We start from the raw sequence: 288358 nt of genomic DNA, 5'->3' as shown, positions 1-288358 counted from the left end.
CACTGTGAAAGTATCTAGTCAAGCTTTACTGACATATAAAATGTATGTGTTGATGGTTATGGAGTGATGATCTGATATACGTGTACAATGTTTGACAATCAAAGCAGGGTGCTCAGTCTCTATATCTCAATCATTCACCTGCTCTCTATATTTTGACTCTACAAACTCTTCCCCTCTTGTCCTTTAGGACTCTGCCTTCCCATGTCTCGATAAATCTGGTTTACATTCCTTGCCAGAATGCTCTGCAGTATAGAATTTAGTAATTTAAATTTTATATAAAAGAAATAATAAATATTATTAATGGTAGGTATTAGAGAGGTGGCCTAGCAATAAAGATTACTGGCTTCTCTTTCAGAGGGTTTGGGTTCAATCCCCAGCACCCATATTGCAGCTCACAATTTTAATTCCTATTCTAGGGGATCTAATTCCTTCACATAGACATGATGCAGGCAAAACAACAATGCACATAATATGAAAATAATAAATCAGTTTTTTAAAAATTACTTCTTAAAAATAATTCATTGTATGTATACACAAATATATGTGAAATATATACATATATATTTAACATGTACATATATACATGTTTTTATATATATAACATGTTTTTATCTATTCATGCAATGATGGATGCCTCGTCAACTCCTTAAAACATAAGAATGCAATATCTCTTGGATACATTGACTTTATTTATTACCGTTATATTCCCAGCAGGAGAATCACTAAATTCTATGGCAGTAATAATTTTTGTCTCAAAAATCTAAGAATTTATTCACTAAAACAAAGTCACAAGTCTGTTGTGGCTTCACATTTTAGCAAGCTCAGTTCTTCTAATGGTAAAATGTCCTAGTTTAGTTTCCTTGTTGCTGTGACAAACAATGTAACTGAAAAGAACCTTAGAGGGAGTGAAGTACTTATTTCATCATACACTTTGCAATCAAGTGTTCAAGAAGGTCAAAGCAAGAACTCAAGGTAGGAATCTAGAGGTAGGGACAGAGGCAGAAATCATGAAAGGATGCTGCTTCTCGGATGGCTTGACTTGCTTCCCCAGGCTTTCTCCAGCTGTCTTCCTTACACAACTCCAGCCCACATACCTAGGGATGGCGCTGCCTACAGTGGGTTGGGCCCTCCAACATCAACTAGCAATTAAGAAAATGCCTGCAGACATGCTCACAAGCAAACCTGATGGAAACAGCTCCTCAATTAAGTTTCCCTCTTCTCAGGACTGTCAGGTTGAAAAATGAAACTAACTGCTACAGAAAAGGACACAAAAGTTGATGGAATAAAAACAAAGAATGATCACATGAGGTATTTCCCTTGCTGAGCAGAAGCCAGGCATGGATATTTGGAGAAATCAGTTAACATAATTTGCAATTCTGAAAATATTAGAAGTTTATGAGTGAAGTTGAGTTTTAAAAAACAACAGTCGTCTCTTATTTTATAAGTTTTAATCTTAAAGAATTCAACGCATGCATACAATAAAATAAATTTATACACATCCCCCACTTCCACTTCCCTCCACTCCAACTCCCTAGGCCCCTTCCTGTGTCTCTTTCCCAACTTCATGCACACTTTTCTTATCTAACACACTAGATCTAATTAGTGCCTCCCTTACATGCGTGGATGTGTGATCATCCACTGGAGCATGGCCCTATGGTCATAGTACCTATGGTCGATGCATTCACAGAGTGATTCTCCCTCCCAGAGCAGCTATATTCTATGGTTAATGCGTGTGATATCTTCAGCAATATGGCTTTCCCATGTAGTGATGGAAGGTAACCAAAAGCCATCACAATCACTTGTTATTTCGGAGTTGGTGGGGGAAAGCGTTAACCTAAAGGAAGGGTGAACAAAAAGCCATAAGGAATTTTACTATCTTGGAACCCAATTAAAAAATATTGTTAGAGGGGATAGTACAACACTTTGTACATGAAAGAAATGGTCAATGTTTAAGCAGGAGTGGAGGATGGAATAATGTGGGATAAGGAGGTTAGAAAAGGAATTAAACCAAAACGATAAATGTGTGAGAAAACCTATGCAAACCCACTGGAGAACACTTTAATTTCTAAATATATTTTTTATATTAAAAAAATCGGTAATTTTGTGCTTAGAGCAAGAGGGCATGTTAAGAGACAAGTAACAGAAGACTGAGGAAAACCCTACAAGTTCCACAGATATAGTTGTCAAGCTCTGGGAGGCCTTAATTGTAAAAAAAGGGAAATTATGAAAAGAGGCATCACTGATTAAAATCATTTAGAACCATGTCAGGTAGTAATTTATAGAGTCCAAACCTTTTTAAAAAGGGTACTAAATCTGCTTAAATAAATTGCTTATAACCCTGTAGTCTGTAATTTATTCAAATGTTAAATTCCAGAGAGGACATTATACTCAATTTTCTTCAAACATTTTTACCTTTAAAATTATGTAAAAAAAAAAAGCAGGATTAATTCAAAATCTGAAGAACCCACTGTCAAAAGCAATGTAAGACCCCTTATTCTAAAGAGCAGGGAAAAGTTCAATTAAAGGTGTTAGAACATAAATCATTTTTTCTTTAAAATTGTACCCAGAGTTATATTGATGCCTAAATAACAAGAGTTAGAAGCATATATACATTGTCATGCTTAGTATCAGAATTTTATTCAATTTGAAAAATATTCTTAATTTTTCTTTATTTTAGAAACTTCTATATTTTGCAATAAAATATTTTCAGATCTATCCCTATAACTCTCTCCAGTTTCCCTCCTCCCATATCTCCTCAAGATGTTCTCTCCCAGATTCAATTTTTTGATAACTCATTAGGTACAGTTAGTGCTACCCATATGTTCATGGGGTGTCATTAATTTGAATATGACTAGCCTAAAGTGACCAATCTTCACAAAAGAATGATTTTTTTCCACCCCCACAAACTATACAAACTGCAAATAGATCCTCAGTAAGTGTTGCAACCCAGGGATCATTCTTATTCTGGAACTTGGGCGGGCTTGCTCTTGTGTAAGTCTTGTACAGGTAACTACAGTAGCTATGAGTTTAAGCTTGCAGTAGCCATGTCAAGTCTAGAAGATATCATTTCAAAGAAATCCTTTTCATACTTTAATTTTCATGTTTCCCAAGCCTTGGTGGTAGTAGATTTAGCATAGGTGTTCAGTTTAGGGCTAAGCACTCAATCTCTTATATTCAGTACTCTAAAGAGTTACATATTTCTCCACTGTCTGCCGTCTACTGAAAAAGAAGATTCTTTGACCAAGGATATTCAAGTGTAAATATTTAGAGCGCAATTTGACACCATGACCATTTAGCAAAAGAACAATATTAGATCCTACCCTAATCTTACCTGTCCAGGCATGAACTTTTGATCAGGATTATAGTAACAGACAAGAATTTTTTTTCCTGTGGAGCAGGGCTTACACCTAATCAGAAAGCAGTTACCTTGGTGCCAATGGCTACATCTGGCCTAACAGGTCAGTACAGCAGTATCGCATGGTTGACTATGGGGTAACAACATTGAGATTTTTTTCTCCAGTACCCTGAATAGCACATATCAGCTCTACAAAAGCTGTCCTGCACGGAGGATGCTGTCCGGTTAGAGACTTATTTCTCTATATTCTATATTCAAGAATATGGTGTCTTCAGCAATAGGTGCTTACTGTGGAGGTCTGGTGGCTAGCCAGGAGCTATGACAGCAGCCTATGTTTGTGTTGGAGACCTCTGGGCTCTCCCTGACAAAAAACTCCTAAGAAAATTGGATTACTACTATGCTTTGTATTATGATTTTCACTTATTAAATCATGTTTCTGGGAGCTGCTTTGTCTGCTCACACAGGATAGTTTTATTCAAGTTCTTTTATTCTTAAAATTATATTTTTAATTTGCTTAATAACTAGTGTATTTCCATAAGATTTTTTTCATAGATCCTTAATTTCCACGCTACCCACTACCCCTCCTCTCTCCCATTCACCGGCCCCTCCCCACATAACACTTAATACTCAATACAGCCTCATTTTCCAATTCACTGCTACCATTATCCCTATATGCTTTTTCAGGGTGTGTGTGTGTGTGTGTGTGTGTGTGTGTGTGTGTGTGTGTGTGTGTGTCTGTGTGTGTGTCTGTGTGTGTGTCTGTGTGTCTCTGTCTATCAGCTTCTATATGCTTCTTTATGCCCTCTTCTTTTGGATTTCCTTGCCCTTCACTTCCTGACTTTTCTGTGCTCTTATACCCCTCCTTGTTTAAACCATCTCACCACCAGCATTCCATCTCATGAGTCTCATTTTACTTATAATCTTGTATCCCTCTCACTTAATATGTTTCCTGCAAATTTCCCTTTCCAGATTCCTGGTTTTCACTTGCACTTCAGGTTAAACACATAAAACAAACATTTCAAGCTAACTTCTCCAAATGAGAAAAAAGAGGTGGGGATTCTCTTTCTGGGCTTGAGTTATCTCACTCAGTAAAATTTTTCTGAGTCCCATTAATTTTCCTGTAAACTTGATAGTTTCATTTTCCTTTATAGCTGAGCGTATGTGTACATGTACCACATTTTTCTTAACCATCCTACTATTGACAGAAACATAGATTGATTCCATTTATTAGCTAGTGTAAATACAACAATTTGGTATGCAACTCTCTCTGTAGTAGGATATACAGTCTTTTAGGTAGTTTCCTAGGTCAGGAATGAAATAGTTAAGGTCTATTTAAGTTGTTGTTGTCTATGGGCTTGCCTCTATTATGTTGACTATAAATTGCCTATATTATGTTGGGAAATCAGGTTTATTCTAATAGGCCTGCCTTTATATGTTACTGGCTTTTGTTGTGTCTTTTATAATTTTTTTACTTTTTTTTCTGTACATTTAGTATTTTGATTATTATGTGCTGAAGGAGCTTCCCTTTCTGGTCCTGTCTACGTGGTATTCTGTATGCTTCTTTTACTTTGATAGGAAACTTCCTTATGGTTAGGTAAATTTTATTCTATGATTTGTTAATATTTTTGTATCATTGACCAGAGTTGCTTTTCCTTTCTCCTTTTTTATTTGTCATAGATTTTGTGTTTTTATAGTGTCACAGATTTCTTGGATATTTTGTACCTAGGTTCAATTTTTTATGTTTCATTTTTACTGAGGTATCTATTTCTTCTATCGTGTCTCCAATGTTTCACTGCATTAATACCTGGATTCCCTCTTTCATCTCTTCTACTTGGTTGGGGAGGCTTTCCTCTGAGGTTCCTGTTTAAATCCCTAAATATTTCATTTCCAGTCTTCCCTCAGTTTTGGTTTTCTTTGTTGATTTTATATCTACTTGCAAGTCTTGAACTCTTTTCTTCCTTTCATTCGACTGTGTGTGTGTGTGTTGTTTTCATGGGTTTCTTTAATGGGTTTATTAATTTCATCTTTAAGGACTTCTAACAATATGATCCAGGATATTTTGAATTCTGTGTTTTGTCCTTCAGCTGTACTGCATTTCTCAGGGCATACTGCAGTAGGGATCCTAGGCTGTAAAGAAGACATATTGTTCTGGCTGTTATTATCTGGCTTCAGGATGATTGTAATTCCCGATGCTCATATATTGCCTTGTCTTTGTTGGGTGGGTAATCTGGTGCTTATTTTCTCTTGCGTTCCCTGGCATTACGGCAGTCTGGTGGCTGTGGGTTGCCTAGTAGAGACTGCTTCTGAGATACTTCTGGTAGAGAGTGTTTCTTGGTCTTGAGAATGGACACTAAGGACAGGATGATGGGGCTGAAGGCCTCCACAGAAGGGAGGTTATCAGAGTGTGCCACCAGAAGCTACTCAGTCCCCTAAGAATTAGGGCAGGGATGCAGGAGAATCCACAGCCAGTTCTGCCTCAGAGCTGGGAGTGAAACTGGAGGACTGGGTTTGGGTGAGAGGAGGTGAATAAGGTCTGAAGATTGCCTACTTTCCCTGGCCTATCTGCTTCCCTGCCAACGTGGCCAGGGTGTCCAGGGAGTGCCTCTGGAGGTTGGTGGCTTAGGCAATGGGATGGTGATAAGGGAGCTTATTGGAGATCTAAGTGGTCTGATAGAGCTTGGGGCTTAGCAGAAGGAAAGGCTGCGACAGATACTCGGCTACAAGGCTGGTAATGATACTGGGGGATTGGATCTGGAGATGAGGAGGAAAACTGAAGGTCTGAAGATCCTCTACCTTCTGGATCTTCTATGGATATATCTTTAGTAACAAGGGAAAGGTCAGGATTCAATGTAAGCTCCTATGTAGTTAGCTTAGTTGACACATCATACCAAAGTTAAAAATAATATTATTTTTAGTCGAATGCAAAGATGTTTAAATTGAATTCCTAAATATAAGCTTGTAGGTGCAGTGCAAATGTGGGAATATTTTAAAAACTCAGAGAATTTTAATAACTTTGCTATTTTAGCATCCACATTGCCTTTATCTTACAATAATTTACTGACAAGTTTATTGATAACTACATGCTGTCTTGTAAGTCAAGGTTAGCATTCATGAAGGCTACATAACCTTCATAAGGCTACATAACATATGGGCCAGGAATAACAACAAACCTGCTTTCCCTAAGGTGCATTCGTACTCTCTATTTCATTTACAGCCTGTGATCCACTGCAATTATCACTGTTTATCCCAATGCTTCTATTGTCATTGTGCTATTTCCACAGCCATTATGAGCCTAGCTAAAACCAGAGAACTTCCCCAGATCCAGGTACTGCTTGTCCCTGGTCCAGTCTCTTATGATCAAATATGTGCATGCACCATGCAACCAGACCACGTTTCCCACTGGACTGAGCCTGCACGTGGAGGGCACTGCTGCCACCAGAGCCCTCAGTCCAAGTACATGCTCCATCGTCACTACAGGATTCCTTCACTGAAGGTAAGGAAGTCCAAATACGAAATAAAATATAAACACCTACATAGCAGAGCACAGCAACTCACATGATGGTAGTGAGGAAGCAGAGAGGAAGATCCAAAAACATACATAAAGACAGACGCTAAATCCTTCCTTTTGAAACTAACTAAACTAAAAAGATAAACTCATGGTATCATCCTGTTATTGTTAACAGAGCCTACTAATAACACCAACAGAAACGCAATTTCCAAATAGGTCCGCCATTCCATTTAAACTCTAGAGTCATCGGTTATGCCAGCAAACGAGTCTCCCAGCACCCAGCATCCCCAGCTTCCTGGGAAAGAGAAGGGAACTTTGAGAGCTCTGGCTGATGGACACCTTTAGTCACATTATTAGGAAGCAAATTTTGGTATCTGCAAACAACATGCACAGCCATTCCTCTGTGTGCTGAAGAGGAAAAATTAACACAAATGTTCATGACAGCTGAGGCTGAGCTATTAAAAACTGTGGGAATGCTCGCAGCAGAGATGCTACCAAAATAGATCGCACTCTTTAAGTGAAGAATGACAACTTGTAAGAAGTCTCTCTGCTTCGCACTCTCTCCTTCCATGGCCCATTTTCCACTTCATATGGTATGTGACGGACTTTCTACCTATGGACTTCCAGCAAAATATCGATTTCATATAAACATCTTTAGAATTTGCTAGCAACTTGTTTTAAAAGTGTCTTTAGTGTTCTTGTTCACCAAGGATTCAAAAATGCTGTTTTATTATATCTGTTAAATTATCAAAATGCTCAGTCTAAGAACTGGAGTGTGCCATGCCTCTGATCTAAACTGACATTTCTAGAACCCAGTCTGAGATGAAGGTACAATGAACCAAGCTTTCCTCCATTCATGGACTCAACAACCATGGGTCAATAAAGAGCTCCTGCATCTTAAGGATTATTTTTAGGCGCTGAAATGCAAGAGTGAACGCAGCATGTGCACTTCTTTCCTGCTGGAGACTTAGAAGTGATGAGACAGTGAGAGCTCACAGTCACAGAAATAGGATAGAAGCTATAGGGTAAGGAACAACACAAGGGAACAAACAGGAGCCAAAAGTCAGATGGAAAGCAAAGGCTCCCTAAATGGTGCCAACAGTTTAGTGGGAGAGTTCCTGGTGTGATTCCGAGGGTCCAGAATTCTTGCTCAGGAATGGATTCTAAAGTGCATCAGAAATCTCTCTTGAGTGGATGGGGAAGTATTATTGGCATGAAGTATGCACACTCGTCCAAAAATCCTGAAATAGAAGCCTTAGAAATGTCCAAATAAAAAAGAGCTGATTCCAGTTCAATTCAGCCCTCTTGTCTCGTCATATGAAATGATGAGAGATAGGAGCTTGCCACTTTTATACCTAATACTCAATGGATCTCTAGAAATGGGCACTGAAGAACCTGTTTCTCAAACACTTCTACAAGTTTACTTTTAAATTTTAGTTTAGTTTTCATTTTATGTATATAGATGTTTTGCCTACATGTAAGTCTGTGTGTCATATGCTTCTGGTCTTCTGGGACCAGAGTTACAGATGGTTGTGAACCTATCTTGTAGTACTGGGCATTGAACCAGGGTTCTCTGGAAGATTAGTCAGTCATTAACACTTGAGCCGTCTCTCCAGTCTCCAAATCATTTCTGTCCAATCTCCCCCAGAAAGTCGGTGCTTTGTATATACATCATGAAGGAAAATGCATTTAAAAGGAGTGTCATAATGGACCTTCAGTAGTTAAGAAAAGAGATCCTTAGCCAGAGTTTGTTAAGCTGAATGAAAAAAAAAAAAGATATCCAACTTCATTTCTGATCTGGTGTTAAGAAACTAGTTTTCTTGCTCACTGTTATTAAGGTTGTTTGGTTGTAGATAGCAGCTAAGTGGCAGCATAGGTAGACACTGATTACAAATATTTTCAGACTTTTAGGATTCCTGTAGTAGAAATGCCAATTTGGAAGGTCCCCAAGATCACTCTCAGCGCAGTGCCTTCCTCGGAGGACTCACAGGGCTCAGAAAGTCATTATGTTCACAGTCACAGTGTATTATTGGGAAAGGACACAGATGCAAGCCAGCAAAGAGGAGAGGCCTACCAGGCAGAGTCCACAGGAGTCCCAGGTGCAGTTTCCAGCGCTTCCTCTCAGTGGAGTCGTACAGATGGCTGTTGTGGTTTAATGTGAAATGCCCCCCACAGGCACAGGGATTTGAACATTCGGTTCTCAGCTAGCAGCACAGTTCAGGGAGCTTGCAGAACCTGTAGGTGTCAGAGCCTCACTAGAGGAAGCAGGATCACTGGAGCAGGCCTTGTGATTTTATTGCCCAGTGCCACTTCATGTCCCATCTCAGCTTCCTAACCTGCAGCGGGCTCCTGCCACCACCGAGAAAGCCACTGCCATGACCTTCCTTACTTTATCACCAAAGGCCATGAGACAAATAAATCTCTTCTCCCTTAAGCTGTATCTTGGCAGGTATTTGGTTACCATGAGCAGAAAAGTAGCTAAATCTAATAGATAGCTCTGTCCTCTTTAGAGTTACTATTGCTGTGATGAAACACCATGACCAAAAAGTAAGCTGGGGAGAAAAGGGTTTATTTGACTTACACTTCCATAGCACTCTTCATCGCAGAAGGAAATCAGTAACAGGAACTCAAGCATGACAGGAACCTGGAGGCAGGAGCTGACACAAAGGCCATAGAAAAATACTGCTAATGGCTTGCTCCTTCTGACTTGTTTAGCCTGCTTCCTTATAGAACCCAAGACTACCAACCAGCCCAGGGAGGGAACCTCTACCAATAAACTGGACCCTTCCCATCAATAGCTAGTTAACAAAATCTTATACACCTAGATCTTACTTTCCAAATTGAGGCTCCTCCCTTTCATGTGATTCTAGCTTGTATCAACTTGGCATAAAACTACCAGCACAGGCATTTAACTTCTTTCAGCAACTACATGTGAAGCTATGCATTTTCAAAGCAGAAGAGCTTGCAAGCTTTACTGTTCAGAGTTTTACTGAGGTATGACACACAGGCATAACTTCCTCCTGTCGGAGTGCTCGGTCACTAGTCCCTTGGATGTAGATACTTCATGATCCAACTAGCCGTACCATGAACCAGATTTCTAGCATGGAGTATCACACATCACTCTGTGCAATAAACAAAGTCACGGTTTTATCAGCAGGCCTCCCGAAGGGTTGAAAAGATTATCCCGAAGAAGCCAGCTGAAGGCCAACCCATTCTTTTGGAAAAGTTAAGATTTTATGGAAGGCTGGGCAGGTGAACATACAAGTATCACAAAAGCTACCACCATAATTTAGTGGGGCTGTTTTCTAACCTTCTGGGTAACAAAATAAAGTTAAATTTCATCTTATCCATAGCATCCAGCAACTGATCATGCTGTAAACACTGTTCAGGACATCCTGAAATGTTTTGTTTTAATATGCAATTAATATAGAATGAAATGGCTCTGGTTATGTTTTTAAGAGGTCCTTGTGGCTCCATATAGCATAATATGTCCACAGGAGTGAGATCTAGTCTCAAACCTCATGGGTTTCAAACAGGGTTCTTAGGCCAGTCCCTGGTCACATCGTGTAAATGATCCATGCTGTCAAGTCACTTCTGATAAACTATTTAGTCAGTGGAGAAGATGCATAGTTGTGATATTTGGAATACATAAGCCTCTGATGGATGCCTAGCTGAAGTTAAACAACTACAGAGTGAACCAGAATCATGTCTCCAAGAATTATAACCTTGATGGCCAAGTCAAACCCAGAAACAAGCCTCTTCTGCCCAAACTCACATATACCAAAATTGTGACTCTTGCATGATCAGTCTCCAAGGAGAATAGAGAGGAGTGGGGTCAGCAGGCTCAGCACTGTCTGCGTCATTAAACTCTCTCCAAGGAAGTGACAAAATGACTAGTAACTATATTTTTAAACCAAATCTAGAGAGCCCTCAAGCTTGAGAGAAACTGTTATTTGAGTGCCTGTCTTCTCAACCACCACCCCCATACATATGTTGAACACTTTATACCATCAACAGAGGATTTTTTTAAATATAAAAGGCGATACTGGTTTTATATTGCGTACATTGAGAAGTCCAGTGAATATGGAGTTTTTGTCGAAAAGTTCAAGAAAGGACAAACACAGTACATATAATTTCATCAAATTAGAAAATATGAAAAAGCGGAAGTATGATTTCCTGTTAAACTTATAACTCTAATATTCAGTAAGAGAATAGAATAAGTCACACATCAATTTCAAGTCCCCCAAAGGCCATAGTTTGGGGAATCTGCAACAATTGTTGACTTTTTTAAAAAATTATTTCATTTGCATTGGTGTGAAGGTGTGAGATCCCATGGAACTAGAATGACAGACAGCTGTGAGCTGCCACGTGGGTGTTGGGTATTGAACCTGCTTCCTCCGAAAGAGTAGTCTGTGCTCTTAACCACTGAGCCATCTCTCCAGCCACCAATTGCTTAATAATTTTAAGACGCTGAATGTTTTTCTTTTGGGAAAGAATGTGATTACCAGAACAATTTAATTTTTCATAGCGAATGAAGTGTCTTGCCAGAGGAAAGATTCAGAGAGAGGATACTTGTCATCTGCCAGTTTTTAAATTATGGTCCTACGTAACCACCCAGCAATAACCTGCAAAACTGAGTTTAACTCATGAAACTGCTCAGTTAGGATGGCGCACTAAGAAGGATTACTTCAACCGGTAGCTTTCTATAGTCCACTAATGACTAGAAATAAAGATTTTAGGTGATTTTTGCTAAAGTATAGCCAAATAATATCAGCTATTTTCATCTTAAGAGAAAAATCTGACCTCTTTCCATGCTAATTGTGCCTTGGTGGTACACACTGTCATTGTCCACATGACACTTATCTATGTCCCTTCTCCATCTACCCAGTTTTGGGGAGGGGATAATACTACACCCACTTTCGCGACTTCCCTCCTAACAAGTAGAAGCCTTTTAACCCAGTCCTGCTGTCAAAGCAGCAATAAGAAGATTTCTTGAAGCTCCCCAGGATTAATTTTTTTTCCATTCTTGGTAAAGTAAACCACTCCAATTCTACCTTACCAAGTCTTCCTATTTTGAATATAAAAATAATGCCTGAAGTCTTAGCAGCCATTTTGAGACTATAGATGACCACAAAAAAAAAAAAATGAAAATGAAAGATGACCAAACAGAAAAAGATGATCCATGTGTCTTTTGTCAGCGAGGACACTTGCGTTGCTACAACGAGCGTCCTGGAACCATAGTGGGCAGTGAAGGCTGCGCTGCATAGCCATCACGTGGCATGTCGCCTATCTCCATGGCACAGAGAAGGGAACTGGGCAGAAACCCTCACTCTTAAAGGTTCCTGCCCAGAAATAGCATGAGCTGCATCTGCTCCCATACCAATGGCCAAAGCATGTTACATAACCACACCTAACATGGAGGAGGAAAGTAACAAAATCCTAACATGTGTCAGAAAGGAAAAAAAAATCAAAACATTGATTAACAGCTTCAATGAACAGTTTCAATTTTCCATATGTGAGAAAAAATAAAAGCCTGTTTGTTTGAGTCATTTCAAGTCGGATTTTCTATAACTTCTCACCAAAAAAGGCTTTAGTCAATAAGCCTTTAAATTACTCCGCATTACTAAGATTGTCTATGGAATATTTTATGAAATCACATGGCATTGTTCTGGTCTTGCTTCTGCAGCCATTTCTAGGAAAGCCTGTCTCCCAGCAGGCTTCCTGGTGCTCTGACTCTTAGGCTCTTTCTGCCCCTCCTCCACAGCGCATGCAGAGTCAGGGAAGCAGGACCTGGGATGTAGATGGATCAGCTGGGGTTGAGCCTCCCCTGATCTGCTGATCTCTGCATTGTGTCCAGTGTGGTTTTCTGTGAGGAGAAGTATCCTTGAGAATGGGCAAAAGTTATGCTTTTCTGCGATATGAGGAGATTTGGAACATAGTAAGGAATAATGCTGGTCTAACAACATGGTAGGAGTAGACTCTGTCTCGAAGGTTCATGACCTCACAACAGCTGGGCAGTTGCCTGGATTTCCAGTACCTGGTATGAAATGCTTTCTGTTAAGTGGCTCTTCTGTCCAATTAAATAGCTCTCGGTTACTACCCACATGTGAATACCTTCTCTTGCTAGTCCTTTCTGTGCTTCATAGGTGATGTGACTGGGTAGGGATATTAATTGCTTCTCTTCCTTTGCAGCTTTTGCATAGTGTTTTCTGGTACCATGAAAAAATAAACCCCAGGAAGGGGACTTTCAGGTTAGATCCAGCTGAAATGACTGGAATCCTAAAGAGTGGTTTCTTCAGCAAAAGGTACGTGCCTGGAAGCTCTGAGGGGAGGCACTTGGATTACCCTGACTACCAACGAAGAAAGAGGATTCAGAATCGAAAGGCATGCTAACGTGGAAGTGGGGAAATGTCGTGGGGTGCAATCCCAGTCAAAGAACTGAAAGCAATTTATGAACTGCTAGGAAAGGAATAATCTCTCGCTCGAATGAGCCCATGGTAGCTTAAATAAGAATGGTTCCTATAGACTCATACATCGTCTTTAATCCCCATTTGGTGGAACATTTTGGAAAGAATTAAGATGTTTGTCCTTTTTGGAAGGTGTGTATCACTGAGTTTGGGGTAGGGGCAGAATTTGAGGTTTCAATAACCTACACTGCAGTTTCTGGATAAGGGTATAAGCTCTCATCTAATGCTCCAGTACCATGCCAGGCAGCTGCATGCTCCCCATCAGATTTAACGACATCTAACCCTCTGGACCTATGACACCTAAATTAAATGCTTTTTTTCTATAAGCTGCCTTGTTCGTGGAGTGTTTTCACAGTAGTTGAAAATTTCCTGTGAGGATGGGGAATTGCTGGGACATCTCTGGCCATGCTGTTTTCTGTGGAGGAGGGAAGGTATAAGACTTTGTAACTTTGAAATAAGAAAGTGGTGGAACACTATAAGCAGATTTTAATGGACTATACTAGTTTTAAAAATGGAAGAGAATAATGCTAAAAGTAATGTGGATTATGTAGGTCCATATGGAGAAGTTTTATAGAAAAAAAATATTAGTAACTGGTCTAGAGACCATTCTTGTAATATTTTGGCAAAGAATGTGACTGCCTTTCGTTCATGTCAAAAGAATGTGCCTCGGGTTAAACTGACTGGTATTGGATTAATTTCCTTGATGTAGGAAATTCCAAGACAGCCTAATATTAATTCTGTCATGTGGTTCTTAGTAATCACTCTTAAGCATTGCATTTCTTTGCAATGAAAAAGAACAAGATGTGCAAAAAGAAGGGCAAAATGCACAGTTTGAAACAGAAAAGGACACCAGGAACTTTAATGTTGGAGCCAAAGCCTGGGATGAAAGGGATAAGGTTACAGCAAGGTCTGCTGTGATCTGGAATAAAGAGAGAGAAAGACCCCACTTCAGAAAGCTTCCAACTTATAAAAAGGAGGGGCCTGAAGAATTTCCTATTCTTTAAATGACACTATCAAGGAAAGCTTCTGCAAAGGTCAGGGACGTTTCTTGAAGGGCAGGGAATTCCTTGAATGGAGACCCTCAGAGGTTATTGCTTGATGTGGTGAAAGTGAAACCTGAATTGCACTGGGAACCCCAAGACGTTAGAGTTGCAAGAACCATAAGCACTTTGCCAAGGAGAACAGTGCACATGGAGTGGAACCACCCAAAAGAGAAGTGCATTGCATGGAGCAAAACCAGAAGGACAGAGCCATTGAAGCCCTTGGATGGCAGATATGGAGCTCCAGAATCTGCAGTTTCTCCTGTGTGATTTCAGTCCTGCTTTGGTCCAAGTATTTCCTCACTGTGTCCTCATCGTTCCTCTTTGGGACAGTAATATACGTCGTGTACCATTGCATATTGACTGTTTATAATTTGCCTTTGGCTTTCGGTTTTAGAAGGCATAAGGGCTAAGAGAGTGCCTTGAGTTTCAGAAGAGACTCGGGATTTTAGACTGTATTGACTGCGAAAGACTATGGGGACATTTGAACTTGGACTAACTGCATTTTTGCATTATGAAAGAGCTCATAGCATCTCATGCTCTATTCTCTAGGCAATAGAGCATGGTGGCTTAAATGAAATTGACTCCCAAAGGTTCATGTGTTTGAGTAGCTGGTCTACAGTTGGTAGAGCAATTAGGGAAGAGTTAGGAGATATGGTCTTATTGGAGTAAGTGTGTCACTCGGGGCAGGCTTTGATGTTTCAAAAGATTGACCCCCCATCCCCAGTGTTGCTCTTCTGCTGTCAGCTTCCTCCAGTATTTGGTTACTTAATACAAAGTGGCCAGCCCTCAAGCCATCTACATGCAAACAACAGAAATGAACGTGACAAGCTGTTTTTATGTATTTGTATATATTAATAAGTATTTTTAAAAGCTAACAATTTGACAGTAGGTCACAGAAAAAGGTTTGGAGTGAGAGTACCTGAGAGGGACCAGAGGGGAGAAAGGAAACACGAAAAGTGATGTAGTTCTATATTAACTAAAATTTTATTTACAATACAAAAAAATTTACATAGAAAAGTAGGGCTCAGTTATATTTGGCAGTATTTACGATACTCTTTAAAAATTATAATTGTCCTCTAAATACTTTCTCTTTAAGAAAAGATTCAATTGAAGGCTCTAAAATGAATGTTTTTCTTTGACCCTTAATTGAAACTCAAAGCTGAAGCCAAGGAACTTTGAACTCTAATGCTATACTGGAGAACTATTTCAGGACAATTAGTAAGAGCTAATTCATTAAATCATAACAGTTGCAAAGGGTTGATATTATGTCTGTCTCTTCAAAGATATTTTGGCATATGAGAATAAAATTACCTAGTTTTGAAAGAATAAAGTATCTTTAAATTTGTTCGAGATGTACTGCTTGATTAGGATATGCTCTTTAAGCCTCACAGATGTCTTGTATAGTGGATCCCGTTATTTACATGTGGAATTGAGTCTTATTAAGGTTAAGGGGTTTGATAGGGATATAGCTCAGTGATGGAGAGCTTGGAGGGCGTGCATGAGACCCTGGGATTTAATCCCATCACAGGTAAATCATTTAAAATGAGAATTTATTAAACCCATTGGGACAATGAATAGTACATTCATGACTGAATGCCAAATCTAACCACAAATCACAATTACAAGCTACTACCTGCTAAGCAGTCCTAATCCTCTGCATTTTAGAAGGCTGTTCCACGTCATTGATGCCCTTTTGTTAAGTGCTAAATCTTGTTTGCACTGCTTCAAAATCATATTTTAATTTAGCTTTTAAATCCTGGTTTTCTGACTCCAACGTCTGCTCTTTCAAACCCACACTCCACTGCCTCTCTTGTTCCTACTGAAACAAAATTAACTTCACAGAGAACATTTAAACAAGTCACCAGAAGAAAGAGCATGGTCTAGAAGATTGGATAAAGCTCAAAACGAACTTGGGTTTACAACATCAGGACACCATTTTAAGACCTAGATGCGGGGCATCATAAAACAAAAGGCACACACCAGTAACAAGAGAGAACAGCCAGAATCCTATCTGCCCTAGGGTACAGAACTCTGTGTCCTACTACAACCTACCCAAACACCCATGTGAGCTGGCATTGAGAACTACCAGGTATGTTCTAAGGAGTTCTAGTTTGTAATATTAAAAATCCATAGACACACAGTGATCTAAAGCCTGTCCTTGTACCGGACATCTGGTGTGACGCTAACACAATTACTTGGTGACTACCTGTTATGAAGGCAGCACGCACAATGACATTTGGTGATGGATGGAAGAGTCTCAGCTGGCAGGGAATCCATACAGCAACCCGTGATCTTTTTCACATCTATTTATCTGTTTATTTGTTTGTTTGCGTGTGTGTGCAGCCAGGACGTTTGTGTGAACATGAGAAGACAACGTGAGAGAATCTGTCCTCTCCTTTCGATGATATGAATCCCAGGGATGCTCCCTATCTCGTCAGACTAGGCAGTAGGCCATCAGAGTTGAGCCATCTGAGTCCCACCCGAGGTCTGATTTAAGAAATTCAAATTAGATAATTAGATCATGTTTCTGCCTTTTTTTTTTTTTTGCGAAAGTCTGGGCCTCTTGCCTTGATGCCTATATACCTCACCACTCTAACCTGCCTTTGGCTCACTGTGAAGGTAGCTCTGTCTCTAGAAAACACGGGAGCTTTGTGGTTCCAGATCTTTGCACATTCATTTTCCTCACCTATAATGCAATTTATTCAGGCTGCTTTAAGACTTTTCATTCTCACGACAGGAAAAGGTCGTGTTCACAGAACGGCCTTTATCCAGTCCTCTAGCTGCTTTAGCTCCATAATGAAATGATCACATTCATTTCTTTACGCTGTCTTTCTCTGCCTCTGTCATAGGAAGCCTCTAGGAAGCCTACAGCCTGCTCTGAATACCTAATTTCTAAAAGCATGCTGACACACACCATCCCCAAAAACAAACATTTATTGACAAAGACTAACTGATTAGCAAGCTACCTGCCTCTGTAAATTTGGTCTCAATAATGAAAAAGAGTATTGACATAGCAAGTTGGGCAGAAATTCAAGCCACATAACACACACATTTGTACCACTTCTGATGCCGGCAGTTGTTGCACACTAGTTCGAATCCTAGCTTCACAATTCTCCTTTCAGCCACTGCTATGAAACTGATTAAGTATTTGCCACACTATTTGGCAGCAGGCAGTTTGCCAATTCATTTTCTAAGATTTCCTTGAACATCAGCCCCCTCCAAAAAATAATGTGTATGACTTTTTATTTCATCCTCTGTTTTTCCACGTACATTAACATATCATTCTTTGTACAAGGCACTGTGTTACATCCCCAGCTGTGTGAAAAGGCAGGGCACTTATGCCATACCACGCAAATAAATAAATACATGTCTACTTCAAAAAAAAATACCATGTTCAAGATTCTAAATACATATTCTATAAACAATTTGAAATCCTTGAGAAATAAACAGGAAAGTAAAGATGATCGCTGTTAGGAACGTCACGGCAGTGATAGGGTGGAGGCTGAATTAGAAAATTGAAGGCAGGTGTTCTGTAACCCACCGGGTTACACAACTAATTAAACAGGTAACAACGAATGCCTCGATGTCACCAGGGAAAACGCAGAACAGAGGTGGGAAAGCCCTCTGCCAGTAATAGAAGCTCTACACAAACATGTGGATGTGGATTTTGTTCTAGGAATTCACATCTTAAAAGCCACGAGCCCTGGATGCTTATAATCCCAGCACTGGGGAGGTGGAACCAGGTGGTGAACACCTGGCCTCTCCAGCCTGCAAGCGAAGCCTGCTTAGCAAGCTTTGGGCAAATGAAAGGCTGTCTCAGATAGCGAGGTAAATGACTCCTGAGAAACAGCTCTCAAGGTTTCCCTCTGACTTCCAATTGCACACAGGAACCCATGCCTTCCCTCCCTCATACACACACCAGCAGAAGGATACAAGGAAAAACAAACAGATGAAGGAAAAAAAGAATGAGAAAATTGTTTCCCGAATGAATAGTGATATTTTCTGCGGGCTTTGGAGCAGGAAGTGTGATCTTTACGTGTTCTGAGAACCACAGGTGCTGGAGCAGCCATAGTGGAAATGTCACCTGGTTCTATTCAGTTGTCTGTAAGGTTGAGTATACAACTCCTCCCAGAGAAACCACAGAATGAGATTTCCAAAACTGTGACACCTGGCTCCTCACACTTGCATAAAATTAGTACCTATTTATTTCAGGACGCCTCAACTGAAACCTCTAAAAAAACTCTCTCAAACTGGCAATTCCGTAACAGCATATTGAAAAACATTGTATGTGTTTTCCTTAAAGGCAAATGTTAGCATGTTTACTTTAGTATCACCTGCTATTTGGAAAATGGACCTGTCTACTTTATTTTGAAGGTGAGGAAACTGAAGAGAGGTGGGGTGATCATATTTTAGTCCTATTCTATAGGTACAGGGAGTACGGAAAGTGAAGGCTCTGAGCTTAAAGCACATTCTGGTCCATTAGGACCAGACGGTTGTGCAAATCAAATGTATTTGATATTGGATCAGGTCACTGACTGGAGAAGACCAAAACTGAGTAAAGGTTTGGTTCATAAGTAATGATTGCTCATTAAATTTCATGAGATCAAAAATTAATGTCCCTTCCTACTTACTCATGCTAAGCAGGAGTAAATTTGAAAGAACCAGAAGGCTCTTTTGCTTAGTGTAACGTGAAATACAATATATATATATATATATATATATATATATATATATATATATATATTGCACCTTACTAGAAACAGGAAAATCTAAATATAATATTGAAGAGTCTGACAAGGCCACTCAAGGATAATATGTGGAAGAATACAGAGAAATGTTACTGATGGAGGCAGTGCAAACCTAGCTGACCTTTGCAGTCTTTAATTATATTGAATTAATAGCCCCAGTACTAATAGTAATTACTTGAAATGGCATAGTGAAAAGGCCATTGTGTTCTATAAAATCTCCATGGAAATGGAGACCTACAAGCTTATCTCAAGTGTTCGTATTTGTCTTGCTAAACACATTCTTACTAAATGAATCTCGACTTTATTTGTGCAGTAAATCTCTATCCTGAGACATTTATTTTTCTGCTCCTGACATAAGAACCTCTGATAGTTTCCTGACTCCTCGTCTGTATGAGAACTACGCAGTAATTGGTCCCAACCCACACCAGAGATATGTCATAGTGCTTTAGAACTAAAACCGCGGTCTGGAAAGGACTGCTATGAGCCATTCAACAATTGTCTTATTGATAAAGTTTTATTAGAATACAACCAAACCAAAATTTTTAGGTACTTTCTCTGGCTGTCTTCCCACTACAATGAGAGAGTTGTGGGCACACACAGTATAGCAACCATAGAGTCTAAAACTGTTTCTCTCGTTGTTTACAGAAGTACTTTGCTCATGCCTAATCTTCACTGAAGCTCATAAAAATCAATACTGCTTATGCTGACTTTTGAGCAACAGAATTGTAACCAAGATAGTTACAAGACTGATAATTTATAACGTACTATTGTCTTAAACCCTAAGGTTCTCTTCAAATCTTAACATTTGAACAGAGGCAAGCTACAAGGGCTCTTAAGAAATGAACCAATGCATTCATTGCTGTGAGAAATGCCCTGACTGAAGTAGCTCAAGGGAGAAAACTTTAATTTGAATTCTAAATTAAAGAGGGATACAGATAATCAAGGTAGGGAAGCCATGGCAGCAGGAACAGGAAACTGACCAGTGACCTTGAATCCGCACTCAGGAAGTAGAGAGTGGACCAAGAATTGATTAGACCCCAAAACCCAACCCTAGAGACCCACTTTCTCCAATGAGGTTCCATCTCCTATTGAGTTCACAACTTCTCAAACAGGGCTTCTAGCTGGGGAGTGAGTGTTTAAACATACAGTCTGTGTGAGACATTTTGCATTTAAGCCAGAATATGGACAGCTGGGACCTTTCAGATTTTAGGTGTGAGGGTAGAAAATTGGCCATTTTGTCCTTTAATTTTTTTTTTGCTTTAACCTACTTTTCTCTTTACTTTTTCATCAGAAATACCACTTAGAGTATGGCATCATGCAAGAAAATAAGGAATTTTTTCTTGCTATCTGATTTGAAACAATTAATATTTATATAGAAATGAGATAGTTCCACTCATAGAAACTACTTACTGATGGAAACGTGATCCAGTTGGGAGGACTGACCTTTCTGGACAGAGAAAACTGCAATGAAGTCGTTCTGTCAGTAAGCACTGACAGTTATAGCACAGCAAAGATTTCGGGATAGAGTATTTTAAAATCAACCTACAGAGAGAATTATGGAGAACTAGTGTTTCCTAGGAAGAAATGAAGTCTGCTTACATGCTCCAGCTAAAAGAGAGAATTAATCCAACATTTTGAAACATGGGAAGAATTGCCAGTTTCAGAGTGAGTTTAAATAGGAACCATGTGGGAGTTAGGAATCTGAATTTTAAACCATTCTTCGTGTTCTTTTGGAGGCAGCCTTTGACGATGCTTTGTCATACACCATGTTTATTTTTCCACTGGTAGTACACGTGCATGCAACTTACCAGACAATCAACTTAATATGATTTTAATCATATATGACTGACAAAGTCATATATGCATATATGTAAGACAAGAGAAGTCTGTTTTGAAAGAGTTGCAAAGTGATAGAATTTTTCTTTTTTATTGATTTTTTAATTGAGCTCTAGATTTTTCTTAACTTCCAGTTTTAAATGACTGAGAAACTAAACTTTGGTAGATACAGACACTGAAACTTTTTTCTGTCATTGTGTCGTTAGTTATCCGTTGGAATTTAGTTAGGGTTTCAATTGCTGTGTTAAAACCTGATGGCCAAAAGCAACTGAGAGAAAGGTTTATTTTTATCTTAGCCTTCCTGGTTATAGTCCATCCCTGATAGTCATCAGAAACTCAAACGGCAGGAACCTGCAGGCAGGAACTAGAGCAGAGGCCTTGGAGGAGGGATGCTTACTCTTTTGATTTCCGTAGTTTGCTAAGCCTGCTTTTTTATAGCACCCAGGACCACCAGCCCTGGGACTGACACTATTCATTGTAAGCTGGGCCCTATCCCATCAATAAAGAATCCAGATGATGCATCATAGGCTTGTCCACAAGCCAATCAGCTGGGGATCATTTTCTCAGCTGAGTTTGCCTTTTCCAAAACATCTCTAGCTTGTATTAAGTTGACATAAAACTAGCTAGCACATATCTTTTCTTAAACAGAAATATTTTGTTTAGATATACGGATACTGATCTCTCTGCTTATGATTTATACTTTGAGATTTTAAGATATTTTTCTTTATGTCAGGTTGACAATATTTTTCGATTAATTTTTTAGTATTTACCCTTCACAATCAAATTTAACCCAACTTTAAAAATCACCATTGAAATGTTGATAAATTCTTTTCATTTTTCCTGTGCTGTCTTTGCCATCGAGACAGACTCGTGCCATTGTCCCCAGCCCAAAGTGAAACCCCAGCCCATATCTCTGTATTCTCAGTGCAAAAGATCCAACTCTACTAACATAGACATCTCAGAAACATGTGATACCACACAGTCCATATAAGAACACCAAAACACATGACTCTTACACCCAGCCAGGCTAGACTCTGGCACACCAGGCATGTCTGCTGGATAGTTTTAGTTCATTTGTTTGCAAAGAATCTACTTATGATTGATTTATAATGTTTTTATTCATGTAGATATATTGCAAAATTAACTATGTATGTAGAAGACTATCTCTGTGGTTTTTTGGTCCCTTTTGTTGATCTGTTTTTTTTAACAATACACCCTGCATTACATTCAAATTACTGTCTATGGAAATAATGAAAGTTTGTGAAGAACTGACAGCTATTGTAATGTTAAGCAATATTACTCAAATCTATGAAATAGCTTTCTATATACTAATTTCATCCTAGAGAGTCTATATTCTTTAAGTTCAAAATATCGTTAAATTTATTTGATTTTACATATTACAAAAAGAAAACAATAATAACAATATATGCATTCACTTATAAAACTAGGTGCATCTTTAGCTATCAAAATAACAGTAAAATGATGGGATGTTGGTCTCTTGAATAGTTTTATGTTAAATGTAATATAATATTACCTCCATGAACAATTGGGACTTTAGAGAGAGTTCTGCAAAGGCTCCACCTCAAGCAGCAAAGAACAGCACAAAGCAACAATCAACAACTAAACTCACTGTTCCTGTACTTAACGTTAGCACATCAACAGCTGAACAGTACGACAAACATAATATTATTTACATGTTGCAGATATGTGAACTCTCAGTTCTCCTAGGATATTATTCTGATAAACTCTGACCCTTTTAGAGAATAGTATAGCAATACATACCGTGTATTTCTCCCGCTTTCTGAAACTGATTCGGTGCTTTGAGTCAATGAGGTTGGCTAGCTTAATCATGTAAACCTATTAAAGAAGGGAAGCATCAGGCACACATGAAAGAAAATAAGGCCTGGTGACAAGAATTTGAGGGTAGGCTCAAAGATTAAAGGCTAATTTCCATCCAACAAGAAGCAAGGAAAGAAAGGTTCACCTCGATCGTGTGATCATGTATTGTCTTTTACCAGGAACCAAGGACCTCTGGTAAGAACTGTGAATCTCTGATGAGAGCACATTGTTAACGTCTTAATTATTGTAGGTAAACCTACAATAGTGTGGTGGTTGAAACGAAGATGTTCCCCCACAGTGAGTGGCACTAGTAACAGGTGTGGTCTTGTTGGAGTGGGAGTGGCATTGTTGGAGGAAGGGTGTCGCTGTGGGGATGGGCTATTTAGTTCTCCTATGTTCAAGCTACTCTCAGAGACACAATACCCTTCCTGCTGCTTGTAAGATGTAGGACTCTCGGCTACTTCTCCATACCATGTCTGCCTGCATACTACCATATCCCACCATAAAGATAATGGACTGAACCTCTGAACTGTCAGCCAGCAACCCAATTAAATGTTTTCCTCTATAAGAGTTGCTATGATCATGGTGTCTCCTCACAGCAAGAGAATCCCTAAGACAGAAGTTGGTACCAGGAATGTGATATTGTTGTGAGAGGCCTGACCATGATTTTGTTTAAAGGAGTTTGCACTTGGTACTTTGGCTTTGGAAAGCTGTGGATTGCTTTAGGCACTTCTTAATGAAACATACTATTAGAAACATGAAAAACAGTGGTGTGAGGAGTTATTTGAACTTTGGGGATCTAACTCAAAAGGTTTTGAAGGAAAATTTTAGTGTGTCGCTTAGAGATCATTCTTGTGATATTTTGGTGAAGAATGTGGCTGCTTTTTCCCCTTGTCTGATGAGTCTGCCTGGGGCTAAAGTGAAGAGTTTTGTATTAATCCTGTTGGCAAAGGAAATATCAAAACAGCCTAGTATAGACATTGCTATGAGATAATTAGTTGTTGGGACCGTTTGGAGTCCTGGCCTCCAGCTGCTCTTTCCCCCAAGTAATCTTTACTTGCCCTTCTGATTTGAGCTTTTGAAAGCCATGACAAGGTTGTTTGCCAACCTTGCTTCCTGAGCACATATTGCCCGGGCCTTGGTTGAGGATAAGGCGATGAGGTCCTCACCTGTTGGCCCACCTGACTGTGTTAGGTATAAAAAACTCCGTGGTTCAATAAACGGCTTCTTTTACCAGCAACTAGAGACATGTGTATGTGTGTTCAATCCTGACGTCTTTCACTCAGTTTCGGTTCCAGGCCATGCAGGTGTGGCAGTGGTAACTCTAGTGAAGATATATAATGAAAAAGAGCAAGCTGAGTAAATAAAAATACAAAATGCACAGATTGAAAAAAGGGGCATTGGAAACTGTTTAAGGAGATCGAGAGATTAAGAAATGGAATAAAGGGAGTGGTGGCCTCGAAGTAAGATGCCATCCACCCAGCTAAATTTCCAGCTTGTGAAAAAATATTAAAGAAAAGTTTAGAGTCAGGTGTGGTGGTGCACACCTTTAATCACAGCACTCTGAAGGCCGTGGCTGGCAGATCTCTGAGTTTGAGGCCAACCTGGTTGGTATACAGAGCAAGTTCCAGAACAGCCAAGCTTATGCAGTGAAGAAAACCATGAAAAACAGAAAGCTGGTGAAGATGTAATTGAAAAAGGGGTCCATGTTCCTCCTTCAGGAAACAGCAGAACTTGGTAGCTTCAGCTATGTGGTTCTGGCTTTACAGTCAAAGATAGAAGAATGGATTATGTAATTTGCCTCTGAATCTTAATGAAAGTCACAGAGGCCAGGTATGTGTCAGGGGTGTCCCTGAATGAAAGCCCAGAACAACCATTTGTTTGAAGCTGTGAAGGTGAACACTGGATTCCCTTGAAGACCCTAAGATGTTGGAGATCCCAGAGTTATGGAATACCTCCTGAGGAAGGCTGCTAACAGGGAGTGGAACCAGCCCAAAGGAAACAAGTGGGTTTTGGAGTCAATAAAGCTGAATGGAGTTGGAGACCTGAAGAACATTCTCATATCAGACATAAAGATGCAGAGTTTGGAGCTTGCCTAGCTAATTTTTGGTCTTTCTCTGATCCAGTATTTCCTCACTGTGTTTTTTTTTCTTCTACATTTAGGAATGGCAATATATTTTCTGTGCCTTTATATGTTGAAAGTATGTGATCTGTTTTAATACTTTGATTTTATAGGGTATTACATTTGAGAGATTGTGTTACTTTCAGAAGAAACTTTAAACTTCAGACATTATTGTTGAGACTGTTGTGGAATATTATCTTAAGATGTGTTACATTCGTTTATGTTGTGGAATATTTGTTTAATGGTACAAAGATGTGTTACATTCTTTTATTTTGAATTTGTTTAACTCTTAACTGTGTTACTTTGCCTGTCTAAAATACCTGATTGGTCTAATAAAGAGTTGAAAGTCCAATATCTAGGCAGAAGATGGGTAGGTAGGGCTGCTAGGCAAAGAGAATAAATTCTAGGAGAAATCTAGGCTTGAGTGAAGAGAGAGGGGTGAGAAAAGAAAAGAGAGGTGATGCTTCTAGGAGCCAGCCACACAGCCACACAGCCGCACAGCCACACAACCACACAGTCACACAGATACACAGCCACACAGTCACAGAGATACACAGTCACACAGTCACACAGCCATACAGTCACACAGTCACACAGATACACAGCCGCACAGTCATACATCCACACTGCCACACAGTCACACAGTCACACAGCCACACAGATGCACAGACGCACAGTCACACAGTCACACAGATACACAGTCACACAGCCGCACAGACGCACAGTCACACAGTCACACAGATACACAGCCACACTGCCACACAGTCACACAGCCGCACAGTCACACTGCCAGCCATGGAGTGAAAATGAAAGAAAGATATATAGAATAAAGAAAGGTAAAAAACAGCCTAGAGCAAAACATAGTTAAGAAGAAATGGGATTAATTTAATTTAAGTTAGAAAAGTTGTCTAGAAACAAGCCAAGCTAAGGTCAGGCATTCATAACTAAGAATAAGTCTTCATGTATTTATTTGAGAACTAGGTGGTGAGCCCTCTGAAGTAAAAAAACAAAATAAAATAAAAAACTAAAACTGATAGACTCTGGGGACTTTTTTAGTTGGAGTAAATACATGTGGTTTTATGATATTGTTAAAAGCTTATAGGAGCCAGGGAGTAGAATGTGGTGTTTCAAAGGTTATTGGGCCCCTTAAACTCATAGGGAACGGCACCATTAGGAGGCATAGCTTTGTTGGAGAAGGCTTGACCTTGTGGGGTGAAGTGTGCACTGCGGGGGTGGGTTTTGAGGTTTCCACTGTTCAAGATACCACCTAGCATCACAGTTCACTTCCTGCTGCCTTCTGATCAAGATGCAGCCAGCACCATGTCTGCCTGTATGCAATCAGGCTCCCTGCCATGATGAGAATGGACTAAACCTCTCAGCTATCCACGTTTTCCTTTATAAGAGTTGCTGTGGTTACGGTGAAAACCTGGGACGGAAGTGGTAGTACGGATGCCCTCGTAGGGATGAGCACTCTGCTGTCGCTCTTTGTCTCTACCTTGGGCAGCTGGAAGGCTCTGCATTGACTGCCCTTTACAGGGGACGGGGCGGGGGGGGGGGGAGAATGTCAGCTGATGAGGGTGGGAAGGAGATTTAAAAATGGTAGGAGTTAAAGTAGTCAAGGACAAAATTAATAAAATGAACAAATCTAATTTTTAAACAGAAAGAAAGAAATATATCACAAGGGGAAATGGTCTCCAAATACATACATTAGAACAATCCACATGCTAAGAGAAACAAAACAAAAAATCCCTAGGATCATGTTCAAGTCACTTTCAGTTTTACCTTGATACCCTATTCGGTCCTTTCTTAAAACGGCAGCCACAGGAAGTTGCAAGAGGGTGTAAAATGAAATATGTATTCATTCGCGATTGGGAGATATATGCAGTTAGCAGGTGTCTGGAAGGCAGCCTGGATAAGAAGCCGGCTTCCAAGACAGTCTTGATTCAAGCTGCCTTTACTAAAAAGAATTGGTATCTTACTCTTTGTTCTGATGTCGTATATTCTGGGATTCCTGATCTATCTCTTTGTAAACATTGTAGTAAAGTGTTGGCATCCAAGTTTTCCTAAGTTCTAAAACAATAATGACTGACATTATAATTCTTAACTTTATTTCTCCATCACCTCATTATATAGAAACTCTTCTTTTAATGTTTTATTAATTTCTTTTTTATTAAAGTACAAAGTAATAGCTTTCATTGTGGCATTTTCACATATGTATCTCCTTGTACTTTTTTTAATATGGTATGGGAGGTCCTTCGGTCTATGTGTTGCTTTTATTGGTTAATGAATAAGAACTGGCTTGGCCGATAGCATGGGAGGAGGAAGGCGGAGTTAGAGAGACGCCACGGAGCCATCAGAGACAGACCGAGGTGGGAACTTTAGCTGGTAAACCACAGCAACATGGCCATACACAGACTAATAGAAATGGGTTAAATTAATATGTAAGAGTTAGCCAATAAAAAACTAGAGCTAATGGACCAAGCAGTGATTTAATTACTAGGTTTCTGTGTGATTATTTCGGGGCTAAGCAGCTGGAAAACAACAAGCCGCCTCCTCCCACAATTATATATTGCATGAGCACTCTCCCTCAGAAATTCTAGTAAATTATGATAAAAGTACAAATTCAGCAATCTATAAAATGTTCTTTATACAACTTAGTTCTAAGGACCATGAGAACTATACAGTATTTGAATAGATGTAAAGCCTACTATGACACCACTGAGTGCTTCTCAGGCCTCCTGAGTGGGACTGATCCACGATGGGATGCAAAGTTTCATGGGAAATGAGGGGAAATGGAATGGGAAGTGAAAGTGAGACTTGTAAAATCAGAAGACACTTGCACCCCCCTTAGACTCGCTTCATTCTTGAGATGTAAGTTTCTGAGATCAGTAGAAACTGTCCTTGACAACACTCTACATGACAAATGTTTTATCATTCTAAAAGAAAAGGTGTGAGATCCCCGGATGGAATTAACATATAAATATTTGCACATGATTGTAGAATATCTCATGTGATTCTCTCAGTAAAAGACTTATAAGACTACTATATGCAAAGAAAATCTTGATAAGTTACATTTATGGTCACAGATAAGCCACAGTTACAATGGTCACAGGACAGACGATGACAGAATTGTTTTTCTTATAAATACAGCAAATTTTAGTGGTATTATATTCAGTTTTTCCATATTTACCTGAAATAACCTCAGAAATATTGTCTTTTAATCCATTGTTTTTCCTAAAGAGAACTTGTCATAATTTCCAGGTTCAAAAGCAATTTTTAAAGTATCGTATTGTATAAGAATCACTCCAGCAAGAATCTCTTTGTTGTTGAATCACTTTTATTTTTAAATTGTACGTTGTTCTTCTTTAAAATTATTGGTGTTACGACAGTAATAACAATGTTGATATTCATGAATTTGCCACATACTGGGCATGGCACCAAGAGTTAGATAAACCCCTGCTTCTCGGTAGCTGTGATTAAAAACTGTGTTTTAAATCCTGGGTTTCATCATGGTGGAAGGAGGGTTTGTGGAAGAGGCATGCTTGAAGTTAAGTATGAAGTCAAAAACTCTAAGCATTAAATGATTTTAGATTGGATATTTTATTGGGCTTACATCACTGATGTGAAATGAATAATAGCTCTATTCTCTGATGCAAAGGGTATATTTTAATACAAAATAAATTGAAGCATTACACCCTAAGGAAGTGTAATTTTGATATAGGAATTTTGAGCATAAAGCAAAATAAAGACGAAAGTAACATAATTGACAGCTCATTCAAAGTCAGAAAACGACTTCCTGTAAAGAGATAAGTGCAAACATTTTGCAAAAGGAAAAATAATGTAAATGTTTCAGCCAGAAATTTTTATAGTGACAATATAACAAAAATTAATACTTATTTCTTGGTAGAGACCATGCTCTCCACACAGCAAATTAATGGTATGTTATCGCAATTAAATTAAGGATATTAAACACTTTGTTTAAAAATATTAAAACACTAAAGTTTCAGCTCTCAGCAATAACCAGATGCCCAGAGAAGACTCTCCCCAGAGAACAGAGCCTTCATCCCATGAGTATTCCAGGTCCTGGAGTTCTTAGGATTCAGTGTTCTCAGCTCAAACACAGATAGTATTCACACCAGGTAAGACGTGGAGGGAGGTTCAGGAAGAGTGAGTGAAGTGTAGATCTTTGGTTGGAAAATCACCCAGTGTCAGGCAAAATAGAGGAGAGCAGGTAGGAAGTTATTTTGAAAATAAGTTAATATCTGTAACCTATTATAACAAATATTCTATCTGAATTTTGGAACTATGCAAATGACCCATTTTGTTATTTTCTTTTCCTATAAAGAGAGAAATATGTCCTGGAAATCATGAAATACAACTAAGTAGGACCCAATTCTAACTTTCTTATGGATATAAACATTATAGAAAATGAAAACATTTAGAGGGCATTTATCTCATTTATAGGTGTTATATGTTCCAGAAAGAATTTCAGTATGATATTTCTACTTGCTATGAAATTTACTTTTTTATTTTGATCTTTTGTACTTTTGAATTGTACTTCATAAATGAAGAAAATAAAATTAATATTTCTTGTTCTTCAATTTAATTTATCTGACCTTTACCATACAAGTGGGATCTAGGGAGAACTCCCTAGGGAGAGAGCTGTATTAGTAGCAAACAAAATAAGAGAACAGTTTTTATCATGATGTTATTATCTTATAGATTTGGTTTAAAACCCGAGCATCTTGATTTCGGAAGCACATTAGCTTAAAAGAGAAAAAAAATTCTTTTTTCTTTGTGTACCATTTTTCTTCATACAAATCGCTACTTTACTTTCCAAAGATATTTTGTTTTGTGCTGACAGAGATAATATCCCAACTCACATGTACCAGATTCTAAATACCGCATTGTCAAGTGGGATCTAGATGCAGCACATTATAAAAATGTCAACGCACTCCATCATCCGGGGACAGCCTTACGAAAGCATGCTTTATGAAGTGCTTAGTCTTTATTGACTTTTAGTGAGCAAACAAAAAAAAATGAGAGCACACTTTCAAAGTCATAACCTCTTTAGATGACATTCATAAGTTTGAAAACTGTGCTCACATTCAGCTGTCTGAAACATCCAGAGGAGTGTTTTTGAAGCACAGGCTGTGAAGCCACATGCCTCACTTATGAATCCCTTCATCTCCTCTGAGGTTCTGAACGTGGTCCTGTGTCTTTTGTGAGCCCAGGATGTGTAAGCACTGCTTTAAGCTTTTTCCTTAACTGATGAACGTAATCACCTTTCACAGATGAGGCACTGGAGACACTGAGAAGGGACTAATTTCCAAAGTAAGATACATGTAATTAAAGCAGTGATCAGAATCCAACTGGTGTCGTCTGACACCCCACCCAAGCTTACCTAAAATTTTAAACTGTTTCATTTTAATACTTAGGCTGAGTTCATTATTTGGAAATGACCACATGTAATTTTTAAAGTCCTCAGTCAACCTTCCTTAATTAAATGTGGATTAGAAAGGTCTAATAAAGGAGCAAAGCATTCTGATTGGGAAAAGTTGCTACCCTCTGTACTCCACTCCATTCACTAAAACAAAAACAAACACAAAAACAAACAAAGCTGTTGCAGAGGGTGCTGCGGTTTGGTCTCTAAATCACATACTAATTGCTGTCCTGGGAATCTTAAAATAGAGTCACTATACTGATCTCTTTAATGTTACACCACAAATAAAAGTAGCTTCAAATATCTTCTATCATGAAACTTTTGATTGCAAGTCACACTCCGGCACCTGTGAGTCACTGACCTAAAGTCTCTGGTGGGATAGCTTCCCCTTCTTGAGTCCAAACGCTGAGACTGGCATATGCAGTCTGCCCACTACTATCCTATCTGCCATCTAAGAAATGTGAGTACATGTCTCTTCCTGTCTGCAATTGCACTCTTGCTTTAGCGTTCTAGACTCTACTATACCCAGTTAACCCAGAAAACCTATGCTATGCGTTGGTTTTGTCTTTTCTATTATATTCCTAAGCATACTTGTGTTTCTATAATTTCTCCACTAGCCTTATCAACTCCCTCAACTGACAAGAGTCAAACTTCTTCTTCAGAGTATCGCCTGCATTGAAAAAATTTGGGAATTCCCTACCTGTGTATTCACATTGGTTCCACGCCTCCCTCACTATCTCTGACTCTTCTGTATCCCTCTACAATCTATGACTTCTCATTAAAGTATTACTGTTGTGTGTACATATGTGTGTGTTTATGTACTCAATAGCTGTGAGTTTGAATTTCAATTTATTTAAAATAATGTGTATTATGATTCAGAGAATGAAAATTAGAGACAAAATATATGGTTCATTTTAATTTCCAATACCCTCCTGTAATGTTCTCAACTTCAAAATTAAATAAGCAATTCTCTATGACTAAAGATATGGAGATTAAATGACCTATTGAATGCAAAATCCTTAGAACAATGTTCAGTATAGTAAACATTCAATCAGTATTAATGGCTCCAAGTTTGTTTGTTTGCCTGTTTGTTATTATATCCTTCTACATAGGCAACCATGTCAACTTTCCAGCTATGAGATTGTTGGGTTAAAGGAAACGTAATTTGAAAACTGAGCAAGGAACTTGGGATATAGTCCCAAGTTCAAATCCCTCATACCCATCTAAAGCCAGGTGTCACAGCACAGACATAGAAACTCTGTGCTAAGGAAAAGAAATGGACCTACCTTGGGACTCTCTGGCTTGTCAGTCCAACCAGAATGTTGAGTTTCAAGTTCAATGACAGAGCCGGTCTGAAAACATAAAGTAAAAAGCAATGGATGAAGACATCCAATGTTGATGACTGATATGCACATGCATATCCAAGTACACACACACACACATGCGTGAGTGCACATGTTTTCAAAAAACAGTGAAATAAAGCTCTTGCGTAAATAAAATAAATTTTATCTTCTCCAAATTTTTCAGTAGTTAGTCTGACCAAAACGTTACATAAACTTGCTCATACCAGAATGCTTATGCTTTTCAGCACTAAATTAAATAACATAAGTTTTACAACTCTAAGCAGTAAGGAAGGGATATTTCGTCATTGTTTATTCCTTTAGTTGTGAAAAATAGAATATTTCACACAATTCTTGATAATTTTCACAGCTTCATCTCTACAGCTAAAACCTACGTTTTTATATCATAAAATCTTATCTTAAAGAATAAAAAAAATTCTTGTGAATAATGCATAACATTTAAATAAGTCAAATAACATATGGTAAATGTCATCCAAATAACTTGTGTCATATCTGACTAGTATGCGCCAGCCTTTGACCCCTGCCATAGCAAACAGCAGGAACCATGGCTTAGTTCAAGAGCAGTGGTAGCTGATTGAAGAAGCATGAATTGGAACCATCTTTCAGGCATGCACCCTACGGCAGGAGAGCTCCTCAATGATTGCTACAGCTTCGCGTGTATAGCGCTCACATATTAGAGATCTACTTCTCCACTGAAATCTCCAGTACAACTCCGCCTCCGTTCCCAATGAACTTCCTTCCTGAGAAGAAATGTATAAGACAGAGGTTAGTAGAATGGCTTAGAGACACTTCGTCGTGTTTATTTACACAGCCCCAGCTGGTTCTCGCCTCCCCCACTCACATTTCCAACCTGCCTTAGCTTCTGTTGTTCTGTTCGGATGGCTCGACACATGTGTTGGCATGACACAAAGATTGCTGTGTGTTTGTGCACAGTAGTCACTCACTTCTCTGCTACCTGGCTATGCTTGCTTATTTGTAGCTTCAGTGAAGCTATGGCCATGAAGGGGGTGGCAGGAAATCCACATGGACCTACTGAGTGCAACACATGTTAATTCCTATCCTACGGGAAGAAAGTGTCCTATGTCCTCTTCCCAGTGAGAGTTGCTGGCTTCTGCCATGGTGACATTTACCCCAGTTTCTAGTCATACAATATCCAAAGGATTTGAAAAATAGACGATAGTTGTTTTAGTGGGTTCCTTGCTGGGTCTCCTGTCAAGAACAAGCCACCTTTGCAGAACAAAACTTCCAGTCTTGTAAGTGTAGAGTTTGGGGGTCAAAAAGCATGAAGTCTCTCAATATGTCGTTGGGAATGGCAGAATGTTTAAGTAAGACAGCTCTTACTTAATCCCTTGCTCCTGGACGCATGCATTCTACTTCTTGAGGATTCAGAACTCTAGGGATGTGTCTGATTTAATGCATATTGTACCCTAAGTAATCATATCCAACTCTTTCAGAGAGTAGTCTTTGTAGTTCTGCACTTTCAGAAGGGTGTGTCAGCATTCTGTGATGAAACTTGCTTCTTTGTGGCTTTAGCAATAGACCCCTGACTCCTGACAGTACCTTATACCCAATCTTAGAAGACCTTCAATCTATAACTCCCTCCCCAGGCCTCTTTGTTGAGATATACTTGTGATTAATTTTAACCAGGCTGGGCACAAGGAAGGGACTAAACAGGGCTCCTGATGCAAATATTTATTACCTTACCTAAATAAGGTTTCTTCGGTCTTCTAACAAAGGTGAATAACTTTCTCGGATTCTATGGAAACCAGAGCATCTGAGAACCCAGATGCCTTAGGATTATCAAGTCAAATCTACACTGCTTCTGGGTCCCGGGTGTCCAATACAGAACCCTGAATTTATTAGCAAGGAGATCAGTTTTCAGTCCTGAGCACTTAAATGTCTCCAGAGTCCTTACTCTATCATATTACCACTGAAGAAATCTATCACGTCTTTATCTTTTCTGCAACTGTGACTTCTCATCTACTAAGAAAGTTAGCAAACTCCCAAATAAGGGTTCGAGTTCCCATGTTTGGGCTTTAACAGCTTTCAGTTTTTCCTTACCCATCTGCAGCATGGAAACGCAACTTAGTACTAAACAAGATACAATAACAATCCTGCTGGGTAAACAATGCCTTCTGGTTTGTATCACTTAGATAAGTGAGTCATCACACTTGCAATAGGATCCTTCTCATTGGAATGTTTCCCCAAGTTACCCCTGGTGAAACATTTAACAATTGAGCCACCAACTTGTGCAGGGATTTCTGCTCACAATGGCATTTTTGTTCATGAAAATCTGCTAAGTGAACTTGTCCCCTAGTCTCATCATGTTTTATTGGGCCATTCTCTTTATCGCTTGTGCACATTAAAGTCCAGTTGGAAGCACTTTGCAATATGAGATGATGATGCATGTGAGAGATGTATTTGAAATGGGAACATGAAAAGACAAATGGAAACTTCAGATTGTGATTCCCATGGAAGGAGGAATCAGCATAGCTAAGGAAAAGGGAATCGCAGGCAGCAACACAGCGCTAGCAAGGGTTCAGCCGAGTCAGTGGGGCACCTTTATTCAGAGGCAACAGCTACAGGATTCTGTCATTTTGCAATAATGAATGTCCTTTTTTAGGCTCAGTTGTTGCCTACAAGAAGCTTAGCAAGAAATACAGCCCTACCACTAAGGCAAATATTCCCCAAGACACATATTCCTGGGATAGCCATCAATGCCACCAGTCGACTATGCTTTCTGTAGCGATCTAAGGAGTGAATTTTGAAAACTGTCACATCTGACAATCTACTTCACCATAGCCCACAGTGAATTTGAGATTCTTGGAGTAAAATAGATAACCAAGTCTGTTTAATCAAACCCTCACTTTAAGACAGGACTCGAGTTCATTAAATTCTTAGATCACCATCCTGTGCCTCTCATTAAGAACAAAAATGTTGTAGCTCATGGCTGTATCTTCTCTCTCCTCCAAGCACGTTTGTCATGATTATGGTTTGAATTACAGAAGTTAAACACATTTTAGCTGCACATGTTGCATAAAGCAAAGGATCTATAAAATAAAACGTTAATTTGTGATACTGATATTTTAATAATGATAGAAGTTGCAAGATGCACTGTGAGCACTTGCTATGTTATGCTGACCCTTCAATAAACCCAAAAGTGTTGGTCATTGAGCACTAATATATGGCTGCAAAACTGAAATGACTTGACATTTGCCTGGGTGTGCTCTGAAACGTTGATATATTCTCAATTTCTTTCAGTCTCGGGAGCAATTTGTAACCATACTCAAAAAGCATCTGAAGCACTATTTATAACAGCTGTTGTTTTTCCTATTAATGCGTTTTAAATTGGCTTCTTTCTCTAGACTGACAACTTCCATTACAGATCAGATTGTTGGGGATTTGAATACAAAAGGAAGTCTGGATAATTAGCATACTATACTACCTCTGGGAAGAAGTTATACTTTTTATAAACACTTCTAAACACAGGTAATATATAGATTTAATTATTTTCTACTAAATTTAAAATCACCTCACATCATGGGAAGCCCAGCTATTAAGAATTCTGTTTCATCAGATACGCTCTTGCAAACACAATACCTCTTTATCCCTTAGATCCTAGGGTGTTCATTATTAAGAATTAAAGAGACTGCAGTAGCCTAACATACTCTATATTGTGTATATTACATACATACATTATATATATATATTACTAGCTTATATATATGTGTATGTGTGTGTAATATTCTATATGATTTATGACCTTGGAACTATTACAAATAAAAAAACCATTGTTGGTGCTCACATGAGTTTCCCTTTGTCAATCCACTTTTTGTAGTCTATGTGGTCTGTAGATGCTTCATACTCTTCTTCTCTGGAGAACTTTGCTCAACCAATGGTGCCTGGCTACCTACTCACACTGCCTTCCCTCCTAGTGCACCCTGGAAACCCGTACACAACAAATGTCTCATAGAGACATAGAAAACATCTGCACCCTTTTCTCAAAACTCTGTGAAGTCATTCATATTTGCTGATATCCTCAAATAATTTGTTCAACTCATCCTCCTAACACTGGGGTCCCCAAATCAACACACCACTCAACGTTGTTTTGATCATCTCTTTGATGATTGCATATGATCCACAGTTCGTTTAAAGAACATGGTAAAATTATCATCAGTGATGTCTTAGAAGGTCAAATCAGGTTGTCAAAATGTGAGTGGATCCTCAGTTCTGCTCCAGGTCTCTTGGACCTAGAGCACAAAATATCATCTATGCGTCGCTCAGCGCTTCTGTTCCTCTGGTGCAGGGTGGTCGGGTGCTCTTATGGTGAGTGAGTACAGGGTAGAAAATGTGTGTGTGTGTGTGTGTGTGTGTGTGTGTGTGAGAGAGAGAGAGAGAGAGAGAGAGAGAGAGAGAGAGAGAGAGACAAATCTAAAGAGGCAAGGAGAGAGAGAGAGAGAGAGAGAGAGAGAGAGAGAGAGAGAGAGAAATCTAAAGAGGCAAGGACAGTGAGGAACGACCTAACAGAGAAGGCCTGCTGGCCACACAGCACCATGATGGAATTTGTGCTTGGGCTGCTGGCGAGGGCCATGCCTTGTCTCTGTGTTGATGTCCATGGCTGTTGTTACCAGCAAACGCCCTGTGGCTGTCTAGAGTCTTGACTACCACCTGTGACAATGTCAATGTCTGATGGATGTGCCCCCACAGGGATCATCTCAATCAAAGAAGGCTGCATTACCACCCGGGACCAAGGTGATCCAGGAGTCCTATACTGCCACCTACGACCACGGTGATGTCCTAACCCAGACTGCTGTCAGAAGTCATGTCTGAGTCCATGCCCCTGCTTCAGACAAGTTCTGAGTTAACTTCCATGGCTCCCATTGCCACTGAGGGCCTTGAAGAGGCCCATAGTCTGGGAAGACATCTAAGGTTATGTTGGTCTTTGAGGGTAAAGCTGATGCTGAGCCATACAGAACTGCATAGCCCGTGCTGCTGCCTGGGGCCATGGTGACATATGGACACTAACTGCAGTCATGGGTCATGTCTGGGTCCATAGTTGTACCACAGTCAGGATCTGTGTTGATATCTGTTACCATCAAAGGCTTAGCAGATGCCTGCAGTCTGGGCTGCCACCTAGAGACATATTGGCATTCAATGACCATGCTACAACTAGAGCCATGACAATATGGGCAATATTCAATGGGACTATGGCCACAATGACATCTGGGTCCAAGCTCTTGCCAAGGGACTATGTCTGGTACTGGAACCATGTTGATGTTGAAGGGCTGTGCTATTGCCAGGTCCATAAAGACCTGAATGACATGTACTAACAACAAGCGCCAGGCATCATATGGGTACAAGCTGTCTGTGGCTGGGGCCATGTCTGGGTCCATGACACTGCTGCAGCCAGGGTCTTTGTTGATGTCTGAGGATCCTGTTGCCACCAGAAGGCCACGTGGATACTGGGTATCTGGGCCCATACTTGGGGCCATATATATTTTCAATGGCCACAACTGCTACTGGGTCTATGCCAATTCGAATGACCTATACTGCCAATCAGGGCCATGTTGACATCCAGGCCCAGGCTGCTGCCAAGAACCTTGTCTGGGTCCATGATCCAAACATAGCTGAGAGCTATATTGATGTCCATGGGCTGTATTGCCACCAAGGGCCACCAAGTCAACAGGGGTCTGGACCACTTCCTAGGGCCATGCTAGTGTTCAAGGGCTTAGCCTCTGCTTGGGCCACATAGATCTAAGTAGCCTGAATTGCCATGGTGTCATCAGGGCCTTGGCTGCTGTCAAGGACTATGTTTGATCTGTGACTTGGCACCCTGCATTGAGCACCAAAGGAAGCGTTTATCTAATTATTCTTTAACAATAAAAACTCAAGAGTCAGATATCAGGTAAGACTCTAGCTGATTAGAGAAGTGGAGGAGACATGACCAGTGACCTCTCTCTTTGCTTCCTCAATCCAAAAAGGCTAAGAATCTTTCCAAATCCCTCCCCCACTACTTTTTGTGTCTCTCTATCTGTCCTCAGTCCTCTAAAACTTCTATGATAATTTTGCTTAGCTAGTAGCTACCTCTGCCCTCTAATTCAAATAAACTTTATTGGCAGTCTCGGAAGTGTCATAGTGCAATCAAAATATCCCACACTAGTGGCCCTGCCACAGGTGTAGTCTGTGTTGATGTCCACAGTTCCTCTTACCATCAAAAGCAGTAAGTATAGAGTTATACATAGTCAGCCCCGCCCCTCACTGGCTGCAGCACTAGGAAGAACTAACTGGTCCTGCCTCTCAGCAACTGCAGCTCTTGGGAGAGCAGACCCTGTACCTCCCCAGGGCAACACAGTAGATATAACATAGCTGGCTTTTCCTCTTTTGAGGGGACACCACCAGCTCTCAAACAAAGGCACAAAGAGTCTTTCATTGTCACAAATGCTCGGTTTCAGCTTAGGCCTGTTTCTAGCCAGCTTTTCTAACTTACCTTTAATTATCCTGTTTATCTATGCTCTCCCTTGGATGTTCTTAACCTTTCTTTCCTTCTTTCTATATGTCTTATTTTTCTGCTTCTTCTGTGGCTGGCTAGTTAGCTGGCTGGGAGGCTCCGTGACTGGTCCCTGGTGTCACCAATTCCTTCTCCTCCTCTTCTCCTCTCCTCCTAAGCCTAGATTCCTCCTCCTATTTACTCTCGGTCTGCCAGTCTACCTATCTTTTCTCTGCCTAGCTATCTGCCATTTCACTCTTTATTAGACCAATCAGATGCCTTGGGTAGGCAAGGCAAAACAGCAACACATCTTTTCATAATTAAACAAATGCAACATAAATAAAAGCACATCTTTACATAATCAAACAAGCTGTCCCTGCTGGCAGGGATGCAGCTGAGCAGGCCCTGAAGCCATGAGAGTGGGAGAGCTAGCCCCGTGGCCTGTCATGCATGGCATGGGTGAGGGAGATATAGCCCCATTGCCCCTAGCCCCTTGCCACCTACTACAGGTGGGAAAAGCTGGTCCTGGTGTCACAAGAATGGGAGACCTGATCATGTTCCTCACTGAGTGCAGCACTTGGGAGAATGGGCCCTGTACCTCATTGAGGCAGTGCCTAAGTGATCCTATTGACAGGAGCAGAGGTAAGCCAGGCCTGTGGATGTGAGAGCAGGAGAGTTGCCTCTGCCTCTTCCCTCAAATACCCTGGGGTGGCAAGGGTGAGGGAAATGCTCCCTTACTCCCCACCCCTTGCCACCTGCAGCAAGTGGAAGAGGCAACCTCGGGGCATGAGGACAGAAGAATTGGCCCTGCCCTCTCCAAGTGCGGCAGTTCAGAAAGCAGGCCCTGCAGCTCCCCCAGACCAAACAGTAAAGCTGGCCCTCATAGTACAGTGAAGGTAAATGGAACCCAAGGGTGTGAGAGCAGAAATGTCCTTACTCTTTGCTGTCTGCTACATTAGGGGAGCAGGGACGGGGAGGGGGCAGTATAGGCGAGCTCGCCCGAGTGGTCACAAGGAGGGAAAGCTGGCAGGCTGACCAACCAGGCTACCACCCAGTTCCAGAACCAGGACCACAAGGTAGCCCACCCCAACATCCACCTCACCTCTAACTGCTGGAATATGTGAAGGGCCTGGACCTACAGATCCAAAGCTACAGAATTTCCATGACTCAAGGCAACAATAGGATATTCAAGAGGATTTCCGCGAGGACACAATATTGATAATGCAACAGAAGTCAGAGACTTCAAACCAGACCAACGACTCATTGCAATGAACACTTACAAGTAAAGATAAATAAACTAAAAGTCTTATTGTGTGTCTCACAATTTCCACGCCAAGATTTTTTGTTGTTGTTGCTTGATCTTTTGCTTTTTGTTTTGGGGTTTTGTTTGGTTTGGTTTGTTGTTATTAGGGATTTTTGGTTTTACTTTTAAATTTTGTTTTTTGGGGGTAGGTTGCAAGGGCAGAGGACAGAAGTGAGGGAGTGGGGAGATGAGTGGAAATGAGTGCATGTTCTGAAATTTACAAAGAATTCATTAAAAGTTAAAGAAAGAAAGATAGATATAGATACATAGATAGATACATACATACAGACAGACAGACATACATGACAGACAGACTAAATGAGTGGAAAGATACACAAACTTATGTGGAGTGTTTTATGTGTATGCTGCTGCAAATTACCAACAGACCCCAAAATATGGAGAGAAAACATTAAACCTATCATTTCTAGTTTAACTCTATCTTTAAGGACAGACTCAGAGACCCATGCAATCTGAGATGAAGTCATCTCCTACCCATCAGCAAGCCAACATCTTTCCATATAGACAAGCAAATGAGGAGAAAGAAAGATACCAGTTGCATAGGAAGATTCAATTATTTCAATGAGGATAATGCTAAAAAAATAAACCAACTTTTATTATGAAATAAATTTGCAACAAAAATGACATTTTTTGAAACCTCCCACTTAACAAATGGAACATTAAGAAAGAGTATTTTGAGATCAGAAAATAATTTTTGAAATGCAAAATTTTGCTCACCCTAAACTAAACTGATATCACTTCATTCCTAGCAGTAAAAAAGAGTTGATATTTCTTCTTCCATATTTCATGACTTAATATGCTGCGTGTAGTGTATGGAGTGACAGACTCTTCAGAGAAAACAAATTTCTAGGTATCAATACATGACTCACTTGTTAGCAAGCCTTTATTTGCACATTCAACCAAACACATGCATGTCCCAAATCACCTTCTTTGTTTGACTCTCATGCTTCAGATCACTATACAATTTTTCAATACTTGACAGCTAGAGACAATCACAGAGCTACTCCTTAATCCATCTGGGACTTTACCCCAGTAAATGCTAGTGCCATCCATACCCCACATTTCTATCCATGGTGACATATGCTCTGTTCTATATGAAGGCTGTATTAGTCAAAGCTCTATGGTTGTGAAGAGACACCATGACCAAGGCAACTCTTACAAAAGAAGCATTTAATTAGGGCATGCTTACACTTCAGAGGTTAAGGCCATTGTCAGTAAGGTGGGGAGTATGATGGCAGGCAGGAGGACATGGTGTTGGAGGAACAGAGAGTTCTGCATCCGTATCTACAGGCAGGAGGTAGAGACACTGGGAATGGCTTGAGCATTTGAAACCCCAAAGACGACCTCCAGTGACACACTTCCTCCAACAAAGCCGCGCCTATTTCAACAAGGTCAAACCTCCTAATCCCTGTCAAATAGCACCACTACCTAATGATCAAGCACTCAAATAGATGAGCCTAAGGGGGTCATCCTCATTCAAACCACCTTGAAGATGGAGGCATGTGTGCCAGGTAAGTTCTTGATAATACATAAATAAGATATATTCATTCCTGTAACAGTAATATATTATAACACACACACACACACACACACACACACACACACACACAAAAGCAACCTACCTGTATTATATTAAGCTCACAGAAAGAGATCCAGAGATAAAAATACAGGTCCGGTTGATTTACTTGGAAGGTTTCTCTAGCACATATTCCGGGAAGCATTGAGAAATGAGACTAGGCAGAAAAAGCATTCTATAAATACATTTGTGAGCCAGTCACCATGGTGAGTAGAACTAAGTCCACTGGGAATTCCTCGGGATCAGCATGAAATATGCTACTAAGAGTCACCCAACCAGGAGCGAAGGCTGGAACATGTACGTGCAAATGCGTACATCCCTGATATCTGCTGAAGAGTTATTGATCTCATGGTATTCCTGGCTTCCAGGCACAGAAACTGATGTTCTAGCTGCCAAAGCCCTAGGGTATGTAGAAATTTGCCTCACTCGCTATAACTGAAAGCCAGAGAGAATGTATGCACTTTGGCTGGAAGATTTTTTTCCACCAATACCATAAACAAATCTGACAAATAATATGTTTGGGGAAAAAAATCCAGAAACAAGAGTAGTATATGATGTTTCCATTTATATTGAGTTTAAAACCAGGCAAAATGGATATGAGAAGTCATAACTGTGGTCGTATTTGAGGAATGAAAGAAAGAGATGAAACTGGAGAAGACACAGACAGATGACCAGTTCTTCACAATGATCTACATTCTGACTTGGGTGATGATTATATAGATGTCTTCACATTGTGGTGGATGAACTATATGCTGATAATTCTGTATATGTGCTGTTTCTACTTTAAAAGTTTGATTGTTATGGAATAGGATAGGGAAATAGAGTCAGTATTTCAGAGCATGCAGCCCATGTAGATGGGATTATAGGTTATATGGGCATTATATATCAACACGGTGTCTGAATATTAGTGCTCTTGGTGCCATTCATTTTTCTCTTGCTCATTAGAGTTATAATTTAAAACAGAACCATGACATCCTACTTTCGTTTAGCTTAATAAACTGAAGTTACAATCTCTGCCCATTGATTATGGCAACTTCTTCACAGTCAATGCTAAGGAAACAATGAAACACTCTTTGTATTTAATGGCAGGTGATTCTTCCTTCATGCATGCTCATAAGTTAACTTTGAAGCAAACCCACTCTTCTGGTAGCCAATCCATAGTGACATCCTGTTCCTTCATGCTATGCTGGAATTGAGTTTGACTGGGTAAGTTGTAGCCTCCTCAGGTTTCCCAGCAGTGTCACCAGTGAGGCTGGAAGCCATGTGAAAACACGGGGCCTGGAAGTTCAGACTGTTGGACTCAGTCACGGATTCAGAAGAGCTGTAACAGGAAGCTTAACCTGGAAAACAAGCCACTCAGTCAACAATGAGGAAATCAAATCCATGTCTTACCAGTTTCTTATAATGTCTAAGAGTAGCCAAAGTGATACTCCTTGATTCTGATCTCTCCTGAGGCTTTTCTCTCCAGAGTTGCCACAAAAATAAAAATGACATTTGAGATAGAGAGTGAATTGGTCATCACATCACATTGTGTGTGTTTATGTGTGTATGTCTCTCTGTGTGGGAGTGTGTGTGTGTGTGTGTGTGTGTGTGTGTACATTTAGGTGTATGTGCTTTTACGTGCATGTGTAGAGGTAAACGGAACCTCTGGAACGATATTCTGGTGCACCATCCGTCTCCTTTCAACAAGTTATTTCTCTGTCTTATCGTTCACCAAGTAGGATGGGCTGGATTACCCAGGGATTCTCCTGCCTCTACTCACTTAGTAGAACCGCAGATACATACCAATATGCCTAATATCTTGTTTTCCAATTTTAATAAGCCCTGGTACTATTCCTCCTAGCCAAGTCCCCAAATGTTAGTTCCTAATATAATCATCCTAAAGTTAACTTCTGCACCAGTCTTGTGTTGCTCTCCTATCATTTAAAGGGGAAAGTTCAGCTTTCTATGTAATGTCCCGTCCCTTCCAAGCCCAATCAGGCAATTTAGAAGGGAGGGAGCATGCGTATAAAAAAGCTGGCTGTTTGCTGCTGGAGCCTTAGTGCCCAGCACAGTGTTTGTGATGATCGCCATCACATATGTGCTGTAATTTAATTTTCTGACTTTAAAATGATTCTTGTTCCAGAATCCCCCACTGATTGCCATTCCCTCCACACCAAATGCAAAATTACTGCCAGAAAGGAAGTGATGAATTATCAACATGAAACGAGACTTGAACTGCACTCTAATTCCTTGAGCTCATTTCACAGAGAGGGTTCCAGGTTCACAAAGAAGGCTTTCATCCTGTGAAAATTCCCTGAGCTACTAAAACGAGGAGCAGGCCTGTGGGCACTCCCAGGTGCTCCAACTCCTCAATGAATGACTTTTCTTTCACCTCATCGAAGTTTCCCTTGTGAAGTCACCTGACCCACTGAATAAACAATTCCATTTATTGCAGCGAATCATCCCTGGATTTAAGGATTATTTCCATCATAATGACCTTTTCTAACTTGCAGCTGAAATATCATATAAACCTTCACTTGCCACAAACCCTGCGAAGGAACAGTTTTAAAGCTAAGACAGCTGACTTTTCCCCCAAGAAATGCAAATTCCATTTCAGGTTATTAATGCTGAAGATGAAAAATACAGTTTGGTTCCATTTTCTATGTACTCCGTTTTGTGAGGTGACCTAGAAAAGTGAGAAATTATTAAACTCAGAGGAAACTCCAGAAGAGAAACGTATACCCAGATAATTTATCTTCCAAATGCAAACATGGCTCTATTACTTTCGTAAGAAATTTCCTTTTGAATACAGCATTTTGATTGCAATGGGGAAGGCATCAGAAGCCCATTAGGAGTTTTCTAACTTCTGAGCGTGTGGTTCATTCCAAATGTAAAATGCATTGCTGTGGCCAAGCATTTGTCTTAATGAGAAAACTCCCTAAGAGAAAACCCGCCTCTGAGAACTGCGCTGATCGTTCAGCATTCCCAGAGTCACTGTGCTATACATAACTCCTGACACTTTATGTGCAGATCCAAAAGTCCTTTGAATTGTAGAATGTGAAGCTATTGCCTGAATGGGGTGGCCCTTTCCACCTGGCTCCTTGCGGTCCTCTGTTCTAGCCCAACAAGATGCTGATGCCAGTCACTGAAACTAACTATAATGATGACATAAAAAAATTGCATTTTTACTGTGTTGATTGTTAGGAATGAATAAAGTTCAAGTTGTGGAGATTCAGATGTCCGTTGTCTTTTCAATAAGGGTCTCCTGATCTTGAGAGGTCCAATCCTGGAAGGTCTTAAATTGTGCTAGCCAATTCTCGGCATAGACTTAGGGAAGCTGAATTAGATGTTCAAAAACGGAATGTGACTTCCTTGCTGAAGATGGAAAAAAAAATCTTTAAGACAGGCTTAATGATCCAAATAGTAATGATTCCTTAACCTGCTTTCTGTCTCCTCAGAAGTTTTAAAATTGTGACCTTTATTCCCTCTTACCTTTAATGAATGGACCATGTCTCTGTGATAAGACATCTGTGTGAAGATAGCAAGAACTGCTTAGTTGTGTTTTATTAAATCATGATTGACACGTTTCCTAATGATTTATATTAAGCATAACCATTTGATTTTGAAATGATTCACAGTGGAAAGTTTGAGCATGTCAGGAAGTGCTCCTTTTGTTTTCAATATTCCACACTGGGTTGGGAAGACGAATTGAGTCTCAGAAGTGAATGTCTGTGGATTTCTTCACATAATCTCCAACAGTGCTAAGGAAGAGATATTATCCCAAAAGCTAATAAATAAACCAGGCCGTCATGATAGTTCTCTTATGTATGACAAATAAGCAGAAATTATTAAAAAGAAAAATACAGCTAATCTTAGCTGCTGAGTTGTCTCAGCCTGAGGAGTCATAGTCAGTAATGGTTCATTTTCACTAGAGACCAGGATATTGACTGTCTTGTACACACACACACACACACACACACACACACACACACACACACACACACCACATGCTGGTCCAGGGCTTTATTAGGCAGACAATACTGAAGAGCAGTGGTTCCTTCACACAGACTGTCATATTCACAGGCTACACATTCCATATTTACGTACAGCAGTACAGCAAGGCACATATGATCCTAAGGAACATGATGGTTCTGACTTTGAAAACGAATAAAATGCCAGCAGCAAAAAGCACCAAAAGTGGAAAGTGCTTTAGTAGCAAGATGGGAGAGAAAAGCAATTGTTTCTGAAGAATCTGTGAAGGTGGCCGGCAAGAGACCAGTTCTGCCTTCTGAAGTTAATGGCAAGAGGAACTCCTTCAAGTAAAGAAACAGACAGTAATTGGTCAGTAGATTTTTTAAAAATCAGTTGGATGATGTTTGTGAAGGGAGGTTATAAAGAGGGATGAAAATTAAACTGAAAATATAGGTTAAAACTAAATTGGGAATACTTTTTCTGACTATTACATTTAGGGATAAATTTTTTTAATCTGCTCTGAGACAGATTTAAAAAACAATAACTAAATACAGGTGCTTTTCAAGATGTCGGTTTCAGGGTTCATCTGCACGGTCAAAGACCCCTTTCTTTTCCTCTTTCACTGTGGTCACCACCAACATACTGACTGGAGCCTGGAAATCACTCTCAGCACACTGGGCTGGGCCTTGAAATTAGTATCCCCATGTTGCAAGATGGTTGCACTAACTCTGATGACTGCATCTTCACACAACAGAGCTAACCGACACAAGAATATTTTTTGCTTTTTTTTTAGAAAGAGTGAAAAAATTCCAGGACCTCTTAGTAAATATTTCTGCGTGTCTCATGACTGAGTACTTATCTATACTGTTATTCTTCCTAATTAATAGTGAGATGAAATAGAATTTGCATGACTAGAGTAAGACTTACCTGGTTGGCACTGAAGAACGTTGCATCCGAAAACCAACCCAAAATCTGGTCTTTGCTCATTAATAAGGAAGACAAAGGACAAAAAGTATTAGCTGATTAACAGATAGCATTTGTAAGGCAAATTAAATTTTTAATTAGAAAACAGTATGATAATGAGGAATATTTCTGAGGCTAGAATATCCTCACAAATGTAAGGGGATAAAAAGAATAGATAAGAGATTTTTTTTCCCTTTGATTTTGCTTTGAACAAAATTCTCCTCTTTTCAATAAGTCTTCAAATTAAACATTGAAAAGTAGGAAACATGTCTGGAAGCATTTTATTAAGAAGCCACTTTGTATAAAAATGAATTTATTTAATATAATTCATCCAGCTTTGCTGTGTTGCAGCCTTTTCCTGGGGAGATGCACCACACACACATCTACCCGCCCAGATCAGGAATTCCACAGGTGGCAAACGCGTGGACACCACCAAAGCCCGACTTGGTGAGTGAATGAATTTTATTGAGATTACTTACAGGAGCAGAAATGAGCCAAAGACAGCTGTATCATCAAAGTCCTCTCCAGCATGGGTGATGGCTTGTAAAGCTTGGGCCTGGAGCACACTACACAGCCTATAGGCAGCTCAGCAGCATAGGAGGTCCTTCTGTTTGTGTGTTGCTTTCAATGACTAATGAATAAAGGAACTGCCTTGGCCTTTTGTTAGGGCAGAACTTAGATAGGCTGGGAAAACCAAACTGAATGCTGGGAAGAAGAAGGGCAGAGTCAGGGAGAAGCCATGGATCCTCCACCTGAGAAGGACACTGATAGAATCTTTGCCAGTATGCCACTACACAGATTAATAGAGATGGGTTAAACTGGGATGTAATAGTTAGCCAATAAGAAGTTAGAGCTAATGGGCCAGGCAGTGTTTTAATTAATACAATTTCTGTGTGGTTATTTTGGGTGTAAACGAGCTGGACGGCCAGGACGAACAAGGGGCCCTCGTCCTACACAGCAGGCTGGAGAGTGTCCTCTCCAGACGCTTTAGTTGCCCTAATGATCTTCCAGGAAGCTGATCTACTCTCTGAGTCCTCTTTACAGACAATTGAGCTAATCTCTGCTTCATGTTTGCGACTTGGCTCTTCTGAGAGTATGCCTTAGTCATCCTTATTGTTTACTCTTGGGGAGGGAGGTACCTAGTGAATCTGGTCAGTTTTGGGACTTCCTGAAACTATTTCAGGTATTTTACTTTCTGTCTTAAGAAACTTCCATGAAGGATGGAGGGTTTGAATTTTTGTGAAAACTGATATATATATATATATATATATATATATATATATATATATATAAAACACAATTATTTAGACAAAAATCTAACTTAGAAAACTGTAGATTTCGGCAACTAAGATTTTGGTGAGTTTTTTTCACATTTTCCCCCTAATTTTAACCATTTCAGAAACGTTGCTCCAGGTGTCCTAGGCTATGAATTTTCCACATGAGTAAATATTTATAAAATACAAAAAAAAACTGTATGTAATCAACGTAAGGATATTTTATAGTTTCCATTTTATCTACATCAATGTATTTTTATACTTTCATTGAAATATAAATTGGGATCTCTTATGGTTTAGATATGAATTATTCCCCAAAGGCTAAAATGTATTAGAGGCCTGGTCCTGATGTTCAGTGTTCAGAGGCAGGGATTTTAGAAAGCAAGTGGCTCATGGGGCCTGTGCCTTCATCAATGGATCAATACCTTCATGAACCTATAATGTTAGCAATACTGAGACATAGTGAGATGGAGAGGTAAGGTCTCCTAGGAGGAAGTCAGCCACTAGGTGCCCTGAAAAGCTAATACTTTGTACCCAGCCATTTCCTGTCTCTTTGTTTATGTACAGCATGAGCTGAAATATTTGGTTCAGCCATATCCTTTTGCTACAACATTCTTTCTCACCATTTCCCAGAAACAGTGAGGCCAAAAGGCCATGGGTGAAAAGCTTTGAAATCTTTAGCCAAAATAAGTTCTCCTTCTTTTTAAATTCTCCCTCTGGAACTTGTCAAAGTGACAAAACATCTAAGAAACAAAGCCTACAATAAAGTGTTTAAACTTAATGAACATAATTCAAGAAACTTGATGCTTGTATAGAGCTCCAAATCTACCCTGCTTTTTCCAGAAGATTTGTGGTCTTCATTTAATGCTCATCATTATTGTTCTAGGTTTTTGTTTATATAATAAAATAAGAACAAAGAATCACTTTTCTACATAGGCATCCAGTTATTTTAATATCTTTCTTCTGTGTTTACATCATTAATCACTTTCCCAAATATTTAATCAACTTTTATTACATCTAGTGTACCTCTTGTATTAGACATTTATAGCTCAACTCAGGTTTCTTTTTATATTTTCTGAATTCTTCCTGATCATTGTTAGTTTTCCTGATTTGATATCATCACTAGTTCCAACATTTCTAGGTTGGGAAATTTTTACTGATAATTTCTTCTGCCCATTAGAAGTTATACTTTAATTTTTTCTACACAATGTGTGTGTAAATTTTTAAAATGCCAGTTTTTTAAATCAGCATAAACTAATTATGCATAAAATGAAATTCACTGTAAAATCTCATTCATGCATATAAAGTATATGTGTATGTGTCTGTGGTGTATCTTCCATTGCTCTCTTTTGCTCCCTTCCCACACCTATTGGTCCCCTCCCTCTGATCTACTTTTTTGTTGTTTTTTTTTTATTTGGGGACCACATGAGTTTAATTATAATGGTCTTCATGAGTATAATAGTCACACCTCTATTTACCAGTAGATACATCTTGTATAGTAGGTGGGTCTTGTAGCACGGAAGGTCCGTAGCTAAGTAATATTGATTGTTACGCTGTGTCACATCTAGAACTATGAACGCTGGTCAGCAAGTAGGATAGCAGCTCAGTTCCCGGTTCTTGAAACCGCAGCACATTGCCTTCAGCAATCTAGTCTGCTGAGCAACGAAGAGTAAAAGTCATAGTACATAGTGCTTGGAAACCCCCAGGAACCTCCATTACACTGACCCATAAGGTAGCCCATGACTAGTCTATTTTACTATGTCACACTTTGGGCTCAGTTCATCCATCTGAAGGTTATGAAGATAACCATCTTATCTGCTATTTTGTGTATGATGCACCAAAGTACCACACTAGTATCAGCAGAGTAATTCTAAGCCAAGTTTGGACTCCTTAGTCTCATGTACTATCATAGGCAAAGCTAAAATTTCTAAGCTTTCTCATTCAAGGCCCTATGTCCTTCATCTTTCCTTTTTCATCATTATTTTCAGGAATAGAGCCTGAAAATTATATAGGATAAAACTATGCAGTAGAGATAAGAGAAACAGACAAAGGCCCTAGAAAAAATTAGAGTAGTAAACTCCTGAGTATTGCATTTGTTCTTTCACTGGAGGACCCCAAAACAGAAAAGAGGTGCTAAGAATAGCATGTGGGACACCTCATTCCCATACTTGTATATTCAGGTGGCAAGGGATGTTCACCTTCCCTAACTGTTGCCAAATCTGGATCTGAAAAATACCACTTTGTCAGGGGATTGAAAAATGAAAAAAAAAATTCTTAATCCCTCGATAACACCCCATTCCCTGCTGTAAAAGGAGATTTCAGGGGAAAGAATGCTTCTAAAAATGATTTCACGATTAGACTTTTCAGGAGCACATGTGGTGTTCTCCAGGAGATCACGGAGTGTCCTGTTGTGTCCGAAAGAAAAGATAAGTAAGAGAAGGGATCCGGCTAAGATGAGACAATTGAATCAGATTCAAGGAAAGATGAGTTATAAAATACTGAGTCTCTAACGTCAGGATAAGCTACACTGCAAGTGATGCAGTTAATCAATTCACCCTTGCATTCTTGTAACCCAGAATGTGCTATTCTTCTGTTAAGCAATATTTTGTAGCAATATTGCTGGTGTTTTAATAGCATTTCACAATTATGTTCTTTTCCATTGATAAGGCTTTATTTTCCTCTTTGTGCAAGTTTCTGAATATAGTTATGCAAATTTAGAAAAGAATTACATTTTCCTGCATTCTCGGCACATGCTAACAATTTAAATAGCATAGAAATCATTCCTTGTTGTAGCAGAACTTGGACATGTTTTATCTTCAGGTTGTGGAAAGGTAGGTATTTGTCATTTTCCTCAATTCTCTGCTTAGTTTGATGCCTCATACTTTCAATATTGCTTTGGTTCTGCCTTATGTATTTTCCCTGAAATTTATTCACTTAAATCAAATTAACAAAGCTTTCAGCACAGAGCTATGAAAATTATTCTCTTATCAGTTAAAATTTTCACACGGTCTTAGATTAATACCTTCTTTCTTTACAAGATATTGTGGATTATTTTTCTTCTTTCAATAGGAAGTGCAGCACTGTGATTAAATCTGATTTTATGTACAACCCCCACATTAAAACTTCTCATTCAAGCCAGGCATATATACTCTCATGGATAAAATGTTTCAAAATATGAACACAATTTAAATAAGAAAATATCTTTGTTCTCTACATAATTACCAACTTTAGCACCTAGTCTCTAGTGCTTTCTAGAAAAATAAATCAAGCCTCGGTATAGAGAAAGTACTTTCTCCTTTAAAAAAATTGTCAAGTCTTCATACTGCTTATTCTTAATGTTCCCTCAGGAACTGAAACATATTGGGGATTTTCCAAAATCCCACTTAGTTGACAGTTAACGAAAATCTGCTCTCTTAAGTGGAGATTTGGGTTATGAGCTTCCATAATTGAAGTTCTATAGCTATGGAATATGAAGAAAGAACTTACATTTGATGATACAACATCATACTCATCAAGAAGAAATAATGCCTATTTATAACTTTCTAACTAAAATAAATCTCCTAATAAAAGTGGGGTTTAGTAAATCTGAATTGGGCTCTTGTGTGTCATTTTGAAGTAGAACTGCTTTTCTCATATGAGTTCATAAAGTCTTATTTAGTTTGACTATGATCATATTAGCTTTATTTCACTCTTTCAAATACTAGATAAAAGTGAATTGATGAAGAGAAAGGGCTTATTTTGGCTCATGGCTATGGAAGTTTCAGTTTGGATTAGAGGTTTTGCTTAGAGTGTGGCAAGGTAGCACATAATGGCAAACAAACACGGTGCAAACCTGTTCTTCCTATAGCTCAGGAGCAAAGAGTAAGATGAAGCTGGAGCCCCGCCATCTACTCAGGAGGATGCCAATGACCTAAAGACCTCCCACTCCCCTCAGGCTAAACTAACTCCTAACAGCACTAAACTGGGTATCAAGTCATTTATATATGAACCTTTGAGGCCTATCTCTCCAAGGCAGAGCAGTAATTACAGAGCCTTACTTTTACAAATGTTTAAAAGATGGTTCTCTATGTATAAAGTTAATTTTCACATGTGCTCACACTGTTTTTTACACCAAATTTATCAACAAATGCAGAGAAACTCCAACTGGTTTTGGTTTTGTTTATATTATTTACGAATATGAAATTTTTAATAGAGATAAAGCAACTCTCTTCAGGCTTGTGTTGTTCCAGTAATAATGGGTTCACAAGCTGGAACTGATGAAATGTATTAGCCCTAAGTAGCTTCATCCAGCAATTTTCAACGAGAGGAAACTGAGATCCCTAGCTCAGAGTGGGAGGAATAGACTGCTTCTGGAACTTGTCCATCTTCTTCTCATCATATAATTAATTCTCTACCTTATTTTACTTTTCTTTTTATCCTATGGAAAATAGATTCTTTTCTCATACAATATAGCATAAGCACAGTTTCCCCTCACTCCCTTCTACTACCACATCTCTCCCCCAGACCCACTGCGCCAGTTTTCCTTCAGAAAAGAGCAGGCCTCCAAGAGACAACAACCAATCAATGACAAAACAAGATACAAGAAGACAAAACGAAAGCCCTCATACTGAGGGTGGACAAGGCAGCCCAACAGGAGGGAAAGAATCCCAAGAGCAGACAAAAGGGTCAGAGAAACACCTGCTCCCACTATTAGGAGCCCTACACAAGCACCAAGCTAACAGCCCTAACATAAACACAGTCCCTGTGTGCTTGCCGTTTCAGTCTCATATGAGCCCCACTTAGTTGGACCACTTCTCCTGGTGTCCTCCATCCACTCTGACTCTTACAATCTTTCCTCCCCCTTTTGAGGGGTTCGCTGAGCTCCAAGGGGAGGGACCCAATGGAGACCTCCAATTTAGGCGAGGACTCTCTCTGCATAGTTAATGTCTGGCTGTGGATCTCTGCTCATGCTCCCATATGCTTCTAGACGAAGCTTCTCTGATGACAACTGGACAAGACAATGATCTACAGGCATAGCAAAATGCCACTAGGGATCATTTTGGGGGGTTTTCTTGTTTGTTTGTTTGTTTGTTTGCTGACAGTCATATTTGGTTCTACTCAAGGTTTCTGGAAATCTCCACTTTCTGGCCATTCAGGCAATAGCACATGGGTCTCCCCATCATGGGGTAGACCTCTAGTTAAACCAAACATAAATTGGCCACTCCCACAAGTTCTATACTGTTATTGCCTTAGTATATCTCACTGGCAGGACAGATCATAAGACGAAGGTTTTATGGCTGACTTGGCTCCCAAAGAGACCAGAATGTAGGGATGAAGACACCCGCTCTACCTTTCTACATTCAATGAGATTTGTGTAAGCTGTCCCTGGCATTGGGGCTCCACTATCAGTTTTAAGAGGGCCACCTTCTGTCCTATAATCAGCTTGGGTTGCTTAATGATCTCCACGGGACCTCCATAGACAACGACTCAACCAAATGTAACCCAGTCCACCAATAGGAACCTTGCCCGACTACCAAAATGTCTAGTTCAGACTCTGTGTCCTTCATTACTAAGGGTCCTCCCTAGGACCACCTTCAAAGATTCTATATTCTCTTTTAACCTTCTCACATCAATTTTCTTCTTCCCCTTTACTATTTATCTTAATCTCTATCATCGTAGATAAATGCTTCAAATTTGTTTGTCTTCAAGTAGGGATTTTGTGATTTTTGTTTTTATGTCATTTACTGACAGACGTTGCTGTATCATAGTAAGAGACAGATGGGGAAAAAAATCATATAAGCACAACATGTTCCTAGCTCTGACTCTATCTCAAGCATCAGCACTCACTTCTGGGTAAAAACAAAAAAAAAAAAGAAAAAATACATAAATGAAGAAAACCAAAATTTTTGTGCGTGGAAAATGTTTGGATATGCTCTCACATCAAAGTATACTGAATCCAAAAGTCCTTCTAATGGCTGTGGTATGGGAAAGAGAAACAATTACATTCTAAATGCACATGGCTTATTTCTTTAGAATGGAAATTTAAGCTGATTGCGATGAATTTATGAAGCCATCCTAACTAATTTTGCTTTCCTTGAGCACTGTCCAAGAATAGGATTACTTTACACCTTGACTACTAGGGTGATAGATTTAAAACTAATGGTATCACTGATAGACACCTGCTTCTAACTTCTATTACCTCCACCTTAACATGTGTTACAGCTATTGGATGAGTAGTCTCTCCCTTCAAAAGCTACAAAAATTCTTCCTGTGAAACTTGCCAACTTTCCCTTGATCCTCAGAGCCTTATTGTACTACAGTCTTAGCTGCAAGCAACATTTCTTCAGCAAATCCCTTTGTGACAGCTACTTTTGACACTTTTCCAAGGACACAAAGACAAACATGTCTTTGTTGTGTTCGCTATTTATGCTAATCAAGACCCACTTGACCTTGACTCCTTCTTCTGAGAGTGAAAAAAGGCATTAACTAGCCACACAAGGGCAAGGCCATCAAATCATACTGCACTAACTTGTTCATAGATGTGTGAGCATGAGTTTTAATAGACATCCATAAATATACCAAATATGTGTGCATATATGTTGATGAATGAAAGTAATAATACTGTAAGGAAGGTATAATCATGCAGGAGAATCAAATATTAGAAGAAAATGGAATTATAAAATGAGATAAAAGTCAACTAAAGAAACTTTATGAAATGAACAAGACAAAAGTGGAGGAGATGGAGAGCAAAGGACATGAGAGACACAAGAAAATTGATCCTGTGGCCAGAAGACTTATCAGAATATACTACTAGTCAATATTTTTTTAGCTTCCTATTGTCTGCTGTTCCAATTCTTTGAATATGTTGTATGACCTTAGACACATTTCAAATTAAAGGCCACTGAGAAATCATTTAGAATATTGGAGCACAGAAATGAAAAACTCAGAAATATTACACGCAAGCAGAATTAAACTTTCTTCTAAAATGTCTCTGTTTCTCTTTCCTAGTCAAAAGAATTTTCTCTGCAATTCGTTAATTCTGTACCTACTATTTGCCGAACTGCTCTAATATTTATTTTCAGTGTGAATGAGACTTTCATCTCAAAGTCTTAAAATGTAACCATAGAAATAATTCATAGTAAATGATCACATTTACTAAAATATCTTAGGTGAAAACAAATAGAACCTAAATTAAAAGCAGACACACCCTACGATGGCCCTAAATCTCTTTGGTACCTGTGGTCCTCTCCATTTGAATTGCTTTCTTCACTTGGGTGCAGACAGGTCTTACGACCTGTAGAATATGGTAATGTTGGCAGGATGTCCTTCTCTTGATTGGATCCATTAAATCGCAAAGGGGATGGAATATCACTCCCATGATAATTCTTTTAATTAACTGAAATAAGTCTCCAGGTAAGCTAACAAGCCCAGCCACATACTGATTTCAGCCTCTTTAGACTCTAAACAAGAGGCCAAGACACCTTCCCCTTAAGTCCAAAGTCCTAACACAGAAACTACAGGATAATAATGTGTGTTGTAAGACTGTAATTCCAGCACTCATGAACCTGAGGCTGGAGCATTACCTCAGGGCAGTGCTAGGAGATACAGTGAGATTCTCCTTTGAGAAGTTAGTTCCCAAGTCTACGGAGGTTGGGTAAAACATTTAGCAGAACTGGGTTAAGAGAAAATTGTATTTATTGTCTGATTTTTCTGAGTTCTTTGCTTATGGTCTTAATGATCCTATATTCCTAGTAGTTGTTTCCCAGATCTGTTAAAAGACTGGAATGCTAGATAGATACGGCATGTCCTTCTATTCTCTGAGAAATACTGCCTGGGCTGCCATTTCCTGGAAATGATGTCTCTGATCAAGCTTTATGATTCCAGAGCCCTGAACAGTACTTCTGTCTTCTGAGAACTTACTCGGTAACAGGAAGCTTTTATGCTTCTTCTGGGGAACAAATACCCATGATGGTGCCAAGCACAACCTCTGGTACGAAACCAAATGGTGTCAAGGTTGACTTGGTGGTGCCATAACTGTTATGACAGGAAGCATCAGCTTCCTGGAACTGCAGCCAGGATCTTACTGTTAATTGTTTTGTATCAACTTTGTATGGTCCACATTCCCTCAATCAAGCAGCCCGCTGGGATCTGCGTCTTTCCAGAACAGGGATCACTGGCAGCCTATCTTTTATGTCAATCCTAGCCATTCGACCAAGATTATTATGCAAACTCGACAAGCATTTCACTGAGACATCCTCTTCAATCTTATTTTTTTTCAAACAGTGCCTATGACATTGGTAGGGAAGTGACCCTTTAAGGATGATCCCCATGTACAAAAGGTAGTGGAAACAGAACTTTACCCACTCAAGCAGAGAAATCTGTCAGTGAGTGTTAACATTTGAATATCACAGGCAAGAGTAGAAAAGGCAACCAAACTACAACTGGAAGGAGCAAATCCTTACTAGAAAGTGTGAGAAAGGATTCGATGCATTCTAAAACAGGATGGCTGGGGATGTTTCTCCATATGTCATTAAGAGGCATACACATCATCTCCCTGGTATTACACCGAGTCACATATGGAGACAGGCCTTGAAATAATTCTTGGCAGCAAAAGCAAGATATAGCAAAATTCACTCTACCAAGTTGTCAAGCAAAGATTTCAATAATAAATGCCTTGAACATCTTATTTTAATTGTATATGCTCCTCATAAAAGTTAAATGTCTCACTGTATCAAATGTTCTGTATTTTTATAACAGTGCCACTGGCACCATTACACTGTAATTTGTAGTAAGATGCTGGCATCAAATGATTAGCCACCTTGGAACTTCAGAGTCCTATAATTCTATAGTGGAATTCAGTACACCCATTTTATTTTTATTAGCAGAGAGTTATGAGATGAATTGCTTAGTGTTCAAAATACATGCAGTATACAAGAAGGGAAAAGTTAAAAAATGTCTAAGTGAACCAGAACCATGTGATGATGTAGTTAAATATGTATCATCAAGATGGTACTGTAAGGTCAAATGTAAATCATTAAGCTACACATATTTCACTATATATAAACCATAAATTTAATTCAAACCTACTTAGAGACCAGTTGTAGAACACAGTTGCATATTACTTAGAAAACTCCTAAATGATCAGGCAGTGATGGCACACACCTTCTCTGTGAGTTCAAGACTAGCCAGGTCTGCAAAGTGAATTCCAGGACAAGCAAAGTTGCTACACAGAGAAACCCTGAAAAAAAGACCGGGGCGGGGGAAGAAGGAGGAGTAGGAAAGAAAGAAAGAAAGAAAGAAAGAAGGGAGGGAGGGAGGGAGGGAGGGAGGGAGGGAGGGAGGGAGGGAGGGAGGGAGGGGAGAGAGAGAGAGAGAGAGAGAGAGAGAGAGAGAGAGAGAGAGAGAGAGAAAACTCCTATTTAAAGAAAACCTGTGGTATCCTAAAAGTAACATGTACCATCTCTAAATCTCCATGAAAAGGATCTTATGTAAATTATAAATAATTTCTTCAATCATTTTTCTGCAGCAAATTCAATGGAAAATAATTTTCCTTATCTTGTGCTGTACTTTAAATTTGGGTGGTTGAATGATAGCAAAATGCAATACAGTAAAATCTGTTTTTAAGTAGTGATTGTGGGTTTGTGGCTCTTGGGTAACAAAAGACCACACGTAAATAAAGTCGATTATTAACTAACTTTGTGCAATACTCTTAAATCCATGATTGCTCTTTCTGTGAAAGCTTGTCAAGGAAGCATATTCATTGTCAATTCAGAAATTGGAAATCTTTGATGGACTCAGTGATTTCCCAGAGCTGTGTAACTGGGAAATGAGGCTGGAACTTTGTTCTCTGTGGATTCTGTGCCCTTTTTACAACCCAACAGTGAAATACACAGAGGCTCAGACAATCAGAGAACCAAGAAAGGGTTCTATCCCCTATCATTCTCCTGCTTAGAAACTATTTCACAGCCATGTTTTGTTGTACTCAAAATCAGATTGGAAAGTAATAACTTAGCTGTTTCCCTGTGTGCTAATAACTTGGACACATAATCAATTATAGTTCTTAAAATACAGGTAATTTACCCTCTATAAAACTAACAATAATGCCTTTATTTTAATAGCACTTTTTCCTCAAAAGGATTCTATATGATAGCTTCTACTTCCCTAAAGAAAACTGTCCCTGAGAAGCAAAACAATTTGTTTATGCAAATGAAATGCTAATCAAGTATACCCTCTGTCAGAACTTGAGATAAATAAACACGAAAATTTCATCATGTGAGCTCTTAAACAAGAACCTATATGCACAAAATAACCTTAGTTGGTGGCGTTTTACAAATTTACCCACATCACATGGAAATTATACTTACATGAAAGAATATCATGACCTCCTATAAGATAAAGCTCACGACTTTGTTATCTGGTATTTCAACCACATAAAGGTGAAAAGTCAACGATGAGCAGAGATTAAAAGGCGAAGGACCAAATAAAGTAGGTCCAGGCTTCAAAAAGAAGAAACTAGCCTTCCAATTTCATAATACCATACAGTTATTTTTAAATACAACCCACAACTGAGTAGAAAAAAAAAATCTGGTTTTCAAGAAAAATATGTGCTCTGTTTTTAAATTGTGGAATGTTCTAGTTTCTACAAGATGCAAATATTTAGCCTGTCAATAATTAAGTTTCTGTGCTTTCTGAGGGAAGTTAGTGCAAGAATAAGAGGTGATGGTGTGAAATTCAACAGTTACTTAAACCAAGCAGTCCAGCATGAAAATTGGCTTTTTAAATTTTATTATCTAATATAGCTCTGGAGATACTAATGACCGTAGGACTAATACAGAAAACATCTCATTTGAGTATCATATTTTGATCCTAGCACCTCATCTTCTACCAAGAAAAAAATATAATCACCCTCAGAGAGTTCATGCAGAGCAAAAATTAGCCAATCTTAACTAATGTTTTCTAGAAACTGTGCACAAAACACAGTACATTTTTCATTCTTCAGGCAATCTGCATCTGGTGACAAAGCTCTCTGATTTTGCTTCCATCTAGAGGCAAAACATGCTCCTTCAGCTGACCCAACATGACACCTTGCAGTAAGGACCATAGGAAACTATCTTGGCAGTAATCCGTCTGATAAAACCACAACTTCTCAGACAAAACAAGGTAAACAATTTCTTTTTGATAAATCAGGACAACAATAAGGTCCATTTTTGGTCAGAGTTACTCCAAGATACTTTATGCTATTTATGGCTATTGTGAAGGTTGATGTTCCTCTGATTTCTTTCTCAGCCCATTTATCATGTGTGTAAAGGAGGGTTACTGAATCTCTGGGTTGAAGCCAACTTGATCATGGTGGATGATTTTTCTGCTATGTTATTGGATTTAACTTGCCAGTACTTTATTGAGTGTTTTTGCATCAATGTTCATGAGTGAGACTGGTCTGTAATTCTCTTTCTTCGTAATGTCTTTATGTGGTTTGGGGATCAGGATAATTGTAGCCTCATAAAAAGAGTTTAGCAAAGTTCCTTTTGTTTTTACTAACCAAACAAGTGGAAGACCTATATGAATCTTTGAAGAAAAATACTGAAGAAGACAACAGAAAATGGAAGGATCTCCTTGGGTCGGTAGAATTAATATAGTAAAGTGGAAATCTTACCAAGGTAATCTACAGATTCAATGCAATACCCAGCAAAATTCTGCACAGACCTCGAAAGAACAAAACTCAACTTCATATGGATGAGCAAAAAAAGCAGGATAGCCAAAACAATGCTGTACAAAAAAGAAACTTCTAGAGCCATCACAATCCCTGACTTCAAACTCTACTACAGAGCTACAGTACTAAAAACAGTCTGGAATTGGCATAAGAACAGACAAGAGGACCAATGGAACAGAATAGGAGAACCAGATATTAATCCACAGACCTATGAACACCTGATTTTGACAAAGAATCAAAAAATATAAAATGGAAAATAGAAAGCATATTTAACAAATGGTGCTGGCATAACTGAATATCAACATGTAGAAGAATGAAAATAGATCCATGTGTATCACCATGCACAAAACTCAAGTCCAAATGGATCAAAGACCTCAACATAAAGTCAGCCACACTGAACCTCATAGAAGAGAAAGTGGGAAGTACATTTGAACACACTGGCACAAGAAACCACTTCTTAAATATGACCCCAGTAGCACAGACACTGAGAGAAACAATTAATAAATGGCACCTGCTGAAACTGAAAAACTTCTGTAAAGCAAAGAACACGGTCAACAAGACAAAGTGACAACCTGCAGAACAGGAAAATGTCTTCACCAACTCCCCATTGGACAGAGGTCTGATCTCCAAAATATACAAAGATCTCAAGAAATTGGTCATCAAAAGAACAAATAATCCAATAAAAAATTGGAGCACAGACCTAAATCAAAACAACTTATGCCTGTAAGAATGGCCAAGATCAAGAACACCTATGACAACTTTTGCTGGAGAGGTTGTGGGGTAAAGGGAACACTCCTGCATTGCTGGTGGGAGTGTAAGCTGGTACAGCCCCTTTGGATATCAGTGTGGAGATTTCTCAGAAAATTAAGACCCAGCAACACAACTTTTGGGTATATACCCAAAGAATGCTCAGTCATACCACCAGGACAAGTGTTCAACTATGTACATAGCAGCAGTGTTTGTCATAGTCAGTACCTGAAAACAAACTAAATGCCCCTCGACCAAAAAATAGATAAGGAAAATGTGGTACATTTACACAATGGAGTACTACACAGCAGAGAAAATAAAGACATCTTGAAATTTTCAGGCAAATGGATGGATCTAGGAAACATTATATTGGGTGAGGAAACTAGACCCAGAAAGACAAATACCACATGTACTCTCATAAGTGGCTTTTCGACATAAAACAAAGAAAATAAGCCTATGATTCACAATCCCAGAGAACCTAGACAACAATGAGAACCCTAAGAGAGACATACATGGATCTTATCTACACAGGAAGTAGAAAAGGACAAGATCTCCTGAGTAAATTGGAAGTATGGGGACCATGGGAGAGGGTTGAAGGGGAGGAGAGAGGCAGGGAAGGGAGCAGAGAAAAATGTATAGCTCAATAAAATCAATGAAGCAGAAAATAAGAAAAACAAACAAAAAACATAAGTTTCATTTTTGAATATTTTTTCTCCACTGTAAAAACATTTGCTATTCAGAACACAAGCTCAATTTTGAAAGAAAGTATGATGAGTTTGTGCTTAAACATTTGGTGGGGGTGCTGGGAGGAATGGAGGGAGGGGAAACTGTGGTTAGGATTTATTTATGAGAAGAGAATTTTAAAACAATCTAGTAAAGTGTACCTTTAACTCCCAGCAAGTATTTTGCAACAGTACTTTCAATACTCCTGGCAGTGGAGTTCTATCAGACACAATAGTATCATTCCTTTCTGTTACTTCCTCCTGCTTTGTTCCACACTGTTTGATAAACATTTATGTAATTAAAGTACACCTTGATGAGAAATTCAATGATTTTTAGGAATAATAGATATCTTTTTATTGTTTTTTGAGATTATAATTACACAGTTCTTCCCTTTCCCCCTTCAAACCCTCCCAAGTAACCACTTCTTGCTCTCTTTAAAATTAATTCATGGCCCCTTTTTTCATTAATTGCTGCTGTGTACATATTTGCATAGACATATTTATTCCTAAATGCATAAATACAACCTGCTCAATCTGTGTAATTTTACTTTTATGTTTGTTTTCAGGAATAACATAACTGTTTATCCAACAGCAAATTTAATATTTTTATTTCAATGTTTAAGAACATAAAGAAATCTTATAGTTTTGGCTCATTTTCTCCTCACAGATCATTTTGGCTGCCAGATAATATTGTGACATATGCTACCACTGCTCAATGTAAATGCAGATTGGGCTTCTCTGATAACCTAACAGTGCATGCTTTTCCTTCTGATGCTCCTGGGATAGGTGACCATCACTGAGCCTGAGACCATCACGAGTTTCTCAGATTCTTGGTGGAAGTACTTGCATCACAGTGAGAACAGAACCAGTGCCAATTGCTTAGACTTTATTCTTTTCAAATTTTGATGTAGAAATTCATCTATTTCTTTTAGAGTTTCAACTTAGAGGAGTATAGGTTTGCCAAGTATTCTCTTATAGCATTATGATTTTTTTTGTCCATTGCAATGTTTCCATGTTCATTTCTGATTCTGTTCCTTTGAACCATCTCTTTATTTGTCTTCTAAAAGAATCAGCCCCTGTATTCACTGATTGTGAATTGTTCTCTTTTTTTTCTATTTTATAACTTCTGCTTTGAATTTTTTTTTTTTGTTATTTCTGACTGCGTACTAGATTTGGGTTTGTTTTTCCTTATTTTCCTCAATGCATAAATTCCATCATTAAGTCAATTATTTGTGTTCTTTCTGATTTTTTTAATGTAAATGGCTTTTGTATTAATTAAAATAGCAGAGACATATTTAGATAATTGTTTTTTTGAGGCTTACACGGTTTATTGGGTGCAGAAGCAGGTGGTCTTTGGCTCTCAGACAAGAGTAGCATTTAATCTTTGTTACCGTACAGAGCAGCAGGCCTCAGGCTGTCAGACCCAGGTCTGAGGAATTTTTCCTATAGAGGAACTTGGAAAAACTGATCTTACTTTGATGAGGCAGAGTACAGAAGTCAGCCCCAATGTGTCTGCAGTTTGTAAAGACATGGGATAGTTTTGTCCAGTGGTTAGCGTTACCTCAGTCCAGGTGGAGTTGACAGTGTAGGGTCCCATCTATCTTCTTTTGGAGAGTTTAACATTTTCTTATTAAGAGGGGTCTCTATGTATTGTGGGAAGTTTCTTTCTTTATTATTTATCTATTTATCTTTTTTACTTCTTTTTTTATTGATATTTATTGAGCGCTACATTTTTCTCTGCTCCCCTCCCTGCCTCCCCCTCCCACCTTCAGCCTTCCCCCAAGATCCCTATGCTCCCAATTTACTCAAGAGATCTTGCCTTTTTCTACTTCCCATGTAGATTAGATCTAGGTAAGTCTCTCTTAGTGTCCACATTGTTGTCTAAGTTCTCTGGGACTGTGGTTTGTGAGCTGGTTTTCTTTGCTTTATGTTTAAAAACCACCTATGAGTGAGTACATTTGATAATTGTCTTTCTGTGGCTGGGTTCCCTCACTCAAAATAATGTTTTCTAGCTCTGTCCATTGTCCTGCAAAATTTAAGATGTCCTTAGTCATCAGAAAAATGCAAATGAAAACAACTCTGAGATTTCATCTTACACCTGTAAGAATGGCCAAGATGAAAACCACTGATGACCACTTATACTGGAGAGGTTGTGGGGGAAGGGCAACACTTCTGCATTGCTGGTGGGAATGCAAGCTGACACAACCCCTTTGGATGTCAGTGTGGCGATTTCTCAGAAAATTAGAAAACAGCCTTCCTAAAGACCCAGTAATACCACTTTTAGGAATATACCCAAAGGATGCTCCATCGTGCCACAAGGACAAGTGCCCGCTATGTTCATAGCAGCTTTGCTTGTCATAGTCAGAACCTGGAAACAACCTAAATGCCCCTTGACTGAAGAATGGATAAGGAAAATGGGGTACATTTACACAATGGAGTACTACACAGCAGAAAAAACAACACAACATTTTTCTGATTTTTAATGTAGAAGTCTGGAACTATAAAGTTGTCTCATAGGAGTGCTTTGACTGTGTCCCGGGGGTTGTGCTGTGCTGTGTTTTCATTTTCATTTAGTTCTAGCAATGTTTTTGCTTCTTTTTTGACTCCTTTGGCTCTACTGATGATAAAAATAGAGTTTTTGCCTTTGTTGCAGTTGAGTTAAAGAATTACAGCCTGAGAAACAGGTTTGTCTTTAAAATGTTAACATTGTAGGAGACAGACTGGAATAAAAGTTAGAAAGCTTCAGCGAGTGCTAGGTGCTATGGTGGAACCTCTCAAGGACGTCATTAGGAACTATCCCAGCTTCTCTAGTGAAGAAGAAGAAAGCAACTAAAGATAACAGAGATGGAGTCCAAGGACATGCATGGATTAATCAGTAAAGCTCTTGCATTGAAGAGTTTGGACCTGAGTTTGATCCCCCAGAACCCAAGTAAAAGAGCCAGATGGTCATCCTCAGTGGGTAAGCCAATCTATTTGAACTGGCAAAATCCATGTTCATTGGCAAACTCTATCTCAAAAAATAAAATAGAGAGCAAGTAAAGAAACCATTGTACATCAGCCTCTGGCCACCATAAACCTGTGACTGAGCGTACATACCAAGAAAGTAAAGGAACACTTATTTCATGTATTTGTCTTGAACCGTATTTAGAGAGTACTAGTGTCTCTGACCTAATGGGAAATAAAACAGTGCTGGATATGTGAGCTAACAGAGTGTCTTTCGTGACATATTGCTTTTAGTTGGTGGAGAGCATAATTCTTAATGGGAGTTCCTGGCGCCAGAAATGTGTTTATACTGGCAGATGCCCTTGTCATTACTGACTAATTCATCTCCATTTTCACGGTATAGCTTTTCCTCCTACACGGAGAATCCAATCTTAGGCTTTCTCCAGCTTCCTAAGAAAACCCTGGTCTGGGGCAGCCCCACATTCTTCAGGAAGAATATACAATATGAAATTGTATATTCAAAGAATATACAATTTGCACCCATGGCAAAAAAACAAGTTCAAAGGTTTTGCTTATAGATCCAGGACAGGAAAGGATATGCCTCTGTTGCCCTGCATTACAAAATATGATGTAAGCTACTTTAAGGTCACAGGCAAACACCCAAGTGATTCATAGATTCATAGAAAGAAAGCAGAGGAAGGAGAGAAAGCCCTGTCTGCCTAAGCTTTTGATCTCTGGCCATAAACCTGAGCCATTCAGGAGTTGCACAGAGCTGAAAATTATGCCAAATGTAACTACACCCTGCCCCTGGTACAGGAAGGTAAAGCTTGTGCTCCAAGTAGGTTTCAGGAAACAGAATGATGAGGCTTCACTGCATGTTTCCTTGTAATTTAAGGTGTACCATTAATCTGTCTCCTCCTTCCCCAACTACTTTAAGATTACATTTACTTATTGTTTGTTTGGGTGAGTGGATTAGGTATGTGCAGCTGTGGATGTGGTGCTATGAGGTACGTGAGGAAATCAGAGAGCAACTTGGGGGAGGAGAGTTTACTCTCCCCTTCCACCATATGGATCCCTGAGATAGAATTCGGGTCAGCAGGCTTGGCAGTCAGCCCCTTTACCCACTGAGTCACCACATCAGCCCTGCTTCTAACTGATTGGTCCTTGAAATATTTTCACATGGTTGGGAGGTATGCTGAGTCAATCAATGAAAGTAAAAGCCAGCTCCAAGTGGTAGTCTGTGGACACAAAGGAATCTTAAAATCTTAGGCTCTAATACATTGGTTTTCAATGGAGGTTCTTGAGTGCTAGAGAAGGCCTAACTAAATTTTGACCAACCAAGGGTAAACAGGGCCTTGATCTATCTTCATAGTAGTTTGCTATCCCAAAGCTCCTGACTCTGTGTGTGTGTGTGTGTGTGTGTGTGTGTGTGTGCTTAAGTTTCAAAAATTTTATATACATATAGATGACAATTGGTTAGCATTTTTTACACATTTTATTATAGACATAAACAAACATATATATCTACACAATTAAAAATTTTCAAAGAATTTTTTGCCTTTTCTTTTTAAAAGCTAATTTTTAATTAATTTATTTATTTAACTTTATGGACATTTATTAGAATTTTGATACATGTATATATGTGCATCGTGTATATGCCTGGTCCCTGTGGAGGCCAGATTAAAACATTAGATCCTCTAGAACTGTAGTTACAGATGGCTACAAACCACCTTATTGGTACTGGGAACCTAGCACAGGTCCTCTTCAAGAGTGGGAAGGACTCTTTCTCCAAAGCCCTCCAAAGGACTTTTCAAGGAAATAATAAACACATGGTATTTAAAAGTAGAAACCTACTAGCTTGATATTTCGATAGTTTAGAATTTTGATCCTATCAATCATTGTCTAACATTGGTTGAGAGCGGATTTGGCAACGGAAGTTAAAATTATTTGCATTGCCATCTGGTCATTTGAAATACCATTTTGAGAGTCTGATTGAATAAATTTGTCTCCACTAACTACAGTGACAGAGAGTGAGGACATTCATAGCGAGTATGTGAGCCAACACAATTCTTTCTCTAGGACTGCATGTTTTCTGAATGTAAGGGAAAACTACAAGAGAAAGAGGATGCGTTGCCCTTTGTTTCTCTAATCTACCTCCCCTGTTCATCTGCTGTTAAGTCACTAGAGACCCAGCATTGTTAGGAATAGGCCAGAGATATGATCAATTACAATCACTTAATTATACAAGAAAGGCCAAGTGTCTTATCTAGGGACCTCAATGAGGAAGAGAGCTAGAACAAAGTCAAAGTCGGTGCCTCTTTCTCTAATCAAAGATGGTGACCTATGTAATCTTTCTCACTGTAAAGCATTAGAAAAGAGAAGAATGAAAGAAACTGTCATGTGCCCCTCTCCCCAGCTCATTCTTACCTTTAAAGCCTTTGAGGCAGTTCTCAACTGCTTTGCCTGGTAGTCAACTTTGTGTCACTATGGCAGACAATTGACTGAAAATTCACTGTGGGGAAAGATTGATTTTTGGCCCATGGTGTAAGGGGATTTTAGAATATGCTAGTGGGCAGGTAGAACAGCAAAACTCTCTGTGGGAAGGCCAGAATCTGAGGGGTGCAGGACTTGGCACACCAGGAACAGTGAAGGGAACTTGCTGCTCTGCTGAGCTGTAATTCTCAGTCTTACTCCTTTTTCAAAAAAATGAAAATGCATTCCTCTCTCATACATCAGTTTCTCTCCACTCCTGTCAGCCATCCCCCTCAACTTCCACTCTCTCCTAGATTTGCTCTCCCTCCTTTTTCCTTCAAAAAGAAACAGTCCTCCAAAAGACAACAACCAAATAGGACAAAACATGATGCAACAAGACGAGACAAAGGTCCTCCTACTGAGGCTGGACAAGTCAATCCAATAAGGGGGAAAGAGTCCCAAAAGCAGCCCAAAGAATCAGTCACACACACACACACACACACACACACACACACACACACACACACTCCCACTCTTAGGAGTCCCACAGAAACACCAAACTACACAACCATGGCATATGCGGAGGACCTAGTGCAGACTCATGCAGGCCAGGTGATTGCCTGTTGCATCTCTGTGAGTCTATATGAGTCCTGCTTAACTGACTTTGTGGGACACCTTCTCTTCCTAAAACATGTTCCTATCTCGGAATGAGGATTATGATCACTTGCTTTCGACAGAGGCCCAGTCATTCTGTCCAAATGGAATAGAAGCAAAGGGAAAATACTGTCCGTTTTCATCTTCTGACATTGGATGCTAAGGACCACTGTATGTTGTATTAATTAGACCTGCCAATTTTTTATCTTCATATAAATATTCATGCGTGTGAATAGATAATCTGAATTCTTCAGATTCATGAGGATTCCATCACCACAAAAACTACACATAAACTGAATGAAAGGGGTACAAGTTGGGACAATATGATTATGTGTGCTTTCAGAAGTTGAACTGCCCATAGTACAAATACAATAATATTTATGATTAAAATATGTGGAACATATATTCAGCAAATGTCTGTGTTATTAGAATTTGGGAAGCTGAAAAAGGAGGGGATCAAGAGTTTGAAGACAAGGTGGGTTACACTGTAAAATCTTGTCTTAATACATGACAGTAACTATCAAGAAAAACAAGACTGACAAGTGCTATCTCCTTTGAAGTCTCTGTTCCTTGTAAATTTGCTGCTAGTCTATAAATTCTGACATTGTAGAAATAATGACAGCAACAATGAAAACCTTCAATGTCATTTAGTTTATGTAAACTCCTCGTATAACAAATCTTTACTGAATGAATCAATTTATTCATTTAAATTTTTCTAGTTACTATTATTCGCCAGTATTGCAGACCTGTCAGTGGATTAACAAAAGGGAAATTTCTTTCCTTATGGACCTTATGCTGTAGGTCATAAATAAACAGGAATTTGAATGAAAATGGGGGACAGAAGACACAGACTGGAGACTTGTGCTTTCGTAAGGGTCATATATTCTATAAATGTCCCAACTTAAACTGTTCATTCCTAGCATAGAACTATTGAGAGGTAATAAAACCTTTAGAAAGACCCAGTTCACGTTCTCCAGGTCACTGAATCGTGCAAATCATGCCCTTGAAAGACGATAACGAGTTCTCATTTTCTCTTCTTTCTCTCTTTCTTCTTTCTCTTTCATTCTTTCCTCACTTGCTCATGGGTTTTGTTTTTGTTTCCTGGCATTTGAGACAAGCAGTTTGATTCAGTGTCTTCCTTATCATTGTCACCTGGAAATCTTAGATATTGAACTGAGGCCTCCAAAATCATGAGTCTAAATAAATTTTTATCTTTACAAGCTGACTATGTTAAGTACTCCATAATAAAACATGAATCTGGCTAATACAATAAGGTTCTGCTATTTCTTTCAAATTTTCTCAACAAAACATAGGGCACAACCTTCAACTGAGGATAATTTGCATAGGAAAGAATATAAGAAGAAAAGTATGACTGCAATATATTCATTTTGTATTATATACAAGCACAGTATAAACAAGACATTTAATCAGTGCTGAAGAATCATTAGATGGTTAAAGTGGTAGCAGTCTGCATAGACTGATATCAAAAAACCGAGGTAGGAAAAGATGTAGAGAACCTTTAGCAACTTCTAAGGTTCTTCTGTAAAGTAATAGAATATTGAAATGTAAGTGCAATTGGAATTATAAGGAGTGGATGCAATTGAGGAAAGAGGGCAACTGGGCTAGCTGCAAGTTACCGGCCACGGTGATACCCTGTAGATTCTTGGCTGGGTGAGATAGGAAGTAAACAAATGAGCCCTGAGGTGGCAGGGAGAGGGAGGATAGTTAATGAGCTTTTCCTAGTGGGTGAAGAATCGCCTGAGTCATTTTTAAGAAGCAGCACATTTTTGGGGAGTGATGAGACCAATGATAAAGATGAATAATATGGAAATAGTAAGATAAGGAAGAGCCCAGCAAAGGGTGCTGGAGATGAGGAGGTCGGGATGTTTAGAGAAAAGCATATAATACATTTTTTAAAAACATACTCCTCAAGCCTCCAGCTGCAGGGATTATAATTAACTGACTATCCCAGCAACTATTTGTCAAGATCTGTTACTGTATCATAAGAAGCCCACACTTTCAATGGGCTTCATCTGGCCAATGACTGAGCACAGCAGGCCTAAAAAGGCAGGACTATTCCAGAGAGAGGCAAGCCACCTTTGGTGGGAGATTGAGTCTTAATTACTAGCGCCTGTGGCAATTTCCCTTAGAACAAAACTGAATTTTATTTTGCTTCCATGCAGTCTTTTCTCTATTCTGTCCTCTCTTGGGGTTGAAAACACATTACAGTCTTATGGGTTTCAAAATTCTCTTGGTTTTCCTCTATCAAGAGGGAACCACTGTTTTCTCATGAGCATTCATTTTAAGTCCTGGTTTTGCTTCTTTAGTGAGGGCCCAGTTCGACACAGCAAAGTGCTATCTATGGAAATTCCCACTTAGATTTTAAAACAGTGGAAAATGTTAAATACTTGACTGCTAAGCATATTTAAAAGTCCTTGTAGGTTATTCGTGTTGGACCTATCTTGCAAGGTTTCTGTCAAACCTGGATGTGCATAACATCTCAGATATTCCAGGAGTCATACATACTTTAACTAATGTAATCTTCTCTATGCTGATGGACAAGCAGCATCCCCTCTATAATTAGGAACGTTAAATATCCTCAAGTTAGAAAGGATTTATCCTTTATGACCAAGGATAAATGGATGATGGAATATTAATTAAAATTGAAGCCTAACGTTGTCAAACTTTAAAATCCATGCTTTTTTACAACTCGGTAACCTGCTATGAAAAGCATATATAGAATGTTTTCGTGTCTAAATTGATACACGTTATGTTTTCTGTAAAAGACACTGAGGAACAGAAAACATATCCTGGCATTCTTAGAGTGTGTTATCACCTCAGGGAGAAGAAAGAGACATGAATTTTCTAACTACTTGCATAACTTTTGAGCAGGATATGAAGAAATTGTGCTTCTGTGTTAAAATATTATCATGTAACTGTCAAATAATGTTTTGTAAATTTTGCGACTCACACAAGGCTCTCATTAGTGAAGTTCCAGTTCTCTGTTTAAAATAATTCAGTCGGGGCCAGTAATAGAATTGAGGTCGTATAAAATTAAATATACCAGTAGGAACTACCTCTTTCCCTCTATATTTACTTTTGTCTTATGCAATAAGTCCTAATTCCAGCTTCTGCTCCTTCTACTTCTTCCAAATGCCCTCCCTACCCCTTCTCCCCAAGATCCACTCCTCTCCCTTTTCCCTTCAGAAAAGAGCAGGCCTCCCAAAGATATCAACAGAACTCAGCAAAACAAGATGAGGTAAGCCTATTCACAAACTCTCATACTAAGGATGAATGAGGCTACCCAGTAGGAGGAAAAGGGTCCCAAAAGCAGGCAAAAGAGTCAGAGAAAACACCACTCTCGCTGTTAGGAGTTCTATAAGAACACCAAGCTAGCAGCAATAACATATGTGCACACAATCAAGCACAGACCTTTAAAGGCTCAATGATTGCTGCTTCTGTCTCTGTGAGTCCCTATGAGCCCTGTTAGCTGGTTCTGTGGACCTTGTTCTTTTGGTACCCTCAACCCCTCTTGCTCCTATAATTCTTCCTCCCCGCAGGGTTCCCTGAGTTCTGTCTAATGTTGGGCTGTTGGTCTAAGCATCCAAGCAGCTACTTTTTAAACTAAGTTGAACTAAGAAAAATAAAATTAAATGTTTCTTCCTTTAATTGAAAGAAAATTGAAGGAAAGGTTCATTAATCAATACTGAGGATTCATTTAGAGCCATCATTCTACTAGATTAAATGCATGAGAATATTTTGACTTTGTAAAAGCTCAGGAAATTGATATGTCACCAGTAAAAATACATTTAAGCTTTATACAAAGACTCAAAATTGTATTATATTAAGGTCTAAAAGCTAAAATTTAGAGTAGGTTAACAGCAATTTTTATAATAAAATTAGTGTATATATTCTTCATTATCTGTTTATTCAGCAGATTGTTAGAAACTTACAATATATTAAGTACTATAGTAATATCAGTTTTGCTAGCATTAGGTTCACAAAAGCTACAACTTGGCATTAATGAATTGTTGACACATGTTACACTGCATGAAATACGGTAAATATTTTTAAGCATGTGTTGAAAACAGGAGAGTCTCTCCCATTTTTTGCTTTTGGATAACAAATCTTCAGCTGGGCCCAGTATCTCAAAGAATAATTGTCTGATCATTTGAACAAAATTTTTTCCATTCAAAATAGAATTACATCATGCTTCTCCCCACACAATAAGCACCACTGGGTATCTATTGTAGACAGATGTCTTTGAAATGACTAACATACAGTAAGAGATACAATGATAACTGGACAGCAATGATACCTTCAGAGAGGAAAAATAAGATAAATAAATAGAAATCAATAGCCCACTAATCATTAGAAAATGAACGACGATTACAAAATTGGATATCCTATCAGATTTACACAGTTTTTCAAATTCCACACATAAGATAGACAAGGCTGGGGGAAGAGGAGATCTGATGGAGACTAAAGGTTTTTATAGACTCCTGCAAAATCATTTCAGAATCTATGGAGAAAGTTTGTTCATAACAAGCTGTGCAGGGCCTTATTTTATATAGATGGAACATATAGAGGCCAATGGTTACTATATTAATGCCATTTAAAATATATTTGCTGAAATTAATGCATTTTAAAGAACTATACATCTCCTTCAGGAATTATTCACAATTTTAAAATTTTTAAGTGAAACTTTGTTTTTGCTTCATTCGGATATAAAAATGACACAGTAAGTTTGAAGGCAGCATTTGTAAATGCTTTGTTACTCAGTAGGTGTAAGAGAGAATGGGCTCACAGTTACTAGGGTAGATTAAGGGACTTTCCAAGGAAGTTACCATCCGAAGCCACACCCTTGTGCCATGCTCCTGATTCAGTGAAGTTGTCAGTAACTGTCCATTTCTAGGGCTGATCCGTGGCCTCGGTCTTATCCAAATAGGATTCATGTCTTCAGGGCATTATTATGCCATTCCAGCTTTTTTAATCATATTGTCTTTCTTCCACAAAAGAAAGTTCTTGCTGACATAAATGTTTGATTAGAGCCTTTCATATATTGTAGTATGAAATGTTCCCTCTCACCCAGAGCTCATGAAATATGCATCAAACAAGTTCGTTGTGCAGAATAAAACAAATTTCAAAACTTCTATTCAAGGATAATAATAACAGTTTCAGACTTTTATTAATTTCTATAATGAAATTCAGAAGGTAGTTATTCTAGCCAATGGATGTGTATATGCAATATTGGTTCTTAAACAAATTTATTCTGTCAGTCTTGTCAACTCTAAAGCCAAGAGTAACGACTTATTGTCAGCCTTTCCCTAACCATCCTATGAACAGATATTTAAATGGGCTATTTTTCAATCATTTTACTTGCAAGAATTGGTTAAACAGTTCTTTATAAGGGTATTTTATTAGTTGTTTGAGATTGACACATGTATTTTGACCATATTCATCCTCCTCCATCTGACATATCCACCCTCCCCCACCTTATCCCCACCCAACTTTGCAATCTTCATTCATTTTAAGCCATTGAGTCCTATTAATGCATTCTGTATACCCCTATATAACCGAGTGTGTGACCCTTCTCTGGAGCTTTCTAGACCTTTGGTAGATCACACCCATAAGGAAAGCTAACTCTTCCTTGCCTGGACGCTATCAATTATCTGTGTGTTATTCTTTAAGCTACGAATGGGATCTAGTACACATGTCACCCCTCATACTGGGATTTAGTACAGATTGAGTTTGCACCAATCTTGTTCTTACTTTCACAACTGCTGTGATACACGCGACTGGAAAACACAGTTCCTTTGTATTTGTCAACTACTCTTTCTTCTCCCTCTTTCATGAGGACCCTTGAGCTTTAGGAGAAGAGAACGTAACATCTATGTTCCGTTTATGGTTAAGTATAATGCATAATCACTTATTCTCTGCTCCTTGACAAGTTGTGGGTTTCTGTGTTAATTGCCATATACTGCAAAAAAAATTATGATGAGGTTTGAGGGATGCACTAGTCGGTGGATATAATAATAGGTCAGTTTAATAGTCACTTTAATACTATGTCCTATTTGTAGAATAATAGTAGTAGATTTGCCAAGCAGTTATGACTGTTTTATTGACAATAACCAGAAAGCAGTCTAAATGTCCCTCAGCAGATGTAAATGTGGTGAATTTGTGTAATGTAATATCATTCATCTTTTAAGGAAAATTAAAGAATTAAATTTTCAGGGAAATTCATGGAGCTAGAAATAACCATTCTGAGTTATTTCTATGAAACCAGACCCTGAATAGCAGATGTCTCTTCTTTTTTCTCAGTTTTGATGTTAGCTTTTAATCTTTAGGATTTCTGTTTTGTTTGGGATACCCATAGAAGTCAGAAGTTAGTTTCACTATAAAGGGGCAAAAGTACCCCTTCTAGATACCATAGGCTAACAAACGAAAGCCCAGTGTTGGGGATGTGTTACGTGTATTAGATTGTTTGCCAATGAGACTCCTCAACATTACAAGTTATTTACACTGTTTTTAGTAACCCTTAAGAACTTGAGTGTACATTAGGAAAGGGAAATAGAATCGATAGTTGTAGATGAATGGGGGGCTTGGAATGGGATGCTCAAGTGGTAGGGGGATAGAGTAGTTGGAGACAATACGGAAAAGACAACTAAAATTAACAGGCATTTGAGGGGTAGTATGGAAGCCTTATATAGTAGCAACTTCCTAAAATATATGCATATATAAAGGCAATATAAATGAAATTGCCAAATAATGAGAAGACAGAATCCTAGCTTGCCATTTTTGTTACTAAATAAAGCTTCCAGTACCAGAATTGGTTACATCTAAATTAGCTATTGGTCAAAGGGGCCCCACTAGACTCTCCAAATAATCCAGGCTGCTACCACAACAATAAATTGCTCTCCACAGACTGATAACAAGGCCCCATTGCTGAAGATAACACCATAAAACTCATTGAAAAGCCACAAATCTTTAACCTACAATGATATTCTGCCTGCAAGATATGCTAATGCAATGGAGGCACAAAGCTAGTGGGAGGAACCAGCCAATAACTGATTTGACTTCCAAGATGGAACTCACACCTGACACTGCTTGGGTGACCAGAAACCTGAGATTAGATACATCAGGGACAGTGAGTAAAACCAAATAATTCTAGTCAAACAAAAAAGAAAAAAATGAGTGACAAAATGACTGCTAATGACATTCTGCTATACTCATAGATCAGTGCCTTATTCAGCCATTAGCAGAGAATCATCCCAGTACACGGGAACAAAATAGAGACCCACAACCAGACATTATGCAGAGAGTGGGAGCTTAGAACACTCAGCCTTAAATGGAATATCCTCATCAATCCCCTTTCCTCAGAGCTCAGGAGATCCTTTGGAAAAGGAGACAGAAAGAGTGTAAGAGCCAGAAGAAATGGAGGACACTAAGAAAATAAAACCTTGTATCAACATGAGAAATATAGTGATATTTTATTTATGTTTTAATAAAAAAAAGTTTTCCTGAAGATCAGAAGGTAAAACTAAGCCAGTAGAGGCCAGGCAGCAGCGTCCCATACCTTTAATCTCAGGATTTGGGAAACAGAGGCAGACGGATCTCTGTGAGTTCAAGGCCACCGTGGGCTACACAACATCAAAGCAGAAACAGATTTAGGTTTTGAGGATTCAAATTTTTAATCCCAATACTAGGAAGTCACATGCCTTTAATCCCAGCACTAAAGAGGAATACAAGGCAGAAGGAGACAGAAGCTCAGGTCTCAGTCTGCAGTTGCCCAGCCTTGGTAGAGGTAGGACTGCTCTAGCGACTTGACTGTTTTGCTTTATTGATCATCAGCTTGAAGCCAAATATCTGTCTCTGGGATTTTATTACCCATGCTACAGAGCAAAGTCCATATGAACTTCAAAGACTGAAGCACCGTGCACAGGTCCCAAGTGGGACAGAACCAGGTCTACTGCATATGTACTGTGACTTCTAGCTCAGCTTTTAATGGGAGTCATGAATGTGCGAACACAAGGAGCTCTGAATTTTGAGACTTCATTTGGTCCCTTCCTTCTCTTGGTTTGTCTCATCTATATTTTTATGTGATGGTTTTTGTTTTTTTCTTTTTTTTCTTTTTTTATATTTTCAAATGAATGAATGAACACCTGGTCACTAGGGTAATGGTTAACAACTGAGCTGTCACTTATCTACTGGGAGTGAGAAAATCAATTTCCTCCAATAGAGTGACATGGAGTATATCAACCACTCCAGGACAAGCTTCATGTTCAGGAGCCTGTAGCGGCATTTCACTTGAATTTCAATAAATAAAGCCTGCCTGGGGGTCAGGAAGGTAAGCAGCCATACTGGCCAGCCTTACAGACTCGCCAGCAATGACATACACCTTTAATTCCAGGAGCCACAATGGCATACACCTTTAATCCCAGAAGCTGAACTACTTGCCATAGAAACCAGGAGGTGCATGACCTTAATTCCAGTGGTGCAAACCTTTAGTCATAGCCCTAGAGAGGATTATAAGACGGGAGGAGACAGCACTCAGTCTCTGTCTCATTCTGAGATTCCTGGAGGCAGGATCGCCATTTCAGACTGAGGTCGAAGTAAGAACCAGTGGCTGGCTGTTTTGCTTTTCAGATCTTCTCTCTCTCTCTCTGGATCTGTATTAATCATGTTTCAGGAGTCAATAACCAACAATAAATATAGACTCCACCAGTGTTTCTGTGTGTGCTTTGATTTAGTTACATTTTTGTGAAATATTTGTTTGTTTGGTTGTCTTGAGGGGGTATTTTTTCTTGGTTTTGGGGAGTTTCTGGATTGGTATTATTATTATTATTATTATTATAGAATTTACGAACTGTGTTTGTGCACGCCTTTAATTCCAGCATTTGAGAGGCAAAGGCAGGCAGATCTCTGTGAGTTTGAGGCCAACCTGGTCTAAAAGAGCTAGTTCCAGGACAAGCTCTACAACTACAGAAAAATCCTGTCTCCAAAATACAAAAAAACAAAAGAAAAGAAAAGAAAAAAGAAAGAAATTAAAGTGGGGGGGAGACCTGGAATGAACCTGGGGGAGATGAATATGATCAAAATATATTTAAATTTAAAATTATTTTAAGTAATGAAAAATAAAATAAAACAACGTGAGTGTAAGACTCTATTGGTGAAGACATCACATACTTGAACTATAAAATAAAGTGAAATTAAGCTTGCATTTATCTAGAATTTTCATCTCTACTGGAAAGTTTTTATAGTGTTGTAAGATGAAGTGCACACTATCAAAGAAGAAAAGTAATCGTCTGTCTTATCCAGATGTGAACCCTTTAAGCTATAATAAACCCTGCTTGGCAAGGTATGCCCACTGATACATCAGTGGTATGTATGTTACTGGCGTATCCAAACACTTTATAATTGGAGTTATGGATTGCTCCTAAAAGTGGAGACTTGGAGAGCTGAACAGAATCTGACGCAAGTGTTGGGGCAGACAAAGGAACAGACACAGTAAGAAGGCAGATATGCCAACCTTTTTTTACCCCATTTAGTTATTATATATGTTTATTTGTCAGAACATCTGAAGGACCTCAACTGAGGAGTCAATGTTTTAGCAAAAGCTGAATCTTCAAGTTTCTTCAAAATACCCTAGGAAAGTGCTACCATCTAATGGAAAGCTAACTATACATTGCTCAGCCGTACGACATCCAAAATTAGTGATTTCTAAGTCAACTAGGAAAAACCCTTTGTTTTGTTCTAACAGTTTGTCCAATACCACTGTTGATTTGGAGGGCTACTAAGGATGTTCTGTAGTGTGAAATCTATCTCCTCAGTTACAACTCCCTTTTGGCATTAATACTTGTGTATGGGTTTTAAACATCACTAGTTTCAGCTTCCTTCTCAATGCAAGGATCCTGGAGTCTTAACCAACATTCTGGTCTGTGGCATACTCTCCTATTCTGACAAATCTTGTGAGCAGATTCCTTCAAAGGAGACAGTTTAGGGACTGAGACTTTACATGATGTTTCTCCTTGTTACAATCAATAGTTGTTTCATCTTTATTTGAGATATCAAACCTATGTCCAAAACTAAACCCTTACTATTTCCTGCAAATCTCTCCCTTTCTTAACAATCTCTCATTCAGTAAGGAGCAAGGACCTGTTCTGGTTCAAATTGAAATCTTGGGAGCATCTTTTTCATGTAATGTGCCATCCTGCCCTGCCAGCTTTTATTTGAATGAGTTCCTTTCATTTGACCGCTTCTCTCTAATTCAGTGTGAATCAGAGCCCTTAGTGTGTAACACGAGGGCCAGCTTGTTGGGGTTTCTATCCCTGCCTGGTATCTCACAGCCGGCAAGTCCCAGAGAATCACACAGAGATCTCTATAAGTTATAAAGCTGATTGGCCCATTAGGTCAGACTACTTATTAGTCCTTGTAACTTATAGTAATCCATTATCATTATCTATATTAGCCACACTGCTCAGTACCTTTCTCAGCTGGGAAGCTTACATCTTTCCTCTCCGGTGGTCTGGGCAGAACTGTGGAGGGAGCTTCCTGTTTTCCCAGAATACTCCCAGTCTCTTTGCTCCACCCCTACTTCCTGTCTGGCTTTCCCACCTATACTGTCTGCCTGGCCAATCAGCGCTTTATTAAAATATGATTGACAGAATACAGACAATTCTCCCACACCACTTAGTGGGTTCTCCTGAGTTATAAAAACCAATTCTTAGTAATTTGTTCCCACTTCCATTCAGTCTATACACACGTGACTCATAAGACAAGCCAGTTATAAGCCAGACCATGTCATTTATCAACTACAAACTTTCAAGAAGCTCTCCACTGCGACAGTCAATATTTTCTTCATAATCTAGCTCCTCACTGATGCTCAAAATCCAACTGCTTCTATTCATCACAGTTTTCCCTCATCTACTCACTGATGTCCCTCCTCTTCACTGACCGAACCAAGAAACTTTTTATCTCTTATCTAGCCTTATCTTAGTTAATCCAAAAATAAGGGGGGTGGGATACATGCTACAGTCACCTTTATTTATGCTGTTTGGGAAAACTAATTCTCTGATATCATTTGGAGACCCAGGAACATGTTATTTACTGAAGTTTGTAGGTTATTCTAATACATGCTAATTGAACCACTACTCCAGTGCCTGGAGGCATATTAGACTGTCACGGCAGAATGAAGGAAAGGGGAGTGCTATTGGCATCGGGAGGGAGGGTCACAGATTCTGACAAACAACACATGACACAGATAGTTCTCTATAGCCCAGATCATCTAAAACATAGTGTCAAGCATGTTAATCCAAGTTAATTATTACCTTTGCTTGTCTGTTTTCTGTGATGAGCACCACAACTAAAACCAGATTGCAGGAGGAAAAAGTTTATCTCAGCGTATAGGTTACAACAGTTCATCGTGGAAGGGAGCCAGGATGGGAGCTTAAGGCGGGAACTGGAAATAGGAATTAAAACAGAGGTCATGGAGGAAGGCTGTTTCCTGATTTGTTCCCTATGGCTGACTCAGCTTGCTTTCTTCTACAAATCATGACTACCTTCCAAGAGGGAGCAGAGACTACAGTAGGCTGGGCCCTGCTACTTCAATCATTAATCAATAAGATGTCTTACAGATGAGCCCATAGCTGATTAAGTCAATGCCTTGATTGAAGTTCCCTCTTCCTAGGTGACTCTAATTTATGTCAAGTTGACAAGAAGGAACCAGCATGATTATCAACTATCCAAGAAGCCTTAGACACTTTTCCTAAACAATCATTTTCCTTATATACAATATTTCCTATCTTAGTTATTATATTTTATTTGTAAATATATATGCAAATGTTAGCATAGCTATATTTTACACTTTGTGGCCCTTTAAGAGATAGAAACCATCATTATAAGAAGTATTTGTGCTCTCAATGACTATTTGAATCTAGACTCAGAATATATAGTTTAGATTGTTACCTAGGGTTGTATATCAGCACCGTTGAAGGAGGAATGTCTTACATAAAGAAATGGTTTATTTTCCCAAGAAAACTGGTTCCTAACGAATATGTAACAAGAAGAAACTGGTAAGAGGACTTCCAAATAGTGTTGGATTGGATAAGGGATAAGAACTCTTAAATTGTCAGTTCACCATAAACATTATGGTATTCTTACAGACTGAACATACTGATGCCTGCAGTAATCAAAATTGAGATTCCTAAGTAAGTGCCTTAAGAAGGTGAGGTTCCCTGAGCCCCATCATAGAAGATGAGGGGGAGGAAGAGACAGGGGACCAGAAATTCTACTGTAATATCATATCTCCTAGAACAAAAGGAGAAGGCTATGCTTATGACACCTTATCAATATGGCTTTTAAAACAATACCTCACCAATAATAAAGTCAATGGTCATGCTAACACAGAAGAGAAAAACCTCAGAAAGACCCACCCGTAGACAAAATCTACAAGCAATAACTGCTTAGAGAGGAAGAATAGCCTCTCTTAGGAATTAGCCCCCTAACTGGTAATCCAACACGAAGTGGTCATCCTTGACATCATATACACATGAGCCACACTGGATGGTCTCAGCAAGTTGTATTTATATATTTAGAAATAATAAAAATAATAGTAAGAGTAATAGTTTTAAAAAGAAGTCATCAATTTGAGAGGCAATAAGAGAATATGAAAGAACCTAGATGGAAGATAGGGACGAAGGGAAGTGATAATAACAATATTTTGATTTAAAACAATAATGAAAATATACATATCTAGATAAAGAGAGGTGTGATATCTGTCAATTAGCTATGTTTATTGAGGACTGAAGTGACATTCCCTTTCATTAAAACAGTAAGGAAAACACAGCATTGGAGATGTCAATGTGGCTAAGAAGTTCCATGGTTTTTCCATAGGCCTACAAGGTAACAGGAGGGCAGTGGTAGCGCACGCCTTTAATCCCAGCACTCGGGAGACAGAGGTAAGTGGATCTCTGGGAGATCGAGGCCAGCCTGGTCTACAAGAGCTAGTTCCAGGACAGCCAAGGCTACACTAAGAAACTCTGTTAGGGAAAAAAAAAGAGGAAGAAGAGAGGAAGAGGAAGGAGGAGGAAGAAGAGATTCCTTAGTGTCGGAGAATAACAGAACCCCAAGCAGTATTTAACAGTAACAAAAATAAAGAGCAAGGCCAGGATGATGCTCAAGAGAACTTGATCTACAGAAATTGTGACAGAGGCTGCTACACCGTGGTGATCAATGATGCAAAGTTTCCCAAGGATATTGCTACTATAATGCTGCTATTATACAGCCAGTGTACAATTCTCAGCTGTTTCTCAGTCCTGTCCCTTTGAAATCTAGCTTCTCAAGCTTTCCCCTAGAGTGAATTATGCACATATAATTATGCATTTTTTATACATAGAAAACGGGGAATTTCCATATCTTCAAAGAGATATTTGTGAGAATTTGTTGGTATGATAGACTGTAGACGTCTTACACTCAGACCATTAACCTCTCAGTCCACTGTGTCCACCTCCAGATGTTGCGGAACTGATGTTTGGAATACAAGCAGTTTTCCCCACTCAAATGCTGATTTTTTTTTTCTGCTCTGCCTAGGGATTTTCTCCAGTACCACAAGATCCCCTGGTACCTCCAGAATTTCTCAAAACCCCAGGGTCACAGATAAGCAAAGCTGTATCCTATTCTTCTTTCTCTTCCATTGGTGAGATAATACTGAAGCATATTCTTTATAATTTCTTATATGATTCCCCAGAGGCTTAATTCTTAATCATCACAGGTATACACATCACAGGGAATCCATTCAACCATTTCTTTCCTCTCCTTTTTGGCTTTCCTCCTTTCTCAATTTCCATAGCTTTTGTAGAAACTTGTGGGATCATTTCCTAGATAAAATGTGTTGTAGTTCTGCCACTGCCTCAGTATCAGTTACTGGGTAAAAATTACATAAAAACATCCTTCCTTCCTTGACAAAACTTTGGTATTGTGTAATTTAGAAATGTCCCAATTTTTAAGAGAAGGTTCCTGGAACAGAGTCAGAAATACTTGGAACCAGTTCAGGCTCTGAAAGTAGATACTTTCAGGGGAAGTTTCATAGACTCTGTAGACATTATATCAAACATTTACAAGATCAGTTATAGTTAAATACAGGGATCTCGGTCTCTTTTCACCTTTGAAATTGTCAAATTTTGGTATCATTTACTGCAAGAAAATCAAAAAGTGTTCCAGGAACTACAATGAATTTGAAAGAGCTGTATTTAGGAGAACAGGAAGGCTCTCTGTGCTTCCTGTATGTCTTGCTTTCAATTATCTTAGGAGGCATGTCATTATCTGTGCAAAGTGTCATTGCTCTGATGGGCCTTTTCCAAGCCAGCAGAGAATGGAGGTGACTTTAAATTTTCATTAGCTTCATCATGCCTTCCTCTGCTTGTCATTGTGCCTGGCTGCTATTAGAGAGCAATTACTGATGAGCTCTTTTAGAGGAAGGAAAATGTTAAATGAAGCTCACTTAGAGGCAACTTAAAAATCTGATCTCATTTCAGAGCCAAGGTTTCTGCTACAGAAGACCAGAGAAAGGTGAGGTCATGAAAATGAAAAGAAAAAAAAAAACCAACTCGTCACTGAAGTACCAAACAAGGTAAAAACATTCCTCGATGGCAATTTCTGTCACAAAGATCTCACATATGCGGTTCCATAGTTCAACTGGATAATCCTTTCATTGATTTCTAGAGGATTTCCAACTACCTTCTAATGTTAAAGTCACAAGACTGTATTTGACAAATAAAAATTGTTAAAGCATACCTTTATCCTGGCCTTACTTAAAAAAGACTTATTCAGGTTGGTAATAACCTGTTAGAAATTCATCAATATCATCATCATCAAACATCATCATCATAGCTTTAAGTGTCTTTCTGTTGTTCCTAGAGAATATAAGCCAAATAGTTTATTATTGAATTTTGTGCAAAGCATAATAAACCAGAACAGATAATCCAAATTACTGCAGAAATCAAACAGAAACACAGCATCAGCTTAAGTAACAAAATATTCCTCCACCAAGTGGTTCAAACATCATCAAAATCCATTGACATCTTAGGGGCTTGTTTCTTCTTGCCCAGGAGACCCAGAATTATGGTATACAAGCATGAAGTGAAACATCACTAAAGTTTGGAGATTCTAAACTGGAGAAGAGAATGGGGGGAAAAAAAAGGACAAGATCCACGGAATAAGTAATGTGTGCACAGTATTTGTCATTGGTGAGCAGATGGAATCTGCATTCTCACGCCAAAAAAAAAAAGGAATTCCACTACAATGTGACCGCACAGTCTGTCTTCTCCCAGTACTTTTACTCAACCAGAGAGACACAAGAAGGACCATTCCACTTGGGAGGATTTTGGGAGCCATGGTCTCACTCTAAATGTTACTTTTCGGAGGCAGAGCTCCAAAACCTCAGTGTTAGTGTAGACTGCTAATTTTACCGACAGCTCAAGCCAAGCTGGAGGAAAGGAAGTGCCTGCACATCTGCTCCGACTACAATGCCAGCTTTCCTTCCTGACGCCGAGTTGTCAGAGCACAGAGAGTGGGAGCACTTAAATAGGATACATGCAGAGGGATCAAAGAGAGCTGCTCACAAATCAATGCCCTCCTCCTAGAGCCTCCCTTGGTTAGAAAATACAGTGAATTACCTATTGATTTCTAAAAAAAATCAATAAAACTGTCTTCGGTTTTAGGATCCCCTTTATATATTTACTTTTTGGTTTCACTTGACACAAAATATTCTACATATTTATGAGGCAGAGAATCACTTGCTATATACATAATGATTAATGTGGTTGAATTAGTGCAATTAGTATTTCCATCTCTTTCAAACGTTTACAGTTTCTGTACATCGGGAATCAATGACTAATACTTGTTATTCTGTACTCTACATTCAGTTGCTTTAGACTATGGTTACCTTGCTGTGCAACGGAACTAGTTCTCTCTTCTCGAAATAGACGAGCACCTCTACTGGTACCTATTTATTTTTAGTTCGCACTAATTTCAGGGAAGTTCATCTGTAATTGATTATCTCCTATTTTTATTTGCTAACAACTGTTAGCAGGAGCTGATTATAAAAGACCAAACAGCACCATTGTGATGATTGTGATTGTTAACTTGATAGCTCTAGAATTACCTAGGAGCCAAACCTATGTAAGAATTTCTGAAGGAGTTTATAGATTGATTTAAATGAGAAGGGAAGAGCTACCCTAAATGTGGGCAGTACCATTTCATGGGCTGTGATCCCTGGCTGAATAAAAAGAAGAAACTGGGCAAAGTACCATTCACTTAACTCTACTTCTGGAGTATAGACACCATGCAACCTGGGGTCCTGCCCCCACCTCTACCTTGATGGGTGGGGCCTTCAAACTGGGTCCGGAATAAGACATTTTGCTCTTAAAACACATGTGCTAGGTATTTTGTCATAGCAGCAGAAAAGTAAATAGAGTAAATGGAGCACATGTCCTCACCTGGGACACTTGAGGTAAGGACTCAGAATTTCTAAAATTCTAATAGGATTGATTCATTTTTTTATGGATATAACTTAATTTGTCAATCATCGGTTTTATTACTTTCCTTTAAAGTTGTAGTGGGTTGACATTAATATTGTCCTTAGTGAAAACATTTCAAAATGGCATAGCTCTAATTTGTCATGTAATGTTTCCTATTTATATACATCTAACCAATAAACCACATGCATTATATTTATTATATATGAACATATATATGGGCACTTCTCTGTAAATGACCATGTGATTCCCAGTATAGATTATCCAATGCAACAGCATTTATCTATAAACTATTTATGACTATCATATCTTCTTTTTGGATATCTTATATATCAACATACAACATAATTAAATAATGTAACGAACTTATTTCATATGACTTTAAAACATAAAACTCGGTGATGTTAATGGGCAAAACAATTCCTACTGTTATTTAAACCTCAATCACTGACACACATCAATACAAACATAATAAATGACTGTGTAATAAAATATCTAATAGAAAGTTGTCATATTTTATATATATTTGCCTTAATTTAAGAAATTAAACAGAAAGGGATATATATTTTTCCTTAGTCTCTTAGCAAAGCAGAGTTTCTTCTTTTATTCAAAGACCAAGATAAAAAGAATAAAAATCAACAAAATGATATAAATATGATTTTATAAGAGAATGAGAAATCTTCCATGGACAAAGGGTCCATAAGGCACACATGTAGAAAGCAGTTCAAAAATAACAGTGATATTTTCATTTCATTATAAAGCTCCCACATTATTCTATTTGACTGTCCTGATACTTTGGAATAGATTGTATCTGAAGAAATCAAATTGAAAAAAATGAACCAAGTTAATCATGATTCCTTAGAAAGAGGCTGCTGAGATGGCTCAGTGTTAAGAGCACTTATGATTCTTTCAGAAAACTCAGGTTCTGTTCCCAAAACCTAAAATAGCAGCTCACAACCATCAGGCTCCTGGGAAGCCAACATTCACTGCAAATGCTTGAATATGAAAAGAAATGTATATAAGAGTATATGGAGCTGTCTGGAATGGCTAGAAAAATAAGTGTATATTATAAGAAACAGAAATGATGGCCAGACCTAGAAAAATTCACTACAGCTAATCAGCCCTGTGTGTGCACTGAGTTCTTATTATACTTTAACTGAGAGGTGCAAGATTATAGATGAAGTTTCTGCCCTGTCTGATCCTGCATTTGTTCAGTCCCAAAGAAACACACAGAGACTTATGTTAATTATAAAGTGTTTGGCCTATTGCTAAGGTCTATTACTAACTAGCTCTTATGACATAAATTCACCCATAATTATTGTCTGTGTTTAGCCACATGTCTTGGTACCTTTTCTCAGTAAAGCATTCTCATCTTGCTTCCTCTGTGTCTGACTTGTGACTGACTCTGCCTTTCTTCTTTTCAGAATTTTCCTAGTCTGGTTGCCCCATCTATACTTTCTGCCTGGTCAATGGCCAATCAGCATTTCATTTAGTCAATAAGAGTGACAAATGTTTACAGTGTAGAAAAGCATTATCCCACAGCATTTCCTTTTTTTCCTTTCTAAACAAGACCTTGAATCTAATCTTCTTTGTTTAACTGTTTTCCTGACCATTATCCATGACAATCTGTAACCAACACACTAAACAATGACAAACATCCATAATCCATTTGGGGGGAATATGGGCATAGTTTTCTAGGCTACTTCTTGCTGATTGGGAGTACTGATAATCTTAAGGGTACTCAGAGAAAATTTAGGATTATGGTCAAGTCTGTGAGACTGGATTAGCTCAAGCAGCAGTCTTAAAGCTGTTCTGAATTTAGAATTCAGAGGAAACTGCAACAGAGGTATTCTGAAATATTGGATCATCTGGGCCATCTGTTCCTACCAGAGATTTTTCTAGGGAAGTATTTGCTGATCATACCTTATTTTTCTTAACCCAGAATAAATGCACAGTATCTCATTTCCTGTGGAAACAAAAAGCAAAACTTCTTCTCCAAAGTAACATATCTTTGACTTAAATTTTGAAGTCAAGGTATTTTCAAAATATATAGGTTGGATTAATCCAGCAGCATTTAAAATCGAATGTCTTTTAGGAGCTGTTTCTCCTTCCTCAGCAGTCAAACAATTCAAAGGCAACATAATAACATACAATATCCAGATTCTCTGTGTATTTTCCGTCTTTATGAGGCTTTTGTTTGTTTGTTTTGTTTGTTTTTACTCTATTTCTTTTATTTTTATTTTTTTAACTTTTTTGTTTTGTTTTTTTGTTTGTTTGTTTGTTTTGAGACAGAGTTGCTCTGTGTATCTTTGGCTGTCCTGGAACTCACTCGGTAGACCAGGATGCCCTAAAACTCACAAATATCTGCCTGCATCTGTCTCTGCCTCCCAAGTGCTAGAACGAAAGGTGTGTGCCACCACACATGACTATTTCTTTTTTAAGGACTTTATCTTTTTTCTTTTCTCTTCTAAGCCTACATATATTTCTAAACACATTATAAACCATTTAGAATGTTTTTTTGCCTAAATCTGTCTTTACTATATATTTCTGTCTTTTTCTGACCACATAAGTCTTTAGTCTGCTAAACCATATGGCTAGGGTTAAAGCTGTGGCATTGGCAGCTGACTCCGCTCCATTCCTTAGCTTTTTGAGAGTCTATCTTCACAGCAGAGGTACTAGAGGAGCCATGTTTACAGATCCACACCACCACCAAGAAGCCTAATGCTGGCTACCTACCCATAATTACTGTTTAAGTGTTTGGTTACAGAGCTTCTTGAAAGATCTGTGAGGTTTTTGCTGCTAATGGCGAGTCAGAAAGCCTCTCTTAAAGGAGCTATACCTCAGCTCACCATGAGCAAGCAGAGCATGCTGGAGAAAAGTAGGTTACCAAGAAGCTGCTCTTGACTCTATTCTTCTCTGTCTAGAATCCTTTTTTAAAAAAAGAAAAGAAAAGAAAAGAAAAGAAAAGAAAAGAAAAGAAAAGAACTTTCTTAGTCTTTATGTGGAAATTCTTACCAAACATTTGGGTGCCATTTGTAGACAAAGTGTCTGTCCTGCCTGGTCCTGCAGCTCTTCAGTTCCAAAGACGCAAAAACACAGAGGTTTATATTAGTTATAAACTGTTTGGCCTATTGTTCAGGCTTATTACAAACTAGCTCTTATGGCTTAAATTCACCCACAATTCTTGTCTCTGTTTAGCCACATGACTGGTACCTTTCCTCAGAAATGCATTTTCGTCTTGCTTCTTCTGTGTCTGGCTAGTGACAGACTCTATGCTTTTCCTTTTTTCAGAATTCTCCTAGTCTGGCTGCCCTGCCTATAATTCCTACCCGGCTACTGGTCATTTTATTACACAAATATGTGACAAATTTTTACAGCGTAGAAAAGCATTATCACACAGCACAAAATGAAGAACAGAGGAGAACAAAGATGAAGGAAGCAAGAAGAAGGTGAAGCAGATGAACTTTGGGCAAGGAGACCAATTGGGAAGATGCAGCAATTTGCCAACTTGTGCTGAGGAGGACTTGAATTAGGACAATAGATTGGCATGATCTCTCAAAGGATCTTGGAGTAAAGACATTCCTTCTGGGCAGCACTGTATGTATTGGCACTATCTTCTCTCTCATCTTGTAACACTTTGTTTATACCAAAATGCATTTTATATGTTTGAGTACATTTGAAGGAGTTGGATTTCTTCAAAGATGAGCATATGTCAGCTTTTCATGAACCCACTTCAGCAAGCATGATATCTGGAATGATATTTTAAAGCTATCTATAAGTCAGGATAATTATTTACTTGTATATTTCAAACATTAAGATATTGCTATTGAAGTATAATGCTTACTTTTACACAATAAGTTAGTTAGGCTACAGTACAATATTTTTAACTGAATGTTAACATTGTTGTGAGAATAATTTTTTTATGGTTAACATTTATGGGTAGCCAATAATATGTAAGTGTGATTACTTTAACAGATGAAATAGACCTCACTTAACCAGTTGGAAGACTATAAAAGGCCCCAAGAACAGAATTGCAGTGTTTCTGAAGGGAAAAGGAATTATGACTCAAAACTGAAGCATCAGCTTTTATCCAAGATTCTGTGTCCTATAGATTTCATATTTGTCAGCTATGAGCTAATTCCTTGAGAATAATATGTATGTTTTCTGTTTCTATATACATATGTGTATTTATTTTTTAAGTTTCTTTCATTGAATAAAAGCTGAGAAATGGAATGACCATTCAAACAGGTGATATCACAAAGACTACAAGGGAAATAGGCTAATATAGATTGAAACAATAACTTTATTTCTAAGTAGAGTAAATTTTAGATATATGAAAAAATCCAGCAGAGATACATAGAAAGCAAATGAAAACATAAGGTTTAAATCTACAAGGGAACTTGATGGTCAAAATAGATGACTCAACAATAATATAGTTTTTCTCTTCCTATAGAACACATATTGTAGTTTAGAAATCTATATACTCTAGCAAACATATGTAAGAGATATCTAGTTGTAGTTATCATCTAAACATATTTTACCTTTAAACTTATTTCAACCAAAATATAAAATTTCCCTTGTAAAGACAACCTAATGTCTTCGCACCTAAAACCATTTCGTCTCAGGTTAATATCATCGCAAGGCAGAGATGAAATCGACTGTCAGGGTTCCAATGACTCTGCTTATCCTGAGACAGAGTGGATAAAGGTGGAAGAGTGGGAGAGGGAAAGAGGGCAGATGTTTTCTGTTCTCCTCAAGTGGACCTCTCGTCTATCGCTGACATTCACAGAGACATCATAAGTCATCATTGACTGTCACAAGCTTTTGGTGCTGATAAATAATCTAGACCTGCCTATGGCAGACTGACAAACAGATGTGTCTAACATGGGACTGAGGAGCTGCAGGGTTTTGTACTGACCTCACTTTTCTAAGCAATGTAACTATGATTCCTTCTCACAGTCTAGAGTAAGAAGAGAGCTAGAAAATCCTTCAGATTGTTCTTCAGAAAATTGTGACATGACTTCCTGTTCCCCTTGGGGGTGGCACAAACTCCTGCCACACCAGGGACAAAGCAACCATGGACTGGACCTTCTCTGAATGATTCAAAGGATTCCTCTTTTGAAATCCAATGGATTTCTGAGCCCCAAAGCTTTGTTTCTTGGGGGAAGATGTCAAGTCGTGTGAAACATCTATCAAACACTGATGAGAAGAGGAAACTTGAGAAATTGTGAGAGGAAGAAACATAATATGCTTGATTCTCTTTCTTTTGAAGAATTTCCAAGCTAATGAACTGGAAAATTTTTGCTGATAATTACACATGGGTCCTCATGAAAGAGAATTAAGCGCTCTGGCACGTTATCCCCACCCATATAAAGAATTTAAATTAATCAACTGTTCTTCTGCGTGGGACTTACCTTGGTGAGGGAATTTCCCACAGAGCACTGGATACAGAAGCTGGAATGTGAGGCTCAAAAAATATCTAAGAAGAAACTGAAGCAAGTACATGTAACTTACTAGATTAACATTTGTTGGAGAAACTGAGACTTTAAGGGAGAAACGAGTCCAGAGAAAGTGTGCGTGTGTGTGTGGCTGTTTGAAATATTCAAAGCCTTTTAGAAAATGACAGTCTTGAGATTATTGGTAGTTTAGGAAGAAGCCAGTTTTTCTTGATATCTAGAGGCAGCCATAACATGTAAATGGAGGACAAAGGAAGTAAATTACAGTGATTTACAGTTCATAGTGTGAAGGGGGAAAAAAGAAAATATAACTTCCCAAACTGGAAGATGCTTGTAACTCCAGCATTCAGGAGGCCGAGACAGGAGAGTTCTGACGTTGAGGTCAGCCTGGCCTATGGTGTGGGGATCAGAGGAGATCCTGAGTGCATGTGTATTATTGACATAGCCACAGTCGCAGATCTATGCAAGTGGCAAAGCCTTCTTGGGTCAGGCTCAACATGGACATTTCCTTGGTCCATGTCTCTTTTTGGTCTACAAATGATTGAACAGTTTATGTGAGAACTGCCAAGTGCAGCTTCATCCTCCTGGATTGTTTACCGCCCGAGAGTACTCATCTAGAGAAGCCTCCCACCAAGATTAGCCAACCGTTCCCCACCATGCCTGAGGTTCCCCTGTGTAGAGGTAGTTAATCCCCCATCAGAGTGCACACAGCGCACCTGATACCAGCTTTTCTGTGCCTGTGTCTGTTCTTTCTTCATTCCCGTACTAGCTTAAGGTTCCGAACTTTGCAAGACACAGCACTAGGAAAAGCTCAGCCTAAACTATAGAGAAAGTTGCTTCATCAGCAAACATAATGTTTCCTGTCATTTGTGTGTGTATGTGGCATTTCTCTAGGTCTTTGAAGAAGAATGCTTATGCTCATACCAAACTGGGATGACACCCGAAGCAAAAGGAACACATAACAAACTGACAAGGGTTCACTGCTCCATTCATTGAAAGAAAGGTAAAGGAGTTAGAAACTGTCCACAAATGCAATAGACTTATTGGAATTATATAGATAATGTGTGCTAAAGGAGATGCCTTCAAAACGATATCTGAGTATTTGAAGTTTGTTGACTTGTAAGAAAAGTTTCTTTCTTAAATATATAGAACACTATAGGTTTAATTCCACTTGCCTGAAATACTACCTCTGGGAATTTATTCTAATGATCGGGATATATGCAATTATTTGTTTATATTATTTATAATTTAAAAAAAGCTTTAAAAACAAATGTCAAAAACAGGAGATTATTTAAGTATCCCCATATGATGGTCATTTTAATAGGTAATAAAATTATCATAATATACTTGAAAACTATGTGTTATAAAACTTTATAAAATGTGTTTTCTCTGAAAATAAACAATTTTCTAAACAATGACTCAGAAATTTGATATACATATGTACATATAAATTATTTAATATTTCTTTATCCGTCTTTGTTTTGAGATGGCATTTTGATATGTATTTTAGGCTGCTTTCCAATACAAAGTCCTGCCTCTGCCTCCCCAGAGCTGGTACTGAAAGCATATACTACACCTAGGATATGTATTTATTTGACTTAGAAAAGACTCTGCTCATCTATTATGAAAATAAAAAGATAGCAAAAATCATAATCATGTAATTAGCAATTTAATACTAAAGGTTCAGAAAGAAAACCACTTAAACAACACTGATAGAAAGCAGCTATTATTGATTTTTGCCATTCTGACAGGTGTAAGATGGTATCTCAAAGTTGTTTTGATTTGCATTTCCCTGATCACTAAGGAGGTTGAACAAGACCTTAAGTGTCTTTTCGCCATTTGAACGTCATCTGATGAGAATTCTCTGTTAAGTTCAGTACCCCATTTTTTAATTGGGTTAATTAGAATTTTCACGTACAATTTCTTGAGTTCTTTACATGTTTTGGAGATCAGACCTTTGTCTGATGTGGGGTTGGTGAAGATCTTCTCCCATTCAGTAGGTTGCCTTTTTGTCTTAATGACAATGTCCTTTGCTTGACAGAAGCTTCTCGGTTTCAGGAGGTCCCATTTATTCACTGTTGCTCTTGTTGTCTGTGCTACTGGGGCTATAGACTGTGCTAGAGAGGAAGTGGACTAATGAGAACACTCATCCACTGCTGGTGGGAATGCAAACTTGTGCAACCACTTTGGAAATCAGTGTGGCGGTTTCTCAGGAAATTAAGAATTAATCTACCTCAGGATCCAGCAATACCACTCTTGGGAATATACCCAAGATATGCCCAATCATACTACAAAAGCATTTGTTCAACTATGTTCATAGCAGCATTTGTAATAGCCAGAACCTGGAAACAACCTAGATGCCCCTCAATGGAAGAATGGATAAAGAAAGTGTGGAATATATACACATTAGAGTTTTACTCAGCGGTAAAAAATGGCAGTTTGAATTTTGCATGCAAATGGATGGAAATAGAAAACACTATCCTGAGTGAGATAATCCAGACCCAAAAAGATGAATATGGTATGTACTCACTCATTAGTAGACTCCAGCCATAAACAAAGGACATTAAGCCTATAGTTCTCAAGCCTAAAGAAGCCAAATAACAAGGTGAACACAAAGCAAAACATATATAGATCCTCCTGGAAATTGGAAGCAAACAAGAGTGCCAGGCAAAAGTTGTGAGCATGAGGGTGAGGGTGGGGGTGGGGGTGAGGTAAGGGGAGAGGGGGAGGGAGAAGGGAGAAAGGAAAGACTGGAGAGAGCTTGGGGGAGTGGGAGGGTGGAGATGGAGGAAGGGTGGATATAGGAGCCGGGAAGAAGATATCTACATTAAGGGAGTCATTTTAGGGTTAGCAAGAGACTTGGCTCTAGAGGGGTTCCCAGCTTTTCACAGGGATGTCTCCAGCTAGGTCCTTGGGCAGCAGAGCAGAGGGTGTCTGAACCGTCCTTGCCCCACTATCATACTAATGATTATCTCGAATATCACCATAGAATCTTTGTTTGGTGATGGATGGAGATAGAGACAGAGACCCTCATCAGAGCAACAGACTGAGCTCCCAAGGTCCAGTTGAAAAGCAGAAGGAGGGAGAAGATGAGCAAGGAAGTCTGGACCACAAGGGGTTGTCCAACTACTGAGACAGTGTGCCTGATCTAATGGGAGCTCACCAAATCCAGCTGGACCGGGACTGAATGAGCATACGATCAAACCAGACCCTCTGAATGTGACTGACAATGGGGACTGACTGAGAAGCTATTGATAAAGGCACTGGGACTTGTTTCTACTGTATGTACTGACTTTTTGGGACCCAGTGTATTTGGACGCAAAGCTTCCTAGGCCTGGATATAGGGGGAGGACCTTGGACTTCCTACAGGGCAGAGGGAGGGTGCGGGAGGAGAGTGAGTGGGGGAGCGGGAGGGGAATGGGAGGAGGGGAGGAAATGTAAATTTTTTAATGGAAAAATAAATAAATAAAAATAAAAGTTGCAAATGTAAAAAAAAGCAGCTATTCAAGGAGTTAAATAAGTAAACAATGATTTGAAATGTTTGTAACTTGAAGTAGTCTGGAAAAGATGCTTATCTGAGGCTGGAGAGATGTTTTGGTGGTTAAAGCACTAGATGTCAATGATAAGTACCAAATCTTGGATCCTGTGAGCCCATCAAAAGTCACACACAATAGTACATGAAATGCCAGAGAGACTGGAGAATCTCTGGGAGCCCACTGGCCACATAGCCTGAAGTATGTTATGGCAAACAACAAAGAGCCCACCTTAAAGTCAAAGATAAGGACCAACATCAGAGGCTATCCCCTGACCTCCACACATGCGCGATGGCACACAAGTGCATACCCTCACACACGAGGATGTACATACACAGAAAACATCCTTATCCAAAATTAATGATAGATATTAAAACTCTATGTGTTTGTGTTCAGGAGAAGCCTGAGAGTGTAAATAAAGTATCAGAAATGGTAAGGTTTGGGAGAGATGAGATGATATTTGAGTTTTTTTTTTTACTTTGCTAAAAATTTTTAATGGATATAAATAAAACGTGAAAGTAGTTTGAAACTTGAGATGGTGGAAGAACTAACTAAAGGTTTGACTGAGACACTGAATTACAGAAAAATGTGTTAAGAATTCAGAAGTGATGAAGAAGCTAAGGGTGGGCCTTTAGGCACATGAGGGGGGCAACTGGATGGAGGCGGAGTTTATGAGGAGGTCATAAGACAGAGGGAAGGAATTCCTCTGTAATGTGGGATCCTGAAAGGATACTCTAGTTGCTTCCTGAATTCCAGGTGAAGCAGTAGATTGAGCACAGCTCCCAAAAGATACCAAGGAGCCAGGAAAAAGCAAGGAACATCTCCACAAAAATGACATTTGAAATTTTTTCAGTAGATGTAGGTTAAAAGGCTAATATTGTACCATATGATATGCATTCCCAACTTACCCAAAGCAGAATGGAATCTGCCAGTCCTGGGAGCTATTTCAGTCATGCTTATGTAGACATGACCAGGAAAATCAATAAAGCGCATTACTAGCATCATGAAATTTTAGCTTTGTATTTATTGAGTTTCGTAGGTGACAGAGACATACCTTCAACAACAGACCTAACCCCACCATAATAAAACAATATACATAAAAGTTGTGTGTCACAAAACAGAGCTAAGTAAATCACAGAATGTCCACAAAGCTGTACGGACACAGAAGTGATGTCTGAATCTGCTGTTTTATCCTAAGATCATTTACCAGTGAGTTAATCTTGGGCTTTGTATCAGAGGAAGCATACTACGGAGCTAAGATGGCCAAGAAGGACACGGGAGGGCCTCTGAAAGCTGCCACACTACAATCCTACCTGCAGGTAGACACAAATACTCATGAGCACACTGCCTACCTCAGCGTTAGGTGCCCATGACAAAAGGACACGCTGAATTTGAACATTGAGCACTGGAGGACAAAGAACAAGAAGATGTTGATTTGTCAACTGATCACTTTCCACTCTTTGTGGAAGTTCAGGATGTTCTTGATCTCCACGCCAGCTTCAGCTGCCATCCCCAGCACCAACTGCAACGGGTATGAGAAATTCCTAGGGTGGTCCAAACAGACACCAGTAACGATAGTCACCATGCTGCTGGGATCCAATACCCCTGGCCTGGAGGAATCCAGCAGACTTTTACAGAACTCAAGAATATTGTAGAGATCCCAGGCATCAGAGTCTGCTCTAGTCATTCTGGGCCTAACCAACCTCTTGGACACAAAGGACTGGCAGAGAATGTACTGGTTCCTTCTCTTTAACTCGTCTTCCAGGAAAGTGACGGCTGCCAGGGCTCTGCGGTCTTCCCATCTTAGGATGTACAGTGTGTCAACCACAACCTTGGGTATGATAAGAAAAAACTTAGCACTAGTGGCCAGTTTCTGTATGATGGAGAGGTGCTCACAGAGGGCCCTGGGGTCAGGAAACAGGTAAGGGGTCAATACTGACCGAGTCTGGGGACCCCGGAGAGTCTTCTCGAGCAATGCCACTTCACGCTGAAGCCAAAGTTGGACTATGTCTTTGGAAAACCTAATTCGTGCAGCTGTTCTCGGGAGCTGCTGAAGTGGGTTTTCTGACCTTTCACGGGTACTGCTCACAAAGACGCCCAGTTTCGAATCGAAGCTCAAGAACTGTCCTGGGAGTCTGGTTGCAAAGTGGCCAAAACTTCTGAAGAAACAGATGCGCACGATAACTTCCTCCCGGTTGGTGAGTGAAGGCAGATCCTGCCCTACGTCCGCTCTCTTCTGGGACACTTGAGGAGGAACCTGCTGGAACAGGGCAATGTCTTCGGGGAGCTGAAGGTACTTGGGAGTGTGTGGCCCTTGACAGCTCCGCAGTAAGTCCTGGAGACGGCGAGACAGACCAAGGCCTGGATGCTGCAGGTCTCCCACCGAGGGCAACAGGTTCAGCAGCACACAGAGGTGGTCCCATAAGCTGAGTACACTCCTCCGGTGTGACGAGAGGAGGCTGTGGTTGCTGCGCAGCCAGCTCAGGATCACCTTGATGGTAGGCAGCAGTCCCTCTGCAGAAAGAATGTCCAATTTCCATTGGGTGGTCTGGAGATTGTTTTTCTGGGCAACGGAGGGCTTCTGTTCCCAAGAGGAACCCCCACAGAACTCTGTGTCCGGAAAGATGTTCATCTCGCTCTCGGTGCACAAGGAACTGCTGACAGCAGGGCTTGGCTCAGACTGAGGTGTCAGAACGTTATGACTGAAGACGGAAGCCAAGGGCGAGCCATGTTTTCCTTGGAGTTTTTGACTCAAAGGAGCTGACAAGCTGGAAGATAGAGTTGTTTTCAAGAGATCGAGGAGACTGTCGGGAGGTACATATGCCTTCAGTTTGTTTCTAGGATGAGCAGTGGTGGGTTTAGATGTACCTCCACTCGTCTGAATGGTTTCTGAACTCAGGGAGCCACTTCCTTCTTCATCTGTTGCATCTGAGTGGGAGGCTTCACTGTTTGTGTCTGATTGGACCTGGGAACTTAAGGATGAGGTTTCCTCTTCCTCTGTCTCATCTGAGTCACAGGCAGAAGGGAAGCCAGACTCACTCTCTCTAAAAATACCAGACCAGCCCTGACTTCTCTGAGAGTTGCTGTTCTGGAGCCCGGGAGATGGAAAATCTTGATGTTGCTTTCCAGGCTCCTTTTCCCAGCATCCTTCACCCAAAGAAGCATCTTCCAGAGTCAGCTTCTGCCTCTGCAGCTCAGCCTGGATCCGTGTGTTCACATGCTGTACTAGATGAGAGAAAAGAGTCAGCGTGAAGATAACAGCTGGTTTGTATTGTTTTGAGCCCGATTTCCTCAGGCTGTGCACATTCATGAGGCAAAGAACCACCATGTGGAAAATGAGGAAGTCTGGGAGAAAAAGATACCCTTTGAGAGGCTTATCATCTACGGAAGCATGGCACTGGACAGACTGATGTGGCCGATAGGAAAGACAGAGACGAAAGTCTTCGAGAACCAGCTGGCACAGGGCTATCAGCCTTGCAGCTTTGAATTTCCTCTTAGGCTGTAAGAGGCTCTGAAGATAGAGGAAGCTAACCAGAAGTCTTTTGTTGTCCCAACACTGCCTCTGGCTGTGGGACAGTTTCCTTCCCTGGTACCTCTTCAGACCGCTATACCTCTTCCCCGCATGATCATAGAGCCGTTTGAGGTTCCAAGCCGCTCCTTTAAAAGGCACTTCAGAGTGGAGGCAGCGCTGATAGAAGTATGTGGCTTCCAGGTCATAATACTTACTCCCCATGAGCGCGCCGAGTTGGTTGAAGGGCATTCCCATATGTGGGGCCACTGACAAGGCTCTATAATAGCATCTCTCAGCCAAGTTCTTGGTGGCCAGGTCCAGAAACTCATGCTGGTAGCGGAACAAGTCTCCCAGGTAAAGCAAGCAGCGATGACAGGCCATGCGGGCCCAGGAAGCCTCTTCCGCTGATGTGGGTCCCACTTTCTTACAGCCAATCAAGTGGATGGCACTGTGGGGCCAGTCTATGTAGCTCTGTAACCTCAGCTCGTAGTGGCCCTGAAGGAACAGGAAGAGATGCTCGTAGAACCTGAGACCGGCCTTCAGGTGAGCCTCCAGGGGCCCGCCCCAGTGGTGGAAAGTGTCCATTTGTTTCTTGTTGGTCTTCATGTGCAACATGATGACGTCAGAGTAGATTTTCCTCCATAAGAGTTCTTCAGCCTTCCGCCCATAAACCACCGGATGCAGGAACATGAGTTTTATGCAGGCTTGCTGAACCATCTCTCTGAGAGCCAGGATGTGAGGCTTGAACACTTCTTTGTGGGCATTTCCTTTTTGAAGGAAGAAATCGAGTCGCTGAGCTGCCAGGCAGACCTCCTGGTAGAGGTGCCTGGCCTTTGGGGTTTCTTCATGGTTTCTCTCCATGAGGCTGGAGAGTGCTGCTTCTTTCTGAGTGAAGCTAATGGTGTTTCCTGAGAAAAGATTCAAACTATCTATTAGAACTCACCCACAAAGACTGAAAATAAGGCCAAAGAGAACAATAAAGATGGAGGGGATACTCTGATTCTCTGGCTTATAAAAACATTTAGTTTCCTGTTCTTTACTTAGCAACCTTGTTCGTAAGTCTATTTCTTTGGAAATCATTCCCATCAGCAGTCAAACCTACATGAATAAGGGGTCCCTTCCAAACCTATCTCTCTAATGAAGGAAAGTCAGGAGTACATACAGTGAAACTAACCTACACAATCTAAGATTAAGATTGTTTATGTGATGTGCATGCATATACAAAGGAAATCAAGTTTAGAAAAGTATAATTATATGGACTTAGAAAGATGAGGATCACTTGGGGGAAAAACCAGTGGAATACAAAATAATATGACTATATCTTCCAAATAGAATATATCACAAGGATATGTAAAAGACACTGGTAAATCCCCCACAAAAGATCTATAACACTTGCTTAACAGACATTCTACTGAAGCTCCTTCATTTGCACGATTTAAAAATAATACCTTTGAATGACTGGCATAGAGAAAACTTAGTAATTAAACAGACGTTCATAATCTGAAGCTCTGTGGACAGGGTTGATGATACACACCTGTGAATCCAGCTCCCCTGAAGCCTCAGGTAGAGCGATATCAGTCAGTCCTGGCCAGACAGGCGAAGCCCTGACTTTGAACTAAAAGTAACAAAGGGCACTGGGCACACAGCTCAGTTCTTGCCTATTATGTGCAAGGCCGTACCTGGAATTCTGTCCCCCAAGTTATAAAATGTGACTGACTAGACGGCACTTTAACTGGCTACTAAATAACCCTGGTTGTCGAGTAAACCAGACTGATTGGGCGAATGCATTACACCATCCTCACGGAAGGATAGAACAGAACCAGGGCAGCAAGTGGAAGGTCTTTGTGTCTTGGACTAAAATGGGAAAAGCTGAAAGTAAAGAGAGATACAAACCAAAGAAGAGAAAATAATTTTGTAGAGAGAGAAGCAATGAAGAGGCCAAAAATTGAACCGGCAGCACCACAGCCTGGCAAACGCTCAGAGCAGCACACCGTTTACTAGGCAGGAGAATTGGGGGCTCTTTTTATTTTTCTCCCTTCTGAGCTGACTGAGGCATGAGGGATAAGACCTACCATAAAATATCTAGAGAAGACAGACCTACAGCCTAGCGTAGATCAATAGCTCTCCTTCCTTTCCCCATCTCTCTACCTTCCTCCCCCACCACAATTTGTCTAAGAAAATTATCTTATCAAACTATAAGAAAGAAAAAGAGATTTAAGGCATCTTCAAAAATTTCCCCAAATAAGTCCCTCCATTAGGACAGTAAAGAAGCCATAGATAAAATAGTAGCTCACAGTAATGAAAGAAAGTTTTCTAAGCACAATGGTGTCTCATTTACTTTAGAAAAATTGTACTTCAGCATGCCCAGAAAAGGTAGAAAACTCATCAGATTTAATCTAATTTCTCCTTTTTAAGAAAATTAAAAAGGTACACACAAATACTGCCTTTTCTGCTAATTTCTGCCAACAGCTGTATAATCAGGTGACCATGGATCATGCAGTCATATTTTCTCATCTATATGGTGAACAAAAACACTGTAGTACTCTATACATCTAGGTACGAATCCATGGAGCTACGCTATAGTTTCTCACGATTACTTTCGAACCAAATAATTGTGGGGAATTGCTCATCTTGCCTGAGTGAATGTCGAGCAGACCTGGCCCCTGCACAAGAGCTCTCACACTGATGGTGATGTCTGATTCTTTCTTTCTCTCAGGACCTCTTCCCTCCTTTACAAACTTTTGGAGAAGTTTCCCAGCAGGCTAACAGGAGGGAATGAGACACAGCTGCTCCTCCTGAAGACATGGGCGATGATAATTCCCCAAGGCTGATGCTTCCTGATCTAAAGCTCATGAAATCCTAGGGGCTTCATTATCAAATGGATAAAATTACACCCCTTCAATGAAATGAGACTCTAATAACCCACCTTTGAACTCACCAGTAAGCTGAACTCCTAGAGTGTACGTCTGCTCAGCCTTCTGGCTCCCTGGGCCTTGTTTCACCCATAAGGCTCACCAATGCCTTTTGAATACAGCACTTAACCTAGGCCCCCACATTAGCTCTGCAAAATTGGCATAGGCAGGGCTCACAAGTGATCTGACTCAGCGTGCTTCCTTGGGTAGGGAAGGCAGACTCAGAAATGATGCAGACAACAGAAAGACAGCAGGACAGACAGAAAATAGAAGTTAAGTTAGAAAAGTATCACAGAACCAGACATGGTGATACACACCTATAATCCCAATACTAGGGAAACTGAGGCAAGATGACTAAGAGACTGAGGCCAGCCTGATCTATAATGTTGAGACCTTGCTTCTGAGAATCAATAATATTTACATAAACTAAAAATTAAAAAAATTTAAAAAATACAAAAATGAAGTTAGTAAAATATTCTATTTATAGCCACCACAGGAACTTACATCTTTATTCTTGGTACTTGAAAGGAGATAGGACTATCAGGAGAGTAAGAGTACAGAGCTTTATCAAGTACAGCCTACGTGATATTGAGAGACTGTCTTTAAAGGAAAGAAGAAGAAAGAAAAAAGAAAGAAAGAGAAGAAGAAGAAGGAGGAGGAGGAGGAGGAAAGAAAGAAAGAAAGAAAGAAAGAAAGAAAGAAAGAAAGAAAGAGAGAGAGAGAAAGGAAGAGAAAGAAAACTAAGTACTTCCATTCATAATAAATATGCAACAAAATGAAACAATTGTGAAAAGATTTAACAAAAGTACAAATTTATACCCTAAAAGTTATAACACAGTGTTGAGATAAATTGAAGAATTAAATAAGTGGAAAGAAACTCATAATTACTAATCATAAGTTTAATATTATAAGAGGACAAAAATCTCCAAATTGTTCTATGGATTCAGTGTAATCCCTGTTAAAATCCTCACTAATATCTCTGTGAGAATCCTAAAACAAGTACTACCATTAACATGAAAGGGATATCTATATAAGATTAGTGATATAATTCAATGATAGAACATTGCCTGGCATGGCAAATGACTGAGTCTGATCTCCCATATCTACTCCCCACGCTCACGAGAAGGAAGAGGAGAGAAACTAAGAAATTAGTGGGTCTACAACAACTGCTGTTTCTAAACTTGTAGCAAAGTTTGTCAAGCTTGTAAAGTTGTAAAACTTGTAATTCATGAAAGAGAAAATGAAGAAATAAACACTTATATTTAAAATCTACTTATTTCAACAAGAATGTCAGGTAAATTAGTGAGGAACCATCTTTTCAACAAATGGTTCTTGAATAACTGTCACAAGAATGAGCTTGCTCCCATTCCTTAGATCTTACACCAAAAGAATCAAAACGAATCACAGACTCATTGTAAAAACTGAAATATTAAACTCTGTGAATAAAGTTGAGGAGAAAATATATGTCATGCTGCGTTAGTCAAAATTTCCTTTGACATGACAACAAATAATAAGACCGTATCCAACTTTGCCACTGATGCTTCCATGAAACTAAAAGGCCCCACTTACTGTCCTAAGGGAAGAGTATTTATTGTCACCTTAATAGAAAGGGTAAAATTAATCATTGCCCAGTGTTCTGGATTTCAGTATGGCTGCATGCAGTGTGTACTTGACTTAGGAATGTCTAAATGTTCTGAAAACTTCAGACAAGCTATTCTGATCATTTAAAATACCATTCTCTGGGACAACAGAAACATAGAAGACAGCCTGAGCCCAGGCTGGAGAGCTCACTCAATGGGTAAGACCACTTTACACACAAGCTTGGAAACCCAACTTTGATCCCCAGGATTCACTAAAATTGGAAGGAAGGAACTGTTGCCTCAGAGTTGTCCTCTGTCCCAACATATTCACGGTGGCATAGGCACATCACCACACATACATCACACACACATACACAATGATGATAAATAAAATAAAATTTAAGAGAAGAAAATTTTCAAATGTCTGAAAACCTCATACATATGTAATAATTTATAATACATTGCCATTTCCTACAGCATAGTGATGAAAGTCTGTAATCCCAGTTGTCAGAGCCCAGAAGCAAAAGAAACAGGTGTTCAAGAACTGGTTCTACTGGTAGCAATCCTGGGCTACTTGGAACTCTGCCTCAAAGAGAAGAGGAGGAGGAAGGGGAAAATGGTCAGAAAATAGAAATGTTTTGATGTTTAGTAATTGACTATATAAATTAAAAGCACCATGAAGTACAGGACCATATAAAATGTGAGACAATCTGAGCAAATCAACTATGTGCTTGGGTAGAGAGTGAGGGGAGCATCTGTGTGTTATAATCTATTTCAGGATTTGGACTTAACTCACGACTGTCAAAAACTCACATACCTTACAATGCAGCACCTTCAGGTTTGGACTCACACGGAAGAGAGCTCTTGGAAGTGCACACCGTTTGACAAGAGAAAAAATATTCCTAGCAGCATTGTTTGTAATAGATGAAACAAAAGAAATCCAAAACTAGAAAGAATCTGATTTTGTGTCATCAGTGAATTGAATAAACTGCAGGATATACAGGCATTACATTGTAAGCATAAATGAGCAGTCACACTACCCCCATCCTTATGGATGTATCCCACAAATGGGCAAAACTGAAAAATATATTCTTCATGGATATACACTTCACATTCACAAATGCAAAAAAAAAAATGTGTAAGTATGCCGTCCACTGCAGGAAACATGCATGTATATATGTTGTGTGCTTGTGCATTTTATATGCAAATTTGATCACTGAAAATTCAAAGTTTGTATAAAAAGACCAAACACAAACACAAAGTGTGTGTGTGTGTGTGTGTGTGTGTGTGTGTGTGTGTGTGTGTGTGTGTATCCCCTCATGCCTCCAAGGTTGTGAATACAGGTACTCACAATGCAGTAGTAAGTATGTCAAGATCATTGGACACACTCAGACATTGTTAGTTCTTTGCTTTCCATCTTGCTTCAAATAGGGTCTCTTTGCTATTTCTCTGCTTCATACACCATTAGTTTCCAGACACTTCCCGCCTTTGTCTCCCCTAGAAATAGTACTAATATTATGGGTGCTTACTTTATAGGTCCAGTTTTACATGAGTTCTGGGGAGTTGAACCCGGGTCCATCACTCATGTTCAACAATCACTTTTACCCATCGAGCCATCTTTGTAGTCATATAAGTCTTTACGTCTGTGTCTACTTTGATACCAGATAACTTGAAAAAGAATTAACATTAAATACTAAGTAGTTGTTTTCTTTTAGAAAGATAAATTGTGTTCGCTAAAAATGGTCAAAAGTATTAAACAATTTTTGTATAGAGTTAGAACTAGAAAAGATTTTTTTTAAGTTCAAAAGTAGAAAGACATGTCAAATAATCTTTCAAATTACAGAGGATGCCTAGCGGGTGGAGATGAGTTAGGTGTGGTCAGTCAGTCGAGTATACAGAAGGTATTGCAAACCCATGGCTGCCTTTTGTCTGTGGATGACATATTGGAATGTCTTTCTCATTTATTTTCCCTCAATGTCATTCATAACATTCATGCTGCAATCATGAATTCAGCAAATTGTGTAAATTATAAGCTTTTGTCTATTTTTACAAACTGTATTTGTATTAAAGACACATAGCCTGTGACAGAATCTAATAAAATGACCCATCTAAATATAATTCTCATAAACGAAGGCACCAATAGCCCATCAACGGAGCTCTAGAATAAGACTTTGAGAATGTACGTGTCTCTAATTATAACACAAAGAGATCTCAAATAATAGCAGACTTTGATTTCTAAAGAAGCCAATGAATTCAAGAAAAGATGAAAAGAGACTCTTCCGAAGACAGAATCTTGTATATAACCCAGTCTGGTCTTGAATTAATGATACTTCTTCCTTAGTGCCAGGATTTCAGATGTCCACAAGCACATCCAATAAAATATTTCATTATAAGTCTCTAAGAATAAATGAGCTCTCTGATGAGGTAAATGTCTTCCATCTAGGGGCAGAATTAAAGCAGAAATTATCCCCATTTGCACATCATAGATGAGTTTTGCTCGTGGGTGGGAGAGTGGCTTAAATGAATGCTAATATCCTTTTTTGTCATGTTAATTGTTTTCACTCATACAGATGGTTTGTAAGAACCAGCCCTTACATAATTATGAAATCCTGTGAGGTAGTCCACTTAGGGCTCTTGTCTCTACAATTTCTATTTGTCCCAAAATCTGTCACTTGGAGGAGTGAACAGTTGGAAAGGACAGCTGAACATGAAACTGAAAAAGTAAAATCTGAAACCACACAGTGCGCAAAGACAAACAGGAACAGAGAGGCAAAATGTAATGAATGTGATTCCTCCAGCATGGTGGACGCCTGACCTACAGGAAAAGCTGCCATTCTTCATCAGCCAGCATCCTCCTTTAAGATCAAACCTTCCCTCCTTCCTCCCCATGATGACTCATTAACCTATTTCAGATGCTGCTTATCAAATCGCACTCAATGTATCTAAAAACTAAAATCACCGTAACTGTACTTTCACTTTGGTCAGGTAAAAAGACAACGTTTTCCTTTACAGCATTGTTTCTGTTGCCCTGGACAACATAGCAATCACAGTCAAACCTAGACAAGATGGATCTGCAGCACATGTGCCATCTAAATAAAACCTGCCATTTTTTAAGACAGTCTGGGTGAAGAAAGGAAACTGCAAGTTGCCCAATGCAAGGCAGAAATGGTGCCAACAAGCTCCAGCGTGTTGATGGAAGAGCATATATAGTCTGACGGCTATGCTTCAGCCCCCGAAAGCTGCAAGGACAGACTTCTCTGCGGCATGAGAAGAGTCTGAACTTGCCTGTCAGTGACAAGGTTAGAGCTGCACACCTCCCACGCAGAAAATGAATCAGACACCAGGAGCTTGCTTCTCCCAGAACATCAAGCACTTCTGGAAGCCACTTTAACTCTTTCAAATACTAGGGGAAATTTTTTAAATAGAGAAAGGACAATCAGGAAAGAAGTCACTAATAGTATTTTCACAGCAGTCAGTGAAAGCAATGTGTTTAGTGTTACAAATAATGTTGGAACAACGACAAGCAAGTCAAATGTCCAAGAGGAAGAAAGAACTGAGTTAATTGTAATTTATGTGAGAAATGGTGTCATATTCTGCAATTGTTCTGCCTTGCATGCATCAAATTTTCAAGCAGTAAGGTGCAGTGACAGGCAAGAAGAAAACAATGCAACACGTTGAAACACTAAAGTGAACTCTAATAGTAAACTCTGAAGCTAAAAATTCTTTTAGGGTGCACGGCATGATGCCAAATCCCCAGGGAATTCTGGCAGTGCCCCTGTGCCTGCAGCATCTGCACAAACGGGAGAGAATGATTGACTCCATAGAACAAAACTGTCAAAAGCACAGAGGAAACAGGAGTAGACTAGGTGTAAGTCAGGTAAGCACGGATGATGGTTTAAAATCACATCTGGGAAAGCTTTCTAGGTCCAAGTCAGTTACGCATGGATGATGGTCCAAAATCATCACATCTGGGAAAGCTTTCTTCTTGCACTTCTTATCTTACCTCACCTGTCCCAGATTATAGCTCACACAGTTATCAACTCAGGAAAGTAAAGAACTAACCAGAATCACTAGAGCTGATAGCCTAGTGATTGACTTTGGGGTACTATCTAAGTAAAGGTAAACCCTGTAGCCAATGGGGGCATCAAAAACAGTAGCTGCAGGTAAGCAGGCCAGCTACTGATCAGCTTCTCATGTTCACAAACATTGTGAAAATCAGCATCTCTAGTGACCATTATCACCACCATCAACAATAACAACAATAACAGCAGTGGCAGGTACCTGGTTGTAAATTTGGGTTTTTCTGCTCCCCAAATTAATCTATCAAAAACTTGCTGGGATGTGGGTAGGGATCCAGCCCTCTGCACATTATCAAGCAGGACTGATAATTCTAATGCAAAACAAGTCTAGGTGATCTAATAGAAAGAAAGTGGTTTGTATATGAAAAGGGGTGCAAGAGATTAGAAATATGGTACTGAGAAGCAATGATGTGGGGAGTAAAGAACAAGAAGATGGGAAAACACAGTGTTCTAGGCCACGGATTAACAATGACCTCTCTACTCCAAAGTAATGCCTTCTTCACTCCCCAAATTTAATAGAAAAACACAAGACTCCTAGAAGGGAGTTGCCAAGCTTACAGTGTAGAGAAGAGAGGTGAATAAATGAACTGCATTAAATAAGAATTGGAAGGAAAAAAAATTGAACATATTTAAATCCTCAAAGAAACAAAAGAGAATATTAGAAACAAAGGTCAGGACTTTGGCCCACAGCCCTGGCAGCTTTCAGAGGCCAGGCTGGTCTTAACGACACACTAAACCCCTTTAAGACCACCCAACAACCCCAGACTACACCTCTTTCCCTGGGCTCCATATTAGACCTACAACCTCAGAAGAAGGCTTCTGCTTTACTGGAGGCCAGGTCAGATCCTGGAATCGCTGCTCCAGCAGAAAAATTCTGGTACACTGGAGGCCAGGAGGTACTAAGAATCCTAGAAGCCAAGCAGGTACCCAGAAACACAGGGACCACACAGGGACTTGGAACCGCACAGGCAATATTGGCATCCAAAATCTCAGATATTTTGCAGGCTCCCAAAACCTCAACAGAGATACCCCACTGGTCCTGAAGACTCACTAATCACCAGAACTCTTGGTTACTTAGACTGGAAGACCAGAGAGAAAACAGAAACCAAGGAACAAAATGATGTGGGATTCCCCTCTGTGTGTTGTGAATATCAATGGTGAATAAAGAAAACCATCTTGAGCCTGTAATAGGGTAGAACTTAGTTAGGTGGGGAAAACTAAATTGAATGCTGGAAGAAAGAAAGGCAGAGTCAAGAAGCCATGTAGCTCTGCCAGAGACAAATGCCAGAACTTTAGCTGGTAAGGCATAGCCACGTGGCAATTCACAAATTACTAGAAATGTGTTAAATTATGATGTAAGAGTAATCTACTAAGAAGTTAGAGCTAATGGGCCAAAAAGCGATTTAAATAATATAATTTCTGTGTAATTATTTTGGGGCTGAGCAGCTGGGAACCAGCAAGAAACCTTCCTGCAACAAATTGGTACCCACATGGCCAACTAAAATCCTGAGAGGATTTGCAAAAAAAATTCTAGACACTGAAAAACAAAGTTTAGCTGCATATTTTTTCGAATGGGCTTTGCTTGCTGGCGGCATGATGCAACCTCTTTAAGAAAGGTTTTCATGATTCAACAGTAGCAGAAAAGAAGCCACGGTTTTGAAACACTGGCTTTCTGGGCCGAGCAGCCAGCATGAACTCTGACTCTTTCTGGAGGTCCAGCTATGGAGCATTTAAGTGGAATTTGTTAACAGAGTGTTACAACTCGCTTAATGGCAACATAGACTGACTGTGTGCCTAAAAATGGGGCTATGAGCATGGCTCTCAGAGGCAGCTAACAGCTCCACCATCCTGGACCAGGCAGGGCAAGGAGACAGTGCCATATTTCCCCTAGCAATGGCACTGCTTAAGTTCATAAGAAGGTCTTAGCATTTTAAGAAGCAGTCCAAGTCAGAAAATAATTATAAATACACAATAAAGACCTAATTCAGATGGAAAAGACCTCTAAATCAATCACAGTGTTATATAAATGTACATAGGCTTGGGAGAGAGAAGAGAAAGATTATAGAGAGTTATATAACAAATGAAACAAAGTCTTTAAAGAGACAAAGTACAGACAAAAGACATAGATTAAAGAAGTAAAGACAATAAAATAAATATTAAAAAGTAATAGAGGAAAACCAAGTCACGTAAAGATGAAATATGCCCAGAGAATCTGGATTATGTATATTATTGAGTTTTCTTTGAATTTTTTGACTGTGAAGGAACTAAGTAACCAACATATATATTTTAAAGGTATCTTGATTTCAGAATTTGAGTCTAAGGATATGTTTCTTTGGAAAACAGGTTCTGCTTTTGTTTCCACAGAGGATGAGAACCTGTGGATTCATTCCAGACTAATGTGGTTCGATGGACCAAGACCATCCAAAACGTTGCCTTGAACATCCCTCAAAAATGACTTCACCCAATAAACAGCAAGAAGCAGTTTGGAGAGAAATATTCCCGTATTCCCAAATATTGTTTATAAATGTTTGTTTGCATTTAAAGGGGAATATGCTATAGAGATTTACATTGGTAAGATCTTGGTTTATTGATACAAATTTAAGGTCAATTTTATTATACTATATATGTATTTCTGATCTTGAGTAAAATATTGTGTTTGTCCAGCTCATTTAAAAATGTAATATATAATTTTAAAATATTGGTTAATAGAGAATCATCTGTGATAGTCAAGTATGTAGTCATGTTAGTTAGGTATTCTAGATATTTAGAGATATATTTCAGTTAGATATTTTTCAAATCTTTCAGAGACCTTCAGAATATGGCAATTAAAATGTTTTAAGAATTTAAGACTTTTCATGGCATTGAGACACATTTGCTAGTGTCATCAGCAATTACTTCAAGAGGTTGATGGGCATAGAAGGGGCTCCTTGTGTTGTTTGTTAGCCATTTGGACAGGAAACCACTCTTGCCTGAACTGCTTGATGGTATGCTATTTAAATTGGACATGCAGGACCCACAGAAAAATGACTGCTAAACTTGCGTAAAGAAGATGAGACAATCCTTCAGGGTTTCTGTTTCATGAAAGAGTCTGCCAGATATTCTGCAGGACACAGAAGAAAGTGACTGAAAAACTGCCAATAGATGTGGAACTGTCTTTGAAATCCTCCTTCATGGAAATAGTCTGCTATGGGCCTGTAGGTGGAAGATGGATGCCCCAGTGGTACAGAAGAACACCTTCTCAACACCTCATGGAACCTTCTCCAAAATTGATCATATACTTGCCCACAAAATGAGTCTCAACATATACAAAAAAAAAAAAAAACTTGGATAACCCACCGTATCTTTTCAATCCATTATGAATTAAAGCAACAAAAACTACAGAAAGCCTACCAACACATAGAAACTGAACAACTCTCTAGTGCATTACCACTGGGTCAAGGAAGGAATGAAGAAAGAAATTAAAAGCTTCCTAGAATTCAGTAAAAAATTAACCCACAACATAGCCAGACTTATGTCACACAATGAAAGATGGACTAGGAGGAAAGTTGATAGCAATAAGTGCACTCATAAAGAATTTGGAGAGATCAAGCACTAGCAACAGAACACCACACCTGAAAACTCTAGAACAAAAAGGAGCACGCATACCCAAGAGGAGCAGATGGAAGAAAATAATCACTGAGGACTGAAATGAATAAGATAGAAGTAAAGAGAACAATACAAAGAATCAGTGGAGCAAAGAGTTGGTTCTTTGAGAACATCAGCAAAATAGATAAATCCTTATCCAAAGTAACTAAAAGACAGAGAGACAATACCCAAGTTAACAAAACCAAGAGGATATGATAACAGACTCAGGAAATCCAGAGAGTCATTTAGTCATGCTTCAAAAGCCTGAAGCCCACAAAATTGGAAAGTCTAAAAGAAAGCAACAAATTTCAATAGACACCACTTACCAAAGTTAAATCAAGAATAAGATAAACAATTTAAATAAACCTACAACTGCTAAGGAAACAGAAACAGACATTAATAGTTTCCCAACCAAAAGGGCCAAGGTTCAGATGGTTTTAATGCAGAATTCTACCAGACTTTCAAAGAATAGATAATACCAATAGTTCTCAAATTATTTGTCTCAGAAACCTTCACACGATCAACCCAAACTAGCCATTTGTTATTAAAATAAAATCCAATTTTAATAGACTAAGCTCAGCCTCAGTAAAAGTGATATTAATATCTAATTTTTCAAACTGATTGAGGGCTTCTTTGAATTTAATAGACTATTACATAGTCTCTTTTTTGAAAGACTTACTAAAGAAAGATATATTTCTGAAGCCAAACTATCGGAATATAAATTAAGTTCTGAAAGTGATGTCTACACAAGACTGTTCAGTTCACCTCAATACTATGTTACATCACACAACAGGGGCCTCTTATGCTCCAATGGCCACCCAAGCAGGCAGCCCAGGGAAAAGAATCACAGCACTGTCTGACAAGGAAGGACTCTGTGAACCTCCAAGGGATGGGCAGGGTCAGTAATTACAATTTCTTCACACAGCAGAAGCTCAGCCATCACTGAAATCTGAAAAGCACTCCATGAAAAAGAACAGACATCAAGGAATTTAGGATCTAAAGAATGGAGTGTATTATGTTTTATTTCCAATCATTTTTCTAGCACAGCGAGATATGAGAGACAAAGGAACTGAGACAGCATCTGTAAGATAAAGGATTTTTATTCTAGTGAACTGGCTACGAGCTGTGCCATGTGGAATGCTGTGGAAGTTCAGAACATAGATAATTTACTGTGAACTCCAACACCACTGGAGTTTGGCATCAGAAGTAGGAAGCAATGAGTAAGGGCACTTGACTGCAAGCCCAAAGATTTTAGTTTAATCCTCAAGGCCTACATGGTGGAAGTAGAAAATCAACTCCTACAAGTTGTCTTCTGGTCTCCACACACTTGCAGTAGTATACACACACACACACACACACACACACCACATGCATGCACACACACACATGTACACACAAATGAAAATACAATAAAATAAATAATTATATTTATGATGAACATAAAAAACAGAAAGAATTCACAAACAGAATGTCGGAGTAAACTTGGGGGTGGTGATTGATCAAAAATAGGATGTAAGGCAATAGTAGACAGGCTCCTTTTCCCTCCATCTGCTGTGTCGGATTGCAAGGGTGTAGGTGTTGAATTATCTCGGTTCAAGAAATAACCAGGATAGCTAAAAGATAAGATGATTGTATTTTTATTTATTATAAGGGGCAAACTCATGAAGCAGGAATGAGAAGTCCAAGCTCAGCTGTTCTGCAAGGGAACCACACAAAGAGAGCACACCTGGACCATGTGCCATTTTTCTTCAGATCCCTAAAGCCACACCCTAACTTGGTCCCACTTCTTAAAGATAATTGGGTGACAAAGATTCCCCATTACCTCCCCTTTTTGTCTAAATAAGAGCCACCAAACCCAATATAAAACTACATAAAATAGGAACAGATACCAAGTATAAAATTACAACCCACATAAACAATATTAAGCAAGGAACACATAATAAACGTTTTAATAAACATTCTGTTCTAAAGAGTCAAAGTCTTGTATCAGAAATAAGCTTGGCTAAATCATAAGAGGAAGGTAACTATGACTATCTAATCTTCAACCCTATCAAAGGCCTGAGAAGGGAGATAATATTACTTGAGTAGGCAGGAAGTGCAATCAAGCAGTTTCCAAAGCAAGGAGTATATGACAGAGACAACTGGTTACCTGAGCAATCACCCAAAGTCTCATTGGCAATGTTGAAGCAATCAACTTTGGCTAAGGCCTAGAGTAACTGACAGACCATTTTCAGAGACAGGAAATTTTTCAGAACTGTCTTATCCTGTCTTGGCAAGGTTTGGCAGTCCTTTTTTCTTGTGTCCTGCTTATTCAGCCCAGATACCATGTACTTTGTCAGTGGTTGAGGCATGGGCAATTCCTTGCCCAAAGGCCAATTGTGCCAAGAAGAAAGCAATCTCCAGGTGTCTTCGGTGCTCAACATTCTTTTGGAAATAGATTGATGCTGTCAGGAGCAATCGTGTCTCATGTAAACAGAACCCTAAGCTATTTAAATACCATATTCTACAGATCCTTGAAGTGGTTGAAGATTATCTATTTAGGCAGAATACAATCATATGTATCTAAAGATCCTAATTAATCTGACTATATGTATAACAAACATGAATAATTATTGACCTATAATATTTAATATCTGTATAACTTAAAGACTAAGACTTCAAATCAGAATATTAAATAATCTGTAAACAAATGTGCAGCAAATGAGGATAATGACCTCAAAATGTAAACAATGTATAAGTATCTTGATCAGAAGTAAGAATAATGTATAATGCAATATGAAAATATATCCTAAAAGTTATATCAACATACAAAATGTCTTAAACAGAGGTAGAAACACACATGTACACAATCTGAAAGAATAACTTTACATAGGTGTACAAATATTGTAAACAGAAATAACAAATATAATTTGAACTTGTATTAATATACAAAAATCTATACCAATGTAAATTATCCATAAAAAAAAGCTCACAGGTTTTCACTCTATTACCCACTATTATTATTAATGTGAATAAGTTCACATTAAATTATCTATTATCCCATTCAATTTTTCTTTCTTTCTTTTTTAATCTCTGAGCCTACCTAGTTTCCACCCCAACCCTCTACCTTATACAAGTAATAATCAGCATAGTAAATGGAAGGAGGAAACACAATTTATCACACACAGACATGCTCACATTAAGAGCAGACTATTGTAATTATACAACAGAAGAGTATGTAAGAGGCAATATGAGAAATTTGTCAATGCAATAGAATCACATCGACATAACAGTGGAAGTTTTTAAAGTGAGGAAAGTCCAAGTAAAGAAAATACTGAAATGAAAAACTGTTAGGAAAGTGTTTTTGATTGCTCCATGTTCTTCACTCAGGTAACTAGTCTTATACTAGACTTGGTAGGTCAGTTGTGACTAATTACTCTAAATTGGAACATCCCCTCCTGTAGGGAGGAAAAGAACTCATAAGGCCGAGGAATCTCAAAAAACTTACAATATTCAGGAAGTTCAGAAAATTGTAAGATTCACAGGCCTCTCCCCACATCCTGTGTGATAAGAAAAGAAAACAATTTCTGGGGAGAAGAGGCCCTCTTCAGTGCAACTGCCTGCAAAGTTTGCAATGAGTTCTGGGCATGTAACTTCCATGACTCATCACCCATGCTGAGATGAGTTTAGGTGATGCAGCTACCCTTGGGATACCTATGCTTCTGTAATGAACCCCAAGAAGCCCACTGGTTCACCAAGCTGGACATGAATAGAATTGTTTCTCATCTACCATCCATGCCCTATCTGGGATGAACAGATGCCTGTTCATATCTCCCCAGGAAAAGCCACAGATGGAAACCCTAGACACCTTTATGTTTCACTAGGGAAGGTGTCTTCTCCGAAGAGAAGTCTGAAAAATGGTGGCAAAGCCCGATTCACACTCTGTGTTCTTTCCACCCACACACACTGCCTGAAACAATCACCGTTCCAGCGATCACATTTTTATAAACTTAACTTATGTAAATGACTTTGAAATTTGTCTTGCCTTGACATAGATAAATTCTACAGCTACAGGTGAAATCTGAATGCATTATCTGAACCTGTGTTGTGTGATCTAGTACACAATGTGTCCCTAAATACATTTAAATCACTAAGTTTTTTGGGGGGGTACTGTTTGTTTGTCTGTTTGGAGTTTGTTTGCTTCTTTGCTTTGGTTGGTTAGTTGGTTTTTTGAGACAGGATTTCTCTGTGTAGCCCTGGCTATCCTAGAACCTGTTCTGTATACCAGGTTGGCCAAAAGTTACAAAAATACACTGCTGATACTACTTAATATAAACTATTTTAGTTAATCTCAAATGATACAATATTAATTTTAGATTTATTCCAAAACCTCTCCCCTTCTAAAGAAACTCTGAATTTTCTTCCACATCTGAAATACTGTGGACATGCCTGAATGAAATTTCATCTCAATGTTTAAGCATCAATGAGGAATAATTCCTCTGCCCAAATGCAAATTTGGAGATAAGCATTTACAACTAAAGCTTTTCTTAAATTCACAAAGACCTAAATTCATTATAATATAAAAACTATAAAAATTGATTACCTTATATTTTATCAATAACAAAATTTGGATAGGCTGTGTTTGTAAAGATGTGAATGAATATTATGAAGGTATTAGAGTACCCAAGAGCAGAGAGTTCTGAGTGACATTAGCCTTAATAAAACCCCAGGTTGAGTATATCTCAATGGGAGTGCATCTCAATGGTACCCTCAGAAGCCACAAGAAAGTTTTCTAAACTAGAAGACTCTTCAACTTCTCCCCAAACCCATTATGTTGGGATCTTTGCTAGTGGAATACTGGTTCTCCACTTTTATGAACTCCTTGGATAATTCTCCTTTGACTAACATTTAAGGCAAACATTACTTATGAAGTAAAATGGAAAGCCAGTATGCTTGATGCAGAGTCTGTAGACAGGGATTATTATTCATTCTGGCTATACCCATTCTCTGCAAGGCAAGGAAGGATATCATTCATAAAGCGGATAGTATTAAACACTTTCTGACTGTTTTCTCTTATTCTGAAAGCAAAATACTGACAGTATTTTCAATTATGGTTAGAAAGCCAGAAGATGCCTCATGCCTTTGAACAGTTACCTGACCTGCACACACCATTATATGGTCATCTTAAACACATCAAATGGAGGAAAACAACTTCTGATTCCTATGATTGAGGTCTTAAAATTTTAGAGCCTTTCTTTTTCTATCTTGCAACTTTTTCACTATAAAAAATCAGACATAAAAGAACTATGACCTAAAAATATGTCTAAAGAATTGAAGTTACAAGTGAAAAACTAACAATTAATAAAAGGAATCAAAATCTGAAAACATTAGTCCTATTTTAAAGAGGAAAACAAGATGGGCATTGTGGCTCACTCCTGTAACCGCAGCAGTTAGGAAGCTGAGACAGGAAGATTACCATAAACCAAGGTACCTGTGTGATAGAGAGTGATTTCCAGACCAACCAGTGCTACATTGTAGAGCTACACATATTCTCCATTTCCCCTGGACCTGTTTCTCTCCACCTACTAGTCCTACTCTCTAACTCCTGTAGCCACTTATGAAATAAACATTCTGAGGCTTAATATTAATTACATCATACTCTTTGGCCTATTAGCTCAGGCTTCTTATTAACTAACTCTTACATCTTAAATTAGGCCCTTTCTATTATTTTATATTTTACCACAAGGCTTGTGGTTTGTTACCTCTTACATGGCATCTGCCTGACTCCGCCTTCCTTTCCTTCACTATCTCTGCTTTGATTTGCCCTGCCATAGGCCAAAGCAGTTTCTTTATTAACCAATGGTAATAAAACATATCCACAGCATACAGAGGGGAATCCCACATCAACATTGTGAGACTTTACTTAAGAAGAAAAAATAATGACACTTAGAAAGGAGGGTAGCTAGATGCATCACTAGAGTTACCATCCAATGTTCCAAATGCATTTCTCAATTTTATTTAATATTTTGACAAATATTAAATAGGAAAAAAGAAGGCAAACTTATTTAGTTAATAAAAAAAGAACTTGCCCACTAATTATAGTGAACAGAATGCCCTGGAATTATGAGGTAAATGATATATATCTATATCTATATATACATATACATATATATAGATATATATATGTCTTTTTATATCACTAAGTTTGAGAAGACAATAGAAGAATGCAGAGGACCATGAAAGAAGGATGCAAGCAGGACTTCATAGGAGGCATCCACTGCATGCTGGGCGCTCATCTGTGCCTCTTTCATGCCCTTCAGCACCTCACCAACCTAGTCAATGCAAAACTGGGCTTACCTCGCTGATGAGTCACCTAGAAAGAAAACCTCAGAGAGTCCCTTTTACACCCTGAGATACCATGAGCGCGAGCGTCTGAGCCACCGCTTACTTTCCACCAGGGAGGGGTGAAAACGCACCTGTAAAACTTCTTTCCACGTGCTAAATCATTTTCCCTGGCAAGTGCCCGCAGTGTTGCTGACACAGCCCAAGGACCCATGTTGATAACTAGCAGTTTCTGGTCCTCCTTTTCAGGAAGCAGGCGCCTCCTTCATCAGCCTATTGCTGTCTAAATAAAGTGAACGGTGGCAGGTGTAGGCTACGGGCTCGTTCTACTTTGTTTTCTTATCCTGGCAAGAGGATCTGTCACCCTTCTGAAAAGACATTCAGTCCCTGAAAACCCGATTTCAAGGCTTCATCAGAGCTCAAGGGAGCCTGAGGATGTTTTGGAAGTTAGCCAATTAGGGGTGTCTGCGGGGTGTCTGCTCTCCCTTTCACTCAGCTGGCCTTTCACTGTCTGGGTTCTTTCATCCTTCGCTAAACAGCAGCAGATGAGCCTGAGGCAGCAAATGGTATCTAAAAAGAACAGGCTTTGCATCTTCTGAAAGCCAAAGGCTTCACAGCAATGGAGCAGAGGGGACTCTGTGCATCTCTGGACAGTTTATACTGAATGCTAGGAAGCACAAGCCCAGGGACAACAATGGAATGGCCACCGAATATATTTCTCCCACGAAGGAGAAAATAATATTCTCTCCATTTTATATCTATATCTTTTTAAATGCGCTATTTTCTCAAATAATGTAGCCTAATTATAGTTTTTCCTCCTCCTTTTTCTTCCAGGTCCTTCCTACCTCTCCTCCCATCCTCCCATCCAGATCCACTCCTGCTCTGTCTCTCATTCGAAAACAAACTGATTTCTACGGGATAATAATAAAATATAAGATAGAACAAAAACTATCAGATTGGAGCTGAACAAGACAAACAGAAGAGCTCAAAATAAGGCCTCGGTCTCTGCGATTTCACATAAACCTTGCTCATGCTTATTAGAGGGCTTGCTCTTCTGGAGTCCTCCTTCCCCTCTGGCTCTTTCTGCCTCCTCTTCCACGCTTCCACAGGGTTCCCTGAGCCCTGAGCGAAATGACCAAGAGGTATGAAAGAGAAGGATAGATGAAGCTAGCAAGCAGAGAGAATAAATAGGAGGAGAAATTCAGACTCAATAAGAAGAGAAGAAAGAAGAGAATGAGAGAGAAAGAGAGGGGGATGCCAGGGGTTAGTCAGGCAGCTACCAGCCAGCAGACACAAGAAGCAATGAAAGTAAGCTATGCAGAATGAAAGTAAGAAAGGTAAAACGCCCCATGGCAAAAGGTAAATAAAGAGAACCAGGTTAATTTAAGTTAAAAGAGATAGCCAGAAATGATCCTAAGCTAGACCAAGCATTCATAACTAATAATAACTCTCTGTGTCATGATTTGGGAGCTAGTTGGTAGCCTAAAAGAAAAAGTCTGGTACATCTATGTGTTTGTTTCTGGCTTCATTTCTTGCTGCCTATTTGCTATAGAAAGGGACTTTCGTGTGTCCAAAATGGTAGAAAATTGGAGTGGTTTTCATGCTGGAAACCAGCTGTGAAGCAATAAAAATGGAAATTTACACAGCATAAAGAAAATGGGAACCCCAAAGACAAGGAATAAAAGTGAAATTTCACAAATATTGTACATCTAAATGCACTATATTAGGTTTCATGGTTTGCAAGGCTGAATGCCAAATGTGAAATCACAATGTCAGAAACAAAGACCTTCATCATCTACTCAGCAAGTAGAATTTCCAATACTGATTTACTCATGATACTATAATAAATATTATTGAAGATCCATATAAGATATGTCACATGCAAATGGAAAAATTAGTATCCTGTAAATTTTTTTAAGATACTACTTAGTAGACTTTCTAAAAAGTGAAGTAGAATGAGGGCCTATGTCAGGACTAACTAATAACCATATTCTTCAGTAACACCCTTCACAATAACAGCAATAGTTAATATTAAAGAGAATCAGGGACAGCAATGACCTGCTTGACAAAAACTTCATTTCCAATGTGTTGCTTTTATGGGTCTTCATAACTTCTAAAATCTCTGCATATATGGATCTATTTTCAAACTGTTAACAATACTGAATTAAATTATTAATAGGCCAGCATGGTTAGAGACTTAATACTGACCTTGTTGAATTTCAAAAGTCTCTGAAAGATGCTTTTCTATCTACTTCATTGAGCAAATACTTATTTTAAACTGATTATGTGTAGACAGAAGACCAACACATAGTTTCCAGTTCCAAAGAGCTCATTGTCACATGTGATAATTACAAAGTGATGAGACAGTGATTGGTCAAATTTGTGTTGCTGTCACTCTAGGAACGCCCGGGCCTCACAGTTTTTGGTCAAAAACATCTGAATTTCACATCACCATAGAGACTTGAAAGAGAACCTTTTCTTACTGTGCTGAGTCTTCTGAAATAAGAAATAAGAATGCTTACCTTTAGGATCGTTCGAATGAGGCGTGTTTTCCAGGTTGAAGTAATTGTTCTATAAGTGAGCCTCACTGTTGATGGTAGAAGCAGAGCTAACAGGGCTGCGGGCTGCAGGACTACAGAGGAGCAGGACCATCTGAAGACTGTATGGGATTTTACCTGGATAAAAAGAGAGGGGAACGTTGTGAGATAAAAACGACAGCGAGTAAAAAGAGATTTGGAAGGGGTATTGATTTAGAACAAGAATTTATATTCTTTAAGTGAGATGCTAATTTGGTAGAAATTAGCAGAAAAGGTAAGTAGAAAAGGTAAGAAATTGGACAGGGTTATAAAAATTTAAGCTGGATCACTCTGTTCACTCTTTGCCAACTGGATCTCCTGTTTGTCAGAGCAAAGGAAACACTGGTGCCTAGAAACATTTCCAAGCTCACACACAAGCACAGACTCTTTATTAGTGTGGGGCGAGCACAAAATCAAGTCTGTTCCATTAGGGTAGAAGAACCTGCAGGCAAGGGAAAGTATTTCTTTTGAAATAATGAAAACCTCTCCAGTCTCAACACTGACATTTCTTTTTCTTTTTTTTCTCAGAAATGCCATCACTGTTGACAAGAGATAAGAAATGCAAACAGATGGATATGGGAGCAGGGAAGGAGATATCTTAATTGAAGGAGCCATTTTGGGGTTGGCAAGAGGCTTGGCTATGGAGGGGTTCCCAGGAGTCCACGGGGATGACCTCAGCTAGGACCCTGGGCAGTGGAGGAGAGGGTGTCTGAACTGGCCTTGTGGAGCACTGGACTGAGCTCCCAAGGTCCAGTTGAAGAGCAGAAGGAGGGAGAATATAAGCAAGGAAGTCAGAACCATGAAGGGTTGTTCCACCCACAGTGACAGTGTGCCTGAGCTAATGGGAGCTCACCAAATCCAGCTGGACTGGGACTGAACGAGCATGGGATCAAACCAGACCCTCTGAATGTGGCTGACATTTGGGGCAGACTGAGAAGCCAATGAAATGGCACTGGGATTTGTCTCTACTGCATGTACTGTCTTTTTGGGATCCTATTCTATTTGGATGCATACTTTCCTAAGCCTGGATGGAGGGCAGAGGGCCTGGGACTTCCCACAGGGCAGGGTACCCTGCCCTCTCTTAGGATTAGAGGAGTGGGGGGGGCAGGAGGGAAGTGAGAGGAGAGGAGGAAGTGGAAATTTTGATTATTGTTATTTAAAAAAAAAAGAAAGAAAGAAATGCAAACAGGCTTTCTTCCATATGCTGGACGGAGCTATGTAGACAGATGGATTTGTGCATATCCCTTTGTGCAATTAATTTCTCAAAAAGTATACAATTCATTTCAAAGCACAAACTCGATGTCAAGGATCTGAAAAATGCAGGAGGCAAATTAGACAAGGTGGAGTCATTAGGACATCTATCTGTTTTCAAACGGATATGTCCCAAATGAGCATGGCCAACCTGCGCAAAGACATAAGAGTTAAATGTATCTGTATTCAAGATATGAGGACTCTCCACTATGATGAACAAGAAATCAAAACAAGTGTGAGTTTATATAGAAGAGAGGAATGGCCATGTGGCATCGTTACTTGCTGGTGACTGAACAAGGTACAGACATAGATTAAGCTTAATTTCCAGCAGTTTTAAGTGAATTCAGTCAAAAGAAAACATTCCAAGACTTTGGCAATTGTTTTCTTAAGACTACTCCCAACAGAATCATCTATAATGTTCTAGCTCAGCTTTACTGAGTTAGAGAAACATCTACAGGGCAGGACTTCATATCTGAATGTCAACAGACTTTCATAATTTACATGAACAGGAAATTTTGATGAAGGAACTCTTACTGTTATTTTATCCTTTGCTAAGCAAAAAAAAAAAAGCGATAGGATATGAGACACAATACTTGTCCTCAATAAGCTCCCAGGAGAGGGCAGATGAAAACCTGGGAGATGAGATGTGACACGGTATTGATTTCCTGATATAAACAAGGCATGTGCTGAGCTCTTCCCATTTGGACTACGTCTGGGTACCATCATAACAACCTTGTAAACCAGATATTTTAAATTGAGTCTGGTTGCACTAAAGAAGATAAAAGCAATTCATTAAGACAGGATTAATTCTGAGAGGTAAGGGATGGAAACAGTCCGGGAACAGTTTGTTCTCTCTCTCGGCAGCAGCGATGGTGAGAGAGGCATATTCCCAGGACTCTCCCTCCCTGGAGAAGTAGAGAGCTCATTCAGCAAGGTTTTAAGATGCTCTTAGATGTTTCATTGAAAAAGAGAATGGTGAGAATTCATACAAGGAAATGATACTCAGTATTGTAGAAAGATAAGCCCAACCAAGTTTTCTGATTTCTAATTTGAGTCCCCAGATGAGAAAAGAGTTTTATGGGTTCACAGTTCCCTGTTTGGAGAGATTTCTGGTCTCTCATTCTCCACAAAAGGCAAGTGAAGGACCCTTCTGCTGATTTGCCTCTCACGCCAGCACATGTTTAAACTGGCTACCACCGTGGGCTGCCAGTGCCACCACACCTACTTATACTGTAGTATCTGCATTCCTTAAAACCTCTCCCACTGTACCAAACCTTTGTAAGGAAGGTTTTGTGTGTGTATGGGGGGGGGGGGGTGCATGCATGCATGCGTGCGTGTGTGCGTGCGTGCATGTGTGTGTGTGTGTATGTGTATGTGTGTATGTCCGTCCAAGTGTCCAAGAGTCCAACATACTTCTCTGCCTTCAGCTCCCTATAACATATTTCTAAAAACACTGCCAGGAAAGTGTTTAGTAGACAAACTTAGGTCTTTCATTTTCTCTGCTCAAAGACAATGATCTCACATTTCACTCAAGTTTAGGTCAAAGACTTTGAGAAGGCATCCAAGGTCCACATAACCTGCTCACATATTGGTCCCAACCCCTCCATGATACAGTCATCGTCCTCAGCTTCTCGTCCTTTTCCAGCCATGACTGGCCTGACCCCTTTACGTAACAAACAGGCTTCAAAGCCAGGGCTTTGGCAGCAGCCCTTCACACTGCATGGATTTTCTGGATGTGAGGATGGTTCACCTCTCCCTTCCTCTGTTTCTAGCAGTATCTCATGAGAACATCTCATGGGTCTTCCCTATCCACATCTCTTAAAATTGTGGCTTACCCCATCACGGCCTCCTCTCCTCTGTTACTTCTCTTCCATAGCGAGTCACTGTCTGTTCATCTCAGTTTACACATCTGCAATCTCCACTCTCCTTTTCCTGAACTCTCCCAGGTTCGATTACTTCATTATGTTATTACACTTGGTACTGATGCTCACTTGCTTTAAGTTTAAGCAACAATGTTTTTACCTATTAAACTTTTGTTTTTCCTTGTTGTTGCTTTATTGCCAATAAATCTATATATGCCCTGAAGCAAGAGCTGTTGGTTTTTATTTTTTGGTTGGTTGATTTGGTTTTATTTTATTTTATTTTTATTGCATTTACTGAGCTATACATTTTTGTCTACATCCCTCTTTTCCTCCCCTATCCCCTTCTACCCTGCCCTGTGACACTCATGCTCCCAATTTACTCAGGCAATCTCATCTTTTTCTCCTTCCTATGTAGCCCCATGTATGTCTCTCTTAAGGTTCTCTTTATTGTCTAGATTCTCTGGGGAGCTGGTTGATTTTTTTTTAAGCAGGGTCTTGCCGTGTAGCCCTGGTTAGCCTGAAACTCTTTATGTTGACCAGGCTGGCCTTGAACTCACAGAGAGCTATCAGCTTATGCCTGGGATTAAAGGTATATACCAACACACCTGTCCCAAAGAAATATCTCTGTTGTGTATTTTTCTCACTTCCAAAAACAAAAAAAAAATTGTTTTTATCTTAAGAAATACTTTAAGGACTGAACAATAGTAGTAATCACGGAGAGAAGAATGATTAGCCAGGGCCAGGGCAGCAAGCCTGTAGCTGGCATAGTATCATCACCATCCTGCAGATGAGATTCGGGTAGCTCACACTTGACCCAAAGTCTGTCTCCGATGAAGAGCAAGAGTAAAGCAGATCCTGATAGACTTCACAGTTCAGAAGCTATTCCTCTATCATCCTGATTAAATTACTTCTATTCATAAAATGCCTACTATGGGCCAGGAACTTCCCAGGTTAGTTCACACACAGAACAATACTGTGGGTAAGTACTATCAATTTTGCTTTATAAATGAGAAAAACCACAGCTCTGGGGGTGCCAGCACTTGACTAAGGACTCACACGCAGCAATGGGAACAGTGATTTCTCAACTCACCCACACAATTGCATTCAGTATGTGTGTGCTGCCTAGCAGCTCAAAGCCATGCAGAAATAACATGCTAGGCTCTGGGGAGTCACTGCTTCTGTCAGAGGTCACATAGCCCTTCTTCAGTGAACTTGGAGTCCAATTTATACTGGCATGCGTTTTCTTCTCTTGTTCGGATATTTGTGCGTGAAAGAGACAAAGACTGTGAAAAAGAAGAAGAGGGCTAAAGGCCCAACTCTTTCTCTACGCCTTTAGTATCTATAGATTTTGAAAAATATGGCAGCTAGATGCGCCTCTGCTCAAACTGTCCCCAAGTGACATGGTTAACCTCACAGAAGCTTTCTGAAGCCCGCTTTAAAAAAAAAATAGTGTTAAGTATTCTTTGAAAATGCCATAATAAATAATAAAAAAAACCATACATATACATGCGTGTATATTTATTCTTTGAAAAGTCATACATATACATGTATGAATATGATCAGATCTACTCCCCGCACCCCCTCCAAGTCCCACCATCTCAGCTCCCTCCTGACTTCATGTCCTCTTTTTAAAATTCTTTATTTACTTATTTTTCTTTTTTACTCACTGTGTCCCATTATTGCTGCCCATATGTGCAAGGGTGTGGGATTATCCACTGGAGCCTGGGGAACCCATCAATGACCACAGTCCAAAAGAAAAGTGACAGTCTTTACACGCGGGCACTCACTGTCAGTGATTTTTAGCACTTTGAACGATAATTTATCTATGCATTAATCACTATCTACTCCAGTAAGAAGCTTTTCTGACCAAGGATGGTCAAGCACCAATCTATGGATATAAACATAAATATTGAGAAGGCAGTATGACAAGAAAGCCTCTTAGGAAAACATCAGCAATTTGTAGCCTAGAACTTTTGAGTGTGCTACTCATGGATTTGATCATGTTTAAAGTGAAGCTTGTCTCAAATCAATTCAAGAAGGTGATTGGTTACTCCCCATAAGCAGTCTTGCCACTAGTGCACCAGTATGTCCCTATTGTCTGGCAAGTTAGTATTGTAACATACAGGATCCATAAATAGGTGGATTTTTTTTGTCATCTTTTGTCTTCCGGCAGCCAGCACAGGACTTACCAGCCTGTGAATGTTGACCACTAGGGAGAGTTTCCTGGTCAGTCCACTGGTTTCTCTGTGTTCTGCGACTAAAGCGTGTGGCATCTTCAGCCATAAGCCTTACCATCTAGTTATGGCAGGCAACCAAGAGCAATGGCAAGAGCCTGGCATAGCTTGGGTGCCTCTGGGGCATTTCTGACAACAGTTCATAGGAAATTAGCATGTGCCAGACAGTGAGATCTCCACTTAATAGACCGTGTCGTCTGTGAGTAGACTTGTTATTTGTCCACTAACACAGAGTACTCCGTTTAAACTCCCTTGGATTTATACATGTATGTGTGAGGGTGTGTGTGTGTGTGTGTGTGTGTGTGTGTGTGTGTGTGTGTGTGTGTGTTTCAAATTAGCTTACAACTAGTGAGATTTCATAACGCCTACTTCATATAGCCTTAGACTCCGTGCTTTTGTGTGCCTGGTGGATCAGGGGACAAAAATTCAAATTCTACACTTCAGAATCCAGAACCCAGTCTTCAAAGGGAGAAAACTTAAAAAGTAGAATAAATGAATTAATAATAAATAAGGGAGATTTTCTGAAGAGAATGATGACTCCAGGGAGAATGAGGAACCTGAATCTCATTCTCCAGCTCAGTCCTCGATCTGGCTGCCAGTCAAGCCCTTGACTCCCCTGTGCATAGATCAGCAAGCAGGCAGCTCCTTCTGTACCTGCTTCATGCTGGGCTTGGCTTTCATGCTTTCTTTACCTGTCTGGATGTTTGGGTGGGTGAGTTTTCTTTTGTTTTGCTTTGTTTCAAAGAAAAACTTCCGTCCTACACTTTGATCCTTATCGAGCCAATGCTTTGATAAGACCAGAGAGGCGAAATATGTTTCATCAATGTAGACAAAGCCCTAAAGTTTCTAGCATATTCTCTCTGCCCCCTAAACCCCCGCCCTGGCGCTCGGCCCCAGGGGCCCTCAATCTGCCAGCATGTGAGAGCCCTCGGCCGAAAGCGTAAGTCTTTCTGAGCCTTGCTATCTTCTGAAGCTTGATCCCCACCTCCAGCACAAAGCAGATATGAGAAACCTCCTGAATTCGAGAAAATACTTCGTGCCTTATTAGTATCTACACGACAACTCTTCTTGTGGCCGATTGTCATGTCTAATTCTACAGAAGCAGGTAGGGCTTTTCAAAATTACATCTGCAAACGCAGGGACAACGGGGGGCATGGAGAGGAAGAGTGAGGAAGTGAGCCTGTAATGACTGCGGAAGGGAGGGGAGGGAGGGAGAGAAATAAAAACTGGAAGTTTTTTAGTTGTTTTGTTCTTTCCTGCTGCTAGAGGCCTGTTTATTTTTGCTGTTCACTCCTGCCATCTAGTGGTAACTGCACTAAACCAGCTAGGGCTCTCTAAAACCTTTTTCATGGTTAGCCGTTGACAATTTCAGACACATACAATGTAGTTTATCATATTCACCCCTCTTCTGTCTCCTATGCTACTGGGATCCTCCCTTCCCCCCACTTCTAACTGGATCCTATCCTAATTTCATTTGGTTGTGGTTTTTATAACCCATTAAGTGTGATTGATGTTCTCCGTTGTTTATCTTTCCAACAAATCCTGTCTGGGAATGCTCCATGTTTGCCACTGTTAACAGGAAGCCACATCTTAAAACTAAGGATGATCCTGGAGTACTGACAGATTTCTCTCATCCAACAGTATTCACTGGGAAAATTCTCTCTCACAAAAGTTGTATTTTGAAACGCTGGTGAGTCAAGCAATACCCTTTCGAAATACTGAACACTATTTACAACCGCTTTTGTTGAAGGTATCCTCAAGCAAAACAATTGAATAAAGAAATACCATGAAATCGTAGTCTCTCAGTATTTTGCCTCAATAATCAAAATGCACGCCCTGCGTTTTAAAAAAAGTTATGTGTAGAGAAACTCACACATACTTTACATGATCACTTACACTAATTTTTTTAACTTTCTTTTAATAGAACTCATTTTGACATTGACAAGATTGATAAAAATTTTTCAGAGGAGGTTATACTTGATTTGACACATGATTGACAGACCACGCAGAGAGAGAAGTTTGCTGGCTCAGAGGTCTTCAGGCAGACCTTTCTATGCTGAACAGGCTGGCTTTGAACTTTCACTCTTCCTGCCTCTCACCCCGTGAGTTCTGGGATCATAGGACTGCACCACAATGCCTAGGCAACTTCAAAACCTTTCCCCACAAAAATAGGCCTCCCTGATCCTCAGCACTGTAGGTGGTTCTGCTGATAAGTTGGCAATATAGAGCAGGGTGCAGGGTTGCAGGGTACAGTGTTGCAGGGTGTGGTGTTGTTGCAGGGTGCCGTGTTGCACAGTACAATGTTGTAGGATGCAGTGTTGTGGGGTGCAATGTTGCAGGGTGTGGTCTGGTGCTGCAGGGTGTGGTGTTGTGATGTAGGGTGTGATGTTGTGATGTAGGGAGCAGTGGTGCAGCAGGGCACAGTGTTGCAGGGTGTAGTGTTGTACTGCAGGGTGCTGTGTTGCAGGGTGCAGTGATGCTTTAGAGTGCAGTGGTGCAGTGGGGTGCAATGGTGCAGTAGGGTGCAGTGGTGCAGCAGGGCACAGTGTTGCAGAGTGCTGTATTGCTGGCACTTGCTTACTGAAAACTGCTGTGAGGTAATGCACTTGTACCTTTTAAAGATTGGTCACTTGTATTGGTTTAATAAAATGCTGATTAGCCAGTAGGCAGGCAGGATGTATAGGCGGGGTGACCAGACTAAAAGAATTCTGGGGAGAGGAAAGGCTCAGTCTGTAGTCACCAGCCAAACACAAAGAAAGTAAGATGAAAATACTGCACAGAGAAAAGGTACTAAGTCAAGTGACTAAACATAGATAAGAACTATGGGCTAATTTAAGTTGTAAGAGCTAGTTAATAACAAGCCTGAGCTAATAAGCCAAACAGTTTATAATTAACATAAGCCTCTGTGTGTTTTGTTGGGACTGAAAGCTGTGGCAGGACAGAAATCTGTCTACAGTTAATACCACGGTGCATTGCAGAAGCAGTTAAAGGATCAGGAATAAAGGTATCTTATGAGATAAGGATTTTACAAGGCTGTACACCGACCTGCAGTGAGAGGCCTGAGCTTTAAAATCTGAGATAATGTTTTTCTATATTTAAAGGGAAGGGACGCACAAGGAATGTCCTATGTACTAAATAATGAGCTACTGATAAAGCTGAAAATGGAGAAGAGATACAGACCAAACCCACTGCTGTCCAACTAAAATAAGCTTTATTAAATATTGACTAGGAAGATGGACACTGGCCCAGTCCATACCCAGAGTTCACCAGAGACTGATGCTGGTGTAGGTTAGTCAGATACTTGTAAAGGCAAAACCCACAAATCTATGGTACTTCCCACCGTCGTGCAATTGCTAGTAAGCATACATCCTGGCATACATGCTGCCTACAGACCTCCTGCCTACATATGATCAAGCACATCCTGTACAGCTGGGGAAACCATGCCTGTGGCTTGTTATCTTACATGAAGAACATTCCCCAACATTCCAGGAAGTGATACCCTTGGGCAAGTAGGGCTTACAGCTGAACTTTAGCTGATATGCTATGTGCATGGCTGGCTTTCTGGAAGAGAATTTTGCAATGGTATAAAGCAGACCTGGGTTTAGACATCTGGATGACAATCCAGAGACAAGAAGTAACAACTGAAGCAGAGAAGTCCAGATATTTTTTGGAAAATAGAAAAGGGACAGACAAGTATCAACTCCAGTCTTCAAATTCCACAATGGAAGTTTTTTCATTAATGCAACTCCCAGATACAGCTACCTGTTCTAGAATGAAAGAAGTGGTCATTGATCTGTTGTCTTCCTGGAGTCTCCAGGTAGGTGAGAAGAAAAAAAAAAAATGTGTCTATTGTTGGGTGGCGGCTTGTTTGTTTCCTGGCTTCCCAGACTCCTGAAATAGTCACACAGAAACTATATTATTTAAATCACTGTTTGACCCATTAGCTCTAGCTTGTTATTGGCTAACTCTTATATCATAATTTAAACCATTTCTAGCAATCTGTGTATTGCCACGAGGCTGTAGTTTACCAGGTGAAGCTCCAGGGTCTGTGTCCATGGCTCCTTTCTAACTCCACTCTTCTTTTCCCCAGCATTCAGTTTAGTTTTCCTCGCCTAACTCTGTTCTACCCTATCAGGCCAAGACAGTTTCTGTATAACTAGTGGTGTTCACAGCACACAGAGGGGAATCCCATATCATATGTCTCAAAGTCATCTATGTACACCTTCACCTCCAACCAGATCTCTCCAAAGACTGCTCCCCAGTGCCAGGCTGAGTATCAGGACACTGGTTCCTCACCTTTTTCCTTCCATCCTGCTGTGGTCAACCACTCCAGGCTTTTCTATAGTGTTTGTTCTTTCCTATTCCTACCCAAGAACCTCTGAGCCAGAAATTTTTCTACCTGCCTATTATTAGCTTTCATCTTGTTTTGTTTTGTCTCTTTGTTTGCTGCATGAAGGAGTTATAAAATTCCAAGTTTAAAGTGAACCCCATATGCCTTATACAAGTTTTGTGACTTCAAATTTGTGGCAAGGGACAGAAGGAAAATCCTACTCACTGACAGGAAATGCTCACTTAAGTTTAAAGAGCCACCAGCACTTTATACCCATGAATCATTAGTTGAATGTCTTTGGTCCAACAAGAATGGGCATACGTTCTTGTGCTAGGTACCTGGCAGCCAAATGGCTTATCTGTATCCTGGATGCTCAATTACAGCACCACTATAAGCTAATATCTTTTTAAATGTCTTCATTTGTTTATTTTTATCATAATCATCAATGGTCCTTTGGAGAGCAGCTAGGATCTCCCTGCCATCTATGCGTCTAATGTGATATCTCACACCAAACATTTTAGTTTTGTTCCATCAAATAAACTATTTTTATAAAGATGATTTTATAATTATTTTTTGAATATTTGCTTATTGATTGTGCTTTCTTTTTCTAGAATAAAAATGTCATAACACTAAGTTTTCTGAAAGCATGCTTATTGCCTAAATTAATCAGAGTCGCCACCATCCCCAACAGAAGAACATGAGTAACTAACCGAAGGAAGTTTAATAAAGAATTATTGATGGGGTAACTATCGCTAGCCTCTGCTTTCCAAGGGAAATCTACTATTCAGAGGACATTAGCTAGGGAGTACGTTGTCACTCTCAGACCCGAAGGTAAAGATGAAAACACACTAGAAACCAGGGAACAGAGGACCTGAGTGAAGAGGACCCAAGTAACAAGAGCTTCGGATTCATTTTATGAAAACCATTGACTCCACTTCCCTCTCTTCCGTAACTCGACTATGCTACTGAGAGTGTCTGAAGTCAAACCCCAAAAGACAAGCTGCCCCTCTAGATCAGCCTCAGGGTCATGGAGCAGCGTGGATATGGTTAAAAGTAGGTCTGCAGGGGCACTGAGGATACATCTACTAGGCTCAGTAATGTGAGATGCTAAAAATATGTTTGCAGTCAGCAATAGCAGCTTGCTTAGTGATGCAAACAAAACAAATCTGCTTTTAAAAGTTTGAGGTTGCACGGGTGACACACTTCCTCCTCTTGCAGAGTGCCAGGCTTCAGTGTTCAGGACCCATATGGAGGCTCCAGTTGATCTGGAACCCTCTTCTAGCCCCCAAACACTACATATACTTGGTGCTTTTCCATGTAGAGAAAACAAGTTTGATTTTTCCCTGGAGACAAACTTTCACCCATCAGTAAACCAACAAAACCTCCTTCCCAAAATGATACAAATGAGTGAGACTCACTGGCTGCCAGAGCCTAGGGTCTAGATGCATAGTGCATTAAGGACATAATGACAACCTCTCAAAGAGCTAAGACTGTGGGACTTCAAATTGGAAAAAGGAAGGGAGCCTACTTTAGAGGGCGGAACAATCAGTTCATCAATGTTTGAGAAGCCTTCGTAGAAGGCCCACAGCTCTTGAAGAGTGTCACATATAGCTGTGGAATATTAGTTTAAGATGTGTTACGCTTGTTCATGCTGGGGAACATTTGTTTGATGATGCAAAGATGTGTTGTATTCTTTTGTGTTGCATTTGATTACTTCTGTAAAGCTGTGTTACTTTGCCTGTCTAAAGAGCTGAATGGCCAATAGCAAGGCAAGAAAAAGGATAGGTGGGGCTGGTAGGCAGAGAGAATAAATAGGAGGAGAAATCTAGGAAGAGAGCTCAAGGAGCAAGAGAATAAAGAGGAGGGTAGCAGAGGCCAGTTACCCAGCTACATAGCAAGCCACAGAATAAGAAGTAAAAAAAAAAAAGGAAAAGAAAAGAAAAAGTATACAGACTAGAGAAATATAAAAGCCCCGAGCAAAAAATAGATGGGATAGTTTAAGTAAAGAAAAGCTAGCTAGAAACAAGCCAAGCTAAGGCTTGGCATTTATAAGTAATAATAAGTCTCCATGTGTATTTATTTAGGAGCTGTGCAGTGAGTCTCCCCAGAGAGTAAAGAGTAAAAACAACCAACTACAGCATACCCTATCATCCAAGTCTCAGCATCTCACAGGACATAGAAGGAATTCTTTACTTCATAAATGAAATTCACTTGGGCCAAATTAAGGGCCCTCTCTGAGGTCACACTACTTTTAGGGACAGACATATTCAGACATAGAGAAATGGAAAAGAAAGTTGCAAGGGGGGGGAGTTGCAGTTAAGAATGCAAGCACCAAGTTGATAAAGTTTGGGGTTATGCTGATCAAGATGCTGTGCAAATGGGTACCCCGCCGAGACAGCTGTCTTCTTTGGTGGAGTCTTTGAACTCTCTGTATTAGTAATGAAAATAAAAATGAAATAAACACAGATGCCATGAATGGAGAAAGTTGAAATATATGTAGTCTGTCTGAAGAATTCACATCCTAAGGAGATGACAAGTAACTAATAAGTAATGTCTTCAAAATGATTGCTCTTCTTCCTCCACCCTAAATCAGGGCCCAGGAATTGGAAGTGAGATACAAAAAGATGCATTTTCAAGTGACAGCACTTCTTTTGAAATACTGAGAGACGGGCTTTTACTTCTCAATATTAAATCTGTCCAGACAGTAAAGATCTCAACTATCAAGGGCTCAGCTATGAAATAAGAACGTGATTTTCCGCTGTGATGTGGGTTACAGAACAGAAGGCATTCAGTGTTCCATCCCTCCTTCTCCTTCTCCAGAGATGTACTACAGCCTAGACACAGGCTGCCCTGGAAAGTCTCAAGGAGACAGGAAATGAAGCTTCAGCTTCAGGGCTGATGAGACGGCTTAGCATTAAAGGTACTTGGCACCAAGCCCGAGGGCATAAGTTCAATTCCTGGTCTACATGGTAAAGAACTGATCCTAGCGAACTGTGTTCTGACCTCCACACACATATCTCCTTAAACGTGTCCACACACACACACACACACACACACACACACACACACACACACCAAATAAACAATCATTTTAAAGATGAAACTTGATGGAAAGGCTGGTGCTTCTGGAGATACATGGAGAAATAGCACTGATCTTTGTCCTCAGCAAAAGTTTAAACATGGTCTTCAGGGTAGCCACAATCATCCCAGAATTCCTGCGATAGTCTTTGTTGGCCACATTCAAATAATCACACCAGGTATTGCTGTCCAAGACTCTCTCAAATCACACCAGGTATTGCTCTCAAAGACTTGCCACCGATAAAAACCATTCATACGGTTAACACGTAATAAAAAGATACTTCTAGAATAGGAGTTTAAAAAAATAACACGTTTTAAAAACATCTGGAGTTGGATCTTCAAGACCATTTAGAGTCAACTTTGGTGAGGATTCAATGAAAGTGTTCCCCTGTGGTGACATGAAGCAGTAATTTGCTTTACCCAACAAGTTCCACTGCCATTAATCTGAAATCTCTGCTCCTTTGCTCTCTATTTAAGCTGAACAGCATGGAATAAAACAACTGGAAAATGAAGTATCCTGCTGGATTATTCGCAAGCTGTGTTTCACAGCTGACATTCATGGACAAGTTTGTTCTGAGACCAAAGGCAATTAAACAAACAGAAAGTTAACTCCGAAGTCTCTGCAACAGAATTAAACAGCCTACCTCACAAACAGGCAAATTCTTATCGTGGATGACTATGTCCTTTAAGATACAGGTCGAACCTTTTGCTACTCAGCTATCTTATTTAATGAATGAAAGTCACTACAATATTCTATGGCACGACTTGCTGGAATTAGCTGGAGCCAGACACCTGCTTGTTGAGTATGGAAACACACACACACACATACCCACACACACACACACACACACAATTGCTCTAGGGCTGTTGGGAGCCACCTGGAGGCACAGGTGGTCCTGCAGTTTGGAGGTAGCCACGTGGGGCTGAGCAACCCTGCCTGCACCCTTGCCTGCACATGCTCAGACCAGCAGAATGGCATTAACCAATCAGGACAGCGTTCAAGCTGCTCCACCGTTTAAAAGCAGATGCCTCGGGACCCTACTTCCTCTCTCTCTAAGCTTTCTCTCGTCCCTGCTCTATCGTCCCTTCCCCCAATTTTCCTCAAGGGAATGCTCCAAATAAAGATGTGACCAGAGAAGGAATTCTCGTTTTTGGTGGGGTTCATTCCTGCTGGACGGGATGGCGCCCCGCAACTGGTGCTCGAAACTCCGGGACGCTGAGGGACCCTGACAACTACGCCGGGGGACCCTGAGAAAGCCCGGGAGAAAAAGCCAAGATCAGACACCAGCACAGAGAGCCTTGAATTTCAGAACTCTGAGAACATGGAGCGGTGAGTGACGTCGGTTAAAATCCCCAGAAAGGGGAGGAAAAGAAATGTAAAAAGGAATTTCAAAGGATAGGCCTAAATAGAAAAGAAAATACAAAAAAAAATCAAAGTTAAGGTATCTGAAAGAAGGTACAGAAAGCAACGGGGAAGAAAAATCCCTTAAGTTCAGTGCAGGAGGAATGTAAACAGCAGCAAAAAAGGCGAGGTAACTAAGGCGGGACTTTGAGGACGATGGGGTACGGGAGACCGCGGCTTCCGCTCCCCCTCCGTCCACCTGCGTACTCGCTGTTAGAGACTGGAGGCAACAGTCTCGTAGGGAGGCGAGTTTGATCGTGTTCTAAGACTGCCTTCCCTGTTCTTAAAGAGCCACAGAGCTTTTGGAGGTGATTTTCGCCTAATTTTGTTAAGAGAGCTCAGTCTCTGGCTCTCACGTACAAAAAACTTTAATTTTTGACTGAGAAAGACAAGCTGCTTGATCGTGCTGAGAGTGCTGGCGGCAGCCGGCCCGCCTTTGAGCGGTAATGCCTGATTAGAAACACGGAAGTGGGCCAGGCACGGTGGTGCACACCTGTGATCCCAGCTACTCAGGAGGGAGACGCAACCAGTTGCTGGCGGGGAGTTTGCTGGAGGTCTACCAACAGCCAGGTCCGACGGGCGGGCTAAAGTCCGTGTGACATCAGAGGCTATATGTCCTGGCCTTCTGGCGGGGCTATGGTTTTTGGAGGACTTTTTCAGCACCTGAGCGGACTCGCCTGACTGAGGCGGAAGCTGCGTGGTGAGCAGCGGCGCCATAGAAGGCAAAGAGGAGCTGAATCGGCTCTGCGGAAAAACTGTGTTTCCATAGCAACATGGGCGAGCGGGGAGGTGAGTTCCCAGAGAACGGGGCTCTGCGCGCGGGCGGACCGGGCAGGAGAAGCCCCTCCACGGGTGGGCGGATGCCCCCCCTCGCCGGAGCTTGGAAAAGGCTCACAGCCGGCGGTGCGAGTTCATTGCCTGAGGTGAAACGGCGAGCCCGCGCACGGCCCGGGGCGGAGCCATGCCTTTGGGCCATGCGGAGCGCACCACGGTGGGCCGCGCCTCAGAGACGGAGCCGCCGCTTCCGCTGCTGCCGCCCTCAGTCAAGGTCGCCAAGAATTTAGTCAGATAAAAACATTTGTCGCCAAAAATTCAGTCAGATAAAAACATTTATCCCCTAAACAACGTCCCTTTGTCAGCAGGAAGTAGCCAGATGATCGACGTCCATTCTCCCTCAAAGAACTGGTCCTAATTATCATAATAAAGGCGCGTCAACCTGGTTATCATTACCTATTGCCCCTGGCAACGGATGAAATAAACAATGTTACCTAGAGGTTTTTCCATCTGAATAGAGGAGCTGGAGAGATGGCTCAGAGGTTAAGAGCACTGACTGCTCTTCCAAAGGTCCTGAGTTCAATTCCCAGTGACAACTGCTTTGGTTTTTAAACAATAGAGGGGGACTACATTACCAGTGACAGCTTCCCCCAGAGAAAGGATTTCTCTTGCATTCTTTACACTTAATTTTAATTCAAAATTTTGCTGGTACAGGCAAACAAGATTTGCTCTTTGAAACGGAGACATGCAAGTCTCTAAGTTCAAAACCAGCCTACTTCCAGTACTGATTGTGCTGAATTTTTACACTGAGAGTTTTTAATACTCTTAAATGTTAATTTGGGAGGAGAGTTTTGTTTATGTTTTTCTAGGAATGCTGACATACATCTGGATGCCAGCGAGACCGACCAGAGAGATAAAGAAGATGACCCAGTGGATGCTGAGTGTCCTGCTGTGGAAGATTCATGCGGAGACAGCAGAGATGACCTTCTGGGCGGTGCCAAGAGCAGCTGTTTCACAACATCGACTTGAGCAACACCCTGTGCAACCTCTTATCTCTTAACAATTTTCTGACTGACTCTATTCTGCCTTTCTCCCTCCTTGGGAATGGGTGGGAGCAGAGATATCCTTGGCATGCTGCGTCTAGGTGGGGACCAGATTGGAAAATAGTTTTGCCTTATTGCTCTTAAAGACAATAATTAGGGGGAGATGTTGGGAGCCACCTGGAGGCACAGGTGGTCCTGCAGTTTGGAGGTAGCCACGTGGGGCTGAGCAACCCTGCCTGCACCCTTGCCTGCACATGCTCAGACCAGCAGAATGGCATTAACCAATCAGGACAGCGTTCAAGCTGCTCCACCGTTTAAAAGCAGATGCCTCGGGACCCTACTTCCTCTCTCTCTAAGCTTTCTCTCGTCCCTGCTCTATCGTCCCTTCCCCCAATTTTCCTCAAGGGAATGCTCCAAATAAAGATGTGACCAGAGAAGGAATTCTCGTTTTTGGTGGGGTTCATTCCTGCTGGACGGGATGGCGCCCCGCATAGGGCTGCTCATCTATCTGGTAATATGCTGTAGAAATGGGGTTCATATTTAAATTACATTGGGGATGTGGTTTGGAAGATTATTCAGGGTTAGCAAACTTCAACTTCATCTGTGAAAGAATAATTGTACAGATCTGAGTGGACGGCTACTGTGGAGGGCCGGACCATATTTTCCATTGCTTCTAGGAACAAAGGTAGAGATTGACCTCTGTGACCCCAAGGTGTGGCGGTACACGCCTTTAGTCCTGATGCCTGGGCGGCAGAGGCAGATTGACCTCTGTGACCTCAAGGCGTGGTAGTATACGCCTTTGGTCCCAATGCCTGGGAGGCAGAGACAGGCAGATCTCTGAGTTCAAGGTGATGTAGCACAGGCCTTTAATCCCAGCGCATGTGCTTGGTAACTCTCTACCTCTGCGTTCCTGCCTACTCCCGAGGCATCATCTGGGATAATGGGCAGCGGACCAATCCAAGAGTGACACGTCAGAAGCGAGGACTGTTTCCTTTATAAGGGCTGGGTTCCCCTCATTCTGGGTCTCCGCCATGTAAGCTTATGCTCTCCCTCTCAAGACGCATAAAGCTTTACTGCAGAAGAATCCTAAATGTCTCGCGTCGCTCTTGCTGGCGAGGCCGAGCGCGGGGCAACTGGTGCCGAAACCCGGGACGCTGAGGGACCCTGACAACTGCTCGCACCGCCAGAGACCCCTTGGACACAAGGAGGATTCAGAACTGCAGGATGTTTGCTCAGAGAGGTATGACTATTCCTGGACTTTTTGATTTTGGGCTTGACTTGTCTCAACCTTGGAAAGATTTTGTAGAGGCCTTGGTACTTCTTAACAGTTCTCTTATCACTTTGAAATTGCTTAAAAGATAAATCCTGCCAGGCTGTTGTTACAGACGGACAAAATGTATTGGAGAAAGTCCAGGATAGCATATCAAAAACTAAATGCAATGAGAGGTTAGGCGCGCCTATAAGAAAAAAAAATAGAAAAAAGGACCCCCCCAATGGTTCAAAGAATGGGGGAGACTAAAAAGAAAATAAGAAAAAAGGACCCCCCGATGGTTCTAAAAATGGGGGAAACTGACCTACAAGGTCAAAAGCTTTATGTTATGTTGTTTATGTTGTCTTTTGTGTACCGGACAGGAGAAAGATATTTAAATTTGCCTAAAGATATGATGTTTTGAAAAAGAGGTTCTGTTTTCATCTCCACAAAAAATGAGAGCCTAAGGGTATACTTGAGATTTATATGGTTTGAATCACCGAGACCTCCTAAAATGTTGTAATGTATACCCCCAAAATGCAACGGCCCAATTCAGCAGGAAGTAGTCAGAGAGAGACTAACGACGCCCATATTCCCTAAAAGATTGTTTAAATGAGGTCCTTACAATGGTTTCAGACCAGCAAGCCTGCTTCTGAGTTCTGCTTTACTCCGTGCACCGAGTTTGGACTCAGAATGAATGCAGCTGCGGCTGGAGGGTAGCTGGAGCGGAGCTTTGCTCGATGGCTATGGTGGGGGGCACGTTGCACCGGCTCAGTCGATGCCTGGCCTGGAGGGTATCACAGCAATACCAAGAATGAGAACGATGCCACAAGCTGCCAGGTCAGAAGGCTTGCAATGTGCCTGAAACTATGAGGGGCTCTGAGGCTGGAATGGCTTCTGTTCCGCTTGGCTGAGCTGAGCTATGCTGATCCTAGGTAACAAAGGCGGACCAATAGCCTGGGGCAACGGGCGGGGCAAACAATGCCGGCTACTAGTCCGAGAGATTTTCCATCTAAATAAAAAACTAAAGAGATAGCATAGGGGTTAAGAATGCTGCCTGCTCTTCCAAGGGTTATGAGTTCAATTCCCCAATGACCACATGGCAGCTTATAACTATTTGGTTTTAAATCTAACGTTTCAGGATCCACAGGGAGGTAGATGCAAAAAGTCCTTAGATTTTTAAGATAATTGGGTCATTGGCTAAATCTATGACTATGGCAAAAAAGCCCATAGTTTCCAACATGCCTCTGGTAGACTTCTTGATACAGCTGGAGAATTGCGCCCCTGCGATCCCAGATACAATGACTGATTATTAAACAATTGTCTAGTTATCTTCTAGATAATTGGACTAAAAAACTTGATAAAAATAAATAAATAACAAGGATGACCCTCTAAACAATGACAAAGGCATGACCTATACCGATACCAGTTCTTATTAAAAACAGAAAGGGGGAATATTGACAGAGCTGCCCCCGACGCCAAGAGTGGCCATTGCCATGGCTCACAATGGCCCAAAGATTTGGTTAAGTGGAAAGATGTGCTTTCTAATGAATGGAAAGGCCCGGATCCCATTTTATTGAGATCCAGGGGAGCTGTTTGTCTTCCCACAGGATAAAGAAAGCCCATTCTGGCTGCCAGAGCGATTGACCCGAACAGTGAAGAGTGATCCACAACACACGGATTCGCCTGAGGACCTGGCTGCTGCTCCTCCTGCCATTTTGCGGATGGATGACAGAGTACCAATGGAGGACACTCTCAGCTTTCCCGAAGCTGTTACCAGTCAGCCATAGGATGGCGATGTTTCCTCGATTTTTTACAACCAATAAGACTCTGGGCCCCCTCCCTACTGTGCTAGAGATGATTTATAAGCTTGGCCGTAGGACTCCAGTCCTGGGCCGTGTCTCTCATTCCCCTACTTCAAAGAATGGGTGGGGGTGGAAATGTTTTGGAACAGTCCTATGCTATGGATTAGTGTTTCTCCTCTGGATGGTCTGCTGACTCAAATCCCAAAATCGTAGGGAAAAAGTGGTTATTGCACAAGCGCTGGCTGCCCTGGAACAGGGGCCTCTACCGATGTGTGGTTATCTATGCTGAAGCAATAAGGTTTATGCCAACCAGCTCCTGCACCCCTAGGACAGTGGTCCATTGCACAGGGTGGAGTGCTTGGCTTAGCTAGCCCTGAAGGTTGTCGAGCTGAAGAGCATCGCACAGAGAATGGCCCTCTCTGAGAGATATGTCGTCCTGCATAAGGGTTTCCTGTCGTATATTCCCTTTCCCAGAAAAATGGCAGAGGGCAGGCCGGATAGGTTCCAGGTGTCATGAACCTAGGGGCAGATTCCGTGCAAGCCCATTATAATGTTTTCGCTCTGGAAAGTGCGACCTCTATCTTTGCCTTCTGAGGGAGTTGCCTTTCTGCAAAGAAGTAAAAAAAGGGGGATATGTGGAGGGCCGGACCACATTCTCCATTGCTTCTAGGAACAAAGGTAGAGATTGACCTCTGTGACCCCAAGGTGTGGCGGTACACGCCTTTAGTCCTGATGCCTGGGCGGCAGAGGCAGATTGACTTCTGTGACCTCAAGGCATGGTAGTATACGCCTTTGGTCCCAATGCCTGGGAGGCAGAGACAGGCAGATCTCTGAGTTCAAGGTGATGTAGCACAGGCCTTTAATCCCAGCGCACGTGCTTGGTAACTCTCTACCTCTGCGTTCCTGCCTACTCCCGAGGCATCATCTGGGATAATGGGCAGCGGACCAATCCAAGAGTGACACATCAGAAGCGAGGACTGTTTCCTTTATAAGGGCTGGGTTCCCCTCATTCTGGGTCTCCGCCATGTAAGCTTATGCTCTCCCTCTCAAGACGCATAAAGCTTTACTGCAGAAGAATCCTAAATGTCCCGCATCGTTCTTGCTGGCGAGGCCGAGCGCGGGGCAGGCTACCATGAGAGGAAAGGGACTGCATGATTCAGAGCCATACCATGGAGCATGTAAGCCACATGTGTCTCCCATCACAGTCAAATCAAAAGCAAAACTCACTTTCCCTTGTCTGGACTTCTCCGGCACACAGCAAACATACCCATAATTCCCAGGCCCATTTTGGCCTCCTGGTCTCTGTACTTTGCTCTGTTTTCCCCAGGTCATTCCTTATGTCCTATTTCCTCCTTGGGGCTGGAGATGCCAGGATGATCTTCGTGCCTGCAAGACTCACCTTCTCTACCACCACCACCACCCCGCCGCAGTCTTTGAAGCTCTGCAGGGAAGAAAAGAGGGGGAGACCCTGAGGTGAGGAAGGGGGAGGTGTCTGTGCTCCAAAAACACACTAATCCAACGAATCCTCACACCTGTTAGACTAATCACCACCCTTTGCCTTTTTGGCACACTCCTCCCACCTTTCCTGACCCCTTCCTCTGGCACAGCTGTCACCTCCACCCATTCCTTGAGCAGCTCTGGCTGTGCCTTCTCTTTCTCCTTTATCTACCACTAAATCCTATCAATCACTTGAAAAACTGATCCCTTGGACTGATCCACTTTCTTCTCTCTCTCTCTCTCTCTCTCTCTCTCTCTCTCTCTCTCTCTCTTTCTCTTTCCTTGCCTTTCTTCTCTAGCACATGAAAGTTTCACAGAGACTAAACCAGCTGCAAATTAAAAGTGGGACTTGGAGTTCCCCAGAGTCAGCAGTCATGCCCCAGGCTTCACAAATGATCCCTCTGTTCTCTCTCACTGCCTTGTATTTATGTACACACTTCCCAATTCCAAGTTTTCATCCGGGATATTGGTGTCGCTGGCATCCAATTATCCTAAGTAAAACTTCACATATGTTTTCATACGCACAGAGTAGCTACTGCTAGCCAAAAAGTCACCTACTTATTTGCTAGGTAAAGTATTTAGGTATCCAACATGATATCTGAAATATCAGTAAATAGTCTCAGTTACCCAGACTCACCATCTGGGTTTCAGGGTTGCCACTTTCCTCCAAAATCCACTTACACACATTCTCTTTCCCAGGATGCACTTGGTGACCTGTGGTGAGAATATATGTCTGGCCACATGAACTGGCTATATCCAAGACGGTCTGAATCTGGTATGCACTTGTGTCCAGGGCTGACCACTTAGGATTGAGCATGCTATGTGGGAGCTGGTTCCTAAAAGCAGTTGTTCCTCGTCTCTCAAAAACCATTGGCCACCTGTACCTCTTTATCTATAGATGAGGTGAAGTGAATTTCCCCAGTCCACATTAGATGTAGATACAGTGATCACATATGCTGTTTCCCCTCCAAAAAAGATACACTTTTGTTTTGTTTTGTTTTTTACTATTTCTAAGTTATATGGAGAGAGACTAATGCTCATTTTGCAAATTTTCTGTAAATTATACAAGTGCTTTTCTTTTATTTAAAAATTTTTCATATAATATGTTTTGATCATGGTTCCTCTCTCCCAACTCCTCCCAGATCCTCCTTTCCTACCTATCCACCCAAGTTTATGTTCTCTCTCTCTCTCTCTCTCTCTCTCTCTCTCTCTCTCTCTTTTTCTTCAAAAAAATCGAAGCAGAAGACAAGGTAGAAAGATTGTAAGAGCCAGAGATGATGGATCACTCAAGCAAACAGTGTCTTCCATACACAACAGGAAAGATCCACATATGAGCTCACAGAGAGGGTAGCAGCATGCATGAGACCTGCAGAAGCTCAACCTTGACAAGATCCCAGAAATAAGAAGGGGAAGTGGACACAAGATCTCACCGGTAACCAAGGAACTATTTTCAATTGTTACCTGATAGGAGTGGAAAAATCAGATTTCTGTTTCTCTCTCTCTCTCTCTCTCTCTCTCTCTCTCTCTCTCTCTCTCTCTCTCTCTCTCTCATGTCACTGGGTATATCATCTACACTCCAGAGCAGGCTAACACAAAATGAACTCCATGGGTCAAAATGAACTCCATGGGTAATTTTGTTTGTTTGCTTGCTTGCTTGTTAGCTTTTTGGGTAGACTTTTTGTTTTGTTATGACATTTTATTTTGTTGTCTCATTGGTTTTCTGTCTGTTTGTTTGTTTGTTTATTTTTATTTTTATTTTTTTAGTCTTCTGTTTTTCAGAAGTAAAAATACTTTTTATTTGATAATGTGATATTTTAAAGCTAACAATTGCCAAGATGAGATTGAATTAATAATATCTTCCACCCACCACCACCTAATAAGTTAGCATCATAACTTTGGGAAATTCATTTGCCCTCATAGGCTTCCTCCTCGAGTTAGTATCAGAGACTGTTCCTATGAAGGCTAATTATGTGTGCTTGCGCATAAATCCTGATTCAGGAAAGAGAATTATCTGCTGGGATTATTGCCTGAACCTTCTTGAACCACCCTGCTTACATCTTCAGCCTCACCTCCTGCTACTTGGCTGCCTTTGACTGCATGCCACAACCAGAACTCTGGACCCAGTGCCTAGCCTGATCCCTCTGAACGTCTGAGCCTCTCCGTTTCACTCCTTCTTAGCTTTAGTTGTCCTCTGTTCTCGGTTTCCAAATTACATCTTATGACTTTGTAGACCCTCCAAGCTCAGAACATGTTCTATCTACTCCCAAAGCAGACAGCACTCACCATGAACATGCTTATTTTCTTTAGTAGTTTATGTTTCTCATGTTTATCTCAGTTGTAGCAGGCTGTAAATCTTTTGAAAGCAGGGAGTGTCCTTCCTTCCTGGCCCTACTTGCTGTATCAGACACAGTGCTAGTAGTGGATACATGCTACACAAATGCCTCTTGAACAAATATCAAATGCCAAGAAAGTAGACAAAACACAGACACAGTCTACTGCACACATATTTCTAATGCTTAACAAAAATGATTATAAATTTCCTGCCCAGCCCTTCTTGCCTTGAGTGGTAGCATCTCAAGGTGGGTTTTGAAGACCTTCTTTAGCCCTGAGAATACTGCAAGTTTGATGAAGAGAATGCAAACAGAAGCCTTCCCAAAAGAGCGAACCCTCTGGTCTTCCTCAAGCTGTGTGCACACTGTGCACAGCCAACCTGGGTGAGCTAGCCCGTCCAGCCAGGGTTTTCAGAAAGGGGCAAGAATGGTATTTCCTCGTAGTGAATTTCATGCTACTTTTAACTTTCTAAGTCCTTCCATACTGGTGCTAAGAAGGTTCCTGAGGAATATCCATTGAGCTGTACTTCAGAACACCAACAGCTTCCTCGTCATCTCTTGCAGCCACCTCCTTACCAAAGACTACTAAGAACATCTCTTTAATACCCATTAAGCCCACTTACTTTTCATCATCAGTTATAATTTATTTAAATTCATTACCATCCAGTACTGCAAAACCTACAGGTAGCCACGGTCTCAGCAGTGGGCCTTCCCAGTCCAGTCTTTAAAGCAGTGGTTCTCAACCATCCTAATGCTGCGACCCTCTAGTACAGTTCTTCATGTTGTGGTGACCCACCCACCCACAAAATTACTCGTTGTTACTTCATAACTGTAACTTTGCTACTGTTATGAATTATAATGTAAATATTTGTGTTTTCCAATTGTCTTAGGTGACCCCTGTGAAAGGGTTCTTGGGCTCGCAACCCACTGGTTGAGAACCACTGCTTTAAAGTATATAGTAAGAAACAGACATATATTCTCTGAGTGAAGCCCTTCACTCATTACCAAGTATCCTAAGAAGAAAGACAAGCAGCACTCCTCAACCCAGAAGAACTTTGTACCCTCCTCTCATCACCCACACTTCATCTTACCTCCATGCCCCTAAGCCACGCCTTTTTTAAGCGACCTCCCACTTCACCTGCTCTTCATTAATGTTCTGTATTTTTGTCCTCAATTCTTAGTTCTCCCATTAATGGCTCAGAAAAACCTAACCCAGATGTCACATAAAGATGGATTTCCCAAGGATAATTTCTACATTCAAATTCTTTATAAACAAGATAACATCCACCTTTGTGATCAACTAATATTCATTTGCTCCGTAAGTACCATGAGTGTGTGGGCCCATCTGTCTGGTTCTTAAGTCTCAGCTCAGCCCTTGTAGTCAAAGGTCGCTCAGTAATATTAGTTGCCTTTAAAAGCAAAAGGAGTCTCAACCTCAACTTCCCTCTGTTGTTGAGAAAATAGGACATGGGTCTTGTGTTTTTCCACCACTCTTCTCAAACAAAAACCAAATTGCTCCTCTGATGTAATAAATCTATCACATTGATAATAGATAATAAGAGGAAGGTTGAATTTTGTATGAAATGACCTGGGTTTCCCCTGTTTCCTAGACACAAAACAGAATTGCCTAATGGGCAAGACAGCGTTGTGCAGTATTCAGGAATGTATCCCAAGATTATTTTTCAGTTATATTTTGAACTCTACAACCAAATCATATCTGAATCTGTTAAACTCATACCAGCATTTGAAAACAAGATGCTAATAATGACAGCTTTATTTAGGCTCACAGAAAAGAATGTATAAAAACTGTTCTTAAGAGCATTACACTGTACTCCATCTATACACACAATCATAATTTCTTCATGTATATAGTAAGATACCAATAAAAGGAAACAGCTAATGAGTCCTTGGTAAAGGTCTGTCCTGAAATTCTAAACTTTGCCACAAGAGGGCAGGGTTGATTCGGTTCTGGAGTTCACGGTTTTCAAAGCTTTGGAAGGAATACACAGATGGATGGCAGATGGAAGTATAAATTACTGTAAAAAAAAAAAATCTCTAAAATAGCATAGGGTCTTTTACCAGAATAATAATGACAACAGTCAGCACACCTTGACTTGTAGTCAACCAAATGGAATGCTTTTGTAGAGCGTGAACCCTAAATGGCTAAGACGGCACGTACAAGAAATAGCCCTTGCCTCGCTCTGCAGTATCTCCTAAAGGGGAGAGCAACTAAAAATGTTAACGTCACCAATTTAACTAAATAAACAAATTTACTATACTGCAAAAGCAATCGACTAAATATGACATAGTAAACAAAAAGACAAAGAAATGTGGTATTTGATTTATTCTGGATTGAAAGAATGCAAAAAAAAAATCCCAATTATGTCTTAGGCACATCCAGAATGAAGTGGACAAAATGAAAACAGATTTTTAGAAAGGTATAGGTTTCAATGATTTCTTATTTCAGTATCATTCTGAACTCTATTTGCATCGTGCATTTGAATCCCTTTGTCCAGAATAAAAGGTGTGTTGAATATTGCATATGCATGGCCTTCTCCAATAAGCTCAGCTGCAAACACTGTAAGCCAATTGGACCATCATCCACGCAGTCAGGTGGGCACTGTGAAAAAGCACAAAGGCCAGGGGCAGCACTCACCCGTCAATCAGCAGGCATGGAGGGAGACTGAGATTCCAAGACAGTTAGGTAAACAGAGCCGTCTCGAGACAGTTCATGCTTCGTGGGGATCACAGCCACGGGACAATGCAACCGTTTCGTATATTTGCTGCTTTAATAAAGGAATTTCCAAAGGACATTTGTGTTTACAAGCTTTCTGTAATCGTAACAAACAGCTGAAGTGAATTACTTCCATAGGGTAAGGTTGATTTGGAACAAACTTTGGGAGAGTTTAGCATCTGGTTTAGGCTTCTTGCGAAGCAGAGCGTCATGGCAGGAGCATGCGCAGAACAAACCCCATCTACAGCATGGTTAAAAAGTATGGAATAAAGAGGCCCTACAGTTCCAGTTAAGGGCATGTCCCCGTGACCTAAAGACCTCCCATTAATCGGTACTGATCTTTTTCACCCTTTGCCTAGATTTTGGCCCTTCATCACACTCTCAAGAAGTTGGTTAAGATATTTTATGTGTGTTGTAGTACGAATGTTACAAGTTTCTCCCACTGGCTTATAGGTTTAAAAACTTCATTTCTGATTGGCGCACTGTTTGGGAAAGTTGTGGATGCTTCAGAAGATGCAGCCTAACTGGGGAATGTAAATAAAACATGCGAAGCAGGGCTTAATGTGATGCCCACTTCTGGTTCCCATCCTAGATCTCAGCGTCCAGAGGCTTGACATGAACACATCCAATTGAAAGCTCCCAACATGCGATGTTTTCTTTGCATGATAGGCTCCAGCCTCTGAGTTGTGAGCCAAATGAGTCCTTCCTCTGTTAAATTGCTCCTGTTGTGAATGTGGTCACAGCGATGAGAAGGCAACTGAACAGTCTGCCCTCCTCCTATTCTCTGAACTCATGGGACTGCGTTATGCTTTGGGCTTTTCCACCCATCTTCCAGAAGATCTGGGGGAGTGAGGAGAAATGGCTGCCATGCATTCCTCTCTATTTGGGCCACAGCAAAGATCAGATCCATCCTGTAGCAACAGAGCCCACTGAGGAATAATATTAGTAAGGATAATTAGAGATGTGTCTCTGACTTAGTGGGTGGGGGAAGGACATGAAACTAATTACCTTCAAAGCACTGAGATTCTCATTCACTCCTCCCTACAGTAAATATGCGTTGAGATCAGCTGAAGGTCAGGAATGAAAAGACAGCTTTTTCATGCAGGAAATGAAAGACAATGCTTGCTCTGCTGAGACCAGAGCCTTGTGCTCTGCAACCTTATGTTCAAGTAACCATCCAGCGGCAGTACATAAGAGTGACAAGGAAGACTCTAGGACAGTTGAGAAATCTTCTAAGAAGGCGGACACCACGTTATCTTGGAAAAGAAGAAAAATGAAAGATTACCAAAAGAAAATATGATACATGGGAGACATTGGATACATAACTATATCAGAGACCAATTTAGAGCAAGAGACAGGGTTGACTGTTAGTAGAAACCAAGGTCAATCAAATGCCATGATAAGATGTTTAAATGGTCCTAAGGGTGATCAAATGACAATGATAGAGTTCGAGCCAGGAAATAATGTAATCAAACTCTTATTTTAAAGTGATTGCTCAAATCTTATTTTGGAGAATGGATTGAAGAAATGGGTAAGGTGATACTTGATTACATTACGTTAGCGTTACCTACAGGCATGGGGGATGCATAGCTAATGCTCTCCTAACACTTTCAGTGCAGCAGCCTAAGATAATATGCATGAAGAGGATGCACTGACATACTGAAGGGGGAAGCAGCCATGGAATCCTAGAAAGAGTATATAAGAATTATTCTATTTTGTTGTCAATTATGCAAAGCTTTTATTTGAGCTGGCTTAAAGAGGAGAAAACTGAGGGCAAAGAAGTTGCTTCATTTATTAAAGCCTCAGAACCAGTAAGTGACAGAATCTGAAATCCAAACTAGATTACTCTGGCTTTCAAATCAGGAGACCCTGAACACACTCTGTATGTTGCCCACTTTCTCTGGAAAACTTACTTGGCCTCTGGCTTTCTACTGAGAAGAGAGGTAGATGAAACAAGAAACATGAGTAAAGGTTCCATCCAAATGTCCAACTCCATGATTCCATCACTTTCCTCATTGGTTGGCCTGTAGGACCAAAGCTAATCCACAGCAAGATTGACAGCAGGAGGCAAAGGAAGTGATGTGGCCCTGCAGGTCTCTGAGATTACTTGATTTCCATTCCCATTAACTGGCAGCCTGAGCCACATTATTTGGGATAATTAACTATGTGTCTCAAAGGAATATGTCCGGCCGTCCTCTCTCGCCTTTCTGAGAGAAGAATGAATCTAGGAGAAAGGACAAAGCATCTCCATGGAAATGAACTTTCCGTCTCATTCCCTACAATGAGGCCATCTTTAATTTTTTTTCTCACTCATCCTCCTACACCTTGATAATGTCATCGTTTTAATGTGATTTCCAAGGATAAGGAGCTCTGAGGAACTTGTATTAAGCAATTACCCCAGGGATCAGCATGTACAAGCCCGTGATATTTACTTAAAATTCTCAGTTTGGTGAATATGTCAAGGTCTTCATAAACACTACTGACTTTTTCCAGGTTAGCAAATTAGTGCCGTGTCCAGAATAATCATTCCCACAAGGAGAATGACATGTCCTTATATTCCATCTTCTTCCTTGGTGGCAAGTGCCGTTTCAGGCCATTTGTGAAATAAATTCCAAAAACTGCTTGGGAATAAGGCCTAGGTTGCTTTACTGTAAGGAAAGAGAAAGAAAGAACAAAAGAAAGAAAGGAAGGAAGGAAGGAAGGAAGGAAGGGAGGAAGGAAGGAAGGAAGGAAGGAGGGATTATATGATGTGGATGCAGATAAGAGAGTTTATTCTAAAGATCAGCAGTGAGGAACTATCTTGATCTATGATAGACTTTTGCCTCCTTATAAAAAGTATTTTACAAGGCAGTGCCATGAGAAAAGCCCTTTTGAAAGCATGGTGATCACATGGAGTCCTGTCAGATGAGTTACAGACAATGCTATCTTGGAACTAAGAACTTGAGTGTTCATATGGTATTCTTTTCCATAGTAAACAAAAGACACCAATTTAAGTCCTCAACCAAATAAAAGGAGAAATTTCCCAGAAATTTCACTCTTAGTTTGACTTAGTTTCATATGCAGAATACTTAAAAGCAGTGATTTAAACAGAAATGTTAAACCGATGTTTAGAGTAACATTATTTGTGATAGCTAAAAAGTAGAAGCAACCAATTACCTGTCTCCAGATTAACACCTAGAAGAGGCAATGGCATAGCACACAGACATAAAAAGGAAAATAAAAAACTTTCTGATATGTACAACAGCATAGTGAAAGTAAGATAACATTGAAATAAATCAAACACAGAACAAATGCTGTGGGATTCCACCAGCAGAGGCATATCCTCAGAGACATGGCAAAGGATGCTAAGCTCAGCCTGTGGAAAGAGTCACTGATATTGGGTTCAAAAATTTTATTGGGAAGATGAAAAGTTTGGGATAGAGACAGTCGGTATTGATGCTCACACCCCATTGTGTTTGCATCTAATGTGACTTGTGTACACTCTCAAGTGGTTACCAAGTATTTTTTATCATACTGTCTTCTAGAAAGTAGTCTATCTAGTTTTAAACTAAAAATATTTGGAGTCTCCATAGTGTGCTGGTCAAGAATCCAGGACTCTAAACTACAATAAAACCAAGTATTACAGGAATAGTTTTTGATCTTTTTTATTTATTTATTTTATTGTCTTTATGTCACTATACATTTTTCTCCACTCACTTCCCTTCCTCCCCCTACCCTGCTCCCCTCTCCCGTGACACTCACGCTCCCGATTTACTAAGCAGACTGTCTTTTTCTTCGTCCTGTTTAGATTCATGTATGTCTCTCTTAGTGTCCTTTTTGTTGTCTAGGTTCTCTGGGGTTGTAGATTGTAGACAGATTTTTCTTTGCTTTATGTCTAAAAACCACTTATGAATGAGAACATGTGATATTTGTCTTTCTGGGTGTGGGTTACCTCACTTAACATGTTTTTTTTCTAGATCTATCCATTTGCAAACAAATTTCAAGATATTATTTTTTACCACTGAGTAGTACTCTATTGTGTAAACGTACCACATTTTCTTTATCCATTCTTCAGTTGAGGGGTATCTAGATTGTTTCCAGGTTCTGGCTATTACAACTTTAGTGGACCTTTGCTGAATTTTCAAGAAACCATGAAACCTCTCTCTGGGGAAAACAGTGTGAAAGAAACATAAAACTTACTGTTGTGGGAAATTTGGGGGTAGAAGTCCCTCACTGAGTTTGATTTGGAGATCAATCATGTTGCAAAATTCAACAGCACCTTGGCATCCTTACAGCAGATCAACTAAGATTTACTTGGGCAAGGTATCCCTTAGACTTTAGCCTTTGAACACACAAACACACACACACACACACACACACACACACACACATGTAAGAGCTGGAATAAAGGGCTCTAGCCCACTCTAGGTCTATGCCATACTCACTACTGCTTGATCCATCAAGATGTGAGGCGCCCTAGTCATATGCTCCTGCTGCCATGAATCCCCCCCTCCCAAGATAGACCTGTACCATCTCAAACCAGGAGTCAAAATGCTCTTCCCTTAAGTTGTTGTTGTTAGATACTTTATCATAAAGGCTAGAAGAGTAATTGATCGATTTATTAAGAAAGAGAAATTCTCATTGACGTGTGGTGTTCAAGTGTAGCTGAAGTCCTCGAAAAACAAACAAACAACAATAACAATAAAAACAGCAAAATATCACAGATGAAAAAGCAGAAAAAAAGGGACACCCAACCTTAGTTCAAAAATGCATGCCCGAGTTCTGAGCTTTGCTAGGCTGAGTGCCTAGCTCGCAGTACACATCAGGCATGGGGAACAGCAACAAAATGAGTAATACCACAAGGCATCAAACACCGTGGTTCATCTCGTCACAGCATAGTCCTGTTAATAAGCTATTGCATCCATCTTTAGAGCTATTTTGAGACTTGCCTGCACACAGCTGTCTTTTTTACCCAAAGGAAAACTTAATAACATCCTTTCCGTGTGAAAGAGGGTTTTTTTTTTGTATCCGGTTATAATTTGAAAAGGAACAACTAAAATTACACATGTTGAAATAAAATAGGAAATAAACTCCCATTTATTACTGCTTACAAAGTTCTATTTTTATAACACTATTTAGTGTGTAGTATCTTCTCTGGATTTCTAAGATGGGTAGCATTTTATAGATTTAGTACAAATTAGGAGTTTGTAACCCTGGTTTTAAAATTTCAACAAATTTGAAATATTTTAAATAATATTTTTCTCCTCTCTAAGCTTTCAGTGCACTAAAAATCCAGCATGCATGTTGGCGTATTTTTAGTAAATCAAAGAGGGAAAACATGTGAACACGAGCTATTCTGTTGCACCTCTATTTAGTATACAAATAACTATAGATATGTACAATAGAGAATGACGAGAAGGGATTTGAACTGTATATGTGAACTTTTCCAATGAAAATCCTTTTGGCGTTTTATGAGCACACAGTGCGGCAAAGTCAAGTGGCGTGTGTGATTAAGTCCAGCCAAGCAGCTACACGTGAGCACCCCAGCTCTAGACACGATGCTGTGCTCTGTTCCGAGTTCATGCTCGTTCTACCACATAATCTAACAAATCCAGCCTGACGGCTGAATTTTCCATGACAACATCCACCTCCAGAGACAAGGCACTCCACTTCAGTGTCCTGCTAAATCCCACTGTCATTTATCTGTATTTGATTCTTTCCTTCCTGAACTTAGACCAACATCACAAGACTAATGGCCAAGGATCACACTCACATTATCACTTTCTGTTTGGAATGCAGCCACTGCAGAGCCGACTTGTTCCACAGGCACAAGGGTTAAGACTAACCCTTGTGCCCTTTCTTTCTTTCTTTGGTTTACTAAAAAACCAAAGAAAGAAAGAAAGAAAGAGAGAAAGAAAAGAAGGAAGGAAGGAAGGAAGGAAGGAAGGAAGGAAGGAAGGAAGGAAGGAAGGGAAAAAAGGAAGATGAAGAAAGCTCAAACAATAAATGTGATTATAAAAAAGATGCATTTAATCATTCATAAGTTTACCTTCCTATAAATATGATTATATATTGGCCTACAAAATACCTGTCAGAAATTCTCTCTCTAACTTGGATTTCCAATGATCTGATAAACAAAGCTGGTGGGCTGTGTTGTAACAGCAGAGCATGTTGCTGTGGCTGTGTGAGATTATATAAAAAGTGATAAGTGCAGAAAGATCTTTATAATGATGGGTTCATTTCAATGAGTTTCTCTTATCTATTGCGAGTCACATTGAATTTCCATTTAGTCAAGAAAAAAGCAAAAGTTTTTTTTTTTCAGTTGTAGTATTTAAATTAATACTCATCTATATGTTAGTGAGTGTTGTTTAGTAAATAAGGGGAAAAGTGCATTGGTATAGCAAACATTTCGAAAATGATGAAAAGATGAATCAGTGTTCTATGATTTGTAAGGAAAGAATAAATGACTGTGTTTGAACCTAGAATTTCTAAGAAGACAAAGAAAACAGAAAGCCACCCCAGACAAAGGAACTACCCTGGTTCCCTATAGATCTCCATGGTTAGAGAATTGGGTGGGTGAATATAAGAAAACAAGGAGCCAGATCGCAAATGACCTTTACTGGGTTATAATCTTTATTAACAGACTGAAGACCACAGGAAGCTATCCGAATGTTATAAACCAGAAGCAATGGGATTGACAGAAGTGTGGTGGCACTAGTACCACTTGAGAAAGGAAAAGGAGACTGTGAGACCTATCAAACGACCAGGAGATGGTACTTCATTTAAATTTTAGAAAGTGAACTATTTTAAAAAGACATAAAGCATTACAGAATAGGGGTATCCCAAACATATCAGAGCTCTTTGTACTAAAATGCTCCTCTAATTTAACACAAATATTCAATGGATTATTTTTATGGCGTTTCACGAGACAAATGGTGGCACCTGATAGAACAGTGTGAATAGAAAGATTTTCACGTAAAGTTATTGAAAGTCTAAACTGATGTGAAGAGCAGGAGATAATCGGGAGAAAACTACTGGTGGGGTTGAGGTTTGTCTCTGAACTTGAACAATAAGTTGAATCTACCTTATTGAGAATAGTTTTCGAGGAAGATGGAAAAACAGAGCTGTGTGTTTGGTGGTGGACTCTGCCTAATGGGAAGCCTATGATACAGTTGTCCAATAAATCACTCATTTCTATATGCTCCATTTCCCACCCCTACAAAACAGGAACTAAACTGATTCCCTGAATGAATGGGAAACAGGGAGGGATCTAATCTGTGTGTATATTATTACATGTGTGTTTTTCTAATAAGTGTGTACATACATATGTTATGAATTAATTGGCACAAGATAAAAAAATAGTAATTATTTGAAATTTCCAAAAAAAAGAGTGTGGCATGAATAAAGAAAACCTTCCCCAACACCAGCAAGTCAGCTTAAGAACAAGGGAGGGCACACCCAGACTTAGATAAAGAACAGGTGTGGATACCCATGCCTGGTCTCTGTCACAGCTGTGGACAGGTGAGAGTCTTAGTCTGTGTTTATATGACCCTCACCATTACTGGGAAGAAGAACAAGTACATGTGAGCCAACACATATTCTCTGTCCGCGTTAGAGAGTGCATCCTTATTTCCGAAACGGTGGCACATGTACAGAAAGGTAGGACTTAGTGGCCATATGGGTTCTTAGCACAGAAATCATGCTCTCCAGATCCATGTAAAAAAAATTGTCAGGAGACCCCCTCTCTTCTCTCATGTATTATTGAAGAATCTATGCCCTTCTGCATACACACAAAAATAATCATATTAGTCCAATTGGATTAGTTCAATGCATATCATTTGTAAAGCCCTTGGGGAGGGAATGGGGAATACTTCCCTTTGTTTTCAGAAAATCTGATTGAAGCAGATCATACATATGTTTGCAAAGGATAAAGAACCAGATTAATCTAAATAGGGAAAGCTACAGGGAGCATGAGTCGTGGCCATTATTTTCCTAACAAAGGCTACCAGAAAAAAAATAAAATAAAAAGTCATTGATGGGAAGCTATGATGCATTAAAATATAACCTAATTGACAATCCTTACATAATAAATCCTAAGTAAATTTATTTATAAAATCAAATTCTCTTCTACCATCTCCCGAAACTAAATCCCATGGTAAATTTAGTTATAAAATTAAGCTCTAATGTGAGAAAAATATAAAGCAGAATGAAATGAAGGGTAAGATTAGTACAATGAAACCATTTAAAATATTCTGTCTCTCCCTTTATCTGTTCTGGTATTGCTTTTGTTTTTAAATTTTTTTTTAAATTAAATACTATGTTTGGGATTTGCTATTAAGTTAACCTCTAGAAATAAAAGATTATTATCAGAGCTGTACAAGAATGGCAGGGTATTCACTTGCTGAGTCACGGGCCAAGTCTGCCCTGTGTTTCTGCACAGGGCTGTTTGCTGTAATACTTTTATTATATATTCATTCACTCATGCACACTTCAGATTGTCATGAAAAATAAAAGTATTCTTTATCAAAATGTTCTGTGTCCCGTTATGTGTCATTTTTCGCAGAACACAGATAAAGAATATTTTTCACCCTACTTAACCAGGAAATACAATATAGTTAAGTCTCAAGAGGGGAAAATGGATTTCCATCTATACTGAATGACATTTTAAAAATCTCTGTTCCCCGTGCCTTCCAAATAAACGGGGCCTCACAACATGAAAGAAAGGGATCAGAAAGAAATAAAGACTGAAGGAGGAAAATTGAGGCTGGATGACAGGCTCATTAAAATGTGAAGGAAGCGTCTCCAGCTCCCCCGAGGACGCTGCCATGCCAAAATAATCGCTGAGGAACATGGAAGGAGTGGATGCCGGTGGGGGCCTCCTATTGCACCCAAGAAGTTGGTGATTATGTCCTGGAAATGTGACCCTACGAAAGGCTGGCTTCTTTGTGGCTTAATAGAGTTCACAGAAAATGCTCGTCTCCAAAATGAGATTTCTCCCCTATTCACTGTGCAGTGTGGAAGCCTTGACAGGATGAGCAGGGGGCCATTTCTCCTAATCAAGGGGGGATGGGAACCCCTGGGGGTGGAAGATTGCGAGCAATCAAGATCAACAGTTACGAAAGAAAAAAAAAAGCCATTGCTTCTGCTCCATTGTCAGGTAGGCATAAAGGAAGGGGAGAGGGAAGCTGCTAGAATTTGGTAGAAATAAGAGATAATAGGTCACACGGACCCATTTGTCTTAGTAATTGTCCTATTTCAGTCTGCAAGGATCTGGGAAAGAGTCCCTTGCTGCCTGGGTAGCCTATTTACGTAGCATGCTTAACTCTTAATTAAAAATATCCATTGTTTTCATCCTGTTAGCTCAGAAGTCGTATGACTACTTTAATATGAAGACAAAGACAAGGTTTTCTAGATTATATGGAATAGAGTGTCTTGCCTCTTGGTAAAGCTGAAGGATAGGAAAGACAGTGTGGGTGAAAATGTCCAGTCTGAGGCCACACTCGAAGGCCTTTGGAAAAACATCTCAGTTTCTAGAGGGGAATATATTCCTAAGCTTCATCATCTCCTCCAGTTTGCTCCTATTGTAAAATAGTAGAAAATCAGATTCTGTAGTTTCTTATTGTCTGGTAAACTATATACTTGAATGTGTTTATATATGAGTCTTATATATAAAACATTACACTGGTTAGAAGAGTACTTCAGTGTTAATACTGGCTACATTTATAACAGGGTCCATAAGAGTGGGATCTGAAGGAAGGCTGAAGGGAGACTGTCTCTTTATCTGAATATTTTCAAAAGCAAATGTATTTATCAGAACACAAAATAATAGAGCATTTGCCTTCCATTTATGAGACCCTAAGTACAATTCCAAACATGTGTGTGTGTAAACAATATATACATATGTACATTCATTCATGACCTAGATATGCGAACTAATCTTTAAAATATGTTTTAACTTTGGTTATTCCACAGCTTGATTGAGCTAAAGCTGTAGTATAAAACTAAATCTCAAATAAGTAAAATAAAGAGAAATTGTAAAAACGAAGCTTTCCCAGTGAGGGTTCTACTGCACTCAAGGTTCTCTGAAGCTCGGCCTGCTATGTGAAAGACTGTCTGGGGTGTCTGCTCATTGAGGTTAGCAGTGTTTGTGCTGTGCTGCGGTTTGACTTGTGAAAGTCCCAGTGCTAAAGGCTCAGTCTCTGGCTTGGCAGTGTCTGGGACGTGGCAGAAATAATAAGGAAGGAAGGAAGCAGTTAGGGAGCCTGCATGGGACCGACCTAAGCCCTCTGCAGATGTGTGACAACCATGTAGCTTGGTCACTTAATAAGGCTTCTAACAGTGAGAGCAGGGACCTCTCCCTGGCTCTTAGCTGACTTGGTAACCTGTTTCCTAGGCGGGATTTTACCTCAAAGTAAGGGGAGGAGCTTGGTCCTGCCCCAATTTGACTTGCTTAGCTCTGTGCAAGCCATGGGAGGGCCTGCTCCTTTCTGAATGGAGATGAAGGAGGAGGAGCGATTGATGGGTAGAAGGGAAAAGGGGAGGGGACTGGAGGAGAGGAGGGAGGGGAAACCTGTTGGTATGTAAAACCAATGAAAAAAGAAAGTTAAATTAAAAGAAAAAAGTGAGGTTCAAGTGACCCTCTCTCAAGGAATACATGTGGGTGTATTTTCATGGCCTTGATTTCTTCAAATCCCCACACTTAAGCCTATAATAAAATACATTCACTAGTCTCTCCAAAATCACTTCACAGGAAAGAGAAGTCATTGCCTAGAGGGACAGCTTGGATCATTAGAGGCATGACCTTGACAATAATTATGGGGCCCTGCTCATTTGTCTTTCTCCTTTGCTATGCTTCTCAGTCACAAGTAAGGGAGCTCTATCCTAGGCTCCTGCTGTGAGGTACTGCCTTACCACAGACATAAGGCAATGCTTAAGATTCAAAACTGTAAGCAAAAGCAAACCGTTTTATGTTATCTCTCAGGTACAGTAATGAAAAACTGACTTAACATACCTTTGGCTCACTGAAGTGTTCCTGAGGCAAAAATAGAATGAGGCCTCCAAATGGTTCTTAACTCTATTTATAATATGCTAGTCCTATGTAAGTATAAGAATCAGGAACCAATCCTGCCAGATGATACCTCTATGATTTCTCTGCTGTGCCAAAAGTGCACACCTATTTATAAGATTTAAGGGGAAGATACTGTTTCTTAAAGTAGACTTCAACAACCTTAGCTACTAAGACAATATTCTAAACAATGTAGGATGTAAGAACCAGGGCACAACTTGCTTCCTAACCACACTAGTTCTGTTATTCTAGTAGAATACCCTGACAAACAGCAACTTAGAGGGGTGTTGTAATCTGCTAGCCTGGTCTGTCACCTGGGTACCCTGTCCCTTTAAGAGACAAGCACCGCTCACTCCCAATCTCCTCCTTGAATCTCTTGCCTTCTCTCCAGCCTGCTCTCTTTCCATCCCTCTTTCGAAGAGGTAACTACTGTCTCTCTCTCTCTCTCTCTCTCTCTCTCTCTCTCTCTCTCTCTCTCTCTCTTTCTCTCTCTCTCTCTTTCTCTCTCTATCTGTCTGTCTGTCTGCCCTTCTTCTGGAGACGCAGAAGCTGCCTCTCTCTCTCCCCCCACCTTCTTCCCTTTTTCCCCCTTCATCCTTTCCTCCTTCCCCATAACCCACTAAATAAAGTCTATACCCCAGGTCTCTCTGCATGGTGTATCTGTCTGTCTATCTCAGGGGACCCGCCAAGGTCTCCCACCTGTAAAGGGGGCCCACTAAGGTCTCCCACCTGCCAAGGGTACCCGCCAAGGTCTCCCACCTGCCAAGGGGACCCGCCAAGGTGTGCCTCTGCTGCCCCTCGTGGGACCAGCCTCGGGTCACCTGCCTTTATATTTATAAATGAAAACAAGGGGGAAGGGTGTGTCTGACTAGAGTTCCAGAAGGGATATATTATATTCCATCATGGTAGGGAAGGCAGGTAAGCAGGTGCTCCAGGCTGGGCTGGTAGAAAGAGAAACTGCCTGATCATATTTTATTCACACCCAAGAGGAGGAAGAGAAAGACAAGGAAGTGAGGCCAATCTGTCAAACCTTCTTGCTTTCTATCTCCTAACAGTTTTACAAGTTTTCCAAACAGCACTGGAGACAAATCATTCAAATACATGAGCCTACGGGGGACAAGTCTCATTCGAAAACAACACAAATGCAAGATGAAAGTATGCCCAACAAAACTCACACAACACTTTTGAAAAAGTCTATGAAGCTAAGGAAAACTATTCTTGGTTCTGTAGGTTTTGGTTTTGATTTTGTTTTGCTTTATCTGACAATCAAACTCCAGACTTCATGAATCATTCAGTTCCGTAACTTTCTGCAGATTACAGTCATCTCTTGGAGGTAGGCTTTGCCTAGTGTCCATACCCTTAAGTCAAGAATGTTGTGAGTGGCAGATGAGTCAGAAAGTGTTGTACACTAAAGCCTGGCATCCAGGTACTGACCCTCTCTCCAATTTTAGGAAGCCGTGCATGTGCTGCTTCCAGAAAAGGCCAATTTGCCCCAAATGTCTAAAATCCTTTTAACTGAATCCATTATACTAATATCTGACAATTATGAACTGAGTTCCATTTAACATGCTTGATGTCCTCACTTGGAGGCAATGATTACTAAAGAGAATGAGTTGTATAAACCTGTTTCCCAGCATGTTGGTTGATAAGACACCCCGCTGGTTCTAATGCCACCATCAGGCAGAGCTTTTTATATTTAATGTTGAACAAATTATCCTCTGTGAAAGGCAGATTGAGAACTCTGGCTGTCAATCTTCTTTTCCATACTGCTGCATTTCCATTTCATAGAACATCCTGAAAATTCAAGCTGAAGGAGGTAAGGGTCCTTAAAAAAATCACACAGCAAGAATAAGTCCAAATGAAATGGGGAGAGTATCAATAGCTCCCTTCCAAGCCAATGGCAGGAAAGTCTCCTTTACACCCGGCATCCTCTTGCATGGTGTGACCTCCAAATCCCAAACGTGGGAATTTCTGTGCCCAGGTCAAGAATCTCAAGAGAATCAAGGTTAGGAGGGTCTCGCAAACAAGGGAAGAATTATGCCTGCAATATATGAGATGTTTTATATTGCAGGACGGTGTGAAAGCAAACCTGGGCCGGTGACCCACTGTGGAAATTTCCATGGGGGGGGGGGGGTTTCAGCTCCATGTGATTGCCCTGAATATTTGGCCTTGCAGACTTCTGCAGCAAGACTGATGTCCTGCAGCTTTCTGCCCATTTCCTCTTCATAATGAGCCACAACTTTTCATTTCACCCAATGTGAGCCTCAGGCCAACCTTTTCCCATTGATTGTGAATAACAAATCTCTTCCATGAAAATGTGGGCTTTTGTAATCTGCTTCTATGATGCTGAAAAGGATGCCATCACTTTAGGGAAAAAAGCACAAAGTGAAAAGCTTCTCATTTTACGTGGGACTAGTATTAAACATTCCATGAGAAAGTAAATTTCTTTATATCTTACTTATTTTTTTTAATTGAGGCATATCTCATATAGTCTGGCATTAAACTCACTTTATATCTGAGGATGACCTCAAACTTCTGACTCACCTGTCCTCTCCTCCTGAGCACTGGACCACAGGCTGCACCACCAGGCTTGGTTTATGTAGAATTGAAGTCAAGCCCAGGGTTTTTTTGGGCATTAAGTTCTCAACTGAGTTGTATCCTTAGCTCAGAAGAAAGTTCACTATAATTATGAATACATAGTAAACCTATGAAGACAAGTTTTTATTTATCCCCATTTATTAATTTCTATTATGATTTTGGAACATAGATTAAAATTATATATATGTATATATATATATATATATGAAAAGTGAATCTTGAACTAAAGATTAAAAAATCTGTTTCAATATTAAGAAAATGACTGACAAGGGACTGGGGATGAAACAGTAGCCAATACTTACATCCAATTTCCACCTCCAGTTCAGTTAATCAGGAGTCAAGCTCTAGAAATGGATTCTGTTATACACCAGTCCTTGCCAACAGTGGCAGGACTACGTGGTATAACCTGAAAAACCTGCAGGTAAAATCTGCTGACAAAGACAGCTTGTATAGTGCCTCTACTTGACCGCGGGCCTGTATCAGAATACATGATGAAGTGCTACAGAAAACAGATACACACATACAGTGTAAACTACGAACAGGAACTTCCAAAGAACATATATCCAAAGAAAAATGGGTCCTCGTTATTACTAGTAATCGTAGGAATGCATACGACAGCGTCCTATTATTTCAGAACATGCCCCATAGAATGGCCGAAATGAAACCAAATGTCTCCAATAAAGAGGAGCTGAACGCTCAGGTGCAGCTGAAGGGGGAGACTGATAGCAGGTATCTGCTAACCATGTGTATTCGGACTTTGCTGGAACTCCATTCCTAGGCATCTGTGCATACAATCACCAAAAGATTGAAAATTATCTGTTGTGAAAATTATCTGTTGTGAAAATTATCTGTTGTGCTACCAATGACACCCTCACATTAAAAGAACAACAAATCTAAATGTCCCTCATTTAGATTACAATAGAAAAGATATGTGAATTATGTGAAATATGTGAATTCTGGTACATTTATCTGAATGAGGGCTACACAGCAATGTCTGTGAGTAAATACTAATCACACCTTTCACATGAATTGATCTCACGTGGCTTACACAGCACACATGAGATGCAAAGACTAGACCTTTAGTGGTTCCGTTTCACAAGACAGAGAAACAAATTTCTGATGCTTTAAGCCAAGGCAGTAGTTAATTTTGGAGACAAGTTACTGGGAGGAGGCCAACAGTAAGAATTTAAATTGGGAGCTGGCTGCACCTTTTACTCATCTTCTGAATCTTACACTTTTCTGAATGTAGTCCTACTTCAAACAGAGCTCACACATATGCCAATAAAACAACCCCTTGTGATCAGAATGACTTTATGTCATTAAAAAGCCGGTTTCATAATATGCTACCGTGCCCCTATTTCTGTGATTCACTAGCTTCCCACTCATTAACTAAAGTTAGGTATATGTCATCTATATGAGGGGCTGTGCTGGGTGTTGTAAGACACAAAGAACAAGCTCTAACCGCTCGCCTGCAACACAGTTGTACAGTAACGCAAATCCATTTCTGTGTATCATGTGTACTAAACATGGCAGCTTACCACACTCTCCGACTCTTACTAGGATCAAAGATCTTCATGTTATGTTTATTTTCTTCTTAGCATATTATGCCTTATATAAAGGAAAATATAATGACATTTGTGGACAGAAAAAAGTAAATGGCATTCTGTTGCGGAAACTGAAAGTAACGGAAGTGCATGAAGGAAGCATGAGATCCCCCCTCAATTCCCAGCGATTTCATTAGCCAGTTCAAGAATTAGATGAATTAAATTCACAAATGGGAAAATAAACATAACAACTCTAATACAATGTGTTTTAATTTAATGATTCCATACATTAATATCTAATAGGGTCATGTACTAGTTTAAATTTATTCCTAAAGCTCAAGAAATTTTAATTTTTAAAATAAAATATCAGTCTAAAAAATATGAGAGAATCTATAAAGTAACTGTGAAGGTTAAAGTAAGTATTTCTGAAAAAGAAGGTTATACTTCCATGTATTAAAACAGATTTTTTAAGCATATTATTCTCCTTTGAGCTACTGTCTAAGAATGCATGTGTCCCTTTACATCAGTGGTTCAACTTTTAATATAAGAGACATTTTCAAAAGCATATGAATATATTTTATAGAGCTAATCCTTTATAACCTGCAGGATTTTTACCGATTCCCAATGCAGTAATTTTTGTTTGACATTTAGGTCTTTCTTTCTGTTTGTCCTGTGGCGGTGACCTTGCATTGATTTTACCAGGCTTGTCCTGTTCTTATCACGTACGTATCTTCTACTGTAAGTTTAATACAATCCTTGAAACAAAGTGGCGATCAACAACCACCATTGTAGGACATGATCCGCTTTAACTCAATCTTTCCACATCCTGGGCTAATTCTAGGAGGAGACTGAACAGTGGAGGACTCCGTCTGGGCCAGGCAGCTTGGAAATGTCAGACTTTGGAGGAGTACTCTTAAGCCTGTGAGGGAACAACACTCTGAGCTTTACTTTAAGTGAGAGGAGGCTCCGGCCTCAGGAAAGTTTAGACATCAGACAGTACACAATAATATGTGGTGTGTGTGTTTCTTGTGCTTTTCCTTTGTTTCTTTAATTCTGTTTTGTTTGTGTTCCAGAGAAAGAGTTCATATAGTTGGGTGGGTTGGGAGGTGGAGAGGATGTGGGAGAATTTGGGGGAGGGGAAAACGATCAAATTATATTGTATGAAAAAAGTTTTGAATAACAAAGAACTTACAAGGGCTGGAGAGATGGTTCAGGGGTTAAGAGCATTGCCTGCTCTTCCAAAGGTCCTGAGTTCAATTCCCAGCAACCACATGGTGGCTCACAACCATCTGTAATGAGGTCTGGTGCCCTCTTCTGGCCTGCGGGCATACACACAGACAGAATATTGTATACATAATAAGTAAATAAATAAATATTTTTAAAAAAGAACTTACAAGAACCTGAACCTATATGTATGCATATCACATCAGGTATGAACTGAATGTTTTGGGTAGAGAGAGCCTAGCACATGATACACAACAGACGCCCAACCAGGAAGAATCATGTTGGGGAAGTCTTCTACTCCCTTCCAGACATAAGGCAGGGGTGGTTCACTGCTGTCCCCTCCACCTGCAGGCAACCAGCTTACAGGATCTGGAGCCTCTCAATAGCAGCTTCAGCCCAATTGTTCAATACTCCAGTCTCCTGGAACAGTCTTGCAAGATCTCAGTGCCAGGACTGAGGGCCGCTGGAGCCCACAGTCCTTCACTGGTTACACCTGTGCCTGGGTGGTAAGCTCAGGGCCTTACCTCCACTTATCCAGTGGTAAGACACTGGATTCTAGCTACTGCTGCAATCTAACTTCACTTATAATGAAGCTCTTCTATGGAGACATGACTATCATGAGTCCTTTTCAGTTGATTAGAGTCTAGGAAGGAGACTTAGTGTGGTCACCAATGACCACATGCCATTGTTTCAGCCTGCTGCCTGCGGTGGGTTGAATATGAGTGACCCCCATGGGCTCATATATTTGAATATTTAGTCATCTCAGAGTGGTATGAGTTGAAAGTATTAAAAGATGAGGAGGTGTGACCTTGGTGTTGGTATAACTTTGTTGGAGGATGTGTGTCTCTGGAGGTGGACTTTGAGGTTTCAAAATCCCAAGGCAGGTCTAGTGTTCTCTCTCTCTCTCTCTCTCTCTCTCTCTCTCTCTCTCTCTCTTTCTCTCTCTCTCTCTCTCTCTCTCCCTCTCTCTCTTCAGGATGAAGTCATGTGTGCTGCCATGCTCCCTGACCTAATGATAATGGACTAAGCCTCTGTTAATAAATCCTGCATTAAATGCTTTCTTTCATAAGTGTCTCTTCCCAGCAATAGAACAGTGACCAAGACACTGCCTCACAAAAATGACAGAAAATTCAGGTGATGGTAGAGTAAATAAAGAGGGAGACAGTACTGGAGAGGCAGTTGTAAGACAAATTTTAAGAGATATTTCATACTATTACAAGGAAAATCTACTTTATCTTATAGGCAATAATAAAACTATAAGAATCCTCAAACAGAGCAATTAGATGACCATATTAACTCTATTAGTAAAATTATAAGTTGATAGTTACAATACTGTGTATTTTGATTTATGAGTATTGGGATATTGGTGTTTTCTATAACATAATATTTAAGTATAAAAAAGATTTGGATTTAAACTCCTATTGTGCAAAGAACAATTAACTTTAGTTGGCAGTTTAGCCTCTTTCTAACTAAGTTAAATTCATCCTCTTTATGTATATGGTTGCTTTGACTCAATGATTAATTGAGAAACTAGATGTAGAGAACTTACCATTTGATACATAGATAGCAATGACTGCTAGAATTTTTGAATGAGAGGCTCACTGTCATGATAATGTACAATATTTCAGTTAATCACTGGCTTAACAGTGCTCAATTGCAGGGCAGGTTTTACCTCAAGGTGCATCAAAAATAACAATTGAAAATACATATGCCAAGAGCCCATCTCTAGATTCTAATTCAGCATCCCTGTAACAAGGCCCAGGTGTCTGCATTTAGGTTTCCAGGGTGTTTCAGACGCACAATCACAACCAAGAAGATGTCATGAAACACTGCCTTTAGAGTCACTAGAGTCAGTTTCACTTAAAAAGCTTAGCACCTGAGCTGGAGCTTTTTGTCACCTCTGCACTTCAGCTTCTGCCATCATGAGGGAAGAGGAATAGTGTCCTTGTTCAAATGAAATGATATGGCAAGACCTGGCTTACAGCTGGAGGTGATAATACACAGGGCCAATTTCAACAGAGGGAGCCAGGGAAAGCGACCGAAAATCACCATGGTGCACAGCTCACATCTCAATCGCTCCAAGGGTCAAAAAGGTCATGCTGTTGCCAGTAGTCAGAAACCAAGACAAGAAGAAAAAAAAATGTATTTATATATCAACGGCTACATGGACTTTCAGAGCAACCAGCTGATGAGTGGGAGGGGAGGCAGAGATGAACCGGAGGGTCCCAGAGCTGGAAGGCAAGGCGGATGATCAAAAGGTGAGGCGGGGCAGCGGGAACCAGGTGAGCTGCAAGGAAGGTGAGCAGAAGAACAGGCATGAAGAACCAGCAAAAGGGAGGGCTTGATTCCAAGGCCGTCTTCAGGGGATGCTCCTCACAGACTTCCTGCTCTAGCAGGAGCCACTCTAGGCCTGTAGGTGGAAGCGAGAAATGCATGAAAATGAAGAAGAGGAAGGTGAAGCAAGCAGGAGCAGCATCAGGTCTCCGGAGAACAGGCAGATACCCACCAGGACACAAAGCCACCAGGAAACCGTAGTTAGCTCTAACAGCAGCATCAGGTCTCCGGTGAACAGGCAGATGATACCCACCAGGACACACAGCCACCAGGAAACCGTAGTTAGCTCAAACAGAAACTTACAAGCAGGAAATTACGACACATGCGTCAAGTATGTCAGCATAATGTCTATTTTTAGGAGACAATGGAAACAGTACTTTCATTCATAGATTCATCTACTCATCGTGACGAAATAGCAATTGAATTCCTCTGATTGCCGAGCCCCATGGCAAAGTTCCTAAAGACCATGTTACATAATATGGTCTTACAACAAGAACAAGATACATCTTAGTATGATGTAGGAAGTCTTAAGATATAGTTAATACTAGGTTATCAGGAGCAGCTCTCACTGAAGTGAAGCGTTAGCACGGTAGATAGATAACATGTTCAAGGACAGGATGGTGGGGTCAGAGTAGAATTCTTATGGAGAAGTAATTCATCATGACTGTTTTAAATGTTTCATGGTACAAAAGACTATGGACAAAGGAACACAAATGGCAGGCTTTGTTAAAATGTGGGTTATTAAGGAAAAGGAAGGGATGTGAAGTCAGATGGAAAGGTGGCAGGGAGAAGTCTGGGAGGAGTAAGCAGGAGGAGAGGAGTGACAGTGACCAAAACACAGTGTATACAATATATTAAATAGTCAAGGAATAAATAAAATTCTATAATGGGAAATAAAATTTTTAAAATATATGGATGCTAAGGGGTACACATAAATTCAAACATACTCATATCATGCAAGTTAGAGTGACAATTCTATTTAAAAATAAGCTGGTTCAAGCATACGATATAAACAAGAAATTTCTGAGTAGAACCCCAGAAACACTGGCACTAAACCTAAGACTGACAAATCAAATTCCATGGAAGTATAAAGCTTAGGCACAGCAAAAAGAAACTATCAACAGAATAAAAGGCCTATAGGAGGAGAGGGAAATTTGTCAGCTATACTTCAGAGAGGAGGCTAACATTTAGGCATTCTGAAGAGTTGCCAAAATAAAACACCAAACCAGCAAAACATCGAAACAACAAAGGGGCCAGCTGTTATAACAGAAAGTTCTCAAAGGAAAAGTGCAAAGAGCCAGTGAGCGCTGTGAAAGGTGTCCTATGACTCCAGCCATCAAACGATGCAAACTAGAACTATTTTAAGAAAGCCGCCTCATCCAGTCAGAATGACCACCGTGAAGAAAACAAATGACAACAACAGAGATAGGGATATGGGAAAAGAGGGACCCTCATTCATTGTGGGTGGCTGCGTAAACATTGCAGTCACGACACAACTCAAAGTCAACGACAAGACATTTTTTTCAGAAGGGAGAATTCATTTAGGACATGAAATACTTGCGTGAGAGGAGAGACCCTGTGACATAAGTCTGGGCAACCATTCCAAAAAAATCCAGATATTTCCATCATTAGGAATTATGTGAAGATCTCACTTAGTTATAATGTTGCTTATTATATCATTTAATATACGTGTATGTCTTAAGTAAATATGTAATTAAATCTAATGTACGCATACTTACACATTTGTCATTACCAAAGGTGGCAAGTCGGTTCTACTAGAATGTTGATCCTATTGGTCACAGCGACTGCCCAGGGAACTCTGTCAAGGAAGCATGTAAGACCACCTTTAAGCTTAGGAGGACGAGCAATAATTAGATTTCTGCTTCTCTGGCAGCTGTCTGCTTTGGATAGGAGGGATGGAGTTCTGGTATTTGCTATCCTACCCTTAGACACTTCATACCCTGAAAAACTTGCTAAGTATGCCCTTGCCACTTAAAGGGATGGTGATTGGCTTCCACAAGAACTGAAAAACACCCTTGCACATGAAAAATTAGCTTTCTCCAAGGGAGTCTCAGTGGAGGAAGAAACACTCTTAAGGTAAGTCCTATGCTCAGCAGTAGATAGCCAAAACAAAATGAACTCAACAGCATCTTTGAGGGTCCATTGTCTCATAACATTGTCAGGGTATTTTCTCTCACATTATAGGTCCTTTGTGTATATACTGTGGCTTCTGTTTTTGTGTCTTTAAGGGATTCCTATATTGTGAGCATATGAGTCTTTCTCACTATCTGTGTTTCTTGTGGTTTTTCTGTTTTGACCAATTCTGAAGTGTTTGTTTTGTTTTATCTCACTGTATTCTATTTTATTATTGTTCCTTAGATGTCTGTTTGTATCTACTGTATTCAAAAGATAATAACAGAGCATATAAGGAGTGACTAAATGCTGCTACAATAACATAATGCAAGGCAAAGACTTCTGCATTAAGGTGTGAAATAGTCACTGTGACACAGACATACATTTACTTTCTGTGCCAGACACTGTGCAAGGTAGTAGAGACATGATATAAATAATAAGACATGTCAATGGTAAGAACTCCTAAACATTCTTTTCTGAAGTCCCTTAATTCTTAGTCTCTCTAGCAATGGAGAATCCAGCTTAGTCACAGGAGAAGTGTGTCGAATTTCTAAATATACACATCTTGAAATAATGTCACTAGATGAGCCTAGTGTATCACAGTTTGCTTTTTGGAAGTCACAGCTGTCCTCTCCAGGACTTCATCCGGCTGCTGCATCTACACTGCTCACTACATCCGTGTCTCTGTATTAGTCACACGGCAACAAGAGCCCCGGAGCTCTACCATCATGCAAGACCTTCTGAACAACTCTCATAATTATGGATAACCTGTGAAACAGTGTCTGGACCCCAATGTATATGCCACACCCCCATAGTGGGCACAACCCTTATCTCTTCATAACATAGAAGCGTGCTACTGGGCTGACTTCTTGGTCAAGAGTTACCTTCAGAGTGGTCCCAGTTTGCCATGCCTGACATAAAATTGTAGAAGACACTGATTCCCACTTGATAAAAATCTGTTCCTCCTTTACATAAAACTACTGCAATAGCTGCATTCAGCCTTCTGCTCAAAATTGCATAGTATGAACAAACATGATAACAACAGGAAGCTGTTACAATTACAGATCAGAAGCAACTCTCGATAATGGAATTTCATGTTCAAACACAGTTCTCAAGAATTGATGTCCAGCCTTACTGAGTCTCCTTCGATCTCCAGACTCCTACTCAAAAATCCCTTTATGGTGCTTGATTGTTATTTAAGATATCGTATAAGCAGAGAAAAAGTAATCATTTCTCCCATTTCCGTCCAAACCCATCACCACAATCCTGCTCCATCTAAGAAAACTGTATAGCTAATCAGTTGTTCAGGCAAAAAGTCTGACATTCTTGACTCTTTCTCCCCATAGACGTCTTATTCAAATGACCAGTAAATCCTGTCAGCCTGACGTCTAACCAGTCTGAAATGTTTTTACTTCTTGTTATCTTTTAGCCTCTGAACTCATTGCTACATCTCCACTTCTAAGACCTTTAAGACAGAGGCTCACGTGACTGCTAGCTCTCTTGGTTAGGCCACCAGGTTTCAGAAGGCAGGCAAGGCAATCATGTCGTGCTTCGCTGTGTTTCTAGCAGCAAGCTGCCGTACAGGAGCCGCTCCATAAACTTACTGCTTCTTTCCATGGAACCACCATTATACATACGGAATTAGACTACATAGATTCCCTCCAAACCCTTCCAAATATCTCTTCCCACACTCCTTTAACATCCATGGGCTCTTTTTGTCATTGGTGGCACCACCTTTTCAGTATAGAATTTTCAACAGTATTCTTAGGTGTGCTAGGAAGATTGCAGACAACTTATGAATATTTGTGCCTTCACATATAAAATAAGGCAAACTAGAGATCGAGGCTAGCCTGGTCTACAGAATGAGTTCCAGGATAGCTGGGTAACGCTGTCGCCAAAAGACTAAATAAGTAAATAAATAAATATATATATATATAGGCAAATTAAGCAATCTATAAATTCCCTATCCATGCAAATCTCTACAACTGTGTGTGTGTGTGTGTGTGTGTGTGTGTGTGTGTGTGCAAAGCTGACTGGAATTACAGAATATTCCTTTTCTACTCAATCCACTCTGTGATTTCCACTTGGGTCCCTTTTGATTATATATCTGATAATACACATGTAGTTCCAATTCACAGAGCACTTTTATTTCTGTCACCTACTTTGACATTCACCTGACAGTCGCTGGACATTGTGCTATTTCTACCTCACAGAAGACGCTCTCTAGGCTCAGAAAGGCTATGAGATTTCTTCAAATTTGACATCTATCACATTTCATTTAACCAATCTATTATGAATAAAGCATAATTATCAGTATTATAAATTTTTATAATCATGGTGTGCACCAGGAACTTTCTAAAATATTATTTAGACTAATATTTACCACTACATATATGGCTTACGGAATTCTAACACTTTGTTCCAATCTTCATAAGGGTGCATTGAGAGGACTCTAATGCAATGCACCTTTAAGAGAGTCTTTGCCAGTTTGGTTTGAGTATTGCAATGGCTGATCTTTATGGTCACTTTGAATGGTTCAGAATCATCAAGGCAACAGACCTCCGGACGAGTCTGTGAGGGAGTTTCCAGAGACATGTAACTAAGGAGGGAGACTCCCCCTGCATATACAGTACCTTTTCATGGGCTGGGATGAGGTGGTATAAAAAAGAAAGGAATCAGAGAGTAAATACTCATCTCTCCGCCAGCTCCTGCAGACACAATGTGACAGCCACTCCACAGGACTACCAATGTGCGCTCTGTGTTGCTGAGGTTCCCTCTTAGAATGTGAACCAAAATACATTCTCCCTTCTGGAAGCTTCCCACCCCCCACTTAGGTATTTTGTCACAGCAATGAGAAAAGAAAAGACCCATGAGACCAAAACTCTCCCCCTCTCAATACAAGAGGCCTGACTTCTCTTACTTGTATATGACTTTGAAGGAGTGACTGCCTCCAGAAAGCTGCTGCCATGAGTAGGCGTTAGGATAATGTGAAAGGTTTGACTGCCAGATAGCATGTCAGTACGGACAGGGAAAGTGCCATGCAGCTCCACCCCTAGATGAAAAGCTACAGGTGTTCAATGGCTGCTGAGAAGAAAATCAATTTCCTCTCCAAATGACCTCCTACATCAGGTGTACAATCTCAAATGGTCATCCCTGGACACATATACATATAACCAACAATAATTGACTAAGTAGGGTATATATCCATGTGTGTATACATTCATATATGTGTTATGCATACATGTGTGCATACATGTGTGCATAAAGAAGAGATTGTGAATTTGGGAGAGAGAAGAAGGAAAGGAATGACATAGCTACTGTACTAATGAATGAAACTCTCAAAAATTAAAGTTAAAGAAAAATAATAAAGATTTAGCTGCAATTTAGCCTACATGTATTTGTTATATCCACAATTTCAAACGTTCCTTTTATATCCATGCAGTATGTTGTCAAGGAATGATGACCCAAACTGTTGGGAAGCCCTCCACCTTGGTATCACAGTATAATCATCACTGTGCCCACTCTGATGAAAAGCATTTCTACCAAGATTTCCATAGTGATATTTTGTTTGTGATCCAACAAATAAAGCTTGCCTGAAGATCAGAGTGTAGAGCTAAGACCCTAGATAGCCATAGAGGCCAGGCAGACACCTTTCATCCCAGCACTCAGGAGACAGAAGCAGACAGAAGTCTGTGAATTCAAGGTCACTCTGGGTTACACGAGATTGAATCTGTCTAAAATAGAAACAGAGCTCACCGAAAGGTGAGCCCAGCACTTGGGATCACAGGCCTTTAGTACCAGTACTAGGGAGGTGGAGACAGGAGGTACATGGCTGGGCAGAGAAAGGTGGAAGGAGATAGGAATTTAAGGTGGGAGGAGATAGGAGCTCAGAGGAGTCTGAGGATTCATAGGGACAGGACCGCCTTTGTTCTGAGGGTTCCATTGAGGTAAGAACTAGTGACTGGTTGTTCTGCATCTCGGATCTTTCAGCTTTCACCCCCTAACATCCGACTCCAGGTTTTTATTATTGAGACCAATTAAAATTCATGCTACAGATTTACCTTCTCTTTCCATTTCTAGTCTGCTTAACCCTCGTCTGGATGGTCTGGAGCTGCCCATCAATCAGTACATGTAATCCTTCCCCTTTCTTCGCATGATAGCTTTCAGTCCCAACCCTCACACCCAACCTACCATGAGTTATGTTTTTAACATTTCAATCTTCTGTATAAAAATTAGGAGATGTTTTCTTCCAAGCAGGTGGAATCTATATTGCAGGGACAGGGCTGTTTCACTTTAAAACGAATCACCCAAATTTCTATTGTATTTTTTCTTCTAGCTCCACAATATCTTTAAAGGATTCAAAGGCAGTTCAAGGGGCACGGTATCTGTTAGCTCGGCTATTGACAGAGGAAACCAAATTCCTAGGGCACAGTCCTAAAAGAACTGAAGTCAAACTGATGAGGGAAATACAGGACAACCAGCAATTTTAACCCAAAGCCATGAGGTGGGGGTGGGGAGGGACTTACATCCATCCTTTAAAAGACAATAGAAGATTAAATTCAAAGGTGGGATCCTGAACAGAAGTTGAGGGGGTGGGCAAAGAGCACACTAATATCTATTAATGTCAAGATTTAAAAGGAAAGAGAGAGGTGGAGGGAGGGAGGGAGGGAACTGGAGATGTCAGGGAAGGAGAAAGGGATTTATAAAACTATCTGAGTTGAAGTTTAGGGACTATGATACTACCCAGAGGAAAGGGGATGAGACAAGACAGGAACAACCTTTCCTGCAGAATGCTTCCTGCAGGCATACAAATGCAGAGCAAAAGTAAGACAAAAAAAAAAAAAAAACAGCAAGAAAGTGCCCCGCCCCCTCGGCATGCAGAACTCTTTAGCCAACTTTGGTGGGTACCCTTTACCCTTAGTTGATCAGAGGAGGAGCCAACTGTGGGAGCCAGCCATGGTAAGCTAAGTCTGGGCAGGTCACCCAAAGGAAGTTCTTTACGTCCAACCATTATTACCTGCCGGAGTATAACTTGGCCCTTGATAAATTTAATAAGAGGCCTGAGTCTCAGTTTACCCTGAAGCAATACCTGGTAGCAGGAAAGAACCACAAGCTGAGATTATCCAGCCCCCACCCAAGAGAAGACCTTTCAAAGGAAATGCCTGGCATTCCAAGCACTGTAGATAAAAAAACACCTGTCAGTGCACACTCACCCGGACACCCCTGGACAAATGTCAGCCAATCAGGGGTCCTGAGCCTCAGAGACCCCCTCACTCCCACCTTTACTACTATAAAAACCCAACTCTAACTGAGCTCAGGGCTCTCTGGTTATTCCAATACGTTGGACATGCGGAGAGACCGAATTTGCAAACTTGCATAAAATAAACGCTCTTTGCTTTTATATAGGGGACTGGTTTCCTTGTTGGCTTGCGGGGATTGCGCAGATCTGGGCATAAAACCAACAGCTAGTGCTGAAGAGTTCTAAGGGCTTGGAAGTTCAGGGCAGACTACTTAGAACTGTAATATTTCTGGTGAGAGCAAACATCTTCCTGCTGGTCTCTTCGGAATCTTACCTTTCCAGAACAGCAGATACAGAAGTTGTTACTTAGTTTTGCATTGTAAATTAAAATTGGATTTCTCTCCAGTCTCTGGAATCTTTTCAGCCTTTCCTAAAAAGAGCACAAATTCTATCTCTGTTTCATTAGCTTTTAAAGAAGTTAATTTGTTATTATTGTTTTTGTCCGTGCTATTGTCCCCTAAGAACCAGAAAGTAAATGGCCGTGTACGTCCCCAGGTCAGAAATCTGAGCACTTAGACAAACACCTTGAGTGGAGGAAGTAGGCAAGGTCATTAGTGAACTTGGAAAGGGTCTGCAGCTGCACAAGTGTTCTCAGTTGGCTCCTTAGGTGATTCCAAGCAGCCTTTGATAGTGAGGGGAATTCTTCCGAGGACAGGCTATCCTAAAGGCCACCTTAGGTTCCTGCTGCTGTTTCCAAGGTTTTACAGAGAACTTCTGCCCCAGGCCCACGGCCACCCCCAGGGCTTCAGTGTAGCCCTGCAAAACAGACACTCATCTCCCGCCCTAGATGGGGCTCCCCCAACTGGCGAGAACTAGAGGCTCTGCAGTGCGACACCCCACTGGGAGCTGAATCTCCAGCCTGAGCTTGTGTTCTACACAGGCCCTGGTGACAGCGGCCTGACCTTCGGTTTGAGAGCTCCAGAGAAGAACCCTGGGTGTAATCGGTCCCCTGGTAGCCAGCGTCTTTGCGTCCCCACCTACCCGTGCCGAGTCTCTGGTCTCCGGCGCGTGTCCCCACGTGTTCTGAAGCCCCAGGTGCCGCCGCGCTGGCTCCAGAAACCAAGAGGCCGCGGGGACCCGAGCGCACCGGCTGCCGCCAAGCCACGTGTGCTAACCGGGGTGGCGCGGGCGGAGCGGGCCAGGTCCGGCTCCTCCAGCCCAAGCGCAAACCCGCTGTCACGCGCCGTGTCGCAGGCCGGCGGTCCAGCCCGGTCCCAGCTTCCAGGGTGCGCGGGGACACCTTCTGGACAGCGCAATGGACACGGTCTGCAAAGGAACCGGTAAGATGCACGCTTTGGTGTCAGTGCCTGTGGGCACCGGAGGGCAACCAATGCCTTGAGTTCACGAGGACAGAGAGAACGGCTGAACCCAGAACCATCCCTTTCACTGAAAGAGGTACCTGGGGTGCACTGTACAGACTCGAGGAGGTCATAGGAAATTGGACACAGAGATGCTTTCCACAGAGGGACACTAAGGCAAAAGCAGTCCTGCCTGATTGGCTATTCAAATAGTCTGCCTGGAATCTGCAACAGTCAGTTTGGCTGGCTAGACCAGCATGTTGGCTATCAGTTTTGGATGTCCCTTGCCTGATGTTTCTCAGAAGCCAGGCTTGGAAATGGTGCCCTTTGAAAGGGAAGGTTTCAATAAAAAGGTATCTAAGAGTTCTCTGGGGGATGAATCGCTCCCAAGTCCCCAGCCTTCATGTTGCAGCTTCCTGGGTGATTTTTCATAAAGATATACTGAGGTGAAAAAGATAACCTGAATTTCATTGCTATGTTGTTGAAAATGGTAGCACAAGCTAAAATGGGTGGCGTCAACAGCTGTCAGTATGTAATGGGATGGGTTGTAGAATGTGTGAGGAGCCATCTAAATCTTCCGTTGAAGAAGCCACTTGGGGATGCTTTTTTCCTGCTGTTTTTATTTTCCCCAGTGAGGTGGAGACAGATGAGGGATTGTCTACTGACTGCCAGGGTCCTCTGCAGGGTCTTACTTTGTGACCACGGAGCATGGGCAACTCTACTGGTAAAAGCCCTTTTCTAGAAAAGAGCCAAACTTGAATCCCCTGCAGTTCAGAATCTTGCATCTGAGATTCTGCTGCAGCCCTGCCAGCCCGATTGTTTATCCAGGGGTACAGATGGTGGGTGTCTGTTTTTACCCCAAAGGGAACCCTTAGGGCAGAAGGACTTAAACAGACTTTCTCTGACAAACTTTCTCCGCGTGGCATTTGTCACTGTGAAAGCAGCAATATTACTATAATGCAAATGTTGGTTACTTTATTTGACAATGGCACTATTTAAATAAAAGAACATGTAAAGCAGAGCGGTCAATCTACTTTAATTTGTATTTCATTAGCGTGACATGGACTTTATAGTTAAAGTCTTTAAGGTAATGTCTTCCTTAAACTAAGCAATCAGATATATTAAGTGGGGCTACTCTGAAAATATTGGGCCCCGATTTCGTAGTTTTATTTACTTGAGTGTGTGCACATGCAAGTGTCCTTAGGTGCATGAATCCTGTGGATCCTGTGCGGAGTTCATGGGACAACTTTTAGGAGTCGGTTCTCTTCTCCTACCTTACAGGTTTGGGGGTGAACTGTGTTCATAAATGATTCTATCTTTAAGAAATCTGGGGCCAGGGGCTGGAGAAATGGCTCAGTGGTTAAGAGCACTGACTGCTCTTGCAGAGGACCCGGGTTCAATTCCCAGCACCCACATGGCAGCTCACAACTGTCTGAAGATCCAGTTGCAGGGGATCTGACACCTTCACACCAATGCACATAAAATAAAGTTAAAATAAACCATAAAAAATATTTAAAAAAAAAAAAAGAAATCTGGGGCCAGGCGGTGTTGGCGTACACCTTTAATCCCAGCACTCGGGAGGTAAAGGTAGATGGATCTCTGTGAGTTTGAGGCCAGCCTGGTCTACAAGAGCTAATTCCAGGACAGGCACCAAAAACTACAGAGAAACCCTGTCTCAAAAATTCAAAAAAAAAATCTGGGAATATAAATCAAATTTGGATTTCTAAGGTCGAGTCTTTTAAGGAGTTTCTACTGTGAAGATTGGAAGAATCCCCATGATATTCAAAGGCAATCCTAAAAAAGTCAGGAAGCTAAATCATTGGTAGTCATGGAGACTAAGTTCTTTGCAATGCTAGACAAGTCTCTATATATGCTTTCTCCATGGAAAATACGGAACTCCAATACAGGACTCCAAAACTGTCCATTTTACTGGTGTCCTTAATAATTTCCACCATCGTCAAATATGAGCTACTTTATTTACTTAATATTATTTAAACACACTATGTTTTTCATTGGGCTTTATCTGTGAAATGAAACCCACAAAATACCAAGTTCTATAAGTTATCATTTTTCTACTGTGTAGAAAAATGCATATATAACTTTTAAAGAGTTATCTGGGAATCACCCCAAATCATCTGTGAACCCTCGGTTTGCACATGGGAAGAGAATGCAAGGTGTGAGCATGCTCTAGGGAGTGACGAGGAAGACTGTTTCACAGAACAGCAGAGAACGTATTGGAGTCAAGTATCCTTACTTTGAAATGAACTCAGAACTCACACAACCACAGTATATTTCCTGGCACCCCACCGCAAATTCTCAGTAATATTATCATGTAGCACTTTCCAGAAGCCTCTCTGAAGTCCATATGCCTTCCCACATGCCCCAAGCTGACAGACAGCCTAGGGGCCAGATTCAACCCACAAATGTATCTACTTCGTTTTAAAAATCGGGAAGACGTTTACTTAAAAAAAAGGTTGAAATTAAAATTTTTAAAAATTAAAGAGAAATTGCTTTTAGAAATCCAAATTTCTAGTTTCAGAGGGGCTGACAGGCTTTTTCTAGCAAGCGCACAGGCTTTTCCTCAGAGTGTGTCCGCTTCTGTTCTATTGAGCTTACTTATGGACTGTCGTAAGCATCTGAGCTTCGTGACCTATGCCTTAAAGCACCTTCCAGATCTACTAATCCCACACCATCTGTAGATAAATAAATAAAAGTAATGTGAGCTAGGTGTGGACAAAGGCATTACTTTGAGCACCAATTTTTCCTTACTAATTGCTCAGAAAACACTTCACGTCAGTTAAATTTTTAAATATTTAAGATATTTAAACATGATCTATAACTACTTAAATATTTAAATAAAAATTAGAATGAATTTAAATTTCATTCAATTTAATATTAAATTTAACAATTTAAAGATTTAACTGAAATAAAATATATAAAAATATTTACATATTATTTAAAAATTAAAAATGTAAGTCTTAACAGTTCTAGTAGCCCTTCCTTCTCTAGTGTCTGAAACAGCAAAATTAGATGCTTTCTTTTGACATTTGAGCTTTTGGGCATGCAGTGGGGATCTTCACCAGGATTCTTTAGAGATGTTCACAGTGCTGCCATGGTGCTGTTGATTCTGTTCTGTTGACCAAAGATGCCACGCAAAAGCCTGGCTGTGATCAACCAGCTGTCAGATGTGCTAAGTGCTATTTTCCATCCTAAGCCACTTAAAAGCTTGGTTCTGCAGATTTTACCTTGGCAATTATTTTTGTTTCCTTCAAATATAATTCAAATGAATGTGGTTTTCATTTCTTTATATTTTTGCAAGTCACAGTTAAATAACTTTCTAATCTTCCTAATCTCTGAAATGAAGTCTTCCTGTATCACATGTGTCTGAAATCAAAACTTTGGATTTTTCAGTTATTCACATTAGTTATATTAGCAGTAATAATGTTTATTATCATATTTTGCTTGAATATTTAACTAGCTAAACTTCATCATTGACTGCAATAAATGATAGTAAAATAGTAGAATGAGATGGATTCGGCCCTCTAAGTTGAACTGCAGGTGGACTAGGGAAGGAAAAGACAATAAGAAGCTATCTGTTTCTCAAAAAAATATGAATGTATAAAATAGGAATTTAATCTCAAAAGAGAACAATTTTTCTTATTCCCCACAGAAAATGATGAACCTTTGACAACTCAACCTAAGACAGTTTCCTGTGTTAAAACCATAAAAATGCACTAAGCGTGCACTTCTTTCCCTGGGGGAGAGTGACTGATCTTTACTGTGAACAGAGAATGGGGTAGAAGACAATATTAACCAACATTCTCCCTACATTCTTGGTTCAACTTGTGCCCAGGGAAACTCAATCTGTAATTTCCTCAGTTTCACTCCATTAATACACATTAAACTAACTTTAAAAGCCATGGAGTAATAGTCTGAGTGAGTAGGTGCTATTAAACCTAATGACACCTTTGACGCATTTATTAACATGATGCATGCCTTTGAAAGGGCCATTGTGTTTCCATAAGATAGAGAGGAGTAAACTTTCTACTATCTAGGTGGACATCCTTCCATACTCATTTGTCTCTTATGTTTGAAAAAGAAAGGTAGATAGAATCAGATTATATCTTTTTCTGTAATTGTATCTTTTATATTTTTAGATTATAATGTAATTATATCATTTCTGCCTTCCCTTCCATCCCTCTAAACCTTCCTGTACACCCTTTCTTGCTCTCTTTCAAATTCATGGCCTTTTTTCAATAGTTTTTGGTGTGTGTGTGTGTGTGTGTGTGTGTGTGTGTGTACATGTATTCCTAAATACATAAATACAAACTTCTCAGTCTGTACAATTTTACTTGTATATATGTTTCAGGGCTGATCATTTACTACTGAATGATCAATTATTGTCTCTTCCCTGGAGAAGGCTTTCACCCCCTTTCAACATTCCTTACCTGCTTATAGTTCCCTGTATAAGGTTGAAGATTAGTGTGTTTATTGCTGTTGTCCTGGTTCAGCTCATGCTTAGGTAGGCATGTTGGTGAGACTTGGTGTGTGTCGCTTTTACCATTCTTAGGAGATAGAATCTCACAACAAGTTCCCTGGTTCTCTGGCTTTTACAATCTTCCCACCCTCTCTTCTGCAGTGATCCCTGAAAGTCTGTCATCTGGGCTGACAATGCTCCCTCCAAAAGCCAAAACCACATAGTGAAAACCTCAGCACTAGGCATGATAAGCCCTCTTTTGATTTGTTGATCAGGATTGTTCAAGAAACTCTCAAAACACTAAAGACTATTGCTATTGACAATAGTGACCTTGGTGTCCCTCAGGGGCAGGAGAAGATAAGCTCCTGTTGTTGAAGACACCACGTACTTGAGATACAGGAAGCTGAGGTCTCTAAGCTAGAACTGACCTAAAAGGACTAGCTTCCATGGTACCAGAAAGCATCAAGTAAGCTTCTAAAAATAAGGCAGTAACCAACTCTTCTTCCTAGCTGCTTATGATGCTTATGAACCACAACCACCACCCCCATGGCATGATAAACTGAAGGAAGGGTACCGTAGTGACACACACAGCCTGGAAGTAACTGACAGCTCTCTGATTGGACTTAGAACTCACTCAACAAGAAGTAAGTCATGCCTAGTACTGGAAAGCCTAGCAAACTACTGAAGTTAATGAAGTCCTGGATCTTGGAGAAGTACCCCCAACCACCAATTTGCTAAGCCAGTATAATCCTCCACTACATCCTAAATATGTGTCCTTATATCCAGAGGTAAGTGTAGTCCTCACCCCACATCAAGGAAACTTCGCTTTGCAAAAAATGTAGACTATTAGAGAAAACCATAATCAATCAATACGTAGAATTGTGGAATCTAGTCTGAACTGATACATCTTCAAAACCGATCTTACACCTAAGGTTATTTATTTTCTTATTACTGAAAATACTTTTATCTTATGATACATTCTGATCATGGTTTCCTCTCCCCTATTTCCAGACCATCCCTACCTCCTCAACTATACAAATCTTTTGTGGTTTGCGGGGAGGAGGGTGTTCTTTTTGTGTCTGTGATCCTTCTGCTTTCTCTTCGTTATTGTTTGCTTTCCATCTGACTTGTTTGTTTTCATTTGCGTGTTTGTTTTCTAAGTGTATTCCTTAGCCCTAACCTAAGCGAATGTTTCTTGGGCGTTCTGTCCATGGTGCTGAATTGGTCTCTTTCTCTGAGACCCACGCTTCCACTACATGAAGAAGGAAGACTGGTATTTCTCCAAGCTAACAACTTTAAAAACATAAATATAAGGCTGGATGGTGGTGGTACACACCTTTAATCCCAGAACTCTGGAGGCAGGGACAGGCTGAAACCTGATTTTGAGATCAGCCTGGTCTACAGAGGGAGTTCCAGGACAGCCAGGGTTACACAGAGAAACTCTGTTTCAAAACACAAAACAGACAAAAAATAAATAAATAAAAATAAATATAAATTGAGAAATTCATGTATTATACATCGATGTAATTATTATAAAAGAAAATGTGAAAACATTACTAGTTTGTGTATTTGAGGAATTTGGGAGGGAAATAGCAAGTGTTCTACCTTGGTTTTTCATCTTTTAACTCTTACAGCTCCTTCATTTACAAAACTGTAGTATGGCAATAATATTGCTAGTCACTAACTTCTGTTCATTTACCAGAAACTTTGCAGTTTATATTTTGAAAGGAGAATACTTTGAGTATTCTTCATGCAAATTCAAGCAAGGCAAAGCCGTGCACATTCTAATAATGAGCCATAATTTGCATTCCCTTTTACATACCCATAGAACACTAATGATCAGTTTTGAGATTAATTCGCTGAGACATATAGTTCTGAGGATAAGAAGCCATAAAAGTTAATAGTTGTTGAACATATATTGAAAATAATACCACAAGCAGGGCATATCACTACAACACAACATCAGTGAGGGATTGAACCACTTTTGTATTTTTTTACTGATTTATTATATCTATTCCCCAGCTCAGTTCCTAACATATAGTAAGTGTTTAGTTCCCATTAGATGCACAAATTAGAATCTGAATGATGGGAGAAATCCAAAAAGAACAATAATTGGTGGCATGGATCCGATGATACCCCTGATCAGATGAGGTATCGCCGTTAGAGAGGAGATGCATTCACCAATTACCAAATTAGAGAATCGATTATTTTGTTTTCTCCAATGTATTAAAATATTAAGAGCAGAAATAGTGTTTTTTTAATTAGTGTATATTAAACGTTCTATACTTGGTGTGTTTCCTCTCTAGTGTGTCTTTAATATTCATACAGCTATTATCAGTTTTCTTCAGATGTGGGAAGTTAACCAACTTGCTTAAATAACCTGGCAAATGAATAAGAACTAAAAGTATTTAATGACTAATTTTTAGCTTTTAAACAACTACCATCCCCAAATTTCAGACAACTTTAGCACTTAAGTGTCGTATTATTTTTCTTATTGCCATCTAAGTTAAAGCTCTTCAAAACTCTGCCCCACCTGACCAGTTTCTAACAAATTTCTCATGCATAAATACTTTTCCTTTTCTAGGTAGCTGGGGTTACCTGGGAAATAGAGAATGAGAATGACGTCATGGAAAATGAATGACAGCTGGTGCTCTCAGGCAGCAGTGTTTCCTGACACTCCTCTAGAGGCATCATTTCCAGCAGTGTATTCTGCCCCACAGTAAATGGTGTCTAATTACAAACAGGAAATGCCCTGCAAAGGGAAATATCTTCTACTTTCCAACAAGGTCTATATCAAACATTTGGACATATTGACCAATTCTGACTTACACATTAAAATGATTACAGAAACATCTCTAATAAAGCCACCAATTGTTTATACACTTCCCCAACGTGATTGCAATTTTTATGTTGTCCTTTTGAGATTAGAACTTGCAAATCCAGCATCTCTTTTGCATTGCTAATCATCATTAGCATGCATCCAGAAAACTCACCAATCACCTTAAGTCAACTCGAAAATAACAATATTCCCATAAAGAGTGCTGGGAGAAAGGAATCTGTAGAGAAGTTATAGTAAGTATGCAAAATTCTTACCATTCATAAATTAGCACTCTGATATTCAGTGAAGGAAATCAAAGTTGAAAAACTAAAGTAAATACTGATAAAAAAAATCTTACATACTAAGAATCCCTTTTTATTCCATTGCGAAAGGCAAAAGACAATCCAGGTTTCTTTGATGAAATGATGATAGAGCTATGTATTAGATGAAGTGGTTGATAGGTTATTATGTGATTATGTATGTGATTATATATCCAGACTTATACATGTATGATGATAGCTCCATCACCTTCTCTGAAACGCTTTTCTGGGCATTGTCCAATTGTCTCATGTAAGGAGAGGAAAACGAACATTAATCATACGGACACAGAGAAAGCAGATTTAAGGAAAGAGCTTCAAGCTCCTCCTAAAAACTTGAGATCAAATATTAACTCGCTTTGGATTTATTGAATAGAGTAATAATAGCATTAAATATCATTTAAATTAAGCTCCTTCCATATTTCAAAATGTATCATGTTAGCACATAAATAATTATAGGACTAGCTGGGTTTCTTTTTCCCTTTTCATAATGGTAACTTTTTCACAGCATTTTTGATACCATTATGTTGTGCTTTTATCTGTAGTTCACTATCCTTCAAAACTGGCTTGATGATTGCTTTTACACACATCAGTGACGAGTTTTGCACAAAGGGAAGAAGAAAATGGTGGGAAATTTCAAAGATCTGTACTTGGCTTTCTTCTTGCACATTTAAAATAAACAGAAAGGCAATGTTTGTCATGTATGTCTCTTATAAATGAGACCAAGAACAAGGTGATAACAAATTTCTAGCTGCCTGGATTTACATTTATTGTGCGCCTTGTTTTGCTAGAATACAAGGAAGGACTCTTCTGCTAGGGCTTACTCACTCCAGAGTCCTCCCGCTGGAAGCCTCGTCAGAGGACATCAGTGATCTCTGAGCATGCAGAAATGCAAATGGAAAATTATCATTAGCATTCTACCTAGGACAAAGAGGTACCAGAAGGCACTCTACATTGGACAGGTGTCTCTACTTTCCAATTAGAGGGAAGACATAGCCCCTTGACTTGAATTCTTTTAAATAAATCTCCATCCCTTGCCCCAGAATTAAAACTTTGTTTTTTGATACAGGATCTCACTCTGCACTCTCAGTTGGCCTAGAATTTCACTAAGCAGTCCAGGCTGGCCTTGAATTCCCAGAGATCCACTTGCCCCTCCCTCCCTCCTGAGTACTGAAATTAAAGGCATTCACCACCATACCTGGCAGGTGAAGAATTTTTTTTGATAACTTCTCCTTTGTAATCGGTGAGTTTGCTTATGATCATGAGTGAGGAATACTTGTTTTGATAGGGGCTATTTTCTTACCAAAGATTTGTCATCAGAGAGGTGGTGGTGCATGCCTTTAATCCCACAACTCAGGAGGCAGGGGCAGGTGGATGCCTGTGAGTTTGAGACCACCCTGGTCTACAGGAGCTGGTTCCAGGACAGGCTCCAAAACTACAGAGAAACCCTGTCATGGAAGAAAAGCAAAACAAAACAAAACAAAACAAAAACAAAGATTTGCCATAATGTAATAGGAAGTTTAAAGGAAAGAGCTTAACTGAGCATTGATTTTTTTAAAATAATTTTCAGTCTAGTTTTGAAGTTAGAAGGAGTCTGGAGAAAATTTCCATTTTCAAATGAGCATTTAAACAGTGAAGAACTTATCTGCCCTGTCTCCGAAAGAATTATAAATTGTGAAACTTATAATTTATTCTGACTTTTCATTAGGGTAGAGAGCAGCTTTGCTTTCATCAAACCACACAAAACTACATTCTGTCATCTTCACTCTGATTTTTCTGTCAGCTGATTGACAGAAAAGAAGCTCAAACTGCGGTAGCATGTCATTATTCCCACGCCAGGCAGATTGAAAGCAGCTGGGGTTGAGCTTCAGTTAGAGTCGATTCTGAGTTTATTCCAGGTTCTATGGCTTTATAGGCCAAGCTCTAGCTTAGAAAGTAACTGAGAACTAATTCTGGGTTAGAAATCATTTATCATAAATAAAATTTATTGTGATAAGTTTGCTGTTTTGAAGTTGTACAAATTGAATATTTCTACAGCATTTGAGAGTTTCAATGTTTGCCTAGTTTGGAATTAGTATAGTTTAGAATTTGTTTCCGTTCCTAACTGGAACTTCTATACTGTATTTTTTTTACTTAATTATCTAATATTTACATCTTGAAAATAGTTAACATGAATATAATGGTCTATTGTAGAACTTGTTGGAGACTCTAGAAGACAAAACTGGATTTAAATGCTTATGGGTTCCAGTGCTATTTGGCACTAGGGAGACCCAAATTTAAACTTCCACAAGGAGGAAAAGCTGTTGACCAGTGACCTCAGGCATCTGATTCATAAGGCTATGGTTTCCCAGACACTCAGAAATCTATTCTGAAGTGATGGAATCTCTATGACTCAGTTATGAAATCTCTGATAACATGGAGTCATCTAATTTCCTCTGTGTTTCATGCCTCCCATCTACCTGGTACCTCAGACCTTATGGTATTTGAGTCAAATGAGCAAACAATTGCAGAATCTTGTTTCTAGTGTGAAAAACAACTCAGAGATGGATGTGAGAATCAGTTAGAATCACATGGTAAGCCCCAAGTAATTCTTGTCTTTAGCTGAGGTGCAGAGCCACTTCCTGAGAAAGAATTGCCTTTCTCCACAATCTTAAAATACCTTTGGAACCTCATTTTTTTTCTGTGCCTTAGTCAGATTAAAAAAAAAAAAGTATAGGTTCATCTTTACAACAATGCAGTAAATGACATTCCAAGACTAATCTACTAACCACATTACATATTTAGCTTCAAGAATAAGACACAGATGTCTTTTGTCTTATGTATTAAGTGTTAATGTATTTAGAGTCCAGTCTTGAAAAGCAGAATTCTTTTTTCTTTTCTTTTCTTTTTTTTTTTTATTTTTTAAACAGGGGTCTACCTATCCTAGAACTCACTCTGTAGATCAGTCTGGCCTTGAACTCACAGAGATCCACCTCCCTCTGCCTCCCAAGTACTGAGATTAAAGACACCTGCCACAATGCCTGGCCTTTTCTTTTCTTTTCCTTTCTTTTCTTTCCTTAGGTTTAATGGGTCTTAAAATTTTTTACTAAATATAGCTATGTTCAAATATATAAAAACAGTGTCTGAGTTATACTCCTCCTGTTTCTGGGGTCCATCTCAGTCCACAGTTTGGAAGTCATGTAAGACAGTTTACTCACACGGAAAAGTAAATAAGATTGGACTATGACTTTATTAACAGTCAAGAGATGGTGCCTATTTGAAGTTCTAACAGGGTCCCTGACACACAATAGCTATATATTTCAAGATAGTCTTAATATTTGCTCTTTAGTTTATTACTCTTAGCATTAAAACTTCTGCTAAGCCTTAACAATGGGTATGTAAAAATGTTTATGCTTTGTAATTTTGTTTTTTTAAGTGTGTGTGTGTGTGTGTGTGTGTGTGTGCGTGCATGTGTTTTCAAGTGCCATGGTGCTTGTGCAGCACTCACAGAACCTCTGGGCATCTGCTCTCTTCTAATATTGTGGGCACAGGGATAGAGCTCAGGTCAACAGACTTGGCAGCTAGAACCTTTTTCCTTGGACCATCTTCCCGGCCCAGCCCTATTTGTTGTTGTTTTTTTTAAATGCAGATTAATTCAAAGCTTTACTGGAACATGATGTGTATGTTTTTGTAATTGTTTTCAAAATGGTGGAATTTGAAGTTAATCATGCAGAACATATAAAGACTTCTTTTTTCTCCAGCATATACTATAGGGCTTAAATATTTTTAACAACTGGTCGCTTCCAAAGCTACCCCTTAAATGGCAGGTTCACATGTTCCTAATTTCATAAGAAATCCATTCCCTCTCAAGAACTATGACCGTTGTTCAATTTAATAAGAAAATGGCTAAGTCACTTTTAGTCATCGTACAACTTTGAGACATCAGTGGAGCTATGATTCTCAACATAGAAAATTCTCCTGCCTCTTATTCTCTTTCCATTTGATTCCTTCTAGTCTGTATTTGTATAACAAAAACAACAAAGAAAAACAAACGTTCCTGTTTCTGCATCATAGAGCCAGAGTCACACAGATAATCATAGTACTGGGGCCCCGGATTTCAAGTCACTAAACCGCAGTGTGTTAAATGTACAACAGACAAAATTGTTTACATTTGTTACAACCTTGCCAGTGATCACAGTCTACCTTCTGAGCACTTAGTCAATAATGCCTGAGAGAGTTTCTTAAGATGACAGATACATGTAGTAAAAGTGGGACAAAAGAATTCCATTTATCACTTTATCAAGTGGTAATTCAAAAATTCACTTTATCAATTTTATTACTAATTTCTTATTCATTATCAAAATTCTACAGATTGGGGCAAAATAATTTAGTGGAAAAATAAGGAAGATTTTAATTCTTATTCTTAAATTACATACTGCATTTTTCATCCATGTTATTCACTTTTTATAAGCATTCTCAGAAAGAGACACAGCAGTACTTATTTTCAATTTTGCAGAGCAGGAGTGCACACTCCTTATTTTTTTGTAAGTGAATAATGTAATTATAAAGTAACCACAGACTCTCCTGTGTGCCTTCACTAAGTTATAGTACTAAGTCAACTAGCCACACATCCTTATAAGAATCACAAACCCTGCTTAACTCAAAAAAACATTTAAGGGCTATAGCCCCTCCCAAAATAGACCAGGTGTCAGCTTTATTTCATATTTTTACATTTAGACGAAATATAGAGTAAAACTAGTTTGAAACTTCTCAAATGTTACTTCACTCAAATTATTTTAGGGGGAAGTGCTGTCAGCCTAATTCATAGAGTGGGAAATTTAAACTCTAGTGGATCTTGGAACCCTCTAGAGCATTACTGTAAGAATTCACCTTCTGCTATCTTCATTGAACACCCTTCCAACCCCCTGAAAATGTACCCTTTGAGGTAGATGTTGCATATACTGCCCAGAACACATATCTGAAGAAATGTTCATATGTATGTATTCCTTCTACTTCTAATGGCATGCATGAATAATGAATATTAAGCTTATGAAACACACACTCAGATATACCCTTTCTCTCTTTTTAAACTGCACTGCTCCTGCATTGAGGAAACAAATGCTACTAAAATAACAGTCTCAGATTTAATATGGTGTACCCTGAGTATAGTTATCTCCCATACTCTGCCAAAAAGAATTACTCTGAAGATAGAAAACCAGTATCATGCATTGAAGTGAAGTTTCCATACCTTCTTGCTGTACTACAAATGGGAAAGAGCCAATAACTTCAACTAGAAAATAGTCTGGGAGATATTGCTTTAATCTTTTGTAAAGAATATGCAGAATTTAGCATTAGGCCCCAAAGAGGAAAAATTCAATGCTAAAATTCCATTTTCCTCCCACCTCTTCTCCTTCCGATTTTTCTTTTCTCTCTTCTTCCCTGTCCTTTCAAATAATGCATTACACATAATGCAATACAAATTATGCATTACACATAAGGAATGGAGAAAGAAAGCCACAGAAGGGAAGGAATAAGGCTGGTTTGGTGAAAACGTTCTAGGAAACTTGAAGCAAATGTTCTTTTCTTCAAACCTGTACTTAAACATACTACACTTAAATGATGAAAGATATGGTATAGAGGTGAAACAGCCTTTCTGCTTCATTCAGTAGTATTCACAAGATCAACAAGTAATTTTCCAATGGCCTTCTGTGATAGAATATTATGGAAAAAGCATCATTGTAAGAGGTGTGCCAGGATGAATAAAAATTTGAAACTATTTCAGTTAATATTATTAATGATGTGTTTTTCTGAGATTTTCAAAGATAAATGGTGAAGTCTTATTTTCAAAATTTTTCCTTAAAGTAGAAAATAGCCTGTTTGGCATGCAGTTTTGATGCTGTCATTGATGTGTTCATATACACATGTGATGGCGATACCTTGTAACAGAATAAAGGAGGAAGCTAGTCTCTACATCATAAAAGATGTATATTTATGTTTTGATCACAGTTTTATTACAATTACTAATCTTTTCTTTGTCTTCCTTAAGCATTGGTCTGTACCTTTGAACTGAAAACATGGCGGTGATGACAAGAGCCCATCAGTTACTAAGGGTTAAAGTACCTTATTGCGTATGCATACAGGGATCTCCCAGTTCAGATGCATAGCTAGGGTTAAAGGCCAAACAACATTCCTTGCATAAACACAATTCTAATAAAAATGACAGAGATATGTTTAAGCTAACAAATAAATGTCCAAAAGTCAATTAAAGTATTCTTCCATGTTTTAAATGATATTGGCAGGCTGCCTAGCATTTTCCTTGAACAAACAGAAGAAAGCTACAGAGAAGAAAGGATCAACCAAAAGTAGCTTACCTTGAGATAGGTAGATTTACATTTCTCAACTTACACTACAGGCATTAAAACATACAGCATTTGTGTAAAATTGACATGATATTAAATCAGAAGAAACAATGTCTTGTTGAAATTCAATGCTTTGATTTACTTTGCATGACACTATATATAAATGTAATTCATTCAGTTAGATTTTATGGTTATTCATGTCAGAGCCAATAAATATTTTCAATTTCATAGATCAGTTGCTTTGTAGAACTAAATACATCAGAGAAGCAAGTCTGAATTCCCACTGTCTAGTTACATTTTGTTCTGTTTTCAGTGTCCCTCCTTTTATAGGCAAGTAAGTGTCTGACATGTGGACAACTTTTAGTCCATTTGAACTTAATATTTAATATAAGCAAATTAAATACACATATTACTAGTATTCATAAAGTACCTTAATAAAAGTTGAGAAAATTTTCAAATTATAAGTTCCTGAGGTTGAGTTACTGGCACAGACTTTTTCCACTATTGATCTTCTCTTGGACTATAGGTTTGGAAAGAAAATATTTACCATTCAGTGTTGCCTTGCCTCAGTCTGAATCATATTCATCTTGTAGTCTTCTGAAACATTCATCTTTAGCAGAAATGGCCTGAAAGAGAAGGATACTAGTTTGCTAATTTTAAATTTTACAATGAAAATTAGGGGCTTCGCTTTTACTTATCTTGTGAAATTATAGGGTGACACTCATCTCAAAACCAGAGTTTGTCTCCTATTCTCCTAGTGTGCTTACATACAGACAAAATCAGTCAAATTACATTGTATTCTTGGGTCATACTTTAGAGAAAGCATGTTAGGACAGAGAAAATATTGATAGTATAAAATTCTTTAAATTGCCCATTAAGTTTACCATAGTCATTTTTCTTATGAAATTAGAAAAGATTATTTTTCTTTAAATACAAGATAATATTGGTGGCTTATAACTAGAGCCCTAATATTCAAAGTGGCTCTCTAAAGGCTTGAAACACGGGGTTCAGTGAGGTGGGAGAACCAAGGACATAACTAAAGACCAGCACAAGCTGGAAAGTGTCTCTGCTACTAAACATCTCTGGCTTTCTATGTCTGTTTCCTTACCCACCGTCTCTTCATCTCTCTCCCCATCCTCTCGCAACTTGAACAGCTGTTTAATGTCTCTTCTTCCTCCTCCTCCTCCTCTTTTTCTTCCTTCTGGTCCTCCTCTCTCTTTCCTCTCTCTCTCTCTCTCTCTCTCTCTCTCTCTCTCTCTCTCTCTCTCTTTCAAAATTCTGCTGCTTTGCCAAAATTCCCATTAGCCTCCTTGAATTCAAAAGCCTGTGGAATCAGGCCAGTTCTCACTCAGAGTCTCTTGGGAATCAGGAAAACTTCCAGAATGAATTTAAACTTTGGCATTAAAGATGTATAGGTTGAACTTTAGTTCTGCTGGAGTCACCATTTTCTATAAGCAATTCCAACACTTGGAGCTTCTTTTTCCTCGTCAGATGCAGGCTGCAATACTCACCTCATGCAATCTTGCAGTGTTAGATGGGTGAAGACTTGTTTAGCCTAGCATAATTTTCATCAACAAATGACAGTGTCAATATCAGTATTTAGAACAATGACTATTAATGGCTTTTGTCAAAGCAAACAAGCAGGGTTGAGGAAGCTTGTATACATTGTACACCCTTAAAATATATCTAAAAAACGTTAAAGTAGCATGCTACATATTCTCAGCTTCTGTGCTATGAAATAATTGATTTTATATTGAAGCTGACACCTTCATAGGTATACCAATTCCAGGTAAAAATTCTATCCTGTCTAGCCTCCACTATATTGTCATTTCCTTGACCTTTACTGCATTTATCAACTTATTCTGTCATCCAAAAAATTACAAGCAAAATGAATAGATATACTTCTTTTCTGTATTAACACTATTATTTTGTTAACTATCTCAATTTTTTATGTGACAGGAAATAAATTGCTAAAATGCTTTGATTTGGGCTTATTTTAAGGGAAGAAAGAAAGAAAGAAATGGAAGTTTCTCTTTGAGGTTTTGTTCATTTGCCATATTTTATGGAGGTAGAGTGGTTTGTGCTATTATTTAAGACGTGGATTATCAAAATTTCTTACAGTGCTTCCAAGTTAATAGTAGCAACACAATCATTGTCTTTATTTAGGGAGTGCTGGTCATTGTAAATCACTTCCAGTAAACACCCTTGAAATACACCCGAAAAAAAATTAAGTAGCTACATCTTCTCAATCTCTGTTGTATGTGATAATTGATTTGACATGAAAGTTGAAATTCTCGTATGTAAACCAATTCCAGATAAAATTTAATTTACCATTAAATTAGAAAACAGAGTAGAGGGGCAGCACTGAGACTGAGAAGGTGGGACAGAAGAAAAAGAATGCTCTGTGAATCCAGTGCATTTCCCAAAGTCTCCAAGCTCTTAGAAGTACACTCTATGTATATCTGAATTACTTAACTTGACCCTGATATTGAAGGAAATGCTTTATTTTAAATGTCTAATTTTTAGACTTTGAATAAAGCTTTGGCCTTCAGTTGAGAAGAATTTTGTTTCCTGGGGGACACTGGATGATTTGAAGGCATCTTTGACTTGTCGGTATTTGAGTCCTGGGAAGGTGGTTGATAATGAGTAGAATTTGGAATGGCTCCTAATAGTCCTCCAAAGTGGAGAGCCGCCTCACAACAGGTATTATCCAGCTCAGCGGGTTTCTCGAGCTGAGATTCAGAACCCAGGAGTGAAGCCATGGACTTTCAAAGAACGTGTTGAGCTGGATTTCCCACTCCCAAAGCCTTCTCCATCCCTGTTGGCGCAGCGCTCTCCACTCAGGAGCAAGGCAGTGGCATCAGTGTTCACCTTTTGTCTTAAAACAGTTGCTCACGCCTCCTGTTTACAGAGTGTGCCTCAGTGACTTGGTCTTTGGTGGGAATTTAATGTGCTTTGGGAACTTAGCAAGAAATATGCAGACTCTCAGTAAAGAGAACTTGAGGAAAAGAAAAGTTGAACAGCAGGCATTTTCTCCCTCCAGCTCCAAATGCCTTTAGTGGATCCAAAATTGGAAGTGTGAATAAAACTACTGTGTATTTTAAAAAGATGTATTTGGGAGGCATTGGCACAGCGCCTTCAGCACATGAAATCTTCAGTGCTACTGATCACTTATTTAGACGTGCGATGAAGTGTGGAGAAACTGCACCAGCAGGAGGAATCAGTTAAAATTTTTAAAAAGTAGAAAATAGTTTCATAGAGTATGTGCATGGTTACAAGTCAACTGACACGGGGAAGACTCTGACTCACTGTTGCAAAGCCCCGAGTTTTCTTACCTCCTTCCATAAGTCAACAGGAACTTTTCATTCATTTGTTTGCATGAATTAGATGATTTGGAAGGGGGATTGAGCTTGTCACCTTGAAACTAATTTGTCTCTTTTAAATCCACTCAAAATAAGAAGCATAAATTCCTCCAGACCCACAAAACAAAGACCTCTACCCATTTAAAACCTTTGGTGAAGTTGGATAGTGATGGTGTACCCCTTTAATCCCAACACTCAGAGGCAGAGGCAAGCAGATCTCAGTGAGTTCGAGGCCAGCGTGATCTACAAAGTTAGTTCCAGGACAGCCAGGGCTGTTACACAGAGAACCTTTTTTCAAAAATTCAAATAGATAGACAGACAGACAGACAGACAGACAGACAGATAGATAAAATAAAACCTTTGGTCATGGTACAGTCGATTAGAAAACTCTAGAAATTGATTCTCCTTCCTCCAACTGATCACTGATAACGCATGGAGTGAGCTGCCCAGCATGCCAAGAAGCCACATGCTCACTGAGAACTTGACATGTTCTGAATCCTGTTTTGAAGTATTGGCTCCCCAAAATTTCTCATTGATTTTTATATTGATTATGCACTAAAATGAAATTTTTGAGTTAAATTAAAATACATACTACGATTTTTTTTTTTTACATTGGAGTATCTCTCTTTCTAAATAGGATACAAGACTGAATGCCATACAGATGGGAAGCAGTGGAAGGCGTCATTAGTCAGTAAACATCCCTTTTCTTTGGATTAGAGCCATTATACAATCAGTAATTTACTTAAATTTTCAATTTTTTTCTTAATTGTTGATAGAAATGTGATTCATGGAGGCCAGAAAACACCATCCATTAGCACTGTGCAAAATGAGTAATTAATTGCCTATCAAATTAGCTTAGGGGACCATATTACAGTTTTTTTTAGTCTCATTAATGATACTACTGACACTATTTGGACTACGTGTTAACCATTTGGTTCTTGCTACTATCTAATACTTTTTTGATATTGTGTGTGTAAACGTCTCTGCACATGTGTGTGCATGCATGTGGAGTCCAGAAGAAGACCTCAGGTGCCATCCTCAGAAACGATGTCTGTCATCCCTAATCCAGCATTTCTCATTGTCCCAGAGCTCATCAATTAGCCTAGCCTAATTGGTCAGTGAGATGAGGGAAATACATTCTCATTTGAGACATAGAAAGCAAACATCAACTTGAAAATAGCTGGTGTACATATTAACATATTAGATAACAGCTGAGGATCTCAGTTGCATTACTTGAGATAAGATATTACACTAACACATTTAACTATACAGTTCAGAAATGTTACATATTTATGGGTCTGGTATAAATAATTAAACAGATTTCATCCTAACTTACCACCTCTTACCACAGAGCTGATAGCTACATTATTAAAACTACAAATGCAACATTCTTTTTTCAGAAAGTCTAAAAAAAGTCTCCTGTAGTTCATTTGATAGGATGCTTTCCTGCAAGTAGTAAACTCTGGCTTCAATCACCATACCGCATAAACCAGATATGGTTACGCTCACCCATGACTAGAAGTCGGTAAAGGAAGGCAGGAGAATCAAAAGTTCAAGGTCATTCTTAACTACGTATCAAGGTCACAGCCAGCCTGGACTACTTGAGACACTCTCTGAAAACATATAACTAACGTAACTGTCTCCCCAATCAAAAAGCCTTCTTACTTCCTAATGCGCAAACAAAAATGTCAGTTCCGGTTTACTATAAACTTAGAATCAATGTGTAAAAAATGACTGCACATTTTTTAGCTAAAATAAGCTAATTCAAGTGGTAATGTGTCTCATAACTAGGTATATATTCAAGAGCCAAAATGTGTTTCATATTTAGGTATATATTACAATCATTTTACCGGTGCTATCTGGGTAATTGGCTATTTGGTTTAAAGCATTAGAATTTTTATAAAACCCTTTTAAGTCCTCCTTCTTGCAATATCTATATTTCCACATGACAAATATAGTTGTGATTTTAGCAATACACATTTTAAAAACAGATTTGAGAAATCATCGTAAAGAATTACCTGTATTTTAATTCCAATGAATAATTGTAAATATTTGTTTTGAACCTTCTAGTACAGACAAGTCCCCAGATTGCTCTTCATTAACAATGCAAAAGGACAATCATATTTGGAAAAGAAAAATACCTAAGTGAAAAACAGAAATAGAAAAGAACAGCTGAATGGCTTCTAGAATGGAGAGAGTTAAAGCGGCAAGCAGAACTAAAGAGCTCTGGTGGTTGGGTTGTGATGGACAAATTTATCTTTGTTCTCTGTGTGTAAAAGGAAAAGTGCAACCTGGATCAGTGTGAATATGAAACTGCTTTTGCCAATAGCATCTTGGACTCATCACTGAAAAAGAACAAGGCAAATGAACACAGGCAGTGAAAGGTGACAAAAGCTTTGAAAAATCCTTACCTTGGCCGCATGGAGAACTTGAACTGGGTAATGTCCAACAGTGGTTCCACAGGCACTAATGCAAACAAGAGGCAGCAGATTGTCAGGTCGTTTGTCATTGTCTACATGGCTAACAGGAAAGTCCCCTGGCTACCATTTTTCTATTGTTCAACTAGAAACCAATCGTAGACTTAAGGGAAACCATCTTTGGGGAAGTGAATATGACCCCGTTCACATCATTGAGAGAATCAGATCTAGTGGTCACTATTGAAGGAGCACATTTCCTTACCCCTTATTGGCTACACAAGGCTATGAGAACAAAAGTGTTTTGGTGACCTTGAAGCCACCATGATACTCTATGTTGGTTAGGTTGCTTTACCGAATGTTAAACTATTAAGCTGAAAAGAGACCAAGTGGTTGAATGCGAAAGGTTTTGCTGTAAATTGAACCTAAAGCCTTGAGCCTTAGATATGCCAGGTAAGTGTTCTACCTCTGAGCTCCAAGTCCAACACCTTAGTTCTTAAGACAATGTCCTATGCTGTAGGAAGTCTTGCAGCCAGTGGTTACCCACCCACTGGGGTGTGGCCTCTTATACTATAGAAGCCTATGTAGAGCATGCGTCCACTCTCTTATTCTGACTGCAGGATTCAGTGTCTGATCTCCCTTCAAGCAGAGGATTCTGATTTGTGAGTCCACCCCTAAATAAATAACCATCTATTTCTCAATTCTGAGTTAGTGTGGGATTTCTTTTAAGCGTCCTTCCTCCGTCCTATACGTGCAGTCACATAAGCCTATTAGCCCAGTGACAGAGAGACAGGAAGACCAAGACTTCAAGCTCAGGCAACATGATAAAATTTCCCCTCTCAAAACAAAAAACCATAAAATACTGTCTAAGATTGGAGTGGGTACAAGTACACTGGTTTAATGTGTGATAGCATTGATTCTTCATTACTGTTTTTTTAAATTTTATGTGCGTGGGAGTTATGTCTGCATGTATGTTCGTGTGAGAGTGTTGAGTCCCCTAGAGCTGCAGTTACAGACAGGTATAAGCTGGCATGTGGATGCTGGGAATTGAACCCAGCTCCTCTGGAAAAGCAGCCACCACTCCAGCCCCAGCATTGATCCTAATCTCCAAATAAAGAGACGTTTCGGATCCATTTGAGCAAGAAAAGATCATCTTAATTTCAGTCATTTGCCTCCATTATTTAAAGATTTTCTACCTATGAATACATGTTTCTATTTGTTGTTTGTTCGTCTGTGTGTTTGTTTTTCTGAAATGGACCCTCATATAGACCAGGCAGGCCTTAAAATCTATGCCAGAGGATGGTTCTCCTGGCTCATATTTCAAGTGCTTGGATTGCAGGCATTCACCACCACCACTGTGTGAACCTGTTGTAAGAAGGCTAATTGTTCGTTTCCTGGCTACCCAAACTCCCAAAATAACCACACAGAAACTGTATTAATTAAATCACTGCTTGCTGCATCAGCTATAGCTTCTTACTGACTAACTCTTCTATTTTAATTTAACCCATTTCTATTAATCTGTGTATTGCCACAAGGCTATGGCTTACAGGGTAAAGTTCTGGTGTCTGTCTACAGCTGAGCTACATGGCTTCTTTCAGACTCCTCCTCCTTTGTCCCAGCATTCAGTTTAGTTTTCCCTGCCTAGTTCTGCTCTACCTTATCAGAGGTCCAAAACAGCTTCTTTATTAACCAATGCTTTATTCACAGCATACAGAGGGAAATCCCACATCATGAGCCTTTGGCTTCTCTTTTACTTTCCTTCCTTCCTTCCTTCCTTCCTTCCTTCCTTCCTTCCTTCCTTCCTTCCTTCCTTCTTTCCTTTTCTTTGGGTGTGCCCAGGAATCAAATGAAGAGCCTTGCACATATGAGCCAAGCACTTATTTACAGCCTCAACATTCTGAACAAATTTAGAACACTGGTTCTGTTGAGAGTTTTTGCCAGACTAACTTCATTTACTTACAGTAGTCTCACTTTGTCCTTGTGAATTGAAAGTCTGAGTTCTTGTACTTAGAAACAGGCTTGACAATCCCAAAGAAACAGATGGGTAAAAAGATAAGAGGAAAAAGAAAACAGGGCAAGCAAAGGCATTTCTCATGTATTTCTTGGTTTAGTGCTTTAATTTAAAAGTTAGATGAAATAAGCCCTTTCCTCCCTAGGGTTTTTTTGGTCATGATGCTTATCACAGCAATATAAAGAAAACCAACCCAAAGCTGGGTATTGAGAGTAGGCTAAGTTTGTGACAAGGCTGGCCCTATTGTTTGGGAGAAGGATGGTAGATGTGGTTAGAACTTTGGGCTGAAAGAGCAAAGCTGCTTGAGGATGCTAACCAACCTAACCTTTTTGTCCCACACATTCCACTCATCATTGAAACATTAGATCTACCCTCCAGACAACACTGCAGGACAATGTGATGGGCTATTGTCACTTAGATATTAGATCTACCCTCCAAACAGCACTGCAGGACAGTGTGATAGGCTATTGCCATTGAGGTATTAGATTTGTCCACCAAACAGCACTGCAGCACAGTGTGATGGGCTATTGTCATGTCGTGAAATGTGCTACAATACCTTAAAGAGAGCTGAGAAAGGAACCTTGCATTCATTCACTCAGTGAATGAAAAATGAACAAGATGGCAGCATCTTTCAGTATCAGAAATAAAATAGTATCAGACTAAATAAATAGTATCAGACTAAATGGAGGATAAAATTGTGATACAAAAAAAATAGGGAAAGACTCCTCATTTATACTAATACTATTCAAAATTCTGTGCATCCCATTTGGGAATCCATATAAAGAAGATGCATTCCAGTGTTTAAAGTTATTGAGCATAAAATGTTATCAACAAATAGGCAAGCAAGCCGTGGAAAGATGCAAAGAAGTGGAAATGTTTATTAATCTCTTTGAAGGGCTGCTGCAATTCAATCATATGGATGCCTCCCAGCTGGCAAGGAAACAGGATTGCTCAAAGGTTTCAGACTGAAAAGCCTCACACAGCTCTCTAGGCAAGAAGTTTGGCGGTGGTGCTGGAAAAACCACAAAGACCAATTCCCAAATATTTATCATACGATTTGTATTCTGCAGCCATTCCCAGTCTCCACGATAACAGTGGGAAGGATGACGTCAGAGTGCGGGAATAGAATACTTGAGCAAGGGCTTCCATCCTGAATACACCAGCGCAGGCCACGGCAACAGATCTGCTGGCAGCCTCTCCTTACTAAAGCTCATTAAAACAGACAGTTTACCTTTGGGCAAAAAATACAACCAGAAAACCTTAGTTTTAAAGGATCAGCATAATCTTACTGATTTAAAAAAAAAAGTGGCATTTTCTGTTGAAACCTCCTGTGTGAACTACCCTTCTCATATCTCTTTAATTATAGAGAACTGAGTGGTCCCTACAGCAAAGAATAATACCAGAGCTACGAGCAAGGGAAGAGAAGGAAGGGGTGTGTGTCCTAACTCTAGGGACCCACACACCCACCTCGTTTTAATATTTATAGAAATAGCAATGCCCTGTGGAAAAGGGATTCGAAAGATTCAACTAAGGATTTTTTTAAAAAAAAATATGTAATTTTCATATGATCACAATTTTTAACTTGAAAAACTATAACATATTTCAGGTTAATAAGTATGACTTCTGTCATATTTTTATGTGAATTCATTCTTAGTTTATCTTAAAATAGAGTTTATAGCTTGAAATGGATCTCTATACTAATATTAAATGACTCATGTATCCCTGCTCTGTTTAAAATGATTATAATTTAATATCTAATTAAAAATTATCACAAAAAACCAAGCAGCAAACAAAGGAGCTACCCCGCAGCATGGTTTGGTATTTGGGTGGCATTCTGTTCCCTCTATTTCCCATGACCACTAGGAGTCCCAGCATTGCTACAGTCCCATGTGAAGAAGTCAAACAAGAGTAAGAAATTAGACTAATTTATATTATCACCGCAAATTGATTAGGCTTCTCCCAACATTTATTGGAGTTCTTTGTAAATAATAAAGAAGGACTCAATTTATATTTTTAGAATAAATAAAAGTCATTTATTTACAAAAAGTCTTGGACTCAAGATATAAGGTTTGTATTTAGTAAAAGTATAACTCTTTGCCAATTTCAAGGTTTAGAGATACTTAATAATTACTATCAGCTTCATCTTTATTATTGTTTTAAGACAATATTTTTCAAGTATCCAATTTTGCATTATTATTATAAGGCAAAAATCAAACAGCAGCAATAGCAAAAACCTAAATGATCTCTAATTCTCTGTTTATTCCTCATTTCCTTCATTTCATTATCTGTTCCTATAGAGTTATTTTTGAACTTAGAGGTTTGTGGAAACGATTACTGACATGAGGATAGGCAGAAACAAAGCTAGTAATTTAGATGCAAAATTTCCAGGTGTTTACGATGGGAACCACAAGCATGCTGACTTCAGCAAATTCACACATCTATACTTAGTTAGGATCCCAAGCACTGGGAAACTGACTGTTCTCAAAGAATGTTTAAAGTAGACTCATAGTGTGAAATTCTCTAATGCTCCCTGCCTTAATAACATTTTTTTTTATTTTTCCAAGCTTCAAAATAGGACTGCTTAAATCATATGTACATGTGTGCATGTGTGTGTGTGAAACTACTATATTAGCCTGTAAGACAAAATATAGCAAAAAGATTATGTGAATATTTAAATTTTTAAATGTTAGAGTTTTTAAGGAAAAAACCTTGTCTAGAACTGTTTTCTATTTTAATAGTAAAACTCTAATAAGCGACAAAGGAAAAGAGGGGAAAACCATAACGAGGAATCAGGGGAATAGTTTTTCAAAGCATATTCTTTGAATTCTGACTCAAGAGAATTGAACCCATTAAAAATGAAGCTAAGATTAATATTTTATAATACATAAGATAAAATATATGTATTTTCTGAGACAGAAGCTTTTCAAGTTACAGCAATTTGGAAATCATTATTTTTACTTGCTTACTTAAAAATTCTTTTGAATTGCTGTTCAACTCTTGTGACAAGCCCCAGAGCAAATCCAGTTCCTGATTATCACATCTGGCATGTGGCTTTAGTTTTCCATTGTACTCTACAACCATGCAAAAAAAAAAAAGTAGACACCATTTTTAAACCTAGAAGTCATTCTCTCCTATATTACTCTCAGTACAAGAATAAGCTACCTGATTTGAGCAAGTGTGATTGGCTAATGAGTGTATCTGAAGGGCAAAAGAGAGTAGATAAGGACTTCAGGTGGAGACCAGAGGTTGTGAAGAGAGCTCTGGGGAGGGATACCCTGTGTGAACACACGCAAGTTGTGATGCCAGGGCTAGATCAAAAGGGCATGTGTATATATTTCATCTCCAAGGCACTGGAAAGCATTGAAAGGATTCAGTTAGGTCTGATGGAGTCACAGTCAGGTGGGGAGTGACCAGATGTGCCCCTTAAAGAACTATTTCGGGCCACTATTTAAGAATATACTCTTGTGGACTAGTTTAGGAAGTCAGGTGATGGTTGGGGAAGAAAGAGATGAGGAGAAATGGAGACATTTCAAGATAATTAGGAGGTAAGAAAGACAGGACAATTCTTTGTAGAAGTGTAGAAGGCAAAGGACTTAACAGAGTTACCAAGGTCCTGGGTTTGCATGGCTACACCATTTATTACCTTAGAGAATACAGAGGTAAGAGTCACATGCAGAAGAAGTGTCATAAATTCAACTAGGAATAGAGACATTTGTGGGCCTTTGGGGACATGGAAGATGGATATCCAAGTGGATGATGGGAAGTATTATAATAGACATATGGATTTGTAGAACTTATAGATGATCTACCTTTAAATAGTTACTGAAGCAGTTGAAAAAAGCATTACCCAGGGAGAAAAGACAGGATGAACAAACAAAAGGGAAATTCCAGGGTTCAGAGGATGGCCTAAAATCATGTTGCAAAGTAAGAGATATTCAGAAGGGAATGTTTCATATTTGAAATTTGGGGTAGTGTTTACTCCAAAGACTGATCAGAAGTCAAGATTGAAAAATAGCCATTAATGTAGCCACAGGGAGGTAATCTGTGACTTGGGGCAAGAGCTGCCAGCTAAACCTGTTGGTACTAGAGTGGAGTGTCACAAGGCAGGGAGGGTCCCAGATGGTATGCCCAGCTAACCCTTCATCAGAAATTTGCTGATATGGGAAGCAGAGCAAGACAGTAGTACTGGAACTCAGGAAGGTGGAGAACTTCAGTGAGGCATCTGCCATTGAGGAATACTTCAGTATGTTTAAACCCTGGTGTGGAATATCCAGTAGAAATGGATGTTGACGGCATTCTTAAAGAAACTGACAGCTAATAACAGTTCACACCCAGTTGCATGGTTAAAATACTCCGGGACCTCTCCTCCACACTTTATATGTATTAGCTCCACCGAGACTCATAGAAGCCTATATATAATTATTGTACTTTAAAGACAAGGAAATAAAATCCTGGAGAGTTAGAAGGGCTTCCTGATTGAATGATGTTCTTTACAAGGCATGAAAGAATGTCTCATACAAGAATTTTTAGGTATAGAAATTTCCTGTGGCGGGGAGCAGGGGGAGACGCAAAAACTAACAAGATGGGAAATGGGAGGGATGGGGTGGTAGAGGTCAAAACATGCGTGGGTTTGGAAGTAGGAGAAGGAAAGTTTTCTCGTACCTTCTATTTTGTCTGTCAATCAAGGTCTAAGGGTGTCTGCACAGCGTGTGGGAGCAGGAGAAGGTCGGTAGGTTTGAAGTATGGGAAAGGTTTGGGGAAGGTGTAAATAGACAGTGAAATGAACAGGAAATAACACGGACTACCGAACATAAAATGGTTGTCACATATCACTGAGTCCCTCCGGCCGTCAGAGAGCGAGAACAAACAGTCCTATTAATTAGTGAAGCTATAGGACTCCTTCTGTGCAGCTTTGGGTCATTGCAGAGGTGGCTATATCAAGTCTATTTGAGAAGGGTCTGGAAGTTGGGTGATGTCTACACATTAGAGACATGAAAGACCTCGAAACCAACCAAAGAGATAAGGAGATTGGGATCGGGTAGATCCATTGAACTTGTTCTTATTTTCACCTTCTTCTAAAGTAGGGTATGATTATATCTAACCGGGCAAGCAAGTAGTGATTGAACTGCATCCAAAACTTGACATTAAAAGATGGAGTTTGGTGGGGGTGTTGATGGTTAATCTTTCAATGAAAGTAAAACAGCATTGAAAACATCCACTTAAAAATATCAACCCTATTAATTGTACACACATAGACCCATGAGAATAGGCAAAGTATGGACTATCTTAAGATCATTTGGCATTATTAGAAGGATTTAGCTCATCAATTAGCTGAAATTGAATCATATAGTTTATTCTCCCCAGGGTTTTTATTAATTGGGAAAGGGGAAAATAAAGAAGAAAAACAAGCCCTCAGTTGGATCCCCAACCTGTATAAGTCTTCTGTGGGTGTTAGAGAATTAAATATTTGGAAAAGTTTTATGAATTAGACCATATATGCATTTTACAAGTAAAGATGCAAAGATTTAGGAATGTTAACTTTTCTTGCAGAGCTCAGCAGAAAGCAGGGGGGGAATTGCCTAGTAAGAAAAAACCCTCTTTAATTCTCTCACACCCAGTACATGGTGATTTCACTCACTGACATACAGCTAAGCAGCCTTTCATTTTTAAAGTTTCAGAAAAATTTCAAATAATGCTGAGCAAGTTTGAAGATGCTATGAAGATTTCAAGGCAAACCTAGATAACAAAGGAAAAAATTCACAGATTGACCAATAGGTGGCAACATAACACGATCCTCTTAAAATTTTTAAGTACTATTAATTAGCAAACACTGATGGAGAAGCTACCTATGTACACGGTGTTCTTTGTAGTCAGTCAAAACGCTAAGACAGATTCCCAGTGGCACGCAGCACGGCTGTTTGCATTAGTCTCTTTGGGAAAAGGGAGGAGGAGAGAGGGTAGAGAGGGAAACAAAATGAGGAGGAGGAAGAACAAGCTAATGAAGGGGACACTCAAGAATCCAGAACCATGGTAGAACCTGTTTATTCTTCAAAGCTCATCTGTAAATTGGTGCCTCGTTACCCCAGATCCCAGTTTAACTTAAGTTCTGGCAAGCCCCTTTGGCTTCTTTCTGATACAATGTCAACATTCTGAAAGGTATGCCAGGGTTATGCCCACACTTCTGTTAGATCCTAAAGAACAGGAGACCCTCGCTCAGAGTAGAAACATCAATACCCACGGATGGATGAGAGGATGGATGGATGATTGGGGCATGGCCTGTCATCGTCTTTTCTGTTTAACCCTTGCCAATCAGCCCTTGGTTGGACGGGCTTATCAACCTTTTTTCCGATGTGAAATCCATTTCATTCTTTATGTGTAGCAATCAATGTAGGGAAAGCTTTTTCCACTATGGTGAAAATGCAGATTTTTTTTTTCAGACGATACCAAGCAAACAGGAAGCAGCAATGGTAGTTAGAATAGTCCGATCTGAAGGCGAGAGAGGGTGTCTAGGAAGCTGTAAGCATATGCCAGGTTTAAATACCAGACTTGTCTAATCCTTCTACCAGCATTCCCAGCTAATTACTATTATTAAGCCTATTTTATAGGTGTGAAAATGAAGCTGAGAGAACTTAATTTGTTCGGAGACATTAACTGGTGCAACCAAGTCTTCCTTTCCAACTAACCTGCACTCACACCATGCTGAGTCCTAAGGGTTCCTTAAACAATTCCGATGAGGTTCACAGTCAGAACAAGGCGAACGATTGACTAGTGTCCAGGGCTTTGAGATTCAGGCTCTGTACCTCTCGTTTTCTACTCATCACGAACCTCATACAAACCAGGGAACTCATTTCAGTCTCCTGCTGTCTCTCGGACGAGCCCTCACAGGGAGGCCAGGCAGTAGCTGGGCTTCTTAGCAGAAAACCAGACACAGCTGTTCCTCTCTCGGGCCCTAATTCAAGGTCATTTCTCCAGAGTGAGTTTTACTAATTTGCTACTAGGCCTCCCATCTTAACATTGCATCTACTACAGTTATCACCAGGGTCGGGGATAGCAAGGCACCACGGAGCATCCAGGCTCCCCAGCAGCAGCCCCAATGCTTGTCTGCCAGGATAAGGAGGCCTGAGAACCACATCCCACATCACAGCCCAATCAGAGGACAAGAGGAGGGGAGGAACTTGTTGGGAAAACAAAGAGCATTCCTGCCCACGCTAGCCATCAAAGCAGTCAGGTAAAATGGCATCAACAGACCCCCAAATACCAGAGGTTACTTTGAATTTTATTCTCATTTTGATTCTGTTTCGATGTACAATAAATAAACCTGAAAAGACAGAAGGAAAAAAAAAACAACGCTAACAGAAAAACCAGGGGCTCATAGTTATCAGGCCGATAAAATAAACAATTTTAGTCTTTTATTTGCCAGTTTGGGGATGATGTCATCTCGGTACCTGTAAAACTGATATGAAAGTTATCTCCTTTCAAAGGCAATTTTCCTTTGACTAAGCAGCATCCTAGAATTGGCTAAAGGAGACACAAGGAGAGATGAGACAAACAGAGGACAGATTCCCAACCTCTAGGTTTATTTTTTTTACAAATGTTTCTGCCCCGGCTGGGAGAGGAGACAGGTTACAGCAAAGCAGTCTGTTTACTCACTAGGTCACATGATGCCAGGACTGAAGAAAAATGGTTGATAACAAAGGCATAGCCGGTTTCGGGAGTAAAGCAGCAACCAGACTGCCCCCAGCTCCAACTCTGCAGAGGTGTGCTTGGCTCTGTGTTCTTTCCCGAACCCCAAGCTCCCACCTCCTTCCTTGTTCCTCGGCCCTGCGAACAGCTCCCTAACTCCGGAGGCTCCTGCCCCAGCTGTCAGAGCAGTTGGCCGCTAGGGGAGCTCTCTCCTGTTTTGCAACAACGCTGTCTTTTGAGTAGAAATTTCAAAATCAACCCCCCCTCCATCTTTTAGCAGAAAAAAAAAAACAGAATTATTTTTTAAAAGGGTGTTTACTAGAAAGTTGATGTTGGTAAAAACACAAAGTCATAGACCTAAATTATATTATGGCAAACAATTCTTAATGGGACTCCCATGTAGCTATAGTCTGCTCTCTGAGGCAACATTAGAAATGTCTGTTCTAAGCCTAGACTGATAAGGGTGCTGAACCAGTTCTCAAGGCGCCTAGACGAGGCAGGCGCCTGACAGAACTGTCTTGGCCTCATCTCCTTACCTCCTTACTAGGAAGCTTGCTGCTGGACCATGGGACTCGTCACTGCCTTTCTCAAACCTCCAGGCCCTTAGGACCTGAAGATACTTCTCCCTCAGGCCCAGAATTCAATATCTGGCTTTAGGCCTTCCGGTGCCTACCTCACAGACGACTTCCTGTGACCTTTCAGTGAATCTTTGAGGTCCACAATCTGTCTAGTCATCGCAGTTCCTTAGGGAAATGTCCAGACACAGCCTCTCCCACCTGGATGCCCCGCTTTCTACACAGCCATTCTAGGTATCTGATTTTCAACCATTTTAACCCGCTTTCCCAGTCAGTGTACATCTGCTTGACCCACCCTGTGTCCCCACGTTGTTTAATAGTCACTGTTACTATGTTTTAGCTAGTTTCTTACCCCGTTCTCACAAATGGACAAAAAGGACACACACGCCGGATAGCATGGTTTAAGACATTAGCTTCCATCCGATTCCCCATTCGACAGCCAGAAAAATACATCCTCCAGGCCTCCAAGACCCCAGGCCCAAACCTCTGCCAGTCCTCCACACCTGGACTTTCATTTAATTTCTGTTCTTCACTTACAAACGTCTCTAACTGAAAACTCATTTGCAGAGCCTAGCTAATTGGCACACTCCAAACCCAATGAATGTTCATGCCACACTGCCTCAGGTTTCCCACTCCCCTCTCTGCCTCAAGTACTCTCTGGGCCCCCTCCTCAGGGAGTGATCTTGCATAATCCTAGCCACTACAGGTTACAGCATCTAAATACCTTAACCATAGCTTAACAATAACACACATACTATAAGAGGAGGGCGGATCACTCACACAAGCTCTTACAGGAAAACGGGCAGCTCTCTCCCTGGTAAGAAAAATATGGGTCTCCACCCCACCACAAAAAAAAAAAAAAAAAATCCCAGGATGCCCCAGAATGCAGTTTCTTTTCTTCATGACGTGTTGTAGAACACGTCAGCTGTTCCTTGTTGCTGTGCAGATCACCAAACATCGGGTCACTGAGAGACAGCAGCGCTTGCTCACACAGCTGATAGGATTAGGAGCCGGTGCTTTGTCAGCCCTGATTGAGTCCCAGACAGCCCCAGCAGACGCAGGTGAGATGTGAGGGGAAGGGGATGTGTAGGACTGTGAGGTACCGACACTGTTTGGTGCAAATGTTTCTCGTGGGCAGGGCATCTGTATTGTCTTCCCCACGAAGTTTGCAGTCGCTGGGGGGAGGTGGGGTCTCTGTCAATAAAATTCTGCCCTTTAACACTCATCTGACTCCAGCAGTTGGCCGCTTGCAGGTCACAGGATTTTTTCTGTAAGGTTTGTGTCAGGTTATATGATGTGAGAGGGCTCTGGAAATGTAAAGTTCTCTGCACATCAAAAAAATAGACCTTTTAATCACAAATCTCACGTAAAGAACCCCTACATCTGGGAAGTAAGGATAGAGACTTTGCTTTCCTCCCAATCCATAACACCTGATCTCCTAGATCTCTTGCCAGGTCTGGGCAGGCATATGATTTAAAACCTCTAAGGGCTCACTCAAGCCTCTAGAAACTAACAAGCAATTGATATTTTCTAAATAGCCAAGAAATGTTTTTTTTTTCTCTTCAGGGAATTGACATATTACAAAACAAGACAATAAGTACTTAAGTATAAAATGAAATTGCTGCATAATAATAGGCAGATGAAAGATGAATATCTCAAACGATATTAGATTATATCTCTTTGATGCTATAATCCAAACGTTAAATTTCTCCTAATGACATGAGAAACACTTAAATGAAATTAAAGGCAACGTAGATGTGATTATTTGTAAAAGTTGCCTTTTAGAACAGCAGGGAAAGCGGGCTTGGTTTCCAAAAGTACAGAGCTAAGAGGTATCTGAGCAGTGAACCATCAGCCGTTCCCTCGGCAAGGTTGCTATGGTGACAGCAAGGCTACCGCACAGCCTCTCAGTGCCTGCACTTCTGCAGTCAAGGCTTTCACTGAACACATGTTGGATTTTTTTTAGGCACACATCCCATCATTAAATACAAAGACACATTGGAGGCAGCTTTATCTGAGTCATCTGCTAAACACAAGTCGTATCTGTGTTCTTCATCCTGCACCAGTGGGCCCTACGTGGGGTTGTGGAACTCATTCATTTAGGAATTCATTCACTTGGCAATTATGCATTGATGCTACTGTGTGGAAGACATCGTGCCAGGCACTGCCTACAGTCCCTGAAGAAGACAGTGAGTGGGGAGTTCTGAAATAGGATCATAACAGCACTCCTAGGGTAAGCCCAGGTGGCCTGGAGGGATCGGGAAGGTGTCCTGGAAGAAGCTGTCTAAAGTTAAACTTACTCTCTTCCAGAATGGAGGAGGATGGGTGGATAGAGTATAAGAACTGTAAACAGGGGGACCAGCCATGTGCAAAACTCTGGAGGGAAAAGGGCATGAAACCTCGAGAGAACTGAAAGACTACAACTTGGACAACAACCATTTGTTATGGAGAGAGCAGCAGGCTAGGGGATGTGCCAGGGTCGGGAACACCTGTAGAGGAGAAGCAAACAGCAGTTGGAGCTGCAAAGGCGTTGGTGCCATCTTGGGGGCGGGGGTCTGAATACTACCTGCTGGAAACGGGAGTCATTAATGAGTTTAATGGGGGAAGTGTGATTTGACTTAGCTTTGCATAAAAGAGGCCAAGGATTAATTCAGTGGTCAAAGATTTTCTTGGCAGAGTGCTTACTTAGCGAATGCAAGGCCCTCTGGTTAGTCTCCAGCATTACCTAAATAATTCTATAAATAAATAAAAACACCAAAACAAACAGGGAAAAAATTTGAACCAAGTAAAATCAAGGAAGACTGTGAGTAGTTTGTCTTGTATAAAGCTTTGTGAGTTAAGAAAATAACTTATTAGTTAGAAAAAATTCTGGGGTGAAACTGGAAGCCCAACGACTTCAGTTGGCCACGATTGAACTGACTCAGGCTCCAATGGAAGGTGAGGAAGAGTGATGGACAAGCGTGGTCCTCTTCAAGTCCTGTTACCAGGAGTGGCAGAAGTGAGGTTTCCATCGCTCTGAATGTGCTGTTGATCACAGCAGAAGAGCGAGGCAAAAGAGGGATTCGGGGGACGTCAGAACTGCCTCTCCGTGGACAGTTTCTGCTGTTAGGTCCCTACAACCAATTTTTCAGTTCTTGGGAGGGAGTGCAGAAGCAGCTCTTGATGTCCATAATTCATGCCTATCTCACCATTTACAAACACTGGCACATAATTCTAGAAATAAATCGTATGGCTTCTCTTGGGCTATACCTTGGTGAGGTCCATGGTTAAGACACTTACGGGTAGAGAAAGAATGAATTAGGCACCTTTTCTCCCCCTCAGAAAATCCTAAGATTATGTCTCTGTTAAGTAGATCGAAAGGGGATAAGGGTTTGTGGAATACAATCTCTTGGGGGTTTTTAAGAAACCAACAAATTGATTTCCACTAATCCTCCAACTTCAGGGTCTCGTGAACTCGGCGCATCCCTAGGTTGCGCATCAGAGTTGGTACTCAAAGGAATGCAAACAAGATGGCAATCCTTGCACACAGGACCCTGGGGTGTGGAGACAGTCCACCACTCCCGTTGCTACCTAGAATGCTCTCCACCTCTGAGTAAAGGGTGTTTAAGTCATCTTACAAGTTTAAGTCTGTCACCACAGAAGAACCGAGCATAGCACGGCTAGCAACTCTTCTGTCATCAGAGACGTTTTGAGCTTCTTAAACATATTTGGCTGCACCACAAACGCTTTTTACTGCCTGTCACATTAAAGACCCCTGCAGATATTGGATCACCTGGACCTGACCTAGCTGCCCTGGGAAAGGGCTGCTTTATCAATTGGATACAGCTGTCTTGTTTTCCTTCCCTATCCCTCCCAGTTGCCCTTCAAGAGGTATTATTACTCCTCATATTAAGCAAGACAAACTCGAAGTAGGGTCTCAGCTTGGAAGAACTGGTGTGCTGGCTTTACCTTGGTTCCCCAAGCACAGTGTCCTGATCTGTCTACAGCCTATATACAGGTCCTTCTTCACGGGGTAGTCAGGGAGCGGTTGTAGAGCTGAGGAAGGGGTTGCGTGCTCCGTTAAAAAGCCTGTGTCTGGGCCCTGGACTCCTGCCTCCTGGTGTCAGCCGTGTTCCACTGCCACCTTAGGCCCTTCTGACGCAAATCCCTCCAAGAAGAACCGCAGCCTTGGAACCTACAACCCATATGCTGTGTCAATTCAGCAGCATTGGCTTGCCTGGGTTTCTGGACCACGGGACCCGCCCCACCTCCCTCGGGCGAAGTCATGATAGAGAATCATAGGTTGACTTAAAACCTGGAGGTCACAGAGGGACAGCGAGCGGGGAGGGTGACTTTCCCTCTTTCTCCATCTTGGCCATCTGATTTCGCAGCTTTTCTCACGCTCCCCTTCCAACTTACACCCCCTGCCAATCCCGAACCAGGTGCAAAAAAATAATGGGGACCCTTCTGGGCTGGCGACACTGCGAATAAGCCTCAGCCTGCCCGCAGTGGGTCGAGCTCGGCTTAGAAGGGAGGGGCGCTGAGAGCGGGACGTGGCTGGCGACCGGGTGGGTGCGGCGCTCAGAGGTGCCAGGCAGCTGTGCCCGGCCGCAGGTGAAGGCGGCGACCCGGAGGCGCCTCCCGAGCGGCGGCGAGCGGCGGCACCACGTGTCCCGCAGGGCGGGGCGGCGGGCGCGCCCTCGGAGCCGAGCGCGACCGCTGGCGGGGACGCGGCGGACCCGCTGCTGTCGCCGCACGCAGCCCCGGGCTCAGCAGAGTCTCCTCCTTTGCTCGGTGCTCACAGGTGCCTCCTCCTGGAAGGCGGCGGCGGCGCGGGCTACCGGCAGGCAGCGGCGTGATGGGACCCCTCCGAGAGAGCAAGGTAAGGGGACCCGGTGTGCGGGCACGGTGACAGGGTCCGAGAGGTCTTCAGTAAAGGACAAGGTGGGGACAGCCTGCCTACTAGAGAACCAGGTGAGAAATGGACCCTGGTGTTCGGAGTCCAAGCAATCCGGGGGAAGTAGGCACTAGAGACAGGAGAGAAGTCAAGGGTCATCCGAGGGTGATGGGATGTGGCAGATGGGGAGGTGGCACTACAGGAAGAGATTTGGGGGATTAATACGAGGATTTAAATGATTGATTTTAGAGGGTTAATCTTAGCTCCTAAAGCTGTGACTTGAGGTGAAGCTTTTAGCTGGTGTCATGTATTTGCCTCTGTGTATGTGTGTGTGTGTGTGTGTGTGTGTGTGTGTGTGTGTGAGTGTGACATGCAAAGGGAATTTGGTGTGTTCGTGACTGAGAAATAAGGACGCAGCGTGACAGTGACCCAGCTCAAGAGTCTGCAGTACGCCAGTGCCCGGCGTGGGATACCTGCTGGATGACTGATGGGCTGGACAGATCCAGAGTCTGGGTGTGGCTTGCAGCGCCAGGATGGCATGGATGCCTGAGCCAGGTTCCGGGCTGCAGGGGGTTTTCCCTGGGGAGGCCTCTACTCCGAGGTGTTCGCTTTGGCCTTGACCCTTCCTGGTAAGCTTAGGAAACAGCAGGAGGTCATATTGGGAAATGGCATTTGCTACTTAAGCCAAAGCCCGCTTTCGGTTACAGAGGTTGGAAGGAACTGTGGAATTTCCGAGGAAAAAAATAAAAAAATAAGCTCCGGGAATACAGTTTAACAAGGCAGAGTAGTGGGGACCCTGAAAGCCCTGCCCTGAGGTTCTGTTCTTTTAGATGATGTACAGTCCTTGCCTCTTTCAGCCTCTCAGTTTCCCCATCTGTTCAGATAAACTTGAATAAGTGTCGGTGTTGAACATTGGGGTGTAAAGATCGATTCAGTGAACTAATGCTGGAGAGAGAACTTAATTTCTTATTACATTTATTTATTTGTGTGGGGAGATAGTATGGGTGCCACAGCAAGTATGGAAGTCAGGGGGGAAAACTTGCAGGAGGCCTCCTCTTGCACCTTGTGGGTCCCAGGGATCAAACTCAGGTCAGCTGACTTGGCTGCACACCTTACCTACTGAGCCATCTTGGCTATTAAGAAAAGGGACTTTTAAACTGAAAACATTGTGAAAATCTACTCCTTATCCATTTTTTTAAAACCAAACCATGACATGGTATTAGAAATGCATTTTGAAGTAGAGAAAATTTTCTTCTTGTGGTCGTCCTTTTGGAAAAACAAAAGCTTGATGTAATGTAAAAGGTGGAGCCATTTTCCTGGGTATTGGATGTGTTTGCTTTTCTGTTGGCAGCAAGCCGTGTGTACCAGGATATTAATGAATAATTAAGACCCTGTCCGGAAGAGGAGGGATTTTAAAGATAAGTGTGGATGATCCATTATCTAGTTTGTGAGGAGACAGAAAAAAACAGAAGTGGAATTGTCAGCTAATACAGGAATAGCACAAGAATCTAAAGGAAAAAGCACACACACACACACACACACACACACACACACACACACACCAAAAAGCTGGAGTTCACTCTGGGTAATACAGAGCCTTTGAGACCTCAGGCTTGAATGTGGTAGAAAAAGACAGGATGAGAAGATGAGAGAGGAATGGCTTGGAGTTGTGGGGTGGTGTTTATGCTGATGTGGGGTGTGTGTGTGTGTGTGTGTGTGTGTGTGTGTGAGAGAGAGAGAGAGAGAGAGAGAGACAGAGAGAGAGACAGAGAGAGACAGAGAGAGAGAGAGAGGACTTGTAGACTTGCACTTGTGCTATTTATAGGATCAAAAGGCAAGACTTGGGGAGCTGAGTTCAGCAACTGAGGTACAGACGGCTTGGCTGTTCTGAGACGGTTCCGTACTCAGAAAAATGACCTTCCAGACACCACAGAGGGGAAATGATTGTTTTCTTTTGGCTTTCCAATTTGGAGAAGGAGCCGAGGGCGCAGCATCAGGAGAAGGAGATTTCCAGGAGCCGAATTCCCCGCTTGATTCTGCGGCCCCATCTGCCTCATCAACAGCCGAACAAGGTTTCGCCAGCCTCCGAGTCTCCCTTTTCTGAGGAAGAAAGCCGGGAGTTCAACCCCAGCAGCTCTGGGCGCTCAGCGAGGACGATCAGCAGCAACAGCTTCTGCTCAGGTACAGTAGCACTGCGGGGGGGCCCCCACGCCCCCCACACCCCGCAGGAAGGTGTGGCCTACAGGCGGACTGTAACTTAGTCCTTGCAGCCAAAACTAAGCTCCTCCTACCACCCTGACACGTGCATCCTGACCCGTTCTGGTTGTTGTAAGCTACCAATACATGTTCTCTGTGCCTCAGCCCAGTTCAACGTCTTATAATTTAGGATGTAAAATTCAACTTCTCTTTCTATAACTTTTAAAGTGTGTTCATTTATTAAATCTAAAAGTTATATCAGTTTGAGTTTTATATTAGCAATCTCTATATAACTCTATGTACTTTTGATTATGAAAAACCCCAAATAAAATAGCTTCTAACAAGTGATGTCAAGACCAAGGAAGATTATGCTGCAGGCCTGGCTGTGTGGTGTAATGGGGAGAACACAGACTTATTACCAGCCAGACCTGATTCCCAGGGTGGGCTGGCATCCCAGACCTACCACTTAGACGCTGTGTGATCTGATTAAGTTGCTTTTGCTTGGCAAACCTTAGTTGTTACGGCAGTAACGTGGGACAATAAGTATTGGTTGAGGATTCCTTATCAGAAATGTTGGCTGTTTTAGAGTGTTTGCAGAGAGAGAGAGAGAGAGAGAGAGAGAGAGAGAGAGAGAGAGAGAGAGAAGAGGAGCGATTACAGGGATAGGAGCAACATCTAAATGCAAATTTATTAATATTTCACATGTACCTCAATCAGATAGCCCAGATATTTGTTAATGTGCCTATCTTCTCTATATAATCTGTCCCATGAACTTGGGCATGCTTGTTTCTACTCATGACTGACTGCTGGCCTTATGTCAGTACTCAAAGAGCTGTACGTTTTATAGTGTTTTAGACTTGGGTAATTTATATTATGGATAGAGCTGCCGTGAGGCCCAGTGAGACCTAAGTGCATCCCTAGTACAGAGTCTGGCTTACGGAGCACCTTCATTTCTGATGGCTTAATGCCATGAACTATGGCCATCTCTGCAGCACTTAAGAGGTTTTGTGTTGCTGGTTTTTTGTTGTTGTTGTTGTTGTTTTTATTTTGTTTTTTGTTTTTATAAGTCAAAAATATTCTATTAGGACCCCAGCCTCTCATAGTTCCTTATATGCTGCTGGTTCCCAGGACAGCCCCTGTGATACTGAAGCATGTAACTTAACAAGACATAGATTTTTTTTTTAAAGAAATATTAGGAATTTAGCCGGGCCGTGGTGGCGCACGCCTTTAATCCCAGCACCACGGAGGCAGAGACAGATGGATCTCTGTGAGTTCAAGGCCAGCCTGGTCTACAAGAGCTAGTTCCAGGATAGGCCCCAAAGCTACAGAGAAACCTTGTCTCAAAAAAGAAGAAGAAAGGAAGGAAGAAAAGAAAGAATGAAAGAAAGAATGAAAGAAAGAATGAAAGAAAGAAAGAAAGAAAGAAAGAAAGAAAGAAAGAAAGAAAGAAAGATTAGTAATTTGGGAGAAATGTGAAGCACGGACTGTCTTCTGATGCTGAAGGATGTTTTGTAATGCCCAGAGTTTTCAAACTTACCGAAGGAACATGTGTAGGAAGGGGAAGTGGGTCTGTGTGCAATGACCAGTGCCCTAACTTAGCAGGGAACAGCATTCCAGTTCGTGTAACACGGAAATTGCACATCCCACTTTTGGCCTCCTGGCATTCATTCACAAAATGATCCTGCTTTGCACCTAAGTTATAGCTTAGGAATGCAGCCATCTACTGTTTAAATGGTGTTCCTCTGTGAAGCTTCAAATCCTCTCCCTCATCCTAAAACAAAGATATTGCAGTGTTATATTCAGAAACGTGTTTCCTTCCATTTGAGTGAACAAATATAGTTAAAAGAAAACTCCCTGGTGGCTATGTGATACCCTCCTGAGATAAATGGGGTGAGCATAAAGCTGGTGGAGCCATGGTTGTTTGCTGACACCCTGTAGAGTTCAGAGCTCACTCTGATGAGCGTGGATGGAACATGACTTCCAGCTTTGTGTGTATAACTGGACCCCAAACTTATTCTGAGAGCCTTTTCACATACTATCACTCTCTCTGACCAACTTCAAGGTGAGTGTTTGCTGGAAGATAAGTAGTGAGTCAAACAACAGAGAAGTGAACTAATGTGTTTTACAAAACATAAGGACAAAACAAAGGCAGTGCTGGGTTTGGTTGTGAGTCTGTCTCCCGCAGACCCATTTGCGGAATCATCCCTCCTTCCCCGAAGACCTGTCTCTCATGAAGACCATAATGGTGGACATGAAAATCGAAAGCAGATATTGATCCTTCTGCCATTAACTAGCTGAGAATTGAGTGGCAGACACGTATAATTATGGCTGTCCACACACCAGCCATTCAGCCCTTAGCCTTGTGCCTCATCTTCCGCTCCTGCATCCTTCCAGCAATTCTCCCCAGCTTCCCGCGCTGACAATTCCCCAAGGTTTGGGTCTGATGCCGTTCCCTGCCTGAAGTTTCTTTCCTGCGAAGCGCTGATGAGCTCCACCAAGGCCTTTGAGGGCTGCACTGACTGAAATTGACAGCAGCAAGGCCTTTGAGGGCATGTTAATGATGCTTTTGGAGGTCAGTCGGCGGGTGGAAAATAAATGGGTTTGGTTCTATGGGGACCACTAATGCTGCAGGCAGTGAGGTAGAGAATGTAAAACATGTCCAGCCAGCAGGGGGAAGAGCCAACTCCAGACACTGGAATACTGAGGCCAGAACTATGTACTGCCTAGGCGCAGCAGTTACATCAGACGACAAAACACAAATGTTGGCAAAAGTTGAAGCGTGCCGTTATCTGTCCAGATGAAACCAGACCACTTATTGCAGGCAGCCATGGATGGACCTCGCGACACTAGTGTTTATTCTGTGTGAATCCTTACATCCTGCACTACGAAGGGACCGTGGGAAATTAAAGAAATTCTAAACTTTAGAACTGAAAATAGAGAGGAAGGTTCTTTCTGAGATTCAACTTGAAAATTACATTTCCTTTTTCCCCCAAGTGTAGTATCAAAAGCTTTATCTGCAAAGCATTATCTGTTCTAAAATATTTAACTTTTGGAAGATAATACATTTATAGGATAATAAGTTTATATACAGCTAAAGTTACTTAATATCAAAGATATCCCTTATTTTGATAGACTGACAGTCCTGTCATTTATATAAAAAGTTTCAAAGCAGACGGTTCTTATACTTTGACAAAACAACCAGAACTCTGTTACCTCTATGCCCACCGTGTTTTTCTACTAATTTTGTTGATCAGTAAAATTAAAAGTCTGACCCCATTTCCAAAGCGACCGCTCACCTTTACCTAGTGTTTCTTTTCCTTCCTCACGTGTTTAATGAGTGGATAAGAAAATGCTAATGGGCAGGTTGTGTCTATCTCATTTTGGAAGGAAGGAATTGTGTGTGACCTTTCACCTATCATTTGGGGCGTGTCCCCAAAGAGCTTTTGCTCTGAATGGCTGCTTGTGGGCAGAGTCTCAGAAGATGGGAACTTGCTTTGCATTTCATCAGCATGTGAGTGTCCTCCTACATAGGCATCATTCCAGAGCTACGGTAGACCCCCTGGAACAGTCTATAGCCTGTTTTTGCCTTTGGCTGCGGTTGGAGACAGATAGGCTAGGCCTTTTTTGTATACTGCAAATATTGTGGATTCTTAGCTTCGTGTAAATAATACACAAGAAGTACAATTCATGTTGTGACTTGGAATAAAGCACCTGCTTTCATGTACTTCTATTCTGTTCAAGCTAGTGTTTTGTTTCATTTAGAACATGGTTTTGGCATAGTATCACCTTTCCTCTGCCCAGGTTGTCTTCCTTGTTTCTAACACGCCCATAAGGAATGGTAAAATCCACAATGGCAATTCAATTTGTGTTTTGGATTTAGCCCATTGAATCTAGGCTTCTATTAATTTTTTCTCCTTTTGGGGGGGGGGTGCCTGCTTTTATATATTTTAATTCTTTCTTCAAATCTTTTCTTATTTTTTGAGATTAATATAATATCATTTCCCCCTTTTCTTTCCTCCATACCATCCTTCCCATATACCCTCCTTTGCTCTCTCAAATTCATGGCCTCTTTTGGTTTGGGTTTGGGCTTTTTGTTTGTTTTGTTTTGATATGGGGGATGGTGTTTTTTTTGTTTGATTGGGCTTGCTGTTGTTGTTGTTTTGGTTATTGATGACTTGTTTGTCATTGTATCATGACCCTGGCTGCCATTAGGAAAGCTGGTGACTTCTGTGGGTGTGAGGCACAGCCATCAGTCACCTGCCATAGTTAGCAGCCTGCTGTGCATTCCTCCTTGCTTAGTTGAGGCAATAATTACCCCCTTAGAATTGGAGGCAGATGGACTGCTGCGGTTTAAGCTAGTTCTCCACGGGGTGCCTTGTAAACATGGCAGGTGGAACAGATCAGGCATAGAGAATGCTGGTTATTTTATGGGATACCAATAATTTGTCAGAATTACCTTCATGCTTCTGATGCACGTGTGGAGGTGAGAGGCGTGGACCAGTCTATGGGTTCTGTCAAGAAAAACATACACCAAGGAGTCCGATTCAGACTTTCTTTGCCATCTCGTCTCAAGTGAGGTATTTGTAGAATTTGAGTTTTTTACAGCGGCTTGGGTAAAATCTTGGACTGGTGCTGACCTCGAGGTAATCATTGCTACTGTTTGCGGCAGAACAATTAAGGCAAATTATAACCTGCTTAACACTGTTGAGGCATGGCCAAGCCTTCAGAAATTTGCCAGGCCTTGCCAAGCAGAAATAGTCCTGCTTTGCTTTTGTCTGGCTTGAGGAAAGTCGGCACCTGGATAGAACAAACCGTTGAGCGTGATGATATCAGCATTGAGATGTACTGTTTCCACTGGCATAAGCTGCAATACCAAATTATACCATCGCTGAATGACTGCCAACCTGCCGTGAACTGAAGCACAAGACTCTAAGACCTGAATATCACTTGAATGAGTCTGGGGGCCTAGACACTGTGGCAAAATATATATTCCAAGTACATAGCTTCTTCAGTCACCTAAGTATATACCTAGTGGAATAGGCTATGAGTGTTAGGCTTATAGGCAGTATTTCCTGTTATTATGAACAGAGGAGGCTAAGAACAAACTTTTTCCACTCATTTAAAAGAAAAACTTGGGAGTGGGGACTGATGAATCACCCTGAAAGAACTGAGACACATCTAAGGGTAGAAGATTGTGCCCAGCCTGAGGAACCTGCACGTTCTAAAGCTCTTATGACAGCATCTCAAGATGCTGCTTGTCTGCTTTAGAATAACTTTCCTTGTCTGAAATGTGGACATTTGGGCTCCTTTCTAAGGCTGTCATCCTGGTATTCAAGAGTGTGTGAGTCTACATTTTACAGGCTTACTTGATAGTTCTTATGCATGCTGACGTCTTAGGCTCACAAGCTTGTGTTCTGTGACATGTGAGTGTATGCAGGTAGCAGGGATCAGGGTGATGCCCAAAATCTCACTATAAACTGCACAACTATGGAAGATGGTGGAACTGGTGACCACTGGCTATGGGGCAAAAGAAATGCTTCAATATCCCCCAAAATCACAGTTTCTACTTGTATAGACAAACATCTTGCATACTTAGTTTTAGCAATAGTAATACTTATATTTATATAATGGGGTTGAACTTGTGCCCAAATTGTAGAAAAATAAAGATGGGAGAAAGGATTTTCTTCCTTTATTTTCCTATGCGATCCGCTCTCTGGATTTGCCACCTGTACCTACACTTCTTATTCTCTCGCTTTCTTTGTCTGAGATGACAATGGCATGGAGCCGATGGCCAGTGAGCATGCAGGGCACACCTAGAATGAAACCCGAACACTCAATGGTTACAATTAAGGAAGGAAAGGAAGAGAAATGGATGCTTAGGTGTATTGGGAAACCCATCATGTTACAAGTTCCTGGCAACACTTATTTGTCCAGTAAGCATTTATTAGATGCTTGCTGAGGATGAGGAGGGTGCTACAGCTACAAGAATGAATGAACCATTGGGATAAGAAAGGCGCTTCATTTTATTGCCTAAACAATAGGATAACAAACCTTGAGATATGATCCCCATATTGTTGACTGGCTCACTTAACGTCCCTGTCCCTTTTTCTCATATCCATACACACCCCTATGTAATGTGAGATTGTTCCTCCACTTGCTGTCAACACTGGCCTCTCATATTTCCTAAGCCCAAGTTCTCAAAGAAGTAACACTTGTTAGCACGGTGTGCTGAAAAAACAGAAACTTTGACATCAGTAGACTTGACAAAAAGCCTGAGATGAGATAGACAGAAGAAGCATTGACTAGACTGGGAAGGGCATATATTCCATGTAAGACACTTGAAGTGTGAGATTAAGTATCCATACAGAAATCAGATCAACGACATAGACCGATGAAAGACACTGGAGGGGACTTTAAAACTAGAAGTATTGTATCGCTTCTACAGTCATTCAGAATCTTAACAATACAACTTTGTAGTTAACTCTGTGGGCCAAACAACATGTGTCGATACCCAGCCATAGCTCATGGGCTGCTGTTTTGGAGTTCTCAGATAGCTTGAAAAACCACTGAGGGGTTTTCAGCAGGGAGAAATTGCAGCCAGTTTTCTAATTTATCAAGTTGTCTCTGTTTCTGTGGTGGTAGAAAGTGGATGTAGCAGGCATGGGATAATGGTAAAGGGCTTGCCTGGCTCTATAGCCACTGTGCAGTGCAAGCGGTGATGAATCAAATGATAGCTGTGAGCTTTGCAACCACAATAAGTAGGTCTTGGGTACCAGCTTCATGTGGAAGGGAAAGGAGAGGTCTTATCTTGATTGCTACTAAATGAATATAATGGAATTGTAGGACTGGGAAAAAGGAAGAAGTCAACTCAATTGTTCGGTTTAGACATTATTGCATTTAAGAACAAAGCAGATGCCTTTAACACAATTTAAAGATGGCAATGGCTGAAGCTCATGGATGGTGCATGGAAAAGAAAGTTCAGAGGAGGGCTCTAATTTAGAACACCATCAGGGAAACAGGCAGAAAGGGAAACCAAGACACCAACACCACCCCCAAGGCTGGACATTCAGAGACAAGGAAAGAATCCTAAGCAATGGTGTTTGAATCCACAGGTAGGAGATGAGTCTCCAGAGGAAAACAACCGAGGTTCAGGTGTCACCACTAGATTACAAAAAGGTGGGCTGTGGCTAGAGCGGTGACTCACTGGTCAAGAACAAGTACAGCTCTTGCAGAGAACCCGGTTCAGCTTCTAGAGCCCACATCAGGCAGGTCAAAATGCCTGTAACTCTAGCTCCAGGGAACCCAACACCCTCTTGTACATCCACACACACATAAGTTAACATATGCACAAATAATTAAAAATAAGGTTTGAAAAAACTGCATTAGATGATTATCCAGGAGTAGATATCGGTGATGTCATAGTTATCCAGCAGTAGATATTAATGATCACAGACAAAGCATTGCAGAAAACTGTTGGGAAGCCCAAGCCAAATCACAGGAGGCTGGAACCTGGGTCCTGAGAGAAAACTGGCAGATAGAGGAAGTTAGATAGTTTCTCCAAAGCTTAACTGGCATGGGAGCAAATGACATATTAGTAATAAATATTGAGTCATTAGCAGGCAACAAATACTTGATAAAGGTTTTAGATAATAAAGAAGGGAGAGATTCTAAAGATGGTGGTTTATATGAAGCTGAGTATGGGTATATTGCTAGAGCTGTTCCTAACCCACATCCTTTGCTATTGTTTATGCACATATTCCAACTTCCAGACAAAATTCAAGACATAACATACTCCTGGACCCACGCATTTTGAGAAAAATATTTTGAGACCAGAGTAGAACGGTGCTGAGTGTAATTCAGAGCCTTGGCTATTTGCCAGAATTGCACTTCTTTGTTCATATTGCAGGACTCCCTAGCACCCTGTATTCATGAATAGACAACAAGGGGAAAATATCACCAATTTAAGAAGGTTTATTGAGGAAGGGACCCAATGATAGTCATTCTCAAAGCAAAACCCAGTAGCCACATTAATGCTTTTGTCAACTTAAGGCAACATTCCTGTATTTGGAATTCCAGTGTCTCCAAACATCCAAAGAATTAAGCCTGCCAGGTGGTGGTAGTGGTGGATCTTTGTGAGTTCAAGAGAGGCCTGTACTACAAAATGAGTTCCAGGACAGCCAGGGCTAATAACCAGAGAAACACTTTCTCAAAACAAAACAAAACAAAACAACAAAAAAGTTCCATAGAGAAGTTACCCTCACAGTGCTGTAGGTAGCTGATAGACAGAGAAGTTCTTAAAATGCTTCCCTCAAAAGTTGGCACGGAAAGGTTTGATGCGTGGTAAGAGTTTGAGAAGCAGAGAGTGGCATGAGACCTGGAAGCCAATGTATGGTCAAGTTCCAAGTCTTTAAAGTGCCCAGTATATCAAGGAAAGAGTACTGACTGCTCTCCTTCTCAGTCACACAGCCCTGAGCAAACCCAGCAGTGCAGACTACAAGCTAGAAGATGTTCAGCACTGTATCTCCCAGGCTGACTTGACATTAGCCCCTGCCCTACGTCACACTTAGGTGGTTTTAATCTCAGGAAGTTTTATCTCCCAGCTGACCAATTGGAGACACAGGGAGGTTCAAGGAGACAAAACTGCTTGGTGCATTTCTGTCTAGGGTGACTTTCCTGATCTGGGGGCAAAGTAGCTGCCCACACCCTCCCTGCCGATCTACTAGCCTGATATAGGTTGTTAATGAATAATCATCAATAATAGTCAAGCTTGTAGTCATGTTAGATTTTCTAGATATATAGAGATATATTTCAGTTAGATAGGCATTCTTCATATCTTTCAAAGACTACAGAATATGGCATTTAATGTTTTAATAACTAGGGTTTTCATGACAATGAGACACATCTGCTCCTGGCAGCACCAATCTACTTCAAGAGGAAGATGGGCATTGTAGAGGCTCCGTATGGAGCTTGATAGCCATTTGGGCAAGAAACTGCTCTTGCCTGGACTGATGCATAAACTGGACACAGAGAACCTGTAGAGAGAGGACTGATGAGCTTACCTAAAGGTGACATGGTCTTTTGGGGTTCCTGATTCATGAAAGAGTCTGCGAGACATTCTGCAGGACACAGAAAAAAGTGACTGAACTGTCTTTGAATGTTCCTGCTTCATGGAAAAGTCTGCTGGAAACTATGGGCCTGTGGGCTGAATATGGATGCCCCAACGGTACAAAAGAACTTTGGGTGACTGTACAGGCAGTGAGATGTCTCTGTCATTTCTGGAGTTTGGAAGTTGCTTATTTCTTGTTTACTTAGGTAATATTGTATCCTTCTGGAGTCTTTGATGGAGTTGAAAAATAAATAGATAGTTATAGTTTTCCTTAGTTATGATAAAAGATAAAATAGATATAAATATTGTGACTGTAATTCTTGCTTTATAACTGTTTTGCTATATGTAATTTTACTATGTTAAAATGAAAGCCTTTCTTTTTTGTTTAAACAGAAAAAGGGGAAATGATGTAGGAGAGTCTTATGTATTTCTGTTGCTTCCATTGGCTAATTAATAAAGAAACTGCTTGGCCTGATAGGTCAGAACATAGGTGGGGTGGAGTAGACAGAACAGAACGCTGGGAAGAAGGGAAGTGAGGCAGTCGCCATGACTCTCCTCTTCGAGACAGCCGCAGGTTAGAATCCTCCCGGTAAGCCACCACCTCGTGGTGCTACACAGATTATTAGAAATGGGTTAATCAAGATGTGAGAGTTAGCCAATAAGAGGCTGAAACTAATGGGCCAAGCAGTGTTTAAAAGAATACAGTTAAAAAGTGGCGCACGCCTTTAATCCCAGCACTTGGGAGGCAGAGGCAGGCGGATCTCTGTGAGTTCGAGGCCAGCCTGGTCTACAAGAGCTAGTTCCAGGACAGGCACTAAAAACTACAGAGAAACCCTGTCTCAAAAAAAAATCCAAAAAAAAAAAAAAGAATATAGTTTCCGTGTAATTATTTCAGATAAAGCTAGCCGGGAGCCAGGTGGTGGGACACAGCCCGCCGCTCCTTTTACACTAGCCTGCCTCCTGCTTTGAAGGCACAGCTCAGGTTCTGTTTGCATGAGGAAAGAGCCTCTGACTAGGTATTCTTGAGCACTGGGAGATCAGCATCCTTGCCTGGAAGTCTCTGTGAGGTGGTTGCTGTGAACCCTAGGGGAGGCTGGTGACTTGTTTCTATGCAAGGAACTCAGACCACTTGGCAGTGTGTGCCTAAACTTGTTCTGAAGCCCATGGTGTACTCACCCCACCCCAGCCAAGCTCACCTCCCTCCCGTTAGCATGCTCCTGTGAGCTTCTCTGGGTTCTTCCTCTTCAATAACCGATGTCATCTCCTTCTGTTTACTGTGTGGTTGCCTGTTGGGGTGGGAGTGGGGGTTCCCATGAAACACTAGCCCAACTCTCAGAGGCCCTGTGGATCCTAAGCTTTCCTTCTATGTAATCTGTGGTATTTTTTGAGGGGTGAGAGAGTATAAGTTTGGTGAAAATGTGTGTTATAATTTAATTGAAAACTGACAAACATGTTCCATGTGAAGCATGGAAGGGCATCTTTCAGAGTAGATATGGTTTCATTTCTAAAATTGGCTTTGGATGGCTTCATACCAGACTGTGCTTATTCGCTGGGTACATATGTGGAGAACTCATGTTATAGGAAAGGAGCTGTTCTAATGGATAAACTGGAGCAGGGCCCAGCAGGTGCGCTGTGGCCAGTACCCACACCTGCCATTGCTTGTCAGCACGCAAATATCTCTTTCATTCATGCCGCCGGGTGATGACAGAATAGTCTGCTAAGGAGCATCTTTATCTAAACCATTCTTCTGTAGATGCACATTTCGTCTCTGACGCTGACATTCAGAATTCTGAGTTTGACTTTAGAACTGCCACAGGAATTAGACTACTAAGGAGCATGCTTCTTCTTTCCCTTTCCTCCTATTTTTTTTAAGGTAGCTGGTTGTGAAGTTCATTTGTTTAACATGAGCAAGGTTCAACTTTTAGCCTCCATCTCTATCACCAACCAATATAAGCATACATTAGGGCTAGAAAGATGGATCATCAGTTAGGAGCTTTTGCTGCTGTTGCAGATGCCCTGTGTTGGATTCCAGGCACCCATATCATGTGACTCATATGACCATGTGACCAGCTGTAACTCCAGCTCTGGGGCATGCACACCTCTGGCTTCTGCAAACACCTACATATGCACATACCCACCTGCCGGCACACACATATACACAGAATTAAAAATAAAATAAAAACAGATCTTTAATAAAAAAAATACTATCTGAAACAATTCTTCGTTTCCAAAAACAAGTCACAAATATTGCAAATAATGGCCTATACAACAGGCATTTCAAATTTTCCTTTTCTTCTGTTTTAGGCCTTGTTTTATTTTGCCCACTGTTTTCTTTAGATCTTTGGGATGAGAAGAACTAGAAGGAAGGGGAATAGCATTGCTACAGGACAGTTTCCTATGATCCACGCCACTCTAGTGAGGGCTCAAGTTTTTTTAATAATGAGTTCTGGAGACTTGAGAACTGGCTTCCTGGTCTCTCTCTCATCCCTGGTCTATATCTCTCTTCCCTTCCATTCACCCGGGCTTTCCTTCTTTTTACACACTTCCATTTATTCTTATTTAAAAAAAATAAATGTAAAGAAAACAAAAAAAAATTTGAGCCTTGAAAAGTCATGAGCTTTTTAAATTTTTTTTTAATTACAGTCTAGAAACTGTAATTAAATTCACGTTGCTGAAGAGAAGGAAGCTCGGAAAGATCTGTTCCTGCCTAACCCAGCAGTTCCCAGTCTGTGGGTCATGACCCCTGTGGGAGTCAAAGGGCCTTTTCACAGGGGTCACCTAAGACCATTGGAAAGCACAGATCTCTACTTGACAATTCATAACAGCAGCTAAATTACAGTTATGAAGTAGCAACAAAAATTGTTTTAGGGTTGGGGTCACCACAACATGAGGAACAGTATTAAAGGGTCACAGCATTAGGAAGGTTGAGAACCACTGGCCTAGAGCTTTCATCACAGCTGGATTCAAAATCCCCCTTCCAAGTCCACCGACCTCCCCAGCTTGCTAGTTTCAGCCTCTTCTCCCCCAGAACATCACTTGAATGTGTTCCTCATGCTATACTAAAGGTGTTGTTATGATATTTTCATTCTATGTTCTTTTTCCAGGGACAAGTCAAACAACCCGAGTCTAGGGAGGAAACCAAGTCACAGACCCTGTTTTGTACAATGCCCCTGGTCGTCCAGCTGAGAAAATGAGCAGACTTTCTCCTGAATCGTCCACTATCCTGCCCAGTGCTTCACCCAGGGACTTTTAAGGGAGAACCCAGGGCTCCAAACTAGCTCAGAAATCCTGGGAATGTTCACATGTGAGATGATTATTTTTGTCTCCAAGAAACAAGGGACGTGTCCACTAAATAACTACCCCAATGTCCACTTGTTCTGGGAGACGCAGGTTACATGGCTGAGGGTGAAGTGTTCATCTGGGTCCTTAGACAAGCCATACCCATCGACACTCACAAAGATCCACAGCACTGAGGGAAAACAAAAATCCCCTAGCCCCACCACACAATTCCTCTGCTCTCCCTCACTGCAATATGCCACCAGAACTCTTGCCTCAACAATTTACCCTTTCCTAGCGTGTGAGCGGCCATGTTAGCAAGCCTTAGATTCCCTTGTCTGCCATCTTTCCCTTGCTTCTCAGTGATGCTCTTTCTTCTCAGCGCTCATACTCCTGCCTCCCTCCCGCATGGACCTCCTGCCTGTCAGGCCGTTCCTTAGCGACCCCGTTCTCTCTTCCTGACTTACCCCAAGGGTTTTATCTCATCTGTGTCTTTCTAATCCTGTTCTCTGTGATGATATTCAGCCTGTCCTTGAGATTAAGGCTCAATCACCCAAGTGTTTGTTCCACATTACAATGCTGTGTTTAATCTGTCCCTTGATTTTACCATAGAAAAGTCAGAGTATTTTATTTCACTACTGATATACTCATGAACTCATTTTTCTTTGTCCTAGAATGAGCCACCATATTGCTACTTCAAGGGGAAAAAATTCAGAATATGACCTTGTTCTTTTCCCATTTTTCCTTGCTATAAAGAAATGGTTTTAATTATGTTTCCAAGTCTATCTTAAATATGTCTCCTTTTCTCAATTTTTACTCTGACAAACCCAAGCAGCCACTGTTGCTCCTCATTTGTACTGTAGTAGTGGTCTTTAGGTGGATTTATTTGCCTCTGACCTTTCGTTCCTAAAACAGGAACGAAGCACTGTGATGAAGGAGATTAGGTCTTGCCAATCTGGATTCAGACCATGGCTTTACCCACTCATTAATGAAAAGCTTAGGAAGGTGCAGGTCTTGTATGTGCCCGGGAAGTCATGCTGGCAGTAGTGACTCTCTGAGGGGGACATTGGATTAAGTTGGTAAAGATCTGGATTAAGTGCTTAAAGCAGAACTTAGTCCTTACCATCTAGATGTATTAGCGCAAACTGAGCAGCTCTCTATCAGCACAAACTACTATACTAGATCTGTGTCGTTTCATGCTTAGTGTGCTGAGAAACTTGAGACAAGCTTAATGATTCCACAGCCTTACACGTGCTTGGGCTTCAGCCTTCTTTCAACCTCAGTATTAGCCATTGTCCCCCATAATCCACCTGTCACTTTCCTTGCTGTAGCCTTTATCCTTTATTATCTCAGAAGGTTGTTTTTTAACACTCTTCTTTCCTTTGCCTTTGCCTGGAATTAGTTTACCTATCTATATTCTCTCTCCCTCCCTCTCTCTCTCTCTCTCTCTCTCTTTCTCTCCCTCCCTCTGTCCCTCTCTTCCCCCTCCCTCCCTCTCTCTCCTTTCTCTCCACCCTAAGCTATCTAACGAGGCCCCTCCTACTGTTTATCTATGGAATGCCATCCAGTGAGCTTCATTAATGCACATTGCACTCCTAAGTGTCCTCTTTACATATTTTTTCTACTTGTTTATCTGCTGTCTGCCCTCATTGCTGCAATGCTAACTCCCTGGGGAGACCCTGTGTGTGCCGTGGCATCTATACAGAATACCTGCCACCCACTAGGAAATCAGTAATTGTTATCAGAGGATAGATTGATGAGCTTGTTATACCCCAACACTGGACACAAGATGATAAGTATACGTTGTGTGATTCTGAAACAAAATCAGGGTAGAGTCTTCTACACTTGTGAGTTCTTACTGTGAAAAGATTGTGGCTCACGGTCAGTGAATAAATAAAAGACCAGAGTTTTCTACTACAACACTGACTGCAGCAGTGTGCTCTCTGTGCAGACGGCTCCCTGTGGGGGGGCAGGAACACTGCCTCCACAGAAACATGGAAGCATTTCTTGCCTCAAATTTTTGTGGTCTGCTTATTATGAGATGACTGCTTTCTGACAGATTGCTTTGTCTGTTTTTAATTTGAGCATTCTGAGAACTGTTGGTGCTCCTCTCAGAACAGGCTCAAGTACAAAAAAGTGAAAAGAAAAAAAATGGTGATTTTTTTTTTAAAGATACATGTTTTTCATACAGCTCTGAGTCAACTGTTTAGTCTCTGTAAGCAGAGAATTCTTCTCAGAGCCCTAGGTCCTCCATCTCTAAGACACTATTAGAATCACAGAACTTATATAACTGAACATGGAGTGGCAACCAAGTGTAACTGAATGTCTCAGGATATCAGGGTACAAAACCACCGTTTTCTTCTGACTGATTTGAATTTAAATGTGTCTCCTAGAATTCTCCAGACAGGATTTCCCTGTGTAGCCCTGGGTGTCCTGAAACTTACTGTAGACCATTCTGGCCTTCAACTTAGAGATCCACTTGCCTCTGCCTCTCGATTGCTGGAATTGAAGGCCTGTGCTACCACGCTCAGCTCTGAAAGCTGTAAATGGTCTAACAATTCTATGTAGCTGGTGAGAGGGCATTGAAGTAGGCCTTGGCCTACTACCAAATCTACTTGATGATACTAGTTGTTAGACAAACCTGTTAAATATCAGGAAAGTTCACAAAACAAATCCATACACACCTGTAAACATTTTGGTGATGTTAAGATTTAAGATGTATAAATTAACTGATCAAAATATCCATTGCTTTCAAATTTCTATGTAGAAGCACTGGAAACATATTAGCGTGACTGATTTCCTAAAAATTTAAAAAAGTAATAGTTACTATCTAATGTTGACACTGAACTTCATAATGATTTCCAGATAGAGATAATAAAAATGAAAAGTGAAGCTACCGGTATCTAGGAAATAGTTTGGCTCTTTATTTAGTTGATCTTAAGTATAAAAAGATATTCTAAGCATGTATAAAAATTGTTGAAAGAAAGCACAAATGAACATATGTAGAGATTTGAAAAAGTAGGAAATATTTGAATATTCCAAACATTAGGAAGGTAAAAGTCAAAATAGTCTGTTAATACCATGTAATATAACATGTGTAAACTTTAAGAACATCTGAATATTCAAGTAAAAAAGGTACGAAGAAGTAATCAGATACATAAAGAAGGATCACAAACAAATATATGAAAGATATGAAGCTTTAGTAACAAAAAGCCTGCAAATTACACATCAAAGCATCATGTGTAATTATTAACTTGAGAAATTATAAGCAAATGAATATTACTGTCAGGAATTAAGTGAGATACTAAGTAGAGAATTATAAATTATCTCAAAGTTCATGGAAACGGTAATTCTATTAGACACATATTCTAAATGTTAGTAAGACTGGGTTAAAAATATATCTGTAAGATGTAAGCAACTTTAATAATAGTGAGAAAAATGGAAGCTTTAAAACCCTATAAAATGGAAGAGGTTTTTAAAAATCCACATTTTTATCTACTTTGAATAGACTCCTAATTAAATTAAAATTTAAATAACTAGGCATAGTGGCACATGTCTTTAATCCCAGCACTAAGGAGTCAGAGGCAGATTGATCTCGGTGAGTTCAAGGCTAGACTGCTCTACATGAGAAGTTTCTATCCAGCCAGGACTAATGAGACTAAGTCTACCCCAAAATAAAAATAAGCAAGAAATTAAATATTTCAGAACTTTTAAAGCATCCTTAAAATATCAGACTAGTACAGTATTTTATGCTTATTGACAATTTTATCTGGGTTAAAACTTGGTTTTTAATCCATTGTATCTGTTCCCTGTTACACGTTTTAAAGCAAGTCTCTAGACATCATGTCGGTCCATGTCTCTTTACACACCTCAACACCATTCATTTATAGAAGAATGCAAGCATTTCTGATGTAGTCACAGAATTATTTGAATCACTCACAGAATTAATATAATGGTACAGAACACTAAAATATCCCTAATTGTTTCAAAGGTATCTGTTTACTTCCTTGTATCAAATTTTGTACAAAGCGAATTAGTGAATATTTTCAACTTTTCTGGCCAGGCAGCCAATGCTGCAGCCATGACATGGTTGCTGGTAAGCCATCCTATACAATATAGAGGAGCCGGGTGTCTCTCTTCCAATAACACTTTATTTTTACAAGCTCTCAGAACTAGATGTGGCCTGCAGACTGGAATACGGACATTAGCATTGAAGTGTTGGAACAGACATAGGGACAATTTTTTTATATGTGTCAGGAATACTTCATAGGGGGTCCTTTCTTTTGGCTTCCTTTGTAGAGGGGGGGACCCTGCCCTTGGCAGACAAGTGCCCTGTCATTGAATTACTTCCCCAGCCTCTTTCATCTCACATGTCTTCAGATGGTGCATGAATGACAGCACATTATCACATGTGAGGAATGTCTGTTCTCCATGTAAATTCTCAGCTTTTGTCTGTGAATTCCCTCACTAAGTTCATTGCCTCATGCAATTATTTCATTAGAAATTGCATAAAAGTAATTTTCTATTATTCTGCCTACTTTCATTAGCCAAAATTCTTTTGTAAAAAAAGAAAAAAGAACTTTCAAAAGTTTGAGGAATTTCAGGCTCCCTGAATGAAATACAGCATAATATTGTTCCCTTTTTACAATCAGTATAGCTGATGATTCTTCCCTTTTAATGGACAATTTTCATTTGAGTCAGTGTCTCATGTAGTTCAAAGCAGGCTCAAACTTGCTACGTAGGCAAGTATGGCCTTAAACTTCTGATCCTCCTGCCTCGACTTTCTGAGTGTTAGGATGGCAGATATTCACCATCAGGTCTGGTTGCTGTAATGCTGTGAATCAAACCCAGGGCTTCGTGCATCCTAGCTAACCACTGAGCTACATCCCAACACCTAATGGACAATTCCCACAGCTTCCATTTCCAGTGATTTCCAGAGTCTGGGAATTGAGAAATGAAGAATTGTGTGTGTGAAAATGTATTCACAGATATTTATACAATGATTATCATTGCTTAGACTTATTACCCTTTTAGGAGCTAAAGTCACCCCCATCCTCCACTAAAGGGGCCCCCTTTTGGTCTTGTTAGTATTGCATAGCTTCTTTACTGATAAGCTATCAAGCTCCATGTGAAAATGCTCCACGGTATAGTAATGAGCTTGGCTATCAATATTTGTTAAAACTTTGATAAAGAGAAAGCAAGTAAAGCTTATTCATTGTTATAGTGTTTTAATCCAATGAATCAAATAGGCCAAAGTGTACATTGTATTCTGGGTAACAATTGCAAGAAAATATTTTTTTACTATTTATTTACTCATTTTACTGAGTGCTAATTTTAGAATGGCAAAATGCAAATAAAGTTTAACACCAGTAGATGATTTTTTAATTCCTTTAATTTTATAAATTTCCACATCACACTTAAAATAGTTTAAAATTATTTTATAAAATACACAGACATACATTTTTAATAACTGTAGATAATCATAAAATTTTAACTGTACTGCATGTTCTCAAAAAAAAATGGCTCCCCCACCCAATTAAGATTTCTATCATCAAGGTACTAGAATTACAGTAGCTTCCGGTTTCCCCTCCCTCTCTTTACAGACCTGAAGGCCTTTCTCCCAATCAACAGTGTGAAAACTACTCTGTAGATGTATTTCTATATTTATTACCATGCTCTATATAGACAGCCACTTCCCAGGCCTCCTGAGGCTCGCCGTATTCTTTCCCTTGCTCTTTGTTCCACATGGACAGATTCTAAATAAATGAACAGTGACAAATACCACCCCCTTTTCTCCCCAGAGACGCTCTGGTAATGCTCCCGCCTTAGCCTCTTTTCTTGTCTGTTTGTTTGGCTTTTTGACACACAGTCTCTCTACACATCCTTGACTGCCCTGGAACTCACCATGTAGACCAGGTTGACCTTGAACTCAGAGATCTGCCTGCCTCTACCTCTACCTCCAGAGCTCTGGGATTGAAGGCAGGCACTACCTACCATCCCTGGCCCTTCTTAGCCTCTTAAGTGCTCTGATCTTAGGTATGTGACACTAAGCTTCACATTTAAACTAAACAGGAAATTTCAATTATTCTGCTTCATTGCAGGTGGCGATCACATAGGTATAGTCGTAAGCAGGACTGTTTTTTCCTAACTTCACCTGTGACCATCCTGGACCCATCCAGTTGGGAATTCAAATCCTTTCTCCCTAAAGGAACTCACCCCATAGTTTTAAATGCTTCTCAATGTGTAAAGTGGCCCTGGTTCTTTAAATGGAGGGACTGTGCTCGTTAGTTTTTTTTGTCACCCTGACACAACCTAGAGTCATGTGAGATGAATGAACCTCCACTGAAGAACTGCCTGGTCAAACTGGCCTGGGAACATTTTCTTGATTGCTAATTGATGTAGGAGGGTCCAGCCCACTGTAGCATCCCAAAGCAGGTAGTCCCGGGTTGTATAAGAAGGCCAGCTGAGCATGAGCCAGAGAGTGAGTCAGTAAGCAATCTTCTTACATATTTTCTGCTGAAGCTCCTGCCCTCAGTGACCCAGTGACATGGAAGTGTAAGCGGAAAGACATCCTTCCCACCCTTAAGTCATTTTTGCTAATGATTTTTTGATCAAGCACTCTAGAACAGGCATACTTACCATGAGTCAAAGGAAATGTAAACAGTCCATCACATCATAGTTGTGTGTGTGTGTGTGTGTGTGTGTGTGATTTCAATTCCTCCTCCTCCTCCCGCAGACCAGCAATTGACTACAACCTCCTCTTTGAAGTCATGGTAGTCTGACCCATTGCAGAGATCTGAGTCTGTCACAATTTCTCCCATTTCCTATCAAGAAATAGTTCCCTCATTTCTATTATTTAGAAGTGTTTGTAATTAATGATTCTTCCTACTAATATAGCCAATAAATGTTACAATTATAAATAGCATTATTGTCAGTCTGTAAATTCAGTAGCAGTGAGAAATAGAAAGCTCAGTCTCTTTAGTAAGTACAATGAATTCAATGACTACATCTATTTTTTTAAAGATTTATTTTTATTTTTTTTATGTGTATGAGTGTTTTGCCTACATGTGTATATATGTGCCACATGGATGTCTGGTACCCAAAGAGATCAGAAGACAAGAGATTACATGAAACTAGATGTATAGACAATTGTGAGCTGCCGTGTGGGTGCTAGGAATAGAGCCTGGATCCTCTACAAGAGCAGCAAGCATTCTTAATCGCTGAACCACCTCTCTATCCCCCAGTAACTATGCCTTTTTAGTATGTAGTTGGTCTTAATGTCACTTCACAATTGTGAGATTGAACATAACCTTCCAAAGAATAGCAGTTTGACTTTGCCATCCTTAGAAGATCATTTTAAATGACAAATAGAAATATTTTGCACAGATTTTGAAAGTGAGTATTATCTTCACCCAAACTGGTAAGAGCAGAGAAACAACCCCAGAAGGACTTGTTGAAAGGATGATTACTTTTTCAGCACAGCACAGAGGAATCCCTCAGGGACCATGGGTGACCAGGTGATTCTTTGGCACCTAAAGTTCTGAGTCTGTGCTGGGCCCTTCCTTGCATGACATATTGTCTTCTGCACCATAGCAAAAATAATAGGTCTGCTCTTTCACCGTTGCCTTCCTTTGTTAGTGCTGGTTCTATTCTACTAGACAAATCAGGCAGACAACACAGGCCCCTGTGAGCACTTGTTATTGTTGTTGTGGTTGTTGTTGCCGCCTTGCATTTACTCAAACTTTGCAGATGAGACAACACGTGCAAATGAAGTAATATACACAAATTCCCTTTGGCTCCTTTGTGAGTTGCATTAGGGTGCAGACTGGGCACAAGAATGGTGAGTCCCTTTGGTGCCAGAATTTCATACATACTTGTTAGGAAAATCCCTGTCTCCTATTGCTGTTGTGTCTCCAACCTTAGTACATAGAGAATAAAATGCTTTAAGAGGTACCCAGAGTTGAAGATTGATTTCTATATTCCTCGTTCCCATCTCCTGGAGATGCGGGCTGGAAATACTGATGACAGCTGGATCATGGACCCCAGCTACTGTCTCTCCCACAGTACCTCCAGTTTCTCATCCGAAATTTTATCTGAAGCCTCGCACTCAATCCCAGCTGCTTGTGAAGTCACAGCACTGAAAAAGATGCTTTGTGTGTCCTTTACTTTTTAGCTCCAGAGAGAAGTAATAGAACCAGTCACAACATGTTTGATTCCTATTTAAGCACAGTCTCAAAAGCTTTTCTCAACACTGTTTTTCCCACCAGAAATTACTTAATTCTATCCCTTTGATTCTGGGCACTTCCAAGAAGAAAAGACATCCTAAAGCATAGATTTTTTTATTTATTTGGACCCAGTATCTTTCAAAAGAAATAATGGATGGGTCTGAATCACAAGAAAACTATTGTAAATGGCAGTAGGTAATTTTGAGTGTTTTAATAACATTTGTTTTGAGTTTTTCTGCTTTGGAACAGGAAGCAAGGAAAAGTTTCTCTGGGGCTATGTATTAATTGCTGGAGTCTGGCCCAGTAAGCAAAATTTGCACCCCGAGAGAGGAACACTGATTTTTTATTTTGCACTGAAACAGGGGCATGCAAATGGGGGGGGTCATGGATAGCGTGTGATGAAATGGCTGAACAGTGGCAGCCCAGAGGGGCTCACCTCTCGTCAGGACCTGAAGCCCCTGGCGACTCTGGAAGGGTCTAGCACACCTTCAGGCACAGTGCACTGACAACCACTCATTTCTAGAAATGGATCACGGTGGTCCCATGAACAGTAACATGTCCAAAAGGTTTTTTTTTAAAAAAAAAAAAGAGCAAGAAAAATGCATTGCCTTGAAGTGCCAAGTTCATTTTGTTCCAAGAACTGAGAGATTTCATAATAAAAAATGAAGTAGAAGCCAGAAATGAAGCAATGGCAATTCCTTCTTAGACAAAGCCCAGGCATAATTCATGAAATCCATGTATTCTACCCAGCCTGCATTCTATTCTGTTGTGATTCCAGCTGTGGAAGCCCAAGACAGCTTATGGTCGATGACAAATGACTCTGGTTATTCTAATGTTCATAAAAACACAATAGTTCTAAGATTGTTAGTGGTCTGTATCTTTCTTACCATCTTTTATTGAAATCATAGAGTGAGCCTGATATCAGAATAACTTTATTTAGTAAAGTGTTGAGTAATGAAAATTTACTATTTTACTGAGTATGCTAACTTTAAAGTAACATTTATTTGGTTCTAAATTTTCATGCAACTCTCATTAAAGCTTAAAAGTATGAATCAGTCATCCTAGATGACTAGATACTTTAGTATATATGAAAAACATTCATAAGAGACAGCAATGAGAGTTTCCTGTTTGCCTATTTGGCACCTGCAGTGACAACCTCATGACGTACACATCAGCCTAACATAATGACCCTGGTTATGCTTAGTATTTATTTTTCCAGCTTACTGCAGGTAAGGATAGATCTGACTGACCTACTTTTGGTTAGATACATGTGTCTAAAATACTACCATTCTTTCTGTTTCTATGAACTTCTAAAATTAGAGGCTCCCCGAGAACTTTATTAATCAGAGGATGGGGCATGCGATCAAAGGCTTAGGTAATTTCAGTAATATTCAAATGATTTTATTTCCCTAACAAAAACAACTCTAGAAAGTGCCTACTAATTATCGTGAGCTTCTCTTGTGATTTTATTTTACTCACCCCACTCAGACATCTGTGGGCAACAAAGCATGGTGGCACACACCTTCAGTCCCTGTGCCCGGGAGGCGGAGGGAGATGGGTTTCTGAGTTCCAAGCCAGCCAGGGTCACATAGCGAGACCCTGGCTGAAGAGCAAAACAAAAAAACAAAAGCAAACAAAACACAAAACTAGAATCTGTGGACAGATGTGAACCCAAATCATAAAATGGAAAATATTCAAGGAGACATACGTTTTGATTTTAAGAACAACTGCATGTCACAGAAGTCTTCAAGATGAAAAGACTCATGAGATATATCTTCACAGTGTTCCCTTAAAATACTGTTTTCTCTGCCAATGTGAATAGCCAAAATATGAAAAGAAAAAAAAACAAAAAAACAAAAGAAGGGTCCTAAGAGGAGAGCCATGCCCAGTTTACTTGTGTTTCATAAGCAACTCACGCCTGAGTGTGTGTGTGCCTGGTACACTGCATGGCTGCTTCCCTGTGACGTGGCTCAATGCTTTTTCTGTCTCGTAGATGACACAGGTTGTCCCAGCAGCCAGTCGGTATCGCCTGTGAAGACTCCCTCAGACACAGGTCACAGTCCCATTGGCTTTTGCCCCGGGAGCGATGAAGACTTTACCAGAAAGAAATGCAGGATTGGAACAGTTGCTGAGGGAAGTGTCCAGGCAGCTCGTTATAAGAAGGAATCAAAGGGAGGCGTCATAAAGCCAGGTAAGTGCCCTTATTATTTATAGTTTTAAAAATTATTTATTTTTTGGAGGTTGTAATATAATTATATCATCTCCCCCTTCCCTTTCCATGCCCCAAACTCTCCCATATACTCCTCATTGCTCTTTTGCAAATCCATGGCCTCTTTTTCATTAACTGTCATTACAATGCATTATGTATCTATGTATATACATATTTCTCTCTATATATAATCTTCTCAATCTCTATAATATTATTTGTATGTATGTTTTGGGGAATGAACGTTTGTATTGGATAACAATTGGTGTGTTTTTCTGTAACATGAAGGGGCCTGCTTGTTTGTATTTCTGTCCTGCCCAGCCCCCCAGCTATTTAGCCCCAAAGAAAATGACACAGAGGACTCCGTAAGTTATAAAGCTGATTGGCCCGTTAGGTCAGGCTTCTTACTAGCTAACTCTCACATCCTGATTAACCCATTTTTCTGATCTATGTTAGCCATGTGGCTCAGTACCTTTTTCAGTGGTGCAGCTCACATCCTGCTGCTTTGGTGATCTGGGCACGAGTGGGAGGAATCAACCTCCTCCTCCCAGAATTCTCCTGCTCTCCTTGCATTATTTCCACTTCCTGTCTGGTTTTCTCGCCTACACCTCCTGCCTGGCCAATCAGCATTTATTTAAAACATGATTGACAGATTACAGACAATTCTCCCACACCATTTTTCCTTAAGGGAGATATAGTGCAGAAAGAGAGATTTCAATTGGAAACCTGCCTATGAAGCAGAAAGGACTCTAGGATACCCAGGAAGGACGCAGAAACATTTTCTAAAGGAGGTAGCATATATAGAGTATTCAATGCAATAGTTGCTAGTAATTAGGTTTAGATATACCACTAAACCTAATAATCATTTCTAGCCTGTATTATGAATAAATTATAAAATAAGAAATGACAATACTAGTAAAGAGAGATATTTCTCTTGATGCCAATTTCTATAGCTAGACAAAATTATTAAATTAGCTAATATATTTTCTTTAAGAGACTTAAAGTTTGACATGTTTACATGTAGATGCATCTACCCCTTCAGTAATTACAGAATATTAGATGCTGTAAGATAGCATGCAGAAAGTTATTGCAAAGATGAGGAAGTTATGTGCTACAAGAAAAGGTAAATTCTCAGAACCTATAATATATGAATAAATATATTTTATAGCTCAAAAATATAAACATGGTGCTAGAAAAAATATTGTGATGATGTACAGCTTTCAACAACCATGGTTAACACACACACACACACGTGCACGCACACACATACACAGAGTAGACAGGTCTCCACCTTAGCTAATCTAACCAAGTTAATCACTTAAAGGCATAGGTAATTCTAGATCTCATCAGTTGAAGAACTGAGATTCACTGCTATAGAGACAGGATTCAAATATCTTAAGTCTGTCTATAGATATTGTTACTTTTACTCTGTTTAACTGTTATGCAAATATTGCCACTATCTTTATCCAAAGTTGTTTATCCAAAGTTATCCATTACTACGAAAGGAAACCCTAACTCCTTTAGCAGCTGCTCTGAGTCCTCCTCTGCACAGTCCCTGGCATCCACTTTCTGTGTATTTCTATCTCCTCATAATGAGACCACACATGTGACCATTAATGTATGAGGTTTTCCATTTAGAATAATGTTCAGGGCTCATCAGTGTAGCCTGGATTGATATTTTATTCTTTTTAATGGCTGAATAAAATTCCATTTTGTAGAAATTGTCATTTTAAAAAGCAGTTTTAGATTTACAAGAAATAAATAAGTGAACAGTATTGAGAGTTCCCGGTTTCCCCTCTGGCTAGTACGTGGCCTTAGCATGCTGCTGCACCCCATTAGCTTGTCCTTGTGGACATTTAGACTGTGTCTACATTTTAACCTTGAATAATGGTGCCATGAATTTCTGTATACATGCTTCTGTGTGAACAAGTTTTCAGTTCTTTCAGATACGTAGTTAAGAATAAAAATACTAGATCATGTGATAACTCCATGCTAACCTTTTAATGAATGATCAGATTTGCGTCCAATATGGCTGAATGATTTGGGATTCTTGCCAGGGTTCTAGCAACATTGGTTATAGATGTATTTAAAAACAATAGTTTTTGTTTTGGTCATGTGTCATTACAACAGAATACCCAAGATGGGTTATTTATTCCTAATGGTTTGGGAGGCTAAGGACTTCAAAGTCGAGAGTTTTCATCTTGCTTGGCCATCTGACTTTGTCACATTATGACAGAGGACAGCACATGCAGAAGGTGTGTAGTATATCATCCCAGATCTCTCATCTCTTTCTTTTAGCCCAGCATGGGATTATTTATGTACCTACAGTCCATAAAAAAAATGATCATGTGCACAAAGTATCTGGTACTGTTTTAGCATCTTCATGGGGCTGGTTTATTAAGGTGTACAAATCCTCATTTACTGACCTGATTTAGTGACTCCGGACACGAAACTTTTGTTGACTGCTTTTGATTTCATTGTTCATACGCACAAATGCCACCTAAGCAATCTTTTCTTGAACTTCATACTTGTGTTAAAGTAATCCTTAAATATTTGGAGTCAACAAAAATTTCAAATAAGTCCCTGTTGCTTTTGAATGGAGCCCAGTTCTGCGCAATAAATGCCTTGTATGAGAAAAATCTGCAGGCTGACCTACAGAGTCTCTGAACTCTTGGCTGAATGAACCTGTCCATCTCATGAATAGAAAGAGAGGAAATGCAGGAAGCAAGACCCTTGGATGACTCTTACAGTTTACAGCATGCACAGATAGTTTGTTAAGGCACCCGAAGGTCCTGCTCTCAGGTTAAAACCATCTGCTTCTCTGTGGCGCCACCGGACCCTTCGCCAAAGCTGATCTTCAGCCCTAGGTGCATGTTCTACTTTCAAAAAAAAAAAAAAAAAAGGGCAATTCACTGAAACCACTGTCAGTTTATTAAAATAGCAAGCAATTAGTGGCATTACGTGGGGGCTCAGGGACTCTTTAAGATTAAGTAACCAAAGCCCTTCTAAGTTTAGGTCCTTTGCTCTAGATTTGGGAATGCTGCTGTCCCTGCAGCAGAAAATAGTCATTGAAATGTCAGTGACATACAGAACGAATAATGGCCGCTGGGCCTTGTCGGGTAGACCGAGCAGAGAAACATGCCAAGGGATGCAGGAAGGGTTTGGAAGCAAGCAAATCTGTTCTCTGCAGCAGAGTCCTGAGGTGCCCTCAGCAGGAAAACCCTTCCTGCCAGGCAGAAACTCCTCCTGGAAATTTCTGGGAGGCCATCTGTTGTGCTGGCTTCTGTTGCTTACTAACTACACTGATTTAATTAAAGGTTGTACCAAAGAGCGAAAGCAAAGCATTCCTATAGTGTGACTGGATGGTGACTCTGGCTTCTGGCTTCTCTTTTATTCCCATTTTGGCAAAACATTGCAGGATGCATCTGTGTTTGCCATGAGCTACATGTCCAGTGGAGATTTCGGTGAGAAAGGGACTGTGTTTCTTACACAGTGAGTTCAGTGTTAGGGGAGCATGGAGATGATGGGCAAGTGTGACCCCATTTTGAAGGAGTTTGTAATTCAAGGCAGAGCATGGTATGATAAATCTGGGTGATAACACAGATCAAAAGGAAAGGAATGGAAGCCTTCCTCCCTGGTGGCTTTTTGAGGAATCAGGTGATTGCAACCCTACACACACACACACACACACACACACACACACACACACCTTATCACCTGTCTACTCTCAGAATTTAAAAATTTAAAAAAATTGAAAGCCCTGACTGGCTTGCTACAAGTCCATTATAATATTTCAGAGCTGCTTGTAGCTGCTGGTTCATTACTCGAAGAATATCTTAACTCAGGAAACAATCCACTGTCATTATTTTACAAATTGAGGTGCTAAAACCTTTGTCCACAGATTGGCTAGAAAGGTGTGAGGGCAGACACAGTGACATCGCTTAACAAATAGGAATAGTGAGAGGAAAAGCCACTAGAGGCAGCTGAAGGGGTAAGGAGCAAGTGATTAAGGCCACACTCAGGGGGACGAATTCTACCCAGAAGCTGAGATGTTGAAGTCTGCATTTGAAAGATGCCACTGTATCTCCTTAGCTTGTCATCAGATATCGCCAGCTATTGAAATTAGAGACCTGGCTGGCTGAACTATCATAACCCTAAAACAATGGCCTGGGTTTGGTTACCTCTAGAAAAACAAAACAAAACAAAAAGGTTTCCTGTATCCAAGAGACATTTGCTAGAAAACCCAGAAAGTACCAACTAGGTTAGCGATGCGTGAGCCCCGTTCCCTTAAGAGAGCCCTTGGCGTGGTTCAGCCCAGGTGTGGTTCCTGTTGTTCCTACTTCCCTACTTCAGGGTTCCATGAGCTGAAATAGCAACTCGACCCCTTACCTGAATTCACTAGGATAAACCTCAGCTACCAGAGAGAGTACCAGCCTCGGACTGGGGAGTTGGCATACCAGGTACAGGTCTTCTGGTGAATCCCTTTTCACTATGTTGCCCGGATGCACCTTGCATTGACAGCTTTCCTTTTGCTTTAGCCTCCCAAGTGCAGAGATCCAAGCATTAGCCACCACATGCAGTGAATAACTGCTGTCTTTTTTTATTTTTAATAGATTTTTCCCATACAGTATACTATGATTATAGTTCCTTCCTCCAGCTCCTCCCAGATCCTCCCCACCTCCCCTTCCAGCCAAAATCTGCACCTTTTCTTTCTCCTTTCATTAGAAAGCAAGCAGGCATCTAGAAAATCCTACCAAAAAAAAAAAATAACGTAAAATAAAAACAAACAAACTGGAATGGTACAAAATGAACAAGAAAAACAGCCAAGGAAAATGCACAAGAAACAAGTAGAGAGGCTGAGAGAGAGAGACATCTGCGTAGACAGAATCCCATTAAAGCACAAAACCACCTGGCAACCAAAATATGCACACAGAAGACCTGCAAGACCGAGCCAACAAAGAGTAACCACCCCTGAGAAAGCACTATGAAATAGAGCACCTCCCAAAATGCCATTGAGTTCCTGTTGTGTGGGCCATCTAGTGCCCGACTTAAGATCAGTTTGTATACCCAGTGAGGCTCTGCTGGAGAAAACTAATCTTTCCTTTGTGAGCATCTTTCAGTTGGAGATAACTTCTAGGTTAGTGATGGGGGCATAGGTCTAGCTCCCCTCTGGGTGCTGGGAAGTCATCTGGCTCAGACCTGTGTATGTCCTATGCATGCCGCCGCAGCCCCTCTGAGTTTTGGTGTGCTTTGGTCCTAATGTGTTCAGAACTGTCTATTTCCTTTATGTCTGCACCCCTTCTGGCTTGGAGGGGAGGGATCTGATGAAGACACCCCATTTAGGGCTGAGTCTCTCGTTCTCCGCACATTGCCCCATTAAAGATCTCTGTATTTGTTCCCATCCACTGCAGACAGAAGCTTTTCTGATGATGGCCGAGCAAGAAAACGGCCGATGTGTATAGAGAATGTCGTTAGGAGTCATCTTATTGTTATGTTCCTTTAGCAGAATAGGTGGATTTAATTTTTTCCTGGGTTCCTGGCCTATCTAGTCTTAGGGTCTTGGCACCCCAAGCAGTGTCAAGGATGGGTTCCATCTCATGGAGTGTCTTATATTCAATCAAATATTGGTTGGTTGCTCCCATAAGTTTTGTGCCACTATTGCACCAGCATATTTTGCAGACACGTCACCATTGTGTATTCAAAGGTTTATAGATGGGCTGCTGTTTACCTTTCTCCTTTGGTAGTCTGAAGAAGACCTTCCAGTACCATGAACCTAGTCAGTCTGAGTGAAGGCTCTAGGGAGACTCAAGCTTGACTTTCTACATTCTGTGACATGGAGTTAGTTTTCTCACATCTTGTCCATCATAAGAAAAAAGACTCCAGCAGCAGAGTGCAGCCTTAAGAATAGACTACAGTCTGTTTCTCAAATGGACACAGATAGATGGGAATATTTGAAAGGATATATTAGATTTATTCTGGGGCTCGACTAGCTTTCTGAAATATGGCTGATTATCAGTAACGCCAGAAGTAAGAAAAGCTGAGACTTTTACTCAGTACGGGCTGTCCTTGGCAAACTTCCAAACTAGTAACTCATTCCATTCTAACATCAGTACGTAAATAAAACAAAACAAACAGAAAACACATGTCATTATCCTACATTTTCAATTAGGGACACTAAAATACAAAGGTGTTTTGTAACTCACCCTAGGAATAGATCTTAGCTGGGGGACCTGTGCTCCTTACTTTTAACCAGCACAGAAGTTCTAAGGTCTGCCTCCTAAACTGTAATTTTAAATAAAGTTGAGCAGTGTGACAATTAAGAAAGATGTACTGGTATAAGATAGGATTTTTTATTATTTTTAAATCCTAAGAAATTCTTAGTTTACATTACCTGATATAGTCATGGGCATATGGTGTTGACTGTGACTGATAATGTCAGCAACATCCATTACAGTCAGAAGATTGAACATAAGCTTCTTCAAGGCAGACCAGTAAAGTAAATCATGAAGACAGAATATAACCATCAAAGGGATATTAAGGTACTAAGTTATTTCCACTTAATCATGAGGGAGGCCACTATTTACAAAATTTATTTTTGTGAATGGACACACACACATACACACACACACACATGCATATATACAGAGAAGCAGAGATATACATATACACAGAGAATATATATATATACATATATATGTATATATATATATAGAGAGAGAGACAGACAGACAGACAGAGACACAGAGAATATGAATATGATAATAGCTGGTGATGGAATTCAGAGTCTTCCATTTGAGTGATGCCCTGGTTAGTTTATACTGCCAACTTAGCATGACCTAATGTCACCTGGGAAGAGGGAATCTCCATTAAAGAATTGTGTGGATGAGACTGGCCTTTGTCAATGTCTGTGAGAGATGGTCTTGATTCATGACCGGTATGGGAGGGTTGACACAGCTCACTGTGGGCAATTCCATCCTTAGACTGGTGGGCCTGGGATAGATCAAAAGGTGAGTTCAGCATGAGCCAGAGCAGAAGCCAGTAAACAACACTCCTCCATGGTTCCCTCTCCGGGTCTGTGCTCTGACTCCCCTGGATGATAGATTGCTACCTAGAATTACAAGCACAGCAAACCTTTCCCTCCAGTAAGTTCCTTAAGGTCAAGTGAAGAAGAAAGAAAGAAAAAAAAGGAAGGAAGGAAGGAAGGAAGGAGAGAGAGAGAGAGAGAGAGAGAGAGAGAGAGAGAGAGAAAGAGAGAGGCGAGCTCATTAGACAGGAGCGTTACCTAATTTCTTAGATTCTTGAGTGAAGACCATTACTTTGTTCTCATGCTGAGAGAAAATGTATACAGAATACAGCAGATGATGCTATGTGGTGGACGATTTCCTAGACTACCCCAGCAGGACCCAAACAGCAGCATCAAGCATGAACATAATGAGCACACTTAAGTGTTTATCTCTGTGGCTGGTTTACATATTTACTCTCATGTCTTTCCCCCATCTGTGCCCTTGATGACGTACTCAATCAAAATAATGGTGCCAAATGGCCCTTAATGGACTTCCCCTAAGAATTAGTAAATCATAATTCTCTTCTCAAAGGCAAGTACTGTTGAAATCCCAGTCTCCTAGGATTTATTGCATAGCTGGTCTTCTCAGCCACTGAGTTGGGGGTCTGCCAGATGCTCACTAGTTACTCTAATGTGTGGAAGAAGCCACCCAGGTCTCTCATAGGTACAAGACTCCACCTGCCTTTGAGCATATTCATTGGTTCTCAGCATGACAGACATACACCCGGAAATGTCTTTTTTATGCAAAAAGTTACAACCTAAGAGCTATGAATCATGCAGATGTATGCTTTACATTGGGTTTTGTATTTCCTCCATGTGAGAGAAACACTCATTGAAGATTACCTGCAAAGGAGTGGGCATTCCTGAGGAGATCCTGTACTTGCCTGCTGGCTGTAATTGATTGGAATCAAGTCTCACAGCCTGAGGGAACAAGAGAGGAGGGCCATGTATTAGTCAGGGTTCTCAAAAGGAACGCTCTGATAGAATTAACTAACTAATTTATATACACATATGTACATTAAGGGGATTTATTAGAGTGGCTTGCTAGCCCCACAATGGCTTTCTCCTGAGAGAAAGGTCAAAGATCCAGTAGTTCTTTGTTCACAAGCCTGAATATCTCAGCAGTCCTAGTCAGGTGCTGGAGTCCCAGGGAAGTCCTAGAGAGTTGCCAATCTTCCGTCTATGTTGGACTCCTAAGGAAGTAGCTTCTAGTACCAGTGAAGGAAAGGCTTGGGATGAATGAACTTGCCAGTGAGAGTGAAGGCAGGCACACAAGAAGCCAAGGCTTCCTTCCTTCTTCAGAGTCCTTTAGTATCACCTGCCACCATGTGGTGGATCTGACCGAAACTTTTATCTGGATGTAGTATAGGTGTCCCCCACCTCAAAGAACCCAAGAAACATCCCTCACAAGTGTGCCCAGCTATTTGCTTTTTAGTTAAATATAGATGTAGTTAAGTTATCAACCAAGACTAGACACCACAGGTCACATGTAGACATGTATAGGGCACCCATGACACAAGTCTATTGCCTTCTTCATGAGTGCATTTGTAGTATAACATCTGGCTGGGTTTGTACAGTGGCTTGCAAAACTATGTGTACTCAACAGCCTAGTCTGTTTCCTTGGGTAATTCAAGTAGTAAAATTCTTCTGCCATATGACGTGGATCTGCAAACTAGCATTGGGTGTCAGTAAATAAGCCACAAGGCCCCAACCAAAGGTTAGTTTCTGAGACATGGCTACAATGCACTTGACAGAATATTTGTAGCATTGCATTAAGGTGATCATCCTGCATCAAAGTTAAAAGGGAGGGGACCCTTTGCTCATCCTGTGATTAAGAAGTTTCTGCTAATCCAAGGTTTGGTTCTGGTTCTACATTCATTCATTTATTCATTCATCCAGTACCTATGGAAGAAGTATTTTCAGTGTACTGAAAGTGTGATCATCCGTGAATAGAGCAGGGGAAAACTGAGTGTGGATTTCCCGTCATCAGCCTTAAATGTGGGAATGTGGGGTTAAGCATAAAGCAAGGACGTGGGACCAGGAGAGACGGAGGGATGTCTTGAGCTGAAGAACTAGGTCTGCTCCTTCCAATTTAGGAGTGGCACAGGGAGCTGACCGGGTGACGGAAAGGAAGAGAGTAGCAGAGGCAGTCTGTGTTATCAGAATAACGGGAGGCCATTTCCAAGCTTGAAGAGAGGAGCTGGGGTTTGATTTGTGTGTTTGAGACGCCTCCTGTCACTCATCGAGTCTCAGTTGTCCATGAGTGAAACTGAACAGGATATGCAGTTCGGATGGCGGAGCACAGGATTGGGATGAACAAGTATAGCATCTGTGATTTGGCACGAGGCTCCCGTTTTCTTGACAACATTTGCTTTATTTGCCATCTCCAGTGACATTCGGATATATGAAGTCTTAAATAACAAGTAACTTTGAATTTATTGTTTTAATTAGAAGCATTGATAATGTATTATTGATTTATATCTAACATATTATATATAATTATATAATTTTTAAATCAGGGTCTCATTTATCCTTGGCTGACCCAGACACTTTGTGTGTAGACTCACTAGTCTTGACCTCACAGAGATCTGCCTGCCTCTACCTCACAGGTGCTAGGATTGCCAGTGTGTCCGACCATGCACAACTGTTTGTATTTTATATAGAAGTTTTACTCAGTGTCTTTCATCTCTGGAGCCACTTTTTAATTCATCTAAGTTTTTCAGATCAAATCGTTCTTACTTCAACTTAATTTCTTTAAGGTAAAGCAATTTTGAATGCTCGTTGGTTACGTTTATAAGCCTACATTTATTGTGAGGCTATAGGTTTTTATTAACCCTAAATATATAAAGTAAATCTAGAATGATAGTTCTTTGTGTCTTACAGAAAAGCATGCAGGTATTTGGGTGATCCAGGCTGATCAGCACTTGGGCTGCTGTGACAATTATCTTCTTCTCGAGTGGCCATGTTGTCTGCAATGTTCCAGGCAGAAGGAAAGGGCAAAGTGAGCTTGCAGGCACCTGGTCATGTTAAGGCCAGAGTAAAGAAGCACCACATGTCATTTCTAATTATATCCCAGTACAACTTAGTCACACACCTGTTATCATAGAAGAAGGAAGCACAACGATGGACATGGTAAATCCATGTGACAAGCAGTCACAGTGGTCCATGAATAACAGAAAGACAGCTGGCTTTTCTGTTACCCTGTAGGTATCTGAATGCCTTTCCCCACTGAGCTATTCAGTGCCTGAGATCACATAGCATGAGGTGCAGGGTTACATAAGCTCTACAACCAATCACTGACTACTGCATTGCTATCCTAGTGATTCTTCAAAGGTGGAGCATTTCATCCCTTAAGAATAACTAGAAAATAAATTGTTGGGTTTTTATTTTTATTTATTTATTTTCTTTGCCTAAGTATGAGCTGAACAAGAATGACAATAATAGGGGAAAGACCGCAAGTCTCAACCCTCACAAAGAATTGCAGGCAACTGAGGAACGCCGAGGAGAATGGGAGAGAGAGTCATTCCCAGGGAAGAGCACACAAACTGTTTATCTAAACTAAATGCCTTTCTCCAAGAACATACACACAAGTAGGTTACATTTAGGAATACACACACACACACACACACACACACACACACACACACTCATATGCACATACATGTAACAACAACTAACAAAAAAAAAAGAGGCCATGAACTTGATAAAGCAAATGGGGTATATGGAAGGGTTTGGACAAGGAAAAGAAGAAATGAATGTGATTATATTATAACCTCAAAAATAAAAAAAGAAAATAAGTTTTTAATATTTAGTATCTAAGATTCTAATTTGAAGAATCCCCATCAGATGAACTCTGAATGGAGCCAGAATCAGCTTAGACTTGGGCCATTTCAGACTGGTGTGTGGTTTCTAAATGGCCCTTTCTGTTCATAGTCGGTAATTATGAGAGCCCTGCAATAAGAGGTTTGCAGAAGGCTCAGTAGAAAGTGATCCCTTCTTCTGTGAGAGGTAATTGTGGGAGGAGGAACTGAGCTTATATTTAGACATTAAAGTCGGATGATCTAGGTCACCCTTGAGCAGGGGGAGGAAGACTAGCAGAAGGAAGACTACAATATCAAGAAACATCTTCTATTCTTCTCAGTTGTATGGGAAAATAATTAATACTTAGCTTTCTCTCGGTGCCATGGGGGTCATAAATGACGCAAGTCACGTACCAGAGAGCACACATAGTACCCAAGCCCCGCATGGCACTAGGAAGGAAATGGGCACAGCCTCTGTCTTTGGAATCATCATTGTCAGCATTGGACAGGATGCTGTATTACAGGAGAAAGCCTTTACCTGACAAACTGCTCAGTAGATGGTCAGTTTTATTGTAATCCAAAACTGGGAGAAGCTTACGGATGGCATGACTTCCAGGCATTTGAACACCACCCTCCTTCTACTGGGGCTCTGATGTCGGCATTGTCTTGTCCGTACGAATCATTCTGATTGGAGGGGGTGCTCAGGTGGAAGGGTCTACTTCAAGAAAGCTGTTGTTTGGGAAGGGGATTCCTACAGTTGTGCTGGACAGCCCTGGGTTCCTTTCTCTCCTTCTCAGAACAATAGAACTCCCCAGCTCTTCTCTGTCTGGCAGCGTGGTGAAGTGACCTGCATACTTAAATAGCTCTAATTCATGAAGTGCCCAAGCTTTCCCCTAAAATGTCACATGTTTGCCATTGAATTTAGAGCTCAGTGGGTGTTTTTAGTGTCATTTCTTGCTTACTCGTTGGGGCATTATAGTCAAAATGTGTAAAATGGCGATGTGCTTTGTTCTGGTATTGTCGAAGGATTAGCTATGGCTGTTGTGTAAGCTTTTGCCTCCATTTGACAGTTTGGTATTTCTGCAAATGCTTTGTGTCCATTCACGAGGGCAATGCTTTCCTTTGAAATGCTGCAGTCACCAGGGAAAAGGCCCAGCGCTCTTCCCCGATAGGCCAGCTCTCCCTCTGCCTCCTGTTGCTATGGTGCCCAGCAGAGTAACTTCCTTGCCCTGCACATGCAGGAGGCTCCATCTCCATGGATACCCGACTCTGAGACTGTACTCTACTGAGAAATGAGCTGCACACACTCTATTTTTGCAAAAGACATTCCCCAGCCTGTGGTGGGAGGCCGTTTGCAGTGTTTGCCATGAAAGTCTATGGAGCTTACTTTCTTAGTAAGTAGTGTTAGTCACAGTAAGTAAATGATTATATTGGATCACAGTACTTATGCTCTCTCTCTCTCTCTCTCTCTCTCTCTCTCTCTCTCTCTCTGTGTGTGTGTGTGTGTGTGTGTATGTGCGCGTGTGTGTGTGTGTGTGTGAAGTTATAACAGGGTGGAAATACATCGTGAAAACAAATGGCCATTAGATATTTTGAATGCATGGTCGATAACTAAAGTTGTTATTTTTTTTCTTTAATGCCTACATATGTTGCTTGAAATACATCAGTCTTTTATGAGTTTCTGTACGCGAACTAATGGCAGAAATAAGTTTTGAATGACTCTGAATGGTTATATTTCGGCCTGTTTTCTTCAATCTGAGCTTCGCATGCGCATTTATAAATGGCAAGTGTGGTGTAACCCGTGTCTGAGCTAGGGGAATAGACATGCATGGCAACAATTAACGCTAATTGGCAGCTCACACGGTTTGCAGTGGGCCTCTGTGCAGGCTGAGATGCGATGCATTTATTGTCTAGAGAGAGTCTGCTTCTGTGATTGGTGAAAGAGATGCCCATGTCTGCCGCTTGACTGTGGAAAGTATTCAGGGCACGGCAATCTGACCTATTTTAATTTACATTCTTCCATGGCATCCGGTAGAAACTCTGAAACTCTTCATGTCTGCGGGTTGGGGTGTGGAAGATTTTCTTATTTGTGTGGTCAAAGTTGATGGAACACTTCCTCTTCACTGCACATTCCAGGAGCATAAGGGTTGGGTTCCTGCTGTTGTCAAACATGGGAGTCCTTTTAAAGTGGCTCTCATCTGCTGAGCAAATGATTAATGCCTGTGGCTTTAAAATTAATTAGTAGAAACATAAGGATGGCTATACATATGGTTATTCTGACTCTAGCTAAATAGATCGTAAAATGTAAAATTAAGATTTTTAGAATGTCTTCAATAGACATGAAGCATCTAGCGGCTCCAAATGAAGAGCAAAAATGGGCCATAAAATATAGAATGCTGACATTTTGTCAAAAAAACAAAACAAAACAAAACAAAAGAATGAGCGCAGAGCATAGTGCTATCCTGTCAAAGTTCTTTGGTTTCCCATAATTTATGGCCATTCAAGCCAAGACGTACTATGCCCAGTATCTTTTTCAACAGCCATGCAGAGGTGGGTGCTCAAATGGCAGACGGTCCCACCCTCTGAGAGCAGGAATGCACCAGTGACTGTTATATTCCCAGCTTGTCACACGAGCCAAGCTTCGGGTCATCAGTTTCTTGCTCTATGAAAACAGTGTCCATCAGCTGATGGAGCAATGAGCAGCTCTTTCTATGATAAAGTTTGCAGGAAGCATGATCTTGGTCACCTGGAAGCCCTGCCTGTGACGCTGTCCCCAAAGTTTTCACTTTATCAGCAGAGTGGGACTCCACATCTCTTCTGCCTCGTCGAACCACTCCTGATTCTTTCTTATCTTTGAAAATGAGGGGTATGTGTGTGTCTGTGTGTTGTATTAAATTTGACCCCAAAATATCTATGTACTTCACCTAAAACGCACAGAGGAAAACAGTGCCAATCAGCTAAGGGTCTTTTGAAACTTTGATGACACGTGGCCTAGGGTAGCTCTCAGGTGGTATTACAGGGTGACTACTCTCAGCGGGGTCATTGCCTCTGGGCCACTGCACAGGAGTCGAGGGAGGTTTTGGATAACAACTTGAACAATTCTTCGATTGTTTCAGCCTATTAAATTATATGTTCAGTACTAAGAACTTACATACACTTGGCATTTGAAGGTAGTTGTGAGGCTCAGTGTACAAGAGTGTAACTCTCCCAAAGTGAAATATTTAAACTTTCTGTTCACTTCAAATGTGTTGCTTTCCGTTCCCTTGGATAGCCACACATGCGTAACAGAATGCATTCCAATTAATTGTGTTGCTGCTGACAGTGACTATTTAGGCTATTATAGTGTGTAGGCATGGTGAATGAAGCTAGACCATAGCAAAACTGTAGGCCATATTTGTGACATGAATTTCAAATGTGACAACTGAAACCTAGGCTTGAGTTTTTTTAACCCCACTTCCTGGAAAGATTTCTGTTTAGGGTTTACTGGATAAAATAATTTTGAAGAAAGAGTAATTGCATTAAGTTGAAAGGTCAGGGAATGATGGAAGAGAAAGAGAAGGGAAACCACTGATTAATCTGTGTAAAAAGAGGCCCCCATGCTGGGATTTTTTTCCTTTTGCACTAATCCTGTGTGACATTCAAGCAAAAATAAAAAAGAGAAATCGGTGCCGTCTGCACAGAGCCTGCTGGTGCTTATTTGAAAGCACACGAGGAGTTGACCTAGATTACACTTTGCAACTTTATTTTTATTTTAATGCCATTTTCACTTCTACTTTCCTTTCTGGCATATTCTCTTCCTTCCATCTGTTTGCCCTGGAAAGGATGCAGCATGTGTAAAAAGGACTATACCACCATGTCCCTTGAATAGGAAATGGGGTGGGGCAAAAACTCTAGGAGTTGTGTACCTGGAAGCAAGGTAGGTCCACACACTCCACCTACATCGGGCTGAGTGTAATTTTACATGTGCATGGCTCAGAGGATCTATAAGAATCAGTCTCTTTTCTAATGTTCCAAGACAATCATTAAATCTTTACTATCATCCCTGCTAAAAAAGCAACTTGTAGTTTTATTCTACTGATCTATAAATTGTGGGGGTGGGGAGATGCCCTCGTTTTTTTCTTGTTATCATGCATGCCCATACTGTGGGCGGGTCATCACAGTTTGTGTGTTAGGTCCTTGGGCTGCTGTCATATCATTAGTTGACCCCTGGGAGCGTTGTGCAGTCCTGGTTAACTGTTCTGTATGCTGAGCCCTTTTGTAACAGTGGGAGCTTGTGGCCATTCAGGAAAGAGGAGTGTTCCCTTTTCCCTTTGCTGATGCCGTGGGGACATTGTTCATGGAAACTGGATATTCCTGAGTTCGGTTTCTTGTGCTCACCTCAGCCACTGAGATAAGCATCTCCACAGGTCTCTTCTAGGAAGATCTGATTTCTACCCAAGACTGGGGGCAGCCCTGACTGTTCTTGAGTGACGGAGGCATTGCTTGAACCTGACACCAGCTTGCAGCAAGACATCCAATCCTCTCCCCACTGAGGAGTCGTAGAAGGGAGGGATTCCAGCCACAGACATAGAAGAGAGTTCATAGAGAGGGATGGTTTGGGATCCACAGATGGTACCACCATCTCCATGCTGCAAATCCCAAAGCAGCAGACTGGCGAGGGGTTTTGTCTGTGCCTTGAAGTTTGGCAAGGGTTCTGCAGTTTAGCATTCTCGTCGTCAGTCTCAACCACCATTCAACAGAACTGAGCCCAGCTCCATCCACACACTAGTGCTGCCCACTGAAATATCATGCTGTTCTTATGGTCGCTGTGTATTCAGTGGTTTCAGATTGCTCTTTATTGTGATGCGGATGTCATTAGAACAGGAACAATCTTCTCCTTTTTCCCCTTACCCAGTACCCACCCTCTTTCTCTATCTTGCAGTCTGTCAATCACTTTGATGGGTTTTGTTCTTTCCCTTCCTCTTAATCACTTCACTGTCTTCTGTTTTATGTTAGATTTTGCTGTTCCCCTTCTACCTTGATCAGCATTGCACATGCTGTGTGTCTAGAAAAGAGCATTTATAGCACGGGTCTGAATGGCACAGCATGGAAACAATGACCTGATTCCACCTGAAGAACTGCCATCACGAAGGCTTGCCTCCCCCCCCCCCCCGATTCTATTCTCTATCTCACAACAGGAGTCATGACTATACCAAGATATGCTTTTTTTTCCTTTCCTAACACTTAGATAATTTTACTACCTTGGACACATATCCTTGAAATATGATAGAACTCAAAGCAGCATTTTCAAAACCCTGGAGCTGTTTTTTTTTTCTGCCTTTGTGTTCCCCTTTGCACAGACTTGGTAGGTCTTTAGGGGATGCTTTTGAATAGATGTGTTGGAGACCAGGGGTATTTTTGTGCTTCTAGATTGCAAGATGGTCTTAACTGACTTCGTGGCGTGCTGTGGGAGAACACTCTTGTACACTATAAAGATTTGCCACTCATTTTGGTTTAATAAAATGCTAACCTGAACCACAGTTTCAGAAGGAAAGTCTAAGTGTTACACAGTATCCTGGGTGCTTGTGCCCCAGAACCAAGTCCTCTTGGTTACCCTGAAGGAAGAAAGTGGAAAGCAAGCAGCACGGGTCCAGTTGCTGACCGAGGAGGCTGGGAACACACAGTACCTAGCAATATTATTTTCCATCATTCATTGTACCTGGCATCCCCCACCCTCACCCAGAGACAGTGTCATCTTTAGCACGATGACATCATACCTTGGACAGGTGTCACAGGGTGGGAAAGAGGAGTCACTCCACCTGCCTCATCCCTACATTCTTTTGAGCCCTTCCTATAATCTGCAACAGTGGTTCTCACCCTTCCTAACGCTGTGACCCTTTAATACAGTTCCTCATGCAGTGGTGACCCCCAACCACAAAATTATTTCGTTGTTACTTCACAACTGCAATTTTGCTACTGTTATGAATTGTAATATAAATATCTGATATGCAGGATATCTGATATGCAACCCCCACAAAAGGATCATTCAACCCCAAAAGGGGTCATGACCCACAGGTTGAGAAGTGCTGATCTGGAAGTTCTCCGATGGCGGCCAAATACTTTAAGTTCCTTAAGCAGAGGTCATGATTAAAGCAACCACCCCAAGAACTTGGATTTCTCCAGCTATGTTTGTTCCCATACTCTGTACAGATGTCAGGATTTGTGTAGTATGAGGGCTGGCTTGTTGGGGTTTCTGTCCCTCCCAGTACCCCAACAGCCGGCAAGCAACACAGAAAATCACACACAAGACTCCATAAGGTTATAAACTGATTGGCTCATTAGGTCAGGCTTCTTGTTAACTCTTATAACATATATTACCCCATTATCCTTATCTATGTTAGCCACATGGGCTCAGTACCTTTCTCAGTGTGACAGCTTACATGTTGCCTCTTCGGTGGTCTGCGCAGGAGTGCCGAGGGAGTTTCTTCCTCCCTAGCCTTATCCTATTCTCATTGCCCCGCCTCTACTTCCTGTCTGGTTGACCCACCTATACTTCCTGCCTGGCCAATCAGCGTTTTATTAAAATACATGATTGACAGAATACAGACAATTCTCCCACACCATTTCCCTCTTTTTTTTTTTTTTTTAACAAAGGAAAATACCCATAGTCCATTTGTTGGGAATGTGGGCGTAGTATTTCAGGCTTCTTCCTGCTGGTTGGGGGCGCTGATAATCTTATGGGGACCTAAAGAAAATTTAGGGTTATAATCAAGTCCTGTCTGGAGCATCCTGTGAGTCTCGATCATCTCAGGCGACAGTCTTGAATCCGTTATCGATGTAGAACTCAGACATCTGGGCCATTTATTCCTGTCGGAGATTTCTCAGGTGGCCTCCCTTGTTCAAACTGGATTTTTCTTAACTCTGAATAAATCCAGAGCCTCTCATTTTCTGTGGAAACAAAAGCAGGATCTCTTCTCCAAAGTAGCATACCTTTTGACTTCAATTTTGAAGCCAAGGTATTTTCAAAATACCTATCTTGGGTTAGTTCAGCAGCATTTATAAACAGTCTTTTAACAGTTGTTGCTCCTTCCTCAGCAATCAAACAATTTAAAGAGAGCATAATAGCATACAGTATGAAGATTCTCTGTGCATTTTCCATCTTTATGTGGCTTTATTTTAACCTCTATTTCTTTTATTTTTACTTTTACTTTTTGAGACAGGATCTTTGTATATCTTTGTCCTGGAATAACACTGTAGACCAGGCTGTCTTTGAACTCGTAGAGATCCTCCTGTCTCTGCCTCCCCAGTGCTGGGATTAAAGGTGTATGCTACCACACCTTGAACTCACAGAGCTCTGTCTCTGCCTCCCAGGCATTGGGATTAAAGGCGTGTACTACCACACCTTGAGGTCACAGAGGTCAATCTACCTCTACCCCTTGAAGTCACAGAGGTCAATATGCCTCTGCCTCGCAGGCATTGGGATTAAAGGTGTGTACCACCACACCCTATATCTCCCTTTCTTTCTTTTTTATTTTTAATGACTTTAACCTTTAGCCTGCATATATTTTTAACATACTGTAAACTATTTAGAGGTTTTCTTCATCTTTGAATCTCTCTTTACTGTATCTCTCTCTCTTTTTTGACTACATGAGTCTTTAAGGAGAGGACTAAAACTGTGGCTTTTATGGCTGGAATTAGCCCATTCCTTAGCATTCAAGCCCCGTGGCTGAGATACCAGCCAGAGCTGTGTTCACTGCCACAACTCTATGGCGTTTCAAGGTCCTTGCCAGCAAGCAAGCTTGCAGCATTCTGCTCACAGACCACAGTCAGTCGGACTGCCTGCCTGAAAGAGTCAGAGTTTGCCCTGGCAGGACGGCCCAGAAAGCCAGCATTTTCAAACAGCGCAGCTTTTTTCCTGCTACGGCTGAAAACCAAAATGCATGTGTTAAGCTTTTGATCAACACCATTTAAGTGTTTTGTGGCAGGACCTCTTAATGAGCTGCAGGCTTTTGCAGCTAAAGCTGAGTCAGGAAGCCTCTCTTAGATGAGAGTGCTTGCTTGTCTCTAGCAAGCAGAGCAGACCCGAGAAATTGTTGCTACCAAGAAACCACACACAATGCTGTCATTTTGTTCTAGAATTACTTGCCAAGCTGTCTCAGGCTTTATGTGGATACAGTTGTCCACACGTTGGCGCCATATGTAGTAAGGAGTTGCGGGCATGCCTGCTTTTCGCCTCACCCGGCTCCTGCACGGCTAGCTTAGCCCCAGAAATAACAACACACAATTGTATTCATTTAAGCACTGCCTGGCCCATTATCTCTAGAGAGTTAGTTACTGACTAACTCTCATATCTTGATATTAACCCATTTCTAATAATCTGTAGCACCACGAGGTGGTGGCTTACCGGAAAAGATTCAGCATGTCTGACCTGGTGGCTGGCTCCATGGCTTCTGGCTCATAGCCCTCTTCCCAGCATTCTGTTCTGTTTACTCCGCCTACCTAATTTTCTGTCCTATCAAGGGGCCAAGGCAGTCTCTTTATTGACCAATGAAAATAACACAATAGACAGATAACCCTCCTCCATCAGATTTGCCCATCTTTTTTTTTTTTTTTAATCCTTATTGGAGTATGCGTTCATCGAAGAGTACACAGGGATAAATCCAGCACTGATGTTGGAATATCTCGGCCATTTGGATTGGATCATTCGGTGTTTTAAAGCAGTTTGTCAGGTTGAATGCCAGATAATTTTCCTGTTTACCGACTGAAATGATCTCCACCATTTTGTTGGGTTTTCCACCCTTTGATTGAGGAGGTTTATGCATATCTCTTTTTAACTGCTTTTTTGGTTTGCTTGATTGTTTTTGTAGGCTTCACTACAGTCAAGGGTGAACTATAAGACAAGTATTAGTAAATATAAGACAAGTATATAGTAAAAATATTATAAGTATTTTAATGTTTAGCTCTTCCTGTTAAATTCTTTTGTTCGCCTCATATTTTAAATGATTTCTGCACTATGAAGTTAATTTTGTGAACTTACAAGCTATACATGAAGAGGCCCCACAGCCGTCCCTTTCCCCTGTCTTGCCATGCTCGTGTTCTGTCACAGCTAACCTGGTTTCTGTCCAGCCTCCCCTCCAGATCATTCTGTCCCCTGTCTGCATAAGGCGTCACTTGATTCATTTGCCACCCCATTCACAGATTGCCTTCAGTATGGACTGTGCCCCTCTATCTGAAGCATAGCTTTCTCAGTCTTTGTGCCTTGCTACAACAGCCCCAATTTGACTACAATTCTTTTCGTCTAATTACTATATTCCATTCAAACAGGAGACTGGATGACTTGCATACCCGTTCTGCTTCCCTTCTTCCATGTTTTAGTTTGCACTCTTCCTGTCACTTGAACTCAGCCCCTCCTCGCCCCACCCCCGGGTGTCCCTCCCTTATTACCACTCTGCCTCACGTTCCAGGACCATCTCAAGTAGCGTCTGCCCCTACTGTAGAACCCATTGCCTTCTTTCCCTCGCTCTAAGAGTTTCTTCCTCTGCTGTGTGCGCCATGCTTGTTCTCTGTGTGGATATGTGCTGCACTCAGCGTGTAGCCTAGCTGCTTGGCTGTGAGCTCCGCCCCCTCCCTGAGATCCTGGGTGCTGGAACTGTGTTTCCCATGCTGTTGCCGCAGACAAAACCTCAGCATGTACAAGACCCAGAGCACACTTGAAATAAGCCGAGTTAGATGTCATCACCCCAGAATCCAACCGCTACATCTTTTTTTGTGACTTGTGCTGATCAGGTCCCAAACGGGGAGCACCATCTCAGAGTCAGACAAGTTAGTTGGCTCTGGGACTTGGGGAGACCCGGGATCACCCCTCAGAACTTCAGTTCCTTCATCCTTACCCTTTCTAGGAGTCAAAGGATGAAAGGAGCCAGCAGAAGCGAGGTTCTTGAGCTAGAAGGCTCTGGGGACACGGAGCTTACAATAGCGTTGTTATCTGGTGTTGTTGTTTCTTGTCCGTTGTCCTTTCAAGGCGTGTGTAATCTGTAGCCTGCTGTCAGCACCGCACCTTCCACGTTAGAGCTCATGTCATCGATGAAGCACATTAAACGGGATAAGGACAAGGACAGAGCAGGGTGACACACAGCTAGGGATTTCCCTGGAGGCTGGTGGGCAACCCATTAGTCGGGCCCCTCTGGGTACTGAAGCATGCTATCACCCAGTGCACATGGCAGCTTTGTTTGTCAGAGTATCTTCAATGTTTGTATCACATGTTCACTGAATTTCAGACATGTGTGTTTTATGACAATCATAACCCTGTCAGAAACAATGGGTGTTTTTTAAACGTGGCTCTCGGGGAAGTACGGCTGGCTCTTTCTTGTGTTCTTGCGGGACTTTTTTTTCGCATTTATGCTGATCGACACGAATGTCAGTAGGGTGTGATTGTCACAGTCTGTCTCTTCCTACATTGCCTGCGTAGTTCCCATTTCCAACCTGCCACCACTCTACTTTCACTTCAACTGGTAAATTGCTAAAAGTGGCCATGTCACTGTTTTCAGTGCCCCTCCTCCTCCGTTCAATGAAATGTATTTCCTGTCTACCATATTCCAGGTACTGTGCTTGCTTCTGGGTGTACAGTGATGAATGAGACAGAGGCCTTCCCACCCATGGGCTAGTACCTGAGCTAAAAACTTGAGTTTTAAGAGAATTAGGCAATTTAGATGGAGGTAAGTGAAGGGAATATTGATTTGCTATAAACGACATCAGTTTATTAACTCAGCCTAAAGGAGACATAGGAAAAAGATTTTTACCTTGCTCGTGACCCCTTCTGGGAGACATCACTGAATTCCAACAATGGAAGAATTCAATGCTATGAAAAATTTCAGGATAACTGCACTTCCTATCGGCAAAGTGCAGCACTGGTCCCTGGGATTTGATGATGAGTAAGCGCAGAGACAGAGGTGTTAAAGCGCGAACACAATTACCATGTAGCATGAGGAACACTCACGAGGTAAGGCCATAAAGGAGGGGCACCCACTCTCTTCTTGAAGAAGGTAAATGTCAAAGGTAAAGTGAGACCTGAAGAACAGGCAGTGGTTAGAGAAGCATGGAAAGAAAGGAAATAATTCTGACAGAAGGCGCAGCATGTATGAAAACTTGGCATCATAGATGGGGCTAGGGACCGTGAACGTTGTCTTGACACAGGTGGTATGGGAGACTTTAAGGAGGGAATGGTCTTTTTTTAATTTTTTAATTATTAATAATTTATAAAAATTTCCACTTCCTCCCCTCTTCCCAATACCCTCCCACTCCTCCCACTCACTCTCCTCCTCCCTCTTCAGCCCTAAGAGCAGTCAGGGTTTCCTGCCCTGTGGGAAGTTCAAATTCCTCCCCCCTCCCTCCAGGTCTAGGAAGGTGAGCATCCAAAAAGACTAGGATCCCAAAAATCCAGTACATGCTGAGGAAATAAGTCCCAGTGCCATTATCAATGGCTTCTCAGACAGTCCCCGTGTCAGCCACATTCAGAGAATCCGGTTTGATCACATGCTCATTCAGTCCCAGTCCAGCTGGCCTTGGTGAGCTCACATTAGATCAGTCCCCTTGTATCAGTGGGTGAACGCACCTCTCGCGGTCCTGACTTCCTTGTTCATGTTCTCGCAGGGCATGGTCTTAGGAGATGTATGCTCTGAAGTAGTGTTGAAGCCCAGCTATCCAGAGTCACACCCAACAGTTGGGTGTAGTATGGAAACTGCAAGTTTAAAAAAGAAGAAATGGTTGTTTCAGATAGAGCACACGGGATGGGAAGAAGCAGGTAGATCAACATCCAGGGCCAAGCAGCTAACTACAGCACGCAATGGCACACTGCAAACGAGACCCTGTTATTGTAACAGCTCGCTATAGATGGTCACCTAGGCCATCTGTAAAGGAACAAAGGTCAGCTGTGGCCTGACGCCATTTTCATAGGGAAATTCCCACCAGCAGGCCAGGCAGACAGCGATGTCAGTTGTAGACACTCCTCCCACGCTATTAACCCATATCTACCTGGGGCTCTCGGTACTGAGAATTCTTTTAAGCATATATTTATGATAACGTTATCCTGTCCGACGATGCAGGCTTATGCCTGTGATACCAGACTTCCTAGAGAAGCTGTTTAGCAGCAAACATGCTAAGTGCGGATCCACATGGATCCACAGCCTAATAGTGAGGAGGAGGAATCCTTACTGTGCCCTTAGCAAATCATCGTGACAGCTAATCCCGGCAGTAATCCCAAGCAAAACGGATTCTGTGCTCCTTTCTTGGCATTAGGAAATTGTGAGGTTAAACAATTGCCTGAGCTCACAGTGCCATTAAATGGAAGACCAGAAAGGTGACCCCCTGAACCCGCTGGCTGGAATCCACCTGAGCAGAGTATACTATATGTTGTTGACAGTTGCACAAGGCACAGTCAGCAGGCGCCAATACTCCGCCAAGTAAAATTCATTAAAATTTCACATTTTGAATGTAAAATGTGTAAAAGCAAGTCCCAAAATACATACTACAGTGTATAACTATATTTGAAATAGCAGTCAAGCCTTCTGTACCATTCTGTCAGAGGCAGCCTCGGAGGAAACTGCCTTGGGAGTCATCGCAGGCTCAAGAGTGCTCTAGAGCAGCGGTTCTGGAGTTTCTGGACCCAGAGGGCTCGTTAACCCTGAGCCTGGCCCCACCTGTAAGTTACTAAACTTCACAGAGACCAGTCTCGGTGAGTCAGAGGCATGTTTCCAGCTGAGGTCACTGCCCCCTCCAAGAATCACATTGTAATTAGGAGGATGATCACCAGTGACTTTCAGAACAGAGGCTGATCTAAAATTGGTCCCGCCATCACCTGACCTGCTCCAAAAGCGGTTATTTGGCTTCACAAAGGCAGGTTGACTCAGCATTGGCTTTACCTCATAGATACTTACTTACATGACATTCCTGTGCCTCTGAGATTCATAATTTAAAAAAAAAAGAAATTAAGAAAATAGCTTCTAGGATACCGAGAGAATAATACAATGTCACTCTTTCACAGAGAAATGACATGTTTGGAAAAAAAAAAAGAAATGACATGTTTGGTTTCCACACAGCAGTGTGACCTAATCCTTTGCTTCTCTACTTCCCATCTTTCCTGAGAGTTACTAACTTTATACACAGGACCACTAAGGTGGCCTGTCAGAGGACTGTTAAAAGGCTGTCAGTAGAACCCTTTGGACAGAATTATGACGGTGGTGTTACAGGTGTAGAGAAGTCCAGCACATCTTTCCTTGGGTATCCATCTCTCTGAGAATGGTGTTCACATATGTCCTCAGAGAAGAGACTAGCAAGGACCTCTGTGTCAAGTAAGAGCAGCTCCTAACTACCAGCCTCAGACTTCGGGTCCTATGGCTCAGGAGGATCTTAAGTTCAAATGTTTCCAAATCACCCATGTGGCCTTGTGAGTGCTCTCTCTTCTTCTCATGTTACTGTGTCCACACTTGGCTCCTTCTCCTCACGTCGGCTCCTCTGCTCTGGATGCTGAGTCGGTAATAGCCATGTATCATTTCCAAAGTTGTTGGTTCTGTGTTCCTTCTGCCCAATGTCCTAATCCTTTAGCTAGAAATGATCTCTGTTGCTTTCTTTCTAAAAATTATGTCCCTGATATGATTTTTGCCTCTTCCTGAAAAAGTCCAGGTATCAGTCTGATGTTAATTAGGAAGCAAACAAAACAGAACAGAACAAAAACCTGTGGAGCATACAGATGTGACCTAGTGACCTTTCAGCTATGTTGAACTCTTGGACCTCACTGAGAATCAAAGTCAACTGCTCCAGAAGGTTTTGCTAAATGGGTCTTCGTTGTTTAGTGTGCCATGGACTTTCTTAAAATAGTGAAATATTCTGTCAACCAATACAGATGAGGTCTAAGGATTCATGTTGTGGTGGCTCGTACTCCAAAGGCAAAAGGCAAGGTCCTTACTATCCTCTGCCAGAGTGTCTACTTTTTTGTTTCTTCATGTGTCTGTTCTGAATTCTCCCTTCCCAGGCATGTGCTATGAGAGCTTCACTATTTCCTGAGTTCCTGCTCCAGGTCTTCCTGAGTTCCTGCTCCAGGTCTTCCCCTGGTTACTTTTCTACAGGCTGGGATCCAGATGTGATTCAGGGAGGGTGATTATCAGAAGAAAAATTAAGATACTATCAAAACTGTGACATAGACACTTTGTTCGTAAACCTACACAATTTGTAGAGTCTTTTTAACTCTATGTGACACATCCTATGACAATCCTCCCTTCGGGGTGAATGCAAGGCACAGGGATGATAGGAACTTTTCTCAAAGCCACATAACTAGTGCATATGGCTACTCATCAAAAAGCAAAAAACAAAAAATAAAAGTTTTTTTTGAGATTTGAACACATAACTGAGTAAAGAAGAGATAATTCATGGATGAAAAGATACCAACATGTGGGAAACGGAGCCTAGTTGAGTCCAGAGCTAAAATGCTGGCCTATTTAAATGCTGTGAAGGGAGAAGGCAATGCTCCTGGGGACGATCCAGTGTGAAACTCCACTATTTGGTGGGCTATGGAGTGTGATGCTCTCGGTGCTGCCGCCAGGGGTGAAGAGTGTGCACAGGAGACGGAGATGTGCCCTGGAGGTTACCGACCGGTAGAGACAGAGATGCGAGGAGACATTTACAGCCGTTATATTTCAGAGTTGATTTGTAAATGTGCTTAAGTATAGGAATAAGAAGCTACTTCAGAGTCCTGTGGATGTTGTGGCAGGGAGTTGTAAATATGCCATCTTTCTTTCCAGCAAGTAGGAGTTTGTCTTCTACTGAGATCTAGCAATGCAAGCTGGCTGTGCCCCTGTCCTCACAAGACAAGAGTGGATGGAGGGGTAGTACCGAGAGTATGTTCATCCTTTCCTTCTGTCTTGTATTCCGGTCTGACAGTCACAGCCTGGCTCTGGTCTTCCATTGCCAGCCCCTTGACCACATTCTTCTCTCCTAGTCCTTAGCCACCTTCCTCAGCTCCCTGCCCCCCACATGGCATTCTGCCCCCACTCATCCTGGTCACCTTTTATGCCACTCTTTCCTGATTTAGAGTTCCCTGCCAGACAGGCAAAGCCATCTCACTTTGGGAAGCACCAGATGAATATTTTTTTCAAACAGAAGCAGCATCCGTTCCAGCTGGCTTTGTTAAAGGGGCAGAGACTCCATTCAGCCCAGCAAACTGATGAACTTCAAACAAGCAGCGCGTGAGTCAGGAAAAATACTTCAGGGGAGATGTGCCATTAGTATCAGGCCCTCTAGATAATCAGTTAGGATGAAGTTCATGACCACTGTGGATGGGACTTTCCCCAGACCCATTTAGTAAAAGGCAGTATGGGTGGGGCAGCCCCTGGAGCCCACCTGCCGTCAAGCTTGCTGCCAAAGTTGAATCTACATGAGAGGTAGAAGAGACCTATTTGGGGGTCTTTTGCTTCTGTGTAGTATCTCTGTCCTGGATACATAGACTATGTCAGAAGAAACAGCCTAAGGTTTACAGACTAACTCAAATATAGTATTAAAGTCCACAATATAAGCATATACTGGATGGTAAGATTACAAAGATGGTTTACAGACTAATTCAAATCTAGTATTAAAGTCCAGAATATAAGCATATACTAGGTGCTAAGATTACTAAGATGTTTCCCTCTGCTGAATGGCATTTGACACTCGCAGCCACATATTGGATGTCCCTTCTTTTAATACAGGAACATGGGGGCCCTAAACCATGGGTCAACTGTGAAGTGTCATACTAGCTTTGCATCCCAAGTTTTTGCATGAATTTGCCTGGAAGTGGTCCAGTTTCAAAGAACTGTGCCCTATGCAGTGTTCCCATATTGTCTTAGTTAGGGTTTCTGTTGCAGTGAAGAGACACCGTGACCACAGCAACTCCTCTAAAGGGAAACATTTAATTGAGTTGATGGCTTACAGTTTCAGAGATTCAGTCATTTTTATCATGGAGGCAGCTATAGGTAACTGAGAGTTCATCTTTCAAGCAACAGGAAGTGATCTGTCTCACTGGGCGTGGTTTGACCATACCTGAGACCTCAAAGCCCTCCTCTACAGTGACACACTTCCTCCAACAAGATCACACCTACTCTAACAAAGCCACATCTCCTAATAGTGCCACTCCCTTTGGGGGCCATTTTCTTTCAAATCACCACGCATGTGTTCATCCAGTCCTATAAAAATGCATTCAGTGCAGGAGAGTGTTTCTGAAGACCTGTGAGAACACAAGTTACTACACAAATTAACGTCCTCCCTTCTTCCTGAGAGTTTGCCACTACGCTCCTCTCCTTCATGGCCTCAGCTTAAGCTCTGCTCACCCCAGTGAGGAAAGCTCCTGAAATTTGGCAGAACAAGAAGAGAAAGCCCACTTCTCTTGATTATTGGCTCTCCCTTCCATGGGCTCCACAACCAGCTATGACAGCTGTTAAAAACACACATTCCTACATCCCTTCCTCCAACACCTTCGGAATTGGAAAATCTATGGGTGTTTCCCAGAAAAGTGCATTATCATTAAACTACATGCTAGATGTCATGCATGCTAAGATATAGTAATCATTAAGTTATTAGCATGTTAAAGACTGCATCAGGAACATTCTATGCACAAACTCATTTCCCCTCTAACAACAACCATACAAGGTTAGAGTCATTATGTTCTTCCCTAGAACAGAGGCTGACACATGGGCAGGACAAATGTTCAACAAACATTTGCTAAGCAAATAATGTATTAACCTGTGTGTGTGAGGATGTGTGAGTGTGTGTGTGTGAGTGTGCGTGTGTGTGTGTGTGTGTGTGTGTGTGTGTGTGTCTGTGTCTGTGTGTGTACCTAAGGCTAAGAGAGATTTTAAATTTTTAACCAAAGTCAAATATCCAGTTAATGGCAGTGTCTTTGGTTAGAAAGTATTCACTTTTCCCTCCTTTGCTGAACTTTCTTGCTGCCTTGTTTACAGTTCTCTCATTAACTCCTCTTCAACAGGTGCATTGCCTGTATATGTGGCAAGAACAGGTGGCTGAGCCTGCAGAGATAAGGGGATGGTGGTGGCCTGCACAGGGCGGCCCATGACCTCGTGGCTCTCTTAGAGTTTACTTTTGGATACCTCCCCACTTACATTCTTAGACTTGGATGCCACCTGGCCAGGTTGCTGAGCGCTGTAGGAAACTTCTCTTTCCCTGGACTTTTCTGGAACAAGACTCAGACCTGAGGGCATTTCTACAGCTTTGTGGAGCAGCCTGTTGGGTAGAGTCTGGTTTAGAATCTTCAGTCTTTAGAAACTGTTTTCTCCACATACACACACCACATAGTTTTGTCTTAGGAGTTCTTTATTGAAGAATTCTAGGGAAAACTACCTTTTTTATCAACTTACTTCTATGAATTCCGTATAATGTTCAGTGTGGATCTTTCTCAGCGGCAGGCATCATATTGTCTGCAATATCTTTTGATCCTTGTGTTGTAGCCGTGGCTTTATGGACACAATAGCTCTTGCTGCACACCTGGCCCTGTTGTTATTTCTTTGTACATTTCACATGAATTCCCACACTTGTTTAGTAGTACTATCAATATCTTCATCACCTTTTTATAGGTGAAGAAACTAAGGTAGAAAATAAGTTGATACCTTGCTCAAGATTTCACGGAGGTTTTCCGATAGAGGAGCATAGATTCATAGGTTTCTTGACTCCAAAGCCCTCAAAATGTTACATTCGCTGTCTTGATTACTTGTCAAATAAAACTTAACATAAGTCACTATGCTTGTATTTTTGAGGTAAGAGTAATAAGCACGTGGCCAGGAAAAACAAATTACATGGGATGATACTAAGATGAAAATGTGTTTGCAATTGCCCTCTCCCAAGTTCCTTTATGATTCCCAAGGGAGGCCATGATTGACAGACCATTGTCATCCCTTGAGAAAATGTTCTAGACTATTGTGAATTGCTGGTGATTTTAAGATTGGCTTACTTTATGGCAGACACCCAACACCTACTGTCCTGTTTCAATCTAAATAGCACCCTTCAAGGCCTCCTTGTTGTTTCCAAACACCCACCTCCCTCCTCCCATGATTGCAGTGTTCTCAGAGGCTGCTCTGCTTCCAGATCAGCCACTCACTCACTATTCACAGACCTCCAGCCTGTTTTTTGGGTGCTCCTATAATACACAGTCTTAGGAGTTCAGCTGTGTGCGCGCGCATGTGTGTGTGTGTGTGTGTGTGTGTGTGTGTGTGTGTGTGTGTGTGTGTCTGTGTTTGGTACTCAGATGATAACTCTGTTGAGTTAATTCTCTCCCTCCACTTCTACATGAGGTCCAGGGAATCAAACTTGGGTCATTAGTCTTGTGTAGCTTCGCGATGCTAATGCACCGAGTGACTTTATCCACGGAATCATCTCATCAGTCCTCAAAATACAAATACGGGGGAAAACGTCATTAGTGGAAGTAATTGGCAAGTAACATATGCGTAACTTGACTACCGTATCCTTCAAATGGTTTTGAGTACAGCTGCAGCTATAGGTCACCCTGAGAGTGGCTCCTAATCGTTTACAGATGTGCTGGAGATAAGATAGAATGTATCGGAACAGAGAGACCTTCAGCTCTGAAAATACCTAAGAGTCAATATATCATGTTCTGGTAACAGTAAAGTGTTAAACTAAGTTAACCATTTAGCTTGAAGACATAAGTACTAGAGATCAAAGGCATCCTAGATTTTTAGTAAAACCCTGGATATTTAGTACTCATCTGTTTATGTTCTAGAACCTCTGTTTTCACACAGGCGGTTATCACGACGCATGACTTTTTTGCATGTCTCTTAAGAAATGAAAACCAAGTGTTCCCAAGTAATAATTTAACATTTGAAAATAATACCTTAGGCCTGGAGGCTATCACCACAAGATATATTTTTTGAAAATTGCCCCATCTTTGTCACTTAGACACCAACCTGATGATCTGCTGGCAGACAAAGCTGGGCAATTAGGCTGCCAGGAATAGTGTGTCGCCAGATTGTGCTACCAATCACCAGTCTTTGAGATTTTCAAGTGCTAAATTTACTCAGTGGATTATGCAGAAGCAACTAATTAAGTTCCCAGAGCTTTGGAAGTGCATGTCATCATAGACAGCTTCTGCCTTGCATAAGGAATTTCTGGTCTGGGTCCCAGTATGTTGTCATTCTAATCTGCTAGGAACTGGGAATGAGAGTTACTCTAGCTAGCAAGTCATTCTTTACTCTTTTCCAAAAGCAGCTGGGCATCCTGAGGGTTTCTGGGAGCTTGAGGAGGGTTTTGTTTCCCTCTGCCTGTCTGCTCTTCCCACTGGCAGCACTAATAAAACCTGTTGGAATCTACACAGCAGGAACCCAACCCTGACTGCACTGTGTACCAGGCTATTCTTGGTGAATACTAGTTGATCTCAGAAAGCCTTCGGATTCCCTTGCTTCATCCTCTGCCTTCCCAGGGTAGCACTCCAGTATTACAGAAATGTTTTGATGACTTGATCCTACCCTGGATCAACTTCCCACAAGCCTAGGGCTGATCAGCTTCCATCTCTTCCAAAACACAACAGTGAAATTAATGTCTATCTCAGCGTACTGATTTTCCAAGATAGAATTACAGAACGTACTTCCTACAGAACTGGTGACCTAATAGGCACTGGATAAACGATCATTGTGATGATAATAATGGTTCACTATTCGTGAGACAGAGAAAGGATTTAGATCATTCTTAACTCCCTCGATTCAGAAGTGGGAGCTGCCTCTGGATTCCAGGTTCTGCTCTAGGAATTGAGTGAGAAGGTCAAATAAAATGCGCCTGGATTCAGTTTCCAAAGCCATATGCAATGACATGTTCTTTTGAAATGTCCTATTTTATTGCTTCTCTTGTTCTCTGCTCCCACCACAGCCCTCCCCCCTCGATTCCCTAGAAAACCTATGGAAATAATTCCATTGCTGATATGTGATGACTATGTCTTCTTATTAAAATGGGTGTACATGATTCCAACACACGGTGCATTATTACAGTCACACACCCAGCTGTCACTTGTTCCCATCATGCCCCTTGTAAGCTAACAACCCCACCTCAAAGCTCAAATCCCCAATTTCTGTCTCAATCGCGGATCCCATCATGGTCCCTCTGCTTAGAAATGTTAATTTTCTGTTTGGTTAAGACTCCATCCCCAACTATATACACATACAGTGATACTGCTATCATAGAAAGTTGTGTCTGCAATCAGACAGTGTTGGTTCAAGTCACGTCTGGAGTCAGTACTTCTCCTGACTGTTTCGAACTGGCTGACTCCTGACCAGAGGGGCTAAGTTCAACTATCCAGAGCCGACTGCAAGGGCTCCAAGATAAACTTCTGGGGGGAAACTACTTTTGCTCCGACCAGTAGCCTTCCTTTTGCTTACACTTTGGGTGGTGTGAGCTGTTGGTGAGAAGGACCCAGGGAAGGTTGGGATTCCTTGCCCTGCTTGGGCCGCTGTTTATAGTCTGCTGGAGATTGGCTCTTTGAGAAACCATCTGCCTGGCCTTCTGTTCTAGGCTGTTTATGAAACGGTGTCTTGTGCTTTCCCTTGCCTGCCCCAGGAAAGCACAAAGCTTTTGGAAGCTCTGGAATGTTGGCACTTGAAGGGTTAGAGCACGCAGCTCTGGAGGCTCGGACCTGGGAGGCAGGGTACTGGCCTGCCGTTCTTGGCTCCCGTTTCCTTCATGCTTCTCTCTCTCTGTCTCTCCCGTTGTTTTTCAGGCAGTGAAGCAGATTTTAGCTCCTCGAGCAGCACAGGCAGCATCTCGGCTCCTGAAGTCCACATGTCCACTGCGGGAAACAAGCGTACCTCTTTCTCACGCAAGTAGGCACTGACTCCCGCTCTGTAATTACGAAACTCAAGGCAGGTGACTTCCTGTCTACAGCTTTCTGGGGAACCACCGGGATTCTGAGACTGTTATTAGTTTTGAGGTATTCATTCCGCAGTGATGTGCAGCTGGTCGTTTGCCTGCTTCACCTCCTGTCCTCGTGTGACTGAGCCTGCTCTCCCTGCCCCCAGCTATCTCTCAGGCAGACCTTGGCTCTTCGCCCTCCTCCCCATGTCCCTTGCTCGTTGTTCCTTCACTCACCCGTGTATGCACGGGGAAATGACGGTTTGCACCCTGCCTGCCCTCGTGACCCCTATTGTTTTCTAGCCACCTGCAAAGGCTCTAACTTCCCTTCTTTGAAGGAGGCGTTTATTTATGTGGGAAGAAATGAAAAAATGTGTAAAGTTCATAGGTGCGCATCCACTGCCAGAGGCCGCAGAGCAAAGCAGCTGGATGTGCGCCCTCTAGAGTCAGGATGCCTTGACCTTACACTAGTAGCGCCCTCTAGAGTCAGGATGCCTTGGCCTTACACTAGTACCACCCTCCACAGGCTGCACGGCCCTGAATAAGGGGCTTCATTTTTCTATACTTCGCTTGTCGTTTGCAAAATAGAGTTCTCAGGATACCTACCTTGGAGGGTTACTGGTTAGGGCAGAACTTGACAAGTGGTAGGTATTATAAATCTTTCACCATTATCGTTAGCTGACTTGGGGGCGTGGGATTATAGGAAATACTTGCTAAAGCTCACATTTAGTGGGAGGGGTTCTAAGCCCAGGGTTTTCTTTCAACCCATGAACAGTGTCCTTATTCCTCAGTAGGCACTCACTGAGCATCTGCTGCAAGACAGTAAACAGAACTCAGTGAAAGTCATAATTATTCTAGTAATGTACAGAAGATAATACATGGGTAAATTATGTAATTTTAAAAATGACACAGGGAAAGTAGAGAGAGTGTGTGATAGGGCCTGTGACCCACTTTTGCTGGGCGAGTTTCCAGGGTACCTCGGGGATGATGTGAGCTCCATCAGGAATTTAGGAGGTGGAATGGTGTCACAGCCACCTGGAGAACATCTTCTGACTTTATCAAGTCACTTCACCGCCCTGGGCCACTGCATTCAAAATTATGTCAAGTATTAGTAGAATATCATTTTCAAGATCCTTTCTGTTTCCACAAGCAGTCAGCCCTGGGATCCTGGGCAAATATTTCTTATTTCTCTTGTGTGGACAGAGCCTTTGACTGATGATGACTGTAAAGGGATCTTAGATGCCTCCAGTGCACAGCTTCACGCTAAAAATAAAGGAAATTCAGATAAATCTATGATGAAAATTAGAGCCCAAGTAACTAAGCACTATGGCTTGGTCCAACCCCTCCATCCTTTGGTTATAAAGTACCTCCAGGATCACAGGGGAGGGATGTAAACATTTGCAGTGTAGGTGAGATAAGTTGTCCCCTGAGAAGTAAGCAGTTCTCCATAGTGAACGGCATCAAAGAAAATGAACCCATCAAGAAGACAATTTTATCGAGCATTTCAAATGGACTTGAGTTTGTAGTTACATTCCGAAAACATTTTAACCTGAAACTCAGGATTTTTTTTTTCTTGGAAAGTGATCAAAAATTGATGTAGCAGATATAAAGTAATTTGGGCAAATCATATATACCACAATTGTTTTAAATATTAGTTAATTTTTTATTCCTATTTCTATGTGTGTATTTGTGGCCGGCATGAGTTTATATGTACCAGATAGGTGCAGGTGCCATGCCCTGGAACTGCTGGCAACTAAATCCAAGCCATCTGCAAGAGAAATAATCTCTCCTAATCATTGAGCCATTTCTCCAGTCCCACACCAGAATCTTTTTATAGCCAAGTAATAGACTTCAACATTTTAACCACAATTAATGCTTGGAAACTCCTCAGTTCCTTGCCTGAGCTAGGCACAGAGAATCATCAGCAAGTTCAGTGACGGAAGATCTTGGGCTTATCCTGTAATTGTTGTGCTCACCAGGACCAAGCAATAAGGGCAGCTGGGAATGGGCTGGTTATATATTCTAGACAGTGTAAGAGAGTCAAATGTGTAGCTAGTTGCTTCCTTCTGTAGCAAGAATATTCAATGCGAGTGTTGGGATGCAAGGGAAATGTGGAATTGTTAAAAAGATTTTTGACAAGTTGTTTCTAAAGCAAACCTTCAGAGACTTGCAAATCAAATAACTCATCATGGAATTCTGCTGGTATTTCTGAGGAAGTCTCTTTTGTTACCTAAAACATTAATCTGTCTAGAAATGATAGAAGTATGAATGAGGTATGGGTAGTTGCAATTGGCATCAAATTCATCATTTATTAAGTGTATGACTCTAGGTTTACTTCTTGTTCAGGAAAACAGAAATAGCAGTACTGTCTCTGAGTTGAGTAAGCTGAGGTAGGCAATCACATCACTAGTGTCCAGAACTTGGTTAAAACAGGAGGGGGTGTATGTGTAAAAGAAGATGAACTTGCCACTTCTACTACTGAACTGTAGAGCAAAGAGCCAGAGCGGCTGGCCTGACCAACAGATAGCCACTTATTTGCCAATTTGGGGACTTTCAGAACAAGGTCTGCTAGGGTTGGCCTCTTCAGAGCCTCTTTGGCTTGAAGATACCCAAGCTCCCTGTATCCTTATATCATCATCTCTCGGTACACATCTGTGTCAAAATTCTCCCTTATTCTATCAGTTAAATTGAAGGGCCCAGCATAACTCTCTAAATTCAATTTAATTACCTCTTTAAAAGCCTTGTCTCCAAATGCAGTCACATTCTGACATCTTACGGAGTAGGGACTCAATATACAAACTTGGGATATTGACAGTAACAGAGTTAAGTTCAAAAAAAAAAAAGAAAGAAAATGACAGCAGTGGATGATGACAATAACAACGGTGATGATGATGATGATGGTGATGGTGATGATGAAGGTGGTAATGATGGTGATGATGATGATGATGATGGTGATGATGATGGTGGTGATGATGATGGTGAGGATGGTGATGATGATGATGGTGATGATGGTGATGATGATGATGGTGATGATGATGATGATGGTGGTGGTGGTGATGATGATGATGGTGATGATGATGGTGGTGGTGATGCTGATGGTGATGATGCTGATGGTGATGATGATGGTGATGATGATGATGGTGGTGATGGTGATGATGGTGATGATAATGATCGTGGTGATGATGATGGTGATGATGGGGGTGATGGTGGTGGTGGTGGTGATGATGGTGATGATGATGATGGTGATGATGATGATGATGGTGATGATGATGATCGTGGTGATGATGATGATGATGGTGATGATGCTGATGATGATGATGGTGGTGATGATGATGATGATGAAGGTAGTGATGATGGTGATGATGATGATGATGATGGTGATGATGATGATGATGAAGGTGGTGATGATGGTGATGATGATGGTGATGATGATGATGATGGTGATGATAATGATGAAGATGGTAATGATGGTGATGATGATGGTGATTTTGATGATGGTGATGATGCTGATGGTGGTGATGATGATGATGGTGATGATGATGATGATGGTGATGATGATGGTGATGATGATCGTGGTGATGATGATGATCGTGTGGTGATGATGATGATGATAGTGATGATGATGATCGTGGTGATGATGATGATGATGAAGGTTGTGATGATGATGATGATGATGGTGGTGGTGATGATGATGATGATAGTGATGATGATGATCGTGGTGATGATGATGATGATGGTGATGATGATGATGAAGGTGGTAATGATGGTGATGATGATGGTGATTTTGATGATGGTGATGATGCTGATGGTGGTGATGATGATGATGGTGATGATGATGCTGATGATGATACTGGTGATGATGATGATGATGACTGTGATGGTGATAATGATGATGATTGTGATGGTGATGATGATGATGGTGGTGGTGGTGGTGAGGATGATGAAGGTGATAATGATGGTGATGATGATGATGGTAAAAACTAGTGGGATCGTGGTGGTGACACTACCTGAAATGAAAGGCCGATGGAAAGAAAGCAGATCCCTTGGGCTCCTGTGAAGTTTCTATATATTCCTTTACATTTCTCTGTTCAGGTATTCAGAAAGGGTGTAGGGTGAGCAAATTTTCTCTTTTCTGTGTACTCCATTGCTCTTGCCTGCTAGAACAAAGAACGGTGGAGACGCTCCATGGCCATGACGAACAATGGAACTGCAGTTTCTTCTCTGACAATGACGAAAGGAAGTGATGTTTATGTCCATATTTGCTGACATTTCAACTGAAATAAATGAAAGGAGAAGAAAAATTAATAGTTTTAAACATCGAATTTCCTTATTTGAAAATCTACTCTTAAGGCACTCTGAGGGTCATGGCCTGAAACACATATGAAGACTTGATTATATGTTTTATAAGACTTATGCAATGTTTTTTTTAAGCTTGAAGAGCCTTTACTTTCTTCCAAGCAGTAGGTAGGTTTTCACGAAATCACCTAATTTAATGTTTGTCATAGATCATACACCTCGGCACTTTGTTGCAAGGTGAATGGTTAAATGCCCAAGTGGATTATCTAAACAATAACTATATCCAAATGGGAACCTGATAAGATGGTTTACAGGACCAAAGCAATGCATTCTATTTCTATAAAGTGGGAAACATCATTGTTAAGTTTTAAATTTTCCAGCTTTGAATCCCAGGTCAGCTATACATTCTTGGGCTGTCTATCTTCCCCAAGTGTCAGTGATGTACGGGGTAAATGGGAAGCAGTGATTTCATCAGTCTGACAGGATGAGGGCCGAGTGTTCCCAAAGTTCTGGAGCAGCACCAGTGTCTCAGCAGGCCCCTCAGGGCATTCTCAGGCAGCAGTTCCCAACCTGTGGGTCGCAACCCCTTCGGGAGTTGCATATCAAATATTTACATTACAATTCACAGCAGCAGCAAAATTACAGCTAGGAAGTAGTAATGAAATAATTTTATGGTTAGGGGTCACCACAGCATGAGGAACTGTCTTAAAGGGTCACAGAGTTAGGAAGGTTGAGAACCACTGCCCTACGGAATGGTTAACAGAGAATAAAATTCCCTGTGTCAAAGACATGGGCAATTCTTCATACTCTCTTGTCACTTGCAAGGGCTCATTAACCCTCAATATTCTCTTGTGGTCACATTGGGAAATACAACAGCCAGTGCCAGGTTTGGAAGTGAAGCCATAGAGAAGGAAATCCAAGCCAGAGAACATGTTCCTTTCAGCTACTCGAGAAGTTCTTCCCACCCTTGGGCCGCTGAAGTCGGCTTGTCACCAGGCCATCAGCCCATCTGTTCCATATAAAATGTTTCCTTCGTGAAAAGGAGACTGAGCTGATTTGGGTGATTTCAAGAGGAAAGTGGGTTCGTTAATGAGCAATGTACTTGGCTGACAGCAAGTTGAGATTGCAATTGAATGCAGATCAGTGATCACAGGTACTGAGCCCACGTTTGCGCCAGTGCTCTGTCTCACAGACATTTCTCAGTGAAATGCAGCCGTGGGACAGGGCCAGATTTCGAGCTACAGATAGAGGAGGTTCTAGAAAGCAGTGCTGCCGTCTGCGAAGGGTGCTCTTCTTAATTGTCCTGCGATCCCAAGCAGTACTCCTGATAGAACATGTTATCCTGTTAGCAATTTCAACATTCCCTGGGTGCTTTCCAACTCTACTGGATATCAAATCTCTGGAACTAGATGAACAGGAAAAAATCTAAACAAGCCAATCCTGTAAGACCAGCCGAGAGCCGAGCTGCATGAAGATTCTGGAATAAACCTACACACTTTTTCAATCTGACTTTTCTTTCTTAAACACGGGCCTCATGCAATGCAGATGGGCCTCAAATTTGTTACATAGTCAAAGGTGACCTTAAGTTCCTGATCTTTCTACCTCTATGTGCCAAGTCCTGGTGTTACAGGGGTGTACCCCACCAGGCTAGGTTTTCAAACCAATTCTACAAGGAAGGTGGGATGTTTGTGTGTGGGTATTGTGTCTCTGTTGTGTGTATTGTGTCTGTGATGTGTGTATGTATGCATGTTTGTGTGTGTGCATCAAGTGGCTTCCTAAATTTTTAGTAAATGGCAGTGCCAAGACTCACATCCAGTTAATTCATTCAGGAAACAGGCTAGACAGCAAAAATTATAGGTTCAAAAATACAAAGATAAACCTAAGCACAGCTCCTTCAGGAAGCTGAATCATTTGGAATACTGGTATATTTAGGAATGGAAGGATAGGTTGGAAGCAAGGATGAATTGGACCTGTGAGCCATTTCAAGGAGTCTAGCTTTTACCTGGAGACAGTGGGATAGTATTGAAAGTCTTGGAGGAGGGCTGTAGTGTTCCAGCTCCGTAAGAGAAAAAGGCATCAGCCTCCTACAAGGGAGAGCAATACCAAACAGAAGCTGTTTAGTGGCAGAGGGAGTGGCTCCCTGGGCTTGTGATTAAAAAGAGCATATTAAGTAGGTGGAAAGAAAAAAATGTGGCTCATGAGGACTGCAGAAGTGACCACACTGTCCCAGTCAACTCTAGGAATCGGATTTCCTTAGCAGCAAGCAACTTTCGAAAGGAGCACAGGATCACCTGAGCATCTCCAGCCACAGGACTCTGATTAGCATCTGCGATGCTCTTCTTTCAGCCGAGGTCCCCATGGGCGGAGTAACGGAGCATCATCCCACAAGCCTGGCAGCAGCCCTCCATCCCCAAGGGAGAAGGACCTTGTGTCCATTGGGTGCAGGAATCCACTGAGTCCCAGTAACGTCCATCCGAGCTACGCCCCTTCTTCTCCGAGTAGCAGCAACTCCGGCTCCTACAAAGGAAGTGACTGTAGTCCCGTTATGAGGTGAGCCCCGTTTGCCTCTGAACACATGCTTTTTAGTTTGTCCAGTTGGGGACTTTTCATAAGCAGGGGGAAAAATAAATAACTCACGACTCCCTGCTTTTTGCAAGATGCTTCTCTTTTTTTCTCATAGTTAGTTATTGCTTTAAGGGTTGATGCGGAGTGAACACAAACCACAAGCTGAATCAACAGCAGACAATTCCATTACTTAGTGTAGAGGGAGGGAAATGGCACAGTAGAAGGGCGCTGTTCTCATTTCCTAGGCCCGGGGAGGAATTGTGCTGTGTTCATCCCTTCATTAACTGCTCAGTGAGTAACAGAGTCTGCGTCCAACCCTGAGAACAGAGGGGTGAGCAGAAGTGGCCCTAGGCTCACTGCCCAAAAGAGAAGGATTCTATCTAATACACAGACAAATTTAGGTTATTCTGCAGCTATCTGTTGCTATATGAGTTTGCAGGAGGTAGGGCGGGGGTCCAGTGCAGGACGGAGCAACCAGAGAGGCCACAGTAGCAAAATAAAACTGAAGCGACATCTAAAAGGTGAGCGGGAGGGTTAATAATAGGTTGAAAAGGAGTGCGGAGGAGGAGGAAGGGGTGGCATATCCAGAGGGGCTAGAGAAGACGAGGGTTTGGAGGGCTGGGAACTGAACGTGGGCCATCTTGAGCAGAGTGTAGGCACAGGGGGCGAGCAGCATGGGAGCTTGAATTGATTCCAGAGTCAGAGGAGAGCCTGGCAGCCCTCCACAGCCCTATGCCTCCCCGGCATCCCTGTGCTCATTAGTCAGCGCTCTACAGCCTGGATGCCCGGGCTTAGCCAGGCCTGAGAAGGGCCAAGATTCCAGCTGGGCTGTGTTTGTAGAACACTGAGTGCTCCTCCACAAAACACACTGGTAAGAGCGGAGTGGCCTTATTCCCTCTGAGTGGGGAACTTTCCATTCCCACCACATCAGGATGCTTACCCTGCCACTGACTTCACAACAACTAAAATTCGAGTAACAGTACGCAAGGTCTTCAGGCAGGGGCAAAGTGAGGAAAGTTAGGTCATCTTGCCTCACCCTTCCCTCCTGGCCATGCCCTGTCCCTACCCCCACACAGTTCTTTAAGGTTACAGCTGTTAGTCTGAACTGATCGCTGAGGCCCAGAGACAAGCATGCACTATTTCATATGAAATTATTCCTAAGTCTTAGACAACCTCCCTGCACTGCCCCAACCTTCCAGAAACACACATACACTCAGTCTTCTGTCTAACAAACAGCCCTAGGATTGGCCGGTGTGTCACAGTCTGTCTTCTGAGACTGACAACTCTAGCCCACTGCCACCCTTCTGCTCCAGCTGTCACCTGCATGTCTGTTTGGGCTGCTGGAGCAGAGAGCCACAGACCGGGTGACTTTAGACACAAAGGGAGGTGTTCATTCAGTTCTGAAGATTGATTCAGAAATGATGCACACGTGGACACGTTCATGGTCAAGCTCACTTATGTGCTGGAGACTCCTCTCTATTGAATCCTTACAAAGAAAGCGATCTAGTGAGCTCTCTCTCCCTTGAGTTCTTTTAACATTTCTATTGGCTTATATTAATGGTATGTAATTATATTTTCATCGAGACTTTTACATATGCATATAATACACTCGGATCATATTTCCTCTTCATTTTCTTCATCCTCCCAGTAGTTAGGACCTCTGGTAAGGGAATGAATTCCATCACAAAGCCCTCTGCTCATTACGTCTTAATTACCTCCCAATTTGAGGGGGCTTGCACAGAGAGAGAACCAGAATATTACCATCCTTTTCTTTCCTTAGAAAAGGAAACCGGGCAAACAGTAACATCTGATTGCTCAAATCATTTCAGGAGGTCTGGCAGATACATGTCTTGTGGAGAAAATCACGGTGTCAAGCCCCCAAACCCAGAGCAGTATTTGACTCCGCTGCAGCAGAAGGAGGTCACAGTGAGGCACCTGAGGACCAAGCTGAAGGAGTCTGAGCGCCGACTTCACGAGAGGTAAATATGGATCTTTCTACACCTCGTGGCTGAGCGCAGTCCATTCTTTCCAGAAAGTGATGTAGGAGCCAAGAGTACACAGGAGAATAAAAAAATCAGTGCTGCTAGTGTTTCCAGGCTTCAGATTCATTCCATAATGGTGTGCGCCCCGGTTGTTGCAGAAGGTCACAGTAGCCAATAGGCTAGAGGGAACCCTGTCTCCTGGGTAAGCTTGGTTTTGCCATCAAGGACAGGGTGTGTGCAGGACTATTTTTAAATGGCAGAAACACCCACAGGAACCATCTTCTCCTTCCAGTAGAACAGGTCACCGTGGCCCCATCCAGCCCCAGTGATCTCTGGAGAGAGTGGCTAGCTTTGTGTACTGTGACCTTGCCAGTTTTTTTCCCTGCTGAAGGAAGTGCTTCGTTATTCTTGGACTGGTGTTAAGGCTTAAGGGAGGAAAAAAAGCAAAAAACAAAAACCAGCCTGTGTCTAGATCTTATCACACATAGAAAAAAAAGAAAAGCCTTTGACATGTTGGGAGCAAGCCAGATTTTCTGCTTCGGGGTTTCCTCGTGGAACTTCTTGAGACAAGGTGACAAGAGACACACTAGCTGGGACTAGGGTGTGAGGTCCTTAGTGAAGGTATCACTGGCATCTCTGGGAACTGACCTGCTCCATCCTCCTCTACTGCCACAGGATATGGTGACCTTGACTGGTAAAGCGTGGACAGACAGACAGACAGACAAGTACAGGCAGGGAGTTTTCACCTTCCTATTTAATTCGATTCTTTACCTGACTGAAAGAGGCTTCAGACCCAGGCTCACCTCTGGGTGGACTCCTAGGATTTATGAAGAGTCCAGGGGAAATTTTGAACCCTTGCAAGAGAAGGCATCGGAAAGCAGGAAAACTTGATAAGATAGCTCTTAGACACAAGAAGAAGTGGACTGCTTGGTCTTTGTATTCACAAGTAACATGAGGATATATATTTGCGCTGACTGAAGAAATTACAAGAATGTCTTGGCAAAGGTTTTAAAATAGGTTACCGTGAATGACAAGACAGCTCAGAAAGTCACCGCAGTGCATCACAGGTTGACTATGCTCTCTTCTGGGGCGACACAAGCTAAGACACTTTTGCAGAGCTCTTCCTGAACGTATAGCATTTTATGATTTGAAAAAAATCACTGGAATATCAGGACAGTTACGGAAGGCTATGATTGATCGTCCCGGCTTCTCTTTAATTGGTCATTAAAGGTGATATGGGCTTTTCTTCTCCAGCTGTTTATAAATACTGATGAAAGAGTAAACTACAAAGTCAGAAGTAGGCTAAGAAACTAACAATAAAACATCCAACACTAAGCTTTGAGTAGGGCACAATGCAAGCCAAGTATTTGGTACAATCCCTGCTCCCCAGCGAGTATTCAAGTAGGAAACAATAGCAGCTATTTTGATTCTGATTCTGGTTGCTATTATTATCTTAGCTGTTTTACAATTAAAGCGGGGAGGTTCCATGGCTAACACTTGCCAAAAAAAAAAAAAAAATTTCATGTGGAAGAGCATGGGTTTTAGGCCTGTGTGGATTGTTAGCTGTCTGTTTCAGAATTGGCTCTGCTTGTAACTTTGCCCGCGTTTCCTCTAGGGAGTCGGAGATCGTGGAGCTCAAGTCTCAGCTGACCCGGATGAGGGAAGACTGGATTGAGGAAGAATGCCACAGAGTGGAGGCTCAGCTGGCTCTCAAGGAGGCCAGGAAAGAGATTAAGCAGCTCAAGCAGGTCATTGAGACTATGAGGAACAGCCTGGCCGACAAAGACAAAGGCATTCAGCAGTACTTTGTGGACATAAACATCCAGAACAAGAAGCTGGAGTCCCTGCTCCAAAGCATGGAGATGGCGCACAATAGTTCCCTGAGGGATGAACTGTATCTAGACTTTTCCTGTGACTCTCCGGAGAAGAGCCTACCGCTGAGCAGCACCTTTGACAAGATGGCGGATGGGTTCTCTCTGGAAGAACAGGTTACAGAGGAAGGCGCTGACAGTGAGCTTCTGGTGGGAGACAGCATGGCCGAGGGCACAGATGTGTTAGAGGAGATGGTGACCACCACCACCACCACCACCACCACAGAATCTGGTGACCTGGAGTTTGTTCATTCTACGCCAGGGCCACAAGCCCTCCAGGCGCTCCCCTTGGTGAGCCAGGAAGAATGCAGCATGGTGGTGGATCAAGGTGTGCAGACCGACGTGGTGCCCTTCAGCCCTGCCTTCTCAGAGCTCATGCCGAGCGTGCTAAAGCTTCGGGACTCCTGTCCCGCAAGCTCAGCATCCCCAGATGAATCTGGAGCTGACTCAATGGAAAGTTTCCCAGAGTCCATCTCTGCCTTCACGGTTGATTTAACTCCAAGGAGTCCCAACTCAGCCATCCTTCTGTCTCCCGTGGAGATTCCCTTCAGCAAGGCAGCTATGGAAGCCGGTACAAACCGCCTCATGAGAGAGCTAGATTTTGCGGCCTACACAGAAGAAAGGTTGGACAGCATCCTCTCCCTGTCTCAGGGAGGTGTCGTGAGGCAATATTGGAGCAGCAGTTTCTTGGTGGATCTACTGGCTGTGGCTGCCCCTGTGGTGCCCACTGTTCTGTGGGCATTCAGTACTCAGAGAGGGGGTATAGATCCTGTCTACAGCATCGGGGCCTTGCTCCGGGGCTGCTGTGTGGTGGCCCTACACTCACTCCGCCGTACAGCTTTCCACATCAAAACCTAGTTAGTTGTGACTGTGTGCCAACGTGTCCGTGTGGTGTTATGCCCGGTAGAGCAACAGCAGGTGGACCAGTGAAAGTCTTTATTCTGTCGTTTTGCTCCGCGCTGTTTGGTTTGCACTATAGTCCGTTGAAGCCTGTTCACTGTTTAAAACCAGAGGAATCTTCCGAGGCATGGAAACCTGGTCCTGGTAGATGTCCCGCCAGAGTGGTATAGAAAGCATGCTTACGCCCCTGCCGTGTTGTCCGAGGTGCCCGTTTTTAATGCTAATGGTTCAGGAAGAGAAAATGCAGTCTGCACTTTCAACACAGCCCTGCAAAGGCTGGCATGTTATCTCCTCGCTCTGCTTTGTGCTGTCTTCAAATGTGTTATTGTTCCAGCATTCCAATGGTCTTGTGCATAGCAGGGGACTATAACCAAAAATAAAAATGTGTTTGTGTAATTGGTTCAAAGAACACTTGAATAGCTCTTTATTGTCTTTCTTGAGGTTGATAAGGTTTGAGTGTTTGGAATTTTTTTTTTAACTAAATGTAGCTCTGAAGTCTTAAAAGGCTCATTTGCTCTTAAACCTGTCAGTTGAGGAAACTATGTAAATTTACAATGTTACAATGTACTAACTTATTTTTTGCTTATTATATATAGTGTTTTATTGGAAAATGTTTGTAAACATACACTTCAGCATGAAAATAAAAATTAGTGTTTCCATTTAAATGTGTATGCCTCCTATAATTGTGAGTTCACTACTATACAACACCAAATTAATAGATCATTCTTTATTAATATCCTGTAAAATGTAATTAAGCAGAGGAATGAGAAAGGAAAAATAATTATTAAAGAAAGGTGAAGGGCTGGAGAGATGACCCTGTGGTTAAGAGAAGAACTTAACCATTTTTATGGACAACCTGAATTCTTTTCCCAGCATCCGGTGGCTCACAACATCTTCCTACCAAACACTAGTATACACACATATGTAACATGAGGGCCAGCTTGTTGGGGTTTCTATTCCTGCCCGGTATCTCACAGCCGGCAAGTCCCAGAGAATCATACAGAGATCTCTATAAGTTATAAAGCTGATTGGCCCATTAGGTCAGGCTTCTTATTAGTCCTTGTAACTTATATTAATCCATTATCATTATCTATGTTAGCCACATGGCTCAGTACCTTTCTCAGTGTGACAGCTCACATGGTGCCTCTTCGGTGATCTGGGCAGGAATGGCGGAGGGAGCTTCCTTCTTCCCAGAATACTCCCGTTCTCTTTGCTCCACCTCTACTTCCTGTCTGGTTTTTCCGCCTATACTTCCTGCCTGGCCAATCAGCGTTTTATTAAAAACATGATTGACAAAATACAGATAATTCTCCCGCACCATTTCTCTCTCTTTTTTTTTTAAACAAAGGAAAATACCCATAGTCCATTTGTTGGAAATGTGGGCATAGTATTTCAGGCTACTTCCTGCTGGTTGGGGGCGCTGATAATCTTATGGGGACCTAAAGAAAATTTAGAGGTATAATCAAGTCCTGACTGGAATATCCTGGGAGTCTTGATCATCTCAGGCAGCAGTCTTGAATCTGTTCTGAATGAAGAACTCTGTCATCTGGGCCATCTGTTCCTATCGGAGATTTCTCAGGTGGTCTTCCTTTATCGAACCTGATTTTTCTTAACTCAGAATGAATCCACAGCCTCTCATTTTCTGTGGAAACAAAAGCAAAATCTCTTCTCCAAAGTAACATACCTGTTGACTTCATTTTTGAAGCCAAGGTATTTTCAAAATATCTATCTTGGATTAGTTCAGCAGCATTTATAAACAAAAGTCTTTTAGCAGCTGTTTCTCCTTCCTTAGCATTCAAACAATTCAAAGAGAGCATAATAACATACAGTATCAAGATTCTCTGTATATTTTCCATATTTATGTGACTTTATTTCAACATCTATTTCTTTTATTTTTATTTTTAACTTTTGGCTTTTTGAGACAGGTTCTCTGTATATATCTTTGTCCTTGAATAACTCTGTAGACCAGGCTGTCCTTGACCTCACAGAGATCTGCCTGTCTCTACCTCCCCAGTGCTGGGATTAAAGGCATGTGCTACCACACCTTGAACTCACAGAGATCTGTCTGTCTCTGCTTCCTAGGCATTGGGATTAAAGGTGTGTGCTACCACACCTTGAAGTCACAGAGGTCAAACTACCTCTTCCCCTTAAAGTCACAGAGGTCAATATGCCTCTGCCTCCCAGGCATTGGGATTAAAGGTGTGTACCACCACACCCAACTACTCTCTTTCCTTTTAACTTTAAGAACTTTCACTTTTAGCCTGCATATATTTTTAACATATTGTAAAACATTTATAGGTTTTCTTTCTTCTTTGAATCTCTCTCTTTTTCTGACTACATGAGTCTTTAAGGATAGGATGAAAGCCGTGGCTTTGACGACTAGATCCAGCCCATTCCTTAGCTTTCCAGCCTCATGGCAGAGGTCCCGCCAGAGCCACTGAAACTCTACAGTGTTTCAAGGTCCCTGCCAGCAAGTAAGCTGCCGCATTCTGCTCACAGACCACACTCAGTCAGACTGCCTGCCTGAAAGAGTCAGAGTTTGCCCTGGCAGGACGGCTGGCATTTTAAAACAGTGCAGCTTTTTTCCTGCTATAGCTGAAAACCGAAAAGCATGCGTTCGGCTTTTCCTCAACACAGTTTAAGTGTTTAGTGGCAGGACCTCTTAAAAGAGTTGCAGGGTTTTGCAGCTAAAGCTGAGTCAGGAAGCCTCTCTTAGATGAGAGCGCTTGCTCGCCTCTAGCAAGCAGAGCAGACCCGAGAAATTGCTGCCACCAAGAAGCCATGCTTTACTCTATTCTTTTCCAAGCTTTCTCAGGCTTTCTGTGGATTCAGTTATCCACGTGGGTGCCATCTATAGCATGAGGGCCGGCTTGTTGGGGTTTCTGTCCCACCCAGTACCCCACAACCGGCATATCCCAAAGAAATCACAGAGTCTACATTAAGTTATAAACTGATTGGCCCATTAGCTCAGTCTTCTTATTAACTAATTCTTACATCTTTCCGTAACCCATAATTCTACTCTGTGTTAGCCATATGGCTTGGTACCTTTTTCAACTGTCAGCTCACATGTTGCTTCTTTGGTGATCTGGGCAGGAGTGGCAGAGGGAGCTTCCTGCTTCCCAGAATTCTCCTGTTCTCATTGCATCACCTCTACTTCCTGTCTGGTATTCCTGCCTATACTTTCTGCCTGGCCAATCAGTGTTTTATTAAAATACATGATTGACAGAATACAGATAATTCTCCCACACCACACTTAAAGTACCTTTCCCCTCCTCTCTCTCTCTTTCTCTGTCTCTCTGTCTCTGTCTGTCTGTCTGTCTGTCTGTCTGTCTCTCTCTCTCTCTCTCTCTCTCTCTCACACACACACACACACACACACATTTAAGAATAAAAATTTCTTTTAACATAAAAGGTAAATATCCTATCTTGGAAAGCATTATTTCTAAAATAAGAGTAGCTCTGTCTTAAATAAACCATGCATTTGCTTCCACACATAATCAGTAGCATGTGTTAACTCTTTCCAGGAAAGATGGGTGGTTGTTTAAGCTTGCTAGAGAGTAGAGCTAGAACTAATCTCCCTCTTCCCAGGAGAGGGAGATCACAGGAGTACTGCCCATCCTCCATCCTCCTTGTTTTTCAATGATAGCATGGGGATGGGTGGAGGGAAAGATCTGCCCTGTGAAATGGGATTCTACTTTACAAGTGGAACTAAAGAGCCTCTAAGAACAAAACTGCTCAAGATCTCTATGTCCATCTTCAAAAGCCAGAGTCTGCAGTGAAATGCCTCTTCTGTCTTACTAGAGAAATGGAGGTGATCTGGCAAATGGTCTTTCACCCCCAAAATTGTCCTCTCTAGCACTTTAAATATAACATCTGTCATTTTTGTTTATTTATACCGTTGATGTCTTTTTACCCATATATCTCTCATTGATATTTTAGCTCTGTGAAGAGGGCAAGGATCTATGTTCTGTCTCATGTACAAATGTCAAGAATTTAGAAAAGAACCTGTCACATAGATCTGGAAATCACTGTATAATTCATCCATCAGCCACCTTTTGGGATCTCACAAGCCAGATAGTTATTTTATTGGGTTGGTCACAAATAGAAAGGCAGGGCAGAAGACCTAGTGCCAAGTGTGAAGACTCCAAAGGTAGATAAAGATTCAACATATTTGGGGAGCATGGGGGGAAGCAAGGGTGGTAGAGAGAAGGGAAGAGGATAGACAGAAAGCTGGTTCATATGGGAGTGTGTAAACCATGGTAGTGGCTTGGGTTTACTGGCAATGCAATGAGAAAATATTAATAGACTTAAGCAGCACAATGAGATGTTTATTTTTCAGAATTAACTGCTGGGTGTAGGCTGTATTGTAGTCAGGCAGGAGTGGGAATGAGGGGCCAAGTACAGTTCTATTTTCATAGAGCACATGAGAGATCAACTACCTGACTGTGGAAGAGGCTAACTGATTAAGCTGCATAAATATAGAAATAAATAGGTGAGAGGGAAGGAAGGGTATAAGAAGAACGAAGAAATTAAGGATATCCCAATGGTCTCCAGCTTGAGCAATTCCATTAATGAGTGCCATTTGCTGAAAATTAAGAGTTCAAGAGAATCATGCTTGGCTAAGAGAATATGTGTGATGTCTACTCCAGTATGTGGAAAAGCCAAGTCAGAAACTGCATACCTACTGAGGATGATCCCAGGAGCTGCCAGGGCTACTTAGAGAATTTGGGCTCCTTGATGCTGCACAGTATTTAAAAACAGAGCAGATGAAATCATCCAAGAAATGTGAAAGAAGGCCAAATACTAAATCTCTTACTCTCACACTTAGACAGACGTGAGTAATGAAGAGCTGACGAGCTAGGGAAGAGACTGCTGAAAAGATGAGAAAAAAGTAGGAAAGTAGAGTAGGAGAGACAGAAAGTGGCTTTAACGCAGTGGTAAAACTCTCGGAAGATGTATAATATGAAATAACAAGTTATTCACTGGTTTTGATAGCAGTCTTAATGACTATATCAATTCACTTTTATGGGAGATTTAGGGATGGAAGCCAGAGTGGACCAGCTTAAAGAGTGAATGGAAGACCAGAACCTTGCCTGTCCATGCCGTGTCCATGTTCCTAGGTCTAGCTCCTGATGTACATTATTCACCTTGCCTGGTGAGTTCCCCCAAACAACTCCCACCTGCACCAGCCCCATGTTGCCGGTCAATCATTTAGCTCCTTCACTGGCCTTGTCTAGTGAGTTTCTCCAACACCAAGTCTCTTAGTTAGGATTTCTATTACTGTGAAGAGATACCATGAACACGGAAACTCCCATAAAGAAAAACATTAATTGGGTGGCTTACAATTCAGAGGTTCAGTCCATTGTCATCATGGTGGAACATGGCAGTGGGCAGGCAGACACAGTACTAGAAAAGGAGCTGAGAGTTCTACAGCTTTGACTCCCTGACAACAGAAAGTAGAATAAAATACTAGGTGGGATCTTTAGCACAGGAAACTCAAAGCTCTTCCCCACAGTGACACGCCTCCTCCAACCAGGCCGTCACTACTCCAACAAAGTCACATTTCCCAGTAGTGTCATTCCCCATGACCTTATGGGGGTCAATTACCTCAAACTACCACACACCTGTGTTGTCTCCACACTTCCAACCCTAGATCTGACCACACTGCCCCTGCAGTAGCCCCACCGCTGGTCAGCTAGAATCTCACATCAAATACACAACCAGTGAAAGACACCCATAACCCCAGGTCACATCACAAAAACAAACAATATGAAAGGCCAAGACAACAGCCCTCCATAAGCTACAGGTTTCTATGAAACCAATCAGAAGGCATCTTGGCAGACAAATCTTCACAGCGTATAAAGATTATTTCATTACACTTTCCCTTTTTTGTCTAATTAAAAAGAAAGATTTTAACATTAACATTTTGTTGTAAAATTATATACAACAAAAACAGTTATCTGAATAGCTGAAGAATTACAGCTACAATATCTAGCCAATTTGTATTTGGCAAAATTAGAGAAAATACTATCTATCTTATCTTTGTGAGTCAAAAATTTTATATACCTTTTATCATAACTAAGGAAAATTTTAAGTCTTATATTTAGTCTTTAACTACATCAAAGACCCCATGTGGGTGTAATGTTATCTAATTACATTAGTTACCTAATTACCTAGTTACAGGGACATCTGGCTGCCTAGACAATTGCCCAAAGTTTGTAATGTTGGGGCATCCATCATTGGGTGATAGGTCTAGTATATCTGACAGAAATTTCTAAGAAGCAAGGAATTTTGAAGGACTGTCATACCTTGTCTTTGAAAAGTTTGGCAGTTGCTTTCTTTTGCGTCCTGTTGGTTCAATTTAAGCAGTATACTGTCAGCAACTAAGGCAAGGGCAATTTCTTTGCCCAGTGACTAGCTTTTGCCACAAAGAAAGCAAACTCCATATGGAGTTTCTTCAATGTCCATCATCCTCACTCTGAAGTTAATTGGCACTTCTAGGAGCAGATGTGACTCACTGTCATGAGAAACCTTAGGTTATTAAAGACTTTAAATGCCATAATCTACAGTGGTTGAAGTGTTTGAAGACCATCTATCTAAATATATCTGTTTAACCTTGAAAACATACCTAGAATGACTACAAGTTTGATTATTATAGATGACTAACTACTAACCTGTATTTCTTAATTATACATTTTTAAATGAGCTGCATAAGCACAATACCAAACAACAGTAGACACATACATACAATCTCGGTCTAAAAAAAAAACTTCAAATTAATATCAATAAACCAAAATCCATTCTAATGTAAAATATTTTGAGATTAACAGTTTTTTGATTAAAGTAGATTTAATAATCTCTCTTTTCCCTATTATTTCTATATCCCCCTTTTTCTTCAGAAAGAGATCTTTGAATCTAACTCTTTCATTTATTTATTTATTTATTTTGATCACGATCGATAACAACTTGTAGCCAACTCCTCCTAAATGATGACTAACATCCATAATCCATCTTTTGGGAATGTGAATTTATTTTTCTCTAGATTGCTTCCAGTTTCCTGGGAACACTGGCATCCTTGGGACAACCTTGAGAAAATCAGGAAAATGATCAAGTCCTGGTTGACATAGTTTGTGTTGCTAAGCTATCTCAGCCAACAGTCTTGTGATGTGGGATTGACTAAAATAATAGGAATGGGTTAGTTTAAGATATAAGAGCTAGCTAGCAATATGCTTGAACTATTGACCAAACACCACTGCAATTAATACAGTTTCTGTGTGATTGTTTTGGGTCTGGGTGTCTGGGAACGAATGAGCAGTCTCTGCCTACAGTCTTGAAACTTTTCTGGATGCAGAATTCTGAGCAAACTGCAGCTGCTCTGAAATGTTGGACCAACACCTGGCCAACCTTGCTCTGAAAATACATACACTTTTAAAGGTAACCTGCATATCTGCATTAATGTAAGCATGGATTGTGTGCTGTACATGTTAGCCGGAAACGACTTTTTGTTTTATGTTTGAGCAGATGAAATATATGTTACATGTTTCGTAGTTTTTCTAGGTTTATTTCTTTATGTCTGTAGCCAGGATTTTCAGGGGGGTTTCTTGAACAATCCTGATTATCTTCAACCTTGAACAAATGCACAGCCTTTTGTTTCCTTTAGGAACAAAAGCACAAACTACTCCCCAAGGTAACACATCTTTTGACTTCCATTTTGGAGTCAAGACACTTTTAAAATGTATGGATTGGTTTAACCCAGGTGCTTTCATAGTCCAATGTCTGTTAGCAGATACCACTTGTTAATCAGCAATCAAAAAATTTAAAGACATTAATGACTTTATTTTTAAACTTTCTAAAAAGATTTTATTTATTTATTATGTACACAGTGTTTGCTTGTATGCTTGCCCACAGGCCAGAAGAGGGCACCAGATCTCATTACAGATGGTTGTGAGTCACCATGTGGTTGCTGGGAATTGAACTCAGGACCTCTGGAAGAGCAGCCAGTGCTCTTAACCTCTGAGCTATCTCTCCAGTCCTTAAACTTTTTTTTTATGACTGTCTATACTCTTTCTCTTTTCTCTCCCAAGCCCAGTAATCACATTGTTATCCTTTTATAGGGATTTTTGCTGTCTGGAAGAGTATTTACTGTATATTTGTAACCTCTTCTATTTGCATGAGCAAACCTTAAGCCCACCATGCAGGCTTTACTGTCTGTACTGTAGCCCATGTGAGAGACTGAGGGATCCATCCCATCATGCCCCTTAGCTCATAATGTGCTGGTAGGGCTCATGCTGGTGACTCAAGTCCATAAGCAGCTGCATGGAGACGTTTCTTTGTATCTTGGCCCTTGAGAGAGACTTCAGAAATAGGAACTAGTGTTTGGCTCCATTTTTTGTGGGTTTGGAACCTTTTCTTACACTTTTTCGGGTTTTATGTGGATATATGTTGCCCCATGTTGGGCATCATTTGTAAGCAGAGTTTTTCCTCAGGACTGCTGGCTCCCCAATAACCACACAAGAGACTTATTATTAATTATAAATGCTTGACTGGTAGCTTAGGCTTGTTACTAGCTAGCTGTTACAACTTAAATAAACCCATATTTCTTATATATGCTCTATCACACAGTGATAACTATTTCCAGCATGGCATATTCATCTTGCTTCTCTCTACATGCCCTCTTGATTCCTGGTGGCTCTACCCTTCTTCTTCCCAGAATTCTCTTAGTTTGGCTCTCCTACCTAACCTTTTCCTGCTTAGCTATTGGTCAGTCAGCTTTTTATTAAACCAATCAGAAGGCACTTTCTCAAAGACACATCTTTACAGTATACAAAAAGATTATTCCATAACATTGGATTGTAACTGGGGGGGGGGAGTAGAAAGTATAATAACACTGCTTGAAAAAGCCATAGGGAAAGATACATTTACTTAAATATATACACATATACATACATACACACACATATCGTTTGAATGCAGTATGCCACACGGGGTTAAAATGCTCTCCCAAAAAAGAGAGCTATAGACTAACAAAAATGCCAGTACCAGACATAGAAAGCTCTGTTCAAATTGTTAGGCCAACTATGAATGTGTGTGTTTGTATGTGTGTGTATATGCATGTAACAACAATAACTAAAGAAATAATTATAGCTGGGCGATGCTAGCACACACCTTTAATCTGAGCACTCAGGAGTCAGAAGCAGGTGGATCTCGGTGAGTTCAAGGCCAGCTCAGTCTGCAGAGTGAGTTCCAGGACTGCCTCCATAGCTATTGGGAAACCCTGTCTCAAAAAAACCAAACTAACTAACTAAATAAATGGTCATGAATTTAACAAATAGTAGTAGACATGGAAAGAAATGAAGAGTGGAAAGGATGTAAATGCAGCTACTCTTGTAAGAGATTCTCAGCAACCACAAAAGGGGAAAGAAAGAAAGTGGAAATAAGTAAGAATGTGCAGCAAATTTGTTTTTGTTTGCTTTAAGTTTTACTTGGAAGTAGAAAAATGTGCAAAAACCTACAAGGAGATATGAGGTCCAGAGTTTGACTGGTGAATACCTGAAGGGAGAGAAACTGAAGTCAGAGAAAGAAAGGGTTAACTGAGAAACGGAAGTCTAAAGAAGATCCTGACAGAGTCCACAATGAGAGTTGTGAGGGTCCTGTCTACTGGAATGTACACAAGGGAGGCACACATATTTGTACTTACACAGTTGTGAGGGTCCTGTCTACTGGAGTGTACACAAGGGAGGCACACATATTTGTACTTACACAGTTGTGAGGGTCCTGTCTACTGGAGTGTACACAAGGGAGGCACACATATTTGTACTTACACTGCAGTGGTTTATCTTGCAGTTCTAGTCAGCAGTAGAAGGCTTTGGCTAAAAGGGAAGGGGAAACTATTCAGGGACATGAATATTCGGAAGTGTTCCAAAATAATGAGCCATACTGACTCAGGTTCTTTCCTGCCGTTCAGCCTGGACAAGAACCTGGATACAATTTGCTTCCTTGAAGTCCCACCTTATGGTTATTTTTAGTCATTGCTAATTTACGGCATTTTTACTTTTTTTAAAAAAAATTATAGACCTATCTGTGACATTTTCTTGTTGTTACCGTAAACCAGAACTCCACACTGGTAACAATTTCAGATGGCTCTAGAGGAAGGACTGACTCCTGCTAGAAAAGATCTTCAAGAGCCACACAGTTATTAGCAAACTGGAGGCAGATTTCTCACCAGCAGCAAACTACTTCCTTGCCTCCAATGCCTTGCATCCTTCACAGGACTGAAAATCTTCAAAGGAGGCAGATCATTTGAGACCTCAGGCCCTGTATATCCTATGCACCGTGAAACCATCACAAAGGTGAAAGGGGACCCTGCAGCAGACTCCTTTTCCTCTTATTTGTCTCTTTCCCATTCTCTGCCTGCTCTAGGGCGTCAGCATGTATAATGTGCGGAAAATCACTGCCTGTATTCAGACCAGTCTCTCAAATGAGTTCCTTGGAACAGGAAGGGATGGTGCATGCTTGCTTTCTGGAAGCTCAGGGCGCTGCCTGGTTTTGTGAACAAAATGATCTGATCCTGCACATAGAAGAGCCTCCAAGTTGCTGTCAGGAATTTCGGTACCCGTGATGCACAAAAAGACAGAAAGAACAATTCTACTCTATTGCACAAATTGCCATCACAGCAAAGCAAATGTTAAATATTTCCTAAGGTTATGTGAACAAACATTTCAATTTATAAGAACAGGTTTTTCCCACAGGAATAGGCTGACCTTTCCAGGTAGGGGGTGGGGTGCAGGCACAATGTGGTCAGATTCCCAGCATTCTGACATTTGGTGTAGAAGGAAGTCTGAGATATGCATTTGTCATAGGCTCCACCCACGCGGTTGAGTCTGTGTTTCTCTTGGAGGGTTTTCTTTTTGAAAGGATTGGAGTAGTTTTCTTCCATTTTGGGTCAGTGAGTACTTAAAAAATTTATATATTCCTAATCTTGCCTGCTGAATAAGTAGTAATTTAGAAAAATAAATTTATAGCAAACTATGCTTGAGGCAATATCCACAAATTCCTAGCTATCTGAAAATACAAGTAAGTATTAAGTCCAAGTAAAATAAAATAGGTTTATATCCGTTATTTAAAGGCGTGGTGCATGCCTTTAATCCCAGCATTCAGAGGCAAACGAAGGTGAATCTCTGAGTTCCAGGCCAGTCTGGTTTACAGAGTGAGTTCCAGGACAGCCAGGGCTACACAGAGAAACTCTGTCTCAAAAATTCAATAATAATAATAACAATAAAATAAACTAGAAATGTACTTTGCAATGACTACCAATTTTGCCTGTTATGAATGTTATAATGATTCTATCAAAAATTCCAAGTAACTTTTAAATCCAAATCTTACTCAGAAGAATTTTGTTTAACACTGAAGTATTCCCATAGAATTCGACTTTGTCAAAGGCATATCCATTAAAATGAGTTTTGAACAAGAAAAACCCAATATATAAAACATATCCACAAACACAAAATTTTTGGAATGACAGCAAGCCTGGGACCTTGCCATCTGGCTTCATCTGTCTCCTACAAAATGAGGGCATAGCATCTGGAATAGTTTGAAAACCACTTTGCTGTGTACCATGTTCTTTGAAATTGTCAGCTTATGCAAGACTTCATATGGAAACGCTCAGTTATTTGGAATAGTACTCTATTCTCGCAAACGTGTTTCCCAGTGTCATGTTGGTTTAACTGTGAAGGGGACTCATTACCTCCCACTCCGAGAAGGGAGTGGAAAGCATCTGGGGCCACAGAGACATAAACTGAAGTGGAAGTCAACATCCCCCCTTCACCCTGTAAATATCAGAGTAGGCTCACAGCTCCGTCAGCATGTCCATCCTTCCTTTAGCTCAAAATAGCTCGGTATTTGTAATGATTTGCCAATTCTCTTCTTAAACTAAATAAAAAGTCCTTGCATTCTTAAACTAACTTATACACTACCACATCATTTCAGGCTTACTTGTTAAACGGAGAAAATGAAAGTTTTAACAATTTTTCTATCTACCCCAGAATGCAGTGTATGGGGGGGCACTTTCAAAATATTATATGTATTACTTTGATCCATAAGGGCTCCTTCTAACCAAAACTGATTAGACAGTAATCAGGCCCAAGTGCACAGCAGTGCTTTGGAAGATAAAGAACTTGTATTTCTATGTTTTAAACTTAAACGTGGCAGGTTCAGGATGTCGATGACTGTGTGCACACCATACTTCACTTGGCACTACAAGAAAATGCAGATTTGAAAACAAAATTATATTCATTTTTGGTATTTTGAGACAGGTCCTCGCTCTGTAGCTCAAACTGGCCTTGAATTTGTGATCCCCTCGTTTTAACTCCTAAGTATTGAGATTATAAGTATTCTCCACCACAATCAGTTCAAAAGTTTTGGAGTCAGGTAGCGATGGTGCAGCACCTGGGAGGCAGTGGTAAGTGAATCCCTGTGAGTTCAACACCAGCCTGGTCTACAAAGTGAGTTCCAGGACAGTCAGAGTGGTTACACAGAGAAACCCTATCTCAAAAAAGCAAACAAACAAAATAATGTGTTTTGATTCTCCAGGCATGGTGACACATGCCTTTAATCCCAGCACTTCGAAGGCAGAGACAGATGGATCTTAGATCTCTGAGTTCAAGGCCACCTGGTCTATAAAACAAGTTCCAGGAGACTACTCAGACCCTAACTTAAAAAAAGAAAAAGAAAAGAAAGAAAACAAGACAGAAGCCTCATTTTATCTAGCAGTGGTGTTGCTTTGCTACAAAATGAGCTACAAAATGAGCAGTTTTATTCAACAAAAATCAGTAAGTTTAAAAACAGCAACAGTGTATGAGTTAAGAATTCAAACTATGGTTTGAATATTTTTACCAAGTAAAATACAGGGTGATAATTAGTAATCTATAAGAAAACAAAACTGACAGAAGAGTTAGAAAATATATAACATTGAGTAACCATGTCTTTTACATTTTCTATGTGAGAAGTTGAATGTTTTTCTGTCATTCTGCCTCTCACCCAATCCTAAAGATGGCTATAGGTGTCCGCAGCAGAAAGGTCTCCTAAGAAGCTGTAATACCGGTCCGCACAGGGATAACACCAGCACACTTGGCCATATTTGACCCAAATAAACTGTAGACACCTAATGACGTAGCCCTGCCACTCAGCGACAGTCACCAATTACAGAAAATAAAGCTAAGCTAATTTCTTCCAATTTTATTAAATAAGTGTTCCATCCCAGATCCCCCAGCCCCAAACCAATACAAGGTCTCACTATGTAGATCTGGCTGGCCTAGAACTCACTATGCAGACAAAGCTATCCTTGAACTCAGAGATTTATCTGCCCTTGACTTTTCAGTGCTGGGACTAAAGGCATGTGGTACCATGCTTGTTTTAAATAAGTTTTTAGAAAACACAAACTGATACTATTTACTATCATTTATTAATTCTATCTTCACTGAGTTAGAAGTGGGCAGAACATCTTACACCCAATATTTTTGGTAATTCATAATGTTTCCAGTTTGAATTTCATAGAAGCCATAATCCACTAGGAATTCTGATTAATCACCTACATAAACCTCCTCTGAAGTTTGACATTTTATGCTGTGTTGATCAAACTTCCTAAGCTTTGCTTCTCTGTATAGGAAATGATGACTGGCTTACAGGATTGCCAGGCGGCTTAAGCATGTGATATTTAGGTTTCCATGACAAAATACTGACTTACTGTTTCAGAGGTTATAGTCCACACGGTGTCCTGATTGCATTGTTTTTGGAACTGTGGTAAGGTAGAACCTCATAGAAGGATGGAGCGGAGAAAAAGAAGAAGTTTCTTCTTGCCTGTAGAAACTGAGAAGGGTCACAGAAAAAAAGGTGGACCATGGTGCCAACATCCCTTTCAATGGTACACCCCTATGGCCACAGGCTGGCAACCAAGCCTGCGAGTAACAGCCAGCAGGGGACATTAGTTTAAGCTCTACAGCATGACACCCTAAATCTGGACTTCAGTGCCGAGACTATTGCTATGTCTACCTAGCCAGCCTCTCCTACCTTCTGCAGGGGCCAACCATAGCACTGTAGATGCGATTAGAAGTCCCTGTAGGACCTCACAAAGAAACGTGGGCAGGGCCTGACAACCCCATTTATTTTTTCATGTTTTACAACAGGCCTAATTATGTAGTCCAGGCTGGCCATTAATTTGAGGCAATTCTCTCTCAGCCTCCTAAGTCTTGAAAATTACAGGTCTGCTCCCCCTGCCATGCCTTTACCATCTCATTTAATCATTAGACCACCTCCTCCATTTAAAAGGAAAAAAAAAACTTACAAACTACTTAATTTTGTACCATCTCTTCAACTCTACAGAGTTTTCAAAACTGCTGTGACCAGATCACCGGGTAAATAAAACAGGTGCAGAATAGCCGTAGAAATCTGGAAGAGAAGGCTTAGACTAGTTGGGGCTGACCAGATTTTCAGTCTTTGCAAAAGCCACTGCTTAGGACTGGCGGTCAGCAGCAGGTAGGTATGCAAGGTCCGGAACAAACCTTTAGCATGAGGCTGGGTTGGCTTTAGGAAGTTCCTAAAAACGGTGTTCCTTTGTAGCCCTACAAGACAGAACAGCACCCTCTGTTCAAAACACACCTTAACACTTCTCAAACACCTCCCCAGTTCCTAGAGCTGCCAATGGCTACAGCTAGGGGACATGGGAGATTAAAAGGTAAGAAGAAAGTAAAGCAAGAAAACAAATTAGCTGTACATGAAAATTCGGTGGGCCAGGACTGGAAGCACCTAGGGAGGTAAGGCAGGAGGATGGCGAGTTAGAACTCCAGTGTGCCTGGCCACAGAGTACGTTCCAGAGCAATTCGGGGAGGGGGCAGGGGAGAAGAAAAGGGAATCCTTAGTTCTAGTTGCTACTATGATTTTGGAACAAAACTGAATATTCTAAGGAAAAATAAAGATCACACAGTGTGCACACACGAGCACACATAGTTCTTTTTGAACATACAATGAGCTAGGCCTAAGGCAGCATCAAGTTCAAGTTACTGGTGAATCAAATGTACTTTTCACAGATCTACCATCTTCCCCAGTCTCCAACTTCCTTCTGAAAAGGCAGTCTCCTTTCCTAAGACAGCCAACCTGTAGAACAAAAAGTGAGGCCCATGCCTCACTCCTCACTTGGCTTCAGCTAGAATCATTCAGCTCACAATGGTTACATTACCTTTCACACCTAATTAAAGGATTTCCTTTGACCAAGGGCATGGAGCGTGAAAGTAACAGTAATTGGTAGATTAGAGCCAACACGAACTCAGTGGGCTTAATTAAAGTAAACGAACCAGCTATCTCTGGGTCAGCCCATCCTTTTAATACATGAACCACCACCATCGTCTTACGGTTTTTGAACACTGGTTATGGTT

At 40.8% G+C, this 288358-nt stretch overlaps 1 protein-coding gene, 1 long non-coding RNA gene and 2 pseudogenes across 18 annotated transcripts; 2 read left to right on the top strand and 2 right to left on the bottom strand.

Moving 5' to 3' along the window:
• Nucleotides 1-28499: 28499 nt before the first annotated feature.
• Nucleotides 28500-42444, bottom strand: LOC146891109 (uncharacterized). Its single transcript, XR_014998192.2, has 4 exons — nucleotides 41153-42444; nucleotides 32393-32462; nucleotides 31648-31713; nucleotides 28500-29102 (listed from the first exon to the last, which is right to left on the bottom strand). It is a non-coding gene; the product is annotated as an uncharacterized LOC146891109 (long non-coding RNA).
• A 50605-nt stretch (nucleotides 42445-93049) lies between these two features.
• On the bottom strand, nucleotides 93050-199337 carry LOC125415122 (nonsense-mediated mRNA decay factor SMG5 pseudogene; annotated as a pseudogene). Of its 11 annotated transcripts, XR_014998067.2 has the most exons (8): nucleotides 199099-199328; nucleotides 189435-189489; nucleotides 189042-189164; nucleotides 184209-184287; nucleotides 162721-162800; nucleotides 136944-137117; nucleotides 116595-116747; nucleotides 93050-96464 (listed from the first exon to the last, which is right to left on the bottom strand). The product of XR_014998067.2 is annotated as a nonsense-mediated mRNA decay factor SMG5 pseudogene, transcript variant X7 (transcript). The 11 variants fall into 11 exon arrangements; XR_014998068.2 differs by lacking the exon at nucleotides 162721-162800; XR_014998061.2 differs by lacking the exon at nucleotides 189042-189164.
• LOC148118893 (Nuclear RNase P) lies at nucleotides 131546-131735 on the top strand (annotated as a pseudogene).
• Nucleotides 169554-273598, top strand: Sybu (syntabulin). Of its 6 annotated transcripts, none has more exons than XM_085678998.2 (8): nucleotides 169554-169693; nucleotides 204490-204567; nucleotides 206559-206763; nucleotides 229379-229576; nucleotides 261189-261291; nucleotides 267962-268165; nucleotides 270010-270159; nucleotides 271778-273598. In XM_085678998.2, the coding sequence occupies exons 2-8, from the start codon at nucleotides 204544-204546 to the stop codon at nucleotides 272889-272891; spliced, it is 1998 nt and encodes a 665-aa protein (XP_085535124.2). In that variant the 5' UTR covers nucleotides 169554-169693; nucleotides 204490-204543; the 3' UTR covers nucleotides 272892-273598. The 6 variants fall into 6 exon arrangements, with proteins under 6 accessions (XP_085535124.2, XP_085535123.2, XP_085535121.2 ...); XM_085678997.2 differs by having other exon boundaries at nucleotides 206556-206763; XM_085678995.2 differs by lacking the exon at nucleotides 169554-169693 and adding an exon at nucleotides 200749-200767 and having other exon boundaries at nucleotides 206556-206763.
• Nucleotides 273599-288358: the final 14760 nt, after the last annotated feature.

This window comes from Myodes glareolus, chromosome 19 (genome assembly GCF_982192425.1).
Source record: "Myodes glareolus chromosome 19, mMyoGla1.1, whole genome shotgun sequence".
Taxonomy (NCBI): domain Eukaryota; kingdom Metazoa; phylum Chordata; class Mammalia; order Rodentia; family Cricetidae; genus Myodes; species Myodes glareolus.
The sequence above is the reverse complement of the archived record's forward strand: the minus strand, read 5'-3'. Positions and strand labels throughout refer to the sequence as shown.

Bases quoted from the DNA above. Each gene is read 5' to 3' on its own strand.
- Sybu (XM_085678997.2), top strand. From the start codon at position 204,544: ATGGGACCCCTCCGAGAGAGCAAG. The intron at 268,166-270,009 runs GTGAGCCCCGTT...AAATCATTTCAG, and splicing joins GACTGTAGTCCCGTTATGAG to GAGGTCTGGCAGATACATGT. The intron at 270,160-271,777 runs GTAAATATGGAT...CGTTTCCTCTAG, and splicing joins GAGCGCCGACTTCACGAGAG to GGAGTCGGAGATCGTGGAGC.